Source organism: Apus apus, chromosome 1 (assembly GCF_020740795.1).
Source record: "Apus apus isolate bApuApu2 chromosome 1, bApuApu2.pri.cur, whole genome shotgun sequence".
NCBI classification, from domain to species: Eukaryota; Metazoa; Chordata; class Aves; order Apodiformes; family Apodidae; genus Apus; species Apus apus.
Window position 1 is genome coordinate 125,283,536 of NC_067282.1, and position 229,098 is coordinate 125,512,633.

General features: G+C 40.9%; 2 protein-coding genes across 10 annotated transcripts; both read right to left on the minus strand.

Moving 5' to 3' along the window:
• Positions 1–7,760: 7,760 nt before the first annotated feature.
• PARP11 (poly(ADP-ribose) polymerase family member 11) lies at positions 7,761–26,440 on the minus strand. Of its 6 annotated transcripts, XM_051629604.1 has the most exons (9): positions 26,308–26,426; positions 23,912–24,091; positions 22,866–22,994; positions 22,661–22,781; positions 21,483–21,558; positions 19,892–19,964; positions 19,674–19,804; positions 16,645–16,796; positions 7,761–16,204 (listed from the first exon to the last, which is right to left on the minus strand). In XM_051629604.1, exons 3-9 carry the CDS (start codon positions 22,989–22,991, stop codon positions 15,891–15,893), a joined length of 993 nt encoding a protein of 330 aa, XP_051485564.1. In that variant the 5' UTR covers positions 22,992–22,994; positions 23,912–24,091; positions 26,308–26,426; the 3' UTR covers positions 7,761–15,890. The 6 variants fall into 6 exon arrangements, with proteins under 6 accessions (XP_051485564.1, XP_051485547.1, XP_051485573.1 ...); XM_051629587.1 differs by lacking the exon at positions 23,912–24,091 and having other exon boundaries at positions 26,308–26,440; XM_051629613.1 differs by lacking the exon at positions 23,912–24,091 and having other exon boundaries at positions 22,661–22,752; positions 26,308–26,427.
• A 13,583-nt stretch (positions 26,441–40,023) lies between these two features.
• Positions 40,024–213,591, minus strand: TSPAN9 (tetraspanin 9). 4 transcript variants are annotated; one of them, XM_051621830.1, is made up of 9 exons: positions 213,491–213,591; positions 201,017–201,061; positions 133,963–134,042; positions 48,681–48,872; positions 47,373–47,447; positions 45,713–45,814; positions 45,010–45,141; positions 44,806–44,889; positions 40,024–44,003 (listed from the first exon to the last, which is right to left on the minus strand). In XM_051621830.1, the coding sequence occupies exons 3-9, from the start codon at positions 134,023–134,025 to the stop codon at positions 43,932–43,934; spliced, it is 720 nt and encodes a 239-aa protein (XP_051477790.1). In that variant the 5' UTR covers positions 134,026–134,042; positions 201,017–201,061; positions 213,491–213,591; the 3' UTR covers positions 40,024–43,931. The 4 variants fall into 4 exon arrangements, with proteins under 4 accessions (XP_051477790.1, XP_051477782.1, XP_051477783.1 ...); XM_051621822.1 differs by lacking the exon at positions 201,017–201,061 and having other exon boundaries at positions 213,491–213,575; XM_051621823.1 differs by lacking the exons at positions 201,017–201,061; positions 213,491–213,591 and adding an exon at positions 135,629–135,648.
• Between the last annotated feature and the right edge of the window lie 15,507 nt (positions 213,592–229,098).

Below are 229,098 nucleotides of genomic sequence, written 5' to 3' on the forward strand. Positions count from 1 at the left end.
TCAATTTTTGTCCATTGCCTCTGATCCTTTCACTTTGCAGCACTGAGGGGAGTCTAGCTTTGTCTTTTTTATCCCCCTCAAACAAGTATTTATATGCATCGATAACATGAGCCCTTAAGCCATCTCTTGTTGAGGCTAAACAGTCCCAGCTCTCTCAGTCTCTCAGGTGTTTCAATCCCTAAATTGTTTTACTGGCTGTAATTTTGTAAGGATCATTGAGTCCAACTCTGTGCTCCTCACAGGACTAACTAAAACTAAATCACATGACTTAAGACTTACCCAGTTGCTCTTTGAACCACTGCCATGACCACTTCCCTGAGGAGCCTATTCCAGTGAGCAGCCACCCTCTCAGCGATATTCATTTTCTTCAATGTCCAATCTGAATTTCCTCTGATGCAGCTTCATTTAATTTCCTTCTGTCCTGTCACTGGTCAGCAGAGAGAGGAGATCAGGACTTCCTCCTCCACTGTCCCCCTTGAGGAAGATGTAGCCTGTGATGATGTCACCCCTCAGCCTTCTCTCCTCCAAGCTGAACAAGCCAAGTGACCTCAACTGCTCCTCATAAATCTTGCTCTCAAGGCCTTTCACCATCTTGGTCACCCTCCTCTGGACACACTCTAGTAATTTTATGTTCTTCTTATATTGAAACACTCAAAACTATACACGGTACTTGAGGTAGGACCGCACCAGTGCAGTGAAGAGTGGGACAATTATCTCCTTCAGCTGGCTAGCTGTGCTGTGCTTAGTGCACTCCAGGACATGGTTGGCCCTTTTGGCTGCCAGGGCACACTCTTGACTCATACTCAACTTGCCATCACACCCACTACCTCTACTGGCTTTTCTTGGTCAACTAGATAGGTGACCTTGTCATAAAAGGAAATTAAGTTGGTTAAGCAGGACTTCCCTCTTTCGAACCCATGCTGGCTATGACCAATGACTGCGTTGTCTCTCAAGTGTTTTTCAGAAACTTCCAAAACAACCTTCTCTACATTCTTACTAGGTGCTGAAGTGAGACGAACAGGCCTGTAATTACCAGGGTCTTCCCTCTTACCTGTTACAGTTTGAGGGAGCCCAGGGCTAATTTTATGGTACCAATACAAGACCTAGAGAGACAGTTTTTAGGGCCCTGAGGGATCCTGGGGGGCAGAACAGAAAGGGGTCAGTATTCCCACCTATTTCCTGCCATACTCTATAAAAGTCTCCTGTTTCATGCTCCCTTCTTCCTTGTTGCTTCACTGCACTTGGAGGTCTTGGAGAGACTCCTGTTTTTCCATCAGCTCGCCACATGCTCTGCAGGATACGAATCCATCAGGTGCTGGGAAGAACTATGGACCCCTTTCCCAGGTCAGCTCTGACAGAGAGGACCCATGAACACTTACATCTGCAATCATCAAGGTCGGTCTTTGTATATATTTGTTCCTCATCCCATGTATTACTGACCCTTCTCTGTTCCAGTAAACCTGTTCTTGTTTTAACTTCCAACCTTTAAATCCCTCTTCCTTAGTCCCCTTTTATCTTCCCTTGGGAGAGTGGAGGTGGGTAACAGAGAGCAAGTCTGGTCTCTGGTTTTTGGTTTGCCCTGACCACTAAACCAAGACATTAACCTTCTTGAATATTGGGACAACATTTGCCAGCTTTCAGTCAACTGGAACCTTTCCAGACTCCCAAGACCATTGAAAAGTAATGGAGAGAGGTCCCACAATAACATCAGCAAGCTCTTTCAGTGCCCTTGGATGAATCCCATTGGGCCCCATACATTTATGTACATCCAGCTGGAGCAGAAGGTCATGAACAAGTTCGGAGTAAGGAGATTATCATCCCCTCAGTTACAGTGCACAGAGCTACAGTGTTCCCAGGGTCCATCATCAGTGTTGAATACAGAGGTGAAGAAGGCATTAAATATCCTTGCTTTGTCTACATCTCTTTTTGTGAGGTGGCCCTGTGAAGCAACAACTCCCTTGAGCCTCCTGCAGCCTCAACACTTCCCTCGACCTCTTCCTCCCAGCAGCTCCAGCTGAAAACAAGCAACACTCAGGAAACAGAACCCATGGATCAGCTGGGAGGAGGAGTGGCTCCAGATATGGAACGGCAGTGGCAGAGGCCCAGAGCGCCCATACTTGCTGCCAAGGAGCTGAAGGGAAAACAGAAAACACAGCAGTTAAATCTGTATCATCTGTCTAGTGCTCACAGAGTTCTACACAGCACCTGGGAGGAGCAGGAAGAGTTTTTTGTCCAGATTGTGTGCAAGTATGGGAAAAACAACAGGTCCCGACTGGCAGGGGAGTTCAGGAGTGAAAGCTCTGGGGAAGAATTGCTTCTCCCTGCTTCAGCCCAGGTGGTATTTTCTGGAGCTGGTCAAAGGAGTACACACACTGGATTCAAGGCGATGCTTGTAAAGAAGTGGAAAGCAATATAACGGGAGTCTTTCCATTAGGCCAGGGAGATGCAGTTGCATAGCAGGGTCATCCAGTTCCCCAAGCATCAAAAGAAATGGCTTCCTGCAAGTGTTTTTCACTCACTGATCTGTTTACCTTCAGGCATCCACCCTTTCTCCTCACATCTTCTAAAGTGAGGATGGAAAGGCATCAAGTCAAAGACACAGCAGCATGGTCCTTCTCCCAAATCTAGCCAAACTGCTCCAACTGCTAACCAGAGCAAAGGTGTTCAACCTCTCTGCACACAAAGGCCTGGAGCTTGCTGGGTTACTGCTGACAGTTGGTTCATTGTGTCCATCAACTTCAATGAAAGGAAACTGCCAAATTTTCTCCTGAATGTGTTTGATGATCTACAAACCATCCCTACCCAAACCACTCACTTCTTCCCCATGGGCATGCTCTAGCCCTTGGTGGGAGGTCACTTAAGCCCTCTGAAGGATGTTTTACGTCTTAGTCTAGTAACTGGTATATAATAGAGACACCATCATCCAGACACATTAACCAGCTGGTGTGAACCAAGGAGATTTTAATTTATCTGTAGAAAAGTTGATTTGTTGTCTGTGTATTTGTTGATTGTGTATGCAATGCCTGCCCAAAGCACAGGATGGTATGTTAGAAGCCTACAGTGAACTTGGAGATGCAGACCAGTTTGTCACCAAGAGGTTTGAGGATGGAGCCAGTACTGCTACCATTTTCCCAGAGCCACTTTCAAGGAAAAGGGAGGGAAACATTTCCAGGGCAGTTACACACACACCTTTGAATATGGAAATATCCTGAGATGACACACTGAGGTGGATGAGCCCTCAGTGAGTCTGTGGGCAGTGTCTGCCTGAGCCATACAGACTGTCCCCTTTCCCAGGGGGGATACTGCTTGAAGAATACAAGCGGAATTGCCTTTGAACAAGAGATTCTCATGGAGGGGTGAGTTGTCCCTTGGCAGATGCTTCACAAGGATTACCAAACTGTGCAGGGCCTCTTTTAGCTCCTCTGCTGCAAGCATTCAGGTGCAGCCTAGACATCGCTGATCCAGGAATCCTGAAAAACAGTGATTGAACACAGAGAGCCTCCAGACCTGCCCTTTAGAGTGTCAGCTCTTCAGGGGCCTGTCAGATGTAGAGAAGAGGCGATGCTCCAAACCAGCAACGTAAATCCTGCTCCTCACACGGCACTAAGCAACTGCCAGTTCCTTCCCAGTTAAAGGCAATGACTAATCTCGACCTTAAACTCTGATTTTTAAACAGCCAGACCAGGGAGCAGGTAGCCACAGAGACAGCTTATGACCTAAAGGCTGGCTTTGAAGCCTGGTTTTGGGAACAAGAGGGGATTTGTGATGTTGTTTGCCAGATTTAACTCAACAGGTCTCATGCAGAGGTTTGGTTGGGTTTTCCCTCCAACACAAGTTTTAGAAATAGCTGGAAACAGGAAGGCAAGAAGACAAGATCTACATTGGTTATTTGCCCTGGTCCTCAGGAGACAGTATCCATTCTTTGTGACTGCAGCTCAGTACTTTCTACCTTTAAAGGCAGAAAAGGCTTTAAAGAAAACTAAATTAGGTATCTATTATACAGTGACCTATTTCTTCCACCTTAATAGTGAAAGTATAGGTTTTGTGCATGGTTAAAGTCTATCATGCTTATGTCTATCCCTTTCCCTCAGGGCTGAGCAAACCCATTTCTGAAATAATAAAACTCAAAAATATTCCCAGGGAAACATTTAAATCAGTTCTTCATGTTGATTTTTTTTCCTATCACATTTTACAGCTACACTCTTCATATTTCTCAAACTGAAAAGCATTAGCATTGAATTTTTACTTTAAAAGAAAAACACAATTTTGGAAGTTTTCACTGCAAGGATATGGAGCCAGCCATACAGTAGATGAACTTCTGTCTGTGCCATGGTACAGTTCCAGTTTTACTCAATGTTCCACAGTTTGCTGAACCATAAACCAGTCTTAAAAACATAATGCCATTAAAATTTTTTATCTACTTTCCTAAAAAAAAAGGTATCCTGGATGAAATCCAGTATTAATTGTATACTGCTTTACTAGTGGCCCCTGCAGTTATACTGAGGTGGTAAACTATGTGTTTTTGTCCATAACCTAGCAATCTGTGATGAAGCATTACATAAATTCCAGCCAAGAAACAGCTGAAGTGCACTGATAGCTAAAAGCTCTGTTAGTTACGTCTCTTCTACTCAGGGCTTTCTCGTTTAAGTGAATAGATATTATAAATACAATTATATTGTCTTCCCTAATGCAATTCTCAGAAACAGAGTGTTGAATACTGTTCAGTGAAGGATTTTGTGCATCAAAGGAATGCTTTTAGAAACTCACCAACTTATGAACATGCTTGATAGAAACCTGTTTTTTACAAAGAGACAAAGTTCATCTTGTGAAATTGGAAATTAGTCATATTTACCAGAACTGCAGCTAAAGGCAAAGAAAAATGTTGATCTATTGCAATAACTAGTGCATACACACAACAGAAGACAGTTCCTTTCCAGAAATCATTTGGTTTATAGAGCAGAAATATGTAGAGCAGTAACACAGTTTCCTCCAATTCATCAACATAAACCAGAACATTTTTGCTCCTTTTATCACATTAAAGTGATCAATTAAGTACAGTGAAATTGGTATCACACACTTGTCATGGAAGAGTTGCAAAGACAAGGTGAATGCATTGTCACTGGTGTGGAAATATTCCAGGAAGCATGTTGACGCCACAAGAAGCCTGTCATGCTTAGAGCAGATAGCAACACCTTGCTATCCCCATGCACCTTACAACAGCACCTAGAAGAGGTGCTGTAGTAACATATTTCCTTTCTGACAGTTCTGTATCATTTACATACCTGTTCTGATTTGGTTTGGTGGGTTTTTTGGTAGCAGGGGAAGGGCCCCAGGAATGGCTCTGGTAAGAAGCTGAGAAGCTCCCCCTGCTCCAAACCCAGCCAAGGAGCCATTAGAGGGACAATAGATGCACCTCTGCCATTAACATACAAAAGAGCTGAGATAACACCTGATCAGACAGGCACTGGGGGGAGAAGAGCTGTGCTGGGGAAGGAGAGTGGTGTTGGTGGTTAGTGAGGAAGAAGGGGAAGAAGGTGCCCAAGCAGAAGTTTCCCTGCAACCCATGGCGAGATGGCAGCTGTCACCCTGCACTCATGGAGGAACATGGTGGAACATTCCCTGAAGGCACCAGTTGACTTGGATTTTGTGGCCAGTGGATTTGATGCCAGTGGACTTGGATTATGCAGCTGTGGAAGACCCCAGCGCCAGGGGAGGTGACTGTGAAGCAGCCCCTGACTCTGTGGGAAGCCCAGGCTGGAGCGGCTCCGGACCTCGTGGGAAGGACTCATGAAGGAGAGGTTCATGGGGGACTGTCCCCCATGGGAGGGACCCCGTGGGGAAGCAGGGCAGGACTGTAAGGAATCCTTCTTCCTGAGGAGGAAGGAGCAGCAGGAACCACCAGCCTGTGCACTGACTCTAAACCCCATCCCCTGTCCCCCTGTGCCGCTGGGGGGAAGGAGGGAGAGAAACCAGGAACAAAGGGATTTGGGCCCAGGAAGAAGGGAGGGGTGGGGTAACATATGCAAGCCCTGCTCTGTGTTGTCTGTGTCCTGTGCATGTTTGGTTAGTGTGAAATTAAATTACTGTTTTTTTCCCAGGTTGAGTCTGTTTTGCCCTGACCTTAATCAGTGAAGAACCCTCCTTGTCCTTTGTCTCAACCCATGAGCGTTGTTCTCCTCATCCCAGTGTGTGTGTGTGTGTGTGGGAGTTGAGTGAGCAGCCATGAGGCTGCTCCTTTGTTGTCGTGTTGGGCTCAAACCATAACAGTACCACTTCTTTAAGTCTGCCCTCATCACAAAATATCAAAAGACCTGAAAATCTGACTGCACATCCCCTGACTCTCCATCCATCTCTGTCCCAGTGAGAACACATAAGGTTACTGAACACTCAGGAGTATCATCAGCACGAACACTGAGAATTAAAGCTATAATAATTTCATTTTCTCTCCCCTTCTTGTTTCATTTCCCAGTCCCAGTATACATGCACACATCCACTATTTCACTTATGTAACCATTTTCCTCCCATTTATCTTTTTCCACAGGTTTTCCATCCCTTGTCCTTGTCTTTTCCCATTGTTTTGGATTATATCTCTTATCCTAAAAAAAAAATAAATATCAAAAGCATTTTTAAAAATTCAGTCTGAAGCTGCTATTTAAATCACTGTTACATACATCTGGTAATTAGTTGACAGTGCTTCGTCAGGGATATAGTATTCTCAACAGTTGTGTTAACACAAAATCTATGTTTAAACTATTTGTGTCAGCCAGCCCTTTTATAGAAAAAAGCCTTTTAAAAGTAATCCCACTGGTTAATACACAGATATTAACACAGTGTATCCAATATGCAATCATTGTTTGAAAGTCTGATTTGCACCAAATGCTCTCAGTTGGGTTTACTTTCTTGGCCAACCTTCAGTGGCTCAAAGGTAGATATTGACTGGAAAAAAAAAAATTACATGTACCAGCTACTTGATCACCACCAGGTCTGTAAGCTAAACACATCACTTAATACAATAAAGTTCAATAGCATATTACAAAGGGCATCTAGGGGTGCTAGTCAAGCTCAGCTGAAGGCTGCACTCCATTTGTATTGTAAATATAAAAGAAGGGATGAATTGGGAAGTGAGGTACAGAAAGGTGGAGAAGTAGGTTGAAGGACAAGCATATTAAATAACTCCTGCTCCAATTCCTGTGCCTTAAGCCTTATACAACGCTATTGCAGCTAATGTGGTCTTTGTGGTAATTAGGTGATCCTTCTCTTAAAGACTCCTTTAAATTAAAAAGCCCTACTATGACTACAACAGTAGTCATGTACTCACAGATTACTACAGCTGTTGCCCTTCAAGTTTTGAAACCGTGAAGTGGCAGTTTTTCATTAAATCTGACACTCCTTTATGCACAATGCACCATAAATGAGAGCTACTTCCAAAGACACAGGTCTGTTATTCCTGTTAATTTTTTCTTACATTCTTCTCCCATTTTGTGTCTTGTCAAAAGTGAGACAGCTATACTGAAGCCATATATTATTTATACAGTAGTGTTATAGAGCAGAAAACTAAATGGTACTGTAACTAAGCCAAACCATCTTTCCTACTCCAAATTAGTTTTTAACAAAAATACAGCCTTTCATCTAGTTCATGTTATGGCAACCTGAATGCAAGGAGAACATGGGAAGAGAAAGAGGGAGGTGAGCCGGCTAAAGCCTTATGTTGCTTTATATTGTTCATGAAATCAGGACACAAGTCAGATACTCACCACCTGTTATGGTTTACATATTACATTGCTTTATTAGTCAAAGGGAAGAAAATCTTATCTGAGAGCCCTATTAAAGAGAAAGAACAGTTAAGGTTGTTCCCTGTGGTGTCAAAATTATTTCATTCCCTCTAAGTAAAAATTGGCATTTATTGGCCAGCAGACTGAAACAGGAAATGAATCTAACTTTTCTTGGCTTCCGATAGGAAGCAGAGTGTAATTTCTACTATCTTCCTTCCTGATAGGCACACTCTCAACATATGGCCCAAGCAACTTCCCCAAATGCTGACACATTTATCCTTTCTAATACTTCTTTCATCCCTATCTAATTGTAAAATACTTCTTTCTAAAAAGGAAAATACTGAAAAAAAAGATCTCACAGACAGTCTAAGGCAATAGGCAGGCAAAATATGAATTCAGAAATTAATGACATTTCTAGTTAGCAAAGTCAGTAGCAGAGACGAACGAAGCTTAAGACTGTTGTTTCTAGCAGTGGAGTCACAATCTCTTTTGCAGCACGCTCTAAGAGCAGAAGCTGTAAATTAATCTTTAAATGTCTGCAAGTAAATTTCAAACAGCCAGGACCAGATGATTTGCCATCCTTAACATGACACCATTATCAAACTCCTAACAGCTCAAAACACACAAGAAGAAGAAACTCATTTTCTGGTATTGCATGGAACTGATTCATTTCTGAATCACAGAATCAAAGAATGTTAGGGGTTAGAAGGGGCCACTGGAGATCATTGAGTCCAACCCCCTGCCAGAGCAGGACCACCTAGAGCAGGTCACACAGAAACCCATCCAGACGAGTCTTGAAAGTCTCCAGAGATAGAAACTCCACAGGCTCTCTGGGCAGCCTGTTCCAGTGCTCCTTAAACCTTACAATAAAGAAGCTTTTCCTCATTTCAAGGTGGAACTTCCTGTGTTCTTGTTTACATTCATTGCCCCTTGTCCTATCACAGGGCACCACTGAAAAGAGATTGGCCCTTCCTTCTTGACACCCACCCTTCAGATATTTGTAAACATTAATAAGATCCCCTCTCAGTCTTCTCTTCTCCAGACTAAACAGCTCCAGGTCTCTCAGCCTTTCCTCGTAAGACAGATGTTCCAGTCCCTTAATCATCCTCGTAGCCCTCTGTTGGACTCTCTCCCTGTCCCTCTCAAACTGGGGAGCCCAGAACTGGACACAATACTCCAGATGTGATCTCACTAGGGCAGAGGGGGAGGAGAACATCCCTTGGCCTGCTGGATACACTCTTCTTAATGCACCCCAAGATACCATCGGCCTTCTTGGCCACGAGGGCACATTGCTCCCCCATGGATAACTTATTGTCCACCAAGACTCCAAGGTCCTTCTCCATGGAGCTGCTTTCTAGCAGGTCAGCTCCTAATCTGTACTGGTGCTTGTTGTTATTCCTCCTCAGGTGCAGGACTCTGCATTTGCTCTTCTTGAACCTCATTAGGTTCCTCTTGTGCCCAGCTCTCCAGTCTATCCAAATCTTGCTGAATGGCCACACAGCCTTCTGGTGAATCAGCCAAACTTGCTGAGGGTCATTCTGTCCCCTCATCCATGTTGTTGATGAAGATGTTGAACAGGACTGGACCCAGCACTGATCCCTGGGGGACTCCACTAGTTACAGGTCTCCAGCTGGACTCTGCACCATTGGTCACTGCCCTCTGTGCTCTATTGTTTAGCCAGTTCTTAATCCATCTCACTGTCCACTCTTGTATCCCATACTTCCTGAGTTTGCTCATGAGGATGTTATGGGAGACAGTGCAGCATCAACAGCCTTGCTAAGGTCAAGATAGACTACATCCACTGGTGTCCCTGCATCTGTCCATTCAGTCACACCATCATAGAAGGCTATCAGGTTAGTCAAACACAATTTCCCCTTGGTGAATCTGTAGTGGCTACTCCTGATAACCTTATTCTCTTCTATGTGCTTAGAGATGACTTCCAGAATGAGCTGCTCCATCACTTTTCCAGGAATGGAGGTGAGGCTGCCTGGTCTCTAGTTTTCTGGATTTTCTTTCATTCCCTCCAGTCCCCAGGCACCTCTCCTGTTTGCCATGATCTTTCAAAAATCATGAAGAGTGGTGGAGCAACAACATCAGCCAGCTCTCTCAGCACATGTGGATGCATCCCATCGGGGCCCATGGATTTGTGTATGTCCAGTTTACCTGATTGATTTCTAACCCAATCCTTATTGACCAGTGGAGAGTCTTCACTCTTCCAGGCCTTCTCTCTTACATCCGAGGTCTGGGATTCACGAGGGCTGGTCTTAGGAGTACAGACTGAAGCAAAGAAGGAATTCAGCAACTCTGCCTTCTCTGCATCCTCTGTTACCACCTCATTCAGCAGTGGACCCACAATTTCCCTATACTTCCTCATGTATACTCATGCATTTGAAGAAGTCCTTCTTCTCTTTTACTTCCATTGTCAGGTTTTGTTCTAAGAGGGCTCTGGCCTTCCTTGTTGCCTTCCTGCATACCCTGTCAATATTCCTGTAGTTCTCCCAACTGACAAGTCCCTTGTTCCATGAACTGTGAACTTCTTTCTTCCAAATTACTTTTTTCAGCATCTCCTTGCTCATCCATGCAGGTCTCCTTCCCCCTCTACCCGATTTTTTACTCCAAGGAATGTACCTATCTTGAGCTTGGAGGAAGTGACATTTGAATATTAACCAGCTCTCTTGGGCCTCCCTACCTTCGAGTCTTAGCCCAAAGGATTCCTGCAAGCAGATCTTGGAAGAGTACAAATTTAGCCCTCCAAAAGTCCAAGGTTGCTTCTTCCTTGTAAAATACTAAACTCTACCATGTCATGATCACTGTTACCAAGGCTGTTCCCAATCAGACCTCCTTTGTTCATTAATACAAGGTCTAGTAGTTCACTAATACAAGGTCCAATGAGGTCTCTCCTTGTTGGTTCTTCTTCTACCTGCATCAGGAAGTTATCACTGATGCACTGCAAGAGCCTTCTGGACTGAATATGCCCAGCTGTGTGGGCTTTCCAACAAGTATCAGGCTGACTGAAATCACCCATGAGCCCTAAGGCATTTAATCTACAGGCTACTGCCAGCTGTCTGTAGAAGGCCTCATCAACATCTTCTTCCTGGTTTGATGGTCTCTTATAGACACCCACAACAATTTTGCCCACATTTGCATGTCCCTTTATTCTTACCCCCAAGCTTTCAACAAGTTCTTCCTCCCCCCCCGATACAGCTCAATGCATTCTGGTTGCTCTCTCACACAAAGAGCAACTCCACTAGGACACTTCCTAGTTTACTATGGTCCTTAGACGATTACCCACTATTTATCTTCCAGGTAGGTGGAGAGCAAGCTGAAACTTGTACTCTAATAATATTCAAAAGAGACTTTAGAGCACTGGGATGGATGGCAAGGGATTCTAGGGCACAGGTTTGATTTTCCTCTCTTCTTCCAGTTGCAGGCAATGAATACAGTCTGTTAATACATGGCTCTGTAGCTGGTGTCACCACAACAGTTTCGGCCTTTTTGACAACAGGATGGCCTATACAGCACCAGGCTTGCTGGCACCTCATGGAAAACATCTTTCTCAAAGGGGGAAGAGAGTCTTTGCGCAAGAAATTGGGGGGCTTTAAACTAGGCTTGAGGGGGGAGGCAGATGTAACTGGACATGCTAGTGAGGCCCCTGGGTGTAGCAGCCCAGCACTGGGCTCATCTGTTGAACAGGCAGAGCTGCTGTTCCTCCCCCTGTGCTCACCCACATGCCCAGCATGCTCTGCGATGGCCACTTTTAAATATCTCATGGTGGCCTTGGCCATGCCCCCAGCCATGTCAGCATCTCACCTCTCTCTCAAGAGCTGCTGATTCCAGACTCCTTTTGGGTCTTCCCAGTCTTCCTCAGGCTTCCCTGGCTCCCAGAACTCCCTTGTCCATCTCAATCTAGTGCATTCTTTTAAAGGTACCGCTGCCACTGCCTCACTCCTCACAGTCTGAGTGAAGCTTCCAGTATCACCGCTAAATGGGCAGTTTCTTTTCTTTATCCTTTTCCCATACCCTACAACCTCTCTTCATTACACTGCAATTTCTTTCTTGCTTATTTCTCTATACATCAAATACTCTCCTACTTCTGTACTTTCACATGGGTCCTTTAAAATTCAAAGATCCACTCAAAAAACTTGCAAGCTTCCAGTCCTTCTGTTCACCTTGGCTCTCTCTTCCCCAAGCATCAGGATGAACACTCAGTGCAAACAATCCTACTACGTACATTCATTACCACAGAAATGAAATGTGACCTCTTCAACTAAATCCCCAAGTTAGGACAAATGTGGGACCAGAATTGCAGGACATGTTATGTAGCACAATTATCTGTAAGAGTATGTGAGAGTGCCTGCTCCTTTAAGGGTATCTGGTCAAGGACCTTTTACAATGCAACAGGGACAGTAAGAAAAGGAGAAAGCCATGAACAACATGGGGATACAAATCTGACTGACATGGTAAGGGAGACAGTGATGAGAACCAAACCTGTTCAGGCACGCCCACTGGTAACAGCATGCAAGAGTGTGAGGAAGTTTATTCCATCAAGTTATATGACTGTGGATCTGTCATGTGGGAAACTAAGGGGAAAATAGGGAAAACAAGAAACAACATACACTGAGACACAGACTTGACAGAACAAGCATGGGAACAAGGAACAAACCTTGCCACTCATGCTTGTTAGTAGGCTATCAAGAAACCACAGGTGCCACTTTTAGGATGACCAGTCTGGACTTTACAACTGGTATTATTGCATACCAGGGAGCCCCAGACTTCAAGGGGCATGGGAAACTACAGAACTGTACAGACACAGGGTGTGGGAGATGCACAAGGGAAGGGGAGTAGGGGGGGAACACAGGCAGGCAGACAGGGATGTAAGAAGGGGCAGTCAGCTGTACAACAGAGCTGGTCAGTATGCTTATCTGACTGATCACTGCAGTCTGTCTTAGCTTCTTGAATCTTATTAATCTTGAGCATCTCTCTGCATACAGTCAGTCTCTATCCTTTGCAAATGTGTGCTACAAGGAACTGGTGCCAGCTACTGGTGAAACTTGTGTGTGCCTGAGTGGCATGTGTGCCACCGCCTGGGGACAGACCAGAGATGGACACCTCTGGCCTGTGGTGCCAGTGACTGGAGCAAGTAGAGTCTCTGTGTCAGCTACTGGAGCCACTGGGGTAAGAATGGTGCCTGTCAGGGAGACAAGAGTGAGCAAGGCAAGCAAGGAGCTCAGAAATAAGACCATCTTATGCTGAATGTTGTGTCCCAGTGTCTTGGTTTGGGCCTAACACAACAAAGAAACAGCCACGTGGCCACTCACTCAGCTCTGCCCGTCTGTGCCTGCCCTATCCCCCCACTGGGATGGAGCAGACAAAGCCCAACTAGAAGCTCATGCAGTGGAGACAAAAGACAAGGAGGGTTTTTCATCGATTAAGGTCCTGGGCAAAAACAGACTCAACTTGGGGAAAAAATAATAATTTAATTTCACACTAACCACACACACCAAGGACACAGACACACACAGAGCAGGGCTTGCATATGTTACCCCACCCCTCCCTTCTTCCCGGGCCCAAATCCCTTTGTTCCCGGTTTCTCTCCCTCCTTCCCCCCAGCGGCACAGGGGGACAGGGGATGGGGTTTAGAGTCAGTTCACAGGCTGGTGGTTCCTGCTGCTCCTTCCTCCTCAGGAAGAAGGATTCCTTACAGTCCTGCCCTGCTTCCCCACGGGGTCCCTCCCATGGCAGAGAGTCCTCCACCAACCTCTCCTTCATGAGTCCTTCCCACAAGGTCCAGAGCTGCTCCAGCCTGGGCTTCCCACAGAGTCAGGGGCTGCTTCGGGAACAGTCTCCACTCCTGCCACAGCATCTTCCACAGCTGCATAATCCAAATCCACTGGCAGCAAATCCAAGTTCACCCCTCCTGGCACCTTCAGGGAATGTTCCACCACGCTCCTCCACGAGTGCAGGGGGACAGCTGCCATCTCGCCATGGGCTGCAGGGAAACTTCTGCTTGGGCACCTTCTTCCCCTTCTTCCTCACCAACCACAAGCACAGCTCTGCCCCTCCAGCTCAGCACTTCTTTTCAACAGCTTGCTCTGCTCAGGTCTTATCTCAGTTCTTTCGTATGCAATTGTCTCTATTGGCTCCCTGATTTTGGAGATGAGGGAGCTTCTTACAGGAGCCCCCCATGGGGCTCTTCCCCCACTACCAAAAAACCCACCAAACCAAACCAGCACACCATGTGAAAACATTCTGCAGCAAGAATAATTCAGTAAGAAAGCTTTACCTCAGATCAAGACACCTAAGAGAATAACATACTCTCTTGCAAGGGTATAAAAAAAAAATAGTCCATAAAGTTTCACTATATGAAATGGTAACAGAATATAACAGGTTTCCTTCCCCAGAATCAGACCAAATCCCTTTTCATTTCTTTAACGCTACATCATCCCATCCAAGATTATTTTCCTTCCTTCTTCTCTCACTGTTCCTTTTATTAAGTCCAACTATTTCTTGTATTGGCTACTTGTAGAGTTCCAGACTTTGCTTGCAATATTTCTCTCTCCCCTTACGAGCAAAAGAATGGCTACTTTACAGACAACTAGAGTAGCAAGACTGATCAGCACAACAATGAACACCAGAAAGCAGAACATGACATTAAAAGAGCTGAAACTACAGCTTCACAGCAGTTCAGTAAGATTAAGGTTCTGCCAATCAATTTAAGTAAGTTAAGTAAACAAGACACCATCTCACAACAATTGGAAGAGTCAGATTATGGTATTTTATGTCCAGGAGACACTAAAAAAGGAACTTCAGTCTTCCTAACTGAAAAGGTCAGATCAGACCCCAGAAGAAATAAAAGACCAAATCAAAGGAAGAATATCACATACATTTGCTCGCTGCATAAAATGCATGTTCTGTAGAATACTGTGTAAGAATAAAAAGGAGTCAGCAATACATAAATTCCCTGCATGATTTGCTATTAAATATTTTATGCAACGTGCAGAACAATGTGCCATTTGCACAGCTAGCATAGTAGTGAACCAAACACAAATCATGCTTACAACAGTAGAACCTAGAGCTCCCAACTGGGATCAAGGACCATACCTCCTGTTGCACTGAAATAAAGGAAAATGGTTCTTAGCCCCTAAACGGTTTAGGAACAACAGGAAAAGCTGCCATGATATTATAAACAGAAACAGACACCCAACTTGCACAAGATCCACTAGCAGGCAAAGGTAACAGCTCTAAGGAGAAGGAAGAGATGCTTTCATCCTCAGAAAGGTGTATGGCACTGCTGACATCCCAACGCTGAGTTCAACAGTTACATTCCAAACAATTAACAACCACAAGAGCTTATTTGCATAATTTCCATCAAAATCGAATTTCAGATCCTAGTGCAAGGGTTTTGTAATCTTGCAAGTACAGAGAATCATAGGATAATAGAATGGCTAGGGTTGGTATGATTAAAGCTTTGCAAGTATGTAACTGAAACTTATGAGTAAAATGTACCTAAAAATACACATAAAAGATTACTGGTGAACTTCATAGCTCCTTCATCAGTTTTATCCAGTTGGATTTTTTTTTTTTTTTTGCAGTTTAGAATGCAAAGTAAGAGACCTCCAAACAGAAAGAAATGTGTACTACAGAACAGACAAATGTAGCCAAGTCCCCTGCATTTTTGTTGTTGGTTGTAGTTTCGTTATTTTTATGCTCTACAGACAGTCTTTGTAAAATATTAGTTTCATCATATGCATACTATATTACAGGTATCTTTCTACCACATGTATAAATCCTTGTAATGTATTTAATAAAAACAGAAATCTTGCCTTTGAAAACTTACCAATGCCCAACGTATTTAAGGCTTACTAAGCAATTTCACATTTGTAATGGTTTCTACATTTGAAAAATGTACCAGTAAAAGTTTCAAGATTTTTCAAAACAGATAATCTGTCTTAAAAATTTACTAGCTTCCCTCCTCCACAAACATATGTCAGCTTTTCTTTCACCTCTCTCCTTTCATGCTTCATGTTTTTATATTGTTGTCTTTACAAAAGGAACAAAGGTATATATATATATATAAAAAAAAGACACAAACAATATTCAGTTCAATTCCTTTCAAACTTAACAAAATTCTATTAAGTACTCAGGGTAGATTTGGTTGGCATCAAAGATAACAAAGATCTTTGGGTTCCAGGTGTTATCCACACAGCTGTCATACAAGTTCACAAAACTTCCATCTTTTGAAGGCGGTCTCATGTATTTTGAATCACCATTGATATAGTCACCAGTTAATACACGAGCAAGAAACATGACTTTATCTGGTCTGTGCAGAGGAGGCTGCAGGTTCACACCGTGAATTTGAAAAGTATCTCCATGCTTTATGTCCTCTTTGCAGAAGCGACTGGAATATGATGCATCTCTTGCGAAATAGGTCCCTTTCAAATAAAAACAACCTGATGACATGCTTATCATTACAGCTTTACTATCAGAGCATAGATATTAAGTATCAGGATGATGAAACATGTCTGTTCTTTTAAGTTCACTAGCAATATATTCCTTTTTAATTTGTTAAGATTACAGCAACATGACCAAATATTTTCAGTGGGAACATTTTAGTTAGGAGATCGTCTTGTGATCAACACTGCTTTGCTGGGCACCCCCTCCCCACATCCCCTGGTCCTACTGGGCAGTTGTGACAATTACATTCCTTACTGCATCCTAGCTTTCTGAATTACACTTGATGTAAAAGCAGAACTATATTAAAACAGCTCTTGGGAGCTGGGGAGCACATCATAAGTAACATACTATAGGGAATCACTCAGCAATGTTGAGCTGTTAATATTACCAAACTGTTGTATGTGATAAAAATATTTACCTTTTCCATATACAGCAGCATGCATCCCATTTATTCTCCAGTCAAAGTTATGAATACATATTGCTTCTACAAATTCATTACTGGTGCCATGAAATAACATCTGCTCATTAATAGTCAGGACACCTCTCTTCTTCTTTAGCTGAGCTTTTTTCCTATTAAGAACACACAATACAGCATCGCAAACATCTGTACAATGCCGAAAAGACAGACCTAAAACAGTAAATACAATGAACTTTCACAAGTATCTACATATTATCCTAGTTTCTCAACAGGTAAGAATTCTGAAGGCACATCTTTAGAAACCACACACTCCTGGATGCTGTGGACTATTTTCAGAAGTAATCCAATATAAGGAAAAAGGTCTTTTATACCAATATAATCAACACTGTTAATTTGGCATTAGTTTCCGTGTGGTCGTATTCTGCAGATACATTTTTAAAAGGAAGGCATTTTTCTCCCATTTTGTTCCCTTCACCTACTTAAATAACATGGTAAGAGGGATAACAAAGTTAGTGGATTATAAGGTATAGTTACCCAGCTAAACCAGCAAAAGTATTAAAAATAAAATTACCCAAATTTTTAGGTAAAATTACTTCAATGTGATCATTTCAGAATGGTTTCCTAAATTTATGGTTCACATACTTTAAGAGAGGTTTTGTCTCTTTCTCCCCGCCCCCTAAAAATGCTTTCTAAATCAGAAGAATGTCAGTAGAATCTCAAGGACATCTGGGAGGTTTCACTAATCTCATTTGTGACATTTTGTGTCAGAAGCAGAGAGCTCCCAGGCAGTCACGTTCCAGTCTATTAGCAATTAAAAAAAACCCAGGAGCGAAGATTCCCTGCATCTCAAGAAAACTACATGTGAGAGGCAACACCTCTGAGCAAAGGGCTAGCAATGCTGAACATTTTTCAGTCAGCAGCGCTCTATTTTTGCCTCCTGATCTCTGACAACATACAGAGGTAGCCTACAGTAACTTCTCTCGAAATAACAGAACAGAACACGCTTATAGAAAAGGAGAATAATCAATTGTCCAAAAACGTTCTTTAACAGTCCGTCACTATCTCCAACAAGTGATTTCATAAAACTGATTTAAAATAGTCATGAATATGAAACTATTATAACAGGCAAATGTCTTTTCACCACAACAGTGATGCAAATAATCATTCAAGCAATACTTATATTTAGCCACTGACCTTATCAATTAAATGAAACACTTTCTCAAAACCACAGAGGTTTAAGTAGCGATTGTTCCTCGTAATTGTTCCTCATATACTAAGCATATCAGGAAGGAGGTTCTGCAGAATGCAGAAATTATACAGTAGGACTTTTTTGTTGATTTGTAACAGAAATCGAGGAGTCCAACTATTCCAAAATAACATAATCTTAGAACTTTCTACCAGCACTGACAAGATAATACAGTATAACAAATTCAAGTTAATCCAGCACTGAGAAGGGTCTACCATACAGCCTCAATAAAGGAGAAACCTAAAGCAAAACCACATACCCAGACACAGGTTTTTTGAATGCATGGAAGCACACAAGTTCCTTCTGAAGATGATGTCACCAGCTGATGCCAGGGGCTACCAGCTGCCATGAGGCTTCTGCGATGCCCCCCACAGTGTGGAGGGCTTTGTGAAGGAGACTGAGGGCTCACAAGTGGCGCTCGCCTGTCACAGAGGAACGGCCACTGCGGGACGTATATTAGACCGTTCCCCACAGATGGTCAGCCATCTCACTGACCAAACACCACTTTCTACTTGCTGTACTACTCTGCAATTCCAAATTGAGATGCATAGACAAAATATCATAGACTAAGATTCATCTGTTACTTTCACTTTCCCACATGAGATACCATAAGAACTTTTAGTGAATTTGAACGCTCGCTGGAACACCTACTTTTTTGGTAATATACTACCAGGCACTAATTTCTTCACCAGAGCATGTAAACCCCATCTACTCCACAGCTATAATTTACACTCAACAGAAAAGCAGCTAAGCCTCAGTTGCATACACATATTCCGGACTTTGAAATCTGCTTGCTAGTCTTATTAAATTAACATTAGTATTAAGATGGTATAAAAATACCTCTAAAGAAACTTTATTTGTAGAAAGGTAGGTGTTAAAAAAGAAGACCAAGCAAATAGACCTTCATACTTAAATAGGTAAATAACAAAATAAATATGCAATTAAAAGAAGGCTAACTTTCTTAACCAAAAACTTAAATTAATTCCCTTATACAATTAATGATATAGCTGTAACAATAAATGACATACCTTTCAAAAATTTTTAATATACGTCTGCTTAGTTATTTCCTCACTAATTAATTAGTTAAGTTGGTTTTAACAGTGTAACCCAAGTTTAAAACAGATTCTCATATGTACTCCTTCTTGGAGATTACACAAATAACTTTGGTTGAATATAACTGCCTGAGACTGATACTACAAAATAAATGGAAACAGGACTCAGCACCTCCTACTTCTTCCAGGCCAGCAAAATATGAAGAGGGAAAAGCAGAGAACTGAGAAAAATCTTTTGTAGCACATTGAACTTAAAGAGATTATATTAATATATGTGCTAACTGGACAATTAATTCTGTCCTACGTTTTATGAAGTTCAGAAATTAAACAAGCCACAAATATTCATTTGCTTTGTTCACTAAAATTAAAATAAGACAAGTCTGTCAATGAATTATTTTACAAATTGCTTATTTTTGTTCTCCTTACTTCACTGTAAGTATCATGGGCACTGAACATATAGACACCCTGAACAACTTCAATGCATCAGTCCTTATCTCTGCTACATCTACATCCAATGCATTTCTACAAGTATTAAATTTCTGCACCTGTAGAAGCTACGGAGTCCTAAAGATGGAATTTTGAATACAGAAGTGACAAATAAGAAATTTTTTTAAAGCTTAAAAATAACATTTTCATTAATAATAAAAGCAATTAAACATATTTCTGCTGCATGCCTTCAAGATTTGCTCTGTTAACAATCCTAAGACTGTTGGTTTTAGAAATAATCTCACCTGCAAAAAAACTCCCACAAGTCTAGATTTTGTATTCTCTTAATTCTTTTAATTCGGTGGCTATCCATTGTTTTTCCAAAGAGACTAGAAACTTCATTATATTCATTTGTTTTCTTTTGCAATGGAATAAGCTGGAAAAAAAGAGGTTAGTACGATTTCAATTCAATGCATTATTTCATTATTGCATGTTTTTGACACCCTTGCATACCAACTCTTACCTGATATGGCTCCTCAGTATTTACATTCTCCCAGTGTGAAGGCACAGGGATAGCCTCATTTTCACAGATGAAACTTCAAACAAAAAAGGTAAAAACACATCACATCAAAGACAGGAGGTATTTTCTTCTTGTCTAACTCCTGCTCGGAACAATACAGTATGCAAAAGTATCCTCAACTTATATAAAACTGCCTAGGGTTTTAATTCAAATAAAGGCTGTTGTTAGTTTTAGTAAGTAAGGTCAAATTCTGGCTTAGCTTATTATCAATAAGCCATGATAACAAACAATTTTAATACACCACCTACCCAACAAAAGATAGGAAGATAAATCAGAAAAGATGGTCAGAAAGGTCCACAACATCAGGAGAGCAACACTAATTTAGACATGTGAGAGTGTAGATTTAACCTGAATATTCCATACTATCAGGAGTTATAACTAACCTACAGCCTCTGGAAACTGAGCCCTCATTTGAACTGTTTAAAAGTATCATGTTAGAAATACACACTTGAACATTATAGTTGAATTTCTTTTTAAACAAACAAAATCAAATCATCAAAAAGGAGAGTTTTAAGCATACACACCACATACATAGCAGCTTTTAAACCTTAAAACCAGGACTAAAAGAAGCAGTCTCCTAAAAGTAAAGAATGGCTTCATACAAGGAAAGGGAGTACTGAATGCAACTATTTAAGAAACACAAAAACAGAAGTGAATTGCCACATTACTGCATGCCGTCTTCAGCAAATATCCATTAAAAAAACAGTTGGCACATCAAAAAAAACCAAACAGACCTTCTTGAATTTCAGTGTAAAAAGGCGACTACTACATTTCCTATGACAAATACAAAACTTCTTTTTGAAAGTATAACCAGACTACAATTCAGAACTAAAATTATTTCTAAGGAACTATTTTGGGAAAAAACCCACAGATTCCATGCAGTCAAAATTACCCATGGTAGTATCACTGCATAGATGAGTATCAGATTTACATCAGCACAGCTTTACATCTAATGACTGACCAAATGGTAAGAAACTTACAATCTAAAGCAATTAAACTCATAAAACAGTCTAGTTGTTATGATGTAATTTCAAGTAATTTTAGAGTAAATTATTAAAACATATTTTGTTGCCTGTATAACTCCATCTTTTTTGCTGTCACAGTCATACTTCTCAATAATTTACAAAGTCATTTATACAATGGAACAAACTTCTTGCTGCTGCTTCTCCACAGCAATTCTTATCCAACAGGTATTTAAACCTGAGCAAAGGACTCAAATGGCTAAGATCAGGCACAGCTTTAAGACACTTGGCCAAAGCATATCAGTATTCAGTATGCCTCTCCCACTACAAGATCATTACTTTATCAGAAAAACAAACAAACAAACAACAAACTAAAAATTCCTTTGTCGCTCTTCTCCTTTGAAATTACTTCCTTCTTTACCTGACTACCTATCCCACCTTGATTCATCTCTCAAATTCTTTGATGCAAAAAGCAAATAGATATAAATGACAGAAAACATATTTTTGTTTCATTTTACTTAGAAGAATCAGAAATAAAATAAAAATAAGGACTCTTCCTTTTATTTTCTTACCTGAACGCACTGACAGAAAAGGGAGCTCTCTTTATTGGACGTTGCTTAAGGGTAGTTAGGTTGATTTGTTTCATCACTAAGCATAAAAGAAGAGATAGGATGAGAGTTTGTGAATTAATCTACAGCATATGAAACATTTAAGCATAATTTTAAAAAATAACATTATTACATACAAAGTTCTTTTCAACAATTAACAAATCAGTATTTTCAATGTTTCTAAATACTGTCCTTAATCATTGTCACTTAAATGAGTTGGCAAAATCAGCAAATATTACACAAACAAAACATTTATTGTTAAAATATCCATCTAACATGTATCCTCACTAAATCTTATGCAAAACTTCCACTGACTTTTATACAACTAGGATGACAAAGAATATTACTACTATCCTTAATGCAAGACATCATGACCTACAAACGCTAAGAAAAAAATCATTTGCATTTAGTGCTTTTACTGTGGATACAAAGCAAAGGTTTTTTAAACAATCTTCAACACAAGTAATGCCTTGTGTTTTTACATACAACTTTACTCCCAGTATACTGCCATTTTACCCAGTCAGCACTGTCTGTGTTGGAAATACTATTTAGAACCTTTGATCAAAGGACAGATTAATTTGTAATTAGCTACACAGATCAGAATCCTGTAATATTCTGTAGTGTCAAGCATGGCATGAGATCTACAATCTACTAGAAAATCCCTTTGCCTATCTCCTTGTTATGCTGACAACAGAACTGACTTCAACTACCTGCCTGTCCTGGTTTGAATTATTAAATCACTTTGATGCCAGTATTTTGCAGAAAGCTTCCTTCATATCAACATTTTTTATATAGACTCTGAATGGAAGAGGTTTTTCAAGCTTACTAGCAGTCACAGATTAAAGAAAAAAGGTTCAAACTTCCCAATCCCCATAGATGTGTGCTAGATACTACCCCTATGCTGAGGTAAGCAGCAGTAACATGGAGTGCTACTAAACAAGACATGCTATTTTTATTAATAAATTACACTAGAAAATGTAACAGTGCTGCCGGTTCTAGAAACTCCTATGTACTTTCCAGTAAATAAGACATTTCCAATCACAAGTTTTTGCACTGGATACAAGGACAACTATTTGCTGGTTGTGCAAATGAACCAGTGTACCTGTCACCTTCTGTTATTTAGTCTATGAAAAGATACATACCTGAAAAGTCCAGAGTGTAGTTAAATTTTGCAGTAGTAAAAGAAACAGAACCATGTGGGTTTGTTTGGAAGCTCCTTTCAATATCTTCACTGCTAACAGAGCAATGACTGTTTGAATTAGTCTTCAAAATAAATTAAAAAAGCACATTTAGAAAAATTCAGCAAAGTTTGATGTATGGAATTCATCACAGCTAATAGGTATTTACCTGAAACATATGCCATTTACCACACTCAGCCAAATAAAACCAGCCCCACTGGGTATCAGAGGTATCCATTTCTTCAACTGATGTTTCCATCTTTGGAAAACAATCTTCTGATGTTCTTTGAAGCATTTCCTGAAAATTCACATACACAGAAAAAGTTTTGATACTGTTTTCAAAAATGCATTGAGACATTCATACAAAAACAAAGTGTATCTGCAACACTTTAAAAAATCCCCTGGCAGGTAGAGGGCAGATTTATTTTCTCTTTCTCAGCAAAAAGTCCTCAATTTACTATTTATCCAGTATTATCCTTTAAGTTAGTAAAGCATTTTTAAAACTCCCAGTGTTTATAAGTGTGCCAGTAAAGGCAAGGCTATATCACATCAAAGAGAGGTGCTAAATTTCATATTGATGGTCGTATAAGCAAAGGCATTCATATATGTAACAGGCTCTGAGTAATATACCACTCAGATACGAGGTGCTGGGGTTATATCTGATAGCTTGGTGAAGACATCTACTAGGTGCTCGCAAACAGTGAACAAATCAGACTGGATATCAGAAGCTGTTAGATAAATATTTAAAAACTAAGAATTTAATTATTTAACTGTGCAAATCCATAGTGCATTATTCCTCAGCACTGCATGAAGGTTTATTTCCCCTGTAATGCACCCACTTAAAAATGATACAGTAAAAGTACTGGTTCTCTGTACATGTAATTACAGAAAAGGTTCACACAAAAGCCAGAGTGGCTTCCACATGAGCAATGATGACCATAATTGGGCTTCTGCAGGATGGAAGAAAGAGGAATGACAAAAGGATACAGCAGAGGTCTAAAAAACATTCCAAAACTGAATAGGGAATAACTAATAACTTTTTTCTTAAAAATTAAGGAGACAGCTATCAAAGGTTGCACATGTCAAGTTCAAAACAAGTGAAAGAGAAACTTCTTCATGAAACAGATGGCAAGCTGTGGAATTCCTTTTCATGGTATACTGTGCGTGCTGCAAGTTTATGGAAGTTCAAGTCTACCAAAAGCCATGCTGAAATACCTTTAGAAGAACAGTCCCTGCCAGATTTCAGCTCCTTCTTAAGTCATCAATAAAATCCTGAAACCTTTGAAGTGGAACAACACCCTCCAGCACAAGTAAGTGAAACAATTTTCCTGTTAATGTTCTGGATGCTTCAGTTGTTTCCTAGACACTTCAGCCCAGAAAAACAAAAAAAGAGACCTGAAGAAGGCAAATACTGGAGATTAGAAGCAGGCACCAGCTGGCCAGTGCTACTGGGATATGAATTGAGAGCAGAAGGCACTTCCAGCACTACAGAAGGCACTTTTGGAACTATGCTTTGCCCTTATTTTTCTCTAGCTAGCCCCCAGTGGTTGTTTGAAAAACAATCCCAGAAACCTCTTGTATTAATAGCAAGAGACTAATAATCAAAAGCTTCACAGGGCTAAAAAAGGTCTAGATGTTTAGAAAATAAGACGATCAGAAGTGGATCTCCGTAACATTTCTAAATTGAAGAACAGTAGAGCAAACCTACTTTAGTACAAATGGAAGTCTACACAAAGCTACATACATGGATAGCTGCCTCAAGTTCAAGCAGAACTAAAGGTACATCAACTGCATGGAAAAATACTTTGAAAGAGATGAGGAAACACGTCTCTACTTCAGACAGCATTTGCCAACATATCTTCTATTCCTCACAGCAATACAAAGTCACAGCACAGAGCCTACACTTGCTCAGTGTTAAAGCACAACTGGTAAACATCTTTTGATTATAATTTTCACATTCAGCTTAATTCTTTCTCTCAGACCAATATTTGGTTGTTCTTTCCTACAGAGAGAAGGTATAAAGGTAGTCTACACTGTTTAAAGCTAAGAGAAAAGCAATTCAGGCTTTTTTTGGTAATGTTTAGTTTCCTCATGTTCCCACTAAAACTGCCAGACCTCAGCTCCACACCAACATTAGTTCAGGGCCTTGAATCTGATCAATCAAGTCAGTAATGCCTTTTGACCGAGCTACAGAGAAGGCACATTCATCTGTGCCCTGCCAGCACACTTAAACTCCTCCGTGGGCAACACAGCCTCCAGAATAAACCATTTACTAAGGAGACAGTTATTCTCATAGCTTTCAAAATGTTACATTCAATTCACATTGACCCTAGTCAGAATACGTGGGTAGATTTCAGGATACTTTGAAGGAGGGAAGAATGACCCAAAGAGAAATTCATAAAAACAAGAGAGCTGTTTTCAAAGGTGATAGAAATCCAAAATGCTTATTGAGGAATTTTAAATAAAACCCACATAATTTATAAGGAGCAGGTAGCTTTTTGTCCAAAAACTCTGGGTATATGCACAGCAAGCAGAAAAGTCTCAGTGGGTTTTTATGGACGACAGGTTGTAAACTATTAAACACCGTTGTATTAGCAATGTTGTTGCTAACAGAATGCCTCTCAACTCCATTAGCACTGCTTCTACTAGTCCACGAGCTACCAGAACAGCTCAAATTAAACAAATTACTCTTGACAGCAAAAACATCTTCCTAAAATAATGGATGCTTGTTACTGTGACTGAATGGCTTTACTACTCATTTTTCCAGAGGTACTTCTACGTTTCAATGACAAACACACTTTACAGTGTGTTGAATCACAATCGTTTGGGACAGAAGGCACCTTTAAAGATCATCTAGTACAATGCTGCCTGCCATGGGCAACGAGATCTTTCACTAGAACAGGTTGCTCAAAGCCCCATCCAAGCAGACCTTGAACACTTCCACGATGGGGCATCCACAGCTTCTGTGGGCAACTTGTTCATGTCTCACCACGCATGATAAAAAAGCATCCCTAAGGGCTATTTTGTCTGCTTCCACTCGGCAGATTGTACTTTATCACCAAAGACTCTTTTACCTCTAAACATCAACTTTGTATAGTTCCCCGCTGGGAACGCTAGCAGTGCTAAAGGACTCCCTGGCTCTTCCTTAGATAACAAAATACCTGAGCAGGAGACCTGGCTGAGGTTGGAGTGCAGAGCTAGGGAGAGGAAGCAGGAAGGACAAACAGCATTCGTACTAGTACGGGACACGAGAAATGACAGTACCCTCCGTAGCTGTGTGTCACCGCTTACCCCCTTTGTGCCGCAGCAGACGACGGTTCGTCACCCCCTTTACCGACTCCCTCCAGAGCCGGTCCCATTACAGCTCAAGGACACGGTCGCCCTAAGCACAGCGGCTGTACCTCTCCACCTGCGCCGTAGGCCTCCCCAAAGACAGTGGCCTGCGCACTGACCCCCTTCCCCAGCCTGGCAGCGCGATGTCCAGCGGGCGGAGGGGGAGCAGGAGGAGAGGGGAAGCGGCCTGCTGGGCTCGCTTAATACTCAGGCGGGCAGAGGAGGAAAAAGACGAAAGGAGCGGCCGTTTCCCCCATTCCCCTCCCGCCCACACTCACCGCATCGGCCGCCCACCCCGAGCTCGCTCCCCACATGCTGCCCGTCGTGCGGGGAGGAGTGCGTGGGGGAGGCCGGGCGGGCGGGCGGGCAGGCCGCGCACCGAGCGCCCACTGCTCGGCCCCGGGCGCTTCCGTTACCGGCCGCTCCACCAAGGGGCGGGGCAAGCGCGGCTGGAGGTCGCGCTCGATAGGCTCAACACACAGAGGGTCGAGGCCTGGTACACAAATGAGCAGCGCCACGGGCGGGGCGGGGCGGGGCAAGGCGTGGAGGCCGTGCCGGCGGGGAGCAGCGGGACCCGCACCCCGGGACCCGCACCCCGGGACCGGCTGGAGCCGACGCCACTCTCCGTGGGCGTCTGGGGGCCTGCCCAGCGGCGGTGTTGCAGTGACTGTCAGTTGTGCGGGCTCTGGCGGTCTTTTTCTGTGCCGTGCAGTGTCGGTATCGTTTGGGCGGTGAGGTGCAGCACCTCTCACTGCTCTGTACCCCACAACTTTGTCTTTTAGGTCTTTTGGTTGTTGGCTGTCCTCCTGTTTAGCAATGTGCCTCTGCTTTACCAAGGGATTTTTACAGCTCATAATTTTCCTGTAAGATTTCTGTATACGTGAACCTGTGTAGAATGGGTAGAATGGTTAAGGTTGGAAGGGACCTTAAAGACCATCAGGTTCCAACCTCCCTGCAATGAGCAGGGACACCTCACACTAAACGTGGCTGCACAAGCCTCATCCAGCCTGGCCTTACCTCCAGGGAGGGGGCTTGCATGGCCTCCCTGGGCAACCTATTCCAGTGCTTTACTACCATCATAGTGAAGAATTTCTTCCTAACATCTAACCTGAATCTACCCTCTTTCAGTTTGAAAACATCACCCCTTGTCCTATCACTGCCCTCTCTGGTGAAAAGCTCCTCCCCAGCTTTCCTGTAGGCTTCCTTCAGGTACTGGAAGGCTGCTGTAAGGTCTCCCCGGAGCCTTCTCCTCTCCAGGCTGAACAGCCCCAACTCTCTCAGCCTGTCCTCATAGCAGAGGTGCTCCAGACCTTTGATCATCTTGGTGGCCCTTCTCGGGACCCTCTCCAACAGCTCCATGTCTTTCCCATGCTGAGGGCTCCAGAACTGGACACAGCAGTCCAGAGGGGCAGAATCACCTCCCTGGCCCTGCTGGCCACACTTCTTTTGATGCAGCCCAGGATGCAGTTGGCTCTCTGGGCTCCAGCACACACTGGTGGCTCATGTCAAGCTTCTCATCTACTACCGCCCCCAAGTCCTTCTCCTCAGGGCTGCTCTCCAGCCATTCTCCCCCCAGCCTGTATTTGTGCCTGGGGTTACATCGGCCCAGGTGCAGGGCCTTGCACTTGGCCTTGTTGTACTGCATGAGGTTGGCACTGGCCCCCCTCTCCAGCCAGTTAAGGTCCTTCTGGATGGCATCCCTTACCTCTAGGGTGTCAACCACACCACATATCTTGGTATCATCAGAAGCTTGCTGAGGATACACCCACTCTGTCCATATCACCAACAAAGATGTTGAACAGCATTGGTCTCGATGCAGTACTGGTCCCTGAGGAACACTACTTGTCACTTGCCTCCACAATGCATATAATAGCATTTCAAAAACCGATACCATGTTAGTGCCAGGCAGGGCAGCAGAAGGGACTGTTTATACTGTGCATGAGGTTACCTAATGTGAAGACAGAATAAGAACTGCAGCCTGTGTCAGGCTTTTATCAACTTGGCGTTCAGGGCCTATGGGCAGCATTACACTACAACTGAGATCTAGAAGCTGCTCTAGGACGGAGGCCGTAGTCATGAACATAGCATACCCCAGCCTTTTGGGTGGCTCTAGGATGAGAGCTGCAGACTCGAAAAGCAGGCAATGATGCTGCTGAAGCAGTCTGCAGTTAGCCAGTGGGCTGGTAACTTCAGAAAAACAGGCAGTCCTCATAAATATGTGCAAAGCTGTTACAGCACATCCTGCTGTGAAGGATTTTCATTGAGCAGCATTCAAAAAATAACACAGATGGATTGGAAATAATGAGTTTCTCAGATTCTAAGCTAGTGTTGGGCTGGATGTTTCCAGATTCTGGCTGTGCTGACCTTGCCCTTAAATACAGACTTAGAAAAGGTTATTTATCAGAGTTAAAAACTGAGTAGCCTGTGGTGAATTACTGAGGGTATTTCACTAGCATGAACATGATGCTTCTAGAATAAAGGTGTTTTCTGGAAGTAGAGGCATCTTTCTCTGGCCATTTGTATTATCATTGTTGGATAGCACATGTAGATTGTAGGGACATATCATGCTTGTGCTGTCTTGCTTTCTGAACCTATACAAAAGATAGAAGGGAGGATCCTTCCTTCCTTCCTTCCTTCCTTCCTTCCTTCCTTCCTTCCTTCCTTCCTTCCTTCCTTCCTTCCTTCCTTCCTTCCTTCCTTCCTTCCTTCCTTCCTTCCTTCCTTCCTTCCTTCCTTCCTTCCTTCCTTCCTTCCTTCCTTCCTTCCTTCCTTCCTTCCTTCCTTCCTTCCTTCCTTCCTTCCTTCCTTCCTTCCTTCCTTCCTTCCTTCCTTCCTTCCTTCCTTCCTTCCTTCCTTCCTTCCTTCCTTCCTTCCTTCCTTCCTTCCTTCCTTCCTGTTTCTACCGATAATAATGGAACATAAGCCTATATTTTGAGATAAGAGTATCTTAGAGTAAAAACATAGCTTGTTATACTGTATTATCAGGAAGCCACATGCTAATGCCAGATTCTTCATAGCAAAAACAACTTAAAAAACTTTAAAATCCAGAGTTTTCTGTGGGTCTTTTATCAGCCTATCTGGGGAAGACATTCAATCATTCTCATGAGTCTCTATTTCAAGCAGCAAAAAGGCAGAAACTAGAGAGGTTTGGCAACATAACTTGAGCTACAAATGACATTTTGCAGGGAATGGTTAAAATGGAAGTGAGAGAACTCCCTTGTACTGCCTGGTACAGAAATCATAGGATCACTGAAGAATCTAGTTCTGAAAGGACTCATGAAGTTTTAATCTCCTTACCAAAACAGGCCTAACTTAAAATCTATATTAAGTTGCTCACTTCTGTATCCAGCTTTTTTTTTTTTTTTTTCTCTCCAGGCATGTCTGCTGAATCATTCTCAGGTGCAAGAAGTTTTTTTTCTATTTGTCCAGCCAGAATTTCCTGTGTTGCAACTTGTACACATTGCCTCTTGTCCTTTCACTGTAATCCTGTGAGGTGAGCTCGCTCAGTCTTCCTTCTGATGCCTTTACCTGGACAGGAAAATTACAGGTAGAGTGTCTCCAAGCTGCTAAAATCAGCTGAAGTAGAGGAAAATTATAGGTGGTACCCTAACATAATGGTCCTTTAACTTGATCAGTCAGAGGATTAAAAAAGGATCCAGGTTGGAATGCACCTTGATCATCTAGTCCAATCTCCTGCTTAAAGCAGGGTCACCTGTGAGATCAGGTAATTTTTTTTAGGGGTCTATCCAGCCAGGTCTTGAAACCTACAAGGATATAGACTGCACAACCTCTCTGGCCAGTCTCTTCCAGTTCTTGATCCTTGACTATCATAATGGTGAAAAGTTTTCTCTGTATCCATTTAATATCTCTCATTACAGCTTAAGCCTTCTGTTTCTTATCCTACCACCATGCATCTCTGTGAAGAGCCTGGCCTGGTCTTGATAACCTCTGTAGATACTGGAAGATTGCAGTTAGCTCCTCCTACCTGAGCCTTCTCTTCTTCAGGCTAAACAAGTCCAGGCCCATCAGTTTCTCCTCACAGGGCAAGTGCTCCAGCCTCCTGACTGCCTTGGTAGTACTCTGCTGAACTTGCTTCAGTAGATTGGGGCCTTTCTTGTACTGATATGCCCCAAACTGGATGCAGTATTTTAGATGAGGCTTACCAAATGCTAGTAATCCTTTCCTTTGCACTACTGGTAGGGTCCTGCTATTTTACAGTCCAAAGATGCAGTTTGCCTTCACCGTTGCCAGGGCACTCCACTGGCTCACATCCAGCTTTCCATCCACCAGGATCACGACTCTTTTTCAGAAGAGCAGCTCACCAGCTAGTCCTATCCTAACCTGTACTGTTGCCAGGGATTATTATTCCCAGGTGCACCTTGTCTGTGTCCCTCTGAATGAGTGCTCTCTGCCCTTGGATGTATCAACTAGGTTAAGACAAGGAAGGTAAACTACTATTATACATTCTCTTAGAGGTGAAGTGGATGAGTATTTCCATTTCATAGTAGATTAGCCTTTAATAATCAATGTAATGATACATTCATTAAATTGTATAATAATGTAAATAAGAATGAAATATAAATCTTCTGTCATTAACTGAAAGTAAGCAGAAAGAAAACAAAACAGCTAAAGATGGAATCAAATATAAATGTTATGAGCCAAAAGACCAAACATTACTATGAATGTGCCATGAAAAAAAAAAAAAGACTGTTTGCCACTTCGCAGAAAACTTCAAGTTTTAGTGATGGGCATGTATATTGTAGAATAAAGGAAACTGTAAGATGTGTGTGATTTGTGTATCCACAAAACTGTGCATGCACAAATTCAGTTGCCCAGAAGCAAGAGAAGAGAATGAGAAAACATTCTATTTATTACAGAGTATCACAACTGGAGGCAATGGCTGTCCACCTCAAATATGGCATTGGTCTTGAGGTGTGGAGGAAACTGTAAAAGCAATCATTATTATTCATTCTTTCCTTGAAAGTCTGCATAATCTTGTTTTTATTTCTTTTTTTGCTGTTAGATGCGTTAGGTGATCTTTATTACCTGACTCTCTTGCACCCTCCTGTTTTCTAGAAGATACTCTTCTAGTCCTGTTCCTGCTGTGCTTTCCGCACTTATGCCTATTCTGCAATCTCTGTGAAATGGAAAACGTCTGGGAACATCTCCATTCTTTGATGTTTGTTTTTTTTCAGTGATACTGGCTGAAAGCAACAGTCCCCAGCAGTATCTGTTCAACCCCTTCATCATGGAGAACACAGCCCACAGCCAGAAGACTTCGTCTCCCTTCACTTTTCTTTCATATACCTAGGTATCCTTTTTTTTCCCCCCCAGTTGTGTCACTCTCATACCCAATACTTTGCCATTACTTGGTTGCTTGAAACTGTTTGTCTTTCTGTCTCCCTTTATAGAATCATAGAATCATTTAGACCTTTTAGATGATCAAGTCCCACCACTAGCCTAACACTTCCAAATCCACCGTGTCCGTAAGAGCTACATCTACACATCTTCTAAATACCTCCAGGGATAGTGACTCAACCAGTTCCCTGGGCAGCCTGTTCCACAGCTTGACAACCCTTCTGGTGATTAATTTTTTCCTAATATCAAATCTAAACCCCCCTGACACAACTTGAGGCCATTTCCTCTTGTCCTATCATCTGTTACCTGGGAAAGAGACTGATACCCACCTCTCTACAGCCTCCTTTCAGGTAATTATAGAGAGCAATAAGGTCTCCCCTCAGCCTCCTTTTCTCCAAGCTAAACATCTCCAGTTGCCTCAGCTGGGAACATTCAGCACTTCAGTTGGGCTACTGTCCCTATCACCTTTTTGGAGGCAGGAGCCCTAATTCCTATGTGGCCATTCTCAGGCACTTCTGTGGTTTTTAACCAATCAATATCCCTTCTGTCTTTGCTGTTGCATGGCTCTCCATCCCCTGCCTCCACTGAGATGGGAGAGCAAAGGACCTTGCTTGCACATAGGTGGGCTGCTCTAACAAGCCCTGCTAATTCCTGTGAGAGAATCTTTTTCTCACTTTGAGACAGGTGTACCCCATCTGTCACCAACAGGCCTGATGTGATGTAAACAGACCCATGATAAAAAAAAAAAAAAAATCTGAAAATTCTGCAAATGACACCAGGCTCAGAGCCAGGTACTGATCTGCTGGCTCTTCCCATTTCTTCCCTCATTATTCTCTGCAACTGGAGGGACAAAGGAGTACACTACTTGTGCTCCTGATCCTTTAATCAGTCATCCCAAGATCCTGAAGTCTCTCTTAATTGCCCTCAGACTTCATGTTGCAACTTTATTGATGCCTACCTGAAGAACTAAAAATGAATAATAAATAATCTGAGGGAGGTACCAGGGAAGGAAACTTTTTCTTTACATTTGTAACCCAGGCCTCAGAGAGGCAGCAGACTTCCCTAAGAAGTAGGTGTGGTCTGCCTGTTTGGTCTTCCCTTCAGAAGGGAGTCTCCTATTACAGTTACCCATCTGTTTTTCTTTATGGAAGCAGTTTTGATGTAGGGCATAGGCCAACTTAACCTTAGCAACACCTCCAAGCTAGCTGAACTGTCATCTTCATTATTTGCAGAGCCCTGCACCTATTATGCAAGGGCACTTGAGAAGACAACACTCCTGCTGTGCCAGGCAGGAACTTGTTGCCATTCCCATCTATCCCTTAAGTCACTGTGTTCAACCAGGTGGAGAGAGGATAGGATATCCTCTGTATCCTGCATCCTGCCTGCATGCCTTCCTATCTCAAGGAAGGTAGGGCACGATTCCAGTAGTCTATATCTCTCCCAGATTCCCTGATACTCCTCAACCTACTCCCCTCCTTCTGGATTTCCATCACTAAGCAGAGGAGTACCTGGGCACATCTCCCACAGGTGTGCTCACTACTGTCGTCAGATACTAGCATCAGAATAGGGCACACCCTGCAGCCTGACACCTGGGTGGCAGCATGTTCCCACTGGAGCTCCGTCTGGGAAACTGAGACAGTTATGGCTAGTGCAGAGTTTAGGGAGGCCTTGGATTTCTGCTGGGTGGATACCTTTGCTCCCTGGTTGAGTGGGCAGAGCTTCAGCACCCTTCTGAACACTCCCTTCTTCTGTGCCCTGCCGCACCATACCCTGGTTGCTAGTGCTCTCCAGGGCCTTCTTTTATCAACCGTGGAGGGCTTGGCCCCTGATGTTCCTGGCCTCACTCAGGTGTCATCAGCCACTGTTGCACAAGCTGCAGGCTCCTGGTGTCCCCCCCCAGCCCACCCTCCCATTGTAGTTTCCCTGGTTCTGGGAACCACAGCTGCTCACTGTGGCAACTGTTCATAGACTGAACTCCAGCATCTCAGTCCGTCTTATTTTTTGAAGGGAAAAGTAGTCCAGGAAGTTCCCATATCTTCAGCTGATCTGAAGAGAACTTAAATGCAAACAGATGCACTTCTAGCAACAGCAGAAAGGATGGAAGGTGCTTGTTTGTTTGTTTGGTTTTGTCTTGTTTATTTGGGTTTTTTTTGTTTGCTTGTTTGTTTTGTGGGTTTTTTTCCTAGAGAAGGATATAGCAGAGGCCAGGGGAACCAGAACACACAGATACCTGCACTCAATTTGGACTCCTCTGCCTTTTCTAGGCTAACACAGCCATGTATCAGTAACTGCAGCATTGCTGTGACAGGACGCTCCATATCTCAATATGCCTGCCTCAGTTTCCCTCTATGATTCAACTTTTTCTGTCTCTCAGTTTTGCAGCCCCAGGCCTGCAGTGAAAGGTTCACATGAGAAAGGAAAAGGCCTAGCAAACGCTGAGCTGGTAACAACCTTGCAAGGTACAAACAGAGGCCAAGTGGATGTGCATAACACCAGCTGCTCTCTGGTGTTGAAGAACATGGAGCCCTGGCCTGAAATGGAGATAAAGTAAGAACAAACAGATAAATAAAAGTTTGCTTGGCGAGAACAAGGCCATCAAGTTTTTTTCTTCTGTTTTCCATTTATTCTCCAATGAGAGATGCTGGAGGCATGGCTAATGGTTAAATTGCATCAGTCAATCCACTTTATCCTATAAAAGCCTGGTCCCATCTTTGATCAAGAGGACTTCCCATCCACTTTCCCAGAAGGTTGCTGGAACTTCTGTCCCCCAGTGGGGACGCCTGCCAGAGAGACTGATTCTCGAGAATTACCATCCATGCAGGAGCACCCAGCTGTGGTCGGGCAAGGGTGAGAGATATTCACTCTTTCACTGTCTTTTTTATTAACCTTACATTAAGTAATTTTCATAATTAAGTTTTAAGATTATAGAATCCTTTAAAATTAATAATATCCTAGACCTAGTATAAAACTTGATAATAAGAAAGTTGCTAGCATTTAAATGGTTAACCTTTATTGTTTTATCTAACTACAGGTAGTAAAATTCACTGATAAGATACCCTTTGCATTCAAACTTCAACTTCTGTTCCCATCTCCCAATTTCTCTACAATTTGACTGTACTTGTGCCTTCTACTTTAAGGAGTTAAGACCCCAGTGGTATATGCAATAAACCTTGATCTGTGCATATACATCTCATCTGCCATCCCATCCCGTTCATGACAATTGCATAATAACATTAAGGTCTGTGCCAAACAGCTGAACCACAGTCAGAGAATGAGATAACCTCAAAAACAGTGAGTCTGCCAGCACAGTGTCTTAAGTATGACACAAGCAGCTGAATGGGTCTGGTTCTTGTTGACCTTGCAGTGCTGCTCCCTGTGCCTTGTTCTAATGACGAACCTTCACTCATCACCTTTCTTCACTTACAGTAAGTGTACTATGCATAGTCCTTCTGTGCTCTAATGTAAGTAACATGCCTGCACTAGACTCCATCAAACCTGAGATTTCAATATAAAGGTTATGTCCATGCTTAGGGAAAAGAGACTTTCCTATAGCCTGATTCACTCCTGTTGTACCACTAATTGCAATTTAGGAAAGGATGCAGGGATTACTTACAATCTTGTTCAGTGACTGGAGATGGCATTCCTGTCCATCTCACCTCCTAGTGAATAACATTCATGTAGGGAATGGCTTCTCTGTGCAGTTTCTCCATCTTTGTTCTCTGTGCTGGGCTAAGATTAGCTCTGAAGAAAGCATTTGTGGAACACTTTTGTCCCCAGTTGCACTGGGCAGCAGAAGCAATTGTCAGGAGTGTCCTCTGTGTCTTGGGAATGTAGTGAACAGAGAAAGTACCACACTGCAAACTATGGGGTTGAGAGCCTGTGGTTGTCTGGGAAGTCTGGAGAGGATAGTAATCCATAAGAAGAGGCATAATTACAGCCCACATATCTGTGTATCCTTGTGGTGTCTCTTTCCACCAGGACTCAGGTGTTGTGTAAAAGTGTACTGGGTCTGTCTTGATAATACCCGTGTTTTGGCTGTTGCTGAGCAGTGCTTGCACAGCATCAAGACTATATGTTTTTCCCACTTAGCACTCCAACAAGGTTGAGGATATGTGAGATTTTGGAGGGGACACAGGCACAGCTGACTGCACAATATCCAAAGGGATATTGTATGCCATACACCATCATGCTCAACTGTCCTTGTCTGGGCCAGGAAGAAGCAGATTTTCTTTTTACTGTTTTTTTTTTGTTTGTTTGTTTGTTTTGTTTTGTTTTTTTTCCCTTCAGGGAGCTCTTTTAACTAGCAGCAAGTTTTCCAGCTAGTGATATGATAATGCTGGAATGTTTATGTTACTGCCAGGTCACTTTGCTCTACTTGTTGAAACCACGGCCTCAGATGATAAGGAAGCTGAAGTGTAGCATCTGTAACCCTCCCACAGGGAGGAGTGGACTAGATGGACAGCAAAATTGACCAAAGTATTACATTCCATGTATGTACATAAGCTCAGTGTAAGGTCAGGGATCACGGAAGTCAAGCCCCTTCCTGCTTCTTCTTCCCTTCTCCTCCATCCATGGCTGGTGTCCAGGGAGGACTCCATCTGTCCATCAGCACTGATCCCCAGGCCCGTGCATTCCTGACCCTCATCACTCTCCCTCAGCTCCTGTCTGCTCTGCCGCTCTCTCCGGCAGCTCCGGGACATTTCGGAACTGCTCACAGCTCAGGAGATGCCAGGGGAGTTGCTGGGGGTGGGGGGAAGGTGATGGGGCTTTGTACATTCCTGAACATACTTGTATATAATTGTACATATTTTCTTTTATCATTAGTATTTAATTAAAGCTGCCTAGTTTAGTTTTCAGTCCAGGAAGTCTCTCTCTTTATTATCGCTCTCCTTTCCCTACCTGGGTGGGAGGGGATGGAGAGCATTATTGTTGCTGGTTTAATTGCCAATCCTGAGTCAAACTGTGATGTCAGCAATAAAAAAGAGTGGAGAGGGATTTTGAGAAGGTAGTCATTGCTCAGAGACTGGCTGGGCATTGGTCTGCTTGTGGGAGGTGGTAAGTGATTGCCTTTGTATCACTTCCCCTCTTTTTCCACCTTCCTCTTTCCTAAATGATCTGTATCTCAACCCATGAGTTTTCTTGCTTTTGCTCTCCCCATCCTGTTAGGGTTGGAGGGCGGAGTGAACGAGATACTGTGCAGTGCTTAGCTGCGGGAGGGAGTCAATCTGCCACAAAGTGAGAAAATAAACCTCACGAGTCTCTCTGCTGTACAGTCAGACTTCAACATGGCTACAGCATGTTTCCATACTCAAATGAGTGTACATACATATCCCAGAATCTGGTCTATTCCACTCACTGCATCACCACACTGTTTACCTCAGAACAACACTGATGTTATCAGTTGTCAGGGGATGCATTTAAATGACCAGTGGCAATATGCTCCCATACAAGCTGAAGGGATGTATCATGGCCAGGTGAATCTGAGCCACAACTGAATCAGTGCCCAGAGGAAGTGGTGTATGACCCTGGTTGGAGATTTCCTTCTATAGGGTACACAGGCACCTGTCTACTGACCTACCTTGCAACCTCACATGTTCTGTTGCCTGTCCCCCCCTAGCCTGCCCATCTATGTGAACACCAATGCTACTGTCAGGGGAGACCTTAACAAACTGAGTGGCTGCAGGGCACCAAGAGTGGCTGCAGGTGTTCTCCTTGGTCCTGCCAGTGGAGAGGAAAGGCTTGGGTAGGAGGGCACCCAACCTATGGGTTAGCACCTGGCTGCACAGCCAGTGTTGCAGACAGAGCTTTGTTTTTTAGGACCATGGGCCTTCTCTTTGAGGAAAGAGGAGTGCTGGGGAGACACAGGATGCCACACAGGTGTGGGGCAAGAGCATATTTTCCAACAGGTTTTCCAGCCTATCTAGGAGGGCATGAGCCTAGGTTTTTCAGGGAATGGTGACCAAAGCCTGAAGAGAAGGGGAGGCACAGGGAGCAGGAAGGACGTACCTGGTGAAACAGGTGCTCACACTTTTGTTGGAGACCTGCCAGGGGAGCAAACCAGGAGCTGGGGTTGGCCACAGCACAGGTAATGCCCTCTGGCCAGGGTACACTCCCACAGCCCTCTTGCTGAACAGGGAGGGCAGAGCAGGTGTGCTGACAACAGGTCCACTAACCTTCCCAAGCAAAGCAAGGTAATGAATCAGGTCACAGACTGTGAAGAGAGACCAGTCAGCAGAAGAAGGAGATGGGGTCAGCGTGTCAGGGCCCAGAGTGCATCCCTCTTCTAGGAGTTGTGTTGGCTAAGTTGGAGTCCAGGTGGTTGAGTCCAAGTCCAGCTCCTTTGCTGATATGAGCTGCTGGGAAGAAAGCTTGCAGCAAGGGCCTGTCCCCCCTTTCCCTTGAGAACTGTCCTCTCTCATCCTCCTTCAAAACAATACTCAAAACAGAAATAGATGTGAAAGGTCACCAAAGAACAGTGGTTTTTTTTTTGAGAGCCTGGTAATATAGGAAAGAGTTTGCAAGTGTCCCAGAGACAGTCAAAGAGAGGACAAAGTTCTAGATGGCTTGAAAGACATCCAGAAGCCACAGAGAAGTCAGCAGAGGCCTTGCCGGGGGCTCCTGCCTGAGCTCCATGACAACTGTGTAGCAGCTCTGTCTGTGGCTGATTGTGTAGCTGCACAGTGTGGACCTTGACCCAGACCCACTGATTCATCTTCCTGGCTGACTTTGGATCTGCCTCGTCACTACAGATTTGCTGGGTTATGGCTTGGTGGCATGAGACCCACTGTCTTTGGCCCTCATCCTAACCGGGACTTGCCATTCTGCATCCCAGCTCCTTCTTGGTGATGCCTCAACTTGCGCCTTGCCTTGTTGCTGCATTCTGCTCCTGACTAGCCTCCCGTGGTGGAGCAGTTAGCCCTCACTGCTCTTTGACACAAGAGGCAGGGCTGTCAACAAGGCCGCAATGTAGGTGCCAGGTCCACCCTGCTGTGAATGAGATATGTAGCAAGATTACAGCCCTGGGCTTGAGGAAAGCAGGCTTTGTATTGTTAATCTAATCTGGTAGGCAGTATCCCATGGTAGCTGCCCTGGAGGACAAAAGGAGTCCAGGAGACCTGGTAAGACTTCAAGTACTACCTCCTCAAAGCAGAAGTTTCATCTGACGTGTAAGAAGTCTACCAGGACTGGCAGAAGGTCAGAGAACTTCTGACTGATATTGACAGTGCAAAGGAAGTGTGTGGATGCTAGAAGTGGGGCTGGTCTACTCAGCAGCAATAAAGCTATTGTCTGAGTATGGAGGGGTGAAATCTGGAAAGCCCAAAGCTCAGATGGAGCTGAAACTAGTGAACATGGAAAGCAACATGAAGGACTTCCGTTAATACAATGACGGGGTAGAAGGGAGCCCAAGAAAAAGTGAACCCTATGGCAAATGCACCTGGTGACAAAGGACACACATGGTCCTTTCATTGCCTTGGCCTGGTATAAGGCCTGCCTTAGGTCCCTGAGCTTAGTGGCAAAATCTGTCAATGATGTGCATTACCCACAAAACGTCAAGACTACATTGGGGGCCAAAAAGTAAGCTGGACAGACACAAGTCCTAGAGTCCACCTGATATGTGGTCAAAGGTGCTGGGTGAGCTGACAAAGTCACTGCAAAGCTGCTCTTATCTTTGAGAGGTCATAGTAAGCAGGAGTGGTTCCTGATGATTTGAAGAGGCATATAGCACTCCCCTATCCACCCTTCCCTCTTTTCCTCAAAAGGAAAGAAAGAGCCCCCAGAGAACTATAGGCTTGTCAGTTTCAATCTCTCCCCCTGGGAAGATCACAAACTACTCCCAGTTGTATGACAGACAAGAGACTGGGACAAGACAATACAGATTTACCACGGGAAAATTATGCCCAGACACCCTGATAGCTTTTTATAGTGAGACAACTATTGACTCAAATGAAGAGAGCAGTGACACATTTTCCCATAGTAATCTTGTAGTGAGATATCATTTGGATGTGTGGAAGACAAGGTGGGTGAATAAACGGCTGGACTACTGGGCTTGAAGGATTGTGGTCAGATGTTCAAAATAACTGGTGGCAAATTCACTGTTTGTTTCTTGGGGTTTGATTCTGGGGCCAGTACTGCTTAATAACTTTTTTTTTTTAAAGCTTGCAGGCCAAGAGATATGACCATGCCCTGCGACAGGCTCCTTCTGCTCTCCTCTCTCATCCTGTCTCAAACTCCTCCCCATTGGTCTCTCTCACTTGGAGAGCTACTCCTTATGCTTTCAGAGGCTGTTTGAGGTACCTGCTTGTTTCTTTGATGCCTCAAGCGTACTTTGCATGCAGTGCACTTCTTCTAGCCTGTTTCCTGCTTTTGTGCCCCTCCAGTGATACTGTGTGTTCTCCTTGAACTGTTTTAATATCTCTGTCTTCTGTCTTTCTTTCACATCTATTTCTGAGTATTGTTTTGAAGGAGGATGAGAGAAGACAGGGTGAGCGGAAGGATATTTTCCGAGATGCAACAGCTTCAAGAGCTCTGGACTTCAACTGAAGTAGTGCTGAAACAGATTTCTGTGAGTCACCTTTCTGGAATTTTTTTGGCTTTGGTGATAGTTGGGGTTAGGAGAGAAATGAGCTCAACAAGGCACCTTTTAAAAAATCCTTTATTTTTATATCATCTGAGTAAAAATCTTTTATATAAAGGCGAAAGTAGGTATTGCATAGAAGAAACACTGGTGCAAACATCACCTGGTGGGATTGGCATGTTGTTTCTTAGTGTCTACTACCTACTGCACAACAGATGGCTAGCCCATAGGCAAACATCTCCAGGTTTCCTCATGCCAACTACAGGATGAAGCTGCTCAACCCTATGGAAAGAATTTACATCAGAATTACATGTGCCCTATTCAATGGTACTCCAAAAATCCATCTGCTGGGAAAACACCCTTTTCCTCCTTGCTTTTTCTATGCCCAACAAACACACTTCCCAAGAAAGACCATGAGGATTAGTTCGGCTGCCCTGTGCCTGCACCCTTCCTGTGTGTGAGTTTGCATTTCATGCATACAAATGGGGGTTGGACACAAGATAGGAGAGTTGGCCTAACATGACCATAGTCCAGGAACACAATGCATGACATATACAAGGCATCTTCTTTCATTTTGGAGACATTTACACCATTGTTTTTATCATCTCACATGCTACTTCACTATGGGCACTTCTTTTGAACACCTGGGCTTCCTATAACTAACAGCCTATAACAAACAGGTGCTCTGTACCACCAAGAGGGAACAGAATTCACTGCTATCAACAGCTTTCAAGCAGAGGTTCTTCAAGAAGTTCTCCTATTATGTCTCTGCTCAAGTTCTGCTGCAGTTGCCAAGCCTGAAGCACAGTGAGACAGCAGGGGTGCTACAGTCTGAAGGAACAGTCAGGGAAACGGCACTTTCACACACTTGATCTGTGCTTTCATGAATTAGAGATACAGAGAGGTATGAATTTATACAAATCAATATTTGTGTATATTCAAGATACTTTTACTCAGTATCAGTTTTTATTTTAAAACATGCTAAAAAATTAAATAATCAGTGACATTTGGGGAAAACACACAGCCAGCCACCCACCAGCATAAGCAAAAAAAGTGCATACATACATGAGCCAAAGCTCCCTTTTACAGGATAGTTAGTGCCTTCTCTGACAAACTGATTGATGCAGCCTCACACTTTTAAGGGCTGTTTCTTGTTGCTTGGAAAATGGCATTGCTTTTCCACTCCTTTCAGGATGTCTGTCATCACCTCCCACATCTGAGAGTCAGCTAGAGACAGAAATCAGCCCTACTTTTGACTCCATTCCTGTAGGTGGCTTCATAGAGACGAATACATGAAGCTCATGTAACTATCTCACTTAATGCTGTGCTTAAACTGCCAAAAGTACTAATTAAAAAAGACTTCAGGATCTATGCTACTAGATCGTGAAATGGAATGAAGCATTCTAGAAAAATAAGTTTGGATGGAAGGCAAAGTAGCTGAGTTTGCAACTACACATTTAATCTCTGAGTTACTCATAAACTTATTTCCATATTACTTTCACTAATATATTTTACTTTTATTTATTATCTATTTTTTGTACAAAAATTGGCTGCAGATTAAAATTTAAGATGTGGCAGATACCACTGTGTGACCCCAAAAGGACAGAGATGATGCTCCTGTTCAGCCCTACACCCTACTCTTTTTGAATGCTGGAGAAAGCTGGAGAAAGCTAAGCACCTCTGCCCAAAGGGAGAATGCAGTAGAACCATCAGATGAAAATAATCCTGTCTTTTCTTGAAAAAATGGAAACACATCTTAGAAACTTTGGGTACAGTCTTACATGTAGCAGCAATTACACTGGGCATTGGAGCCACTTCATCAACATGGAAAATCCATCTCCAGTGGGGCTCAGATGCTCCTGGTCCCAATTTTTGTTAGAAAGGAAAGTAAAACTGGATTCAGTTTCTGTGCTTTCCCTCTGCTTCTCCCCTGCCTCTTTCAAAGGCAATCCAAATGAAATAGCTGAACCTATATGGCATTACCTGCTTCAGGAGGAAACGAGGCCTGTGAAACTTTGGGCCTTATCCTCATAAGGGCAAGGGCCATGCTCTAAGAACAGTAACATCCTTCTTCACTGCAACACCCAAATTCATCTCTACCTCCCACACATTCACACTTCTTCCTGTCACGCTCATTTCAGAGGAACTAAAAAAAGTGACAAATAGGTCACCCAAAACACTACTGCTTCCCGATGTACAGATGCATGCAGAACCTACTAGAAAGATGAACAGGAGACTAAAAACTCCCAGATAGGAAGTGGCTCAAAAGCTATTTCAGCCCAGAAAGAAACAATAAGCTGAATGATACAATGAAAATTGTATCTTTTGTATCTTTTAAGAGTTTAAATTATAAATATTCAGACTGGATATTAAGAGAAACTTGTTTACCAGAGGAGTACTTTGACATGGCATGGCTCTGATAGGCACATAATCTCCATTCTCAATAAGCCTTACCTCACAGATTACAGTATCCCTTTGAGAGTGACATTGGTAACCTCTGAAGGTCACTTCTGACTGCTGCTAATATAAAAAGCAGTGTTTCTTTCAGAGCTAGCTCAAGGCCTGACTGGAGTTAAATCAGAACATCCTCCGATGTCTGAGCCTTTCCTTCTTCCTTCACAAAACAGCAAAAAGGTACAAAAGGTAAATGGGGGATGCTTGCAATGAAGCAGAATTCAAACTAGAGAAATGTATGTTCCAGTTTTCTAACAGGAATGTTGGTAAAAATATGCATTGCACTGAACTCTGCCATTGGATAGACATCCGTCAGCAAGAACCAATTCTGTACTGAAGGCATGACAACACGTACTGTCTCTGAGTGTTGTTCTGGAAAGCGCCCCTTTCCTTTATCATCTGGGTCACCTTTAATCACACCACCTTTTCCAGCTCAGGGAGACAGCTGTCATCTACCTGAGGAAACCCTTTCAATCAAGGGGCTGGTATGACAATGTTGCCATTAAATTGCCATCCCCTTCCCTCATATCCAGCAGCATGCCATGTCTTGGCCAGTAGGTCAGACTGCAATCTCTCTCCTTGTGCCAGGAAGCAGTAACTTGCTTAGATAGTACTTTTAGCTTTCAAAATAGAATGACATGAAAGCAGTCAGATCTTGCTTTCAGTAAGTAAAGGCATCAGAACTTCGCCTCACAGGACTAGGAAGTTCGCCATCTGGTCCAATGGAAAGGGAATGCATTCCATCTGAGGAAAAAGCTCCTGATTTGAAAGGAACCACCTTTGTTACAGCAAGGGCATCAAAGTCCTGATAAAGGTAGACAATACCTCCCCATTGATGAGAAAATTTATGTCTTTATTTGCCCTCACCAGCTGTCAACTTTTAAAAACATGTCCTCTGGAGATCGCACAGTGGTTCCCAAATTAATGTACAATAAATGTGTAAAACCAAAACCAGTAAGAAGTTGTAAGTCAGGCAACTAAATTCTAAGCTATATCAATAATAACAATAATAATAACAATGATCATCATCATTATAAGAAAAAGTATACACCGTAACGTACAAGAAGCTGCAAAGGAAAGCAGCCTATGACTCTCAGAGTGGCTTTTCTGAGTCTTCCAATAAATTGGACATGATGGTTGAGAACCTACTGGAAGACTCTGAAGAATTTTCCCTTGAAGTTGAACACACAGAATTTTTGCACATAAAGCATGGATTAGTAGAGCAAAACATTTTCTTAAGTTAAGAAACATTCTTAGAGAAGATCTATGATTTCATGTAGAAAATCCATTTGTTTGGGGGGTTTCCCCCCTCTTTGGCAAATAAATGGCAAATGTGAAACAGATAAAAAAATGAGTCAAATAACAAGTTGTGATAATAACTGGACAAGTAACAACAAAGTAGATCAGTCAATGGGACGGATTCCCTCAGCAGGGCCAGGTCACTCTTTGTGGTCACTCCTTTTGTTCTCTTTTATGATGAGACAAATGAGTTGATGTGATAATGTTTCAGAGGCTTTAGGCATCATATTTTTTGCCAGTCCTGTGAATCTGCTGGAAGAGTGTCATGGAGAAGGCCATGCCAAGAATCTGAAGGAAAACAAACAATAAGGGCTTCAGTACAGAAAGGCTGCCAAATCTTCACTGCTGACCTGTGTTCACGGTTCAGCTGTAGTCTTAAGTCACTCTAACCATATTTCTCAAGCCTCAACACTGATCAGTAAACTTGGATGTATGTTGTTCACCCACACGATAATGTTTGGAGATTTATCTATCAGAGCACAGATGGAAGCATAAAGCTCTCAGGGCTCTTTGCCATGCATGCAACAATTTTTCAGAATCAATACATATGATTCACTCTTCCTTTTTACCCAAAAACTTGTGCTTGTTTAGCTAGATAACCGACTTAAACCAATATATTCAGGCATTCTCTCCCAAAAGCACAGCAGTGATATAAGAACCCCAAAAGCTTAACATATAATGAAGCTACTTCTCAAGTTCTTTTTTTGAAACACAGTAATCTACTCAGTTCAGTGGCCATAACTTGAATCATTTTGGAAATTCCTAGAACTTGCTTCTAAAATTAAAAAAACAACAAACAAACAACTGTTCCTTAAGGGACTGGAAAACAAATGGCTAAATATAGGAACTCCAATGGTGCTCTGAAATCAAAACACAAGTAAGCAAAATCCCACTGTAGCATGTCTTTGCAGGACTCTCTAGTGACCTACTTCCTTTCTGAGTGGATGACCTCAAATGAACTCATAAAACAAATCTGGCATTTTTAAAAACATGAACAAACTCAGTGGCTGAGCACCACTTTTCACACAGCAGGAACAAGAATGCTGACAGCAAATCAAAGCCATGTTGACAAACATCATGCCAGTATTACCTGCATTATGAGGATGCACATCCCAATCAAACCAAGGACATGCTTATTCTCATCAAACCAGGTCATAACTCTTTCATAACATCCCTGAAATGATGAAAGATGAAAATTAAAATCCCAATATCATGTTTTCTTTCATGTGTATTCCCTCTGTTTCCTTCCTTCCCACCCCTCCCTAAGCCTTGACCAGGGAAAAGTGAGCCTTACCGTTCTCCACACTAATTCCGTGGAGTTCCGGCCACAGTCTTGGGAGTTTTCCATACAACATCGGTCTGGGACAGTATTTTCTCCCAGCACTGGGTACCAGTCTGTAAAGTCATTCACACCACAGCATTTCATCTATGGCAAAAGTAAAGGATTAATACATTACCTTAACTAGCACAATTTGTGAATCATGCACCACAATAGACTTTTACTGCCACTACTGCATTTTTAAAGTGCTTTGAGCTCAGGGATCACCAAAACCAAATACTTAACAGCATTTAAAAAAGTGAACCAAACCAAAGAAAATAAACATCTCATGCCTAATGTTATGTTAGTCTTCTTGTCACAGAAAAATGAGCCCAAACACCAAAACATAAGGTAATCTGCCCACAACTGCTGAATGACAAAAGCCTAGCTGCCAAAGCTGCAGTTCTACCTCTGCAGGTTGTGCTGGTTCAGATCATCTCTGTGCCTGTTAACAGGCACAGAGGATCTCAGAGAGAGGTAAGCATCTTCCACCTTACAAAGTACACTTTGATCCTAGGTTTCATAGTACTCCCTGGATGTTCAGGAGTGCAAAATCAGAAACTGAAGCCTGCATCAGCCATCTTTTAGACATGGCATGGATGCTATGGTTAATAGACTGCAGCAGCCTTTATGACTAAATTGTTTTGGTTTTTTTTTTTTCTACTGAGAAAATAATTACCTCTGCTTGAATGATATTCCATGCATTTTTCAGTCCAACATTATTTTCTGAATTGTATAGCTTCATACCTTCTTTCAGATCCTTCTTTGCACTCTCACTAACCTGCATCATGTAAAAAATACAGAAAATCAATGCTCTGCTGTTCAGAGTAAAGGACCAAATAATACAATCTTGCTTGTAGAATGCATCTCTCTTACCTTCTCTCACCACAACCTTAACATGGGTAGAAAAGCTCAATCTATAGCTTCAAGACTCTCACAAATCAGTGGGACCTTTCAGCACCTGCCAAAGCCTAGTCTCTCCCTCAGACTGCAAAACTGTGGATTCTCATAATTCTCATGAGATAGGAGACCAAACAGCTTCCCCTCTACTATGAGTCCATCATACTGTCATCATCTGATCCAAACTAACTGAAGAGTGATGAGCAGAAAACTGCTGAGCTTACTTTAACTCTGCCAGAGACAGCTACAGCTGTTCGCAATAATCCACAGCAGCCTCTCCTGCCTACTTTAATTTGCTATCATCATAAAACCAGAGTCCCAGCCTCCCAACTTTAACGTATCTCTTATCTCTTGGACAGGTTCAGGCAAGCTATAATAAATGGCCAATAGAAAATCCATTGAAAAGGGGCTTTATTAATGTTCTCCTTGTGGGGACAGGCTTGTAGAATTTATGATTTTCAAATGTGCTCTTCTCTTTAGAGGAGAAAGCTGGAATGCTTAATGGGACATCTGAGCTGTCCCACTTCTTGTATAAATTTTAGTTCAAACCTAGAGTCCCAGATGCAAGTAGGAATGCACCTTGACTCTGACTTCAGTGAGCTGGCAGCAGAAAAATTATTAACCTATGGATTCTAGCATACAGTCAACTACATTGTAAGACCTACTTCATCCCTCTTTGACATTTCATTCAAAACCAGAAGTTCACCCCAGCTCCCTGAAAAACTGACAGGCATCATAATGACAACCTGGAAAGAGATACAAATCTGGTAGGAGCTCAGTTTTAAAATCAGTCTGGGCATGTTCATGCTGTAAAGCTCTGTCCTGTGTTTAGCAGAGGCCTCCAGTTCCCCAAGGATTTTTCCAGTCTTACCTATCTGGCAGGTCAGCCAGTTGTGCCTAGTTCACTTAGTCTCCACTAGATAGCAGATTTCTACAGATGGGCTTTATGAGAAGCTGCCTCTTGATCCGGTCAAACTCTGGGACTGCCGAGTCAGGTGAGATGGCTGGTGGCATCTGGAATAACCTGAGAATAATCCCAGGCCTCTCTCCTCCAGTCTTGTTCAAGCTAACCAGGTCTTAGGTAGGACCTTCCACAACCCAGGTCCACAAGATGATCAGCTTCTTGCAGAGACATCAAACAGATATGTTGGAAGGCTACCTTAGCTTTTAGGAGAAGACTAAGAGGGAGGTCCTAGACCATGGTTTTATTTCAAGGAGGAAATTTTAAACCTCAATAGGTTCTTGTCTCCTGTTTGCCCTCCTCACCACTTCATCCTCTACCCACAGAAACAGCTTACAGAAAATGACCCAATCTCAAGGTTAAGCCTTCACCAAAGTGAAGAGCAAGGAGAACCCACATACCTCCATCAAGCAGAAGCAAACTGCACTTCGTTTACATGCTAGCACAGATAATTAATCTATATGGCATAAGTGCTTACCTTGTCCATATAAACAAAGAACAGAATGAGTAGTATCAGCTCTGCCAGGAGAATTATCAGCAAAATGACGAAAAACTAGAACAAAGGAAAAACAATGTAAAAACACTTGCCAACTAGAGAGGAGACCTAGGGCTGCTAGAAACTCTGAAGACTATAGGCCTTGTCCTCTAAATCCTTCCTTTACTGCCAAAAACATGCAAGTTTTATTTCAAACTATTCAGGCATATTAATACTATACTGCCACTAAAGCTCCTGTAGGTCTCACCATCAATGAAGAAACTCACTGTCTAGTATTCTCTAAATCTTAGGTTTTGCCTTACTACTGGTTTGCAGGTTCCAGCAATGCTTTTTTCTTGATTTTTTTTTTTTTTTTACTGCTGTCACAGCATGCAGCTGTGGCAGTCTCTTTCCTTCATACAGATTACAGAAAAGATGCCAAACCCATTACCACAAAGATCAATGTCATGTGCCTCATGAATAATTCCCTAGTAGATGGGCTTTAACCACATCTGACTGCCTTATTGGAATAGCCACTGTATTACTCAGCACTTCTATTCCTAACTCTCTGTAGTTGAAATCTCTCTCTGCAGGGGTGTCCCAAGTGTGACCTCCAGTAGTTTCTTACTAATTTCATGCCCACTAATTGCCTTTACGCACTAGTTGACTGCCATATAGCCATGGCACCCCAGCCCCCCAACACTGGAGGAGGTCTAATATGCAGTGCAGTAAGCTCTCCAATCAGAAACTCATGATAGCCATGATAGTATAAAAATACCTTTGTAGAACCTTGCAATATAAACACTCTTTTTAAAAAACCCCAATATTAAACTGGTGTTGCAGTTTTTTGTGGATGAATGGCACAGACCTCATTATTATTGTCTCCTTGCTCTCCTAGCTGTACATCATACAAAAACAAGCAGCAGATAGCAAAAAGCTGGAGTACATTTGTCTTCCAGTTTTCTGAGAGGATGAGATTTTTTTTTTTTTTTTTGTAGGGCCTGGCAGAGACTTTCATTGTTTAACTTTAGGACAGATGTTTTCCCCCAACACCTGACAATGGCCTTAGATAAGGGCAAAGCAGAAAACAGCCATGGGAGGCTTTGAAGTGGCACCCAAAAGCAGCTGTGCTTAAGATTTTTTAGCCAATCCTTCTAAGACACATTTCCAGAAGGACTATTCAGGTTGACTCTGCAGTTGCAATGGCAATGTTACACCTATCCACAAGAATACTTTGCACTGGTCATTTAAATATAATAATAACAAAGCAACAGTCATGGGTCTCAATGAAAAGAAATACTGATGTCTTACACTCAACAGGAGGCACTTGTTTTCCTTGATAGCACCTAGGCAGCCCAGAAAGCCGGTCACCATGACGACAGTGCCAATGGCAATGACAAGATTGGCAGCTGAAAGTGACGGAAAGCTAGGCGAAAATGTGGCAAAGTTTCCTTGTGACACTGACAGCCAGATGCCCACACCCAGCAGCCCACAGCCACATAACTGTAAAGAGAGAAACAAAAATTAAAATAATTAAAATTATTAAAATAAACAGCACTGGCACCTTCTCCTGGAGACTCTGAAACGAAAGCATTTCTCAAAGCACATTCTCAGGTAACTGTTCTGCCGTCATGCTTTCACTGGCTTGGTGCTGAAACAAAGTGTTCTTAGCCAGACTTGGTCATGTCACCTATAGTTATATATCTACTCAAAAGCCACTGGATGGCAGAATTCTCTTTTTAAAGACTCAGCACATGAAACCCACTGATCTCCCATCAGCACAACCCAATTAAATTTTTCTGTAGGAAGGTACAAAGATTATTTGAAAGAATGCTCCCTTACACTTATTTCTGCAGTGATTGGCTCAGAGTATCCAGCCCCCTAGGGCAGGCAAGAAGTCCAAGAGATAATTACAACTAATGGTATAATTTCAATAAATATTTGTCATACAGTGTCTCAGTAGCCAGGCTGGGTTTTAGTATGAGTTTTCATAGCTTTACTGTTGTTTGCCAGCGTTCAGTGTCACAAAAATCAGATTTCTAGGTTTATTATTTACAGAAAGCTCAACTTCTGCTGCTTTCTGTAGGTGAGAGAACCTGAATTAAATTCAAAGATGCTAATAAAACACAAAACTAACTTGATTTTGCTTCTCAGTCTTAACAAAACCATATCTGCTTAAGGAAATAAGGTTTCCCAGCTTAAGTCATAGGGCAGGTCTTCAGAGCAATGGCCAAATGTTACACTACAGGGGGCATAAAAGCTGGTCATCTTTTAGTACTTGCTCAAAATGGCAGTTATACAGATCTGAGACTACTTTGCAGTGAAATCAAAAGTCAGAGGTAGCTGTGCCTTCATTTAATCTCTGAGCTCCTAAAAAGTACTACCACAGTCTTCTGCAAAATCTAGCCTTTGACAAGGCTGGACAGAGAGCAGTACCTCCACTAAAGCAGGGGTCAAACATATCTTGTGATGAACACTTATCTGGCATGATGAAGAGCTACAGACCTAACTTTTGGGCAAATATTCCCACTTCTGGCTGAGATTATTTTACCAGCAGGGCAGATAGTTTAGGGTTCACCTGGCTCCTTTTGGGTATGCTGCTCCACAGAATATAAAAGAATAGAGTATGCTCTTGCATTTGTGTCACCTTATCTATGACTAAGGCTTATGTTTTCATAATCACTTGCATAGTTAATTACTTTTACTTCCACTGTGACCCTTCTAAGCCTTCTGAGCCCCCCCTCCTAGTTTGAAGCTTTTGAAACTGCTTTGCATCTAGGGAGATTCAGCAGTTTGGTGAAAAATTGTGACCAGGAGTAGGCCTTATGCAAGATGCTCACACACATTCCCATGGAAGCCACAGTAAAGCAGACCCCAGTGTACCAACTCCACAAGACCTAACATCATATAAAGTATAAAAATAAAGGACTGTGTAGGCAGAGAAAGGGAATAAGAGATGGATACTAACTTAACTGCATTGGGGATTATGTCCAGACCCCCCCTGCACCTAAGTGTCAGCTTAGCAATCTGTAAAACCCCCCTCAAACTATCTAACGCTCACAAGCACATGCACTGAGTAACACAGAAGACATTTTCAGCATTCTCGTATGGAGACTAGCAAGCATCTCTGCTTCCAAAACTCAACACATAACTTCACAGAATGTGAGCTGGGGAGCTTGGCATTGCATAAATATCAGATCTGTTTCCTGTTAACAGAGCTAGATGCACCTACAATGTCAGTGTGTGCAGTAGGAAAAAGTCATACAGCTACTATCCCTATGAAAAACTGGTATAAAATATACACATGCATGTGGCAGAACAGGGCTACAGGACTTAAATCTCTTTCCAAAATTCTTCCCCTCCAATTGACAGGGAGTGAAGTGATTTGTTCTTGTCTTTGTGAAGTGATTTCTTGAAGTGATTTTTCATTGCCTTTCATGGCATTCCAGCAAGGTCAATGTGAACTTGGAGTAGTAAAGAAGTGTGGGGGTATGTGAGACAAAAGTCTCCTGATCATATCCTGCTGAAGAAACCAGTGGCCATCACCACAGGTTTAAACTGTCTGCAGTTCATGGAATCTGTCATTGCTCCTGCTTTAAATTCCATCTACTCTGTCCTCAATTTGCAGCAGTTTTTTTGTCTCACCCCCTCTTGGAAGCTCAGCTGGAAAACTGCAGGCAGTTGCTCAGGCTGAGAGTGTGATGGTTCAGGTTAGAAGCAGCTCTCAGCACACAACATTCATTTAAAGTTTTGAATGGCATTTCTCAGCTGTCAGGGCTGTACCCTGCCAATACCTGATGGCACTTCAGTCAATGACTTCATGATGGTCCATGGATGAAATGATAAATGTTTCCAAAGAAGCTTCTACCAAAGACTGAAACTGTTCAGTGTAGCTTACATTCAGAACCTGAATTCAGACTTTAAAAGTTATTCACAAATGTGCTTGTTGGACTTTCATACTGTATTAGGCTCAGAAATCACAGCCCTAGCTCAAGAGTTTTGAAAGATGGCAGTGAATCAACAGACCAAAAACAATACATCATTGCTAAGATACAAGGTAGTGGTAAGGAAAGATCAGGGCAAAAGGCTTAAAAGAGGAAGGACAAGTAAATTACAAAAAAGACCACATGCAATCAACAGAAAGATCAGAACATGAAGAGTTGCACCTCAGCATCCAACTCCATTTATGAGGATAGTACCAAAGGGAGTAGAAGATGAAGCCCTTACAGCATCTCTTTAATATTTGAAAACATCCAGCACAATCTTTGTCAGAGATTGAGTGGCTAGGAAGGCTCATGTTTATGATAATTTAGACAAAGATAGAAGCAGCTTAGGTGAGGGAAGGGAGAGCTACGTTGCAAGTGTAAGAAATCAGGAAAGTGATAGGCCCATTGGCCCTCCATGGGATGAACATGAAGACAGAAAAGGATCAAGAGCAGAAGAAGAATCAAATATGGAGACCAGAAAAATGGACAGATGGCCTCTGTCTCTGACAGGTCTCAGTGCAGGAGACACTTCCATACAGGAGAGATAATTTCTTCACTTGCTTGTGGTAGCCACACTGGTATTTTGGTAAACTCAGGAGCAAAACACTTTGCTTTTTGGCAGGTGGCTGGTCACCTACTGTCCTTCACCTTTCCGCAAGTGCCTCTAGCAGGGAACAACCTTTCACATTTGATGTGAAATGTCTGCAACAAAGGTCTTGTGAATTAGCAACACACCTGTGCTGTCTCTAGCCAGACCACTATGCAGATACAAGTTGAATGCCAGACATTTGAACACATTGAGAGAAGAGTCTTTTACAATGTGAAATGAAGTGGTATGTCAGTTGAGGCAGCAGATATGCCCACATTTGCTCTTTCTTCCTGCAATTCTAATGTCCTGCTGAAGACAGCCATCAAATAACTCCTTTCCAACTGCTGTAGTGATTGGCTTAACATGCCAAAGTGCACAGTGTGATTACACTTCCCTCCAGAGCTTTCTGACAAGAAACTTGAGTGCAGTACTAAAATTATACCACAGTATCTGCAGTAGTGATACCGTCACCATGGCTGATTTGCAGGCCCACTGAGCAAGCTAAAAGAAGTTCTCCTTTTCACAAACTTTTTACCTCCTGAAGTAAGATTCCTTCATTCCTAAATTACACTGCAAGTCCAGTGTATATTAAAAATCAGGTGATGTATGGGCTATTATCGACCAAGGCTGTTCTATGCAAACAGGACTATCTACAGTGACTGAAAAGAGTAGTCAGGAAGACTTGAAAGTTGATAAAAGACATTTCATTGTAAAAAATTCCACAAGGTGGCATCCCATACCAAACAGCACTGACAGTTTAAATCAAATTTTATTTTCCTCCCCTCCAGAGCTCCTCAATTTTTGTGCTTTCTTCTCTGTTTTTATTTCTCTTTCTACTGAATAGCAGTACTGTTGATGTTAAAAAATTGTGCTTTAAAGCCTAAGTCCCAGGCCAAATTATTTTTTCATTCATGCTTCTTCAAAAAACCCCAAATAATTCCACTGACTTTGGACTGAACTGCAAACAACTATACTAACCAAAGCTAGCTAGAATTCTTGCAATAAAATATATTTCCCTGACACTTTATTCTCCACCAAGCTTGGGTTTTTTTATACATGAACACTGTAAAAATGCTCTCACAGCTATTTATTCTCACAGGATCCACCTCTTTCTGTTTGGTACAACTGAATCCTGGAGGGTGAAAGCAGCAAAAATAGATCAAGTAATCTTATGAATTCCTTTTTCACCATGTTATTAAGTAATATATGCTGCTTGGTATTTAATTGTGTGAATGTGATAGCACTGATATTCCTTCCCCAGGGAAATAGTTAAACAGCATAATGAATTTCACGGGACTCTTATAAAAAAATGTTGGTTCATTTCCCTCTCACGATTAGAAAATATCATCCTCCAGGTAATCATCAAATATTTCTTTCCCCTAGTTTTGTCATGAAGGTAATTGCAGAACACTACCATAAAGTCAGTCACACACATACTGTTACTTATAGGGTAATTTAATTAAGCTATGGCACACATATTTTGAGCTTGAAACAAAACCAAATGAACACTAACTCCCCACACAGCTTCTCCCTCACTTTGCTATTTCATTCTAAAAGCCTAAATTTTCTTCAGTATCTCAACACCTACTGGTTGTCATCACTGCGCCCAGAAGCCACAGCATTCTAGGAAAGATTTAGAGTAGTCTCAAATGCTTTAAGAAAAAGTAGAACTCCACATAAACTGGGAGAGAGAGAAACCCAAAAGCAAGTCTTTCCCTGACAAGTGCTATCATCAGAGTGGGAAAGTGGCACTTTTATTTTATACTGGATTTTAAGCACTGTGTGAACAATACAAACTCTGACAATAGAGCATCGTATCCAGATTTAGTTGCCTGAACCTAAAGAGGATATAGTAAGAGTTTATAAGACCTAGGAATGGACAACACAGATGGCCAGAGCTATGCTGAGACTGACATATAGTACAGAATGAGACTGTGCACAGGATTATCTAGCCTGGGTGGAATTATTAGCTAAGATGTAAATGAAATATTGACAACTCCAGATATCAGTAGGAAAACCAAACACCCTGACTCTTTAATCTTTTCCAATAATAGGAACAAGGGGAATATTAGCAAGCATTATTTAGTATGTTTTGTTTCACATATCTAGAGAAGTAAATTGATAAATTATGCCATAGGACCACAATTGTCAGTGTGGTCTGGATAATTTTTATTGGTAACAGCATTTGTAGTTCATTAGCATATACACAAATAATAACATTTCATGCTTCTCAGTGTAAGATGACATGCTTCTTACAGCAAAATCATGTATACAGAATTCAGTAAAACTACCAAGCAACGAACAAGTTGGGGTAAAAAAGGGATAGAATGTGCCCTTTTGGTAAAATCTATTAATAGAATAATATTGGATAAACTCCTTGAAGACACTCTTGAAGCAACAGCAACAGGAAACAGGAATCTGGTAAGGAAGGCACTGGTGACAGGAAAAGGTATTAGGCCATATGAGGAGGGGATGTTGCACCTTATGTGAAAATGCACTTGGGATGAGTGAGTTGCCAGTCAAGAGTTCTGGGTCATATTAGTAGGTAGACCAACACAGGTGATGTTGTAGTAGGTATCTGCTATAGACCTCCTGATCAGAAAAAATTAGATGAGGCTTTATTCATGCAACTGGAAGAAGCCTCATGTTCACAGGCTCTGGGCCACATGAAGGATGTCAACCACTACAATGTCTGCTGTAGGACAACACAGCAGGGCACAAAGAATCTAAGAGATTTCTGCACTGCACTGGTAAAAATTTCCTGACACAGGAGATTGAGGAGTCAACAAGAAGAGGTGTTCTGTATGACCTGTTTCTTGCAAACAGGGAATAATTGGCTGGGAATGTGAAATTCAGGGCATTTGACAGTCACCTTGATTGTAGTGACCATGACATAGTAGATTGGTATAGATTTGTATATGTTTGTTCCTCATCCCATGTGTTACTGTCACTTGCCTGTTCCAGTAAACCTGTTTCAGTTTTAATTTCCAACCTTTAAGTCCCTCTTCCTTATTTGCCTTTTGTCTCCCCTTGGAAGGGTGGAGGGGGTTAACAGTGAACAAGTCTGTCCTCTGGTTTTTGGTTCGCCCTGACCACTAAACTGAGACATATATATACAATATATAGATAAGGCTGTCTAAAGTAGTGTGCAAATATATGTATTATTTATTTATACATGGTGGCACTATATCTGTATATACGCATATATAATTTTATCTATACAGATATAAAAAGTTACAGACTTTAAATATATCTACCATAAAACCAGGTATAAAACATTCTTTAGTAAGAGCTAATGGAATGAATAATTAAAGTTTAAATGTAAACCAAAGTCAAAGGCTGGGTTGGAGTACCCCAGTTTAGCATGTGTCAGGGCATAACGAGCCCTGACATGTCTATGGCGGCGGAAGACTTCAAGAAGGTGGAGGGGTGCCAAAAAGATGGCAGGCATATAGAATTTGAAACATGCCAAACGATTACAGACCCCCTCCTAAGAGGCCACCAAGGGTCATCCAGCACAAAGCCTGTCACATGCAAGGAGCCAAATCATTTGAGTGGGACTCAGAAGCCACCTCCATCTTCCTGCAGAACATCAGCTTGAACTTTACCATACAATTAGGGAGAACCCCAGAGCTCTTTGGGAAGTGGTATCTGGGTCTGGTGGAAATACAGTAACAGCACAGCTGGAATAACACTAGCAAACACCATCTTTGAAATAGCACTGCAGGGTAAAGCATGACAGTATAAACTGCAGGAAGGCTATTATCTTGTCCTTCTCACTATTGATGGAAAGTACGAGCTATCTAATTAGTCCCCATAACAAAGCTTCAGCTGTCAACTCTCCAGCAGTGAGCTTTGTTTGTATCCCTGCCATAAGAAAAACAAAGGTCAAAATGAATGAAGAGCCCTGCACTTTTTCTCCAACTGGCAACCTAGCACATATTTTTGAGGACTTCTCCAGGTGTTGTTGCTAAGAAATTTCCTTTTATGGCCACCATGATAATAAAGTTTCACTGTACCCTCTACAAGGATCTTAAAAAGCACCAGCTTGTCAGGGACTTTGCAGTTCTTTTATTGCATTGTGTTCCAACTGGCAGTTACAAGAAGATGATTGAGACTTATGTATTATATGCCACATAGCATGCCTGTAAACCACCAGCACATCTATGCAATCAGCATCGCAACAAAGATTGAACAGACCAAGCATGTCCTATTTTGTTTTGGGAAGGTGAATGTGAACCTGTGTCTTCAGCCCCATAAATCTCTGCTATTTTAAGAAACCATGCCAAAATGGCAGTAATAAAAAATTGCAGGGACCCATCTCATTTGTGAATTATTATAGAGCTCAGGCTGGTAATGGTTTTTCTGGTTTTCAAGGTGTTGGAAGTATATTCCACAGCGTGTTTAGAAGGGCTTTTGAAAAGAAGTTTGAAAGGAGATGAAATAATTAAGCCACATGTCAAAAATGCTGCTAAAGACATTGCGAACAATTTTTTTGACATGTTTCCAAGGTTGCCATATGCAAGTTGGAAACTCCTTCCAAGTCACAGAATCACAGAACAGTCATGGTTGGAAAAGACTCCTGAGATCACAGAGTCCAACCATCATTAAAAAAGAACAAAACAAAACAACAAAAACCCAAATAAACAAACACCAAAAAACACAAAACAACAAAAAACCCCAAACCATAACACAGAAAAAACCCCAAATACACAACAAAACCCCAAAGAAACACGAACATCACCAAGTAACATCCACATAAAAAACCCAATCCTACAGTCTCGGCCACTAGAGCATGCCCTGAAGTTCCACATCTACACATTTCTTGAATATTTCCAAGGATGGTGACTCCACCGACGCCCTGGGCAGCCTGTTCCAGTGCCTGACCACTATTTCAGTAAAGAAATTCTTCCTAACGTCCTATGTAAACCTCCCCTGCTACAACTTCAGGCCATTTCCTCTGGTCCTTTTGTTACTCACCCATTTCCCTACAACCTCCTTTCATGGAGTTGTAAAGAGCAACGAGGTCACCCCTCAGCCTCCTCTTCTCCAAACTAAACATCCCTAGTTCCCTCAGCCGCTTCTTGTATGACTTTTTCTCTAGACCCTTCACCAGAAGGGCTCGGGACTTATATTACAACAAAAAAGTCTTTCAAGAAGCAAAGCCGTATCATGCACCCAGATAGAACCCCAGCCCTTTAAAAGAAGGAAGGGGTGCTAGACAACAATCTGACCAAAAGAAGAAGACAAAGAACAAGCCAGGTCAAATGGTGCAAAAGAAACATAAAACCCAGAGAAAGACTACCAGATACACTGCTAGAAAAGGAAATATATTTTTAAAGGGATAGATTTCATTCATGGCTGCTCAAAAGAATGCACCAAATCCAAGACGGATTTGCCTGAAGTGTCCCGGCATTGATAAAAGCCTGTTTATTGAGGTTCCTCCACTTTCCACTACTGTGGAGTCTGCACTTCTAGACCTTCCCATAGACAGGAATGAAGAAGATCTCCAGTTAGGCTGGGTAACAGCAATAATCAGAGATTCAGGCAACACTCATCTCTGATGGCCCGAGTATGAGCTATGGGAACCCCTCCATGGTGATCTGTTCTTCCAAGATATACTATGAAAGAATGGTGTGGATATAAAAACTAAGCTGACATGCAGCAAAAACAGCTTTTGTTTGATGAGCTCCTGGCAGCAGGATCCTGCAAGCTGGTTATTATTACATGTGCCTCATTATTTTGAAGGTGTGGGTGGCACCCAGAGCACATTTGGTGCTAGGGCATTACTTAATGGCCAACACTAAACAACCACTGGGTGGGGTGTGCATGGAAGTGTTCAGCATACTGGCCAGCAACCATGTCAACAAGGAAAGTTTATTTCTGAGACAGCTTCCCAATCTTGTTACTGGCTTCATAAGGATGCTTTTAGCAGTGATCATGCTAAGAACCCTTATAGATTTTGTCCCTGTATGTGGATGGTGAACAAACGCCAGCAAAACCCCTGCAGCCTGATTTTGAGACAGGTTGCAGCTCATTCAGATCATCAGCAGTCACATGAAATACTGTTCCTACTGGTTGATGAGATAGCCCATCGCTATCCACTGTTTGCCTTTGACCTGTCTCTGGACCAAAAATGTGCTAATCAGTATTTCTTGACTAAAACAGGAAACCTGACAGCAGAAGCACACTTTACAAGGTCCTTGATCACCACCATTAATATGATCATGTACAGTATATTTGACATGACAGAAACAAACCAACAGAAACACATGCTCTTTGACTACATGCAAGGATGGACACTGAGCAGCTCTCTTGGCTTTTTATCCCCACAGATCCCTATATCAGAGAAGCATTTGTATGCACTTAGCTTCATTACTGGCTTCCTAAGGCCAGTTTCTCTAAGCCCAGCAAGCATGCTTATAAATATGCATCCACATAACCAGCCTGGAGAGCACCGACTAGAAATTCTTCTGGCAGACCAGAACCTTGCAGATTTTTTTGACATGTGTGGCTATCCTCGAAACAGTGCTCTTTCTCCGGCATTTTTAAAAACACGACACTACATACTGCTTTCCAAAGGAAGAAACTGCAGCCTGCAGATACCTCTGTGTTTTTCCTACATCACAACCTTTTGAACAGATTTGAAAACTGTATTCTAACAACCTAGTACAAAATGACCAGATAGTGATTTGCTTTGTAAAATATGAGTATGAAGCCTTCCCCGTGACCAGAGCTACTCCAAATATATTTTAGATTATAAAGACCTGCATATCTTTTAATGATGTTCATAATTATATTCTATAAAAAGTCCCCATGAAATTACAAAGGGATCATGCTTAAGTGTGCTGGTTTGGTTTGGTGGGTTTTTTGGTAGTGGGGGAGGGGCCCACTGGGTGGCTTCTGTAAGAAACTGAGAAGCTCACCCAGCTCCAAAACCAGGGAGCCAAGGAGCAATTAGAGAGACAATTAATGTGTTTCTGTGATTAACATATGAAAGGACTGAGATAAGACCTGAGCAGAGCAAGCAGTTGAAAAGAAGAGCTGAGCTGGAGAGGCAGAGCTGTGCTTGTGGTTGGTGAGGAAGAAGGGGAAGAAGGTGCCCAAGCAGAAGTTTCCCTGCAGCCCATGGTGAGATGGCAGCTGTTCCCCAGCACTCGTGGAGGAACGTGGTGGAACATTCCCTGAAGGCGCCAGGAGGGGGAAACTTGGATTTGCTGCCAGTGGACTCTGATTGCCCAGCTGTGGAAGACCCCGGGGCCAGGGGAGGTGGCTGTTCCTGAAGCAGCCCCTGACTCTGTGGGAAGCCCAGGCTGGAGCAGCTCCGGACCTCGTGGGAAGGACTCATGAAGGAGAGGTTGGTGGAGGACTCTCTGCCATGGGAGGGACCCCGTGGGGAAGCAGGGCAGGACTGTAAGGAACCCTTCTTCCTGAGGAGGAAGGAGCAGCAGGAACCACCAGCCTGTGCACTGACTCTAAACCCCATCCCCTGTCCCCCTGTGCCGCTGGGGGGAAGGAGGGAGAGAAACCGGGAACAAAGGGATTTGGGCCCGGGAAGAAGGGAGGGGTGGGGTAACATATGCAAGCCCTGCTCTGTGTGTGTCTGTGTCCTGTGTGTGTGTGGTTAGTGTGAAATTACATTCTTATTTTTCCCCAGGTTGAGTCTGTTTTGCCCGGGACCTTAATCGGTGAAGAACCCTCCTTGTCCTTTGTCTCGACCCAGGAGCTTCTAGTTGGGCTTTGTCCTCCCTATCCCACAGTGTGTGTGTGGGGGAGTTGAATGAGCGGCCATGGGGCTGGTTCTTTGTTGTCGTGTGAGGCTCAAAACATGACACTAAGGAACCTGATAGCATTCTACAATGAGATGACTAGCTTAATGGGTGATAGAGCTGCTGATGCTTTTGACACTCTCTCCCATAATATTAATAGTCAGAATGTTTTGGATTGGAAAGGACCTTAAAGATCATCTAAGTCCAACTCCCCTGCCTTGGCCAGGGACACCTCCCACTACACCAGGTTGCTCAAAGCCCCATCCAGCTGTCCCTGAACACTTCCAAGGAGGGGGCATTCCCACCTTCTCTGGGCAACCTGTTCCAGTGCTTCACCACCCTCATAGTGAATAATTTCTTCCTAATATTTAATCTAAATCTGCCCTATTTCATTTTAAAATCATTCTGCCCATGCCCTAACACTACACATCCTTGTAAAAAGTCCCTCCCCAGCTTTCCTGTAGCCCCTTGTCTTGGGGGCTCCAGAGCTCTAGTACTCCAGGTAGGGTGCCATGAGAGCAGAGTAGAAGGGGAGAATCACCTCCCTTGTCCTGCTCACCATGCTCCTTCAGATGCAGCCTGGGATACAGTTGGCTCTCTTGGCTGCAAATACACATAGTTGAGCTTCTCATCAACTAACACCCCCAAGTCCTTTTCCTCAGGACTGGTCACAATCCATTCTCTAACCATATCCTCATTGACAAGCTGGCAAAGTATCGGTGTTGTGATTAAGGCCAAGCTGGCAACAAAGAACCAGGCACTCACTCCTGCCCCCATAGTGGGATGGGGAGGAGAAGATCTAACAAAAAGGTCATGGGTCAAGACAAGGACAGGGAGGGTTCACTTACCAATTATGGTAATGGAAAAAAAAAAACAGATTCAACTTGGGAAAAAAAAAATCAATTTAATTTATCACTAATCAAATCACAGCAAGACAAAAAGAAAACAAAGACAGGAGCACAAACACCTCACCCCACCCCTCCCTTCTTTCCTGGCCCAAATTACTTTGCTCTCAATTTCTCTACCTCCTCCCACGCAGTGGCACAGGGGGACAGGGGATGGGCATTGCAGTCAGTTTGTCACATGTTTTTTTCTGCTGCTCCTTCCTCCTCAGGGAGAAGGCTTCCTCACACTCGTTCCCTGCTCCAACCTGGGGTCCCTCTCACGGGAGACAGTCCTTTACAAAAACCCCTTTGACATGGATCCTGTCCATGAGGTGAAGTCCTTGAGGAACAGACTGCTCCAGCGTGGGCTGCCCACAGAGTCACAGCCTGCTTTAGGAATAGCCACCTTCCCTGGCATGTTGTCCTCCATGGCTGCAGGTCCACATCTGCTCCACTGCTGCAGGGGGACAGCTGCTGCCTGACCACAGGCTGCCGGGGAACCTCTGCTCAGGCAGCTCCTCTCTCCTTCCTCACCGACCTTGGTATCTCTGCTTCTTGGTATCTCTGCTCAGTATTGCTCTCATCTCCCCTCTCCTCTGCCCTGAGGTCTTACAGAGTTTAGTTTTTCCCTTCTTGAATCTGTTAATCCCAGAGGTGCATCCATTGTTGCTGATGAGCAGAGGCAGGTCTGGATTTTGGAGAAAGAGGAGCTTCCAGCATCTTCTCATGGGAACCACCACTGGGGCCTCTCCTCCGCTACCGAAACCCCACCACACTAACCCAGAACAGTGAGCAGGGAGGGATGGACTACATGATCTCAACAGGTCCCTTCCTATCACACCTATTCAATGAATCTATATCTATATATAGTAATATATCTATAGTATATTGTAATTTATAAAGATAAAAATCACTTTATAAAGTGATAATATTTTATAATTATAAATGTATTTTCTATAATATAATGTAATATTGCATATATTTATAATATAATTAAGGAGATATGCTCTCATATCTCAATCAAGAACTATATTCCATCCATATTCTCTACTACACACACACTCTTTTTCCACGGTATCCAGAATCTGACTGAACAGATAGAGAATACTTCCCTCCATTTTTCACAGCTTATGTCCAACACAAGCACAACTCTGATTTGCTAATGATTGTTGTTAATTATTAGGTGGTAAACATCCTGTTTGTTAAATTCCAAGGTGATAAATTGCCAGTAGTTAAAACAGAAGTGTGAAAAATGTAGCAATAGCAAGGGACTTGCAGAGGCTGGAAACAAAGGATAAACCTAAGGGAAACATATACCTGAGGAACGATAAGCCTAAATACAGACTTTCTGCAGGATTATTTGAGGAAAAGCAACATAAAAAAGCAAAGTTTCAAAGCAAACGAGACACTGGACTGTGGTAATTCTTGCCCCAAAATGTAAGATTTTGAGTGGCACGCAGAGGCAACAAAAAGAAACAACAAAACTGTCCCTGCCAGCAGCTATGAAAGGTCAAATCTAGTTGTGGCAATGTCAGTACTACAATATTTTTGTACACACGACACCCAAAATGCAGTAGGTAAAAAAGAAGACTGAACTTTTAAAGGGGATTCAGAGAGGATGTACGAAGAAAGATTAAAATGTGTACAAAATAGTTAAGTGATAGTTAAACTTAGAGGGCACAGAAGAGAATGGGGGCAGAACTTGGAAAGAGTATAAACAGTATTATGTCTCTAATAAAAAAAAAATATTAAAAATTAAAAGTTACAGATCAACTACAGGCACTGCAGAAATCAAAGGGACTTGTAGGACCCTAGTAATTCATCTGCTGGATGGAAAATCATGCAGAGTTGAAAATATCACAGACAACATATAAAAAATCTAGAGAATGACTAAAACAGAAGAAGGAATTATGTAGTCACTCCACACAGGAGACTTGATCATACGGATATTTCACATATAATTCATATGAGGCTATATAATTTGTAAAGGCTATGTAATTCATCAAGCCCATGAAGGACTTGCAGGTCCTATAGAAACATTAACCTTATATATGTATTAGAACGTGCAGTTATGCTGTCCTTGATAACAAGTGTGGCAACAATATTTTGTTTAAAATATAGTAACTAAGCATTATGCATAATCTTCATATTAAACCACTTTTCATTAGTAAGCAAGGGAATAGAAGCAGAACAATTCTCTAAGCAATTCCTCACAATGAATGAAAATCCATCATCCTAACAAAGCAGTTCTGATCATTAAGCCCTATTTCCTAAGCACTGTGAAGATACATCTCTGAAATGCAAATTTTGAGGATTAAATTAAGTCTCTTTAATAAATTCTTGCAAATGAGCGTGTCTATACACACTTCAAACTGAAAACAGGCAGCAATGCTGTCTTTTCGTGCACCACTTTTTGAGACTACGTGTCAGAAAAAGTAAGTTTATGGCTCTTCCCTATGTAATATCATTAATTTAAAAATTAAAATATACCATGATTTTAAAATGCTTTTATTTTGCTTTCTTAATTGTTTTCATAAAGTTAATTTCACTTGAAATAAGAATCCAATCTGAAAACCAGACAGACAGGAAAAGACAATTTTACCAAGACAGTTTTCAGAGTAACAGTATATCTGCAAAAACAAACAGCACATCTAAATCACAGTCCAAAATCCAGTATATGAAAGCCCCCCCCCAAGAGAAATGGATCAGATGAGACTGGAAACCCTATTTTATTCCATTGATAGTAGAGAGAAAAACAAATGGGTTCATGAATTGTTGAGTTCCTGCAGTACTCTAACTTTAGAGCAGCTGCACTAAAGCCTTTTGAAAACAGAACTGTATGGCTGTTTAAAACTGTGTGCTAAATTAATATGTCATGTAACCACACAAATGCAGGGGCTTTCTTCTGAGATGTACGTCCCCACCTATTTATTCATGGACACTTTCGGCCCCACAAAGAACGCAGTCAGATTCTGGTCAGTCCACTATCAAATACACATTTACAATGTTTAGCTCTCACTCGCATAACTTCATGAAATCTAGATACCTCTGTTCATCATGTGTTATTAATTTGTTTCTTTTTTCCTGAGCCAATTCTCCTGAAGCCTCTTTATCCTCTTTGTTTATTTTAATCACAGCTGCTTAATACTGCTCTATCCAAATAAAAGCAGTAGTAACAAACAAGCAAAAAATAAACAGATGTTTCATGGACTTGAGGTGAGGCAACAGTCAGCAACACTCATCCAATTTTATCTAAAATGAGGACCTTTACAGCCACAAGGAAGTGAGCATGACTTACGATAACCTCTTAAAGATGTACTACAGGGCACAACCAAGAACACAGCATCTCAAACACAGTGTTCCCCATCAGCTCAAAAGATGCTAACAGGGGCTTAAACTACATTCTGCAAATCCACTTGTATCCTTCTCTTACAGCTGTTGGAGGCACATCAGAGAAAAGATGCAAAGGGTAAGTGTGAAGAAACTACCTACAGGAGTTAATTGTAAACAAATCACTGTATACAATGTGAAGCAAGTCTTGTGCTGCGTAAGTTGGACCACCATGGTCCATTTGGTCAATTTGTTTGTTAAAACAGCACAAAACTCCAGGGGATTCACTCCCCTCTATAATTCACGACATTTTCTGGCATCAGTGATATCTGACAAAGGAGAAAAACTGGCTTCCAATTTTACTTACTTTACTTCAGATTATAAAGGGACAGATAAATAAACAGGGGTAGGAGAGCAGCCAAGTGCTACAGTGAGGAGAGTTACAATCATCAGAGAGTAGTCAGATTACTTTCCATCAGTCTTCTCTGGCAAGTGCTCCTGCCTCATCACAAAGGCCACAGCAGGTGAAAGCAGGGACTGGGAGAATGAAGTACCCCCACTGTAGAAGAACAGGTTCATGACCACGTAAAGAACCTGAAGGCACACACACCTGATGAGGTCCATTCACAGGTCCTGAGTGAGCTGGTGGATGCAGTTGCTAGGCCTCTGTCCATCGTATTTGAGAGGTCACAGCATGGTTTTACACTCAGAATTATTTGGGTTTACTTTGTGCTTGTAACTAAAAAAAGCTTAAAAATGTGACTGCGGTTAAAAATACCCTTTTGACAATCAATGTAGATTAAGAAAAGCCCACAACAAAATCCATTATAAGTTGTTCCATAATAATAAAAAAAAAAAAAAGAAAGAAAAAAAAAAAGAAAAAAATCTTTTAGCCACAACATTGTTTAGGGCATCTCCTAATCTTGTATTTCTGCTCTGCCACTTTCACACACGCAAAAGTCAAAATGTACCAAATACTAGAAACAAAAGGCATAATGCAAAGCCCTGTCTCATGGGCACACTTTAGTGCTTAAAAGGCTTAAATACTGATAGCAACACACTGAAACTAACAGCAGCATCACTATTTGAGAAAACCACTATCTACCTACATGATATGCACACACCAAAGATAAGCAGTATTCAGATTCTGTAAGGTAAGAAGTCTATGCCCATGGCATTCGTCTGGATATGGAGAAGTAAAATCTCTCTTAAGTGTTCTATGCCAGCACTGAATCAATGCAACATTTCCTATGTGTGATTCCTTCCACATGCAAAAAACCAAAACAAAAACAAACCCCAAACCAAACTAACCCAGTAGTTCCTAATACTGATTTATTTATTTTATCTTACAGGAAGGAAATATACCCCTAAAAACTCAAGCTCACTTGACTGTGGTCTAAAAAAGCAAAACATTCTGCCACAGAAGACATAATGAAACCTGAATTCTTAACAGATTTGTGATTCATGATTAGATTCTTGGCTTTCTGATCCATTATGAACTAGCATCGGCTAATGCTTGCCCTCTCAGAGGACACACAGAACAACTTGCTCATGTGTGGATCCTCTGGCATCTAACAAAGCTGCATGTCATTCTGCAGGCTTCCTCTAAGGAAAGCAGGGTCTGTGTCCACTATCCAGTCACATCTTCAATTTTCTGTCCCTGAAGAATTCATTAAAATGTAAATTATGTTCTAATTAAAAAACACAAGACCGTTAATAGAATTTAATCTATTACATTATGCAGATTTCCAAAATGGACAACCACTTTGAGCTAGTCATGATACACAATGGTAGTTAGCCTTGAAGGTCATCTCAAAAAGTAAACACACTAGGTTTGATTTTTTCTAATCCCAGGCACTATTTGTTTGGTTTATGGCCACCTGCTTGACTCAAAAACTTAACAGAGGAAAGGAATTAAATCCTTCATGAGTGGTCTTGTAAAACTACTTTCCATTTCCCTGCCTCTGATTCTTTACTCACAAGGTAACTGTCCCTTGAGAAGCTTTTTCCTCCAATTTCTGCAGGTTACCTGTAATAATTTATCGAGAAACTAGACATCTTAGGTACACAGTAAACTGCTCTTTCAAGAAGTCAAGACTGTACTCTCCAGTAATCTCTTTGGCTCGTCTGTTACTAAGAACAAGCTACCTCATGCACTTATCCTGGTGTCAAAAATAGTTAATGGTTAACTGAGAAGAAAAGCAACAAATTATGAACATACGTAATGACTTATGAACCCCTATTTTAAATGTAGTTATTTGAAACAAAAGAGACGTTGCCCTTCTTGTTATCTCATCTAACTTTATTATAAAAAAAAAAAATTAACTGATAAAAGCCTAATACAAGGATACCCAGTAGCCACTCTTTACAAGTGCAACTGCAATGCGTCATTCCTTCAATTTTTATGAAAGTCAACTGACAGTTGTCAATCTACTAGTACATTACTTAGCTACAGAATTGACTAGACTCACACCTGCTTATGACGAATGTGGCATAAAATTTTCATACTCTAATAATGAGACTCAAATCTAACTATTTGGTTACAAAAATATCCATGATTAAGAGAAAGTGTTTGGACTCTATCTTTTACTTTTTCCCATCAATCTGGATGCTACATACAACTTAGCCATTAAAGGGAGCAAAGTCATTATTGTTCTTAGGTACTGGGACTTAAGGAAGTCACAAGCCTTCTATTATTTCAAAACCACAAGATTCCAGTCTGGGAGATTATATAATAGCACTTCTCTATCCTACAGAGGTATTTTATTTTTCTAATTACAGTATCCTTATTAGGAAAACCAAACAATTAATGCACCAAAATAAATCAGGGAAAATATTAGAAAGAAAAATAGAATACACAGACAAGGTACAAAATAAGAAAAAGCCCTCTATCTTATCACCCCACACATTACACTTTTTTGTGCATGTTTTCTGTGTTTTTTTCTATTTGTATGGCACTTCCATAGTATCTACATACTTTGAATCCCTCAAAAGGTAAGCCACAGCTGTGTTTTCAGTCACCTTCATGAGTCTTGCACTGGAAATCATATCAAGGGACCACTCCTCACTGCAAAGAATTTCTGAGTGGCAGTCTTTCACTCCCCGGATTCTCTTCTCTGTGCCATTTTATGTTTTTGTATTTTGACCCATTATTTCCATGGCTTAAACTGATGTTCTACACTAGCTATCAAGAGTCACTCTAGCAAGGTAGCCCCTTAATACCAATGATAGTTTCACTAGCTTTACACAAGGACAGATAATTGCAGGCCATGCGCATGGCTGAGGGCTGCAGAGCGATGAAAAGGCTGCAAAATAAAGTAAAACGTAACTATTATTACTCCTAAGTCCATATTTGGATATCTTTGTGAGTCTAAAACACAAAGGAAAGAACACTCTTCATCAAAAGGAAGCTTTGAATTTTTCCTGAGAAAAACCCAAACCATTTCAGGCTAAACTCATTCTAAACTAGGACCAAACAACAACTTTTTTCCTCCATGTATTTTTTTGCCTAGAATGATGCTTCTCTCTTATGAAGTCAGTGGGAATATATAATTGTACACAGTCTCCAAAATCAGCTAGTCTTTTTAAAAAATAGCAAATTTTACTACTGTGAAAGAAGTATGCTTACTTGTCTTTATCGGCTGCCACAGGATGTCTCAGTGTGCACGTAACACACTGGACTAGTGGATTCTCTGGAAGATGAGAACTCATAAACCCCACTATTTATGTATTTATAAAGTTCTACAGGACAACAGACAATGGAGCTGTCAGCATCAGTTTTTGAACATTCAGCGTCTTAAGGTGTATATCCTTTTACGCTTCTAGTGATCAATGAGAACTATCTGTGGCTCCTGAGGGAACAAGCAAAGGCAAATCATTCCTGACAAATTTGGTGGCCTTTTACGATGGGGTAACAGCATCAGTGCACAAGGGGAGAGCAACTGATGTCACCTACCTGGACTTGTGCAAAGCATTTGACACTGTCCCACGTGACATCCTGCTTTCTAAATTGGAAAGATATGGATTTGATGGATGGACCACTCAGTGGATAAGGAATTGGCTGGATGGTAGCACTCAGAGAGTGGTCAACAGCCTGGTATCTAAAAGGAGACCAGTTGACAAGAGGAGTTCCTCAAGGGAACTGGCATCAGTGCTGTTTAACATCTTTGTCAGAGACATGGATACGGAATTGAGTGCACCCTCAGCAAGTTTGCTGATGGCACCAAGCTGTGTGGAGTGGTTGACATGCTGGAAGGAAGAGATAACAACTAGAGGGACCTTGACAGCCTTGAGAGGTGGGCCCATGCCAACCTCATGAAGTTCAGTAGGGTCCTGCATCTGGGTCAGGGCAATCCCAAGAACAATCACAGGCTGGGCAGAGAATGGATTGAAAACAGCCCTGAGGAAAAGGACTTGGGGGCCTGCTGGATGATGAGAAGCTCAACATGAGCTGGCAGCGTGCACTTCCAGCCCAGAAAGCCAACTGTGTCCTGGGATGCAACAAAAGAAGCGTGGCCAGGAGGTCAAGGCAGGTGATTGTCCCCCTCTACTCTGCTCTCATGACACCCCACCTGGAGTACTGTGTCCAGTTCTGGAGCCCCCAACATAAGAGGGACATGGAGCTCCTGGAGAGAGTCCAGAGGAGGGCCATGAAGATGATGCAAGGGCTGGAACACCTCTGCTGTGCAGACAGGATGAGACAGTTGGGATTGTTCGGCCAGGAGAAGAGAAAGCTCTGGGGAGACCTCACAGTGGCCTTTGAGTACCCAAAGGGACTACAGGAAAGCTGGGGAGGGACTTTTTACCCTTATTGCTTTATTGCTTGTAGTGATAGGAGAAGCGTTAATGGTTTTATACTTGAAAAGGGTAGATTTAGGTTAAGCATTAGGAGGAAGTTCTTTAGTGTAGTTAGACATTGGAACACGTTGTTCACGGAGGCTGCGGATGACTGTAAGTGTTCAAGGCCAGATTGGATGGGGCTTTGAGCAACCTGGTCTAGTTGGAGGTGTCCCTGGCCATGGCAGGTGGCTTGGACCTGGATGATCTTTAAGGTCCTTTCCAACTCAAACCATTCTATGATTGTATGACTTGCATAGCACAAATTCAGGTCTCCAGAAACAGCAATTTCCAGAGTTAGCGTTTTATTGATCTTCAACTTCTCACAACTTTGTCTATGGACTTCCTTTCTAGTCTTCCTTCCAAGCTTGTTATACCTGAAATGTCCGTTCAAATAAAGGTTTGCTAAGTTATCAGCCCTTATACATTACAGCCCATCTGGAGGGACCTTCGGTTCTGCAGAAACTACTCATTTACTATATATAGACCTAAGAATTATCTACGACTATGCACAGACAACATACTCAACAAGGCACAAACATGAATCACAGACCAGTTGAGGTTGGAAGGGACCTCTGGAGGTGATCTGGTCCAACTCCACTGCTCAAGCAAGACCACCTAGAGTCGGTTGCCCAGGATGATACCCAGACAGCTTTCTAACATCTTCAAGGATGAAGACTCTTCAACCTCTCTGAGCAATTTGTTCCAGTGCTTGGCCACCCTCATGGTAACAAAGCATTTTCTGATGTTCCATTTGTGCCCACTGCCTCTTCTACTGCCACAGGGCATCACTGAAAAGAGCTTGGCTCAGTCGTCTTTGCATACTCCCTTCAGGTATTTATGTACATTGATTCAAACGCTGACCATTCTCTTCTCCAAGCTGAACAGTCCTGGCTCTCTCAGCCTTTCCTCATATATGAGAGATGTTTCACCATCTTGGTAGCCCTTCATTTGACTCTCTCCACTATGTCCACATCTCTGTTGTACTGGCAAGCCCAGAACTCCAAGTGTGGCCTCACCAGTGCTGAATAAAGGGGAAGAGTGACCTTCCATCACCGTGCTGGCAACACTCCTCCTAATTCAGCCCAGGATACTATTAGCCTTCTTTGCCGTAAGGGCACATTGCTGCCTCCTGTTATATCTGGAGGCACCAGGATACCCAGATCCTTTTCTGCTTTCCAGACAGGTGGCCCTCAGCATGTACTGGTGCATGGGGCTGTTCTTCCCCCTGTGCAGGACTTTGCAGTTCCCCGTGTTGAAGTTCATGAGGTGAAGCATATGACAAGCATAAGAAGGCAAAAGACAGAAAGAAGACCTGCCAGGAGCCATAGCTGAAAGCTTAAGTGACACATAAAATCTACAAATCTGTAAGAATGGCAGTGTTTAAACAAAAAGAGAAAAGCAGTTCCAAAGCAAGAAACTTAGAATAAGTCAGGGATTTTAACTCTGCATTGTTTTTGTATCCTTCACTCAGCTTCCTTCCATAGATATTTAATGCATCTTTTTCTTAGATCAGAAAAGAATCTATGTTTATACACTTAGTCATATTTTGTTGCTGTTTTTACTACGTTAGAAAGCAATTAATTACATGTTTTCATTTTCTATATTATTTTCTTTTTTTAATATTATTTATGGCAACTTTGGTAGAAATTGGTATTCCACCAAAAGCCACAATACAGCGTTTAAAAAATACATGCTATACACTGTACTATGTCTAGTGTGCTGTATGAATAAGAAACCAGAAGAACTGCCAGGTCATAGTTTTCATTGTCAATGGATTTATTTAACAGTGGAAGTATTACCCATAGTTAATGAAATTAACATTTCTGATGACCAAACTCTTTAAAGACATAGAAACTGTAGCACTTATACACTAATGCCTCATTCTCTTTGTGTGTTCAAAAATAGAAAGCAAGTTTGCCTGCTTTTTCAGCTACCAGTTTTTCAATCCTGAATGAACTAGATGTTTAGAACTAAATGAATAATTTGAAATTAATGCCTTATTTTGCAGAAATTGTCAGCAAGTATCCACCCCTTGTATATTTTGCTTTAACTTGCATTTTCAGATATTGCAGTCAAAAAATGGGTTGTCTAGTTTTGAAACAGGTTTAGTTTTTTAAAAGGAGTTAAATTAAAGTGTTTGGTTTAGTTTGGTTTGTTTTTTTTTCCTCCAGCTTAGAATACAGACTGTTAACAACTAGCAGCAACTGGAGAGGACTCTCTTGCCAAAGCTTGAAGGAATTCTGGTAATTCTTTGTTTTCCTTACTCTTTCAGGTTCTTCTCCTTTTCAAAGAAAAAAAAATATTTTCACTTTTTTCTTTATTTTAAAAAAGCCCATCTCAAGTAGTAGTTGTGCTGGAAGGGCACAAAGATAACAGACCAGATGCTATAATGATTCACACTGCAGTAAGAATGGAACAATATCTCCTCATGCCATGGTCAAAATTGCAGCATGAAATGAGTATCACATGCAAATTCACTCAGCTGGAACAAAAAAGGAAAAATATTTCCATAAAATGCAGCAGTCTAGGAATAAGACTAAAGACATCAGTCTGTGCTGGTTCTCTAGAAACCCTGGTCTCTCTCACTGTTAGGACAGCACCATATAAGTTTCCTCATGTGTTTTTGTCCCAGATGATGATTTCGCAGTCCTATCTCACAAGTTCCTGTCTGTCCCTTAAAAATGTAGCCAAACACAATGCTCTAGGGACACCATAGCATTTTCACAAATTCATTTACCTGTCAAGTGAGAGTTCTTTCTTCTTTCCCATACACAAACATTCTTGCTATTTCCATTTTTTCATTTTGTTTTTTAATATATCCCTTCTAGACCTGCATTAACCAGAGAGAGCTGCTTTCCATACGGAAATAAAGAAGAACATCAAACACTGTATTTTACCTGCAAAACCATGACTCATTTTGATTACACTCTGAACCTGAAAAACCTAGTAGCAGGGACTACTTGGGTGAGATTTCATAAGGTACTACAAAGCTTGTAGTTCACAGTGAGAACAAAAATAATGACAGATTTTTTTTTTTTTTCCTTTGGTAGGCTTCTTGCATTTGTATCATTATTATACGTTCCATTTTACTGGTTAAGGTATCTCACTTGCTTAATTTATACGTCTGATATTAAATAATTGGTTCCAGTCATAAGAAGCAGAATAAAAGCTGGGTATAGAGGTATGGTCAGGAACAGAAGGGGAAGAAAATGGCAAATTCCAACTCACGGTTCCATTATGCCATTATTAACACTGTAGATTGCACTGGCTCAGCATGTGTGAAAACTAAAAAGAGGCACATAGATGAAAGACCTTGTGGTTTATTTTCAATCAAAGTTGCATAAATAAATCTTTAATATCTCGTTCAGCAAAGGAGTAGTACAAAATTAAAAATGAAACACGTTTCACAGCATTAACGGCAGGTATGAAATTAAAACAATGGTTTATCAATGTGAAGCGATAACTTTACTTCACAAATTTTTATGGAATGTTTCCTGGAGGCACACATTATTTGATCCTGAGATGCACCATTCCTTTCCCTCCCACCCCCAGAAGACCATCAAAATCACTCTGGCATATGTCCAGTACATTTTAGACACTACATTAAACTTCTGTGATGACCTCTAATTCTTTCCTTCCCCTTGTCTGTTTCTCTAAAAGCAGGTAGGGTAAGGCTTGCACCATCCTTAGCACTGAGAGAATGAGAGCAATTTCCCTTTACACAGTTTAAAATAGAAACACAAACCTTGCCAGAATGATTTGAAAGCATTGGCAGATTGATGAAATATTTCTGAATCTGCATCATGTAACATTTGGCAGCTAGCATGACTGAACAGCTGACTTTTACGCAATGACATTATTAATTATATCTTCCTTGCCAAACAAGCACCGTAACTGAGCCTTTGCAATACTCTTTCATTAAGCAGTTCATGCACATCTGCTAAGCCGATCACACAGTAAGTCATGGAGCTGTCCTGTCCCATGCCTACTAAAAACATCAGTTACCAGCTGACTGCAAGAGCTACTATATATGGGCCAAAGACAGTGTGGTAACCAGAAGGTTGTATGTTCCACCTGTCTCATCAGATACAGGACAACAGCCATTATCAACATTACTCCTGGCTTGCCAAGATCATCAACAATGCAGGACAGTCATTCATGTCTACTGACTAATTTGCATAAACTCACCTGCAGGCTGAAATGTCTTAATTTTGAACATTTTCTATTCAAGAATTTATTTTTTTAATTGTAATCAGCAGAAGAATCTCAAAAGTCCATTTATGCCTGCAGATATATATCAACCAAGCTCCGATTTGTAGTGTGCAAAATCAACACAATGAAAAGCCACCATTTGTTTCAGGAAATGGAAAAGCTGATAGCAGCCATTATGTCTCCAATCATTACTGCCTTGAGCCTCAACATTGTGCAAACATGCTGGTCCTTTTTACTTCAAGCCAATGTATGAAATATTAAATAGATGTGTGTCTGCAACACTAAATTCAAACAAAATACTCAAGTATTCTCTGTCCCAAACCCCAGGAGCCACTCATACACAGCAGTCATGTTAACCCATCCTTTTGACTTCCACGTTTCACTCATCCAAGCTCTCAGCAGTTCTGCTGACTTCTGGAACCCATTTCCTGATGTTTGACACTGTTTGCTTCACATAGCAATTTCTGGAAGTTGTCCTTCATATATTGGAGTGAATCTGACGGTGTCTCTTCACTTCCATGCTAATTCCTTCCCAGGTACTCGAAAAACAGGTGAGAGGCAGCACAGACTTGACTTCTAAGGCAGCAGAAGATCCTAGCCAGCTGTTGGCCTTGAGATCCTTTGGGTAACACATAACCAAGGTTGGATTTTACTATCCTCCAACAGACCTCCCATGGTGACAAGATCCAGCACATTCAATTACATGTAAAACTTAGTGAGCAGTTCCATAACTGCATAAATTTGACTAATTCTGACAGCAGCTTACTGGAACAGGCAAATTAGTGGAGTTGGATTGACAAAATCTTCACAGGCCCCTGAAGTAATCAAAAACTCATCAGTTCAATTTGCTTTTGAGTAGTCCATGAACAAGCGTATTTAGATTTACATCAATGGACAGGTACGAAGAATGGCACAAAGCATCATTGCCACCATAATTTCTATGCTAAAATACACAGTATTGTTCTCACCTTCCAAAGCTACTGATGGAATCTATTTTGAATATCCTCCTCTCACTCTGAAAATTTATCTTGCTTAGGTAGGTCAGTAGACAGGTGCCTGTGTACCCTATAGAAGGAAATCTCCAACGAGGGTCATACACCACTTCCTCTGGGCGCTGATTCAGTTGTGGCTCAGATTCACTTGGCCATGATACATCCCTTCAGCTTGTATGGGAGCATATTTCCACTGGTCATTTAAATGCAGTCTCAGATTTGTTTCTCCCCTCTTGTACTGCAGGGCTTACTGTCTTGTCTCTGTAGGAATTTTGCAAAGGTCCTGTCAGTCTGCTGTTTCTCTGCCCATATGGCAATCTGTACATATCCCTCACAGCTCCTTTTATGGTGACTTAATGATTCAACTATGACTGCAATCCTGACATGCAATACCATGTTGCACCCAAGGCACTCTGTTATCCAGGGCCTGAACTGTATACACTTTCTGGGACTCTGTTCTGAAGACTCCAGTATGTCAGGGTAGTTTCTCCAGGGAGTGCATTGGAATGTGTCCTCCTGTACAGAATCCGTTGCTGCAGAACTCGAGAGTGTCATGCTGACTTGAACCAAGTTTTTAGCTCTCTTTGCGTACTCTTGAGTAACAGAATAACTGAAATTGGAAGGGACTCATCAGAATAATTGAATTAAACTCCCTGCTCCTGACACAACTACCTATACCCAAACCATATGACTAAGAGCATCATCCAGATGCTTCTTGAACCCTGACAGGCTTGGTTCCATGACTGCTCCCCTGGGGAACCTATTCCAGTGAGCAACCTTTTCCTAATGTCCAATATGAACTTCCCCTGATGGAGCTTCATTCCATTTGCTCCTGTCCTATCACTGGCCACCAGAGAAAGAAGATCAGCACCTCCCTCTCCACTGTCATCCCTGAGGAAGGTATAGACATTACCCTTCAGCCTTCTCTCCTTCAAACTGAACAAGTCAAGTGACCTCAGCTGCTTCTCGTAAATATTGTCCTCGCGGCCTTTCAACATCTTTGTCACCTGCCTCTGGACACGCTCTAACTATTTGATGTTCTTATATTGAGGCACCCAAAACTGTACATGGTACCTGAGGTAGGACCACACCAGCGCAGTGTAGGGTGGGACAATAATCTCTTTCAACTGGCTAGCTGTGCTGTGCTTGATGCACCCCAGGACACGGTTGGCCCTTTTGGCTGCCAGGGCACATTGCTGACTCATATGCAGCTTGCCATCAACCTGATATCTTTCTTAGTCATGTTGTCACTCTTGCTCTGACTACTTTTAAGCAACACAAAAGAGTAATGTGATGCTGCAAAGAAATAAAATCCAAATCTCATGGTAGAGGCTACATAGAAATTATGTCAGGCAGATGACATTCTTAGACTCAACTTGTAATTTGTCTCCTGACATGTCATATGACATCAGGGTAGGCAGCTCACAATCTGATCTAGATGTGTTGCCTTCTTTGACCTGTAAAACTAGAAGATCTTTTAACTAGCAAAGCATATTTGTTATCACTTTATAAGCATGTTGAGTTCCTCAAACATTTAGTCTATTGCCCCAAAATTGTACAAAACCAAAGTACAGATGTAGATAGATACATACATGGCAGGCCATTCAGTCAAGTACAGTAACTTTCGGTTTATTCCTCATTTCACTTTCCTCACTCCACACACAAAAAAATTCAATAGGCTTTTCAGTACAACAATGGCATAGTCTAGGCAAGCTAACTCTGGAACTGGGTGCATGGGGCATCCATGGCCTAGATTCAGAAGAGGCAGCTGAAAAGCTAGACTGCTTCTAGAAATGAGCCAGGGGGGCTGTGCTGTGTTGTAAGTGGCCTTAGTGGCTCAGACCAACACCACCTCAGAGGTCTGGGACTTGATGATCTCTGACATCTTGCAACTCTGACAATTCTTGTCTTTTGGTTCTACTTTACTAACCAGCATAGCCAGCCTGATGTTGGAAAATCCTTAAGGACAACTTGCTAAACACAGAGCCACATTTTTGTGCAGTAATAACGTTTTTTCTGCCTTGCGACTCTGAACAAAACATTTTCTATGCTATTTTTCAAAGCCATTTTAAAGATTTCTCCATTCATTCTCAGCCCGTGTAGTTTTTTTGTGCACATATTGAATAACTTGTCAGCAATTCTACAGCCAAGTTTAACCTGGACCACCAGAGATGGTTCTCCCATATTTTCTCTAACCTCTGCTAAAAAGGTAGAAACTAAAAATAACCACTAAGCATTCAAATTTAACAGCTGACACTACATAAAACTTTGAAGGAACATGGAGGTCAGAAATGAAGCAGGACTAGTGAGCATAAATGAAATGTTCTGGGAATCTTTATTTATGCATCACTTGCTTTGTGCCTGACAAGAATTAGATCTGCACAAGTAAATTTATGAGGCAGCTCAGGAGTAATTTCTGGTTAAATGAATCCTTCCTTGATTACAAGCAGTACGTGGTGATTCCTCTGCTGCAGCAAAATTTTTCAAAGGCTATTTTGTCCTCAATTCCAGAGAAGTTCCTAGGGCAGGATGTTTTCTTAGTTTATTTTCTAATAGTTCTTGAAAGAAAGTGAAATATTTGAAGAAGGTCAAATATTTCTTTCACAAAGGTGGCACTGGATCCCACTTAACATTAATGCAGTCATTTCACTGATTTTGAGAGTGACAAAAAGCTGTAAGGAATACTTTTGTTAGTAAAAGACAAGTGTCTTTAATAAATACAGATTGTAAGTCTCCTCATAAAGTAAAAGAAACTGACCCATTGTTTACTGAATAGCAACAAACTACATGTAGAACATTTAGCTGTGACTATAATGGGAAAAATTAAGGGGTAAAAGAGTCTGAGCATAAGCAGTTTTCTTAAACAGAAAGGATAAAACTCTGGCTGTAGTGAAATCAGTAACAGCTTCTGCTGACTTCAGCAGGGTCACAGAAACGAGGTAAGAAGACCAGCCCTCTTGACCCTCTTAATATTAAATTTTTCATAATGCAAACAGACAGAACACAAAACTCAGAAAGTCAGTGTAGAAGAAGGACATGGTAAGAGGGGCAAGGACTCTAGCTTACCACTGGCAGCAGAATCCAAGCAATCCCACTTCTGAACACAGAAATAGGTGTGAATTACAGTTCTTACCATATTAGCTGAACAGCTGTTTTTCAAGAAATGAATTAACTGCTGCTCACCACTGATAGGAAAACATTTTTTTTGGGAGCCAGGAAAAAAGACATAGAAAATAACTTTTATGCACCCAGTTTCAAAAATGTAGTTATCTATTTTCTTCATGTTTTAGAGATTAATGAGCTGAAGGACCTTGCCCCTTAGAGGATTCTCTGGCAAGAAAGACCAAACTGGAAATGGAATAATGTGTTCCAAGATCTTGGTCTAATCTCTACTTAGCACATCCCTAACACCTACCAAAAGGGAAAAGTTACACATTACCTTTTTAGTGCAAGAACTAACAGCTGGACAAAAGCAAAAGCCAATACAACTAGCCATTTGAAATACAAAGACACAGCCAAAAGAGTACAGAATTGATGATCTATATAAAATGGCTTTGCTGTAACATGGGTGCTTAGCAGCATCCAAAGAATTTCGAGCACTTTCGAAGTATGAGGCATTGCCAAATATTAGCTCAGAGATGTTAAATACATTGTCAGATAGCTGTACCTGGGCTAAATACAATAGAAAATAAACATGGATTCCTACAGCATGTAGCTTCCCAAAAAGACTGTAGAAAGAATGAGCTTTATGCTATGCAATGGACAGAGGACACCACCAATTGTTCCACTTCGAAAGTGCAACTGAAAGCACAAAACCACATCCCTGATCTACATTTGTTCCCTTTAAGCTTTGCAGTAGAATTAAAAGCTATTCTAAGTAATGTAAAACCTATTGTGCTATACACAAAGATAATTAAATAGGGCTCAGTTCTTAACAATGACACTAGGCTCCCCAAGGACAGCTTTCATAGTATTTTTTTGGTGGGTATGTATGTTAGCTGGTTTTGCAGGTGTAGCATACTTCCTTTCCTGTGGCTGTTTTGCCAAGCTTAGTGCTGGCAAAGAAAATAACTCACAAAGACTTATGTGATCACGTGTAAAGTTCTAGTGGCAGTGGACTTAAGTGTCCCCAGAGAAGAGTCAACCCCATATGCTTGCTTTCTTGCTAAGAAAGAAAATATATCAAGGCAGCTACAGAGGTGTTATTGCTCAGAAATACACGAGAACATGTAAGACTTTGGAAGTTACTGATGTGCAGATTAAGAAAGAAGAACAAAATAATCAAATTCAAGTAGATCACAGATATACCTGCCTGGGAAGAAACTCATTGTTTCACATAGCAGCAAACTGGGGAATCAAGCAGAGGACAACGCTCTCATTTCAGCATGGTAACATCCCATAAATAAATATTCAAATCCAGCTGATTAAAATTAAAGGAAACTGGAAATTCCCATATACAACTTTATGAAGGAGCAGTTTGACTTTAGTCTCAGATAGTGTAGTGTTACCTACATCAGACAGTCATTTGCTGGTTTCTAGGTATGAAGGCATAAACAACTGCCAATGAGCCTATTACTTAGAATAAAAAGAGATCATTTCCCTATTATAGGAAAAAAGACATCCTCAAGAAGCAATAGCTTTTAGTCATCTATGCCCACTTTCCAAGGAGAGATAATACACCATGTTCTATCCTAAAGGACTCTCATGTACCTTTCATATACTCCAGTAGGGTCAAGAATGTTTCCAACAGTAGAATTCAGCCAGAAAAATTAATTGGCCCAAGTTACCAACTGTTTGAGATTAATCCAAGAATCAAGAGCAAAAAGGACAGTTTCAACCTATACTCTAACAGCTATGCATATGTCTTAGTTCATTTCTTCATCCCAGGCTCTCCAATCCCTCACTCCCACCAAAAATAAGCATTTTTACTTGTGTAACTTCTCCCTTCCTGGGCAGCTGATATCCTTCCATTCCCAATGTGGCTGTTCAGAATATTCAGGGAATCAAATTAAAATAGATACATCAATAGTTTGGATTTTATGATACTAAATTCTAGGCCCTGCCAAGACTGGTACAATATTTGAGGGAACCTTCTTTACAGTTTCCTAATTTTAGATCTACCCTGTAGACCATAAGAGCAACCAATAGAGAGGTAGACTGTCTTCGGCCACGCCTTAGGTTGGATGAATTGTAATCCAAACCTATGGCTCTTTCATGTAAGTGAAGTTGTGCAGTCCCAGAAAGACCTTAAATGCAAATAATGCAAATCCTCTTTTTTTTTTTTTTTTTTCCAGCCAGATAGCTAGGAAAACCCAAACTACCCATACTGGTTTTAGTCATAAAGAAATTTTTAATAACAACCCAATACCTACATGAAGAATCGATCAGGACTACAGGGTACAGGTGGAAACCTAGTGATGAGGGATGAAGAGAAGGGTGAGGTACTGAATGCCTTCTTTGCCTCAGTCTTTAGTAGTAGGATCAGTTGTTTACTGGGTACCCAGTCCCCTGAGATGGAAGACTGAAGCCCCATAATCCAAGAGGAGATCATCAGTGACCTGCTGTACCACTCAGATATATACAAGTCTATGAGGTTGGATGGAATACACTCAAGGGTATTCAGGGAGCCGGCAAAAGTGCTCACTAAGACACTTTCCATCAAGCAGTCCTGGCTAACTGGGGAGGTCCCAGTTGACTGGAGATTGGCAGATCTGACCCCCATCTACAAGAAGGGCTGGAAAGAGAATCAAGGGAACTACAGGCTGGTCAGACTGACTTCCATGTTGGGGAAGGTTATAAAGCAGATCATCTTTGGTGCCATTATGTGACATTATGTGCCAGCACATGTAGGACAGCCAGGTGATCAGGCCCAGTCAGCATGGGTTCATGAAAGGCAGATCCTGCTTGACAAACCTAATCTCCTTCTATAACTAGATGACCCACCCAGTGGATGATGGAAAGGCTGGGCGTGTCATTTACCTCAACCTTTAACACTATCTCCCACAGTATTCTCCTAGAGAAACCAGCTCTGTATGGCCTAGAACTGTGTACACTTTGCTGGGTAAAAGCTGGCTGGATGGCCAAGCCCAAAGAGCTGTGGTGAATAGAGTTAAATCCAGCTTGTGGCCAGTCACAAGGGCTCAGTGTTGGGACCAGTTCTCTTTAATATCTTTATCAATAATCTAGACGAGAGGATCGAGTGCACCCTCAGTAAATATGCAGATGACACTAAGTTGGGAGGAGTGTTGAGCAGCCTGAAGGTAGGAAGGTTCTGCAGAGGGACCTGGACAGGCTAGAAGTATGGGCTGAGGCCAATTGTATGAGATGCAACAAGGCCAAGTGCTGAGTCCTCCACTTGGGCTACAACAACCCCATGCAACACTACAGGCTTAGGGAAGAGTGGCTGGATAGCTGCTCAAAGGAAATGGACCTGGGGGTGTTGAACAACAGCCGGCTGAATGTGAGCCAGCAGTGTGCCCAGGTGCCAAGAAGACAGCATCCTGGCCTGCATCAGGAATAGTGTGGCCAGCAGGACTAGGGAAATGATTGTCACCCTGTACTTGGCACTGGTGAGGCCTCACCTTAAGTACTATGTTCAATTTTGGGTCCCTCGCTACAAGAAGGACATGGAGGTGCTGGAGTGAGTCCAGAGAAGGACAACCAAGCTGGTGAAGGGTCTGGAGAACAAGTCCTGTGAGGACTGTCTGAGGGAACTGGGGTTATTAGCCTGGAGAAGAAAGAGGCTGAGGGAACACCTTGCTCTCTTCAACTACCTGAAAGGAGGTGGTAGGGAGGTGAGGGTTGGTCTCTTTTCACTAGTCACAAGCAACAGGACAAGAGGAAATGGGCTCAAGTTGCACCAGGTGAGGTTTAGATTGGGTATTAGAAGAAACTTCTTCACTGGAGGGGCTATTAAACACTGGAACAGGCTAACCAGGGAGGTGGTTGAATCGCTATGCCTGGTGGTGTTTAAAAGCCATGTAGATGTGGTCCTTAGGGACATGGTTTAAGCACTAGACTTTATGGTAGAGTTAGGTTAAAGACTGGTAGAATTAGGTTGTTAGATGTGATGATCTTAAAGGCCTTTTCCAACCATAATGATTCTGTGATTCTATAACAAAGGGAAAGCAGAAAGAACAACAGTCTCTTGTTCACTTAGTAAGCATTACAGATTGCTTTCAGACAAATTACATTAACTTTTTTCTTACTTAATACTTACTTATACTTTACTTACTTTAATACTTACTTATACATACAACAAGCAAATAGAGGGAGTATAATATGGAAGATTTCCATGTTATCAACACCCATAAATCACTATACATACACAATGCTAATACCATCTCTTTTATAATATTCAGTATGGATTTTATGAGGACTAGATCACCCCACATCTGGGCAACGGGTTCAGAATCTTCACCACTTCTCACAATACCTTTCTACTCTTTACAACAGGAGCTACAGCACGTATGTATGAATTCCAGTGAACACTTTCAATATTTAAGCGTGTACAGAAAAAAACCAATAGCTTCATAAAGGGAACACAGCCTTCCAAGTCAAAATACGGGCTGCTGCATGCATTTTTGTTAAGCTGGCCTTAATTTTTTTAAATACTAGGCATTCCTAACTTTGGTTGAAATCAAAAGAAACTGAAGGTAATCAGCTCCTTGGTAACTTAGGCCTGATGTGTTAGTGGATGCCTGAACAAGAGAACAGTGTGACTCTTTAAGACCTAGATTCTGTCCCTAACATGATGCTGGCCCACTGGAAGGCCTGCAATGAGTGATTTAATTGCTGTGACTTTGTTTCTATGTTAATAAATTTGGCGTAAGGGTATTTAGCTCATCTGAAAAGTGCTTTTTGATCCGCTGATTAAAAGGATAACAAAAATCAGTCTTTCTTATTTAATTATTCTGTATTTGTACAGTACTAACCTAACTAGGACTCAAGGATTCTACACCAATGAAAAACAAAGTAAGTATGATTATAGTAATCACCAGAAAGAGACTTAATCAGGACAGTCATTGCTACTTGATTGTCTGTCACAGTTTTGGCCTATAACTGGGTGGCAGATGCTGTTATGCCCTCACTGCCCTCCTAGGGGAAGACAAAAAGGGGAATAAGGAAGAGATTTTAAGGTTCGAAAAAGAAAAACTTGAATAGATTTAATGAAATAATAAATAGTAATAATGACAATTATTAATTACAGACAAATGTATACAAATATGTAAATCTGGAATCCACACTCTTCAGCTGGTAATTACTTCTCAACCAGAAATGCCCCAAACTGGAGTGGGTAGCAGATAGGGGTGCCTGAGTCCAGGGTCCCAGTGACAGTCCACAGAATCTTTGGAGCAGCCAAGCTGGTCCTACTCAGGAAGGCAGGAGAAGGCAACGTGTCTCGATGAATGATGTTCTTCTCTGGCAAGAAAACAGAATGCAAGTGCAGCAGTAGAGGGAGAGAGGACGAAACTAACTTTCTCAGCTCTAAACATGGCCAAGTACTGCATCTCAGTGAAGCTGATATTTAGCCTTGCTTTTACACTTCTTTATTTAATCCACCAGCTATTCCTGTACAATAAGAAGCAAAGTATTTTTTCAGTCTCCTTGCAATTACAGAAGTGTACGCCAGCAATCTTCTCCTTAAAACTTAGAAAACTGCAGAAATGTTTCTGGGTTAGACCAGAAACACTATTGCAACTGGATAATCCGAACAAGATTCAAGGAAAAACAACCAGCTGGTGTCCTTCTTCCATGTCCTCTTTCACCCCTCTGTCCACATGGATGTATGCACACATAATGAATAAGCCATATGCTTTGTCAAAAACAACAACAACAAATTAATCTATCTCTGCATCTGTTTTGTGCATGCACAAGCAATGTGTGTGCATATAATTAAAAAGTGAGATTACACTTTCTATTTCAGGAGATTCAAGCAGACGACAGGACATTGCCATTATGAAGGTCAATTAAATTTGTTGGCCATAGAGACAAAAACATTTAAATGTCTAAGCATTATTTCCTTTTGCTAATACGTGCTTAACTAATTCACTGTAAAAGGGCTGAGGAAAAGTTCCCCTCACATTTTCTCCTCAGCCAAGGAGAAATTAAGAAAAATTCCAGCATCTTCAAAGACAGTCAACAATAGAGTAAGTGACATCAGAGTCACTAGAGCATCAATTTTTCAAAAGTTAAAGAAGAAAAAATATTCCAAATTTTTTACTTTCTGCCTACACAATAAAGAGGCAACAAGAGAAAAAAAAAATAAAGTAACTTTGTCACCCTCCCTGAATTCTGCATAAAATAAAAGCTAAAGCTGCTTTTAATATATGCTACATTTACACTTGCTGTTTTAAAGCCTACAACACTGAAGGCTTGACTGCAAGAATGCAAGAGGTTTTTTTCCTAATCACCTTAATGTCATTCTTCCTTTTATGAAATGATTAATATTTGGCTCTTCTGTGAAGTTACAATCCTTACAATCCCAAGTATGTTCACAACGGTTTCAGTATCTGCATCTATAGTTCACTTGGTATCTTCCTTGTCTGTTGTTAGATCTGTTTCTAAAATGTTTAGTTTGCATTAGTCCTGCCACTAAGATTACTCCTGCTTACTTACTTAAGTAATCTTGAACTAAGATTACTCCATTCTTACTGCTCCCTGACATGCATAAGTACAAGAGAGTCCCGTAAGACCGACAAAGGCTCCAAATTATTTACAATGAGACTTCAGAGCACAAGTTCTGTTAACTATCCACTCTTGAAATTATGAAGAAAGATATTTTTGAACACTGTAACTATTACTCACAAATTTCTTAGGATCCTTTGTTGCTAGTAGCATTTAGGTCACAGCAAAGTGACTAGATAAGAGCCTAACAAAGCTAGAGATGATTAAGGATAAACACAGAAATACCTTTTCCCCTCCTATTTAATAAAGAAAAAGTAGCACACAAAAAATACCTAAAGAAATGAAGAACAAGAACAAAAATTATCATTAAGCTACTACTCTCTGTACTTCATCAGGGAGAACAAGTGCGATCCTCAAAATACTTTATTCAGTATATTTTCAACTGCACTTTAGTAGTAAAACCTCTGGGCCATGTTTTCTCACAAAGGTATTCAAATTGTATTTATTCTCTCCTGTTCTATTAAGATCCCTCTTAATTATTGTTATTTTATAATACACACTCAGGACCATTTTACAAGAGGACATAAAGAGGAAAGTGCATTATACTGTGAAAGCATTGCTTCATAGCTGGTAGGAGAATTCTACTCCAAATGTCACCTTCATTTCTCCCTGGTTAAAGAGCAGTGATATTGTAGCATGACAGTGCCTTAGCTAGCCCTAGCATTCTTCCTGTGTCAGATAATTCTGTGCCACTGAAGTTGCACTACCACTACTTGTAAGAAGGTTAATGTAAATAGGCTTAGTTTAGATTGCCCCTAACATCAATTGCTGGTGCCTAAGGAAACAAGAGCCTTCCCCCTGCTAATACCAACAGCACAGGACTTAGGCGTGATCAGTGACTGAAGTACTTTGAAACTTCCCCACAGAGACTGGGCAACTCCAGGTAGGATCAGAGGCTACCAGAACACGAAGTGATGTGGCAATGTGAAAGCATGGGGTAAACTGTTAATCATATTTCTTATTCCAAGTTTCGTACTGTAATTTCTAGGATTCTACTACAGAAGAACTGTGGTACTAGATCAAATGTTAAGTCTCCACCACTCCATTAGCTTGACTAGGACAGTGTGTGAAAACCAGATAAATCCAAAGGAAGCCAAATAAGCAAAATACACCCTATGAAAGTCAATGTCAACTGACTTTCTAGAGACAAAGATCAGATAAAGTCACAAAGCAAATGAGATTTCCTTTTCCTCTGATATTTGACCAGTGGGTAGTCTTCCCATAGAGAAGCCTGAATTCTCTTTGAATCCCTTAGTGTTGATATCATGTTGCAGCAGTACATTCCACAGCCAAACCATGCACCACAAGGGCAGCATTTGGGAACTTTTGGGATTTCAAGTGTTTTGTATATTGGTTTGCCACATGCTGTGGAACAAGATGAAGAGAAACTACCAATCTCATTTTATTATTATTATTTAATTATTATTTTGCATTCTGTTACAGTGTTATTTATTCAACTCATGCCATTTCATTATCCAACTAATTTCTAAGAGAGTAGCAGCCTTCTACAGGCTCTTCATACTTGTTGCACCTCTTTGAAACAAAGAACAGAGTGATCTTTCTCCTTCAATGCCAAAACTTTTTAAAAACACAGGATCCTACCTCATCTAGGAAGTGAAAGTCTTTTACTCATCCTGTTCCCAGCATAAAGCTGGAACAGTATAAATCACAGCACAAAGACCAACAAATCATCTCACCATGACACAATCTCAGTCAACCACGGGGCAATTAAAACTGCCAATAACCTCTGCAGCTTTCCACTCCAAAGGAATCAAAGACAATACACTTGTTTTGAGCATAGACAAGTGATCATTATCAGTTTTTAAAGGTTAGTAACTTAAAAAAATCCCAGAAAGCCAGTTATTAGGTTAATCCATACCAAAATGGTATGACAGATTGTTTCCTCCTCTTTTCATGAAGTAAAGCTGCTTGGCTTCATTTGCTGACACTCACTGAAAATACAGATAACTTCTACAAGGAATTGGACAGTTTTAGATCAAGGTCATGTGACTGCCTCCCTGCTGAAGCCCATCTATCGAAGCAGGCAGCTGCTAGACTGAGAGTGGAAGCATAGCAGCTATTTTCACATAGGAATTACTGTGTCACTTGGCAGAATTCTGTTCTATATTCAGCAGGTGACATAAACCACAGCAATGAACCCTGGAAGCTGAGTCTGTCTCCTCCCTGCACTGCAGTCAGAGGTGAAATGCCAGTAAAACAAAACCTGTCCTGTGCCAGAGAAGTGTATGCTGAACAAGCATTCTTTCTGGCTTTCTTGGTCCCTTACTCCAATAAGGAAAGGCTGGGCTCAGCTTCATTAGTAATTAAAATTAAATATGCATCACTTATGCTCATGGGAACTATGAGCAGTTAAGCCAACCAAAATGAGGAATAATCCTCTTGCAATACATATTTCAAAATGCCATACTCAAAAAACCCACTCTGGTAACATGTCATATACTACTGATTAAGAACTCTATCTGCGGGAGCTACAAACTTTAAAAAAGATGAAAACATTTATTTCTCAGTTCTAAACTGCCACAAGCCAGTGTGGGGGAGAAAAAGAAAAATCAGAAGAATGATGCTACAGAAATAAAATGACAAAAGCTCCCAGGCACAAGCAGTATACACTCACTCAATCTCAGAGCAAATTCATTTTTTTCAAAGAAATGAAAGATTTTTGTTTTATCATAATTTAGAGATTACATTCAGCTCATAAATATGTAGCTTTAAAATTAGGATATTGCCAAGGAGCTTAGGCTTAACATTTAATCTAGTAGTAAACCTGACAGATTGAAGGAGAGGACACAAATTCAAACACAATCTCCTATCTCCTTACCCAATGGGTCTCACCCTCATCTCAGCACGTTAGACAATGTTAACTCAAAAAAGGGACGGGGCTTCGAAAAAAAGAGCAGCTTTCAACCTTTCTATAAACAGCATCTACAAGCCATTCCTTTCAACTTTGTCACAGGATTGTCTTTCACTTCCCAAAGCCCATTTCTGACTCTCCTGAGGTTAGCACTGATGTTTTACTGGAGTTATGGCTGTGCTGTCACATATGAAAAGCTATCAGCTGACTCTGACATTTCAGCTTCTCCTCTGTCTCTGCTGTTAGAACAAGGCCACCTGCACAGCTGCCCCATTTAACAGGCACAGTGGAAAACACCCTGCTGAGGCACTCTTTCACTGGAAGTTTCCTGTCTTTCCAGGGTTATAATACTGCCCAATAACGAGAGACCACACTCCATGTTTTGCCAAGCTTCTGATTGTTCATCCCCAAGCAGTGTAGGTATATATACCAATGACTGTAGTTAAACCTTTTAGCAGCTGTACAGTTCACAACATTATCATCAACTTTGTAAAAAATCAGTTTGATCTCTTTCTTTTCACACCATCAAACAGCTGTCGTTCAGCATAGATGCTTTATAAGTGTTTAACTATAGGGTTTAAATTACATACAATGAGCAGCAATGACCCTAAGAAAGCACACAAGTCCACTGCAGAACTTTTTTCTTCCGTGAAGTGAGTAAAAGGGACATGATTTAATCAAGAGAACTTTGCTAGTTAAATTCCTGTGAACTATTAACACTTCTCTCAGATGTTTAGGTATGTGCCCAACCATTACATTACACACATGGGTTATTAGAGAATTGTAGAATGGTTAGGTTTGGCAGGGACCTTTAAGATCATCTAATTCCAACCTCCCTGCATGGGCAGGGACACCTCCAACTGTACCAGGTTGTTGCTCAGTGTCCACTTCAACCTGACCTTGAACACTTCCAGGAAGGGGGCATCCACAGCTGCCCTGGGCAACCTGTGCCAGTGTCTCACCACCCTCATACTAAATAATTTCTTCCAAACATTTAACCTAAATCTACCAGTTTAAAAAACCATTACCCCTTTTCCTATCGCTACATGACATTGTCATTGAGAATCATTCCTGCAGGGCACTGGAATTACAGCAGAGTCTAGCCAAGAATAAAATGTAGAGTGAGACAACTACTGCTTTCCCCTTCTGAAGTGTTCACATGTTCTGAGTTTGCATGCCAACACAGAATACAGTTTGTGCATAAACCAGAATAACTCTGCACTCAAAAATCATACTAGATATATGAACATATTTTCTCTGTGTAGAAAGCCCTTTCTTTTATGCAAACAATTTTGCTTTTCTAAAAAAAACAAACCAGGGAGTTCCACATTTGATTTTTGATGTGGTCCCTTTTCCATTCTTTTTGAATAAGAATGCGGTACTAATGATGTGATAAGCAATACATTTATGTGCCACTTTGAAAGAGAAGTAAATGTTAGGTATCCTGTCTTTCTATCTGTGCATCTGACTTAGACAAAGGCAGAAATGCTGTTTCTTCTATACCTACATGAACAGCATTGGCACAACAAGTGTAAAAACAGTGTTCACCAATTATACCAAAGTGCCACATAATTAGTCTCAAACCCTACCAGTGAACACTGTATGCAGAGAGAGTTCAAAACTGAAGAAGGAAGAAGTGAGACAGCAGCTAAAGAAAAAACTGTGAATAGACAAAGCTCTTCTCTCAGGCTGCAATGGGCTTGACAAAAGAAAAGAACAACCAAGTCTGGCCACTTCATGGCAGTAAGGACACCAAGTTGTGAACAAGAGAGTTAACTGTAGTTGGCAGCACACAGGGAAACAGATAACTGAAAAACAGTGGCTTTTAGAAGTGCCAGAGCTCAGCACCTGAAATGTAGAACCAGCTGACAAAAATGGTGAAGGAGTCTGAGGGCTTGGAGCAGAGCTGCGAGATCAAAGAATTGTGAAGTTAACCTCAGACACAACTCAGCAATCACTCATCCCTTCCAAGGTTTTCAAATTAAAAGAAAACTGGAGGCCACAATGAAAATAGTCGGTGTATTAAAACCATCAGACCAATTAATCCAGCAGCGAGGATGCTGAATGCAGCTAGAGTGCATGGTGGGGTTTGTTTTCTCATTAAGCTTTATGAAGGGGAAAAAAAATTATGTGTTTCATGTTTCCGGTTAAAAAATGTAACCTAAAGGCATACCAGCTAAATGTAAGCTAAAAGGTCTGATACCTGAATTATCTCCTGGAGAAGCAACCTCAAGAAAACAACGGCAAAAAGACAATGTTGACCTCATCCCTCCTCCTTCCATGTTCTCAGCCTCTTCCCAACCCCCTTCTCTTCTTCCTCTTATTTTCCCTCCTCTTTATTTCAAAACCACCTAACACTTTTGTTTCTCCCCTGTAGTCCTCCTACTATTGGTGGTCAACTTTTTCCATTTCTCTTCTAAAATACTACACTACAAGCATGTTGCCTCACTCCTGTACTCTCAACATACACTATGTGACTGGTTTGCATAAGAACTAATGAAACTGTCCATCTTTTACTAAGGTAATTAACTAGTACACACAAACATGAGCTGTCAATGGTTCCCAGGCAGAGCAGAGGAAATTCCAAGTGCTAGGTCCTGAAGAGGGAAGGGAATTATGATTAGGGAGTTAACAACTCTACCTTGGACAGAAAGGCAGGCTGTGGTGATATCAGACCTGGAGCTCCTTCTGAGAGCCACTGTGTATCTCTGTGCTCTTGCGGTTACAGAGAATGCTCTTCAGCTGCATTTGGAGTCAGGCAAAGGTGTCACAACAGCTGCACTAGTAAAATAACCAGAATATAAATACTGGCACTGTTCAGCAATGCTGAAAAGAACCACCTTGGACTACGAGAGCTGGAGTTCTACACACAGAGTTGTGAAAACTATTTAATGCTGAAGCAAAACATACCGCAGAGCGATATTTTCTCTTATGTTTTACATTTTCTGAAGAGCAAAACAGTAACAGTTTTTCCCCCAAATGGAATAAAATCGGACTTAATCTATACTATCCCTCCCAACCCCCTTGTTCCTCACTCCTCCATTGTTTTTCCTCTAATCAGAATCTTACGCTTATTCTGGAAGGAACCAGATAATTTTTCACATTATCTTTCATGGAAACATTTTGAGACACTGAAGGTGAAATATACTGTAACAATGAAGTCAAGAAAAAACACTGTAAAGGAAAAGCAGTATGATACTTACTGTAATTACCAGAGGAAGGATTAAAAATGCTTCATTCCAATTCACAAATTCACAAATAATACCATTTTAAAGGTATTGTAAAATGGGTGACTAAAATACAAGACTTTTTTTTTAGATACACAAGCTGGATTTGTTTCTATCCCACCATTTTAATTTCATTTTGTCATAAAAATCTAACTATTAACACAGAAAGCAAGCTTCCCTTAGATCATAATGCTAATTAATTTTATGATACCCACTCCTGCAATAGGTACTTGACAATGCTACTGAAAAGAAAAGGATTAACACCCTCAATGTAGCTGCGTCCATCTGAAGTAGCTACTTCAAATTCTCTGGAAATCAGCAAGAAATACCCTAGTGAATTCCTACATAAATTGCTTGTGCTATGACAGGCTTATGTAACTTTTTCACACAAATTTGTGGAATGGAAGGTCCTATCTAATTTACTCAGTTATATATAACATATAACTCTTGCCAAAATCTAATTAATTACTCTGTATTTTTGATATGTAAATTCATAGCAGAACCCACTTCTGTTGAGGCAGAAGTTTTTAGGTTGTTTTCTTATATTGAAATTATACAGTAGCTAGCAAAAAAACCCTCACACCCACAAAGACATAGTCTGAGACCTTACCTCTATGAATAGTCTTAAATACACAGGTGATGTTAATACACAGATGACATTAGGGGCAAAACACCTAGAAAACTGAATACTGTCATGACTCAAAAAATGCCTGTCACTAATATAAAAAATAAAATAAAAAAATATTTGTTTTATTATATTATATAAATACATTTTATATGCTTTTCTCTTCTCAGTCTTTCCTATTACTAGTCTATTAAAAAAAAATTTGCAAAAAAACAAAGCTGGGAAAAAAAAGCCCAAGATGGTAACACTGTGACAGCTATTAAAAGAGGTTCATATGGAACCTGTAACTTTCATAGCTAATTATTTTCTTAGGTTTGGAATTCCAACATGTAAAGAACACATTTACAGTTCATAAACGTGATTTATAAGATTTCTGCAAAATTCATAGCTGTCATAGATGGCAACAGTTATATCTTTCAATACAACTGCAACAGCTGGCTGCATGAACTACAATCAGCTGGATGGAATCAACTTTCAAGGCAAGCAGTAAAAGCCACAGACAACCATACTACATCTACTACTTTCATATCTGAGAATCAAAAAGAATTAGCAGGAAAACATAAATCAGAACAAAACTATACTGAACTCTACCTTCTGAAGAGCTTCAATCTATCATCTTAAAAACATACCATAAAATAGTATTTGTAAAGGAGAAACACAGTTCTGCTGGACAGACAGCACCAGTGTATTCAGCTATGTATCTGGCAGGAAGATCAGTCAGAATAAACTGCATCTTGGTCAATCACACTCAGCAAGAGTCACAGAATTCTACAAGAATTCATACTATTTTAAGAATGTATATTTGCTGTAATGTATTACATTGTTTTAATGTATTTGGCACCTAACAAATTAGATTTCAAAATAAAATAGCTGTAACACCAGCTCAGCTGGGATACTAACATTCCTTTAGTCATTAAAGACAGTAACTCATATCATACAACAGAAGCACACTGATCAAGTTATTTAAAAATCAATTTGTCATACACCTCACATGACCACATCCTATGTAAGTTAAGTACTGCAATCACAAGATAAGAAGCACTTCAGTGAAATGCATCAAGCACTTTTTCTGACACTGAGCTTTTCTTCATTTTCCCTAAACACTGTATTTAAATAAATAAATAAATAACCACTGAAAATGCAATGTACCCAGCTTTTGTGCACTGGAATAAATATGCATGCATTTTTCTCACTCTTCTGCTTCCTATAATTGAAAGGTTTTTTGTTGTAATTTATCAGATCATTATTCAACCATCAAATTTAATTGCCTACGGCAATAGCCAATCATATCTAGGTGGGATATGGATAAATCCGTCTCTATGTAAAAATATCCATAGCTGAAAACAAAGTAGTTGGAAAAGATGCATTTAACAAAAAGACTGCAAACTCCTTTACCTTTGAAGGATGTTCATTAATAAATTTCAGAAGAAGATTCTTCTTATCAAAGAAAGATAGTATCTGACATGTCGGAGCCCAAATGAAGGAATATTATCCTTACTCATTATAATAAAGCTTCTGGTTTCTGCGGGACCACATCTGCAAATACGGACTTTTCAGAGAAATGCAGGAATAAGCTCCACCGGCAGAACTCATGTATTTTCTTACATACTCATATAAGTGAACTTCACAGAAAGGTGACAAAATATTCTTACTGTGTCTGCAGGTAGGTGGATTTCCAGAATGTCATCTTTTAACTCTGGACAGCATTACTGCAATACCAACTGTTAAATGAATGCCTGCTTCCTGTATTAAAAAGAGACAGCAGTTTGTCTTCCTTGCAATGCAGACTGCTTTCACAATTGTTAGATCCCAGAATCCTTGGTCTAAAAATGGATTTATTAGTATATCTCCGTGTATCTAACCCCAGCAGGACAGACTTTATTGTACCTAAAAAATACTTGGCACTTCCTACATTACAGTGACAAGGGGTGTTTACAGGGAGAAGTAAAGAGTAGAACTCACATAGTACAAGGGGTTGAGCCCCTTCCATTCTGGTGCTAGAATAAATGATGAAGATTGAACAAATACTACATATTTGAAAGCTTCCATAAAAAAATATTATTTTATTTAGCTTCCATTAAAAAACTATGTTGGAGTAATTGTGGGTTCTCTCTAACCGGCAGATGAAAATTTGAAGACTTACTAAAACCAGATTTCACACTTTGTCAACTTGTCAGCCAGACAACTCTTGAGGTAAGAAACAAAAGTTTTTAAAGTTTTTTGAAGTTTTTTTAAGTTTTAAAAAGTACATTGATAGCAATAGGAGGTCTAAGGAAAGCATTGGACCGATACTTGCTGAACACAAGACTTGACAAACAGGGATAAAGAAAAAAGAAGTAGAGGCATTTAGTGCTTTTTTTTTTTTTTTCCCCCTCAGTCTTTGATAATATTGATAGACCTCGGGCTGCTCAGTCCTCTGAGCTGGATCATGACTTTGGGAACAGTGACTTCCCATTGTGGACACTGAAATTGTAAGGGACACAATCCATGGGGTCTGGTGGGATTCATCCCAGCATACTGAAGGAGCTAGTGGATGTTACAGGAGGACTCCTCTCAATCATCTACCAAAGGTCTTGGGAGTCTGAGGAGGTCCCTGCTGACTGGAAGCTAGACAGAATTTTTACAATTTACAAAAAGGGTGTGAGGGAAGACCCAGGAAACTACAGACCTGGGTGCTACTGGAAGTCCTTTACAGAACAATGTAATCATCAGGCACAGCAAACATGCGGTCACAAAGGGCAAGTCTTGTCTAAATAATTTGATAGCTTTCTATGATAAGGGCACCAGCCTAATGGATGAACGGAAACCAGTGGCTGTAGGTTCCCTGGATTTTAGTAAGGCCTTTGATACTGTCCCTCACAGCATCCTTCTGGATAAACAGTCCAACTGTGAGATGAGCAAGTTCATGGTGCACTGGGTGAAGAACTGGCTGAGGGGCAGGGCTCACAGGGCTGTAGTAAATCGGGCTACATCTGGTTGGTGGACAGTCACTAGCAGTGACCCTCAGGGCTCCGTTCTAGGGCCAGTTCTGTTCAGCATATTTATCAACCATCTGGATGTAGGAGTTCAATGCACCATTAGCAAGGTTGCTGACAGTACCAAACTGGACGGCAGCCCTGCAGAACGGGACCTAGGGTGCTGGTTAGCAGCTGGCTCAAGAGTCAGCAGTGCCCTGGCAGCTCGGAGGGCAAACCACATCCTGGGATGCATCTAACATGCTGACCAGCTGGCCAAAAGAGGGAATTATCCCACTGCACCTAGTACTGGTACAGCTTCACCTCAAGGAGTGCGTGCACGTCTGGGCCCCACAGTTTCAGAAGGATGTGAAGGTCCTTCGAGGCATCCAGAGGAGGACAACAAAGCTGGTGAAAGGGTTGGAAGGCATATCCTGTGAGGAGTGGCTGAGGGCTCTAGGTTTGTCTAGCTTGGAGAAAAGGCTGAGGGGTGACCTCAGTGGAACAGGCCTTCTGGAGAGATCATTAATTTCCCATTTGTGTTAGTGTTGAAGAGGCATTCGGACAATGCCTGTAATAATTTGCTTTAAATTTGAGTCAGCCTTGGCAGTTGGATAAGAAGGTTGCTGTAGGTCCCTTAAGTGTAACTATTCTGTTCTGTTCCGTTCCATTCCATTCCATAGCAAACCAATGAAGTAAACAGTCTTTCGAAAACAAAGGAATAACATATTAAGTGAAATGGATGATCCTCCTGCCCACCTCTCACACACATGAAGATAATTTTGATCCATAGAATCATGGGTGGATCTAACCATGATGTGCTTGCCTGGTGAGAAACAGGAAGGAAAGGAACAAACTGACACCAATAATAAATTTCTGATTGTACCTAATTTAATAATAAACTGAAATACAGTCAATATTTCTGAACTCCAGAAATAAACACACCTGTAAACTTCACCTGCTTTTGCCCAAGATCCTCTCTTTTCTCCATCACAAAAAATATTTCCTTTTTAATGAGGTTGCATGTTGTAAAACTAAATGACTAACAGATACAATGATAACAAAAAAAACCCATAGGGATGCTTCCAGCTTGGGGAGAAGCCAACAATGACTCTGGATATAGTTTCCTTGCTTCATCTTCTCAACCACTTCACATTACTAAAGCTTTTAATTAAAATTCCTGCACCAGGAATTTAAACAGAAATAATTTTATAATTGCAACTTAAACAACTAAGTCTCCATAGCTCCATGAAATGGGTGCCACTGCACCTTCCCACAAAGAAAAAGAAATCAGAGAGTATACAGTCCAGCTAAAATGTCACAGCAAGTCAACAGCAGTCCCTGAAACACAGTGGGTCTTGTGATTCACTTCTCAGTTCTCTGTCCTTGCCAGTGAAGATTCATTGTAATCCAATTAAAAAAAAAATAAATTTTCAAAGGCATAAAAATGAGCAAGGCACCTGACTTCTGCTGAAAGGCAGTTAGAATTGGTACGGGTAGGAGAGGGATGTCAGGGCTCACTTAGGTTTCTTAAAATCCCTCCCCTAAACATCTTAACATACTTTAGTCAAAATTAACACTCGACAAAAGCTCAGGCAAAAAAGCACTTAAAGCGGAGATAATTTTTATAAGTAAGTGAAATTAAGCTGCTACTCATTGGGAGCTTAGTGAAAACCTTAAAGGATAACAGACATCATATAAACTAACCATTAATTAATATTATAAAATAAAGCAACAACGGGATGCCCATTCCAGGTGAGAAGGGAGCCAGCAGGCCATTTCAAGCAGAGTTCTGCACTGAACCCTTCAGTGGGCACGTAGCTGGCACAGGAGCAGCAAGGTGAGTGCATGCCTGCACAGAGGGGCTGCACGGTAGCAGGCTGCTGAGACTCACAGGACAATCCTACTCATCTTGTAGGACCTGAGGCAGTAAACCTTATTAAAACTCAGTCACTAAAGCGGCAAGTCACAAGGAACTCTTCCAACACAGAGTCATAGAATGGTTTGGTTGGAAGGGACCTTTAAGATAATCCAGTTCCAACCCCCCTGCATGGGCAGGAACACCTCCCACTGGACCAGGCTGCTCAGAGCCCCATCCAACCTGGCCTTGAACAGTTCTGGGGATGGGGCTTCCACAGCTTCTCTGGGCAGCCTATTCCAGTGTCTCACCAGCCTCACACTAAAGAATTTCTTCCTAACATCTAACCTAAATCTCCCCTTTTCTAGTTTTGATCCATTACCCCTTGTCCTCTTGGTACAAGCCCTTGTAAAAAGTCCCTCCCCAGCTCTCCTGTAAGCACCTGTTAAGTAATTACCATTAAAAAAAAGTAAAAAAAACCTCAGAACATAGATATTAATCTAGCTTTTTAAATAGCTAATGAGGAAGAGGGAAGATAGCGGACTGTACAGATTTCTGTGCAGTCTGCTCTCCCAAGAAGGTGCACAACCTAAGTCTTTTCGAAATTTTACTGCATGTAATTCCACACAATAAAACTACCCTGATTAACTACGGAAACATTTACCTAATCATCACGTAGCACTAAGTTAGCAGATCCTCCATTCCTCATTAAATTGGATGTTAAATTAACTCAGTTATTCTCTCATCCTCTGTGATGCTTATGGTCTCAGGATAGTTGAACAAAAATAGGAGAAGAAGATAGAAGAAATTAAGAGTAAACTATGGACTTTTAAGCATAGTAGTGGTGTTAGCACCGGCAAAAGAGACATCAGAGGAATAGAAAAATCTTTCAAGACCCCGCTCACCAGTGAGGTGGAAGTACCCAAGAATATTAAAGAACCCTGATGGCATCTTTCAAACAATAAAACAGAAAGTTCCGGATGAGTTTCCTATGTAGACCTCTTCAACTTTTTTTTTTTTTTTAATAATAAAAATATTAATTTAAAAGGATGAACCCTTTTGCTGATTCACTAATATTTCAGTCATTTCCACACAACTGCCTGAAGTACAGCAGGAAGAAATTAAGCCATTTCAGTAAGAAAATCTGCATTCACAGACAATGTTTTCACACAATTCTTACCTAGCTTCCAGAGGTGTTTAATGTCCCTACATAACTTGCCACTTTTAAGTGTGCTTACTATTTGTCACCTAGTATTCTCAGTTCAGAAGTTTTGCTGAGACAATGTTTCAGTTGCTAATTTAACAGTAAAAAATCTCTGCATCAACAGCACACCATTATTTACACTGAAAGATGTACATTCCCCTCAAAAATATCACTAATTTTTCATCGTGAATCAACCTACTGAAAGTGTCAATGACTCATTTCTAGACGTGTTAGCTCCACTGGAATTATTAATAAACTCTCCCTCCTTACTATCCTTTCTCTTCTTTGAATTAACATAGGAGCACAAACTGTGGATTCAATATTTGAAAGGAAAATCAATCATTATTGATTGGCACACTTTGGATTCTGCTCTGTGTTTCCCTGTACACTACTAGAGATGGGAAGCTGGAAGGCCAGGCAGAATGGTTCTTCAGGTGAGATCCAACCCATTGGCTGTATGCTGGACACTCCACAACTGGTCAGGCAAGACAAAGAGAATAAAGGAAAATAGTTTTCTCCACTTTACAGAAAGGAAGGGAAGCAAGAAAAAAGAGAGACTAAAATGTCCCCATAAGTCCAAAGGTCTCCAGTAGATAAAAGAATTCAGTAAAAGTATTTCCAAGACCCACACCAATTATTCTTCAGATTATTCCAACATAATCAAAACCTGAAATAAAATTCAGTACTAGAGAAAGAGACTGCACATCAGCTGTGAAGATCACGTTGAAATTTCAGTTTATCTGAGGAATGAGAGGCAACTCATTATGTGGTAGAAGTTGCATACTTACCTATTTTTTTCTCTATGTTCAGGATGCTATTCAAGACTTTCCAAACTTTACTGTTTCTAGAAATCATTACATCCCAGGAAAAATACTGGGATATCAGATAGCAGATGGAATAGAAAAGCAATAAATGTATTGCTGGCAACCACAGATACAGTTCACAGAGTCAGAGGGGAACAAACTATATAGATACAGGATGATTTCCAAAATTTCCTGGCAAACAGGTATCCTCAGGTGTTAAGGGTCACTGAGCAGGCTGTCACCGCAACAATGTCATTAACAAACACATACAACACACCAAGAGAATTTAGTAATTTATAGCATAAGGGAAATACAGAACAGTACAGAATGTACGCTCAGCAAGTTTGCTGATGACACCAAGCTGGGAGGAGTGGCTGACACACCAGAAGGCTGTGCTGCCATTCAGAGAGACTTAGACAGGCTGGAGACTTGGGCAGGGAAAAACCTGATGAAGTTTAACAAGGGCAAGTGTAGAGTTTTGCATTTGGGGAAGAAAAATGTCATGCACCAGTACAGGTTGGGGGCTGACCTGCTGGAGAGCAGTGTAGGTGAAAGGGACCTGGGAGTCATGGTCATCCTCCTGTCTACCAGGAGCCAGCAATGTGCCCTTGTGGCTAAGAAGGCCAATGGCATCCTGGGGTGTATTAGAAAGGGTGTGGTTAGTAGGTCAAGAGAGGTTGTCCTCCCCCTCTATTCTGCATTGGTGAGGCCGCATCTGGAGTATTGTGTCCAGTTCTGGGCCCCTCAGTTCAGGAAGGACAGGCAACTGCTGGAAAGAGTCCAGCGCAGAGCCACAAAGATGATGGAGTGGAACATCTCCCTTATGAGGAAAGGCTGAGGGAGCTGGGTCTCTTTAGTTTGGAGAAAAGGAGACTGAGGGGTGACCTCATCAATGTTTACAAATACGTAAAGGGTGAGTGTCAAGAAGATGGAGTTAAGCTTTTTTCAGTGATGACCAGTGATAGGACAAGGAGTCATGGATACAAATTGGAGCATAGGAGGTTTAAGGTGAATATCAGAAAAAATTTTTTTACTGTGAGAGTGACAGAGCACTGGAACAGGCTGCCCAGAGAGGTTGTGGAGTCTCCTTCTCTGGAGACATTCAAAACCCGCCTGGACGCCTTCCTGTGTGATGCACTCTAGGTGACTCTGGCGGGGGGGTTGGACTAGATGATCTTTCGAGGTCCCTTCCAACCCCTATGATTCTATGATACTGGCATGAAAAGCCTACTTTCTATAACCTTCAATACCAAGATATCAAGATCCATACCTAGAGAGATAAAGTAGCAATGGGTTAGGGACACATTTCCCATTTTTAAATAATCCCATTATTTCAATTTAACAGTACCATTAGACTGGTAGAGTGCCATCAAAGTATGCAATTTAATACAGTCATAGCTGTCACAAGACACACTAGATTGCTCTATCCATGGACTGTCTTCTATATATAACTGATAAGAGCTTGCATAATTAAGATTGCATTTAGAAGTCTCAGCTATGCCATTAGTGGCTCTTTGCAGTGAGCTGTCATTATATGTTGAACACAAGCTTTCCTCACAACAGCAATTTTTCTTCTCCAAAAATGCCCCAAATGTTTTTATGTACTTACAATAATCTGCAGTGTAACAAAGGCTCTTATTTTAAAACCTGGAGCAATTAATTTGAACTTTTAATAATAACTGCAGAGTTTTTCTTCACATGGGAACAGAAACAGAATTTCATGAGTTTTATACAAGTCTGTATGGTATTATTACGCAGTGGCTTGTGGAACAAATGCAGATTCCTTTTCCTGATACTCATAAAGAAGTCCATCTCGCTTCCTACACAGCACAAAAGAAGCTGTTAAAAGCAGCAGTAATTTGCTTACTTTGTAATAGTGTCCACTTGTAAGGATCACATGGTCATTCCTGACTAACAATGTCCATACTACTGTACAGACCTTGTGTGGCTTATGAAAGCATTTTTTTACATTTTTCATCTATTGTACACAAGACATGTAGTTTGTTTCAATCTACCAGGTGTTTATGACTTACACATGTGGAGGACAGGTCTCTGGATGGGTGTTCAACAAGTCTTTCTGCACCATGCACATATCATCTGTTGCTTGCCTGAATAAGTCTGATGGACTTTTTCTGTCCTGAGTTCTCACCCTATCAGCAAGCCTGAGAAAGTGCCTGAAGTGGGCTCACCCCATCCATTTCAAATTTGTCATCAGAAGGACTGCAGAAACAACACAAACCAAACATCTAATATAACTTGGCAACAAAGAGATCAGCATGCGATTTAAAAATCCATGAGCTTTCAGCATCATACACAAAAGTTAGCTGCAGGCACTACTTCTCAGGTGCACTGCTTCTCTTTAGTCACCTATTAGTGACTGGAGGCACACTTAGTGAGTTTGAAGGAGCATGGGTTGGGTATGACATAGCTCAGATTATCCCAAGGAAGACAGATTCAACCAGTAGCCAAAAGTCTCCCCCTTTCCCCATCAGATAGACCATCTTGCAAAAAATGCTAATTCATAACGGCAGAAAACTATCAGGATACTCATTTCACACCAAACAGAAATCAGCTTAAGCAGGAGTTCCATTGTGGTACAATCAATGTGTGATCCTTTCACACCCTTGGCAGTAATATATCCAGCCATCAAGTCAACCAGCCAACCCTTTCTAATACATCACAAATCAGCACCACAAATCAAACATCTGTTGTCGAGACAGCACATGTAACAAAGGGTAGCACTGAGATTAGAACCTGGTACTATTTTCTGGGTCTCTCCTGTGTCAGAAAAGGCTTAAAGGCCAAGAACATACATAAACACTCCGAATGAAAACTACACACAACTTCATGTTACCGAGATAACAATAAAACTTTAGTTTGAAAACTGTAAGCAAAACCACACACACTTCTGTATAGCCAAGCTGAACTCAGTTCAGTTAACTGTGTTAACTCAATTAACTCAGCGCGATAACGCAACTTTAGGAGGTGTGTAGATACACAGCTGGGCAAACTGATTTTGGAATCAAGCCATACCTAAAATGAAATGCTTTGTGACAGCTGTCACTATTTGTCTGTCATGCATCAGAGAATGTGAGGTCAGACTATGACATCAGCTGAAGAACACACAGCCTTTTGTCTAAGCTACTGTCTAATTCAGTGCTTTCATGTCAACACTCGTACACATTTCTTGTATCTTTAATTGTTACCCATTAGGAGATTACAAGTGAAATTCCACTTGCACCACTCCCTTGCTTCTTTATTATCAGAAACATAAATACTCCTAGGGACTCAATCAACTTTAAGCCTTGCCAGGTAAAATAAAGCAGTACAATTCAGAAGGAATCTCCAGTCCCTTGGCACCTACTCCAGAAGCCTTCCACTACCTCTGTGGATTTGCAATTACCATTGTTTATTACTCTTCTCTACTCACAGAAGATCCACAAGCACCTTCAGAGGAAGTGAGATGTAACAGCACGTTCTCACTGCTTGTACTAAACTGTCTCCAATATGCAAACTAGGCCACTGAAAAAAAAAAAAGCTTTAGTGTATCAAATTAATTTACCAAATGACTGCTGACAGTCACAGAAATCAAACTGCCCTTAAATTCTTTTTTTTTTTTTTTTTTTTTTTTTTAAATTACAGGAAGACCAAATGCTCTCCATTAGATTGCGTTGTTAGTAGCCAGTGTGCTGACTGTCAGCAGAGCTTGGGAATGTGCTACTGTAGGTACACCAAATACATCCGATCATATTTGTCCACAATAGAGCTGAAAAACTGGCAAATAGGAGGATGATAGGGCCAAACTGTAAAGTTACCACAGAATATGAAATATAGCATCCTAAGAAGTCTCAATATGACCAAAGATTTTATACTTTGAGGCAGCAGATACTTGGAGACAGGCATCTGAAACACTGCACCTGAAGGGATAGGTAAGCAGCATACCTGTTGTAAACAGAATGCTGCTGCAAGATGGTTAATCAAGATAGCTCAGCATGATGTTTTTCATCCCTCTTTCCATAGTAACCAACTTTAAAAGTCTAAGGAACCTAAACTGTAAAAATTTGTTCAAATTAGCTTGCGAACGGACACAGAATTTAGTGTAATTGCTTGTGTTTGTGTCAAGTATTGCAGCTATAGCACATTTCTCATTAATTTAAACTATGAGCAAACTGCAATTACTCTGAATTGATTTTAAATGCAGACTTAGCACAAAAACATCTCCAATTTGTAAGCAAAACAGCAGCACTATAAATCAAAGTGTTAAAGTCACTATTTGAGCCAAACATGAGTAAGTTAGTAGAGAACAAGTATGGAGATGTGTTTTTACATATCTGTATATTAAAACTGGACCTTAGGACCCATTATAGTGTGCTTTGTGTCATTCATCTGGCATAGGAAGAAAACTGCCAGCAAATCATTCCTGACAAATTTGGTGGCCTTTTACGATGGGGTAACAGCATCAGTGCACAAGGGGAGAGCAACTGATGTCATCTACCTGGACTTGTGCAAAGCATTTGACACTGTCCCACGTGACATCCTGCTCTCTAAATTGGAAAGATATGGATTTGATGGATGGACCACTCAGTGGATAAGGAATTGGCTGGATGGTGGCACTCAGAGAGTGGTCAACAGCCTGGTATCTAAAAGGAGACCAGTTGACAAGAGGAGTTCATCAGGGGTTGTTACTGGCATCAGTGCTGTTTAACATCTTTGTCAGAGACATGGATACGGAATTGAGTGCACCCTCAGCAAGTTTGCTGATGGCACCAAGCTGTGTGGAGTGGTTGACATGCTGGAAGGAAGAGATAACAACTAGAGGGACCTTGACAGCCTTGAGAGGTGGGCCCATGCCAACCTCATGAAGTTCAGTAGGGTCCTGCATCTGGGTCAGGGCAATCCCAAGAACAATCACAGGCTGGGCAGAGAATGGATTGAAAACAGCCCTGAGGAAAAGGACTTGGGGGCCTGCTGGATGATGAGAAGCTCAACATGAGCTGGTAGCGTGCACTTCCAGCCCAGAAAGCCAACTGTGTCCTGGGATGCAACAAAAGAAGCGTGGCCAGGAGGTCAAGGCAGGTGATTGTCCCCCTCTACTCTGCTCTCATGACACCCCACCTGGAGTACTGTGTCCAGTTCTGGAGCCCCCCAACACAAGAGGGACATGGAGCTCCTGGAGAGAGTCCAGAGGAGGGCCATGAAGATGATGCAAGGGCTGGAACACCTCTGCTGTGCAGACAGGATGAGACAGTTGGGATTGTTCGGCCAGGAGAAGAGAAAGCTCTGGGGAGACCTCACAGTGGCCTTTGAGTACCTGAAGGGGCTACAGGAAAGCTGGGGAAGGACTTTTTACGAGGGCATGTAGCAAGAGGACAAGGGGTAATGGTTTTTAAATGGAAGAGGGGAGAATTAGGTTAGACACGAGGAAGAAATTCCTTACTCTGAGGGTGGTGAAACACTGGAAGAAGTTGCCCAGAGAGGTTGTAGAAGCCCCATCCCTGGCAGTGTTCAAGGCCAGACTGGATGGGGCTCTGAGCAACCTGGTCTAGTGGGAGGTATCCCTGCCCATGCAGGGGGTTGGACCTAGATAATCTTTAAGGTCCTTTCCAACCAAACCATTCTATGATTCTGTGATATGTAGTAATTTCTGTCTCAAAAGTCTAGAGATACTTTATAGTTAAACACGTGATGTTTACAATTGCATACATGTAAGAAACAGGTGACAAAGTCAAAAAAAGACTCCCATTAAAATTAGGTTCTAACACCTTGTCATCCATACCTGAACAATGTGTCCAGCACACAAATGAAAAGCTCATTTTTAATCCTGCCAGGTTCCAAAATGCTACCATGGTTCTAAGTGATGTGCTAGGCCTTCTGATGCTTGCCTTATCCACAACAGAGTTCTCATCAATTCCTTTGTCAGTGAGATGCACAGCTGAACGTAGATAGCTCCAGCACCACACTGGATCTGCCTGGATGTGCAATAGGCACTGAAGAGGTTACAGAGGTGCTCTGGCCAGAAAGGCTCAGCCAAATCCTTGCTCTGAGGAAAGAATACATAGACCTACTTTCTGATTCCCAAAAGGGGAGTCTTGAAGAGTACCAGGTATACTGAAAACGGAGGGAATATCTTCTTCGGTGTTCCTAGCAGATGGATGGAGAAAGCTGTCCTCCAGAAATGCAGAAGCCAAGATCCTCCCCCCGCAAAAAAAGCCACAACCAACCAACAAACAAACAAAACACACAAAAAATTGTTTTTCCTCTGACTCTGTACTAAAATAAGAAAACACTCTTTCTGCAGTCTAACCAGGCAATGACTGCAAGGCACCTAAATTTTCCAATTACTTAGATCCTAACTCTAAATGTAGAAATAATTGATGTGTCAACACAAGCAAATGAAACAGCTCTCAACATAAAAGCAAGAGCGTTGCTTCTACCACTCAGTAATGGATGATGGATTCTATTTTTTTGCTTCAGTGAGAAGCAATGTCACTGCAGCTTAGCAGCAATGCAGTGGCATATTTATTACATAAGGTACCTTCACATAATTCCACACTTTTACTGGCAACACATCTGTGCAAAACCCACTACCTCTCTACTTCAGCTCTAAAAAACTCCCTTCTCTTGTTTTGAGCATGTAAGGTTCACCTAAGCATTCAATGACAGCTTTATCTTCCAAATGCTATTTGCTTTCTTATTTGTCAAACACACTGCATGGGATCAACTCAATACTTAAAGAGAGAGCTCTGGTCTTTTAAAAGCTCTCACAAAAATAGCAGCTAATTGCCTACAGTTAGACTGACTGTCACGAACCAAGGCTTAAAGCACTAAGAACTTAACACACCAGTGAACTTGTTACTTGCCCTTAATTTCACTTTTTGGCTGTGCATCGAACATTGCACTCAGTCAGATTTCTATATTCCTTGTGGGGAATCCTTGTGGGGGCTGTCTCCTTTGCCTTTATTTATAGTGGCCACTACAATGGGGGACTTCCTAGGTTCTACCAAACGTTACTATAGTAATGAACCTGGCAGAGTTACAGGAAAGCCAAAGCAGGTGTTAGTTGGGAAGTTTTCAGAGCATCAGAGAAACTCTTCCCTGCCTTTTTAGTTCTGTAAACACACACACTGCACATGTGCACACACATACACAGAGCTAGCAAGGACTGTCAAGAATTACTGTAAGCCTTTTTGTAATGGTAGTCTCATTTTTTTTAATCTATCTCAATTACTAACTCTGGTTAAGAAACTTTGACTAGTCTACTTCTAAAATGCTTGCTGAAAAGTTGCAAACTTACTGGCAACTGAGGCGTTACGAGCAAAAATACTCACAAACTCTTAACTTGTGCCGTGCAGCTGTTACTGCAGGCCACTGTTAATGTCTTGTAAATACTTCAGTTCAGAATTCCTGAGTTCCTACAATTCCAATACCCCTCATATAATAATTACAGAATCATAGAATGGTTTGGGTTGGAAAGGACCTTAAAGATCATCTAGAGCCAACCCCCATGCACTGGCAGGGACACATCCCACTAGATCAGGTTGCTCAGAGCCCCATACAACCTGGCCTTGAACACAGCCAGGGACAATGCTTCTATAACTTTCCAAGGCAACCTGTTCCAGTGTCTCACCACCCTCACAGGAAAGAATTTCTTCCTAATGTCTAATCTAAATTACCCCTCATTACTCCTTTTCATCCATTACCCCTCGTCCCCTTGCTACATGCCCTTTTAAACAGTCCCTCCCCAGCTTTCCTGTAGGCCCCCTTCAGATACTTGAAAGCCCCAGAGAAGTCTCTCCAGAGCCTTCTCTTCTCCAGCCTGAACAACCCTAGCTCTCTCAGTCTGTCTTCATAGCAGAGCTGCTCCAGCCCTCTGATCACTTTCATGACCCTCCTCTGAACTTAGTCCTTGCTCATGTATCACTCCTAATCTTCCTTTTAAAAATATATATGTATTAACAGGATACCAGAAATTGTCATAATCGGGGAAATGGGTTTCATATAAGTTTAAATGAGGTTCTCAACAAAGTCACTTAAATATATCTTGCTTTGTTCACATAGTGCATGCAGCCATGAAACCAAGGCACCATGCAGTCTTTCAGCATTTCAACCATAAATGCAAATGTGCAGAGATGGAAAGGAGCCAGATGGCTCCAGGAAGGACAGGCTGGTCAAGGGATATTCCATCTTTCATCTTATCTAGGTCAACAGTTTGAAACAGACTAAAAAACTTACCAGCTGACAGGAAAGGACCTATTGGCCCTTCCTAGTCCCCACGCTGCCCACAGAAACGGACAGGTTTTGTAACATCTAATCTGCAATATCAGGGGATGAACAAACACAGAGATTACCTCAACTATCCTCTCTGGAACACCATCAGGGTGGGATATACAGGTGTAGGAGGCTTGCTTGACAGAATCCAAATTCCTCTGTTCTGTAGCCAAAACCATGCTTACACTACAGCTAGCAGACAGTTAGGTTTTCCCCAATACTAATGACTCCAATACAGAAGAACAGAAGGGAAATGCCATTTCAAGGAGACTGAAAAACTAGCTCAGCCCCTTCCTCTGGCAACACCATTTTACTCAAATGTTTTCCAGACTCTAGCACATAGCATTTGAGACAGCTGCAAGGCTGATTCAAGTAAGTTCTTATTTCAGCTCTTTCTGAAATTGTCCAAAAGCTCATCCTCCTCTTATGTTTCAATACCAGGAAACACTACTTTAGCCTGAAATGTTGGCTGAAGGACCATCACACATCTGAATTCCAGCACATACATGTCTTTGATTCCTCCCTGTGCATATATCAGATACAGGGGGGGTTTACACAATGGCTCTTAAAAACCCATCTGATTAGAAACCCCTTCTCTGGGGTCATAAATGAGTATAAATGAGTGTAAATGCCATAAGTACCCATTTCTACAACACTTGGGAAAAAAATAATTCCTTTTCTACTTCACTACCAGTTTTGAAAGGGTCCTTACTGCAGAATAGCCAGTGACCAAGTTCCACAACTCTAGAAGCAGCAAAATTGCAGCTTCTAACTTTATCAGGGCACTACAGACACACAGCAGAGTTGGCAGGGTTGGGGGCAGGGGACACAGAGGGAGGCTGGGACCCAGCGCACAGGTGGGAGAGCAGAAAACAACAGAACAACAGCAGCTTAGCTCTGCATATAGATGTACCCCGTAACTTTCAGATGTCAGATTCAGCAGCTCCCCACATATGCTGGTTTGTTCCCTTCTGCAGCTCGGGACACTGGATTACCCAGCAGCCTACTTCTGGCAGCATTATTGAATTCCAGGAAGCAACTGATCTTGAAGTATTTTAGAGCTACAAAACAGCTATCCTGAAGTATCCCACTTCAGATACTGAGTTCTCTCTTAATAAGAGAAAGTCTTCCAGAGACAGCAGTAACAGACACATATTTTCAAGTAAACTATACAGCAAGTAACTGGCTTGCAACAGACTTTATCTCCCTTGTTAATTCAGGTATATTCAAAGGCGCACACAATTACAGATTGCTGTTAAAGCAGCTTATTATATAGCTGAACATAAAGCCTCATTAAAATATTCAGAAATATATTTAAATTTTATTCTCTGTTTTGATATTTTCATTTCAAGATGCTTCTAATGTATATACCAGATGAGCACTACACCTGGTATTCTCTGGTATCCACTATTCTATATGTCTCTGTTCTCTAGACATCTGTATCTATACATTATCTATTCTACACATCTCTGGTATTCTCTATTCTATATGTCTCTATTCTCTGGTATTTTCTTAGTCAGCATTGAAGGTGCTTAATAAGCACTTGCTCTTTTCATTAAACAGATTTCAAAAGTAACCTGGCACAAATGATGCCTTGTCTGAAAATCAAAACCAGTAAGAAACTTTGTTGTGTGGGAAGAAAGAGCAAAGTTCTGCTTTGGTGGCATTAATATTTATTTACATGTGGTAGCAGCCATTATAGACAAAACACTGCTCTAATGAACAAGGAGGCAGAACTGTTGCCCCCAAAACCTTCATGTGAAACCAGCGCTGCAATTTTAAATCACAGAACAATGAAAAGAATTGGGAAGTATCTCAAGAGAGTGACACATTTACTTGATAAAATCTGCTTCGGAGTATACTGTTTGGCCATCTCCTCCACAGCTAAAATTCACTTCTCACCAGTACAAGCAGGAAAAATTTTACTGTCCTCTAGAGTTTTTAAATTTTTTTTTTTTTTAATTAACTCCCTGACTCTGAACACTTTTCAGCTCTCTTGATAAATAGATTGATTTGAACATAAGATAGCAAAGTGCTCTGCAATCACTCCCACTGAAAATACGAGTTGAGCATAGTAAGTCAATGGAAGAACTTACTCTTCTAACCTAGTTGTAGGTTAGTATAAGAGAAGCCTCTTTCACTTCCAACTTCCTGCCAATTCCTGTTATTATAATGGCCCACTACTTGCTTTCCAAATGCACACTTCCCCTTGAGTTTTTGCTCACTTTGCTTACAGTAAAAATTAAAAGTCTGGTACTTCTAAAATTCATAGTTGAGAGTTCTTTTTAAAAACAAACAAAAAACAGCACAGATTTTTAAATAAACTAATATATTCTGGGTTCTTTTTCTGTCTTTCTGTTTCCCCTGTACCTTTCAAGTCATGTTTTCAAGCTTTTATCAAAAACTGCTAAGGCTAATGCTTTATCTAGATTTTTGGTTTGGTTCCTTTTGAAATAGTATTTTTAAAAATCACATGACTCTGGGGTGAAGGCCTTAAGATAATTCTTGCATGATTTGAGATAATTCAATATTTGGCACTATTGAAACCTTTCCAATTCTAAGTGCTACATTGCTACCTTATTTGCTGATAAAGTCAACCCATCCATCTTACTGCTTCAAGTGGAGCTCTAATTCAGTCATGGAAGGTAACATCATTACATCTTACATCTACCCATAAAGTGCTAGCACACACATTCATAATAAAAATGAGCTACTACACAAAGAGAAGGAATTTATTGTGACTCAGGAAGGCAGAACAGCAAAACCAAATCAGGCTAATGCTGATGAAACTAAGAGCTCCAAATGAGCATGCATTACTGCAAAGGTTTAAGATAACTGGTTTTTTTTCCCCCATAACTTTGAGAGACACTTCATTGCTTAATTTAGTCAGAATTATTTGAGAAGGGTCAAAAAACAACTAACCAAATCTCCCTATTTATAAAAACCCTTCTCTCCTTCTCTTTTCCCATTCTCTACATGTCTGCTCACTGACCCAAACACACACTGCACACATTACATACAATGTGTGTGTGTACCACATTACAAGACAATATATCCTTCTAAAATTCAAACCTTAACATTTGCACAACACAAACAAGGGGAAAGTTGTTTGCTTGAGTGGTCATGTTCAGCTCTTCAGTAATGGGGTAACTAAGGAATCAGAACTGAGGACAAGAGCCACAGAAAAACTCAAAACCAAAGTCTGAGTAGTTGAAGCAGTGAAAAGACGCTAGTTTGCCTCTCATCCAAAGGAAATAAACTCATCATCTGCTAGGATGGCTTCACTCCATAAGGAGAACATAAATAAAATATAAAACATACTCCCACTCAGCAGTCAAAAAATAAATGTAGACCACTGCATTTTGTCAGGGGTTTGGTTTTCAACAGTAAAAAGAGCACTAAGAAAAATGTGCTGAGTTCTCCTGATGACCTGATGAGATCCACCCCAGAGTTCTGAGGGAAGTGGCTGATGTAGTTGCTAAGGCACTCTCCATGATACTTGAAAAGTCATGGTAGTCAAGTGAAGTTCTTGCTGACTGGAAGGGAAACATTACACCCAGTTTTTTAAAGGGTAGAAAGGAGGACTCTGGGAACTACAGACCCATCAGCCTCACCTCTGTGCCTGGGAAGATCATGGAGCAGATCCTCCTAGAAGACATGCTAACAAACATGGAGGACAGGGAGGTGATTTGAGATAGCCAGCATAGCATTAATAAGGGCAAGTCCTGCCTGACCAACCCAGTGGATTTCTACAATGGAAAGACTACATCAGTAGACGAGGGAAGAGCAGTGGATGTCATCTAGCTGGATTTCTGCAAGGCCTTTTGACACGGTCCCCCACAGCATCCTTCTCTGTAAGTTGGAGAGATATGGATTTGATGGGTGGACTGTTAGGTGAATAAGGAATTGGCTGGATGGTTACATCCAGAGGTAGTGGTCAATGGTTCAATGTCCAGATGGAAATGGGTGACAAGTGGTGTCCCTCAGGGTCTGTACTGGCATCAGTACTGTTCAATGTCTTCATAAATTATATAGGCAGTGGGATCAAGGGCATGCCCAGCAAGTTTGCAGATGAGACCCAGCTGACTGGTGCAGTCAGCATGCCAGAGGGATGTCTCAAGAGAGGCAATTCTGCCCCTCTGCCTTGGCGAGACCTCATCTGGAGTAGTGTCCAGCTCTGGAGCCCTCAACACAAGAATGACATGGACCCATTGGAGTGGGTTCAGAGAAGGGCCACATAAATGATCAGATGGCTGGCGCACCTCTCCTATGAAGACAAGTTGAGAGAGTTGGGGCTGTTCAGCCTGGATAGAGGAGACAGCTCCAGGGAGACCTTATAGTGGCCTTCCAGTACCTGAAGGAGCTACAGGAAAATGGCCAGGGACTTTTTACAAGGGCTTGTAGTGAAAGGATGAGGAGCCATGGCCTTAATGTAGAGCAGGGTACATGAAGGTGGTAAAACACTGGAACAGGTTGCCCAGAGAGGTGTCAGAGGCCCCATCTATGGAGATATTCAAGGTCAGGCTTGATGGGCCTCTGAGCAACCTGATCTAGTTAAAGATGTCCCTGCTCACTGCAGGGGGGTTAGACAACATAACCTTTAAGTCCCTTCCAACACAATGCATTCTGTGATTCTGTATTATGATTGTAATTCAGCACAAGTACTGCAAGAATTATTCTGTTCCTCAGGCATGATGCTCATAAAGATATGGGGACCACGAGAAGCCAGTGAGGAAGAGATCTTATACCTACCTCATTGTTAGGCCATGTGCAGGCCTGTTGCTGTAGCTCACACAAAATGACTTACAAAACCACTTTGCTTTTTATATTTAGTGCTAAAAGACAAGCAATCAGCAAGTTCTGTAGGGAATGACTGAATGAAAAATCCACTTTTCATGGCTAAATTTTACATAAACCAGCTTAATAAAAAGTAACTAAGTCGCTAATGTAAACAGTATTTATGGAAAATGCTCCCTAGTATCAGAAACAAATAGCAAGATCTCCACAGCGGCTGGAAGAGAGCCATTTTTTAAGGAGGTGTGTTGGAGAACAGTCCAGGGCTTTCTTCTCGGGACTTCCTCAATTGGAGGATATTCCTCTCAAAGTAGAAACACTAATCTGGAACTAAAAACTTTTTCTCCTTGCTTTCAAAGACAGAGGACAAAGTGCAGAAAGCTGGCAAAAAAAAATGCTTAAAAAAAAAACTGCTTAAAAAAAAAACTGCTTAAAAAGCTCTGTACCATTTTTATTAGTGGCAGAGTAGCTGAACTGACCATAGCAACTACCCTTTACATGAGATCACACACTGACACACAACATTCAGAGGAAAATAAATGAAGAGGCCAAGGAAGGACTATCTGTATTCCCGAAAGAATCTTAAATGTAAGCTCTAAAAGTACTATCTCCCTTTTTGTGTTCATGGACACTTATGCAACAGTCTAGCACACTCACTTCAAGTCATGCAGAACTGGGCACCAGGAACCTAGACCCAGTGACCAAGCAAAAAGAATGAGTTCCAGTGTGTTGCACAGTAGGAAAAATGCATACTGATGATCACACAGAGTTTCACCTGGAGAGTTTCTTCACTTGTTTTAATCAGCTGCTTGCTTGAACACCAGCATTCACAATCTGCTCTACCCAGTTTCCCTATCTTCTTTGGTCTAGAGGCTCATGAAGTCCCATCTCTTCTACATTACTTCTTCCTTCTTATATCTTGTGAATTAACTCACCACCTCCAGAATGAATTCCACTTCCATTTCACCAGCAAAAGTTCTACCTGTCACCCCACAATTCACTCTGCTTGCACCCCTTCATCCCTTTACCTCCCTCATCTTCTGTAACTGCAATTACACAACACCTTGTACAACCAGGCCCAGGTGTCTACTAGTCTCTAGACATTGTTCTGACATTTATATTAAGGCTTTTTTCTCCAGCTGTGCTATTTGGTCAAATCAAGGTATCACCTTTTCCTACAAACATGAACACAATAATAAAAGGACAACTGACAATGGTAAGATCCACACAATCAGCACAAGGTACACCAGGGAAAATACTTAACTGTGAAAATGTGTTTGGGACATGGATTGAAGAATAGTCCACCCACTCCAACATCATATGGAACTTAAGAATACAGCACATAGTTATGCAAGCTGGGCTTGGCAAGGGTGCCAGGATTAGCACTCCAACACTTCTTTTTACCTCTTATCCAAAGGAAATAAAGCCTATCATCTGCTGGATGGCCCCTAAACACTATGTCAGGCATAATTTTTACACAGATTTGAGAAAAGTGCCTTTACTGATCCACTCAAGTGACTTTCAGCATCAGTGCATCCCTTAGTAGCGTACACTGGACCGGTATGAAGCCAGAAAACCAAATGCTCTTCCCTAGTTAACGGAAAACATATTCTTTGCTACCCCAAATTTTCTGTACATTTGTCAGCCAGTTATATGAAGACACTAAAGGAAACAGTGACCCAATTTTGACACTGCGGTTTCATAATATAAAGATAACCTAATTCTTTACGAGTCTCAAAATCCCTCTTCTTGCTAAATGACCTCCTCTCTAGAGTATTTAATATTACTTTTAGCAGTAAGAGGACTGAACAAAATATGCAAGCTGGTAATTAAAAAGCCTTGTTTTTCCTTGAGAGCAATTAGGATGAAGTGCACAAACACAGACAAAGAGTATGAAATATATATTGAAGTGTGGCTCTGCATCCTAATATATGGTCAATCAAATATCTTGCTTCTGGAAGTCCTGAGAGCAGGGGGCATGAAGGAAAGATGCTTTCAGCCCATGGTACAACATTGTTTAATTGCTTTAATGCATATAAGTTTCCACTACATTTTCTTCAGCAACAAGAAGTAGGCCCTAAATAGGGTTAAGAAAGGTGTTGGTACAACAGTTCCAATAAGAGTTAGCAAAATGAGTATAGCCAAACACATTTGGCAAATCAGAATACAGTAAATTTCTACCATATTCTTAATCTGATCAAAATGGGTACAAAAAATTTAAATTTTTTTACTTGTAACCAAGTAAAAAAAAGTTTTGGCCACTAAGGAACAATTTTAACACAACACTGCATTGAAAAGCAAAAAAACCTGACAAATCAACCAGGGAAAAGATTAGCTTAGCATGACTTCTACATCACTTGAAAGAGTGAAGGAGGGTAAGACAGGGAATAGTCATACACTTTTCAGGGAACTAGCTAACTGTATATGCTCATTAACCACTACCTGTGATTCTATGACATTGGGCATGAAGTATCAGTATTCTCAGAGGAATGTCATTACTTCAGTAAGGAAGTGCAAAGATGAAGGTACGCTTTACCTTCCGTCACTCCTGCATTACTAGGAATGCAAGCAAAAAAGGGCTAACCTCTTAGAGTAGCATCTAATATCTATTACACCACTGTACACAGAATCTTCACACACACACAACCATTTAGCTATTTGCAACCATCATTAGAATAATTAGATTATTTAATAATATTTCATAAAAAACCCACTAACAATAATGGTAGCAAATGCTTTATTAAAATTATGGCTATCTACCTTTTTTGATTGCTTTCAAGCCAGAATGCTTGCTCAGCATTCACTCTTCACTTCTGCAGTCTTCATCTTTTTTGAAGGCCACACGTGTACACGACAGCCTTACATTACAATATATGCGAATTTCATTGAACAAAACTCAGTGCAATTCCTTTGAACAGTACTGTTCATGACTTCCCAAGGCTGCTTTCCAGTGACATTAATGGCATACACTCCCTTAGAGTGCAAAAGTTGCAAGGTAAGTCCTCCACCCTAGCGTAAGAGCCACAGAAAATGTTTTTGAAGTGCCAGGAAGACTGCTTCACCATGAAGACTGTGGTTAGCTTGGACAAACCCCATTACTGGAAAGCAAACAAATGAAAAATTCCTTTCAGAAGGACAGCTCAGCTATGAAGAGCAATTGGATGAAAATTCTCCTGGCTAAGACCTAGTACTGTTGTATCAGTGAATAGCATCCTCACTGAAAGGTACATACTAGACACTTTCTCTCTCCTTCACAAGTATTCTCATATAAAAGACAGTCAGTTTACATGTGGTAAAGAGACACTGTAATTAAAAACTCCATTCTTATTAGCAATCCTCCAAGAATAAGACAGCTCTGTCCCATTTTGTCTGACAAGCATGTGCTTGATTTCATGGTAAACAGCAGCCAGGAAAACAAAAAATACAGTTGATTTCTACACTCAGGTTGTGTAGATGGACTGGATTGTAGACCCCCAGGCGACAGTTAGAGAGACCATTCACCAATGTTGGGAACCCTTGCCTGGGGGCCAAGACAGACCCCAGTAATCAGCATGTGAAGTTCATCTGTCTTCTGGAAAGATTTACACAGTGTGATTCCTATTCCCTTCACCTTTTGATAACTCTTCTCATTTCAAGAGCTTTCATCACATTTACAATCAACTGCTCTACAATTATTTTGAAATACAACACTATTGTGGGCTATTGGAAGTGTCTGCAGAACTACTGACTTCAAAAACCTCTAAACCCTAGAAAGACCATCAAGCATCTAGAGGTCCGAAGGGAACGAAGAACAGTATTGCAGTCAAAACCTTTAATCATTCCTCTGGAGACATGGGTTCAATTCTCAGCTCTTTTATAAATCACTCTCTAACTTCATATTCTAGCTCATAATCTGTAACTATATAAGGAGAAGTATTTCCCACTTCGGATCACAAACTCTCCGTTTCTGAGAGTCCACTGCTCTATTCTTGGTTATCTGCAGGGTCTCAACAGGAGTAGTAGACTCACATAGACAAAATAATGGAAGTTAAAAGCTTCCTCCCAGGACAAACTTGTTGGCTGGTAAATATGTACTATGTGCCAGGTCTTACAGTTAGTTTTAGGCTTCTCTTTGCAGCTCACCTAACAATTTTTCACTTACTTCAAACTTCCCATGAGCCTAGCAAAAACGAGACTGCAGCAGCCTGTCTCAGATAATTCTGAAACTGAGTATTTGTGACCCACAAGCAAATCTGTAAAAGCAGCTATTTTCTACTGCCAGGTTTGAGTCCTAGATCAAAAATCATCAACAAGATTATTTTATGTAGCATTGATGACACCATCTCACAGGGAGCTCTATTTTCCATTTGAGTTAAATAGATTTTCTGTCATGAGCATCAAAATTTTAAACCGCTCATATTCCCCACTGTTTCATATTGAGTATGGCTCTCTTCCAAAAGGCAACATGAAAATGTAGTAGCGAGGTCCCGTGTTACATTATATCTCAATTTTTTTTTATCAGTCATGTTTGGTTTGCAGTTACCAGATACAGTTGCAAGGTTTTGTTTTTCTTTCTGCTGACTCTGAACCCTGAAATATCAGCCATGGGTTTTACAGACAAACTGAGCTCTTTTCTTCCGTCACACTTTCATTAATACTAATTATTGCAGTCAAGTTCTGTTCTTCGAGAATTTGGTGCAGTTCTGCTCTACAAGGTCTAATTGACTCAACAAAGCCACTACTTCTGTGAAACATGCTGATCTACTGAGCTGATTGAGCACTATAAGGATGAGAAGTGAAAAGCTCTCCAAGTTACCTCAGTCACCAAAGTCAATAGACATGACTACACATATCATTTTGCTTTCAGAAGCAAACCCAGTGTCTCCTAGGTCCTTGGGCTCTTCTCACTTCTGAACCCCAGATTTCACTTAGGGAATAAAAAAAACCTGCAAGGCCCCTCATCTACAGCACAGACAACCACAATATAAGACACTTTCATGCTTCCTTCAGCCAATGGATCCCAAACCTATTTGGAAGGCATTGTCACCAGGCATACCTTTGTGAGGAAACCTATTAAAGCAAATCTCTGTAAAGAAATTGCCTCATGGCTACAGTTCAGTGGTAGCTATGGCAGTGTTCCTGTACTGTTAGCTTGCATTCACTGTGGAAAGTCCCCATGAAGTCATTAATAAATGGAGCTCTTTATGCTTCTGCCATGGGATCACATGGGCGTATCAGTCCAGAACGAGCAGGAATCTCTTTTACAAAACCACACTATTCTGAAGACAGAAGAATGGATCCATTAAACTAGGTCTTCCCAATTCAGTAGCTTTGAATAAAAGCTGTTAAATAAAAGCTCATGTAATTTTTCAGTCGAAATGTGTTTTCTATCTCTATTGCTATATTTGAATGACTAGGCTCTGAAAACAACTTTTTTAAGTCTCTTCCTAATTAATACCTTAAACAGAAATAAAGTAGATTCATATGACTTAAGAACAACTAAATCAAGGTGAGAGTTTTGCTTAACACCAAAGACATTTTAAATTGTCTCCCATTAAACGGCAGACACCCCTACTCCTGAAAAAGAAAAGAAAAATGGAAAAGAGAAGAAAGAAATGAAAAGAGAAGAATAACAGTAGTAAAAAAACCAAACAACAATAATAATTTAAAAAAACAAACAGCAAACAAACAAGAAACAACCAGTAAAAAAAAGTTAGAACTCCAAGTGGCCTGCGGTCTGCAAATGGAAACATCCTTTCATTAATCACTCACACACAAAGATGCTAAGATCCATCTGACTTTGGTGTAGCCATATACAAAGTAACAACATAGAAGCCCTTTTAATGTTTATCTGTCTCATCTGAAAAGCATCTACATTAGCTAAGATTAACCATAGCCTCTGTGTACACTATGAAGGGAGCTTCTGAGGAATTTCTCAGATACAGCATCCATAGCATGGATCTCCATAGCAGACACCTCTTAGCATAGATAATTACTTCAAGATGACTCTTATCTATGGAGCTGGAAAGAAAAGGGAAGTTTTCAAGACACAAAGAACTCTATCACAGACTGTTGAAAGCAGGTTTAACACATTCTCAGGCACTAACATCTGACCAGTCACTGAATGAGAACAGTAGGCACTCAAGAGTTTGAAAACTAAACATCAACCCCCTTCTTCTTTCAGAGGGCTGACTTCAGTGGCGGCAAAGCTCAGTCAGTGATGAAAGCTTTTGAAAATCTTAGTTTTGTTTATGGATGTCTGAGTTCTGCACTTCCCTTGAAATTGTTCATACGGGTTTTGTTGTGGTGGTTTTTTTTTTGTTCTCATTTCATTGGGGTTTTTTGCAACTGATAGTTCAGGTATCATTTTTTAAGAATTGATCTCAAATAGGACCAGAGCAGATGGCTTTATTTTCCAAATACTTGCACAAGTGTTAAAAAAACTTTACTTTACTGAACTTTACTGAAAACAGGACAGTCTATTAAAAAGGCATATTTTAATGGGCTGTTATTGTCAAGTACTCAAAACCAAATAAAGTTAGGTATATTCATGATTCTGAAAAAACAAAAATATTCACAATCTTTTCTTACTCTTTGTTTCTGGAATGTTAGGCAAAAGGCTGCCTCTCAGTCTCAGCGACTCATTAGAGGAGACTCATTAGAACAATCTGAAACTCGATCATGAGTGATGTCATGCTATTTGTGTTTCTTAGCCATTTTCAGATTAAAATAATGTGACAACCAATTTAAGCAAAACAAGCACCACAAATAATACCCAATCTTTCAGAGGAAAGAGTCTGGGTCCATTCAGGGTCCATCCTGTCCTGGGCTGCTCGAAAACAAGTGTAGTCAGCAGGTCAAGGGAGATGATTCTCCCCCTCTACTCTGCTCTCATGAGGCCCCATCTGGAGTAGAGAGTCCAGTTCTAGGGCCCCCAGTATAGCAAGGACATGGAGCTCCTGGAGAGAGTCCAGAGGAGGGCCATGAAGATGATCAGAGGGCTGGAGCACCTCTCATGTGAAGACAGGCTGAGAGAGTTGGTTTGCTCTGCCTGGAGAAGAGAAGGCTCTGGGGGGACCTCACAGTGGCCTTCTTGTACCTGAAGAGGGCTTACAGGAAAGAAGACAAGAGGCAATGGCCTTAAACTAAAGCAGGGTAGATTTAGATTAGACATTAGGAGGAAATTCTTCACTATGAGGGTGGTGAGACACTGGACCAGGTTGCCCAGGATGTTGTGGATGCCTCCTCCCTGGAATTGTTCAAGGCCAGCTTTCTTGGGGCTTGAAGCAACCTGGTCTTGTGGGAGGTGTCCCTGTCCATGGCAGGGAGATTGCAGCCAGATGATCTTTAAGGTCCCTTCCAACCCTAGCCATTTTATGATTTCTATGAGAAGATTCATCCAGCATACTGATGACACTTTCATGTCTATGTGGCAAACTCTGTGCTCTCATGGTTTTCCTTTCAAACATATGTTCCTAATCCTGTACATTAACTTTTGTTTCAGCACTGCTGTGCTCATTCCAACCTAAGACAGATCTTAAATCTATTTAGTGCATATAATTCCAAGCAGGAACAATTAAATTGGTCTGGTTTTCCTCTTTATGCTATTGGGTTTGATTATTTTCTTTGCTAAAACTGCCCACAACACATCCTATAACACAGATAACCTTGAGCTGACTACCCAGAAAATACAGCACCTCAATGACCAGACATAAATCTGCACTGATACTGCAGCAAAAAAGAGGTATTGCTGAAATGAATGTCACATCATGTTGCAGTCTCAGAATAACAGACAGAAGGAAGTAGGAGACACTACAGGGCAGAAAAAATGAGGGGAGAAGCCTTCCTCTCCCTCCCAAGCTGCAATGAAGCAAAAAATTATGCCAGAGATTGTTATTAAAGCATTATTGTGCAGCTTCTAGAATCTTTTACTCATAAGTTGAAGACAGAAAGAAGGTTCTTCAGAAGACACTGAACTTCTTTCAACAGGAAAAAAACCTATTGATTATCCACTCAAAAATCTTAAGTCATGTCAGAAAACTGTGTGCATGCAGGAACAACATTACCAGACTTAGAAAAGCAGTACCTCACACAAGTGCAAATGAACCCTCTCAGCTTTCTCTGGGAAAGAAAGCAAATAAGCCAGCAACTGTTATTCCCCAGAAACCTGATCATAATCTTATCGGGATCTTTTTCTCCCCCGCTAGTAGTGACTTAAATTTTGATTCACAAAAGGGCAAGTATGACATTAGTACAAGCAAGGCTTGGCATGCAGAACAGATGGGCAGGTGAACAGCTAAACCTGTGGCAGCAACAAATTGTGCGCTGTGGATTCTGATAAAATAAAGCAAAACAGAGAGATTAGGAGGGACAGAGGGGAATAAAGAAAGGCTGCTTTTATCCTCCCCATTTTATATTCATCTTTCTTGATGATGTACACAGCAAGCCTTTAAAGACAAAAATACTTCTATGCATATGTCCCCAAAAGTAAAAAACCACATAGAATTACAGTAAACGCTGTTTTCTCCTTTTATTTTAATTTTATGGACATCCTTCTTAAATGCATTTGGTGGATACTGTTTGTAGATCCAGAAGCAGGATCTCCTTAATTGGGATTGTAAGAATTCTTGAATAATAAGGAAATAAATGCCATCCAGATCCAAACAAGGAATTTTTTCTCCTTTCCATTGGTCTGGCTCCACTCTCCTATCTTCCTGTTGTGTCATAAAGCTTTCTGTTCTTCTGTGCTCCTGAGAGTCTCTCAAGTCTCAGGAACTGAGACAAACAACACCTATGTAAGAGTTATATACAGAACCACAAAACAAGGTGGGACACTACCAAAAAAACCCTATCAGGGATACAGGAGATAAGGATAGCTTCAAGGAAGAGAAGATCTTTTCTCACCTTTTGGATGTCACACCTTTTGAGAAAAAAAAACAAACACGGAATTCTGAAAAGAAATAATACTGTCATGAGAAAGAAATACCAGGGTGGGAAGCAAAGAGAGAAAAAAAGAATCAGTGGTAAAGAACCAGAAATGTTAGAAGTAAATAACAATTTAAATGTCAGTGAAATTTCTAATAATGTGTCGAATTCTACAAGACAGAAGAAACTTAATCCTTAGCTTTCTAATTTGGATATATGGGAGAAGTATATAATTCAGTGGAACTTCAGCATGTAATATACAGCAAGCAGTTCAGCTTTCCAAAAGCATGCCTGCTCCAATCAGGAGCCATTTGAAATAGTTGGGGGAAATTCATGATATCACTTGGTTTTTATTCACACTACAGGAATGTGAATCCTATTGGCAAAATTAATCAATCAGACAGCAAAGAGCTATTCCCTGAAGTCTGCATTAGTCAGTCCGACAAGCTGTCACTAAGGATCGGGTTAGGCTTGTAACATGGCATCCAACCAGTGGGGAAAAAGAAGCCTCAAGACTGCTGAAACAGGGAACAGTTCACCCATTTAAAATTGTCCCCAGAGGCATGTGTCAACCATTTATTACTCCTCACAGCTGCAGAAGCTTTTAAGTTAGAAACCTGCATTCTTGGATGCTTCAGAACTGTGTGTTGTGGAAACATGCTTGATCCCAGCTATTTTTGTGAGGACAAGCTAGATGAAGTGTCCTGAAAGAAAAACTGCTGGGCTCTAATATAGCCCTCTGACGAACCACATTCAGCAACCTGATAAAGGACTAAAACTAGGACACATGTCAGAACAGATACACTGTTGTGAAGCACAGAGTTGTCATGCAGTCTGCAACTTCAATAAAATGTTTCTCTGTTTCTACAGACAACTTTTCATCCAGACACATTGTTTTCAAGGTTTAGCTGTTCACCAACCTCCCTAAATGTAAGTCTAAAATATTAAGTATCATCTAAAAAAAATAATAATCCATGAATAAGAATGCACACACACACAAAAAGCTAAAAAACTCCAACACAAACAAACAAAACCCCACAACCATTAACCCACCCCTCTTCCAGCCCTGCTAAAATAACAAACTCCTAAAATGTCATATTCTGAAACATATACTCTGCTCATGAGACTAAACATATGAGAGCAAACAAGCACTAGTCGGACTGCAGGAGCTCTGATCAGCCAGAAATAAAAGTACTGCAGGAGAAAAAAAAACAAGCAGTCAGCAGTTCCAATAAATACTGTGAAGCAGTGAAACACATATAGCAATGCATAAAATCAATATCTTGTACTAGAGAACACAATCATACTGTGTGGCTGCTTGGATGAGGGAGTGATAAGATCAATGTTTTTGTTCTTGTCAGCACTTGTGCCAACTGTAAATTCAAGCTGGACAGAGTTTAAAACTAAGTATGACAGTGACACAGCTGCAGGATTGGCTACAAAACCTGCAAAATAGCTCAAAGAAGCAGAAGTGTTTTATCTGAAGTGTACCTCACAAGAGGCTACAAGGCAAAGCAAGTAAATCCACTCTCAGAGGGAAAAATAAGAAGAGGACTGAAGTGTTTAATCACGACAAAGCATTATGAATGTAAATGCTCAAAAGTGAGGAAGAAAACACTCATATCCTCACAATAAAGCTTCTTTCTCTTACTGAACTCTGTATGAAGTGATGGGCATGCTGCTGTTCTAAAGCTGATGTTAGAAGCTCCACCACAGTACAGCAGGATATAGTAGTACTATAAGCATCTAAATTCTTTCCCAGGCTGCATTGGCAAGACTGTATCCAGCAGATAAAGGGATGTGATTATTTCACTCCACACAGAACTTGTTAGAACACACTTGGACTACTGTGTCCAGGTTTGGTTGTCCCAGCTCAAGAAATTGGAGACCATCCAGCAGAGTGGCACCAAGATAAACAATGGGCACAAGTTGCTTCTGAAAAATTCTGGTGTGACTATAAGAAAAACTGAGAACAAATTGAATTAATTGAGAATATTTGAATAATTGAGAACATTTAAATAAATGACCAAGAGAAATGGTGGAATCTCCCTTGCTGTAAAGTACCTAAGGCTGAGCTTGACAAGGCCTTGGGTAACAATCTCTGGTCTTGCTTTCAACAGAAGGCTGGAACAGATGGTCTCTAAAGGTTCCTACCAACCTAGAATTTTTCTATTATTCTGTGATCTAAACAGAGGCTATGCTAAGCTCTGCTAAATTGTTGTCACCGTTTGACTCAGTAACCTCATTTTAAATTAGGATTTCTCTGATTTTTTTATTTCCATTCTAGAAATAAAATACAATAAATAAAACAAATATTATCAAACAGAAAGGAGAATAGTTCACTTTTTTTTCAGAATATCTGTCAGCAGCTATTGACATTATCAAGCAGCAGGCTTAAAAGGAAGTGCTTTTTTCACAGAAAACATAATTAAACAAGTTAACTTATTGCCAGGGAATTTAGGAAGGCCATAGGATAAATGCCTCAGAGGGGTTCCATTAATGTGTTCAGTTCCTTTAGTGTCTATCAAGCATTCTTTACCATCTAAAGGATAGGCAAACTTTTGGTATTGGAGATAAACCACTGGAAGTCAAACATAGTAGTCTTACTATCTTAACTTTTAACTCCACTACAATTTATTCGGATAATCAATTTAAATGCTCACAGTAGAATGATAAAAACTATAACATCTAGTAAATCATAAAGTATGAGAATTATTTATTCCAATGGAAGAACAGGATAAGAAGGAGAAAATCCAATACTGCCAGCTTCCATTTCTATCTAAAGGCAGAAAGAAAGAGTTAAAATTCCCAAGAAAATGGGATTCCAACCTGCCGAAGTAACAGATAGCTCTATTGCACAAGGTCATTCATCATCGCCACCTCCACAGGTCACTTCTAAGAGCAGAGTAGAACACAACTAAAAAAAGCCTAAACAAACACAAAAATAACAAAACAGGGTCAAAGATAACACTAGCTATCTGTATTTTAAAGTTCACCCCATAAGACACTAAACTCAGGTTGCACTGAAAGATGTAAACCCAGCATACTCCCAGATGCTGACAGTGGAAAAGAAGACCCAACTAGAGAGTTCTTTACACATTCCATGTGCTGAAAAAGCCATTAGAGCAAATGTTGCCCTGTCAGTAGAAGACAAGCATATGGTTTGAGGGGCTATGGAAAGTAGGAAGAATTGTTACTGCCAGACATGCAACAGAAAGTTTTTTAATCTTCTTATCTCTACCTTCTGTAAGCACTAAATACACTGTTGCTTTATTTACTTAGAATTGATGGATTTATTCTATTAGCTGGTTTGAAGTAATGAAAAAAAATTACATTGGACACTATTCTTCACCTTAAAAATAAATCGATTGGATGACAACCTCAAGGACAGAACTTCAGCTTTTTAGTGACACTTTGCAGGTGGTGGAGAAGTTTAGAATTTCATAGAATCATGTAACTGTTCAAGTTGGAAAAGACTCTTGGGATCACCGAGTCCAACCACCACCCCTACCCTACAAGTTCTCCCCTAAACCATATGCACCAACACCACATCCAAACAACCCTTAAACACATCCAGGGATGGTGACTCAACCACCTTCCTGGGCAGCCTATTCCAGTGTCTGATAATTCTTTCTGTGATTTTTTTTTTCCTAACGTCCAGTCTAAACCTGCCCTGCTGCAGCTTGAAGTCATTCCCTCTTTTTCTGTCGCTAATTACCTGTGAAAAGAGACTAGCACCAGCCTCTCCACAATGACCTTTCAGGTAGTTGTAGAGACTGATGAGGTCTCCCCTCAGCCTCCTCTTTCTCAAACTAAACATTCCCAGCTCCTTCAAGCGTTCTTAATAAGGTTTATTCTCTAGGCCCTTCACCAGTTTCGTTGTCCTCCTCTGTACTCGCTCCAGCACCTCGAGATCTCTCTTGAATTGAGGTGCCCAAAACTGGACACAATACTCCAGGTGTGGCCTCACCAGTGCTGAGTACAGATGGGACAATCACCTCTCTACTGCTGCTGGTCACACTATTTCTAATACAAGCCAGGATGCCACTGGCTTTCTTGGCCACCTGGGCACACTGCTGGCTCATATTCAGCCGTTTGCCAATCAGAACCCCCAGGTCCTTTTCTGCCAGACACTTCCAGCCACACTTCCCCAAGCCTGTAGTGTTGCATGGGGTAGTTGTGGCCCAAGTGCAGGACCCAGCACCTGGCCTTGTTGAAGCCCATACCATTAACATCAGCCCAATGATCCAATCATAGAACCATTCAAGTGGGAAAAGACCCTTGGGATCACTGAGTCCAACCATCATCCCTACTCTACAAAGTTCTCCCCTAAACTATCTCCACCAACACCACATCCAAATGACCCTTAACACATCCAGGGATGGTGACTTAACCACCTCCCTGGGCAGCCTATTCCAGTGTCTAACAATCTATCCAAGCCTCTCTGTAGAGCCTCCCTGTCCTCATGCAGATCAACACTCCTGCCTAACTTGGTGTGACCAATTTATGAGAAAGTCATGGGAAAACTTACGCTCTTCTAGCTACTTCTGGAAGTTAGTGACATGCCAAACCTCTGGCGTACACAGCCAAATAGAAGGATGGTCTACAGGTCCTAAATCGGAAAGGAGTTTTGTGCCTGTGGACCATGCTGCACAAGTATGCGGAGCTCAGAGGTGGCTTGCCTGCATCAAATCTCTCACAAGGCAGGGCACCTAACAGATGGTCTGTCACTTAAGACACTTACCAAGGACTTTAGAGACTTAGATTCAATTTCAGTTTAACTTTGCACAGTTCTCTTAGTAGGACACACCTACACTAGGGATATAGACAGATTTAAACTGTTTCTTCCCAACCTAATCTGGAAATTAAAAGGCAGGTAAGACCACTGCAAAAACACCCAAGCTCAAGATGGATGTTCAGCAGGATTTCTGAACTCATTGGCAATGCCATGCACATACAGCCAAGCACAGGTCAACACTAGCCTACCCATGCTGAACCTGCTAGTTCTGGCCTCCAATAGCTCTCAGACTTCTACCCTATGCTCCACTGCAAACACTCTCTTATTTTGGTTGTTCATGTTTCCATCTCTATCAGGAGGACAAAAGCACAGCCCATACTTACAAGATGTCAAGAGGACAAATACATTAAGTGGTCCTAAGGTGTTCTAGGATTATGGCAAGAAATGTAATGTCAGTTAAAGCAGTGAAAATGAAGATGACAGGGCAATCAAAACTCTAAGGAAAATGAAATGCAGAGCATGAAGCTGTGGGATTTTTTCTAATTTAACTTTGCATCCAGAGGACACTGCAGAAGAAAAGGCACTCCTCAGGACACAGCATTAACCAGATATAGCAGAAAAAGGCAGGGTGGTGGGAGCACAGAAGTACAGGACAATAATATTCTTAACCACTGATTTAGTTTAAAACTACTATGAAATCAGACAAAATGAGATATTTAACATTTCTGAATCACAATCCATTAACAGACAGCTTTTTACCCTGCTTAAGATCGTAACTGGCTGGAAACTCTCCAAGAGAATACAGAGGAAGAAACAAGCCTTGTGAAGAACACATGCTACACAGCAGTGACACACCTATGAACAAAATGTAAGTATTCAGCAGCATCATTTAAAGAAAAGGGTGCTTAATACACCAATCTAGAAGCCTACAAGAGTAGCCCTTCTAGTAACTTTCTGCTCTCTAAGAAAGAAAATTAAGAAAGAAAATGTGACTGAACAGTACAGTGCCAATTCTTTTCCCTGTTTCATTTTTGCACCATTTCAGACGCAGTGATTGCATGTTGTGGTATATACAGAGGTTATTATAAATTACAGAATTACTCCAAGTTAACTGCTTCCACTGTTTATGAATTACATAGAGTATTTGCAGAGTAAACTGCTTGGTTTAAGTTAATGTGCTTTGTATCACATGTGCAGCATGGTAGAAATGTGCATAAAAGCAACTAATGCATCTCTGCTAATGACTAGTAATTCTGTAAGCTGACGAACTCCTACAGCTTATAGTCATCTCTTTATAAACTTATCTTCATCCTATCTCATGATTGTCTTGCTTCAGTCTTTGTCACCATAAAAAACCAAAAAAACCAAACCATTAAATCCCACTTATTTTAGAAAAAAAAAAGACAACCAAAACTTATCATAATTCCTAACAGTGTTAGAAATCAATTATTCTGCAAGTAACAAACAATTAGTATACCAGTTTCTGCTGGGTTTAATTCTTTACAGTACCTCTAATACATGACACACATTTTAAAAAATCAACAGTAGAGTGATCATCTCCAGACCTATAATTTATACCTACAGCAGTAGGAATTGTACCAGAATGTACACAAAACAGAAGCATGAGGAAAGCCACAAAAGAAATAAAAAAGAAAAAAATTCAATACCTGATGCCTCATCACTGACTATTGTTGTATGGGAAGAAAGACATACAGACAGTAGTTCAATGTATTTTCAAAATTATGTATCCCTGGTGCCTTAACTAGAAACACCACAAGGGATTTTCATTCAGCAGTCAGAAGGCAAGCAAAATGACAGGAGTACCAAATGCAGACTGCAATGAGGAACAAGTAGTATCAACAGGAATTCAAGGGTAGAACTCCTGCTCCACTAAAACAGAAATAATATTTGCAAACACTATTACTTCTCTTTACTCTGAAAAGTCAATTCTCATTTACTGCATTTAACAACAAACACACAGCAAACACAAGGAGGCAAGGAAAGAATTAAGAGAAACAGCAAGCTAGTAATTCCACGCTTCAGCTTGTATCCCCTTCCAATGGATACAAGAGGTAACTAACAGCTCTGTGTTCCCACACAGCACAGAGGCTCTGGATGGGAGAGGAGAAAGGAGTCAGCATGTTAACTGGGACACTAAACACTTAAAGATGGGTTCAGATTGGGCTTGGCTATGCCTTGATTAAGGACAAGCATTAACACTGCCTGGATGTATAGTAACCCTGTGTAAAATCTAGCCCTACTTGCATTTCCAGAGCAGTGATAAATCTATTGGCCATGATGCCAAGGTTTGAGAGACATTATTGAAGATGAGCTGTAGATGACTTTTAGAACTCAAACTGGCAGCAGGTCCCAAGAATATTCACAATGCCTGCTACACTGGATGGAGTAGATAAATGCAAAAGGTTTGGACAGCCATGTGAACTTTGGTCCAGATCAAGAAAAGGAAGAAGAATGATCATCCCAGTCAAATTTCCAAACACTTGGAAGTTCAATTACCTCTACTGAATAAATTTAGCAATTTACGTTGCTCCTAAGCAGCAAGGGACTGAGCTGAATGGAGATTTGAGTTGAATTAAATCTAATGTGTTTCAGAAAGTTGTGAAATTGCTTTGAGTTCAGTGCCTGCAGTCATTTCTGTAAAGTGATACTAAAATTATTAAGTTATATGTGACGACCCCACCAAGTTCAGCAAACATTCAATGTTTAAAAACACATCTTCAGTCACATTAGCTCTCTTTACTTCGTTTGGAATGGCTGGTTTATTTATTTCTGTGTGATATTTAAAGCAAAGCCCAAGATAGCCAGCAGAATCCCTCCTTTGATTCAGCTTCCATGAGCTGCTGAAAGGTTGGATAACTTTACTAAGTATATAGTAAAAACACAGAGAAGCTACTAAGGACAGTATACCATATTATCTGTGACAACTTGGCTGGCCATCAGGAACTTTGTGTAGAACAAAACCCCAATTAATTGAACTTTACTTCCTACAAATTAGACTGCATCTTCCCATCTTTTCTAAACAGGTCTTGTTCCATGTCAGCAGCATTTAAGTAAGCAAAATTAGATGCTTCCTTGAACAGACAGATAAAGCAGTTACAACCCCATCCGCTGCTTGCACGAGGAAAATTATTCCCCTTTGGATCAGCCTCTTGCAGACCTACTTAACCTGAGAGGAAGTACGAACAGACAAAAAGGGAGCATGCGAACGGATGCCCAGTCAAGAAGCTTACTGAAAATTTCTGTATGGGTCTAGGAGTCCAGAGATAGGTAAGAAACATTACAGTTACTAAGCTTATTAAAAGCTAACAATATTTGTACCCCATGATTATAACCACTGCTTTATAAAAGTTGGTATAATCATCTTTAATAGTTAGCATAATTGAGACACAGAAGGTTAAAGAAAATTTGCTTAAGGTCACACAACCAGACGATATGGTAAGTGATAAATTTAAAGATTTAACTCTGGAAGTACTAGTGCTAGGGATGGTGGAGGAGAGTAATTTGTTTTCCAGTTTGAATTTCTTACTCCGCTTCTCATTTTCAATGACTATAAACCTACTCATATACAATAACTGATCTATGTCCAGCAGATACAGATGTATCCAACAAATCTGATTTTGAGTTATGAATCTATCCAAAATAACAGACGCAAATGGCTCTCACACGTACCTATGGCTACAGTAAAAAAAATTCCACACAGAAAAAAAAAAAGTAAAAATAAACAAACAAAAACAAAAACCCAAAATAAAACAAAAACCACACCAACACAACCCCCAGCTTGAATAGAATACCATGTTAGCAAAGAGCAGTTAGTGAGAAACACTGTGAAAAATGCCATATCAGATGTCTTCCCTGTCAAGTTGCAACAGCTTAGATCCTAAAACCAATTATGGGGCCCTCACCACCTGAATTAACCAGTCTAAATCAGCTCTGAAACAAACCTCAGTATTTCAAACCTCAGCTAACAGTTGGAAGCTTTTTACAGCTTATCAAATCCCAACTAAAAACGGAATTCTTCCTGCTAATGTCACAGAATCATGGCATGTGTAGGGTTGGAAGGGGCCTTTAAAGGTCATCTAGTCCAGTGCCCCCTGCAGTGCACAGGGACCTTTTTAACTAGATCAGGTTGCTCAGAGGCCCATCAAGCCTGACCTTGAACATCTACAGGGATGGGGCCTCTGCCACCTCTCTGGGTAACCTGTTCCGGTGCTTCACCACTTTCATTGTAAATAACTTCTTCATAATATCCAATCTAATTCTACCCTGCTCTACTTTAAGGCTGTGGTTCCTTGTCCTATCGTTACAAGCCCTGTAAAAAGTTTCTCCGCAGCTTTCCTGTAGCCCCTTCAGGTACAGGAAGGCCACTATAAGGTCTCCCAGGAGCCTTCTTCTCTCCAGCCTGAACAACCCCAGCTGTCTCAGCCTGTCTTCATAGGAGAGGTGCTCCAGCCCTCTGACCATTTCTGTGGCCCTTCTCTGGACTCGTTCCAACAGTTCCATGTCTTTCCGGTGCTGAGGGCTCCAGAACTGGACACAGTACTCCAGGTGGGGTCTTACCAGAGTGGTGTAGAGGGGCAGATTCATCTCCCTTGACCTCCTGGTCATGCTTCTTTTCATGCAGCCCAGGAAGCGATTGGCCACCTGTGCTGCAGGGGCACATTGCTTGTGTCCAACTTTTTTGTCCACCAGTACCCCCAAGTCCCTTTCCACAGGCCTGCTCTCTATCACATAATTTTTCAGATTTCACTGTTTTTATTGTTTTGTTTGGTTTGGTGTTTTTTTGTGGGGAGGGGTGTTGGGTTTTTTGGTGTTTTTTTTTTTTTTTTCCTTCTGGTGTTTGTGTTTTTTTGAGTAATCTTACTTCCATGGGATTTTACTGCAGTTGCTAAATTATTTCATTACAGTCAAATATGACAGAAATATCGCTATTGTGTCCAGAGACAAGCAACCCAGCATCACTGTCTCTCTCTGTCATTATTCCTTATGTCAGAAAATGGAGAATATCAGATAATGCAGCCAGGGCAAAACAATACAAGAGATAATTTGAATGTATTTCTTGTTTTAAGATGTCTGTAGTTAGCAATTTTCTTCTAATTTCAAGTATTTTCTTAAACCCCACAGATTAACTTTCAGTTACGCAGAGGGAAAAATCTCTTCACAAGACTCAACCGTCTGCCCAACAGGTTCAGTTAAGCACTACAGCTTTGTACTTTAAACTAAAGAGTGCACTATCGTATATGTTCCAGTTTGATATAAATAAGAATGGATTACCTTATATAAGCTGTCCTCAAATTCTTAAGTTGCTTCATAGTACCATTAGCTCTGACAGCAGGTAGACACAGAGAATGGACATGCGCCCTTTCCTTTACTCTAAACTAAGACTTCAGTAAAAGTGGCCTGCATGGCTGCTGACCTACTGTCTATATGCTCACTATTAAACACACAATGTTGTTTTCCATCTGCAGTAGAAAAATACTTCTCAGGAGCAACAGTCTTTACCCATTATTTTAATAACAGAGTATCACTGATTTTTTTTCTGTGTTTGACTTTTTGCTGCTAATTCCAGATCAGCAAGTTTCCAGCTCCCCTTTTTTTCTTCTAGTGTTGTTTTAGTGAAAGGAAAATGAGGAAAATGCCTCGAACCTATTAGAAAATTTACTTTGAAACTGAGTATGAAATATTTGAATTTGTAATTTTGACTCAATTTAACTTAAATTGTAACTTCTGCTTATAATTATACCATTAATAAATAGGTATTGATCCTATCCTGTAAGGTTTTCTGGCACATTTTGTGAAAATAATTATTGTAATCCTTTTCTCTAATAAAACAATGAAGTAAAATCTACCCTAGAAAGACACATACCGTAATGTTTATATTTAGTAATTAACTTTCTTGACAATTGAGCTGCTGTCTGTAGAATCAAAAAATCAGTATTTTATTTCTTCTGCAGGGCTATACTGGCTACTCTGCAACCTCCATACATTTGCACATAAATATTTTTGAAGGCAAACTAAATCAGGTAACATTTGTAGCTGCCCATTCCCTTTATAAAACATATTATGCACTTAGGATTAATTCAGTGTAAAACGTTACCCATGCCACACAAATAATTACACTATAAGCTTCCTTAACCCTCAGCTTGGGCTTTCCTAATCTCTAAAATAAAGCAATGCCAGATGGCCAAGAACAACTGCTAAGAATCACAGGACCACAAAGAAATACCTGAAGCTCTTATGGTGGAGAAACACCTTCTGTTTCAACTTACTGCTGGGCCCCACTTAGATCAGTTTGCCCTGCAGAACTCATATACGATGCTCCTATGTTAACTAATACACAGGCTACTAATTTTCAAAATCTTTTGTTGTCATGCTTTAAATTCACACTGCATTTTTGTTCAGCAGAAACAACGCACCACCTTTTTTTTGTTGTTATCACATTGACAGGATGTTTGCCACATGACAGATAATCCACTAACCATTGCACTTCTCCATCACCTTCAAATACACACGTCTATAAATACATATTAACATATTTATATATAAAAATTCTGTGTATAACATATAATACATAACTGGTCTTCAAATATATATGAGCTGGCTGCTGGGCTGAAAGAATACGACAGCTCACTGCCACATGAAGGACAACCAGAGTCCCACCTTTTTCTCTGTGTCAGGAGCAAATAATGGAAAAAGATTCCTCTTTTTCGATAAATGAATATATTTCTTTGGGCCAACACTGAGAATTATTCAAGACAATAGGCCAGCATTCTGGGATGCCAAAGGATACCCCACCAGTCTTCATTTTCAAAGCAAAAAACTCAGAAACAATGTTTTACTATTACACAACCTTGCATGAGATGGGCTTTCTGCTACAGCAGACTCAGAACAATGTAGCTTTGTCTCAAGCAAGCTCATCAGCCAGATTGCTTACTGCAGCTGTACAGCTGCTGGGCTGGCATCTGTTTTAAAACTCTCTGAAACACAGTTTTTCCACCTCTGTTTCCAGTGGCCTAAATCAGCTCCTGTATTTTAAAAAAAGAAACAAAACAAAAAGGGAAACAAACCAGCAAACAAAAACAAAACAAACAAACAAAAAACCGAACAAACCAAAACACACACACACAAAAACCCCAACAACCCAAAAAAACGAACAAAAAAACCCAACAACCCACTAAAGACCAAAACCACCAAGATGCTTCTTGCCTTTCTCAGAAGATAACAGTGTAGCAGTGGTCTCCTTGCCTTTGAAGACCAGAAGTCTCATCCTGCTTTGAACTGCAGGTTCAGAAAATTTCATGCTCAAAAATGTGTCTTCTCTGTTTTAAAAAAAAAAGCTTGCATTACAGAAGATGACAACACCACTCAATAGCATGCCACAATTTCATGTTTTCAGACTTGAGTTTTTTAACAGAAATTCAGAAGCAAGCAATGAAAACAGGGAAACCTGGGAATGGAAAAAATGGGTTAAGAAGAAAGACAAGACTGAAATAGCAGGGAGTGCTTCAGGGCAGTGTAGGAGCAGAGGGTACTGGCAGAGCTGCATGAGGTACCCAGGGCTGGGCTACCACAAGAATTTGCGGCAGGAGTGAGAGATGCTGCAAGTGAACAGTGTCAGCAAGGAGCACATACCGAGCCAAATCCAAAACCAGTCTGATAGTCATAGTAGAACTAACCTAGATCCCACATATGAAGCCAGAGGTAGCAAACTACAGAACACCTGCCTGTAGTGCTTCATTCAAGCTCATGTTTCCATGACTAAAGAGATATTACAATGTTACTCATTTGAATGGCTCAAGACAATAAAATAACCTGGTTAGAAAAAATAAGATTCTAGCAAGACTGCAGTCCCCTGAAGGATGCATGGGAACTGGTTTGCAAAACTGAGTATAAACCAGCTAAAGTGAAGAAAGGGAGACTTCTGGTCTACTTAAACCAGGCTGGTGGATCAAATTTCTGTTGTAAACTACTTTGAAAAGTATCTCACATCTTGCATTTAGCATTTTTCCATAATGTCTCAGATTCACCATTCCACAATATTATCTTCATTCTGTAGAGCCTGGTTCATACTTAAAGTATTTTTAGAATATTAAATAGACAGGGATGTGGTGACAAAGTTTAATAAAGAAAGAAAAGCTGTATAAGCCTCATATTAAAAGACATGGTGGGGACGGTGTAAAAGGGATTAAGAGGCAAGAGTTGACGAAGCACAGGGTACTAGAGAACTGTTCCAGATGGTAGGCTAGTTTCAACATAGGAAGCAAAGTGTTTGTACTGAAGTCCAGTGGGAGCTGAGTAGTTGAAGATGAGCTTGCAGATGAGGTCTGAAATATTCTTGCAGGTTCAAGGAATGGAAAAAAGTACTCTGAAGGTCTGATGCAGAGTCAACAAAATTCCTGCTTGGGAAGGAGAGAAAAACAAAGAAAGATACTGCACCTAAGAAGGTGAGGGGTAAGAGACAGTTAATGACTGATCACAGAGGACATGTGTAATGGGATCAGAAAAAAGCTGTTCCAAAAATAATTACAACATACAGCATATGAAAAAAATACTTCCAAGGTGTCAAAGTAATGCAGCACTGTGTCAAATAGCCGGTTTGATAAAAATCTGGTGCTTTCAAAGTGACTTTATTCCAGAAATAGTTAAGGCAACTTTCTGATGGGGTTTGTGGAAAGGAGAAGAAAAAAAAAAATAAATTCACAAGTTAAATTTGATGAGACGTCCTTCAGTGAACAGTTCTACCTTTCTATTTCAGTAAGACTCCCACAAGTTCAGTGCTTATAACATTTGTCTATTACTGATAAAAGCTCACTGCTACATGAGTGGTTCAACACTGTACCAAATCTCCCATTAACTCTTGCTCTTAAAGGTTATTTCCGTAAGTGGGTCAAGATAAACAGAGCAGCTGATAGTAAGACTACTGATGTGAACAATGATGTCTCTACACCAGAGGTAGCTATTTGAACTAGACTGTTAAAGCCCCTTTTTCCAAAATAAATTTAGGGATAGCATTTTCATTTCTTTATGAGGCATACTGTGTATTTCTGGATCACAATAATTAATTATTCTGTTCATGTCCTCAAGCTTTGCAAACATCAGGAAAGCGGTGACCTTTGATTTCAAACTATGCAAATGATTTCACATTGGGCTACATTCATGCACACTCAGTATTTCAATTAGCCTGCTATTTCCTCAACAAAACTGTTCACTCAAGGATGCCTAGCTGCCAGATGACTTAGCTTTTCTTCCCTCCCTTATACGTTACAATACTTTGCTCAAAGTAGCCATTACACTTTTAACTTGCTTGCTGAGGCATTGTTACAACTCCTCATGCCTGCTGGAGGAAAATCAATTTTGATCCTTCAGAAGCAAGTGCAAGTCTCCAACTTCACACGCCAGTGTGGACAACTGCAACTGAAACTGAATCCAGATTAATTCACCATTCCAGGCATTTCACATTTATGCTGATACTGGTAAGAGGTTAGAACACATGTGATTTATTGTTTTTAATTGGAAAAATGGGATAGAACTTCCTTCAAATGAAAAAGCAGTTTCTCAAATGAAGTTTACAAAGAGCAAATGAGATTTATGATGACAATGAGAACATATTTCAAATTTAAATTAACCTGCAGCTTAATGCAACACGAGGTATTACAACAGAATGCAAAAATCCTGCCACTGCAGGATTTTAATGCTACAATAATTCTGATCTTCCTTGAAGGGCAACAATTCTGCCTTTTCTTAGATAACACAGTTCAAAACACATATTAGAACTGCATGTTTGATGAATTAATAGCCAAACAACAGTAATCAGGTGGTATAAAGATACAGAAATATGTATCTTCCATAAAGATACAGAAACCATGTATATTTTCCCAAGAGACACAAGTTTAAAACGGAAAATATTCCAAGGAGGCATGAGAGAGAGGGAGGGAGGGGAAGGAGGAACTTACTGTACTGATTCAAAGATGCACTATACACATAATGCAGCAGTACAGTACACACTAACGAATGAAGGTTACTGAAAAGGCAGTACTCACCCAAAATATTAAATTGAAAAGGAACATCATGTATTTCAAACAACACAGGCAGCCTCTTGCCATGTTGCACTTCTTAAATTCTAAAAGAAAAACAAAGGATAGATCCAGGTAAAAGACCACGTATTTGCTGCCTTTGGGTGCGTTGTATTTGTCACTTTTCACGCCAGTCCCAGTTCCAATGCCGGTCCCAGTTCCAACACCAGCATGGCTCTGTGTGCGTGATCCAGTGGTACCATAGAAAGCTCCAGCAGTAAAACCTCGACCAAATTGCCTCCCTGAGGTAGAAGGTTTAGCAAAATCTGAGTCTTTGCTATCCAAAGATGGACTCCGGTGAATTGAAGAATCCTCACTACTTGACTTCTCCATGATCTCTCTTTTTACAGCTGTCAGATTTAATGTATAACATCTCTCAGTATTAAATGCAGTGCCTTGTAAATGCCACGGTGCAATAAGAAATGTCTGTGTTTTGCGTCTCTTTTTCTTTGCACATAAATCAGATAATCACTGCCGAATTTATTCACTGCACTGTTGCTGTTTTTGTTTTTTATAGCAATGTAGGCTGCACTCTGTCTATCTGTGGCATGGATTTATACACTAATATGCCACACAAGAGCATACTCCTAATTTATCTCGAATAATCAGTTATGCAGAACTTCAATTTTTATTCAAAAGAGCCATAAACTCATTCTCTCTGCTCCTAGTCTACAGCCCTCTAATCTATAGGCAGCAGATGGTCCTTGCATCCATTTCCAAAAAGCTTCTGCAATACACCTGGGAGACTCTGCTCGAGCCAGAGCACTTTCCTTTCTCTCAGTTTCCTTCTCTGTGTCTCTCTGACTCTCTTTCACACGCTGTCTTTTTTCTTTCCACCCATTTGCAGTATCTCATTCAGTAACCAGCTATCAGAGCGCACTCTGTGTTTCACTGCTGCTGCCGTGAAATCATCAGCAACTGCAGCAACTGGGTATTTCCCACAGAAATCCCTGACCTAACTATCGAGCAATAAATCCACCCTCCTGTTCGCTCCTCCCCTCTGCTTTCCATCAGGCCAGTTAGCAGAAGCCTTCTCCCCAGGGCACGCCTCCATGACATAATATCTTTAATAGGATTAGAATTACTCTTGACTGTACAAGTGCACAACAGAAAATCTCTTTAAATGTCAAGTACTGTTTAGCTGTTTATGAACTAGAACTGTGAGACAGTCATACTTCTTTACTGCTATAAAATACTGGAAAAGTATGGATTAGATAGACAAGTGCTAACCTCTCCCTGCTTATTAAATTAACAGTGATTTACTTTTTAAAAAAAAAAAATTCTGGCTTAAACAAATGTCTTGGGACAAGGAACTGGAATAAACTAGCAAACAGCATACACTAAATTGGCACCCTTCTAATTTATACATGCACCTACTATGATGCCATCACTTGTGACATAATTAACCATAACCAGAAAAGCTGAGCTGTGTCTTACGGCATCATCAGTCAACTCTTAAGCCTCTCAAAATGTAAGGATATCTGAACCTGCAGCCATTTACACTCTATTGAAATAATGTGTCAAAGATTGTTCTCACGTATGGCAATAAGCCAGATTACATTGCAGGTAGTCTACAAACTAGAAACACTGACCCAAATGCCACATTTCTTTTCCAGACAGTAGTGCAGCATACCTGCTAGAACTCTGAAACAGAGAGAGCACAACTGTGCACGGGTGTTTGTGTGCAAGTGCCTGGAGAAAAGGAAGAGAAATACTTTAGGTCACCCTGGTGCTTCCAAATTTGTCATATTGTCATAAGCATAAAAGCAGCACACTGCCGGTACAAAGTGATACAGCAGATTTTTAAATGCAGATTATTATTTTTGTAAAGAAAGAAGTCATATTAGGAGGCCACTATGAAAGAAATACAGCTACCAGGAGAAGCAAAAAATCATAAACTATTTTCAGCTGACCCTTTCACATGCACTTTATAACACACACCTAATTATTTTATCAGGTATCTTTCAGGAAAGATAATATAGCATTTATTCAATCCTGGATATCTTTGCCCAAAAGCCCCTTAATATAATTTTTATGTAACAACATCAGAATTAACACCCTAATGTAGTGCTGTACCTTTCTTGACAGGCTTTTCCTGGGAAAAGATCCTCCACCATAAAAGTACTTTATGCCAAGAAATATCAAGTATTTGTACATATAACATCTCTCTGTCACCTCCTTTCACTCTGCAACAACATTTTAACAACAGGCAGGCCCAAGACTGTATCAAGAGTGTTTATTCACTTTGCTTGTCAAAAGTAATTTCAGAACTACCTGCATCAAACATGTCCATCAGAAAGGCAAATACAAGGTGACTACGCAGCAGAAAAGGCTACACACAAAACACTCAAGTAAAATAAAAGAAATTAGCAGAGACCAAAGTAAAGTTGGCCACTTCTGTACATATATATGTATGGTACACATACACACTTCAAAGTGAGCAGTCATCAAGAACCAACTTTCTCAGAAAAAAAAACAAACCAAACCAAAACACATGGAAGAGACTTTTACACCATGGCCAGGTACCTGCCTTGGACACAGGAGCCTGCAGGATAAGGCAACTGTCAGAGTATGGTTTTAGCAGTCTGAAAAACCTCTTCTGTTTGAATATCCACTTGCTGGCGGTGTGAAGTTTTGCCACTGCAATCCTATGCTGCAGCTAGATACTTTCAGTGGTTTTTAATTGTCACACGAAATTGAGCTTTCAGCCTAAAATTATGACTATGCACAAGTATTTTAAAGCATTTTTTCTGCTGCATCCACTGGTTTGCCATAAAATTTACACTGACGTAGACTAGCTTCACCAAAAAAAACCCCCACACTGTGCACTTGTGAAAACTAATGCAATATATTCGTCTTAGCTTCCCATATAAAGTTATATGACAATAATTAATCTGCTCTCCTCAAGGTTAAAAAACTGAAATATTTTGTAAGAAACAAGTCAGTTTAACTCCACAGTCAGTTTTTAAACTCTTCCTCTAAGCTTATTTTTTTCAAACTTTCATTATTAGACGATATAAAAGTTTTCTATTTTTGCCTTCAAATACCACAAAAGATTAGTTTTCTTTACCATTAACTCCAATGCATCTTCCTTTAAGAGTTCTCCAGGACTGGTCTACATCACAGTTTATACTTCAGAATGAGTAACCAAAGACACACGTACAGAATCATAGAATGGGTTGGGTTGGGAGGGACATTAAAGATCATCTAGTTCCAACCCTCCAGCATTGGCAGCGACACCTCCCACTAGACCAAGTTGCTCAGAGCCCCGTCCGACCTGCCCTTGAACACTTAACGGGATCGGGATTCCACAACCTCCCTGGGCAGGCTGTTCCAGTGTCTCTCTACCCTCATAGTAAAGAATTTCTCCATTATGTCTAACCTAAATCTCCCCTCTTTCAGTTTAAAACCATTACCCCCCGTCCTATCACTATATGCCCTTGTAGAAAGCCCCTCCCCAGCTTTCCTGTAGCCCCTTCAGGTACTGGAAGGTCCCTATGAGGTCTCCCTGGAGCCTTCTCTTCTCCACACTGAATAGCCCCAAGCCTGTCTTCATAGAAGAGCTGCTCCAGCCCTCTGATCATCTTCATGGTCCTTCTCTGGACTCCCTCCAAGACCTCTGTGTCCTTCCTGTGTTGGGGGCTCCAGAACTGGACACAGTACAGCCAATAGTTAGCTTCAAAATCCAAGCTTGATCAACAAGCTTCAGGGCAAACAGAGTTCTAGATCAGCCTCCCCTCTTGCTGTGTGCAAAGGAAACACATGACACTCTCACAGTTATTCTGTTGTCACCACAGAGACTTCACAAGCTTCAGTGAACTTCCACCACTTGAAGATGCAGCCACAGAGCAGCTTTACAGATTAGTTGACACTTCCTCCTGCTGGAACTCTAAATGAACATTTATGTAGCTCAGTTAATAAAGGACACAGAACTGCTTATTTACTTGGGGGGGGGGGGGGGAGGGGGGGGGGCAGAAAGGATGAGTGAAAAAGCTGTAATCAGATCATCCAGCTATGTTTTGACTAGTCATTGCACTTAGCTCTGCCTCTGCTTGAGACTTCAGTGGCGGGTGTTGCTGTAAGGCCTTTCAACAGCACCTTTTGGTAGTACCATTTAACAGTGTAACAAGGGCTGGTAATAAAAAGTCAAGGGGTAATGGATCAAAACTGGAAGAGAGGAGATTTAGGTTAGACATTTGGAAGAAATTCTTTAGTGTAAGGGCGGTGAGACACTGGAACATGTTGCCCAGGGAAGTTGTGGCTGCCCCATCCCTGGAAGTGTTCAAGGGCAGGTTGGATGTGGCTCTGAGCATCCTGATCTATTGGAAGGTGTCCCTGGCCATGGTGGGGGGTTGGAACTAGAGGATCTTTAAGGTCCCTTCCAACCCAAACTGTTCTTTGACTCTATGATTTTGCTTTGCTACAGATCTCACCTATGTTAAGTAACTAGAGCATGAAAAACATTCAGAAACTCACTCTGTACTCCATTAATTTTTGATTACTGAATCACAGAATTTTGTTGTTGAAAGATGTCTCCACACCAAGAAAAATAATTTCAGTCCCACACACAAATGTCTGGGATGAGGCAACAAAAATCAGTCCATCGCATCTAAATGGCTCAGCCAAGTAGTGAGGGTAAGAATTTAGGCCACTTTCAGATAGCAGATATGAAAATGGATATCGCATTTCTGGTGTGGCAGAAAAATGCTAAGGAAGGGTATTAGTAATAACGCCCAAACAACATACACTGGTTCTCCTACTGAAAGCAATTTACTTAGTTCCTTCCCAGGAACAGTCTACTATAATCCTCAAAAAACAGATCTCAAGTACTTCAGGTTTTATTGGAAGTCACAAATTATTTAATATTTTGTCTCAGCCTGTAGTTCTATCTCACCATAATTTGAGTGCCAATTATGCTCAGCTAGAGTGCTCCCAAATCCGTTTGCTTCTGCTCTCTTCAGCTGTTTTTGCACAACTGGCTCATGGAACCATGCTGCAAAATGGAACAAACGCTGACCAAGTTTATCCACATATTTATAACCATGTATCTATAAAGAGATAATACAGACAAAAAACATCTTTCAGCAATATATAAAAAATATGCTTATTTTTCCTCTTATGAAAGCTCCAAATCCATTTTACAAGAAATTCCCCTTAAATGATCTTGCTGATCCAGTGAGATGGAGGGGGACTACATTAAGGAAGAACAGGAATGAACACTGAAGACTGAGTAAAGATACCTTATGTTTTTGTTATGGTTCCCCATGACTCTTGACTTGAAAATACAAAACTCTAGGAGTTTTTAAAAAGAGAAAATAAAAATTCCAGTCACCACAATATATGAGCCATTTTACAACATATATTTTACCTTGCAATTTCTATTACGTAGCATAGTGCTACTGTCACCATTTTAAATATGGGGAACTCGAGGACCAAGACATTTGCGAGGATTAATAGGAAATTGCTGGCAGAGAAGCAAACTGAATCTGCACCTCACGTGGCCTCAGCTGGTACACTAACCATTCTCAATTATTTTTAGAAATCATGAGTTCTAGTGACTCTGCCACATGACTTCAGAACAATATTGAGCCCTGCAGAGAAACACACAGATGCACACACTAACAAATGTTTGAGGGATATGGTTCTTAAATTCATTCTTTTCTTTTGACTTATATTGACCAAGAACTCATTTATACAAGCCTTCCTCATGGTACAAAGGTAGACAAAGAACCAAAATCGCTGAGTATAAACTCAGTGACTACATCTTTCTAAATCCTGGAAGGCCATGAGAAGGATAAATTGAACAAGAGCTGGAAGGAATAGCTTATGACTCTGGCATAGAGTTGTATATACATGAAAGTTCAGATTAATAAAAACAAAACAAAAAAAACCCACATAATTTATTTTTTAATAAGCTTAAATGGGAAAAATATCCAAAAAATGAAAAGGTTTCTACAAAGTGAAATTAGTGGCACATGAAAGACAAGACCATGTAGTTCTCAGAACTTACATGCTCCTGGTTCAACAACAAAGAGCTCCATTAAGGCAAAATACATGGAGTTCCCAGGGTTGCCAAGGCTGCAGGATTTATAAAAAAACAACTGGATGATCTGAGGGTTGTATCCTACATTCTGGGGCCTTCCAAGCTCCCACGCTTACATGCTAAAAATCCAAAGCATTCTGCCCATCATGAGATTGGACAGAAAGAAGGTAGGTTTAAAGAACAACTTTACATGGTAGACAAGTTTTGAATCCTGCCTGTGTTTTTTTTCCAAACCAAATAACCTAAGCCGTATTTTACCTTTGACACACTTCCATTTTCCAACAGGAAAAGTCTTCCAGTAGAAACAGAAAGAACTTCAGTTTTGGAGGCTCCAATCACTGACATAGCTTCCCACATTATGTAGAGCATATACAAATAGCTTGTTTGGTATAAATGCTAAGAAGAATTACTACAAAGTGTTTAGGGAAGAGTGAAATGCGTACTTCATTTCCCTACTAGCATGAACAGCAGCCATTTATCATACCTTTATAAAACCACCACTTCCTTGCCTGTTTTATGGACACACAGACAATGGAGGGGGAGACTGGATTCATTAAGAAGCAGACTTATTCACATCTGGTACCTGCAATCCAACCCTTCTAATGATTTGTGAGAGAGAGTTCAGAGACAACTTCATGCCCTTCTGTCTACAGCCTGTTGCAGGACGAACAGGCATCTCTCAGTTCCACGTGCAGAAAAAAGTCACCTCCAGAGGCCAGGTAAAAGGACTTGGGACAGGTAAATGTGCACACAGTGTAAGCTAGAAGGAAAACACAGAAACTCTGATGGGTTCTTAGAGGTTGAACTCCACATTCTGGGACTTCATCCGGCATTGGCATGGCTGAAGAAAAGGAGGCCTGGCAAAGACACAGGAGTGGGACAGCACTCCAGGCTGCAGGAACTGTGTGAGAAGACACTGACTTTGAGATTTATGAGTAAAGGATCTGTTCTCACATAGGAATTGAGTGTCTAGCCACCTCAATCCAAACACACCTTCACCAGTCCTGATATCACCCAAAGAAATTACCTTTTCTTGAAATTGTTACTGGAGAGAAAATAATATGTTTATTTCCTCTAACACAAGGGCACTAGCATAACTGCTCACAGTTGTTCCATCTGCAACAGAGAAATGTTCCTTGCCCCCACAAGGCAAAGAGGTAAAATCTCTTTGAATGGCCTAAACTAATACCTTCTAGTTTATACTTATACCAATAAGAACAGTTTATCCTTCTGACTGAAGCCCTAACTAGAGAGCTGCCCTAACTGGAGAGGTGATCCAGAAAATAAGACCCCCTTTCCACAATGCCAAACATTTTATGTCTCTTGGTCCCTGGGACTTCCATTAAAAAGCATTTACTGCCAAAAGTGTGTGTGTGGGCAAGATTTCTCATTTAGGATTTCCCACTAGAGACAGAGTATGATTCTGTCTCAAAATCGTACAGAGGCGTTTGTTGTAAACCATGTCCAGGACCTCAACTCACTGCAAACAGATGCAGATGATTATTTGATATGCTAATGTACATGGGAGATAAGGATCAAAGTGCACTATGGGGTCCCAAAGTTAAGAAATTGTGATTAAGTCACACCATCATAGCAGCAGTTGCTCAGAGGCCCTCAGACTGAGCAGAAAGGATTCCTGAGTTTCCAAAGCAACAGAAAAACGTAACCTTATAAATCATGCTAATCCTGCTACCAGCATTTAAACTTTTAAATCCAAATATTTGCACTAGCACAAGGATCTTTGAGGATTTTGCTTTCACTTGACAAACATCATGAACTATGCTAAATCAGGAAGAAGCCCTCTGAAGATCGTGTCAGAATATAACTCACTATTTATATTTTCACCTTTAAGACCTAAAATCCAGAAAGTCTAATTATTGTTTGTTTCTGAGAAGCCCTGAAAGTCAGAGTCTTCTTGGACATGGCAAGGTATATATGGAGATCAAGTCAAGAGGCATAACAGACTACAATTCAGGCAGAAAACAATCCTTTAATAGCTGGCTTTGGATATAATAACTACATTTGACTTTTTTTTTAATATCCCAAAACTACCTTAACAATTCTCCTGCTTTCAGGTGGGAGAAAATAGAAAATATGAGGGCCAAGAGAACAGTAAAAGTCTAAGTAGACAGGCCTATCCTACTAGGCAGCAGATGCTTTGGAACAGTCTGTTTATGCCTTTTAGCATAATAATCTGTATCCCTTTTAATTACATCTCATCTTTTATAGCAATGAATAAATTGTTTCATCTCCATCAACAGATAATCCTTCTTAAATTCTGCTGAGAACTTAGCCTCAATATCTCACAGCAGTGAGTTCCATAGGTTCCGTATGTTAAAATACACAGCAGCTTCCTCTTAATCATTGTCCATATTAAGCCTTTCAGTTCCATCCTCTGTTCAGACATTCATACACATTTCATAATTTCTTATTTTGTAATCCTCTATTACATTCCATGTCATTTGTCCTGCATTAATGTAAACACTTATCTTTTCAGTATCTTCCGTTTTTGAGAACTCTCTGACTCCCAAGTAATTTCAGATAACCATCTCAGAGCTTCTTTCTAATTGAGTTATGTTTATACCAGAAACTTTTCCAATCTGCTGATCTTCTTTTTAAAGGACAAGAGTTAATATTCAAATTAAATATAAATTTAATAAATACTGTTTTTGTCAACACCTTTTAATAGGCTGCCCAGGGAGGTTGTGGAGTCTCCATCTCTGGAGACAATCAAAAACTGCTTGAATGCAGTCCTGTGTGAAGTGCTCTAAGTTATCCTATTTCAGTGGGAGAGCTGGACTAGATGATCTCTAGAGGTGCCTTCACACTTTAGAGATTCTGTGATTTATGAAAGTGAAGTAATTCAGATCCAATAGACTTTTCCTCATAATTCCTATACTGCTTTTGTATTTCAGATTCAAAATTTGGTCTCTGAAAAGCTCAAACAGGGAGCCAAACACGGAAGTCTTTATAGTTTAAATTCTGTATCTTACCTGTGGGAGGAAAAGGCTTTTCTCACTTCAAGTGCATTAGTTTAATACCAGCTACTTGTAAAATAATCACTAAGCCCATCTTCAAGTCAGGGACCCCTTGTAAAGAAGCTAACATAAACCAAACAAAGCCTTGGTCATCAATTATGCAAATATATGTGCAATACCAACTGCTGTCCCCTCCCAGTACACCAAAAAGCATATGCAGAGAAGTGTTTTTTACTGCACAGAGAAGACAAGATAAAGAGAGAAGAAAGCTGTCAACCATTGGCAGAAAGGCAGCAATATCATATAGCTGACAACCCCATGAGATGAAACATCACAAATCATGCTTTATAAATTAAAGACCAAAAAAAAAGAAAGCAGGGGCAAGGAGGTAAGAAGGGTTCTTTTTATTTACTGTTTGTTGTTTTGTTTTGTTTTGTTTTTCTTTTTTGTGGAGGTAAGATACACAATCAGAGTGCTTCTCTTCCACCCTTCTTGAAATGACAGTTTAGATTTTTATGTACCCTCAGTTGACTACAGATTAAAGAAAGCTAGCAAACAGCAGAAAGTTTCTGCCTATCAAGAGAGATGGCATCTCTTCTTCTTGGATAGTGCAGGAGAACTTCATTAATACAAGAGCTCTTCTAACCCTGTCCAATGTGTACAAACCTCTGAACAACATCAGGTTTTAAAGAGACTGTCTTTCACCAGCAGTTTGCTGTTCTGAATGAATTGACAGCTGCTATCTATTAGCAGAATTATTAAACTTTAATACAAACAAAGTAAATAAACAACCCTCATCCACATGGCTCCACCTGAAGAAAGAACAATGTGAATGATGTAAGCATTCTTTTTTAAAAGGCAGCAGACATCTCTGAAACCTCCCAAATTATGCCATGAAGGAACATTTCTAGGCACGTTCCTTTCGTAATTAATTCCTTCATTGCTAAAATACTAATTTTTTGGCACTTAAGCATAAACAGGTGTGATTCCACAAATGGAGACATTTAAAATCACTGTGTCAGGGCTGGCAGAGTCCCACATGTCTACGATGGGCAACAATTATTTTAGGCTCCCTTCCACATTAACTCATCATCAGCCCCAGCCTCCAACTTCAGTGGCAGACTGATTACCTTACTGGAGAGAAATCCCCTCTGAGGTGTGCGAGGTAGAAAAAGGCTGTTTAAGAGCTGAATTTCCAAGCAAACCCTCATGCCAGGTTCCACCTTCAGGTCAAAGAGACAGAGCTTTCATTAAGGAGTCAGACTGTCAAAAAGTACCTGCCCAGAGCCAGTAGCCTCACAGCTGAAAGCTGTCAACAGAGTAGGCTGAGTTCAAGCCACAATACAAGGTTCCTCTCTGCTGGGCCCCCAACATGACCTAGGGTGGAAATATCTGGAAACAAGGATGGGAAGCCTCTACAGTCACTCAGTCCCCCAGTCCCCAGCCTATTCCCAGCCCTCCCTGAGGTTTACTAACCATGGTAACAAGCTACAACAAGCTACATTGCCTAACAATTCCCCTCACATAGCTCCTTGTGTCTTTCAAGGGAGATACTCCTGAATTCAGGATAATTTTTTTTTTAATAATTCATGGTAACTTTTGAAACATACTTGAAGTGTCATTAGCACTTCACAAATTCTCATCAAACCACTGTGTAACAGCCACATTTCATCCCACTGGTTTGGACCAAACTCTTCTATGGCTTTCAACAAACTTCCACAACTAGCCAGAGTGAAATCCACAGACTCCCTCCTGTCTTGAAGCTCTTTAGATTTATAAAAACAATCCTATCTGAGCATCTGCATCTGTCCTTGCAATAAAGTTTATCTACCCTCACAATAAAGCTCCTTGCATGTTGTGCAGTAACACTGTGCAATATGGTCAATTTCAACATTAAAAATAGGATGTGTCTGTAATGTAAAAGTCATGCAATTAATGCTTTCTGCTTTGCCAACAACAAAGTCATATTTAAATCCCAGGAGGAGGCAGACACTTTAGCCACCTTACTCATCTCATGAGAATGAGGCTAAATGGTTCTCATGTACTCTGCATGAGATACAAGAAAGGGTGTAAAATGAAACCAAGGTAAACCTCTTACTATAATCCAGAAGGTTTATGTAACAGTGCTCCTGAGCTTTGTGATCTGTGTCAGACCTTGTTACTTGGGTGTGAGAGATTAAAAATGACAAAGGAGGAAAAGAAAGGGGAAAAAATACAGTTTGACATGACCTGTCTGTGAGCCCACAAAATCAAAGCAGCAGTTCAGTGACTTCATTTACAGTATGAGCTACTAAAATTTACCATATATCAACTAATGAGCTTTTGTAAAGGCAGAAGTATAACAGCAAAACATAGCTTTATGACCTTACCCGCATTAAGGAGGACTTGTTTACACTTGGTGAGAATGCAGTGTGCTAGCTGCAATACCAGGCATTCAGAGCCTAATATGGGGTGTAAAGAATGGATGCAAGCATGTTTGATTCTCTCCCAAAAGCCAAGCCCACATTCACTTGAGTTTTTAAAAAGTTTGTTTGTACCATCAGTGTCTCTCAGAAATGACAAAACCGAAATATCCTTGATCTGCAGACAGAAACTAAGAACCTTGAAAAAATTCCTAATAGGAGCACCTGAAAGATAAAAAAGTGGTTTTCTCAGCGGAAAACCACTAGTGGTAGTTACAGTATGAAATATCAATTGTCCTTTAGAAGTAGCACTTTGTTAATTCTTCACAGGCAGATCTTTTACATTTACAAATTAATTGGGATGTTGGTATTTTGTTTCAGAACATGATGCTTCCTGCTATGCTCTGAAGATTGGTTCAGTGGAATCTATCAAATACATGGTCATAAATGCTTAGTGAATTATGTGTTTTTATGCAACATGAACTAAACTAAAGGCTTCCAAAAGGCAGTATCACATAAAGGTAGACTGCGCTACTATTGGTCCAAATATGCCTTGTAGGAGTCAAATTTGATGCCCATAGAAATGATATACATATGATCTTTCTCGCTTGTCCCCTAGATGTCCAAATCTATACAAATTTCAAAGCTAACCAGATTTTCTGAAAGGGCTTTCCAGACTTCTTCTCTTCTGAAGAACAAGTTAATAGAAAATCTGCAATAATATAATCCACGTGGTAATGTTTTGTTTGCTTTTGTTATTATTTTAACCCTATAATGTCAGTGTGTAAAAAACACATATATTCAGGTTTGTTCATTAATGCTCCCTGGATTTCATCCACCCTATGGGTTCACCTTCTGTGTTATTTTTCTCATACACACATTTCTTACATTGCACTAGTCTCTTTCCTGCCAAGCTTCCTGCCAAACATAAATTTCTCTCAGGCCACCCAGACACTTCTCAGAGTTTTAGGAACTCCTCATCCAATCCCATATCTGAAACGCAGCTTTTCTAAGCTGATCCCATCTCAGTCTTCACGGAATCATGACATTGTCAGAGTTGGAAGGGACCTCTAGAGGTCATCTAGTCTAACCCCCCTGAACACACAACTCAGGGCTGCAGCCAGGCAGGTCTTGAATATCTCCAGAGAAGGAGACTCCACAACCTCCCTGGGCAGCCTGTTCCAGTGCTCCGTCACCCTCACCATAAAGAGGTTTTTTCTCATATTTAAATGGAACTTCCTATGTTGCAGCTTGTGCCCATTGCCCTTCATCCTGGGGGATGAGCTCTTTTCACTTGTGCCCTGTGATAGGACAAGGGGCAATGGACTCAAACTCAAGCACAGGAAGTAGTTCCACCTTAACATGAGCTCCAACCCCTAACATTCTGTGATTCTGTGAACTGAGAACTACTGAAAAGAGTCTGGCTCCAACCTCCTGACACCCACCCTTTAGATACTTATAGGCATTAATAAGGTATCCCCTCAGCCTTCTCATCTCCAGGCTAATGAGTCTCAGCTCTCTCAGCCTTCCATCATAAAAGAGATTCTCCAATCCCCCAATCATCTTTGTTGCCCTCCACTGGACTCTCTCTAGTAGTTCCTGTCTCTCTTGACCCTGGTCCATTGATCACAACCCTCTGAGTTCTGTCACACAGCCAGCTGTCAATCCACCTCACTGTCCACTCATCTAGCCCACACTCCCTCAGTTTCCTAATGAGGATGTTATGGGAGACAGTGTCAAAAGCCTTGCTGAAGTCAAGGTAGATGAAATCTGCTGCCCTCCCCTCATCCAGCTAACTAGTCAGGATGTCATAGAAGGCTAGCAGGTTGGTCAAGCATGATTTACCCTTGGTAAATCCATGCTGACCACTCCCAATAACTTCCTGTTCTTCAACGTGTTTAGAGATGACATCCCAAACAAGTCGTTCCATCACTTTCCCAGGGACAGAGGGGAGACTAACCAACCTGTAGTTCCCTAGGTCCTCCTTCTTGCCCTTTTTGAAGACTGGAGTGATATTGGCCTTCATCCAGTCTTCAGGGACCTCTCCCATTCTCCATGACCTTTCAAAGATGATGCAGAGTGGCCCAGCAATAACATCTGCCGGTCTTCTCCACCCCAGCCTTCTACCATGCTGCTGGTTTTATTACACAGTACTTTGTATTCCAATAGCAAGGAAACTGCTATATTAAATATTTACCAGTAATGGGGTTACTTCCTTCTACTGCAAGCTGAAGCGAGATAATGTGGCAAATACAATAATGAAAAGATTGTGTTTTTCTCTCTTTGAAGAAAAGCTACACTCAAATAACACAGCTTTAAACATTATTCCAACCAGAACCTGACTACATAAACTGCACTCTGTAATCCCATGTTTCTTATATTCCAAGGACTGCTAAATTAAGCCAGCTCAGTTCCCTGTGTTTTTTCCTTTTAAATCAACTTCAATGCTTTCTGCCTCAGACACTGAAAACAAAAGTTGAGAAATTGTCACTATGCTAAGTAATTTGACCTGAGACTGAAACTAAAGAAGAAAACAAACAAACAAACAACCCTGGAACTCTGTTAGTTTAAAGAAAATAAAAAACAATAGAAACATAATCAACAGAATCAGGAGTTAAAGATCTCTAAACATACAAAGGGAACAGGACTGATGAATTGCAAGGTGCAATTTGTCTTTCTACACAGAATATTATTCCAAATAGAATGATGCTTTGCACCTGTCCAGGAATTTGAGACCAGATTTACGTATTATGCTGCAAAAAAGACTAATAATAGTGTGTTGATCCTTTCAAAGAAACCTTAGTGTAGTTCAGTGCCTCCTAAGGAGTGCCTACTACTATTCTGTAGCACTTTTAGCTCCATTTAGACAGATGCCTCAGTTTTGTGCCTGCCTAATACACCTGCTATGTTTCTCTCAAATATCGATGATCTCTAATTGCAATCTTAAAGACTACATCAATATCAAGATGTAGGCAGGAAGGGGCAAGGGGGGGAGTAATGAATTCTTCCCTATGAGTTGTTCCCTAATGAATTGTTTCCAGGTACCAGAGCCTTCAAAATTTCTATCACAGAAATACTGTGATACATTTTAAACATTTTTCGTATTTAAATATTATTATTTTTATTTTAATATAGAGAAAAAATACTTAAAAGCCAAAGAATGCAAAACAGATTTCTACACAGCATCCTGCATTCTCAAGCAGAAAAAAAAACAACACCAGACCACTTAAGGTCTGGCATGGTACACCGCTACATGGCTGCTCCAAAGCGCCATTCACTAGATTCAGCCTTAGATTTAAGAAGGCTGATCACCAGTAGCTCTTAAGCACAATCTGTAAGCCACACTTTTAAAGCAACCAAGGACCCTCTGAAATGAAAAACCAGATACCCAATATTGATGCACATTTCCTAATACTGGAAAATCTTAAAGCATTGACTTATAGAAGACAAAAGATACACGCTAAGGGACAGAATTCCAAATGAAGATACCCTCAAGGGATACTACACACTATTTTGAAAAAAAACTTTCAGCTCATAAAATGTTAGTATTCGGGCTTTAGGCAGGTATTAAGGTCGGGACTTATGTTCTGCCTAAACACCTAAAAGACTCACATTCCAGAAGGGCAGTCAATGTCTTCCAGTAGCTAAAAGGCAGTTCACAAGGATGTATGTTGGCAGGACAAGAAATAAGTTGCTATGGGGAAATTTTGGTCTGGATACAAGGGAAAAAAAAACCTTCAGTAAGTGAACATTAAACATTGGAATAGATTGCTTATAGAGATGGTAGAAACTTCCCTCACTGGAAATATTCAAGACTCAGCTTAGCAAGGGCCTGGATAACCTAAACCGAGGCCTTGCTTTTAACAGAAGGTTGGACCATATATTCCCCAGCGTCTCCTTCCAAACTAAACCTTCCTGTGATTCTATCTGGATATCCAAAACTTGAGTCAGTCTCTGATTCCAAAGACAGGCTGCGTGATTCCCTCTCACAGCACAGTTCCTCCCCGGAGTGTGAAAGACTGACACTGAACTCTGTGTTGCAGAGCTCTCCAAGGACAGGTAGTGAATGACTTACAATACAAATATAATTGCAGGTACAGAAAAACTGGTGACTTGAAATTGCTATCACTCTGATAAAGAGGACAAACAAAAGATGTGTTTCTTATTAGTAGCTACATTTGACAAATTAGGAACATCCTCATCCTACCAATTGAGTACCTACAGACCATAAAGCCTGTCTGATCTCAGTGAATTAACTTGGTAGTTATCCTTTCTAATCTGATAACTGTTGTCTTCTTGAAAAACAAATTTAACAGAAGAAATGACACAACAAATTCCAGTCTTTCCTATCATCATGTTCTGCATTTTTTTTTCCCTACTGGAATGTGAAGCCCATAAAGGGGTTTATTTGTCAGAACGCAGGACATTCCACAAGGAAAGGAATATAATTTATTTGCAAAAATGGGCATTAGCAATTATTTAAAGGCAATCCATCTGCCCCTAGAGATTCACCAGCTGCACAGACTAAGGGTTGCTTTAATCTCTCCAGGAGTAAATTTCTGAAAGATCCCAAATTAAAGGGCTACTCTCAGGAGCCATGGGGGCTGACAACAGTTTCCACCCTTAGTAGTAACCCTATTCTATGTTAAACTAGGACTGCCTGCTGTAAGTAGAGGAAAAACAACTCGGTAGAGTCCCAAATATAAACTTATTCCTACAGATTAAAAAAAATAACAAACAATTCTTCTGTTCCTAAGAGGATCAGGTCTCCCTGAGATTTTTAAAAGTCTCATTTCAGCATGTCAACACAGGTAAGTGCACACTATAAGCTGTCACAAGAGTCAAAGAATGGGATGAACACGCAGAAAGCTAGCTAAACTTCTTTTTTAAGCTTTAAAATACAGAGGGTGATGAATCTAAGTCATTCAGTGGTCAGTTCTAGTTTATCTTGGCCGCTTAACAAAACAAAAAATCTACCTCTTGCTATAGATGAAGCTGCAACACGGCAACAGTGTCAGATTTTAGCCACTCTTCTTTTCCCGCAATAAAAAGGCACCGCGTGCCATGCTTTTAACCTGCACATATCTAACAGAGGGACACAGGGGAGATCTTGGAGTCTGAATGGAGGGGAAGGTGGGGAAGGAAGGGAGAAATCTGTAATGAGGTCAACCATAAAAGTAAAAAAAAAAAAGCCAGAGCTAACTCATTCTGCTTTTGGCAGAATCTTAAATTGTAAAAGACAGAACTGGAGCTGGGCAGTCACAACTTCACCTCTAACAGTGTGTAGTGTAGCCTCCAACATAAAACACAACTGTAATGTGAATACTCAAAAGTCAGGACATGGTAGTTTGACAGCTGTACTCATGAATCTCAGGTTTGTGCAACCAGCCCAGGCTCCCTCTTCCAGTGTAGAGCATTCTGCAAGTAAATTTATGGACTCTCACCATAAAGAGGCCATGACTTGACTGGATGGCAGACCCTTCATGTATCATCCTGAACTTCCCCCCCAACCCCCCTTGCTAACAACTTCACCTGATTCTCATGACCAGGCAAGGTGTTCCTGGAATCACAACCCCAAGCTAAAAGAAATTATATGCCTTATAGGACAGCCAGACCTCTGAAGCTGAGACACTGTTTCATTAAAGACATTAGAGGGAGCTTGATTGAAGATGACAACTGAGCAGCAGTCAATGTGAATGCATGGCTATGAGATGAGGCTGAAGCTCACTTTAAAGGCTGCCCTCAAGTAATCATTGGAAAAAGAATCCCAAAATACTCAAATATTTCAGTCATTCCATACACAGGTCTTGCAGTTCTCAGCAAATGCTCAAACAGATCACTCCCAACAACTTTCAGAGTAATTTCTAATTTATTTATTCTTTTACCACAACTGTTAAGTTTCTACAATACTAACAAAACCAGGTAAGAGAACAAAGCAATACACTCCATCCTAACAGCATTGAGCCATCAAGAACACAAGATAAATACTAAGATGAAACCAAAGACAGAAAGTAGTAGTGATGGTTCAAGCTATTAAGTTTATATACAAAAAATTAAGTTATATTAATATTCAGCTGTGCATGCTTATTTCACAGTTTTAACAAGCTAGCAAGTCTCCAAGAGTCTAGCACAGACTTATACCTGGAATCCAGTCCTCATTCAAAACATTCTTCGTATACACATCTCTGTGTGGGCTTATGTTCTGATTGAAACTTATCTCCCCAAAATCCCCGTGAACCCTAACTTAACCAGTACATTAGCCCCAAAAGTCCTCCTCAAAGTGGAAAAACCACCCTTACCTAAATCTTAGCTTCGGTAATGCCTCTCTCAGCAGGCAGAGAACTAAAAAAGGACAAACCACCAAACCTGGCTTTGAATTGTCCTGATCCTTAACTATCTCTAAATAAACAAACCTACTTGAGGTTAAAAGTTATTTTCAGGTCAGGAAGGTAAAGTTCACTCACTATCACGTATTTTTTTTTTTACTCCAAACATTATCTTTTCTGCAATGAGATCAAATGTACATAACTACATTATTTCATGTAAATGAGAGTAACTAAGGTAGTTCAGCATCAGCTCTCAGCTTGCAACTGGCATGGTAGAACTGAACCAATTTTCATGCCAAGGGCCAAGGGAGATTGTGAACAGTCACAAAGAACTGGAGGGGTACCACAACAGCTACAATAAACTCTGAGGCAAGGTTCATTTTGAGCTTTGTATTTTACAGTTTTTAAGTCTAGTCCCTCACTGCAGTAAAAACTGGCTGCAAAGGCTGACAAAGCTGCAAAAAAAAATAAATCAGTTAAGCTTTGGCATTACACAGACCTGCATTTGGCAGGTGTACACAATTCATACTGAAAAAAGTAAGCCTTTGCTAGTGTGGTGGAGTCACAAGGTTGTATATGTTGTACAGTGCAATTAAACTGTCAGGACAGTAATTACTAAAAAAATCTTGTATTTCTTTTGAAGGTGAACACTGCAATTGCTACTCTTTGTTCATACTGACACTTCATTTTCGCTACCATCTTGCAAAGACAATCATTGCACAATAGTGGCACTGCAAAAAGGCTTGCTAAACACTAAGTATTTACACTCAGAGGTAAGGAAGAGAAAAAAATCTTCTTATCTCATACCCCCTTAATCACTCTTTAACACTAGAAGACATTTTAACAGTCTGTCTTCTCCTACAAGAAAGCACTCAGCAGTACCATTTGGATTCACAGAATAATTCAGGTTGGAAGGGACATCTTGAGATCACCTAGTCCAAATCCACAGTCAAAGCAAGACTAGCTTCACACCTCTATCATATCACTTAAGACCTTGTCCATCCAAATGTGGAACACTTCCAAAGCTGGTAATTCCACAGCTTACTCTTCCCACAGCAGCACTCTCAGGGAAGAAATTTTTCGTCACCCCCATTTGGGACTTATTCAGCCACCAACAGTGACCACTGCCTCTTGTCCTTTGCATCTCTGAGGAGTAACTGACTATATTTTCTCTGCTGCCTCCTCTAGCTAAAGTAAGACTGTGTAAATCAGCCTGTTCTTCAAGATAAATGCATCCAGCTACCTAGGCCTTGTAAACAGCATGTACTCTAGACCCTTAAAAATCTCCTTGTGGCCCTTCACTGGATTTGCTTGCCAGCATCTCCCTTGCACTGGGAGACCCAGCACCATCTCAATATTGACTGCCCTTGCAAGATAGGCAAAGGATTTTGAATCACACTGAAAATTCAATCTTTGAACTGACTCACAGAGCAAAGCTGGCGTTTAATAAACCAAATTATAAAATTTGCACTTGATCTATACAAGCCTCTGTATGCTTTTAACCAATTTTGCTTGGTCAATCAAGCAACAGCTGAGCAGAGTGAAAGGCAGTTTACTGAAGTGGCTAACACATGGAGGAGGAGAGATTTCACCAAAGTCTCCTAACTATGAGAGAAACGGAAGACAGGGAAGTTACACACAGGATCATGCAGTGAGGAAAAACTGATGTGTAAGTCTCACAGTTCGAAACAGATGCGAAGCAGAGATACAAAGAGAAGAGCTGCAACAAACAGGCCAGGAAAGACAAGATAGATGGGAATCCAGATCCAGAATTTCCTAGAAATGCAAAAACATACAATGGAAGAAAAAGCAAAGGTGTAGGGTACAAACACTGTTGTCATGCCTGACAGAAAGCAACACCAAAGGAAGGAAAAGGGCAGGGCACACAGGACCAAGCAGCTGTACCCATTCAGTCATTTCAGATCGTTCAGATTTTAGTAAGTCACAAAGAGGCAAAGAGATGCAAAAAGGAAGGCTTTCTCATACGTGTGCTCAAAGCCTAGCAAAATAAAGCTCCACCTTGGCTAAGATTTGAACACCTTCTGTGCTGCTGTTTGTATTAGACTGGGAAAGAGATTTCTCAATACTGGACAGACTGCAGGGATCATGGAAGGTGGAGAAATGAGTGAAGAGAGTCTGTTTTTTCACATGCACACTGTCACAAATCAAGGACAAACAAAGTTAATGCCCTTATGGTACATGAAATAGATCAATGGCTCCAGCAGCAACAGAAAATAATACATAAAAGGGTAATGCTGGCCAGGAGTTTGTAAAGGAACATATGCATTGTACAATTTCTTTGAGTTTCAATTTAAGTTAATGAATTTGTGTTAGGATGTATATATCAGCTAGTGCTTTCCATTCTGCATTAACAGTGATAGCCTGATAAATGCAGAATGGTTCTGTTACAGTTTAGGAATAACACAGACTAATTTTACTCTCAGGATATTTATTGCATTCATATAATAGCTTAAAAGAGAAGGTGAAAAAGCAAAACAAATACTCAGAAAATAGAATGGCTTAAAAAACACATTTGCAAGCATCTGAGGGCTATTATGAGACAAAGGCCTATATGCTAATCAGCTCACAAGTTAAAGTTCTTACTCTCACTTGAGGCCAGACATTTGGGGCAGTTGTTTGGGGAGCAAGGCAGAACACTGGGTTACAGCTCCAGGACAAACAGAAATACAGGGCCTGACAACAAAGGATGCCCTTTGAGACCAAAAAGTAGCCCTGTAACTGTCTTACACAGAAAAAAAGTATAACTTCATACTATTTATGTTTTCTTAGTTTCTAGTATTTTCAAAATTCTTGCAAAAGGAAAAGGGCTCAGGCACCAAGTGACATCTGAAAATGCTTCAGAAACATTTCCAGCATGGTTACAGAACACAAAAAGTGCACCTCTAAACTCAGTTACAAACAGAGTGTTTATTTTGTAAACACCTGTGCAAGAAACATTTCTAAGTAAAACTTCACATGGTGCTTCATCCACTGTTTCACATTCCCACTTCACAGTCCATATGAGTCCCACATGTAAGTGGATGACACAAAATCCACTAGAAGTTATTTTTAAATAAGCACATTTTATCACTTGGAACTGCACTGTTGATAGAACCAGCTGCGCACCTGTGTGCAGCTTGCATTCATAATTAGATTAGGCAAGACATTTTACTTAGCATGCTCTAGAGTTCAGGCATCCTGCATCCTGAAAAAGTTTAGTGGGGCCAGACCAATACTGTTATTCAACAGCAAGAGACTGGAGATGGAGAAAGGCCAACTGGAAGTGCCAGAAGGAGGTACAGAGCCTAAGACATATGAGTTACAGTTGTTAACACAAGCAACTCTCTAAGAATACTGTGTTACAACTCATTCATGTAAAAGGTACCAAATTCTTTGTGCACCATTTTGTTCTCAAATGGCCAATGAAAAAAAAACACCCATACACCCCAAACCAACCCCCTTTTCGCCCCCATTCCCACCCCATTTAAATGTCAGATTTCAGTTAGAAAGGCTGAGTAGAACCTGTTAAGAGGTGCCAATTCTGATAGCCCCATGGAGGCAAGGCTGCTTGCAGGTCCATGTCCCCACATCCTTCCAGTAGCAAGGTCAGGTGTAGACTCCCAAAGCAGATGCACACATACATAAAAGATACATATACATGGCCAGTCACATAGATACAGACAGTAGGAATGGCCAGATCCTGTGCCCCTCACTAGCTGATGAGGAAGCAAGCTCACTAAAGTGAAAACTGTACTAATTGCACACAAACACAATATAGATGCCTCCAATTGCTGGCCTTAGACACCTAGTCTATCTAGTATCTGGTTACAGTCTCCATTGTCACTGACGCTTGGATATATCACCCCTGAGGCCTGCAGCACCTCTTCAGTGGTTTGTACTCTGACCCTTTCATCACAGTCATACACATCTCCTGGTCTCCCAGTTACCTCATGCATACACACACACCCACACACACGTGTCTCTCTAGTAACTAGTTCAGACCTATGCCTTCCTAAGTAACTGACTCCCCTTGGTCCCTGCAGTAGCTGTCTTGGACCACCCAGTTCCTCCAGCAGCTGACTAAACCCTCTGGTCTCTCCAACATCCTGTCCAGATGTAATGGCCTCCTCAGATTTTTTCATTCACTCCCAACTACTTTGGCTATATGTTCACTAGGAGTGAGGTCACCACATGAGAACTCACATATTTACAAAGGTGCATCCCTTCCCTTAAACTAAAATTAAGCAAAACAAACCTTGAGCACTCCATGCCAAAGACTAGCAATGCATCACTGTTTTGAAGGCACATCTTGAATGCGTTATGAACATGTAGGTTATGATAAAGTTTAGGAATACTAATATATTTTCATTTCAGCTCTCCCAGCAAGCTGACAACAGAACAGAAGTTTCCATTTGCATATGGAAAATGGGAGAAACGCTGCTTGCAGACAGTTCAGGTCCTGTTGTTTTCATCAGTTGAAACAATCTTTCAAAGTTGAAGCCTACAGAGCTCAACTCTGATCACAACAAGGTTTTAGTTAGAACATTAACAAATAATTTTCACTTTTTCCATTTGCTCTTGCTCATGTGTGTGCTAGAACACAAGTATAAGTGAATATCACCATGAAAAAAGCTAAGTATGGAAGGAAGTAATTCAAAGTTATAGGTAGCTTTCTTTATGGCAGGAACATCATGAAGGAATATCATGAAATTACTCTGAGACAGCAGAAGCACAAAACAGATTGGTCTTAGATTCTAAAATAAAGCAGAGAGGAGCATGAGGAATACATAATACTATTACAGAGTTAAAGGAATCAATCACATGAGCAAGGAAGGGACATGCAAAATAACATCACTTTATCCTCATGCATAACGACATTCTGGGCAAAACACTCTCCAGGGAAAAAAGAAGAAAAAAAAGAAAACAGAAAAAAAGAAAAAAAAGATGCATTTAGAGTCAGATTTCATGAGAAAACATGACAAGTGAAGAATAGCCAACCATTTCATAATTACCAGAATCAATCCAAAGTGATGGCAACAGCAGTACATGTATTTGTCAATATATTTATAAAATATGCCTTGTCTTCAAAGGAGGGTAAATAGCAGGAACACGTTCCTATATGTCTACTTTACACATAAGATGGTGGTTGCCAAATACTGTACAGGAGTTCTAAAGCTCAGTAGAACGATGTGGAAAATTCAGCTGGCACAGATGAGCAACAAACTAGAACACAAATATGAAAAATCTGTGGAACACAGAGACATGAAAAGGCCAGAAGAGAAGAAGGTGACTAAAATAAAACCACAGATACACAAGTTACTACTGAAACTCAATAGTTAGAGACTAACTCATCTTTGAGGAAAGGGGAACATCCTTCAAGAAGTAACTAGCTCCTTACTGAAGTGTGGGGTTTGACCTAGCTGCAGTTTTAAATATCCCTCTACTAAACCCAAAGGCAAAGCAATAAACACAGAGGATAACCACTCCACAAACACTGATGGAATTAGACACCATCAGCAACGGGGGCAGAGGTGAGTGCTGCTTGTTTAAAATCCATGACAGCAGCACAACACGTGGGAGAGCTGAGGGGGATTTATGTTTGCTTTTTCAAAACCTGGGAAATAATATGCCAAGAGCCACATTAAAATGACATTAGGATTGCAAATTCACCCACTAAACACTGGGAACCATAATTATCTGTCCACTGTGTGTCTATTCATGTGATCACAGGTTTATTTTCTCTATGAAAATAAAGTGACTTCCATACTCCATGAACATTACCAGTTTGCTCTAGGGAGAAAGCAGTATCATTTACAACCTCATCAAGTAACATGTGAGGACTCAAGTCCTGTGATGGAGAAGGCCAGGGCTGCACAAAGAAGAACAATGCTCTGAAAGTCAAGGCAGTCAACTCCTGCCCTTGAAATCCAACATGATCCTCACATTTACCACAGAGCTCTTTTGCAATGCATAGCAAAATTCCTCACATAGTCATGTTCCTACTAATCATGTTGCTTGTTTCTTAGTTGTGTTACTTGAGACCAAGGTTGCCCTGCAGGCAGAATGACCAAGCACTTAAAATTACAGTGGAACCTACACTGTGAACCGGAGCTGTTATTTAACACTGAATGTCCTGAAAAAATACAGGCCCCAAAACTGGGAAGCCAGAAAAGAACGACTTACTGAACCTCGTTGTGTCCAAATCCCATGCATTGCAATGGAGAAAAGGCAACCCTACAGTCTCCTTCAAACAAGTGCTCTGAAAAATTAAGTTCTAAAATTTTAAGATGCACTCCACAATAAGACGCACCATCACAATAAGCTAACAGCAAGCTGTCTTCAGAACAGAGATAAACCAGCACACATTAATTACAACTGAACAATGAGTAAAAACCAAAACAAGTGCTCCTTGGCTGTATGGCACAGCATACTCCCCTTGAAGACAATGAGATGGCATCTCAGGGAACTGAAAATTCACATATGGCAACTGAACACAAGTTCTGTGGAGTACCTTGAGCCCATTCTTCCCCTAACTTTCACAGAATCAGACTCACAGCCAAGTAGGGCTTAACAATCAATTTCTCCCCAAAAGTACTATCAACAGATACAGACATCCGCTCTGTAGGAAACTGCTCCAGTTCCAGCTCTGCCAGATGCTGCATTCAACACTCACAGCTGGGAAACAGTAGAGATGTCTTGTAACCACTCCCCCAGAGACCAGTGGGAGAAGAAATCACTACCTCTCAAAGCTCTGTGGGAAATAGTTCATGTCTGTCAGACCTCACAAAAACTACAGAAAAGACTACTCACTGTCCAGGGATGTACTCCCCATCTGAGTAGCTTGTGTAATACATGTTCCTAAAAGCCTCTAAAGATGGAGACCCTGTACCTTCTTCAGACAAACTGTGCCAAGACTGTCTTTTCTGTGAGTTCCCTTTGCTTTCAGTTCTTGCCAGTGCTTAACTTCCGTAGCCTCAGCAATGTTCCTTCAGTTTCCTCCTCAGTATGTAAAACCGCTACAGTTTATTCCTACTACTAGTTTTACTATATTTGTTTTTAACACCTCCTTGTGTGAAAACAATATTGCTGTGTTTGTACAAAGTCTATTTGTAGCCCAGCCCTCCCTTACAGTCTGTTCTGAAATATGTGCAGTTATTTTTTGTCCATATAAGTCCAAAGGAATTCAGTCTCCCCTGCTGAAGCACATCTGCTGACATTGCAAATAGGGACTAAGTAAGGAAACTGCTTTTCTCTAGCAGAAACCTCTACCCACTAAGGCCTGGATTGTAGCTCGTTTCTCACAGCCCACCAGAAAGCTATCAGTTGGCAACAGCTTTCAGACCTTACCACCTGGCCTGGATACAATGGATGCAATGCATATGGATATGGAGAGTCTATTACAGATCATTACATACATGTCATCTGTTCTGGAACTTCTCTCCTTAAACACAGCGGAAGTATGGATTTAAGGGGAAGATCAAAAAAAAAGAAAAGGCAAGCTGCAATGCTCTGCAACTTGGAGAGTTTAAGAGCAATTCAGAGAACTATCTTCAAGCTTCTGTGTATGGCTTCTCAACTTGGGAAGGGGTGACCCAGAGAGGCTTTTTCAACCATCAGTATATATGATTATGCATTATCAGCTTTACTTCCACATCTGTTTTGCCACAGCAGTTCCTTAATTCAGCACATGACCATCAAGATCACATGGGAAACAGCTGAAGAAAGCCTTAAATACAACAATCTTACCACAATACATATTAAAATGGAAAGTTGTCTTATCCCTTAGGACCTCATTGAAACGCTCACCAGTGTCCTCACATCAGCAAGGCTTTTTTTTAGAGAGTGATACAGAGACGACCCATCAGGTATTCCCTCTCACAGCTGCTCCTGTGCAGAGGTCCCAAATGTTTATTTAATGATGACAGGTTTTTTTATTTACATTTTTCCAGACGATCGATAGATTATATTTGTTTTTAGCTGCAGCTTCTCACAAATTGAAGTAATAAAAATCTCCCCAGCCATTGCTTACAACATGCAACAATGAAAATTAAGTTCCACATGCAGTAACTGTAACAGCTTACACTAAAAAAACTCCATATTGACTCCAATTATGGGATATAATGGCAATTGTAACTGAGACTGATCAAAGCTGTTGGTCTTCAGGTGCAGAGAACCAAATATAACTGGATTACTGGTAATACAGTACAGCCTTGGCCTGGAAAAGGCTCTTAAATTTTTCTTGTAATTACACCAAAGTGCAAGCTGACTCTAGTGCTACAAGTAAGCAACTGTGAGGAGAAAAACAGGAACAAACCTTCAGTGGGAGTTGAACTTGGGAAAATAATCCTCTCATGGTCAGAATGAGAAACATCACTTTCACCTCCTCTAATGAAAGTTCACACTGCTCAGCTCTACAAAAGCATTTGAAACAGGAGGGAGGAAGGGAATCACAGCAGGATTGAGAGGGAATGTGTATTGCCTCCAATGAATGGCACAATGCCCAAGCAGCTGTTGCACGAATGCCAGAAGTGGGACCTTCATTGCTTCAGCTGGATCCCTCTTCAAGTTTTGAATTACAGATGGTATCTCATTTTATAGCATTCTGCTGCAACAAGGCAATGCAGAGATTGCTTGCTACGTGTCTTTTTCATTCTGAAATGGAAACCCTGATGGGAAACTAGGTTCACAACAGTCTCACACAGCAGCTAAAAAATGTATCTAAGCACTTTTACACTAGACTTTGCAGGAATTAACAATAAGTCAGATCTTTGTTCATCTTTCAAATGCAAGAACCTGTATTAATATCACTATTTACTTTAGACAGCCATTTTTCAAAAGCAAAACCTGAAAAAGCTAAGGTATGTAGAATAACTGAAAGAAAATGAATTCTTTAAATTACTATGAACAATTTGGAGGGTAGTTGCTGCATTTTAAAGAGCCATGTAATATTTCACACAGTAAAAACAGTAGCTAAAAGAATGAATCACAGAATCATAGAATATCTAAAGTTGGAAGGGACCCATAAAGATTATTGAGTCCAACTGCTCCTCGCAGGACTACCTAAAACTAGACCATATGACTAAGAGCATAGTCCAGACATTCCTTGAACTCTGACAGGCTTGGTGCTGTAAACACTTCCTTTGGGAGCCTCTTCCAGGGACCAATCACACTCCCCATGAAGAACCTTCTCCTAATGTCCAATCTGAACTTACCCCAATGCAGCTTGATTCTATTTTCTCGTGTTCTGTCGCTCGTGACCAGATAGGAGATCAGCACCAGGATTATCCTGTCCCAGGTGGAGAATCCGGAACTTACTCTTGTTAAATATCATATAGTTGGCAACTGCCCAGCTCTGAAGTCTATCTAGATGACTCTCTAGAGGCCTCTCTACCCTCCACAGAACCCACAGCTCCTCCTAGTTTAGTATCGTCAAAAAACTTACCTAATGTACTTTTGATTCCTGCATCCAGATAATTTATAACAACATTAAAGAGCCCTAAAATTGAGCCACTCCTGACGGGTCACCAGCCTGATGTAACTCCATTTACTACAACCCTTTGAGGCCAACCTGTCAGCCAGTTGCTCACCTGACATTCTATAGACTTGCCTAGCCATGTGCTGGACATTTTGCACAGAAGGACATTGTGAGAAACAGTGTCAAAAGCTTTGATAAAATAAAAAAACCCCACATCTAATGGCTTTACTTGGTCTAATAGATGGATGACCTTGTCATAAAAGAAAATTCAGTTGGTTAGCAGGACTTTCCCCTTGTGAACCCATGCTGGCTATGACCAATGACTACATTGTCTCTCAATGCTTTAATAAAATCAGACATACCTTCAAATGAAACACATACTTTAATCTAAAATGAAATTACTAAAAATTCCAAGTTATGAAAATTTCTGAGACCTAAAAATTTCCAAAATATTAAAATATTTTTAAGTCTATCAATGTATTAAAGTATTCCAGGTATGCTGTTAAATAAAAATGTAGAGCAGAACTGGGGGATGTCACCTTTGACAGCAGCATTTTCTGAGATGGTGCTGTTCTCATTCCCACCTAATCAACTAATTCTGTTTCATCACCAACTCACATGAAGTTGCAAGTCTGCAAGTTAATAAAACACAAACCAACAAACCAAACAAAACCCAACCCTTGATAAATAGGGTTAAGTTCCATCTTCATAATCCAACATAGCAACTCACCCTAATATTAATTCTAAATGCAAAGCATGTTTTTAAAAACATTTTTCTTTAAGCCTCCAGCACAATTAATGTAGCCTTATGTAACCATATAACAAATTTTTACAGTTTTAACTCATTTCCAGATTTCAAGCCACATCAAATTTTATATAAAACTAAAATATTGGACCACCAAATAAGTATATTTTTATTTTTTGCCATAATGCAAACCACATTGAAATTAAAATTCTCAATCAATTGAAAATTGGAAGAGGGTTGTGCAGGGAGTCAAGGAGCAGCCCAGAAAGCTAACTATTTCCTGGGATGCAACAAAAGAAGTGTGGCCAGCAGGTCAAGGTAGATGATTGTCTCCCTTTACTCGGCTCTCTTGAGACCCCACCTGGAGTACTGTGTCCAGTTCTGGAGCCCGCAGCATAAGAAGGACATGGACCTGTTGGAGCAAGTCCAGAGGAAGGCCACAGAAATTATCAGAGGGCTGGAGCAGATCTCCTAGGAGGACAGGCTGAGAGAGTTGGGATTGTTCAGCCTGGAGAACAGAAGGCTGAGAAGGGAGACCTCATAGTGGCCTTCCAGTATCTTAAGGGGGCCTATAGGAAAGCTGAAGAGGAACTTTTTAGAAGGGCTTGTAGTGAGAGGACAAGGGTTAATGAATTAAAACTGGAAGAAGGGAGATTTGGGCTAGACATTAGGTATAAATTCTTTATGATGAGGGTGGTGAGGCTCTGGAACAGGTTGCCCAGGGAAGCTGTGAATGCCCCATCCTTGGAAGTGATCAAGGGCAGGTTGGATAGAGCTCTGAGCAAGCTGATCTAGCAGGAAGGTGTCCCTGCCAGTGATCTTTAAAGTCCCTTCCAACCCAAACCATTTTATGATTCTATGATCTCTCACCATAATTTCTTTGCCCTGTTGATAGACTGTTGAAATCTTTGGTTCAAGGTTGTCTCTTCAAGCTGTTCTTCACAGCAGAAGTAACTTGGTGGGGGAAATTTTTTATTGGGTTGTGTTCTATTTTCTCTTAAGACTTCTTCATAGTTTACTAATATTTTTCATCTGAATTGCCAGATAAAGCCTTATTACTTTGTACTTTGCTGGTAAACCAAGCCTGTTTGCAAGCGTGAGGACAAGAGAAGTGGCCACTTCTGTGTGAATAGCCTGTCAGTGACTCCCCAAGTTCTTCTTTCCCCTGCAGGCCTCACAAACCCCATGCCTAGGAGGACAGACAAGCTCCCCTACAGTCAACAGGAAGATAGTCCCTGGGGAGGGACTTTTTACAGGGGCATGTAGCGATAGGATGGGGGCAGTGGTCTTAAACTACGGCACGGCAGATATAGATTAGGTATTAGGAAGAAATTCTTTACTATGAGGGTGGTAAAGCACTGGAACAGGTTATCCAGAGAGGTGGTGACATTCACTGGAGACAAATAAGGTCAGGCCTGATGGGGTTCTGAGCAATCTGATCTAGTTAAAAACATCCCTATCCACTGCAGTGGGGGCTGGACTAGACGATCTTTAAAGGTCCCTTCCAACTCCACACATTCCATGATTCTATGATAGTCTGGATTCCTATAGCACAGATGTGCCCTCACAGAGATCCCATAGACACACATACAAGAAGATGGTTTCCAGAAAGGAACGTCAAGCAGACAGTTCAGCTTCAAGGTGTAGGTATATTCACACCCAAGTGCTAACCATCAGGCATAATAATAATACGGTCCAGGTTTATACACAAGACATAGAAATTTTGTACTTCTGACCATCACTATACAAGAAATAATTATTTCTCCCCCACTCAATCATAGACAATTATTATAAATAATCACAGCAGATGTAGCAATGAGTCAGGTTCAGTGACCATACTCTCAGACAGTCAATATGAAAAGCTAATATCCACAGAGATCTCACCAAATTTCAACATTTCTACGGACTGTTTAATCATCTAAGGTCGCTTTAAAGAAAGGAGGCAAAACCACACCATTTCTCCACAGAGATTGACTCCCAATTCCAGTGTTATGATCTATGGCTTGACAGTATTTAATCTTCTTGTGTGAGGTTTTTCTTTTTTTTTAATACAGTAGCATAATTTTATCTTAAACAATAGACTTCAGTGAAATCCAGTCACTCCTTTTCTTAAATGGTGCTGCATTGTCAGCACCCTGTAATTATTTTAATGTATGAACACAGTAGTTCAGAATAGAAGTCTTAAGTTTATGCAGTCTTACAGCACCTTTGGCATAAATCATATGCTCCTAGATATTCTGCATGATAATTCAGCCTGTACAAAACCTGCCAGCTCTTGAAAATGCCTTGTATTATAGACTACGCAACAGAAGATTTGTTACATTTATAACATTCCTATCAGACAGTACTATGTAATTAAATTCAATATAAATTAGCACAATAATTTTTAAAAATCCAACAACCAATAAAGTCCAAACTGTGAGCTAACCAGAGCAAAAAGGTCTTGCCCTAAACCAGCAAACACTTGTAGTCCTTACTACTGTGTGGTATTTCTTGCATATACTTGCCTATCTCTTGTAGTTTCACAGAGTGAAGTCTCTTGTAGTCTCTACTGTACAGAGTCACAGCACATTCCTCTTTACTTATAGGTGTCTAACCCTCAAGGTTGAATACTGAGACTACTAAACCTAACAATTCTGAAATTCCTGAAGTGGTGTTTGTAAGAAAAGCATAGTCTTTCCATGCTTAGGACTTCCACTAGCTACAGGTATTCCACCCGATCAATGAAGAAAGTTCCTCTCTCAACAGCTGGGATGTGATAATGTGCTTCATCCAACTCAGGCATAAAACTATGAAGAAAGAATCCACATATGCTCAGAGTACAGATGATGCACAACTTTTTACACCCATGCTCCAGCTGCACTCCTGTACCACAGCTAAAAGCTGGTGCAACAGAACTCTCTCAATCCAGACCATTACCATAACCTATTTTGATCTTGCCATAGCTCAGTGCTGTAAAAGGCCTGGACTATCTCACTGACTGACTCGTCAGCTATTCCTTAAGAGGACTGAAAATTCACAAAAAGACATCAGAGAGTCAAGAATCATCATCATCCATGATGAATGTCAAGTACCTAGAAATTCTCAGATGCTCTATCAGGTTTTTAACTGGATAATTGTTAGATTATTTGGGGTTTTTGAGAGAAATTAAGCAGCAAAAACATCAAACAGGAACTCTTCAGATAAACATAGAAACTCCAAATCGCAAGTGTAATGAGGACTGGAAGTGGTCCAAACTAGGAACACTGACTAACTTTTGAAATTTGCTTAAAGTTCTCAAATTCATATTAAGGTCCATTTGTAAAACTGTAAATTACCCACAATCTTGTTTTAAAAAATTCTTTAATACAAGAAAATGGAAAGACATTCAAGTCTGTATTTTATAAGTGCGTAAGTTTGAAAATGTTGGCCTAAACATAGCTGTACTGACAGAGTTCACTATCACATCTATTTTGAATCAAAAGAAACTATGAGGAGTAACTTTGGGACTGAGACAAGAAAGTAGAAGTGAGACTAAATAGATTTGTCTAATTACCTTGAAGAGGAAGTAAGTTTTAAATTCCATCTTAAGACTACAACTAGCTTATATACTCAGTAACAGTTTTGCTTTTTTTTTCTTCTTCTCGTTAAACTGGATTATTTTTTCTTGACACACTAAATGTAACAGAATTTTTTTACACCAATTTTTGTGGATTAAAAACTTAGAATTGGAATATAAAAACTTTTGAGTGAGATTCAAGCACTAAATCTCAGTAGAATAAATTACTCTTGCTGGAAACACAGAAAGAAACTAGCACTGCAATAATCCTACTCTAAGATTAAAACCTAGAAATAAAAATTTCCCTTAACACTTGCAAGGACAAAGTGACACTTCATACCTTTAAAACAAGGTAGGAAAGGCACATTTAAACATATGCTCCTTTACCCAAATGGCACTGATCCACCATCATAACCTCAGCTGGTTATTCTTAGAGGTATACTAACACTTAAAATACAGAAGGCATTAAAGTTCCTGAGGGTGGCCCAGCAGAGTAAGAAATTTTAGACTGAGTTATTTACAGATATTTTCCTGTGAGAAAAGAATGGTAAGAATGTAGCTTGAACATTAACAAATCCACTAGGATACTGGTCTGCCTGGTATTGTCAGCAGGTTTAGAGGGGCATTCAATGGGGCTGGAAATTTAAACTTTAGCTTGTAATCAGAAAAATCCTACTTTAGAAATTTGAACTGGCAGCTAGAAACATGTAATATAATACAGAACTCTCCTAAAAAGGTGCCCAGCTAGAGGAATCTTATATTGTGTATGTGAAGTCTATGACTATTCAGTTAAAAAAAAAAAAAAAAAAAAAGCCATGCCCGTGACACTAAAGCTCTTTATTACCCTGCAGGGATCTATTCATAAGTGAGTGACATGGCCAAAATCTACATTTCCTTCCTTTTCTTTCCTTGGGAATGGTGCTGCAGATCATGTGTGCAATTCCACCATTAGTATGGGGCTTTCAGCAACCTGGTCTAGTGGGAGGTGACCCCACCCATGGTAGGTGGGTTGGAACTAGACGATCTTTAAGATCTCTTCCAACCCAAACCATCCTAAGATTATATGAACAGTTAAACTAAAATAAATTTCCAACTGAAATGGTCTAATTCTATTCTGTTGTATTGATACACTAACAGAAAATAAACTAGAACAACTACAACTGAATTTAAAAAAAAATTTATTTAAACTGCTTATTCTGATTTTTTTATGAAACAATTATTCGGAATGTTTAGGCAACAGTTCAAATGAACTGGTTACTAGTTACTAATGTTTTACTGTCAAGTAAAAATGCATGTGCAGTGAAGTTCTACAGGAGATCCAGTTCGTATCCCGCAAATAACCAAGAATTTCATTGTTAGCTTTAGAAATGAGAAGATCAGTACAATGCAGGAAACCCAGAATTGTCTCTAGCAGAGACATGAAAGACGTATTCCATATTATTTTCCCAAGACACCTACACACCTGTCAGAAATGTCAAAAGGTAGTGCTGATTTTCCAGAGTAGCCATGGTTCTTCAAAGAACATTGACAAATAACATACATCAAGCTGCTATGTGGTTCAGCTCACGTGTAAGACAGTTTAAGCTTCTTAAAGAAAAAATAAATAAATAGTCTATATATTAAAAAAATAATCATAGAATTACATCATGTAATGGTTTGGGTTGGGAAGGACAACTCCCCCTGCCATGGGCAGGGACACCTCCCACTAGACCAGGTTGCTTAAAGCCCCATCCAACTTGCCCTGGAACACTTCCAAGGGAGCGGGCATCTACAAGCTGATCCAGTGTCTCACCACCCTCATAGTAAATAATTTCCTTCTAATGCCTAACCTAAATCTCCCCTCTTCAGTTTAAAACCATTACCGCTCATCCTATCACTACACTCTCTGGTAAAACGTCTCTCCCCATCTTTCCTGTAAGCCCCCTTCAAGCACAGAAAAGGCTGCTATAAGGTCTCCCCAGAACCTTCTATTCTCCAGACTGAATGACAGTAAAATACATACCTTGTTCAACTTCAAATGGACTTCGTAAGAAACATGAGGTAAAAAAAAAACACAACAACCCACTTTCAGGATTGTTTACTGTGAACTTTAGCCATATCAGATGCAATTTTCAACCAACAGCATTCAACACCAGGTGGAGGAGGGCGGAGCATTCTGTCCTGAAGGGAATATATCAAAATCACATGGCCAACAGGTCACAGACTGCTGAAGAAAGCAGGTCCTTCCTAACTAGTAGAAGAAACAGAAAAGTCCATCCAAGATAGCCACAAAGCCATATATGTTTAACAAAAAATCTCATTGCCATTAAGTCAAAGTGTGCTGAGCATGACTCAGGTAGTGAGAGGCAACACCAGCAGTCCTCAGGGGTTATCAGAGTCTCACAATGATTTCCATCTAGGATCTCTCTAACTTTCAGGGTCAAAGGTAAGCATCAAAAGTAGCCATTTGTGTTCATTTTAGTGTAGCCCACCCTTCCTGAATAACTAGAACACAGAAAGTACACTTATAGTCCTCATCACCGGGGAATTCCAAGAGCCCTCAAGTGGAGTAACACTGTTTTAAGCTTTACACAACAGAGCCGTGCTGCGCCCAATAAAAACCCTTTCACCCTAGGTCACCTGACAAGATCTTGCTTTCACTGTGAGCTACCTAAGTAATGTGAATTTTGTGAACTGTGTTTGCCACTACAGCTTTCTTCTCTTGACAAGTTTGATGATAGAAAATTGTGATAGAGTAGCTGACACATCAGACGGTTGTACCACCATTCACAGGGACCTTGACAGACTGCAGAAATGGGCTGACAGAACCCTCATGGAAATTGACAAAACAAAATGCAGTCTTGCACCTGAACCAATTGGAAAGCTGTTCTGCAGAAACAAACCCAGCAGTCCTGGTGGACAATGGGTTGAACATGACCAAGCAACATGCCCTTGAGGAAAAGAAAGCCAGCAGCATCCAGGGCTGTACTAGGAGCAGTATCACCAGCAGGACAAGAGAGGTGACTATTCCCTTTTATTCAGCACTGGTAAGATGACTGCATCTGGAGTACTGTCATGTGATGGGGTCCGCAGTACAAGAAAGATATGGACATACTGAAGCAACTCCAGTAAAGGACCAAAAAGATTATTATGGGTCTGGAACATCTTCTGTATGAGGTGATGCTGGGAGATTCTGATTAAATGTAAGAAAAAACTTTATTCATTTAAAGGGTGACGGCACAGATTGCCATTAACTGGCACACATTGCCCAGAAGCTTGTGGAATGTCCATCCTTGCTGGACAGATACTGAAAACCTGACAGGACAACCTGAACAACCTGCTCAAGCTGACTCTGATTTAAGCAGCCAGATTAGACTAAAGGATGTCCAGAGGTTCCTTCCAACCTCACTGATCCAGTGATGAACCCTGGACCACTACCAGTGTCCTATATTACACTCCAGCAAACCTTCAGTTTTGCAACTCCTGCTCTCAGGAAAGCATCCTAAGCCCACACATGATACCGAAAATTAACATTGCAAAAGGAGCTGTATTCTCCATCTCTTTGCAAAGGATTTAATGAAACACGTATGTCAGAAGAGAGAAAAGTATCTGGCGTTGCAAAGTGTTGTGTAAATACCCCTGCCACTTTTCAAGAAAGAAGAACAAAAGGTAAGTTCAGGCAGAAGTATTTTGCTTTAAACTCTTAGCCTGCACAAAGGTCATATTGGCACAAGAGAATTCACAACATGCATTCAGTATAGAAGTGAGGCAATATACAATGCCATCTAACACTGAACACAAATGGAAATAAAACCTGCGTTAAAGAGAACAAGAAAGTACTAGTCATGTGGATTAGAAAGGTAGTAAAAGAACACCATAATTAGCATTTATTTTAGGCCATTTTATGGAACCTGCAATTCCTACAGCACATGTGAAAAACCTAATAGCTTGCTCAAGGGCTCTTCTATCCACAAATGATTCAGTAAGACTTATGTAGATATAACAGCAAGACAGAACCAAAGTACAAAAAAGTTAAAACTCCAAGCTGACCCTTGGGTTCAAATTAAGATGCTCTACTAGGCTTGCAGAAGGAGTCTAGCAGAGACTCTGTGATTGCATGAGACTGTAAGGAAAGAGCAAGGGCACTGCCAGAGTTTTGTTGTGAAGCCAAGATTAGTCAAAAAATGGATATGAGGCAGAAATTAAGACAGTAGGCAGAAAGAACTTCACAAAAGCAGTTGATTCAAAACACACATTCACATAAACACAAAAATCAGCTGAAACCCTCCCCACTAGATAGTTAGATGAAGAAACATTAAAATTGGCACTGATTTCATACCTGCAAATAGCTTTTCAGGATAAGCTATCTAATATATGACACAACTGTGACAATCTATGAATGACATGGTGCTAAAACTGCCAAAAGGAATAAATATGCTGGCATCCAGTGTTAAATCAAACACTGATAGGCTAATGACGGTGCAAGGGCATTTGAAAAGCTGAGGATGGGAACAAAAAGGTTTAACCATTTTCTGCCACCAAGTATGTAAAGCTCACTCTTTGATATTTCTGCATCTTATGTGTGAATCTTACCAAGGAATTCAGCCTTCCAGCAGTTAAAGTTGAAAGGACTGCTTTGGCTGCAGATCACCTAGCAATAATAATAAACATGCAAAGCACACAAATGATGTTACCCTCAGCACAGAAGGGGCTATGGTGTTAATGGGAAATGTGGTACTTGGAGACAGTGATGAAATTCTAACAGCTGCAGCAGATTAGAGGATGGAGAGCAAAAAAATAGAAAGTGGGGGGAGAGGGGGAAGGGGATAAGAAGGGGTGATACCAAAAGGCTGGAGCCAAACTAACAGCTGGATCAGAACAGCTTAAGACAATAGGTATCTTTGGAGTTCTCACACCCTTTTCATCCCTCTTACATTTTACCAGTTACAGCAGAAAAGGAAATAATTTATAAATAAATAAACAAATTACCTAAAATTGTTCTCATCAACCTTGTCAGGTCATCATTCATCACATGCTTTATATAAGCATGTAAACACAGTGATGATGAGCACTACAGAAAATCCCTTAGCAGAAAAATACATGCAAAAAGACCAGAAAGCCAAGCATCAAACACTGTCATGTCCTATATAAAGAGGTTTTGCAGTTAACAATAGTTAAGAATTCTTGAAAAAGTCTTACAAAAAAATAAATTAGGAAAATAAAGATATTCTTCTGTTCTGTATGGGAATTATTCTTCGCTGACTACGTATTCACATTCCTGTAGATGGGGACAGTTTGTCCTGTGATAAACAAGCACACACACAGGAACACAGAGACAGGATTATCTTCCAGAGTAAGGGGACTTACTGCCCAGGTGTATGGGACACATTAGGGGATGCAGAGGAAGAGCTTTTTGGGTTTGCACAAGAATTATTACAGGATATTTAGGATAGAAAACAAAGGCACAGGAAGGGAGGGATTAAGGTGATTTAGAGGGGAACAAACATGGAAGATAGAGGGATGAGAGGATAAAATGGGCCAGTCATGCAAATAGGTCTGCTGCTTGGAGTGGGACTACAGGTCATAGAGCCCATGTGTCTGTGGTGCCAGCAACTGCAGTGAGTGCGTAACAATCAAGCCACGCTAGCCTAGAACTACTTACTGGTTAAGCAAGTAGCTATACAAAGTGGCTTGGCAGAGAGGTGCCTCTGAGAGTGAAGCAACTGGTGGAATTGGCTTCTGGAGAGATCAGGTTGGTCCTGGCCATCTTCTGAAAAGGCTCAGGTCTGGAGTTCTACTGAAAGACCTGTTACTGGATAGACTCTATGCCCAAGACTAACTACTGAGGGATCCACAATGCAAGGGCTTCAGGAATGGGCTTCAGAAATAATAAAATCCATGGCTACTTCCTTAAGATCAAATGTTTAATACCAGGTAGTGTGAGTGAATGACCACAATTCCTTGGATGCATCAACATGTGTCCAGTGTTACCTCTCACCAGCAACTTTACAGCTGTACTGTATGCTTGAAATTGCAGATATTTCTTCAAATTCTACTTTACACTAGCAAAGAGGGCAAGGGGAGGGGCAAAGAAGGAGGTAGGAGAACTGAAGTTCTGGTTTCCAGGGCTGTGAAAAACAAGCTTGAAAGAGTGAACTTTAATGGTAAATAAAAAACACGGAAAATAGCTTTAAAATTGAAAAGGATAACTGGTAGAGAGAAAGGACAAAGATTTAATGTGCTCCCTACCCCATTATTTCCCTTCTGTGTTTCCCTCACTTTGTACTTTCACCAGTCTTGGTTGCACCATACTGTTATTCTGAATTTCTAGTGTAGAGGCGACAAAAAACCTACATAAACAAAAAATATATATATATAAAAGGAAACTAATCCCTTTAAAGGCATTCTTCATATGGTATGAAAGTAAAAAAAAAAAAAAAAAAAAAAAAAAAAAGATGGATTTGGGCTGTTTCCTGTATCTTTTATATTTATTTTGATTTTTTTAATGCTTTTATAAGCTTTATAGTAGACCAAGAAACAGCAAAGAAAGCAAGCTCACAGGAAGCCACCCTTAAGCAGATTAGCAGTAATTATTTTGTAATTTCACATTTACTTTCTATGTAATTGATTCTTCTCATGCATGGTTATAGACTAAGAAAAACAGGCTGCAACTGGAGCAGCAGCAGCCACATTTGTTCTTTGTTCCGAAAGGATCGGGATTAGAGTAATGTATGCATGGTTTCACCGCCACTCTTTTTTTCAATTACATTTAATTACATTTTCAGACAGTGCTGTCCTCTCCTATATATATACGAATAGACACAACAACCCTTTGTGTTGCTCTGCATCTTGGACGCTTGCATGCTCCTGATCAAACAATGAGCTGGTGGGAAAGGGACCTGATCTTAACTCACTGAAGAAAGAGTTCAGTGAGACATGAAGATGCACTGTGGCATTTTTTTCCAATCTAAAGTTGTCAAATAAGGCTCTAAATGAACTACCTTCTCATACAATACAGTTTTACTCTGGGTTTACTTTGGTCTTTTGTGGGGCAGTGTTTTTTTTTTCTTATTATTAGTGCAAACCATACACAAAAATGCTCTATGCCAATAGATAACAGGAGACAAAGCAAGATGCAAAGGTGAAGGGTGCATCTCAGCTGAGCCTGAGTTTCAGAAGGGAATTCATTAAAACGGACAGACACAAGGATTTCAGCAGTGCAGCAGCAGCAGCTGTTGCACTGACAGGAGTTTGACTGGGCTGAGGACATGAGGAAGGTAAACAATACAGAAGTGAAAGAACAAGAGGCAAAGGGAGACCAAGTCCTTTCTGAATCAGCAGGTTATTACAAATTTTAGAGGTGGGAGAAATAAATCAAAGTAATTCTCACAACAATGTCAGCATCTTATTTGTAAAGACAAAAGCTTGTTCAAAAGCTGTTATGAAGCATTACACAAAACAAAATAGAAAATGTTGAAATTACTGTATTTTATTCCTTTGCTTCATGCAGACACCCTTTTACAGCACATTGTCTACCCGAAGTTAAAACAGAAAAATACAATCCCTAGTAGCTGGCTGCATGACAATGAATTTCATTTTGTCAAGTTCACTACATCTTGGAAGCAGAATCGAATCTAGCAGATGGGAATACTGAAGAAAAGTCTGGTAAAACTACTGTACCAATATTACTAAGTGGTTTAAAGATCTAAGAACAAAATTTCCGCCAATCCCTGTGATTATATTCTTTTGCACTGGGTCACAGTTGCCTTATACAGCCAAGACACTCCTCATTAGCCTAGGCTCCTAGTAAAATGTTCCTTGAAGACTGCTGATCTTTCTTCTCCCTCTTCCTTCACTCTGAGTTCCTGGAGTTTTCTGATGTAACAGGCACTTTGAAGGCACCCAAGTAAGAGTCACTTGGTCATCATCTGGAGGGCAATCAGAAGCTTACTCTAGCACATGAATATGAATCAGAACATGAATCCCACTCCTCATCTACAGCTGGATAGGAATGCACAGCTGTTACTACATCTCATTTCAGAGAGGCATCAGAAACTTGACATTCATGACAACCACAAGCACAATCTGAAACTCTGCCCTACTAAGGTCCTCGCTGGCAACTGGCCAGGCCCTTGGTGGTTGGGACCATTGCACATAAAAAGTATCAGATGGCATACTGCCTTTTGTCATTTCTGGGAACTGGATTAAGTACAACTACTGCTGCAACAGTTCATCTTGGTCCCGCTGCCCTCCCACCTCAAATGGAGATGGAGCATTAGTCTGTAGTCTTGGAGAAGTATCCAACAGAAAACACATCCCAGACTGCAGTGCATGCCTCTGATTCTAGTGACCCTGAGTTACAGAATATGGGATGACACTGAGAAAAAAATGCACTGGAACAGGCTGCCCAATGAGGTTGTGGAGTCCCCTTCTCTGGAGATATTAAAAATCTGCCTGGATGCAGCCCTGGGTAATGTGCTGTAGGAAATCCTGCTTTAGCAGGGAGGGTGGACTAGGTGATCTCTAGAGGTAGCTGTAAACATTCTAAATACTTTTTAGAAGGACCAACTGTGCAAAACGCCTGATTAAATATTGATGGTGATTCTGTACCAATTCTCAAGATTTGATTTGTTTTTTTAAAAACAAACGTCAAGGAAAGTTTCAAGATACTGGGCATATAAAGTAAAACAATTAAATTAATTTTATAAAAGCCTGATTCAATTAACTTGTCCTAAGGCCTCTTCTTCCCACAGATTGGTCCTGCAGCTTGTATTTGTTCTCTAATTCAACCGAACTTGTATTCTGTGATTCAGAAGTAGATTTTTTACCTGTTTAGCACTTTGTGTTGGGTTAGTGTGGTGGGGTTTTGATAGCGGGGGAGGGATGCCAGGGGTGACTCCTGTGAGAAGATGCTGGAAGCTCCCCCAGCTCCAAAATCCAGGTGGCTAAGCCTAGACTATGACACACTTGCATCACTTTCCTGTTGTGCCTGAAGTGGAAAAGCCTGCAAGCATTTACAGCCTTCCTGTGCTAGACCAGCTACTACAGCCCTAACTACAGACAACAAATTCCTTTTCTTCCATACTGTATTATGATGCAAAGTAAAGAAATACTGCATTTACCTTTGGAATAAATTCTAACAAATCTCTGATGTTGAAAGAGGCCAGAATGACCAACGGAAGGAGGTGCTTCCTAAGCTCACCTTGGTGTGAATGTCCCTAGCCACAGGGGATGCGTATCACAAGTAGCAGAGTACAATCCGTAAACTTATCGGGAACACTTTTCCCTGGGCCCGAAGAAGCCTGTTCTTACAAATAAACTCACCAGGCAAGCATGTGCCAGATGACACTGGTGTCCATTAGAGATAAGATAAATTTACATTTTTTATGTATAAAAGAAATCCTGTATTACAAGGAAGCAGTACTTGATTTGTAGGAATTCACTGAGCACCCAGCTTTTTGCAAACCTGCAATAAACATCTCCCTCCTAAATGTTGTCTCTTTGTATTTTGAGAGCTAAAATAAAATAGTAACATATCCAGCTCCAAGGTGCTCATTCCTGAAGGTGTTGTATGGCAATTAGATAGGGTCCTTATAGATTATCAGATAGAACATTTATGGACAAGAATTAATGAGCTCACTTCAGGAAATGTTAAGACATTGGTCAAAGGTAAGGGCATCTTATTGCTTGGGAAGCTTACAAAACAATTGCTGCATTTCTCGTTCAGATGTCTGTGACTGTTGGTCCTGAAGAGCACCTGGTTAGCAGGAATCATTAAATGTAGGGCTTTAAAACAGGGAACACATCCATCTTGAATCTCTAATAAAGAAACAAAAATAACAGAATTTTCCCTCATCTGCTTTCTCCAGCTTTCCACCCACAATAACCAGAAAATCAACATTTCACAAATCTTTTTTCCCTTACCCTTAAAGTTTACCTTCTATCTATATTTGCTCTCAAGCTGGCTAAGAGATTGCAAAAGGAGCTAGCTATCTGGTTTGAAGCACAAGACGTCTGGACCCTCTCCTTCCAACACTAGGGCAACAGAGTGTTTAAATCTATACAAAGTAGCCATAATTCTGCATAATTAAAAAAAATTGCCCAGCAGGCAGGGGAGAGGAAAGAACAGGGACAAGGCTGATAGTTGCAGAGATTTCCTAAAAATGATTACTTCACTGTACTGTTAGCTGCATGGGTTACTTTTAAAACAATGTGCTTTGTGAAACTGTCAGTTATGCCAAGCATCTTGCAGGTTGTGATAACATCAAGTCTTCTAAGATGCCAACAAGCGACACTCATGTTGATTCTGACCCACCTGGGCAATCTACCAGGAGAGACAGGAGACAGGACCAGGATGGCAAAGGACTAGAATCAACAAAGACCCCCATAGGAGACCCTTGAGCATGCATAATTACAAAGATAACTAGTTCCAGGAAATAAAATGAATTCTGGGAAATTAGTGGCATAAAACTGAATATGCATGTTTTTGTTGTATATCAGTTGGGGTGTTTTGCTAACTCATTGGAGTACTTACGGTGGACATAACCCCAGTGCTGTTCCAGCACTGCAATAAAGAATCCCTGCTCAATAACAGCTTGTTGTTACTGGGTTTTTATCTCAGAATCCTTACCTAGCCACAACTAGCCTCCTAGTAAGGCTTCCGTAAGGAGTGTAAGAAAGCAAGGGGGTTTGGAAGCTCTGGATTTTGTTTCAAGGCAAGGTAACATTTAGGTTCAGTTTAAAACATCTGCTCCACGTAAATAATGTACAGATCACTGGAAGGCAGAGTGAACTGCACTACACTAACTAGTTTCTTCCTCATCAAAAGTCCAAATCATCATGCTGCCAAGAACATACCTTTTTGTTAAGATAGAAGCTTCATTTTCAATAGACAGTAACTATTTGGGATTTGAGGAATTTCTATATTGTCAGTCTTCATGACTGCACTAAAATCTCACAATTTCTCCTAAAGGCTCAGCTCATGCAGTCCTGCAATAGCACAGGTTCATTTTTTCCAGTGTATTTCTGATTTGGATTCCAGAAATCATCATTTCAAGGCCCCTTTCAAACATCAACAGAAAATAACCCCCATTGATCTCATCTTGGAAACAGAAAAAATCTCTAATTTTAAGCTATTCCATCACATGATGGAGGGCTGACTTACACTTTCAAAAATAAGTAGCACCTTTCCATCTTCAAAACAAAGACATGAGAAAATCTGTTCTCTAGAAGATATGTTGAAAAGTAATATAAAGCATGTCTAAACTATTGTCCAGATAAAACCTATTTTCTGACCGACCTTCCAATCTGTATCTTTAATAGATGCAGCCTCATACTGAGGTCACAGGAGATGAAAACTGTAAGTCCTAGGTCATTAGAATTAATGTGGCTAGAAGCTGCACTGGATTTCTTAATAAGTTGAAATTGGACTGTTAGAGAATTACAGCTGAAGCCATGGATGCTCCATTATGCTCCGACAGTCGGTACTCTGCCTTTTCAGAATGTTTAAACTTGGAGAAATTTTCTATTAGCTTTAGTATCCCTGATCTGCACCTCCCAGCAAATATGCTATAAAGCTGCAACCTATACAAATTATAGATATCACTTACAACTACTTATCTTGTCTCAGTAAAAAGCCAGATGGAGGACTAAGCAAAAATCAAATAAAAGATAACAACAGCTGAGAGTGAGATTATTCCCAGCAATATGCAATTTAGGTGGAGTCATTGGGTTCCTGGCAAATTGCCCAGGAGAATGTTCCTTAAGTCAACTTGAAAATTTCTGATGTATGGATGTTTTTACAGACAGACACCAATTGTGGAGTGCTGCAGGGTCATATTAATGGGACTAATTAATTTAAACAATAGAAGAAAAAGCCAGTACTGGACTTAAAATTTTACAAATACTGTGAGTTTTCCTAGCTATAGCTAAATAATCCACGGCCCTAAAAATAGTTTAAACACTTTAAGTATTTACTGATTCCTTCAGGCTAATATTGGGTTAAAATAAATATGCGAAGAAATAAATCAGAAATGTTCAAATTCTGGGAATGAAGCAGACTTGATTTCTTTTTTATAGCCTCAGACATATAGATTAATAACAAATTAAACAGATTTGCTGAAATGCACATCAACCTTACATGTTTTACATCTGAGTTTTACAGTAGGTAGTTAGTGCTACAACAAGGGAGGCAAAAGGGAAGGGAAGAACTACACTAAACAGCATCTGCTGTACTTACAAAAGCTAACTGACATTCTTTTTCTCTTTTTTTCCCCCCCTCTTCCTCTCCAATGACCACTTTGCTTAGAGGCTCAGAGAACCTAAAATCTTTATGCAAAGACTGAAGTAAAAGAAGTATGTATAGCTTGTGAGAGACTCTGCCTCAATCTGAACACAGTTCAGTTTCAATAGTTCCTATAGGAACACTGTAGGATGTTAATATAATATATTATCACAGTTTGACTCAGGATCTGCAACTAAACCAATGACAACAATGTTATTGATCCCCTCCCACACAGGTAAGGAAAGGAGAGAGATAATGAGAGACTTTCTGGTTTGAAAACTAAACTAGACAACTTTAATTAAATACTAATGATAAAAGAAAATATGTACAAATATATGTAAGCATGTGCAGGAATATGCAATACACGTATCACTTCCCCCCCCTCCCTGCTCCCTGCAGCACTCTCTGTAGCTGTGAGCAGTTCCAAAAAGCCCCAGAAACAGGAGCTGAGGGTAGAGTTATAAGGGTCAGAAATGCACAAGCCTAGGGATCAATGGTGATGGATAGCCAGAACGGAGCTGACTTCTGTGAACCCTGAATTTATACCAAATATTACATGAATATGTCTGGCCAATTTTGCTGTACGTCTAGTCTGCTCCTCCCTACAGGAGGGTTGCAGATACGACTCTTCTGCTCCTTTAGTATCTGAAATAGTAGATTCAACAAGCAGAGCAAAATGTTCTTGGTCTCTCAGCAGTATCTATAAACACTGAGTGTTGTAAGTCCACTAGCTGGAAAACTTGCTGTGTTACTTAAGAGAGTTCACTGAAGAAAAAAATCAGTAAAAAGAAATTTGATTTAATCCTGGCTGAAACCAGGACATATATTTGTTTTTTCTTAATAAGACTTCTAAAACTGTTCATCACAAAATCCTTCTAGACCAGTTGACCAACTGTGAGATGAGCAAGTTCATGGTGCACTGGGTGAAGAACTGGCTGAGGGGCAGGGCTCACAGGGTTGTAGTAAATGGGGCTACATCTGGTTGGTGGACAGTCACTAGCAGTGACCCTCAGGGCTCCGTTCTAGGGCCAGTTCTGTTCAGCATATTTATCAACCATCTGGATGTAGGAGTTCAATGCACCATTAGCAAGGTTGCTGACAGTACCAAACTGGACAGCAGCCCTGCAGAACGGGACCTAGGGTGCTGGTTAGCAGCTGGCTCAAGAGTCAGCAGTGCCCTGGCAGCTCGGAGGGCAAACCACATCCTGGGATGCATCTAACATGCTGACCAGCTGGCCAAAAGAGGGAATTATCCCACTGCACCTAGTACTGGTACAGCTTCACCTCAAGGAGTGCGTGCACGTCTGGGCCCCACAGTTTCAGAAGGATGTGAAGGTCCTTCAAGGCATCCAGAGGAGGACAACAAAGCTGGTGAAAGGGTTGGAAGGCATATCCTGTGAGGAGTGGCTGAGGGTTCTAGGTTTGTCTAGCTTGGAGAAAAGAAGGCTGAGCGGTGACCTCATTGCTCTGTGCAGCTTCCTGAGGAGGAGAAGAGCAGAGGGTGGTGCTGGTCTCTTCTTCCTGGGATCTAGTGATAGGACATGTGGGAATAGTTCAAAGCTGCATCAGGGGAGGTTCAGACCTGACAGAAAGAAACATTTATTTACTGGAAGGCAGGTCAAACACTGGAACAAGCTTCCTAGAGAGGTCATTGATACCCCATGCCTGTCAGTGTCTGAAAGGCATTTGGACAATGTCCTTAATAATTTGCTTTAACTTTGGGCCAGCCCTGGAGTGGTCAGGCAGTTGGACAAGATCATTGTTGTAGGTCCCTTCCAACTGGAACTATTCTATTCTACTCTAGGTTTCCTTTTAACTTTCGTCTCTTCAGTTTCTTTGAAAACTACTGAAATTCTAGGTCTCTGGCTAGTTATAATTTATATAGCATAGAGTGCTACAATCCTCATTTTTATATCCTTGCCACACCACTAGCTAGAATTCCTTATAAGCTGCTAGCTCCAGAGTAATTTTCAGATCAACCAGTCCTGTAAGAGAGCTATTACAATAACATATTGGTTACTTAGACAAAGCCAAAGCAAGAATTTGCCAGGAACAGGTGCCAGCTAGAGCCAATAGAATTCTTCTTCACTTGCATTTCATTTAATCACATTGCTCATCATTGCTGGCCCCGATCACATCTTGCCACAGTGATGCATGAACTTGTCACCTTAAAATTAGACTGCTATGACCTACGTGGTGTGATACTGTCCAGGCCCTGCAGCTGGCAAGGAGAGCTGAGCTGAGGATCATTTATGAGATGGCATGGTGCCACTTGAGCACAGCAGGCTCACATTTCAAGAATCTGTCCTTGTAAGTTTTAAAATTCGAGGTTCTGATTTTCATTATTACAGCCAAATCACTTGAGAGAGAATTCTCCAAGAAACTGAGCCCTGCTGACAACTGCTCGTGCAACAACATGGCCTTGGAAAGAAACAGAAAAGAAACTACCAAAGGCAGTTCTCAAAGACAGGTTCTTGATTTGGTTTGTTCATGTCCACTCAGAGTTCAGCATGGTCTAAATTTGTTTGGACACACAAGGACATCCTTTCTTGCTCCTCCCAACATTTCCCAAACTACCAAAAGGATGGGATGACTGACTTATTAACAGTCCTTTCATCTGCATTTAATTTGTCAATAAAGGACCTATACCACAAAGTATGGTCTTACAGACTTTCAATAAACACAATGTTGCTGTTACAAAACAAACAAAACAAAACCCAAATAATTTCTTTTAACAAAAAACCTTTAACCTTGAAGATATTCTGGCCCCCTCACCTGATCACTGAAGCAACTGAGAGCACAGGATTTCATTTAGTAGTTTCTCTCTGACAACCTCTAGTTCAGTATTTTTTGGAAAAGTGGTTTGGAAAGACTTGCCAGTTTTTCTTTAGTTACTTACAGTTAGGAATGTTCAGTTCCATTTTGTACCTATACAATCATCAGAAATTAATGAAATCACTAAAGGAATAATAATCACATAACTGCCTATGAATTCCTTGGTTTATAAGTAAGAACATAATAGCCACTTTCAACATAACTTACAGGTTACATCTCCAGTTAGAACAGAGAGGTGCCACTGCCAATCTCATTATTTTCCTCTAGAAATATGTAATTTAAGTATATTATCAAAATGCAATAACTTATCTCTTTAAATATCTTTAAATGCTTCTACATTCAAAGCTTTTAATGCCATCATTTTAGAAACCACATAAAACAATTTTCACTATTAAAGAACAGAATTATTTTATTTTCATTCAAAACACTGCCACAATTTCCCTTCACTTTTATAACCTGCAGTTAAAGAAATATTCCAGGTATTTATTGAAGTGAAAACTATTTTCTACTACTAAAAAGACATGCAAGTTAGATTTTAAGAATAGATACATTACTAGCAGATTTAGCTTCGTACCAAATGAAGTAGCTATAGGATTACTTTAGGAACAGTCACATAGAACAGATGTGCTGATCCATAGATCCTGTCTCACCAAGAAGCAGGTTTAGATGCCAGCAATGCTATTACTGATTTCCCACATTGTTACATATGGCAAATACACTAAGCAACTGTAACGGAGTTCATCTGTGAGAAGTTCATGCACTGTATGACTCATGGGTTTTTTGTTTGTTCTTGTGGTATTTTTTAATACAGTTTACAGTATATGACTCAGACTAAAAATCACTATGACAGCGTTGGTTGTGGGAAGCTGTAACTAATCACAAATCAAACGTGATCAAAAATCAATTGCTTATAATTTTGCCTCATTCTTAGAGAATCTTATTGTGCAACAAGTAAACCTATTGCGCACTGCTCCCTTTCCCCAAAAAAATCCTCTATAGAAATGAAAAGTAATATTATGCCACTTGGCAATGCATCAGGATTTATTGCATGTAAAAGGACAGCTAAATGCTGGACCAGGTGCTTCTTTATGAGAAAACTAGGAGAATCTGGAGCAAGACAGAGGAGGCTTTTGTTATTGCTAATGCTTCCATGTTTGTTCTCAGAAGCTTGACACCCTTAGGGATGACGAAACCATTACATTACTTCCTCACAGACTAACTTTACAAAAGGAATTTAAGCTATTCAGATCACCAGCCAAACCAATGCAGTGGTGCTATTACAGACAGCAGTCCAATTTGTTTTCTATTGAAGAAAGTACAGGGGCAAACAAGCAGCAGCTAGTTGCTGCTGCAAAACTCTTCCACTGGGAGAGTGTTTCTCAACTCCTGATGTTCCTGAGATAGTGGGATTATGGAGGGAAGTTCACATATTTTGCTTGTTTGACTTCCTCATACACAATCACGCCACACGGCACAACAGAGGAAAAATGGCTATTGCTCCACTGTGCCCTTCCCACCCAGACCCACTGCAGTGGAGTACAGGAAGATATCTAACATCTTCCTCACACTCCAGAGAGGACATTTGAGGAGGAAGAAAGCAAGACTCATGGCCTACCACAGGACTTTTCCACCACTTGATTTATTTGACCCCTTCTGACTGCCCCAGTCTAGCCCACTTTATGCCACATGAGACAGTGGTGTGCTGGTAAAGAAAGCTAAAATAAGATCAAAAGAAAAGCTGATGGTGTAGGAGAGGTAAATGGTAATGAATGGCAGCACAATTTTATAAGCTAAAACCATCAAAGCTTTATATTTATGGAACACTTCCTTTAAATTCTTATATGCTAGAGGAAGTTGTAATGGACTATCAAAACCTAAACTTCTGTAAGAACTTTTTTCCCAAGAGCACTAAGTAACTGCTGCCAGGACATTGCATAACTAGGCAAAAAATTAAGCAAGATACTAAGACTAGTCTCCCAGTCATCCATATTTTAAACAGGAAAGGAGCAAAGGGAAAACACGGAAGCTTATTTATCTACTAGGACCTCCAAATATGAATTTTAAACATTAAAATATAGAAAATGCCTACTAAAATTTACAAAAGACATATCCTAAGAAGGATGGCCTATTAAGCAGTCAAACTCAAATGCAATCTGCTCTCAAAGTTCATCGGAATAGCAGTGTCCTTCCACTAGATCTATTCCCTATGTACAGTTTCATCTACCAAATAAAAAAAGCCAATGAAGGCTTATTGCTACTTTTTGTCCTATGAAGGCAATGCAGTTCAGAGAAAGGGAACAGATGTTTACCCTTGACTGTAGGTCATCAAAATAATTTACAGCTGGTTTAATTTCTGTACATCTACAAGCAGTGAGACTGCATAGTGACAATTCAGGGCATAATCAACAGCCCCACAATGAAGGCTCGCAAGAAGAAAATTTGGCCCACAGCAATTTCTCTTATATTGCTTATAAACAGAGTCTACAATAATCTCTCAATTTGCAAGGCTGGCAGTTAGGAATGGAATAAAAATGCTATGGTTTTGTTAATTTTAATTAGTTCCTTCCTATGACCCAGAACCAGTAAGAGAAAGAAAAGTGCTCTAATACTGCATTATTTACAATCACTTCTATGGAAACCCAGCTCTTACAAAAATAGTACTATGGCACTGTCCAAAAACCAAGCAGCCCTGCACTTTGCAGAGCCCCATATGCAAAAATTAAGAAAGAATCAACAAATGTCTGTCCAAGGGACTAAAGTTCTACCTAAAAAACTTGTCCAGATTGTTTGGAAGGTCAAACTCTACATCTTCCATCTCTTGTTGACAAAGAATAGAAAGAAAAAATTAGTGACATACTTATAAGATTAATTTATATAAACCATAAATACTGCTCTGGTAGCCCAGCCTTTAAATAAATACTTGCATTTGATCATGAGGCATTTTTTCCTACAGCATATTAAGAACTCATTTTCCATCAAGCCAAGTGCAAGGTCCTACACCTGGGTTGTGGCAACCCAACCACAAATACAGGCTAGGTGGAGAATGGATCAAAAAGCCCTGAGGGAAAGGACTTGGGAGTGATGGTGGATGAGAAGCTCAACATGAGCCAACAATGTACACTTGCAGCCCAGAAAGTCAGCTGTGTCCTGGGCTGCATCAAAAGAAGCATGGCCAGCAGGTCAAGGGAGGTGATTCTTCCCCTTTACTCAGCTCTTGTGAGACCTCACCTGGAGTGCTGTGTCCAGTGCTGGAATCCTCAGTACAGAAAAGACATGGAGCTGTTGGAGCAAGTCCAGAGGAGGGTCACAGAAATGACCAGAGGGCTGGAGCACCTCTTCTGATGAAATGGCCTTCACAACATGACAGAAAACCTGTACACCTAGTTTCTTCAACATCGTGAGGTCAAGTAAGAGACTCTCTAAATTAGAACATTATATATATAAAACACTTTAAAATGTGTAAATAGACATATAGATTAAACAAAGCTAAGAATGCATCATGGCCTAAGGAGCAAAACTGCTGCTCCTGTAACGAGCTAAATGTAGTTCATTACTGTCTGCTTCTGAAATGCAGCTTGTTGACACAAAAAGCCACCAAGACGATCCAAGGCCTGGAGCAGCTCTGCTGTGAAGACATGCTGAGAGAGTTAGGGCTGTTCAGCCTAGAGAAGGCTCCAGGGAGATCTCATAGCAGCCTTCCTGTACCTGAAGGGGACCTACAGGAAAGAAGGGGAGAGACTTCTTACAAGGGCTTGTAGTGAGAGGACAATGGGTAATGGATCAAAACTGGAAGAGGGGAGATTTAGGTTAGCCATTAGGAGGAAATTCTTTAGTGTGATGGCGTGAGACACTGGAACAGGTCACCCAGGGAAGTTGTGGAAGGCCCATCCCTGGATGTGTTCAAGACCAGGCTGGATGGGGCTTTCAGCAACCTGATCTATTGGAAGGTGTCTCTGGCCATGGCAGGGGGTTTGGAACTAGATCATCTTTAAGCTCCCTTCCAACTCAAACCATTCTATGATTGTATGATTTTCAAAATGCGTCCCAACAATCAGCACAAGCTGGTAAAAATGCTTATGTTATGTCCAAAACTGCCAATGAAGTTTCAAGAGAGAATGTATATTCTCTGCAACATAAAAGGGAAATGATGGGAGAAACCAAGCAAAGCCAAAAATACTGCAACACTTTAAGGATATCACAAGAAGAGATAAAGCCATTCAATTCTCATTGACTCCAGCTCAGGCCTTTCTCTCCTCAAATGTCTGAAAATGGCAATACATATTTTCGCATCACTGTCAGCATCACAGGCCAAATTTCAGAGTATACTATCAGACACTAGTTTGTTTTTTTGTTGTGTTTTTTTTTTTTTCTACAAAATAATAAATTATATGGGACTTTTTCTCTTAATGATTGTGCCAATAGCTTAGGTATTTTAATTCTACCCACCTCTGAAAGCTAAAGAAAAGCTTTTGATAAAAATAGACAAGGGTTTCTTACAACTACAACTCCTGAAGCTGAGCTTGAAAGAGAAAACACTATGTCCTGACTGCCACTACAAAACTGCCAGGGCGCAATATGTCCCTAAAAAAGGCATGGTTTACTTTTAAGATCTCATAATTTGTAGAGAGGGAAACAAATAATCTGACACCAAATGAAGGAAAAATCAGACTAATCTCTTACACTAACCACAACAGACAATGAATTATTTTTTTAAAAGCTTACTGATACTATTTTTTACTGTTCCAAACACCAATCAAAGTTGAAGTGCTAATAAACATTTGATCACTCAGCTGCTGTTCAACACTTGCAATAAGCACTATTGATTCAAAACAGGAAAAGAAAAAAATACAAACAAATTATACACAAGCAACCAACTCCCGATACAGAATAGATTCTTAGTTTACAGTCAGAAGAGATGAATACCGTATCTCCAACAATACACCCTTGAAGCAACACACATTATGTTTCACTGCGTAATTCACCACACTTTCTTAATAAAAGAGAAATTTTTTTTCTATTTTAGGTTTAAGCCAAGAAGAACTCCTGTGGCAATTTTCACAACCACTGGAAAGAATCAATTTTATTTGTTTTGACCTTTCCCTTCTAAAGTCTTCATATTGGATGATGTTTTCTGATTCCTCAGAGGGTAAAATAACCTCTGGAGTGACAGGAGTTGCCATTTTGTATCTCTACTAGGGAAAAATGATTACTTTAAACCAAAGCATAGAATAAAGATCAACTAAAGAGTTCTGGAATTTAATTTAAAATTATATACCCAAAACCAAATAAATAAATAAATAAATCAGAAATAATAATATTAAACTTTTACTTTATTGAGAAAAAATAACAGGAGAGATCTTGAATACATTCCCACATCTGGCATCTTTCTCCTTGTTTCTGAAACAATGTAGTTCAAACCACTCATCACCCAAACATTTTTAGCTTTTAAAGGGACTGAAAGAAATAATGCAAATTAATTGCTAAAAATAAACATCAAATAATAGATAGTTAACAAAACTCCTTATTCTGGTAACGAAAAATGAAATCTGTTCTCCTGAAGTTGTTTTTTGAGAAAGAACTGAAGTGTTTCAGTCGCCCTCTAGTGTTAAGATTAATGCAAAGGCTAGCAAAGAGGAAGACTGAAAAGACACTTAAGAAATCAGTTGTTACGGTGTTTTGTAAACTACTGAAAAGCTAAAAATTAAAAGGCAGATTTTTAAAATAGCAGTCAGACATTTTTGTCTTTAAAATGAAGAGTTTTCAAGCAGATCTGTAAGGCGTAGTTCTGCTTCACAGCAGCTGGCAACATTAAATTACGGCTGGCTTTTTACTCAATTTCAGCCCTGTACTTCTGTGAAAACTGGAAACAGTGCAAAAGGAAAAGCTGTACTTGATGCTAAAGAAGGCAATTATTGGAATTTTTTTAAAGAACAAAATCAATAATCTATTTCCATAGTTCAAGCTTTATGACAAGCCAACAACATTAAAACTAAAAGAGAACTTTAGAATTCACTTTATTTAAACTGTTTATATATAAGCACAGCTGAAAAAATTCAATTTTCCTCTTCAGGTCTCACGTACCTTCTCTGAAATGCATTAAGTCCTTTACCAGCCAATTAAATTACATCCTGAGCACCAATAACAAAATAAAGAAGAAAGTAAATATACCAGAAAGTGAGACTTTCCTAAGAATATTAGGTACTGATAGAAGAAAGAAATATGTTCCAAAGATAAGCTTTCAAGATAAGCATTCTAATGAGCCCTAGTTTTTTTTTGGTCCTGCTCTGGCAGGACGATTGGACTCGATGATCTTTGGAGGTCTGTTCCAACCTCTAATATTCTGTGATTCTGTGAAAAAAGGAAAATACAGATTAAGGATGTGATGACTAGGGAAAAAAAAAAAAAAATCAACACCTCACCTGAATTGCTACATCAAATTTAGCCAGGATTACAAGTGGAGGAGTCAGTGCCCAGTCTAAAGCTGGACATAATGCACACAGTTCCATGGAAATTGGCAGATGCACTATTCATGGATGGGTTTGTTGTAGGAAATACAGAGCTTTCCTCTGAGCCAGTAATGACCAAGCTTACTGCAGGAACAGGGACAGTGACAGTGTAATTGCACCAGAACAGTTTATAATTGTGGATCTAAGTGCTGATTGAGTGTCTTACTGAGACATAAGGGTGATTAGCTCAGCTGTAACACTGTCATAACACATCTATACTTTCAGGACTTAGATAATATACCATAGGTGCACTACTTCAGTCAGCAAGAGTTGAGGATTTTCTGAACACAGCATCTGACATTACACACATACTCCTACTGTCTCTGCAAGATCAGGGAGCATATTTACTATAGCCTACCAGAAGGCCTGTCACATCACTAAAATCAATATTACACCTAGGCCAGGCCTGCAGTCTGAGCAAAGTCAGTAGATTGGTTTGGAACTAATTACCTTCTAACTCTTAATCCAGGGAACAAGAAGCTGGCAGGTCTTTGATGGCAACCTTCTCAAAGCACAAGAACAGCCTGTTCTACCACTGAGGAAAGTAAATGTATATTTGTAGGAAACTGGATTGGCTAAACAAGGAACTTAGGACTGAGCTATAATGCAAGCAGGACATTAACAGAAGTTAGAAATGAAGGCAGGTTACAGAAGAGAACTACAGAAGCCCTGCCTGTGTAGCTTGCCGCTAGAAAAGCCGAAGTGCACCTAAATTTGAAAACAGCAAGGGACATCAAGAGCAGCAAAAAAAGCTACATTAACAGTAAAAGAGTAGATGAGGAAAATATGGGCCTGCTGGAGGGCAGATAATACAGTGGCAAAAGATACAGATAAGGACAAGAGTCTTAATGTCATCTTTGTCTCAGCCTTCATGAGGAAGGTCTCAAGCCTCTTATGTAGAGACATGATTCAAATAAATAACTTTTTTTGTCCCCAGTTCTATAGGACTAGTGGTCTCTGCAAAGATCTCCTGAAAGGAGGCTGTAGTGAGGTGAGGGTTGGTCTCTTTTCCCTAGTAACAAGCAATAGGACAAGATGAAATAGACTCAAGCTGCATCAGAGGAGGTTTAAATGAGATACTAGAAGAAACTTCTTCACTGAAAGGGTAAACACTGGAATAGGCTACCCTGGGAGGAATCACCATCCCTGGAAGGTGTTTAAAAGCCACGTAGATGTGGTGCTTAGGAACATGGTTCAGCACATGACTTGGTAGAGTTAGGTTATGTTTGGACTCAACAATCTTAAAGGTCTTTTCCAGCGAGAAAAATTCTTTGACTCTGTAAGGATAAGGACTTTCAGTAGCAGAAGGATTTCTAAGAAAATCTCAACCCATAGAATTCTCTGAGAGAAGACAGCATGCATTCTAGGGTGTTGAAAGAATAAGTCAATGTAACAGCAAGACTGGTCACTATTATGTTTTAAAGATCAAGTTAGGTCTCCAAAAAGCAGAGAAAAGCAAACATTTAACATGTTTTTAAAAAGGGAAAAAGGACAATCCAGGCAACTACAGTCTAGTCAACCTCCCTTTAGTACCTGGAAAATCACATAATCATGGAGGTTGGAAGGGGACTCTTGAGATCATCTAGTCCAGCCCCTTGATCACATAGGGTCAGCTACAGCAGGTTGTCCAGGATTGTGTCCAGCTGGATTTCGAGTATCCCAAGATGGAGACTCTACAACCTCTGAGTGATCCATTCCAGCATGTGATCATGCTCACAGTAAAAAAGCTTCTTCTTGTGTTCCAATGAAATTTCACATTTTAATTTGCATCCATTGCCTCTTGACCTGTCAGTGTGCAATACTGAGAAGAGTCTGGTTACCTCTTCTTCATTTTCCTCCTGTTGATAAGACTTTTACCCCTTGTGCCTTCTCTTCTCCAAGTTGAACAATCCCAGCTCTCATAACTTCTCCTTATATAAAAGATGATCCAGTCCCTTAATCATTTTTGTGGACTTTTGCTGGACTAGCTCAAATATGTCCATACCTTTACTTCGCAGAGAAGCCCACAACTAGAAATAGTACTCCTGATGTGCCGTACCAGTGCTGAGCAGAGAGCAAGGATCATCCTCCTCTACCTGCTGGAAATGCTCTTCATAATGCATTCCTGAATGCTGCTGGCTGCCTTTGCCACAAGGGTGCATTGCTGGCTTACGGTCAGCTCGTCATCAACCAGGACCTCAAGATTCTTCTTTGCAGAGCTACTTTCCAGATGGTCAGCCCACAGTATGTACTGGTGCATAAAGCAGGTATTCTTAGAACAAATTTCTGGGCATACAAAGATGCTGTCAGTAGGCTGGAATAGTCAACATAGATTTACTAGTGATAAATCATGCCTGATCAACTCGATTGCCTTCTATGATAAAACAACTGGATTTGCTGGCAATGGGAGAGCACTGGATGACATTTCCCTCATCATGTCTTGTAACAGTTCCTCACAGTACTCTTATTATCCAAATTATGACATTACAGACTGGACAGGCGAACAACTAGATATGTAAAAAACGAGTTGGAAGGTTGGGCTTAAACAATAGTGGTTGAAGTGTCATACGCCGGAGTCCAGCAACATGTAAGAGTACGTCATGGGTCTATCTTGAGGCTTGTCTTGTTTAACATCTTCAGAATGACATGGAGAAGGCAGGCAACACACTACCCTCTCATCAAGTTTGAAGATCACAGCAAACTAGGGGACACAGTCAGTATGTTCCAGTGCATAACATTTTGAGGGACATGAAAGGTCAGAGGAACAGGTCACCAGGAAAGGACTTCTGCTGAAAAGGATTTGTGGGTCCTGGTGGACACTAGGCTAAACAGGAGTCAGAATTATGCTGTGACAACAATGAAATCTAAAAGCTTAATGGACTGTATCTTCAGGAGCATATACAGTAATAACTGAAATAATAATAATAATTTTACAATTATTATACATTTATTATTGTTGTTATTAATATTATTTTTTACTCAACACTATACTAAATCTGGTTTTGGACCCTCCAGTACAAGAAAGATATTGATAAACTTGAATGAGTCCTGTCAAAGGCCACCAAGACACTCATGGAGCTAGGGCACTGGGTCTGTGAGCAAATGCTGATGAAAATGGGCTTGTTTAGCCTGTGAAAGCTTTGGGGGAACAGAATAGCAGACTTTCACTTCCTAAGATAAGGTTACCAAGAACACAGAACCAGGCTCTTTGCCAAGGTATATGGCTGGAGAACACGAGACAATAAATTGGAGTTTCTACAGGACATAAAAAAAACCCACTGCAATGATGTACTAGAACAGGTTTCTGAGAGGCTGTGGAATCTACATCCATGTACATCACGACCCACCTAGACAAAGTCTGACCAACCTAGTCTAAAGTCAGCATTGATCTTGCTCTGAGGAGTAGCTGGGCTAGATGATTACTGGAGGTTCCTTCCAACTGGAATGATTCTGCACGTGACCTGACCTTATAACTCTAACCACAAGGGAGTATCATAGATTCAATACCCTTTCTAATAGCAACATCACAAACATCAGTATTTATTTAATTTTGTGTGCTAACTACTCCAAAGCAACTGGATATATAAATGCTTTTTAGATAGTATTCAAAATGGCATTAACATCTGACAAATGCCTATACCAGGGTTTCCTGTTCTGCATTCACAAAGAGAGCTGTCCTATGATTGTAGCACTGAGAAATGTTTGGGTTGGTCACCCACAGCTTACATGCTTAGTTAGCAGCATTTGTATCAAGAAAATTTAAACCAGTTTCCCCACTCCCTTCATATGCTTCCCTCATTACAAACATACTGATATGGGTACAAGATGCACAAGTCTTCGGAAAGTTTTCATGACACAGTCACTCTAGGTTTGTGTATCACCTCTACAGTGCTCTTATCCTTACCATACCTGCTCCATAAGAACCATCATCAGTATGAAGGCTGACAGTTGTAGAATAGTGTCAAGTATGTGGCCATAATAGTCAATCATACAATCATAGAATTGTTTGGGTTAGAAAGGACCTTGAAGATCATCTAGATCCAACCCCCCCCCCCCATGGCCAGAGACACCTTCCAATAGATCAGGTTGCTCAGGGCCCCATCCAACCTGCCTTTGAACACTTCCAGGGAAGGGGGCATCCATAGGTCCCCTGGGCAACTTGTTCCAGTGTCTCATGACCTTCACACTAAAGACATTTTTCCTTATGTCTAACCTAAATCTCTCATCTTCCAGTTTAACACCATTACCCCATGACCTCTCACTACAGACCCTTGTAAAAGGTCCCTCCCCAGCTTTCCTGCAGCCCTTTCAGGTAGTGGAAGGCTGCTATGAGGGTCTCTCAGAGCCTTCTCTTCTCCAGGCTGAACAGCCCTAACTCTCTCAGCCTGTCCTCATAGCAGAAGTGCTCCAGCCCTCTGATCATCTTCGTGGCCCTCCTCTGGACTTACACCAGGAGCTCCATGTCTTTCCTGTGTTGGGGGACCCAGCCCTGGGCATAGTACTCCAGGTGAGGTCTCACAAGAGCTGAGTAAAGGGGAAGAATCACCTCCCTTGACCTGCTGGCCATGCTTCTTTTGATGCAGCCCAGGACACAGTCGGCTTTCTGGGCTGCAAGTGTACATTGTTGGCTCATGTTGAGCTTCTCATCCACCATCACTCCCAAGTCCTTTTCCTCAGGGCTGTTTTCAATCCGTTTTCCATCCAGCCTGTAATTATGCTTGGCATTGCCCTGACCCAGATGCACTTGGCCTTATTGAACTTCATGAGGTATGCATAAGCCTACCTCTCAAGCCTGTTAAGGTCCCTCAACAATGGGATCCACATTTAATGGCATTAACCTAGTCTAAAACTTCATGTTGATCATGAGTAGACTTGCTGACACAAACTCTGAGAGCAGCAATAACCCAGCAGGGCTAAACCAAATCACTGCCTGGTATGCAGAGTCTGATGTAATACTTGGCTTCAAGTTGCTCCCACGACTCTCAGTTACACATACAGAAACAGTTATATTACACAGCTACTTTTGTTCAGCAGTTTTGTGAAATCTGTCAAAAAATTCTATGCTGTTCACACCAGTATCAGCAGTAGGCATTACATCACAGTAAGCAGCCTGGATCTCTGCAGCACAGTTAGATATTTAGGAGGACAAAAGATACATACAGTTTTAAAACACAAAATTATATTTATAAATATTTAATAGGAATATGGAAGTCTCTAAAATAGAGGAGACTAGAGTTCATCAAGTACAGAAGTTTCAAAATCACCTAGTTTAGCTACATAGTTTCATGGCAGTGCTGCTGCTTTATGCACATTCACAGCAAGATAATATATTTTTACTGCATGGGCATGCTCAGATACTACAACCGCCCAAGTACCATTCTCTGGGAATGTCTGAGTTAGCACCACATCTAGTCTGGCATCCATTCACTTTTACAAAACAAGTCATCTAACCCAAAGGCCACTTCCCATCATCTTTGTTGACTGTCCCACAATGGTGGACAGACTAATATACTAGGGGCCTCCAGCCTGTTTCCTTTCTCTCTTTTTCCTGACACTCCTATAATGCACTCCCATTGCATGACAGAAGTGACATGACTGAAATGGCATGGAAATGCCTCCATATTTGCTAAATAATAAACATTCATCCAATCTCATGCAACAACCCCCCATCACATGGTGACGCACTCATGTGCCACATTCTTACTCTACCAGGAGTTCACCAGTCCCTGGACAGGAAGTTTGTGGGCACTGTGGTTAGATCAGAGTATCCACACCATGATGCATAGTCTGATAGTGCTTCACTTAAGAAAATATTAGATAATGTGCAGCCTTAAAATGCCAAGTGCCATAGTCTCACAGGAAGGGACAAGAATCTCAGTAAAAAGAGAAAACATTCCCACTTGATCAAGAAGTGGACAAAGTCATTAAACAGTTTAAGTATTTTAACCTCAAAAATGTTGAACATTAGTCCTTTTTCTCCCTCTTTACACACTCTGCCTTAAAAGAGAAAACTTCCATTCCCATATTACTTCAGTTATTTTCATATACTGGTACCATCTTCTCATTCATCTAAGGTTCATCAGCTTCATTTAATAAATTTCAAATCACGTAGCTGTAGATGCTCTAACAAACAGCAATTTGTCTGAGCTTGGCTGGATTCCCTCAACTGCACCCTCATCCACCAGTTGTAGATGACTGGTACTAGCCAACTGCGTATCATTGTTCCTGAACAAGTAACAATTGTTAAAAAACCCCACAAAACAGCAACATACGAGTTTCATCTGTATTGTTCAGTGCTGCTATCAAAGGAAGCACTCGCATGAAAATACAAAAGCAGGAAACATTAAAAAAGAACATTCCTTGGCGCCAGCTCTTTACCGGTTCAAGTCTTTATTGCATAGTGCATCACACCAATAAATAAAAGATGTTCTGTGGGCTGTGGGCAGCTTTAAAGCAAAAACAAAGCTAAACCAAGCAACCCCCCCAAAAAAAAACAAAACAAAACAAAAACCCCAAAACCACAACAAAAACCAACAAAATGAAACCCCCCAAAAAACCCAAACAACAAACCAAATAACAAGTAGAATGAAGACCAAAGCAGCAAACACTTGTGACTTGTAAAAAATCTTAACCAAGGTCAGTGTTGCCCCTGAGATTTTAATTTCAGCCATTAGGTTTGAAAGCTAGAGATATACAAATGTCAGTAAATGCCAAAGGTATTAAATAGTACTCCCATTCAGTCATAGCCAGTGGCTTTCCACAAATTCTCTCTTTTTTTTAATTAAGTCACAATGTTATAAAAATAAATGACATGGAAGTATACCAGTTTTGCTAATGTACTAATTTTCTTACTCAAAACTGCAAAATACCAATACTCAGTTCACTCCTGGAGTCCTCTTCCCATCTTGCATGTTGGACAAAGAGCACACTCGACAGTTTTTCTGTGTGATGACTCCCATACCAAAACCAGCCCTTAGCATATCTTTACTTTCTACCAGGTAAACAGAACTTAGAATCAGGAGCCACAAGAAAAAGAAAACAGGCTTAATGATGCATATTTTAAGCAATGCTGCTCACAATGTTTTAAGTTTAAATTCTATAGCAATCACTCAAAAATTAACGTGAAAATAGTGAATAAAATATATGTGCATCACAGCTTGCAGCCTTCACTAACTTCTTCCTGACTGTTTCTCAATTATTTTTAATTTGTTCAAACCATGTAAGAAAAAAGTAGGAAATGCTGTCAGAGAAAGTCATAACACTTAAACATATATTAGACACAAACACTCGGTTAAAAATAAATGCCTTGAGACAATATAGGCTCATTGTTAGGTGTTCCATTTTTTAAAGTATGCTTATAAAATGCAAATATATTTGAAAATCAAAATCACTAAGAAATGACATCTGAACAGTTTTCTGCTTTCACCTTAAATTGCACAAACATTTAAAAAATATTACAAAAAATTAGTATGACAAAAACATATATGTCATTATATGAGTTTCACCCAGTAACTGGATGAAACCAGTTTCAGCAGTCCATCTTGAAACGGAAACTTGTTTAGGCTGAGAACAATCTAGAACAACTAGCATTAACACCGCATGTGAACACTCACATCAGAGCAGATTGTCCTTTAAGCTTATGTTCTACCCAAACTCAAATAATTCTTCTGTAAGGATGAGTTTATGCTTTTGCAACTGCACATCACAATTCTGTGTCATCTGTGCTGCTCAGAGTTACAGGCACCGAATTCTGGTTCTGTTCTTAGCCATGAATGGATCACTCTCCATTCCCACAGCATCTCCCATCATTCTTTCCACTGCTAGCAATGTACAGTCAAATCTGACTTAATGCTTGCCCCTGGAACAGAAAGTAAAAACAAGCACACAAAGGCAAACAAAATGCTAGTAACCTTGGGTTTAATTTTTATCTCTCTTGCATAGCATCAAATAGGTCTGCTCAAAACGTTTGCTGCTTTACCTCCTCCTGGTCGATGTCACAGGCTTTTGTCAGTCGGTACATCTTTCAGCTTCCATCTGACTTTATTACCTGAGTTTGCACTGAATACCTTATCAAATAGGCTTTATCAACTGTCAGTTGAATCAAGTAATGGAATAAATTAAGAGTCTGGGATCTGTTTGGTGCAGCCCACTTAGAAAAACAAGTTTCTTGGTGAGCTACTTTAGGGAATGTCTCCATAAGCCTCTGAAACACACTAGTGAGGGTAAATTGGAGGGAATAAATTTGGCTTTCCATCTCTTCCATCCTCAGCACTATATAGCAACAGTGCATTTATGCCATACTTTTCCCATTAATAGAACTGCTTTGTGTTCTCTGTCCTCAGATGTTTCCTAATTTCCCCATTTTCCTTCTTAAACATTCCTCAAGCATGGACTTTAAAACAGGGAAAATTCTATTATGCTCGGTCAACTAATCTCCATGTTAGCCTGAGGGCAATATAGAGGCAGGCAGTGAAGGAACTGGCAGGATGGAAAAGATAAAACAGCCGAGTAGCATAGCTTAGTCAAGAAGAGCAGAGGGCTGCGTACAAGCTAACCCTCCCAGTACTGCAATGGTAGGAACACAAGGGGAACAAGTGGTTAATTAGCTTAATAGAAGGGAAGGATCTAGGATTAATAGCTATACTTGTTACCTGCATATATACCCAACTTTTTTTTTTTTTTTTTTTCAAAAGCACTGAACTGTCAGCTCAAGCAAAAGCCTTGGCAGTGATGTCTACAATCCATGATGATACTCTAAAAAAACAAAGAAAGAAAAAAAAAAAGTATAAAGTGTCTCAAAGACTCAAAGAGTTATATGCTTCCACATGGGGAAACCTACCTGCCTGAGGGGTACCTAGCTGCCTGAAAATCTTCAGTAACTGAACCAAAGTGCCAAGAAACACATTAACAGGGGGCAATTTGATATAGGCTCTACAGAGGGCTGGAAAGTTAAATGTTTTTCCTCACCACCACCTCTAGCCTCTGTGATACTGCCAATGCTTCTGCTGAGTGACAGAGAGATTGCTTTGAAAATGATATGGAGGAGATATGGGGTGCTGGCAAGGAAAGTAGTACAACTCCTGAGATCTCACCTACATTCACATGGAGCTAAAGACTTGTGACTTAATTTCTCTCCTACACTGAAAGAAATTTCTTTCCTTCACTGAAATAATCCACTGATAATGAAAGTTTCTGTACTCTCAGAAGTTTGTTTTCTTGGTTCCTTAAGACAAGAACACCTAACCACAGACAGGTTCTCAAGTTGGCATGAGTGTGATGTGCAACACAGACATGAACTGTTGGGTCAAGAATTTATAAACAGCAGCAGAAAAATCAGAGTTCAAAGTGGGTCTGAACTGATTGTAACCTCCAGTAGAAAATGCTTAAGGCCTGATAACAGACTGAAAACTACTGCTTTAAGAAATTAATTAGTTCAAAGCTGTCTAACAGGCTAGCATATGAACATATATACAACTCCATCAGAAATTAGGCCATTTCATTACAGTGACGCAGATAATACACTGCATGTAATAAAACACATACCATGAACCAGCTCAGACCAAAGAGAAGCATGCCCCAGTTGCTTTCAGAGGCAACCATGCTCAAGAACTGCTGTATGGAAGTCATCTGAGGATGACTGTTCTGTGGGAGTTTTGTGACAAGCAACAGGGACAAGGTAAGAGCAGGACATGGTCCTCCATCAGTTACCACATTCCTTCATGCCTTCTCTCACATGACAAATGAGTAAGAGACAGCCTAAACTTATCACTCATAAAGAGAATTGGTTATTTATGTCACTAAAGACTCAAGTGAAAGTTTTTTTTTCTCTGTATAAAAAAAAATTAAAATCTGCCTGTGGGAGGGCAAAAAATCTGCTATTCCAAGGGAAAAGAAGTAATGAGAAAACATGTTTTCTTGACAACAGTGGTAGCACCAAAGAGAGCCTTTTAAGTTAATTAACAATGGGGGCAAATATTCCAGGTTCAAACAGCCTGAGAATAGCCAACAACTAACTCTTAACAATGTGTCTAGGACAAATTATTTTCCTTTCCCCATAACTAATTTATCTTTTACCAGTCCCATGCTGGGAGACTGAAAATTATGACACATTAAAGCTTAGCTAGATCATATTACTCAGTTACTTACTGGACAGGATCATTTACAATTCTGCCTCAAGGCCTTAGAATCCAGTTTAAAAGACAGTCCTCTGCACACAAAATTATCCTGACCTGGCCAATGCCCAGAGGAGCATTCTCTTCCTCGGGTAACCTCAGCAGGACTTCTATTCATGCTTCTGAAGTCCTACTTTAACATTATCCATTTAATTGCACAGGCTCTTCATATGACAAAAAACAGAGACAATGCCAAGAATTCACTGAAATTAGACATGAATAATGTGTTGCCCCAACTACGAACACCCCTGCATACTACACATTTTATAAATATAGGCCTTTGACACAACTGGGTCATCAACTTACTTCTGTAAGACAGACACATAAATTAACTACCTCTGTTCTCACACTTCTCTTTCTTACCTTGCTTGTCCAATCTCATTTTGGATTAAACTTTACAGTCTATATTTGTAGAGTACTTTCCAGGCCCTCCTCTCTGTGCCTCACTCTGCTGAGTGTAGTACAAAGAATTTGGGAGCAATAACCCTGCTCACAGTCCAAAACAAACTATACAAATGAAAAACAGACCTGTGCCAGTAAAGTATCCAGGGTCACCACAGAAGATCACAGAATGATCCTGGTTGGAAAAGACCGTCAGGATCACCAAGTCTAACCACTAAACTAACTCTACTGAGTCCAGTGCTGAATCATATTCCTAAACACCACAACTATGTGTCTTTTAAACACCTCCAGGGATGGTGATTCAACCACTTCCCAGGGCAGCCTATTCCAGTGTTTAATTATCCTTTCAGTGAAGAAGTTTCTTCTAATATCTCATCTAAATCTCCTCTGGTGCAGCTTGAGTCCATTTCCTCTTGTCCTGTTGCTTGTTACTAGGGAAAAGAGACCAAACTCTACCTCACTACAACCTTCTTCAAGGTAGTTGTAGGGACCAAATGAGGTCTCCTCTCAGCCTCCTTTTCTCCAGACTAAACAACCCCAGTTCCCCCAGACACTCCAGATGATTCACCAGCTTTCTTGCCCTTCTCTGGACACACTCCAGCACCTAAGATCACCACATGGGTAAGCAACTTGCAACCATACAATAGTACCTCAAACATTTAAAATCTATTATTCAATGCATCCTGTATGTTAAAATGTGCTCTTATGGCTGGCTCCAAAAAACATACCACCACAAAGCATCTCACATGCCCTTTTGGATTCCATTATACAACAGCGAAAATGCTTAGAGCTTAGAGTGCTTTACAGACATATTAAAAAAATGACAGTAAGTGGTGGTTTTAAGATATAACTCAAGACCACCTCTACTAATCATCTACTGAAGAGTTTCCTGCAATAGATTTTGCAATACATCACATTTCAGTCAATTTCAAGATCACATGCTAGTAAGGCATTAATTCATTTTATTTTAACAACAAATTTATTATTCAGATACTAGAAATTCAAGTCTGGAAAGCTTTTAAATATGCATAAGTAAAAGGCACGTTTCCCATTTTGCTCAGCATGACAAAGTCCTATCTTCTTAGCAGAAATTGACACCTTTGAAAAGAAAATCCCTGAATTACAGGAAAGGGTACCTGAAATCCACAGCTATCACTGATCAGAAAGCAGGTGTGGTAATCAGCAAAGAGGTGAGGTAATTTCCCATTTAGAGGTGGGATACTAATATACTAATTTCAATCTGATGTGAAACTGATTTCAGTAACATAATGGAAAGGGGAGAAAATTGTATGTTACTATGCAAGCAAGATAAATGTTTGAAATATCCTATTTATCTTCTCTCTCTGTGGGTTATGGATTCTTTTGTACTTCTTCATTACTTGATTCACAAAACAGCATTATGGGAATCAAGCTTATGCCCATTTACCAGTGTAATATGATCTTTTAGTATAATTAGCATATAATATTTCAATACTGCCAGAGACTTGTACCTGACTGGAAATGTAAACATTTGCACACAATACATGCTAGTGACCAGTGCTATATAATAGTGTAATTAAGACACTCACTTGATGTGCTTTATCTTCTGGAGGCAGAGTTAGGGGTGCTGTGGGAATTCTCACTTCCGTAACATAAGGCAGTTACATTGAAATGTAACATTGTATATAATGTTACATTAATTTCTGCAGTATCAAATTTTAAAGGGGTAGAAACAAGATGAAAGAGCTCATAATACAGCAACTATTTCAGATGGAACAAGGATGAACAGAAAGAAAACTCCTGGAATTAATAACAACTATTTCGAGCTTCCACAACTATCTTTTTCCATCACCCAAGAGCAATGCCCAGCTTTCCTAGGACACAGGAATAAACAGAGCACCATTCAGTATGATTCACAGTATGGCATACATGCAAGGAGTGATTAAAAAAAAAAAAAAAATCATTGAAAGATATAAACACACTGGAGCCTTACAGGAGAGATGGTCTATGCCTGAGCCAAAGCTTTTTATAACTGTCTTAAATTCTACAGCATGAAATTTCATAGGTTCTTTACGTTACACAGTGTAACATTTTGTCTCATTTACTACAAATACAGATGTTACCTATTTCAATCCCTAACTCCTCCCAAATATGTCTTCATTCTTTTTCTTGCAATAGAAATATCCAGAATCTGTTCATGTCTAATGGCAAACGTACAGATTTTAAGCTAGTTGTCACCTTTTATTAATGTACTTTACCACCAATTTTTTCTCTCAAAAAAATACAGGTCATACAAGTGACATTTTCCTGAGCACTTAAGACAACAAAACTACTGCCTTGACATTGAAAAATCCCTTTCAGTTCATTTCTCAGTACTCCCTTTTATAAACAGTATTCCAAGACCACTGAATCTTTACTGTATCCCCAAGACCAAGTCATTTTGTGGCATCACCTGTAATAATCATTCACACGAGAGTAAAGGAAAGCTTCAGCATTTACTTTTCTTAGCAACACCTAATATGTTTGGCTTTTCCAGTTGCAGGGAGATTTTTTTCCTTCGCAGACTGTAATCTCGTCACTCATCTTAAAATGCAAAACAGTAGATGTTCTTTCCCTGCAGTTGTCTTTAGAAGTTTTAGACAAGAAGTGTGTAAGTATGCAATAGTCCTTGGCAAGCCAAGTGCATGAGTGGACAAGATCTCTCTGCTGCTGTCATTGCTAGGACCTACCAACCCGCAGTCCTCACAGCCTTTGGTAGAACAAGTGGTGTTCAGTAGAAAGGTGGATTTCACCTTTGCTTTGTCTGTTATGTCAGAACAGCAATGACAGGTAGGCAGTGCCACATTTTCCACTAACTTCTTAGCCAAGCCTAAATCCCTGAAGAATGTAGGGAGTGTAAAAACACAAAGCAATAGGCCTGCAGCTGCACTAGGAAACCAAACACAAGGGTCCCTCCGAGATAAGACTTTTTTCAAGCCTGTTTATAAAACTATGCTTGCACAAAAGGACACAATTTATATGGATCAATGAAAGTGCTATCAGTAGGAACATTGCTTGGTTCTTCTCTGCTTCCTTGTCTTTCAAATGTCAAAGACAGGTAAGAAAACAGAGGAAGAATTATATTTGTATATAATGAAGAGAATTACTGTCCTCTGCTGTTACATTTCCTTGGGTACCTACAGCAACACTTAAAAACAATCCCAGCAACAACTGTGTTACTCTGGACTCTCTCAGAATTTGTGACAAGAAAACAACAATCACAAGAAGGTTTCATAAGGGCTCAGTGTTGGCACAACTCATATCCCCTTAATGTCAATGTGAGTGGCATTAAAGACCAAAATTAATTACTTTGAGTATCCTCCATAGAGATCCTACTTACTTGAGGTAATTGGATGTCTGCCAACAGAAGAGTCACAGATCAAACCTGGAGAGATAAAGAGGACCAAAGTAAACTTTGTTGCCTTTTGGACCCCCCTGTCATTACAAATATAATTACCTCAAGAGGACAGAAAGTAGGGATTAAGGGGGGAAAAAACAACAGGAAAAGTTATGTCAAATCCCACTTGCTTCTGAACAAAAGGAGTAAATCCAAACACTGGTTGCTAGGTCATAATATACTGATTTCATCTGAATTAAAATTTAAATGATGACAATAGGCAAAATACTAAAACAGACTCATAGAAATTAAAGAAAAAACAGAGATTAAGGGGAAAAGCAAAACTTGTTTGACAATTGAATCAGAAATACTAGCCAAAAATATCCAATGCTTCTTCCCTTTTGCATTGGTCCCCTATCATAACCAACACACCTGGTGACCTGTTTTACAGAAACGTGAAGAGAATTAAACAAGACCTTTCCTGCTAAACTCTCCTGCAATAGTCCCACTTTCTGATGGGTTGCTCCTTTGCTTCTAGTACAACAAACCACTGCTGGAGTGAGAATCACAGAATACCAAATAACATAAAGCACCTCACTTTCTCCAATTCATACTGGTACTTTCAGGGCTGTAACAGCACCACACCAATGTTAGAAGGGTGCTGCAAAAATAGAAACTCACCAGTGAGACCAGGACTTCCTCCAAACACGTGGAGGAGACACAGAACAACACCATCTCCAATGTTTAAAACCCCATAAAAAATTATTGCAGCCACATCCAAAAAGGACAGGCTACTTGTTAAAAAAATGTGATTATTCACCAAACTTGGTCAACTTGTTTCCATTATTCCATTGGTGATGGTGTTTTTACATTAATGCTTTCTCTCAGCCTGCCTCAGGGTATCATGAAAGATTCTGAAACTCTGTTTCCAGAGTCTAGAGGTCACAAATATACTCAAGCACATCTATGAGAAAATGATTGATTTCTAAATGTTTTCAGTCTTCCAACATAAGGAATTTTTAAATGGCGAATAAGAAATCTTGATTTCAAGAATGGTGTTCTCAAAACTAATTACTTCCCCTTTCTGAACAGTAAACATGGAGCTAATTAGGTGCCTTCACCATCAATCTTTTCACATTCTGTATTAAGAATTAATTTACCTCAAATCAACCATTGCTTTTGGTACCAAGAGAAGGTCCTGTTGATTTTACAGTTCACACAGTGTATTTACTATACCTGCTGGAGCACATGGATACCTCAATGTATTGTACACATTAGTTCTACACATCTTCTGTAAAGTGAACTGATACTATGTGAATGCTAAGCTCATCACCGATGTCAGGCTCTATGTCAACCACATGCAGGCAACCAACCAACCAAGCCAGCTCCCTAGAGACAGAAGAGCCAAGTTTATTTCAATAACTGAATTAATTATATTGAAATCAAATGTGGCTTAGCAAGAAGTAAAAATATTTTTTAAATTTCAAGGATTTAATAATCCAAGTTTCCTACAGTTTCACTGCACAGATGCTGCCTAGTTAGTCAAACTGATGCCATAGACAGTACGCTGTCAACTACATTTAAAGACTAACTTCATTCATCACTGATGTGTGTTATGGATACAGCATGAATACAGCAAAGGCAGAAATGGTCTGAGAGGAGCCCTTGAAGTCATGTAATCCAGTGTCAGGTAGTGGTCCTCACCACATCACAGGTACGCTGCTTGGCTTTGACATAAGCCAGGTCTATACACTAAAATTAAAAAAGAAAGCCAAATGCTTGCTAGAAAACTGTTAGAAAACAGAGGTCTTGCTGTTGACCAAGGCAATGTTGATAACAAACTCAAAGAAACAAGAACCAGACTACAAATGGTGAGATGAAAATTCACAAACAGATGCAACTGAAACTCAGCTCATGCCCTCCAAGATTCACTACAGAGCTCAGATAAGTACAAGGCTGTTGCAACAAATGATGATGCAATAAACTGATATTCTGTGAATTCTTCAGAAACTTGTATCTTTCACCATGTTATCTAGATGAGTAGGAAACTGTACTCAACAGTCAGGCAATTTGTTCAATCCACTGTTGACAGCAGAGAGAAGTGAAGGAGACAGGGCTGCCATCAAACCCAGAAGTCCTGTAACATGAGGGCTAGCAAAACATAGGAAAAAAAATCACAGAATAACAGAATAATTTAGGTTGGAAAAGACCTTTAAGATCACTGACCCTAGAGCTTTTATATTCAGAGATTGGTAGGCACCAATTTCCTGATAAATGTTAGGAAGATTACCATGCTTCATCCTATAAAATAAAGCATACTTGTCTCTCAGTTCCTCAAATCATGACCCAAGGGCAAGTTTTGTAAATGGATGCCCAGGACTAAGGCCATCAGCAGCAGTAATCTACTTCGGCCCTCACTGACAGTTTCAAGTTTGCTGTGGGGTCATTTTGTACCTGAAGAATGGGATCAGTGTATTTTATTAATAAAATTAAAGTTTACAACTCTAGCCACTTTCAGATCTTTGAAACACTAACAGAGCTTGGTCTAGTGAACCAAGCAGAAACAGCCTGATTGCTATTTTCTACTGTCTTCAGAGGAACATGGAGCAAAGAACATAACTTCTCAGTGTCTCATAAGAGTAAAGAAGAGAGATGCTTAAGCAGCTCCAAAATAAAAAGACAAGTGCCTTAAGATTTTGAGAAGTGACTTTCAAGTTTAAAAGACAGAGGAATTAAATACTACTTTCTAAAGCATGAAGCAGCATTTTTCTTTAAAGCTCTTTAAAAAGCAGTTCAGAAAAAACAGCTGCATAATTAATATAAAAACAGTGAGAAAGAAATGGACTACAGACAGCAAAAGAGAAAGGGTGGTTCTCTTACCACAGAAGGAACTTCCTCAACTCTTCAAAGAGGAATTGATGGAGAGTAGAATGAGAAGGAAGGGTTGAAGATGAGACTACAAAGCTATTATTAGAAACAAGCACAACTTTTTGCTTTCATAAAAAAAAAAAAAGCAAGACATACTAGAGATTGCTTGGGGATCCCTGAAGAGTAAGAAACTTCAGCAAGTGGAGTCAGAAAAAGAAAGCACCTAACGAAGGTGAATTTTTCAGGGAAAACAGACTGCTTCTAAACAGATGTCTTGAGAAATCACTGAAAGAAAAATATAATGAAAAGGAGCAAGTTTCTTCTATAACTCTTGGGAGATATTTTGTGGTGACCATTCCATCAGGAAAGGCTGGGACAACATGGAACTTGGAAAATTGAAAGCCACACATACATTTGTATGGGAACTTAAGGCGGGCTGTTCTCATTTCCTCCTCCTGGTTCTCCCAAAAAGACCCCTTCTCTGCTTCAAAATTCTTTTCATTTTGCCTTCTGTACTTGGATAGAGAACACTTCCAAAAAGCTCCTGTTCACAATTAAGTCTTTTTGTCTCTTCTGTATCACTCTACAGATCACTGGTCCCAGAAAATACTCTTACCACTCCTAATCTGTGACCACATTCACCTGAAACACTGTCTCCTGAGTCTTCCCTGTTACCCACCTGAAACAGGAAAAGCTTCCTAGTGCAGGATCCAGCCCCTATTCCATCCTGAGTAGCTGAGTAACTTAGAAAATTTTCTAGAGTTGCAGTTTTTTCCCCTTGCTCATCTTTCATGACACCAAATAGTTGAGTAATAGGTGTCTATACCATTTATATGCTCCTCACAGCTGCCTCTGCTGCTATCAGTAGTGACATAGGCGCTACAAAGTGCAAAAGTCTTGTCTGTCCTGCCACTTTCTCCATTGCTGGGAAAGAGATCCACAACAGCCTTGAAACACTCAGGAGCCACTGTTACTTGGAAAAATTGTGAGACAGCACAGCAGCACTGGAGAGATCCAAACGCTTTGCTATATGAAAGACAATCACTTTCAACTGTTTAGATTTGGAAGGCTTCCTTCACAGGCTTTTAAGCCAGCCACTTATTTTACAACAAGACATGCTCCGGTCTGCTTGTTAGTACATGTCTTTTCTATTGCCAGAGCCATTATCCCATTCCCCAATGGTATTTTGTTCACATGTATATAAACAGTTCTCTGCACACTGTCCTCAAGTGGAAACAACAGGCTAGACATTTCTAGAATTTTGCTTTCGATCCTTCGTAACTTCAGCTACAATTTCTTCAAGCAAAGCAACAACCTTCATTTGCATAGTTATATGCTTAATATAAAATGCAAAGCAAAGATTATTTTGGGGTAAGTAGATTTTTGAGAAATAAAAAAACCTGTTCAAAATAAAGCTATCTAAACATGCTGGGCAGTACCACCTTATACTAAACTGTATGCAGAGTCAGGTAAAAAACTGACAGAGAAAGGAAAACACTACTTTAAAAGCATTCTTGAATTATTCAACCTTTAGAAATTAGCAATTCCAAATATAGAGTTCTCCTTGTCTGTGCTAAACTTCAGTTTTGACTATGGGACCACAAAAGTGTCAACATATTGCCATAAGGCACTCGAGGAGACAGCATTCACTACCAAACTGCAAGAGATTAGGAACTTAGGTTAATAACACCAGAGTATGCAATGCTGTCTCTATGCCATATTCACTTGGAAATTAGTAATGGTTACCTAGAGGCTATAGAGAACAGTGCAATCCCTGTAACAGATACAACTACAAAAGTATGACTCAATTATTTTCCCACATTTTCTTTCCTACAGGTCCTTCCCACCAGTGTCTAAATCCAGGATTCCTTCAAATTCAAGCCCTGCCTCCATTAATTCTTCAGGTCAAATTACTTCATTTATGAGTGAACTTGAAGGACACCAAATACAGGAGAGCTCACATAGCCCTCTGCTCTCCAGAATTTGAGTTGGTCCCTGTTCCCTAGGACAGAGTCACAAGATTTTGAGCTAAGTCTCCTTCAAACCTGCTGGGTGTGACATTTCAGCTCTTTGTTCAGGGTACCACCTGATCCTTCCTTTTCAGACCTTCCTCCCAGGGGAGGGCCACAGACTTCCTCTCCCTTAGCCTACTGCCCTCTCAAACCCCTGCATTTTCACTTACTCCCCCCTGAGCTCCTTCTCCACTCCAGCCCTGCCTCCTCTCCAAATTTGCCACAAGTCTTGTGGTCCTATGCCTGCATGAAGTTGATATATTCCTTATCATGAGTATACACACACCAGTCCAAGCAATTGTAAATCAATGAAGACTATCCAGAGCAAAGGCAACTCTACTTTAACAATATCAGTGCAGAAACTCCAGTTCACACAGTTCAGCTGATTTGAGAGACATGCAGTGACATAGCCTCAAAAATATAATCAGCTTTTCACTAGTTAATGCAGTTGGCCTCCTTTTTTGCACTTGTAACAGGCAACATGGAAATAAACGCCTTAGTCATTAGTCATTTCCACCTTCAGGAATATCATGCATTAGAACAGTATGACAAATCTTGCATCAGAAAGGAGAACTCTGACAGCAAAAGGAAAAAGTGCTTTCAAAAGAGTTTCATATAGCCCCAGTAGAAGTCAAGATAAAGGAGGAGTTTGCCAAGGTAGATGAGGATTGGGTTAGGGATCAGTTGAGTAATCTGGACATCCATAAATCGATGGGTCCAGATGGAATGCATCCAAGGGTGCTGAGGGAGCTGGTGGAGGTCATTGCTAGTCCACTCTCCATCATCTTGAGTAAGTCATGGGTAACAGGAGAGGTGCCTGAGTCCTGGAGGATAGCAAATGTCACTCCAGTCTACAAGAAGGGCAAGAAGGAGGACACAGGTAACTATAGACCGGTCAGCTTCACCTCCATCCCTGGAAAGGTGATGGAACAACTTGTCTTTGGCACTATCTCTAGGCATATCAAGGACATGGGGGTCATCAAGAGCAGTCAACATGGTTTTACCAAGGGTAAGTCATGTTTGACTAATCTTATAGCCTTCTATGAGGAAATTACTAGGTGGATAGATGATGGTAGAGCAGTAGATGTGGTCTATCTTGATTTCAGTAAAGCATTTGACACTGTCTCCCACAGCATCCTTGTAGATAAGTTGATCAAGTATGGGTTTGATGATCAGGCAGTGAGGTGGATCAAGAACTGGTTGAAAGGAAGAAGTCAGAGAGTTGTAGTCAATGGGGCAGAATCTAGTTGGAGGCCTGTGAGTAGTGGAGTCCCTCAGGGGTTGGTACTGGGACCGGTGTTGTTCAACATCTTCATCAACAACCTGGATGAGGGTTCAGAATGTACCCTCAGCAAGTTTGCTGATGACACCAAGCTGGGAGGAGTGGCTGACACACCAGAAGGCTGTGCTGCCCTTCAGAGAGACCTAGACAGGCCGGAGACTTGGGCGGGGAAAAACCTGATGAAGTTCAACAAGGGCAAGTGTAGAGTTTTGCATTTGGGGAAGAAAAATGCCATGTACCAGTACAGGTTGGGGGCTGACCTGCTGGAGAGCAGTGTAGGTGAAAGGGACCTGGGGGTCCTAGTAGACAGGAGGATGACCATGAGCCAGCAGTGTGCCCTTGTGGCTAAGAAGGCCAATGGCATCCTGGGGCGCATTAGAAAGGGTGTGGTTAGTAGGTCAAGAGAGGTTCTCCTCTCCCTCTGTTCTGCATTGGTGAGGCCGCATCTGGAGTATTGTGTCCAGTTCTGGGCCCCTCAGTTCAGGAAGGACAGGGAACTGCTGGAAAGAGTCCAGCGCAGAGCCACAAAGATGATTAAGGGAGTGGAACATCTCCCTTATGAGGAAAGGCTGAGAGAGCTGGGTCTCTTTAGTTTGGAGAAAAGGAGACTGAGGGGTGACCTCATCCATGTTTACAGATACGTAAAGGGTGAGTGTCAAGAAGATGGAGTTAAGCTTTTTTCAGTGATGTCTAGTGATAGGACAAGGAGTAATGGATACAAATTGGAGCATAGGAGGTTTAAGGTGAATATCAGAAATTTTTTTTTTACTGTGAGAGTGACAGAGCACTGGAACAGGCTGCCCAGAGAAGTTGTGGAGTCTTCTTCACTGGAGACATTCAAAACCCGCCTGGACGCATTACTGTGTGATGTACTCTAGGTGACCCTGCTCTGGCAGGGGGGTTGGACTAGATGATCTTTCAAGGTCCCTTCCAACCCCTAGGATTCTATGATTCTATGATTCTATGAATAAGAAAGAAAATAAATTCCTGTTAAGCCTTTTGAAACGAAGATTAATGCAAACTTCAAATCTTATAAACTTATGATTGAACTTTCTTTTAAAATGGAAGAGAGTAGATTTAGGTTAGACATTAGGAAGAAATTCTTCACTGTGAGGGTAGTGAGACACTTGCCCAGAGAATTTGTGGCTGCCTCTAGCAACCTGGTCTAGTGGGAGGTGTTCCTGGGCATGGCAGGGGAGATGGAACTAGGTGATCTTTAAGGTGCCTTCCAACCCAAACCATTCTGTGAAATGATTCTATGTTATTACTTCAGTGCTACCATAATACCACAACATCATATTCACATTACTGCAAAGAAATGCGAAGCCTAATACCTTTGGCCACTTATTGGTGCCTATGTTTATGATTTAGTCTGCCTCATGTCCCTAAAGCTATCCCAAGACCATGCCTTTTTTTAAATACTTTTAAAAGCTTTTCAAGAATAGGATTTGTTCACTCCTCCTCAACAGGCAGTTTAACAGCCTAATACATCTCAATGCCATCAAAATGCAGTTCCTCACCTACTGAGGATCCCATGTTTCCTATCTGTTATTTCTTTTGTATGAAGCACAGAGGTCAGTTGCCTCCAGTTTTACTTGCCTTGCAGTCAAGGAAAAAAGCAGCAAGGCTGTGCCTCAGATTGTGCCTTATTCCACAAACTCTAGCCCTAATGGGTTTATTTTTTACAGCAATAAATTCAAATGCTTGGAATATCAGAAGAAACAGTTCAATAGCACCTGAAGAGAAAGTGCTTCCAAAAGCAGGCTGAGAAGGAAAAGTGAGGTAGGGGTTGAAAGGCAGGTGAAGCACAGTGCTATCTGTGACGTACAACATCTCTGCTCACAGAGACACATGACTCCCAGAAATACCTATGCAATGCAGAAAGCACTGGAGAATAACCTGCTTCAGTACAAACACATGACAGAAATTATGCCACTGAACCAGAAGAAGTGACCCACAAGACTAACTTGAGGTTTGTTTTTCTCCCCAGGAAACAAAGCACTGACATTCAGCAATGGAAGTTTCATCTGAAAGAGGCTACAAAGAGAAGCAGAACCAGTCTAGAAGCCAGCTTTAGAAGACCAGGAGTGACAGAGAGAAAGGACAAGTGCCTCCTACATGTGAGCAACATACACAAAAGTTTGTATCTTCCCAGTGAGCATTTACCCTCAAAATTGAATTCTAGTATGCATTGTACTGAGTGAAGTGTAGCCAGGGTCTGGGTGAAGAAAAGGCAGCTCCTCAGCACATCCCTGCTTTACCACAATTTCGCTGCCATGTAGAGAGGAAAATACAAAGACGTTTCTGATGCACTCACACTTTTTTTTTTAGTATTTATGGCTAAGCTGGGCCCACTGGGATTGACTCAACCCTAAGCCTGTTAACAACCATGGGGAAGTGCTTTGCTAGTCCGGACACATTTATTCTATTTTCTACAGTGTCAAAGAAGGTAACTCTGAAGTAAGAACTATTCCCTGATCATACACTGTCTTTTCCCAAGCTCAGCATCAGGGATTGTCATCACACTTCCTACATTAATTTTGAAAGAATACAGCTTCACCTATCCCAGAAAGCATCTTTAAGTGATGTTGCACTAAAAAGGCACTTTGTACATTGAGAATCACTAAAAAAAAGCAAGTTTTGAAAAAGAAAGTATCTTCAGCTCCCCTGCCCTCTCCCCCTCCCCACCCACCCTTCCAGAATAAGACCTTAGCATAGTGAGGAAAATTGTTATTTTTAAAAACAATTCCTCTACTAAGCATCTTGGCAACACAGCAGCATCCTAAAGCCTTTCATAATCCACGATGCTCATAAGTATTGCCGTAGTTTTACATACCTCCTTCCTTCTCAGACCAAATCATCTTAGGACCAGAGAATTCGTATTGGAGCAGGCCTGGGGAGGTGATCTAATTCCACTCTTGCTCTACTCTACATAGGGTCAGCTACGAGGTCACAACAAGACTAACCCGGGAGGACAGACATTGCACACTGCACAAGCCCTCTGGGAAACCTGTTTCAACAACTGACCGTTCTCCTAACAGAAAAGATTGTCATGATATCTGGCTTTTACTTCTTATTTCACAGGACATTTGTTGTCCGTCATTCGACCACTACATATCCATGTGAAGAGCCTAAGTCTTTTTTCTTGATATCTTCTCTTCAGTACTGGAAGGTTACTATAGGCCCCATCAAAGCCTTCTCTTCTCCAGGCTGAACAAGCCCAGTTCCCTCAGCATATGATCCTCATACTGTACAAAGGCCTGGAGCACAATGAAATAAAAACCTTTAAAGGCCCTGATCAGCCTCACATAGTGCCTCTATCCTCACTCTCTGCCCATGGCCCCAGGGGCTCCATTTAAGCTCTGCCTTTGCCCTGTCCAAGCTATTCTGTAGGTGTGCCAGTCTCCAGTCATGCCTGTGTACAGTCATGGACACTGTTGATCCTGACCCATGGTGCGACTTCTTCACATGACCTCAGATCTGCTGCATCACTATGGACCTGCTCAGTGATAATTGGACTGGGTCTGACCCTAATTACCATCACTGGCCATGACCCTCAACTGCTGATTCATGTCTCCACTTATTCTTGGACCTGCCTTAGCACCACAAACCCCCATGGAAATCTACACTCTTGCTTGGCACTGGCTGCCTCACTCAGTACCTTGAGATAGGACCCTGGCTGGTGGGGCACCTGCCTTGCTAGCTGGGTTACCATACTGGGCTCCCAGTTCCGCATCTCTTAATGAGGCCCAGCTGTTCCACATGTGCTTTAGCATCCCAATGGCCTTCCTCTAGACTAGCTCCATTTTATCCATACCTTTCTTTTCTCCAAGAGCAGAAAACTGGATAGGGTATTCTACACTGTCTAACATGCAAAGCACAGGGATATAATAACTTCCCTTGGTATACTGGCTGCAGTCTTACTAAAATAACCATGCATATTATTGGCTGCCTTTGCTTCCAGGGCACATTGCTGGCTCAAGCCCAGCTTCTTTGAAGTGGTCTCATCTCTTTTTCTGCATCAGTAAATGTAGTGACATTCTTGCAACACAGAAAACCAATGGGGCATACATCACTTGCAAAAAGCACAATACTGAAATATGACAAAAGTGAAAAACTGAGATGGGTTTTCAATCATCAAACCCAAGAGCAACAGAAATCTTAATGTATTGTTTCTAAAACAAGCAGTCTCTTCTCATCAAGGCCCAACCAACTGCATACCCACTCTCACAGAGTAATACTGAGACAGTCTTGGATCCTCTAATGCAAACTTGCTGGTTCCATGTGCCACAAATGTGAAAGTAAATCCTTAAACCAGTGCTGTAACCTCAAGTGTTGTTTTGCTATACTATTTTGTGCTGGTTTCATATTTCACTTTTTTTATTGCTATGCATTGGGGAGGCATTGCAATTTGTGCATTTGGGGATGCAGAGGTTAAATACTAGAAATACATAGTTGTGTTGGAAATACCCTCATGTACAGGCTGGGGTTTGGCACGCTTTGGAATAAAATAACTTAAAATAGCAAGGAAAGCATGCGGGACATGCATCTCTGATGGCTATTTTCTGTTAAAATAACCACAATAACTGAAATAACACTGACGTTCCCAGTTAATCCGCTGTCCTCAAGAGAGAGGAACGGGATCATTCTATCCTCAGAGCTTTGCCTGAATAATACAAATGATACTGCATCAGTTATATTTCCATCCCAAGGTTTTTTCATGCAGCTTTATTCATGGGAATCAGTTTTAAAGAAAGTATAGATGTCCAAAACAATATTTGCCATAAGTTCCACAGCCTCATTACAGAAAAGGCCTTGTCTGTAGGACCTCCAATTTGAAAAGCACAGGTCTAGAAATATTAAAGGGAAAGATCTAGAGGCAGAAGCTACACTAGCTCTGCCAGTTTTTTATTCTTGGAGCTCAGAAAAAAGTGCAAAATAGAAGCCAAGAGCATAGAACTATGAGAGCTAATTTTTTTTGCCCTTGGTGTTATCAACTACATGCACATCACTCTGATAATTTAGCTTTTGATATTTTTTTAAATTATTGAGGGCTATGACCCCATATCCTATGCTGATATAACTCTTATGAATGCATTTCTGCAGTGGCTATTATCCTTTACCATTATATGCCCATCATACGCAACTTAAAATTACCTGTGGCATCTGTTAGTAAGAACTTTGCTACAGTAATATATCATGTTTTGGCACACACAGGTAAAGTTCAGGCTCATCTAGGAGTAACAGCACAAACAAGCCACACGATTTTACTGTCACGGCTGTTCTGGAGAATATCCAACTTTTTCCCAGTCAAACTTCAAATGACTTTACCCCAAAGTCTTAAAATAAGTTCAATACAGTCAGGTAGGAAAAGCAGGTGCCCCCATTCCTAGCCCTGTGCTTCAAACCACAAACCAATGCAGAGTAAGGCATAAAAAAAAGGGAGTTGATAAAAGGATTAAGAAACACAGCTTTATTCACTCTTGTAGTCTAGTTTTTTTCACCAAAACAGCATCCTCCTCTCTGCCTATCTGAAATCTCCAGAGCTGAAGGCCCTTCTGAGAGAGGCAGAGCTGACAGAGCTCCCATCGCTCATCAGGAGCACGGTGACAGGGAGATATCCAAGAAAAGTTTCCAAAAGCTTGAACAGGAAAAGGCAAAGCTGGAGGGAAGTTTTACGTAAGCAGGGGGAAGGCAGGAACTGCTGGCCACCTCTTCGGGCGGCTGCCGAGGGGAGCTGCCAACCCCCCGGCTTACTCGCCCATCTCTCCTGGGCCACATCCTCCCTCCTGCCACGGGGGCTTCCCTCCTTCCGGCCTCCCCACGCCTGGGCTGCTCCGCGCTCCCACCTATCCAAGGCTCGGCTCGCCGCCCTACTGCAGCCTCGGTGGGGGTGCACGGCGAGAAGAAAGGAAGCCCCCCGGCTGCATCTCCGGTGGCGGGGAGAAATCCCCAGCCGAAACCATCTGCTCCCGTGAGGAATGGCAGAAGACGCTGGGCTCGTCTTGTCCCTCTGAACTAACTTTCCTGTTTCCGCAAATATAACTCAGGCGGGGGTGGGGGGTTGAGGCGTTAACTGTTTTCACCAAGCGCTCCTTAGCCTTACGTGCCTCCCGCTCCCCCAGCCCGTCCCGCCGGGACCCCGCCGCTCCCCAGTGCCTCCCACCGCCGGGCTGGCAGCTCCCGGCCCCGGCGAACGGCACCCCCCGGCACCCCGCCACCGCCTGCACCCCACCGCCCCGCTCCTGCCATCTCCCGCAGCCGGGAAGCGCCCGCAACTTTCCGCCCCCCTCTCTCCACGGCGCTGGTTCTCACCCGCGTGTCCGTGGGCCGAGCCGGGCCAGGCCGGATGGGGCCGAATGCTGGAGGAGCTGCAGAGGTACGGTAGGACACAGCTCCAGCTCCTGCCAGCGGAAACGGGAGGAGGGGCTCGGACCGGCGCTACGAAGCGGGGAGGAGCTGGGGGCGCTGCCCAGGGGAGGGTCCAGCCTCATGAAGGGGAGGGGGAAAGCTGCCGGCTCGGTCTACCAGCGCGCATCACGTTGCCCAGGGCTGGCTCGGGGTAGTCGGCAAGGAGAGGCAGCCGCCATCCTGTTCCAGATCCTCTTTTTGAAAGCTCTGCCTGGTGCCTGCTGGCCCGGGGCCCGCCCCTCTCCCTGTGCCGCGCACGTATCCCCGGCAGACCCCGGAAACTCCCTCGGATAGCTGCCTGCGCGCCCCTTGAGTTGAGGAGCTTCGCCAAGGCCAGGGGCACCTACTACCTCTCCCCCGTCAGCTGCTTCCCCTGACCCGAGGGGCCTGCCGTTGAACATCTCTTCGTTCACGTAGGCAGGGGCAGTAGCCACGCTAAGCAGAGAGCCAGCAGGCTGGGATGAGCATAACCCACTGGTGTTGCAACTGGCAAAACCATGGCTAATCTGCTCGTTGGTTCCAAGCTCACAACTGCCGATATATTGCTGTGGTTTCTAGCACAGAGGGTAAGCTTGTCTCATATCTGTGATGCTGTGTGAGGGAAGGCTATGAGGGAGATCTGAGATCCTACAAAAAGTCCCTGCCTGTCTTCCCCTGGATGTAAGTGCCACAAAAAGTTAACAACCAACTTCAAACGCTGTCACCAGGAGAGGAGTCTCTGGAGTCTTCACTCAGCTGTGGAAGCCTCTGGTGCAGATCACTATGCTAAGTGGTGTGTGAGGGGGCAGTGGCCTAGAGTCAGGGCAGAGATACCTACAGAAATAGAACAGTGCAGTTATGGTCATGGGCCTGCTAGGGGAACTGTATTTTACAGAAGGAAGATCTGTTTTGCATTCCTGTGTCCCCTGTGTATTCTCATTTTCTTCTCTGGTGCTGCTGTTGTTGTCACATTTCTCAATTCAAGGACATGTTCTTATAAAATATATTTTCTTGTACCTTCCATTTTGTCTCTGTGTTGATTTTTATAAATTGCTCAGTTCAACAGAATCTAAGCATCCTGGTGATAATAGTGCCAATAACACAACTGTCACCTGCCACATGCCTGTTCCAGTTCTGTTCCACTGCCCCAGAAAAAAAGCATGTGCAGCAGAACTCTGTTCTTAATTTATTTATGTACAAAAGTACAAAAAATGTTGTTACATGTTTATCTTAAAGCAAGGAAGGAAGAAAACCTTTTTTTGCAATGCGGTAGGAGATAAAGAGGTCTGTGGAGAGAATTTATTTTTGTTCTTTGGTTTTAGGCTCCAAAACAGGTCAGTTTACTGGATGCTGTAGCTCAAATGCAGTAACTCCCATTATACCTGAGAACTGAAGGATCTTCTTTGCAGAAATATTGTCAATCTTTAACTCAGGTTCAAACTCTGGACATGAAGAACTGATTCCTCGAATATGAGTAGTGCAGGAAGCCTGTATACAGTGAGGACAAGTTTGACAGTTTGGGTTGTGGTGTTACTGTTGTTTGTTTGTTTTAACAGAGAGCTTGGTGTTGTGTTCTTTACCTGTTGGCCTAAGCACAAGCAGCTTTATAGCCAGGTATATGGGATTTCAGTAGTTCAAGTCAAAGTGAAAGATGAATACATGAAACCAAGTCATTATTTGGAGTCTAACTTGGAAATAAGGTTTAAAAATGCTTGGAACAAAAACAAAAAATATATGGGAGCTTTGTTTAAACTTGATCGTCACTTAGGGAGGAACTTGAGGATCACTCTGAAGCTGGGGAGACTGATACCGTAGATGCACTGTCTACAAAAGAGACTGCAGTTGGCTGCAGGTCTCTTCTCAATATACTAGTGAGGTTGGGAAAGTAATCTCATGAGACGTTCGTTTCAGCTTCAACTAGCTGTCTTTTGCATGTGACCCAATCTAAAATGGGGGCATTCTGATTTGTCCATACAATGAGGAACAGAAAGTGTTTCACCTGATCAGCAGTTATACTTGAATCTGCACCTTCTGACCAGCAAACCTAAAAGCTACATACAGCTTTGGAAGACAGCTTTGAATAGCTGTGTTTGAGGCATCTAGAAATGGACGCACAGCTTTCCCATGTGATTCTGGATACTCTGCTGTGGCTGACAGATTGCTTTGGGTGCCAGCCACCAATTTCAGATTAAACAGTATCATGGCAACAGTACTGAGTAAGGAAATTAGAGAGGCTGAAAATGAAAGTCAGTGCTTCTCTTTTTGACAGAAAGAGATCATCGATCTAGACACTCTAGCTTTGCTGTATTCGGGTCCTCCCATTGATATATTGCCCATTTGAAGGAGGTGAGGGAGGTGTTTCTCTTTGATGATGCTCTGATTATTTTCCTCAGAATGACCAAGTACTTTGTGTCTCATTTAAAAGGCCAATTTTGACTAGTTATGCAGCCAAAACATGGCTGCCAGTGTAGTAGATCTGGATCTGGTGTCCAAGAGGAGGATTGTTCAAAAAAGCAGACCTTTGCAATGTGTGGAACACACCAGGATGGGAGGGGAAGCTGCCCTTGGGGTCTTGAATGCACAAATAGGTCTTAGGTGTCCTGACTTGTGGTGGCTGTGACATGGACTCCAGGGTGAGAAGGAATCAAATTGTTTCTTATGAGAAAAAATGCTCCCTTATATACTTTTACAGTGAGAAATAAGCAACCAGGGTACAAAGAATGTAAACAGCATTCACACCTGCTCCATGGCACATACACATATCTTGGGTTCCCAGGATGTAGCCAGTCATGCACCAGACACACGATAAACAGTGTTCTGATTTTTGTCAACATTCACAGTGCTATTCACAAATCCTGGCTCTTAACTGGTCTCATATTGTTTTTTCTACTTCTTTAGAGATAGAGGAGGCCCTTTTTCTTTTCCCATGGCTATTCCCCACATCTCCCCCTTTTTGTTTTTTCAATAGCCACTCAAGATGAGAGTGGACAGAAACTGGGCTTTGGTTTGTTGCAATCATCGAATGGATGTCCAGATGCAACCATTTGGTAATTCATACCAGCTGCAGCCTTTGTAGCCTGCCCTCCCCTCCTGGATGGCCCTCTCATAGCAGAGGAGTCCATCCTTCACATCAACGTCTGGTATGGCATGTGTCCCCACTGCTCAATGCCTGCGGGGTTGTGGCCAACAGCGGTTAGGTTAGGGTAAGCGTTAGGGTAAGGGTTAGGATTGGGGTTAGTGTTAGGGGTTGGGTTACGGTTAGGACTATGGTTAGGGTCTGGGTTGGGGTTAGGGTTAGCTTTATTGTTAGGGTTAGTTAGAGTTAGGGGTAGGGTTACGGTTAGGGCTAGGGTTTGGATTAGATTCAGGGTTTAAGGTTAGGTATTAGGGTTAGGGTTAGGGTCAACATAAGGGTTTAGGGTTAGAGTTAGGGTTTGGGTTAGAGGTTAGGTTTAGGATTAGGGGTTAGGGTTAGGATTAGGAGTTAGGGCTATGGTTAAGGTTAGGGTTACATTTGGGTTAGGGTTGCCAGTTAGGGTTAGGGGTAGAGTCAGGGTTAGGGTTAGGATTAGTTAGGGTTACTGTTAGGGGAAGTGTTAGTTAATTTTAGGGTAGTTAATTAGGGTAGTATTTTAGGGTTTGGGGTTTGGTTTTGGGTTAGGGTTTAGGGTCAGGATTACGTTTAAGGTTAGGTTTAGCTTTAGAGGTGAGAGCTTTCAGTCTAGAGTTAGGATTAGAATTAGGGTTAGGGTTGTAATTTATACCTTAGAGTCTAGGGTTAGGGTTAGAGTTTAGTTAGGATTAAGGTTAGGATTCGGGTTAGGGTTAGGTTTAGATATAGAGATAGGACTAGTTAGTTAGGCTTAGGTTTACAGTTAGGATTAGTTAGGTTTAGGTTAGAGGTCAGGGCTTAGGTTTAAGGTTAGGGTTAGGCTTAGGGTTAGTTAGGGTTATGATTATGGTTAATGATGGGGTTACATTTTAGGGTTAGGTTTAGAGTTAGATGTAGAGGTCAGGGATTAGGGTTAGGGTTTATGGTTAGGGTTAGGGTTAGATTTAGAGGTCAGAGCTTAGGGTCAGGTTACGGATTAATTTGGTTTAGTCTTAGTGTTAGAGGTTAGGGTCTCAAGGTTAAGCTTAGTGTTAGAGTTTATGGCTTAGGGTAAATTAGATTTAGGTTTAGGGTTAGGGATTAAGGTTAGGTGTAGCAATGGCATTAGTTAATTAGAGTTAGAATTAGGGTTAGGGTTAGGTTAGGATTAGGGTTAGCGTCAGTCTTAAGGTTAGGGTTAGGTTTAGGGTTAGTTAGGATTAGGGTTAGGGGTTGGGGTTTCTGCTAGTGTTAGGGTTATTTAGGGTTAGAGTTAGTTAAAATTGGGGTTAGGGTTAGGTTAGGGTTAGTTAGGTTTAGGGCTAGTTATTTAAGTTAGGAGTTTAGGGCTTATGGTTTAGTTTAGGGATAGGGTTTAGGGTCAGGGGTTGGGGTTAGGGTTAGGCTCAGGGTTAGTGTTAGGGTTAGTGTTAGATGTTGGGTCTTAGGGTTACTTTTAGAGGTTAGGTTTAGGTTGAGGGTTAGTTAGGGTTAGGGTTAGATGTAGAGGTCAGAACTTAGGGTTAGGGTTTAGGGTTAGGGTTAGAGATTAGGGTTAAGGTTACGTTTAGAGGTCAGGGATTAAGGTCAGGGTTAGGGTTAATTTGGTTTAGGGGTAGTTAGTTAGGGTTAGAGGTTAGGACTTCAGGCTAGGATTAGGATTAGGGTTCGTTAAATTTAGGGGTAGTTAGTTAGGGTAGGAGGTCAGCACTTAGGGTTAGGATTTATGGTTAGGGCTAGTGTCTGGGTCAGGGACATGGTTAGGGTTAGGTTAAGGCTTAGGTTTAGTTAGGGATAGGATTAAGCTCTGGGTGAGAGGTTAGGGTCTTAGGGTTAGGGTTAGTTAGGGTTACGATTAGAAGTTAGGGTTAGAGTTAGTTAGGGTTAGAGTTAGGGTTAGGCTAAGTATAGGGATAATATGAGATAGTTAGGGTTAGGGTTATTGTTAGGGTAGGGTTAATTAGGGTTAGGGATAAGGTTAGGCTAGGTATAGGGACAGAATTAGCTGGTTAGGGTTAGGGTTAATTAGGGTTAGAGTTAAGGTTAGGCTAGGTGTCAGCATAATATTAGTCAATTAGGATTAGGGTTAGGTTCAGGATTAGGGTTAGGTTCAGATTTAGAGTTAGGGATTAGGGTTGGTGTTAGGGTTAGAGGTTAGGTCTTCGGGTTAGGGTTAGTTAGGGTTACGATTAGAGTTTAGTGTTAGTTAGGGTTAGGGGTATGGTTAGGGTTAGGTGTTTGGGTTACTGTTAGGGTTAGGTTAAGGTTAGGGTTAGGTTTAGGATTAGGTATTTAAGGTTAGGGTTAGATCTTAGTGTTAGGGTTAGGTTTAGAGGTCAGGGCTTAGGGTTAGTGTTAGAGCTTACGGTTAGGGTTACATTTAGAAGTCAGGGCTTAGGGTCATGGTTAGGGTTAATTTGGTTTAAGGTTAGTTAGTTAGGGTTAGAGGTTAGGGGTTTGGGTTAGGATTAGTGTTAGGGTTAAGGTTAATTAGGATTAAGGTTAGGATTAGGGTTAGGTTTAGGGTTAGATATAGTGATAGGATTAGTTAGGGTTAGGGTTAATTAGTTTTAGGATTAGAGTTCAGCCCTTAGGGTTAGAGTTATAGTTAGGCTTAGGCTAGGTATAGAGATAGGATTAGTTAGTTAGGTTTATGGTTAGTTTGGGTTAGTCTTAGGGTTTAGGATGAGGGTCATTGTCAGGGAGAAGTTTAGCATTAGAGATTAGGTTTTAGGATTACAGTTAGGCTTAGTTAGGGTTAGGGTTTTTGTTTGGTTTGGGTTTAATGTTAGAATTAAATGTCTATGGTTTAAGGGTATAGGTTCTGTGGTTAATTTGATATTCTGTCATAATTAGGGTTTGCATAATGAATTAGGGGTCTTGGTTTTGGATTTAACTGTCACAGAATAGAGTACAAACTCTTGGGTTAAGTGACTAATCTATATATTCTATTGTCTTGATTTAAACTTCTAGGCTTAAGTGTCAGGGGTTAAAGGTCTAGATTTTAAGGCCAAGGATTACGTTAGATTGAGACTAGGGTTAAGTTTCTAGGATAAATCATCTATAGTAAAAGGTATAGGGTCTGACACCCTTACTATAGACCCTTAACTATTAACTCTACAACTAACTGATAACACCTTACCTTAGATCCTTAACCATAAAGCTCAGTCATTAAACCCTAGCAAATATATATTTAACTGCATACTCTTAAGCCTTGATGCTTATCCCCAGACACTTTGTATGGAAGCTTTATCAATGACAGTTAACCCTTAGCTTAAAGATCTTGAAACGTAGCCTTAAACCCTTAGTCCGTAGACCGGTACCAGTAAGTACTAAGGCTTAACATTTAACCCCTGTTTGTTTAATATTTTATCCTCAAGATTAAACCTGCAAAGCTGGACACTGAATCTTAGATCACTCCTGTGGCCAGGGAAGGTTGGCTTCTTGTTTTCTTAGGTCCTTCATTTTTTTTACACCTACAACTTGTTTGGACCTGTAGGGGGTATGCAGTTAGTCTATACTCCAAATCTAGCTTGCTATTTGAGCCAGTAAAGCACAAGAATGACAGCCCATTTTGCTTGGTATTTCCAAGCAATGACTTTGCCACTGTTGCCCAGGAAAATTTCCTCTACCAATTGTCCCCAGTTGCACTAGAGAATTGTGTTGGGTGTCATTTTTTGCTCACACCTCGTTTACAGGTTCCAGGCTATTATTTTCTTGTTTGAAGCTTTATACAAGGCCTTAGCTCCCCAGTGATTCTTTCTATATTCTGCCATTGCTAAGGCCCATTGTTGCCAGCCAATGCTGTCGCAGTGTGGAGGGCTTTCTGAATGACACTGAGCACACATATGTGGCGCTTGCCTCTCAAGGAGGAATCATCTCTCTGGGACCGTATTTTAGATTGGAGGTTAGAATACTACTGTCACCATGCCCACAAATTGTTACTGAGACCAGTGTTTAGTTTACTAATTTACCAGTTTACTAAGGGTTAACACAAACTGATGGATTAAAGGACCAAGGTTGAGGAGAGGTAGTGGTATGTCAGAGAAATAATAAAAAAATAGTATGGTCTTAAATATACACTCTGAGGGAGAGGTATGGAGTCAATGGAGTAAAAGGCTAGGAGCTGAGCCCAGAAAGTTAGAGAATGCATGTGTTTACCTTTCCATAGTGTGGTTTCTGGGATACGTCTTCTTTTCGGATGCCTGGGCTCGTTATGGGGTCCGGGGTGCCGGGGGGGTGAGGGGGGGGGGGGGCGGTGCAGAAAGTGGCTTCCCTGTAGAAGGGGATAAAAATGCAGCAGCCATCAGGAAGGAGCCCTAAAGGCTCCTCCATTAACCCAGGCAGGCTCCAGTCCTGGGCAGAGCAGCAGGCTGACTGGGCAGGCAGACCGAGCTGAGGGCTTCAGTCCAGTTTGACTCTGGTGTTAGGCTCAGGGCAGGCTCTGGCAATCAGCGATACCTTCTAGATTGGGCTGGCTCTCCACGGAACAGGTACGGGCAGCCTCCCCACTGCATCCCGCAGCTTCTCTGGGCAGCGGTCATGGGGCAGACCCCCTTCCATCTCTACTTCTCTGGGCAGCTGTGCTGGCATTCCAGGCGGTGGCAGGGTCTCCTCCCGGGCAGGCAGAGAGCAAAGCCTGCAGAACTTGCTCCTTTCTTTAGATCAGAAATCACTGTTTGCGAAAAGTACCCCTGTTCAAATTAGTCAATTAGCATTGGCCAGGTACATATTCTTTCAGAGGCAGTCTTTAACCTGTTGTCTGTTTTTCTGCCAGTTATCATAGCTCTTATGTTCTTTTCTTGTTGAGGACTTCTCTTGCAGAGCAAGGAGCCTGATCCAGTCCATCCTTGGCTAAAACAGCAAAAATACGTTACTCTTATTTTTCTGGTTTGAAAGGCATTTTGTTGAGTCCTCTGTAGGGGGGAGGCAGAGAAGATCGTGTCTCACACTCTACGGGAAAAGATACTATTAATGGCCCATCTCTTATTTTAGCCCTTCCATCTTCTGAATTTTTGTCCCTCCAAATCCTCTCCACTTTTCAGTCCTTCTTGTAATATTTAGGTTTTAGACCAATTTGGATTTTTACCATCTGGGCTGAAGTTGCAATAGCAACATGCTCCACTTCAGCTTTCTGTCATGCCACCTGGTCAGCCACCGTATTTCCAAGCTCCTGATCCATATTCCCCTTCGGGTGGGCCTTAGACTGCATACTTGGCGCCCTCTTAATTAAATATCATCCAAAATATTTCCTCCGTATCTTTAGATTCAGACCAATTTCTTTTCCTTTTGCCAAGTCTAATATTTGATTGAGGGCTATGATTTCTGCTTTCTGAACAGAATTACTTAGAAGTAAGCCATTAGAATATATTATCGGGTTGATGGTAGTCACTGAATATCTGTGTCCCTTGCTGAACGAAGTTTTTTCTCCAGACTTTCAGTCTATTCACCCTGTCTGCAGTTTGAGACTCTCTTCAACACAACTCACAAAAAAACCCAAAACCCAAGAGATAGGCACCAGTAATAAATATTAAATTAAAATAACTCAAAAAACCCCCCTTTTTCACAATCCCAGGCTCAGGCAGAGCCAATTTACCGGTACCAAATAACATCAGGAGAGGGAGCAGTCGCTGGAGTTTTGCCCAGCAAGGGAGCGAGCAGTCCCTTGCCGGTCAACTTACAAACTTTCCAAGTTAACTTATTACAAGCAGTTGTTATGTATATCCCCCAAAAGAGCCTAAGGTGGGACTGTAACCCCCCAGTCTTTGCTTGTACCAGCTCTATATCCCTGTGAAACTATAAGTTTTTTCTTGCTATGGAGAGAGTGTAGGAGATTTCCCATATACTCACGCCAAGGGACAAAAGCAGTAAAAACGTATTCACTTAGACTATACAAATATATTTCTCTACAACAAAGCAATAGGCAGGATTATACACAGTAGGACTCAAAATTCATTGTAATATTCAAATGATTACACGGAAATCTTTAATGTGTCTACGTCCATGCCCGAATTACTACGACTGCTTTTATTAAAAAACTAATACGCCCTCTGAACTCAAAAATGCTGGACCACCTTTCCTGCATGGCTCAGCTACTACCCTTTTACTCTTTTATGGCAGAAAATAGAATCACTGGGGAGGTGAAGCCTTGTATCATTCTTCAAACAAGCAAATAATAGCCCAGAACCTGTACACCAGGTATGGGCAGAAATAGCTCCCAACACAATTTTCGTGTGTATTTCAAGACAACTGGTAAAGATCCCAAGGCAAAAGTGGCAAATTCATTGCTCAGAATTACCAAGGAAAATGGGCTTTCCATATCTATTGGTACTAATGAAGGCTTTTTTTTTTTGGCCTGGCCAGAAGAAATTCCGTGCAGAATCAACAGAGCAAGCGAGGTATCTAAAATGATGTTACACGATGTTACCAAGCTATGGGGTTCCAGCTGTGATATTCTCTGGCACAGGATATCATTTTTGTGCTTAATTGGTTCAAAGAGCAAGCTAGATTTGGAGCATAGACTAACACCTGCATACCCCCTACAGGTCCAAGCAACTTGTAGGTGGAAAAAATGAAGTACCTAAGAAAACAAGAAATCGTGAGATGGGGACAAGAAGCCAACCTTCCCTGGGAACAGGAGTGGTCTAAGGTTCAGTGTCCAGCTTTCTAGGTTTAGGCTAGAGAATAAAAGATTAAACAAAAGGGGGTTTAAGTTCCAAGGTCTAGTTTTAAGAGCCTGAATTGTCTTAATGCTAGTCCAGACTCTTAAACCTACATCATTAACGCTGGAGACTTAAACCCAGAGGATTAACCCTAGACAGTAGACCCTAGACACTTTACCTTAGACCCTTAACCCTTGATGCCCAACCCTAGAACTTTAGCCCTAGACATTATACTCCAGATTTTTACCATAGAAGCTTAAGCCTGACCCTTAATCCTTGGCCAAAAACCACTGACCCCCAAACACTTAACCTATGATGCCTAACCCTAGATGCCCGACCATAGACAATTAATGATAGACCCTTTAACCCAAGACCCTAGATCCTTGACCCTATACCCTTAACCCTAGATGCTTAACCCTAAACTATAGATCTTTAACCTGTGACCCTTAACCCATACTCCATACTTAACCCTTAACTCCAGACTCTTAGCCTTACACCCAAAACCCTGGAGACTAGAAAGTAGACCCTTGACCCAGGATGTTTAACACTTGACCCTTAATTCTGCTTGATTCCGTACTGTTAAGATGGACCCTTACCACTAGATTCAAAGCTCTTAACCCTAGATATTGAACCCTAGATGCTCAGTCCTAGACCCTAGACTTTTAACCATAGACGATTTAGCCTAGGATCTTAACCCTAGACTCTTAAGTCTTCGTCCTAAACCCTAGACACTAAAAACTTTACAATAGACCTTTAACCCTATACCTACCCTATATGGTTCGCTCTAGATCCTTAACCCTACAGCCTAAACACTAGAGACAAGACACTTTGCTCCAGATGTTTAACTCCAGACTCTTCAACCTATAACCTTAACCCTCGACTCTAGACCATAGACCCTTTACCCTCGATTCTTAACACTAGATCCTAGGCTCTTAACCATCTATGTTTAAGACTAGACCCTAGACCCCTAACTCTAGACACTAGATGCTAGACACTTTACCCTAGACCTTTAAGCCTAGACACTAAACCCTGGACCCTAGAGCCTTAACCATAGACATTTTACTCTAGACGTTTTACACTAGAAGAATAGCCGTAGACTCTTACTCCTTGGCCATAGACCCTTAACCTGAGACTCTTTATCCTAGACCCTAGACCATTAACTCTTGACACTTAACCCTAGAAGTTAAAGTGTAGGCACTAGACCCTTTCCATAGACCCTTTACCACAAACCCTGTAACCTTTACTCTGTGATGCTTACATCTAAAACCTAGACCTTTAACTCATGACCGTAGACCCTTGAATCTGCATGCTCAACTTTAGACCCTAGACCCTTAATCCTATACGTTTAACTCTAGACCTTTAACCCTACAGCCTAAACACTAGAAACTAGAATGTAGACACTTTACACTAGACACTTAACACCAGACTCTTAAACCTAGACCCTTTACTCAACACTAGAGCACAGACCCTTAACCCTTGACGCTTAACAAGAGGAAGTAAGCCCTTAAACCTAGACCCTAGACAAATTATGATAGACCTTTAATTCACGACCCTAGACCCTTGACCCTGGATGCTTAACTCCAGATATTAGATCCTTAACCCTGTATGCTTAACTCTGGACCCTTATCCCTACAGCCTAAACACTAGAGACTAGAAACTAGACTCTTTACCCTAGAATCTTAAAAACAAACTCTTAAACCTAGACCCTTAATCCTAACATTAGAATGTAGACCTGTAACCCTAGACTCTTTACACTAGACCCTTGGCCCTCATGCCTAGACACTAGACTCTAGGCCCCTAACCCTAGACACTAGACGCTAGACACTTTACCCTAGAACCTTAAGCCTAGATACTAAATCCTAGGCCTTTACCCTAATCTCTTCATCCTTGGCGCTAATCCCTAGATCCTAGACCATAGACACTTTACCCTAGTCTCTGAACCCTAGACCCTTAACCCTAGATGCTTAACCCTAAATCATAGATCTTTAACCTGTGACTCTTAATTCATGACTCTAGACTCTTAAGCCTACACCCTAAATTCTAGAGACTAGATCCTAGACCCTTTACCCTAGATGCTTAACTCCAGACTCTTAAGCTGGACCCTTAAACCTCGATGCTTATCACTAGACCCTAGGCCCTTAACTCTACATGTTTGAGTCTAGACTCTTAAACCTACACCATTAACCCTTGACGCTTAAACCTAGAGGTTTAAGCCTAGACCCTTAACCCTCGAAGTCTGTGTCATGGTCCACTCCTTGGTGGACTCATGATGATTTATTTCAGCTGTCATCCTGAAGTGCAAAAATGAAATGGCAACAGGCCCAAGGAGTTAAGTTATCAACACACAATGACTTTATTGGTCTTGCCTGTAAAGCGGCTTGTTATAGAAGGGAAGAAAGAATAGGAAAGATAAGGTAAAAAAGAGGGGGACAGAGGATAATAGCTACCACCACGGGTCCAAAGGTGTCCCTATGGTCCTGAATCCAGAAGGTGTTCTGTTGCTGCTTCTTTGATCATCGTGTTCTCTTGGTGGGGAAGATCTTCAAAGTTTGGTTACTAAGGAACCATCTTTTATCCTGGGTAGCACACCTTGCTTCTCCTTGGACCCACTTCCAGTCCACCTCTGTCCCGTGGAAATGTGATAGTCTCCACCTGTCCAGAGTGAGGCTTCCACACACGCCCAGAGAGGAGTGCCTGAGTGTTGCCTTTCGTGAAAGGCGTGGTGACCTGGTTTAAGAACGGCACGGCGGCCAACCCCAGACCGCTTGGTCCATCAGCTCACAGACACCAATGTGGTGGATGGCAAATGGCGTTTATTAGTGTTTACCGTGGTGTTTATATGAGTTAGGTCTGTGATGTCACTTCCGTCTGCTTACATCGTGAACTAAGTGCTATTGGCTATTAGGAGAGGGGTCTTATATTTCCGTACAGTGCGAAGTCTTCCGGCCGCCGGACCCTAACTACCCACACCTGAGGCGTGGCCAGCTTTGGAGGCAGGTAGCTTCTTACCAGGAGGTGTGTTTTTGTATTATGATAACATTATAATGAGGAAAGTTCAACTGGGGCTTCCTCAGTGTTGGCACAGCAAGTGTGATCCATCTTCCTTGACAGCACTTCTTCGCTTTGCTGCTCCAGTAGAATACACCTATACCAGGTACCAGCACTGTCCGTACCTCAGTCCGATCTCCATGGTTTCTGCATCTGCAGCAGTCACCGTCAACTCATGTCAAGATGTTAGTTCAGTTTTTGGGATCTAGTCACTGATTACAATATTGAGACAATATTGATCTTCTGATCTACTCTTATGGCTTAATACTAGACCCTAGGCCCTTTTACTCTAGAAGTTTTACTCTAGAAGCTTAACATTAGACTCTTAAGCCTTGGCCCTAAACTCTAGATGCTTTACCCTAGACTCTTAACTCTAGTCAATTAACCCTTGACACTTAACCCTAGAAGTTTAACCATAGACCCTAGACAATTTCCGTAGACCCTTAAACCTAGACCCTTAAGCCCAGACCCTATACCCTTAACCCCAGAAGCTTTAATCTAAAACCTAGACCCTTACCCCATGACCCTTGACCCTGGACGCTTAACTCCAGACTCTTAAACCTAGAGCCTTAACCCTTGATGCTTAACACTAGACCTTAGTCCCTTACCCCTAGACACCAGGATGAGAGACAGGACAAAGACAAAGGACTAGAATCAACAAAGATCCCCACAGGAGACCCTCGAGCATGCATAATTACAAAGATAGCCAATTCCAGTAAATAAAATGACTATGTAAAAGAATTCTGGGAAGTCATTGACATGGAACTGAATATGCAAGTTTTTGGTGTATATTAGTTGGGGTGTTTCACTAACTTGTTGGAGCACTCATGGTGGAGACTCTCCAGTGCTGCCCAGGGCTGCAATAAAGAATGCCTGCTCAATAACAGCTTGTTTGTTGTTATTGGGTCTTAATCTCGGAATCCTTACCCAGCTGCACCCAGCCTCCCACTTTGGTGAAGAGTATTAGAAAGCAAGGGGGTTTGGAAGCTCCAAATTTTTGTTTCAACTAGACCCTAGACACTTTACCCTAGACCCTTAACCCTAGATACTAAACCCTAGACCATAGAGCCTTAACCCTAGACTTTTTACTCTAGACGATTTACCTAAGCTTACCCTAATCTTTCAATCCTTGGCCCTAAACCCTAGATCCTTTATCCTATGCTGCTTAACCCTAGATGCTGAACCCTAGACCCTAGACAATTTATCATAGACCCATGACCCTAGACTCTCTAACCGAGATCCTATACCCTTAACCCTAGACGCTTAACCCTAAAATACAGATCTTTAACCTGTAACACTTAACCCATGACTCTAGACCCTTAACCCAACACCCTAAACCCTAGAGACAAGAAAGTAGACCCTTTACCCTGGATGCTTAATTACAGACACTTAAGCTGGACCCTTACCCCTCAACACTTATCACTAGTCCCTAAGCCCTTAATGCTACACATTTGAGTCCAGACTCTTAAGCACACACTGTTAATCTTTAACGCTTAAACCTAGAAGCTTAACCCTAGATGCTAGACCACGCACACTTTACACTAGACCTTTAACCCTAGATGCTCAACCCTAGACCCTAGACACTTAACCCTAGACATTTTACTCTAATGTTTTACCCCAGAAGCTTAACCCTAGACTCTTAAGACTTGGCCCTAAATCCTAGACCCTAGACACTTTACACTAGACCCATAACCCTAGACCCTAGAGTACTAACCCTTGATGCTTAACCCTAGAAGTTTACCGTAGACCCTAGACAATTACCATAGACCCTTGACCCTAAAGCCTAGACACTTAAACCCAGACCCTATACCCTTAACCCCAGACACTTACATCTAAAACCTAGACTCTTAACACATGACCCTCGACTCTGGAGGCTTAACTCCAGACCCTTGACCCTAGACCATTTACCCTAGATGTTTAACTCCAGACTCTTAAACCTAGACCCTTAACCCTTGACGCTTCACACTGGACACTAGTCCCTTATTTCTAAGCACTACACCCTAGAAACTTTACCCTAGACACTAAACCCTAGATACTAAAACCTAGACACTAAAACCTAGATTCTAAAACCACGACCCTAGAGCCATAATCCTAGACCTTTTACTCTAGACAATTTACTCTAGAAGCTTAACCTTAGTTGCTTAATCCTTGTCCTAAACCCTAGGCCCTCACTCCTTGACGCTTAACCCTAGATGTTTAAGCCTAGAACCTAGATATTTAACACTAGACGCTAGACCCTAGACCTTTACCCTAGATACTAAACCCTAGACCATAAATCCTTAACCCTAGACCTTTTATTCTAGGTGACTTACACTAGAAGCTTAACCCTAGACCCTTTATCCTTGGCCCTTAACCCTAGACCCATACCTCATGATGCTTTACCCTAGGTGTTTAAACCTAGACCCGAGACAGCTTATGGTAGACCATTAACACATGACCCGAGATCCTTTTCAGACCCTAGACCCTAGGCCTTAGACCCTATACCCTTAACCCATAACACTAGACCCTTAACTCGACGCTTAAACCTAAAACCTTGACCTTTAACATGTGACCCTTAACCCTAGACCCTCAGCCTACAGCCTAAATACTAGAATGTAGACCCTTGACCCTAGATGCTTAATACTTGAACCTTAACTCTACACTGCAAATTCTAGAGACTAGACCCTAAACCCTATACCCTGGATGATTAACTACAGACTCTTAAGCTGGACCTGTAACCCTTGATGCTTATC

What these genes read in the sequence shown, in the direction of transcription:
- TSPAN9 (XM_051621813.1), bottom strand. Translation starts at nt 134,328, where the DNA reads ATGGAGAAGTCAAGTAGTGAGGATTCTTCAATTCACCGGAGTCCATCT. An exon ending in CGGAATTAGTGTGGAGAACG is followed by an intron (nt 44,890 to 45,009) that starts GTAAGGCTCACT and finishes TCATCATTTCAG; the next exon opens with GGATGTTATGAAAGAGTTAT. An exon ending in TGTGCATCCTCATAATGCAG is followed by an intron (nt 44,004 to 44,805) that starts GTAATACTGGCA and finishes GTTTTCCTTCAG; the next exon opens with ATTCTTGGCATGGCCTTCTC.
- PARP11 (XM_051629579.1), bottom strand. Translation starts at nt 26,055, where the DNA reads ATGGGACCGGCTCTGGAGGGAGTCGGTAAAGGGGGTGACGAACCGTCG. An exon ending in ATACTGAGGAGCCATATCAG is followed by an intron (nt 19,805 to 19,891) that starts GTAAGAGTTGGT and finishes CTTTTTTTCCAG; the next exon opens with CTTATTCCATTGCAAAAGAA. An exon ending in TGCTGCTGTATATGGAAAAG is followed by an intron (nt 16,205 to 16,644) that starts GTAAATATTTTT and finishes TTTATTTGAAAG; the next exon opens with GGACCTATTTCGCAAGAGAT.